Source organism: Muntiacus reevesi, chromosome 12 (genome assembly GCF_963930625.1).
Source record: "Muntiacus reevesi chromosome 12, mMunRee1.1, whole genome shotgun sequence".
In the NCBI taxonomy this organism is placed as follows: Eukaryota; Metazoa; Chordata; class Mammalia; order Artiodactyla; family Cervidae; genus Muntiacus; species Muntiacus reevesi.
In genome coordinates, this window is record NC_089260.1 from 47,595,981 (window position 1) to 47,861,189 (window position 265,209).

Consider the following 265,209-nt stretch of genomic DNA (forward strand, 5'->3'; position numbering starts at 1 on the left):
TAAATGATTTGGTTACAAAAATTAGCATGGCATTTACATGCAACTAAAATTCCAAATATCTGAGAAGTTTCCCACTTAAGGGTGTGCTTACCTGATCTTAGAAGCATACCATCAGTGCCTAGGTGTGTTCTCGGCTCTCATTACTAGAATCTAAACAAGAAATATTTCCAAGGATTTGAATAAGTCTTCCCTTTTTTAAAGGCATCTCTTAGGGAGCATTTAGAAGGGCTGACCCCTCACCACAGGGTCCTAAGCCATGCGGCAAGGTCCCCGTCCTCGACCCCGGGTCCTCCTGCCTGTCCTCGAAGTCTATGTAGAAACCTCAATTCCAGTTAAAGGAAGAAACTGACACTGGTAATAAAAATAATTTATTTTTATCAAGAAGTAGTTACATCATATAAAGAGCAAACTTACTGCCTTCATTGGCACAAAAATAGAGGCAGAAAGATGGGACATGTAAGTGCATGGCTCACAGGAATATAATCACTAACAACTCTATCACTGAGTCAGTAGTTATCAATGAGAAATAGCACATCTGATTGTGATTACAGAGCAACAGCTATAACCAGTATATTTACTAAGTGAAGAAATGATTTTGAATAGTGATAATAATAGCAGATGTACATATAGCAAAGAATATTCTTACAGTACTGTTAAGATACTTGTTTTATTCACCTTATCTTACAAGCAGAATTTAAAATAATGCACATATGGTAGTTGATTCCAAGAGTTCATTACCACCCCACTTTATGGCAAAGTTGTGCAAAAATAATTCTATACAATTCTACATTATATAAATTAATAGCCATGGCTTTTTATTTATGTACGTAATATAAATACATCATATACATCATCATGGAAAAAAATATACCTTATATACAGATGGAATATGAGTAACTGCCATGTACAGGCCAAAAATAGCACACATTATTCAGGTTCAGGTTCCACATTCCTTCCACCTTCAAAGGCACTACTGGGTCCAGTACAGACTGATCTTAACCGTGTGCAGTAGACAGGCCCTGCCAGGTGAAAGCGCCTGGTTTGCCAGGACCCTGCTGCTGCTCCTGCCTCAGCTGTTCCGCCATGAATCTCTTCAGTGTTTCCGAGGTGCCTGGGCGGAGCCAGGGCTCAGTGGCTACAGAGTTTGATCCGTCGTCACCCCGGTGCCTCATGATGTCATCAGGGTCAAACAGTGAACTCTCATCATCTAAAGGAAGCAAGAGAGACGACTCAGGTAACAGGAGCGGCAGGTAGATGATTGGAGCAGACCTCCTGTATTCTAACCCATTAAGCTCTGCATTTCTCCACAGCATTGTGTTCTAAACTGCCCTGTTTTGTCCACACCCCTCCTTATAGAGATAGGAAAGCAAACCCAGGAACAAGCCAGGATGAACTGAGCAAGGTGACTATGGTCCCAGCACCCACAGGGATTCAAGGGCAGCAGGTGACACCAGATGACTAGAACAGTGTCCACAGTCTTACTCTGTGTCCCCTGAAGGATGCCACACCAAACTTTTTTTCTGCTTTTAGCGAGGTTTTGGAAATACTCCTAACACTGCTTTAAGGAAATAAGGTAATTTTAGGGAAACATTAGACAGGGATGGAATTACTTCCATTCTTATACCTAATCTAAGAGGTTTTATTTATTCCATTAAGACGTAGCTCTCATTTTTCATTCTTTTAATTAGTTATATGCAGAGCTTCTCTATTTAACTTCTCATTAGATATAATAGGAAAATCTGTCTTCCCTACCCTGTGATGTCAATTTTTTTTTTTAAATTACATCTCCTGGTCTGTGAAGCATTAGTTCAGCAAAGGGACATGTGCAATCAATGCAATGAGCAATCAATCTACAACAAAATTTCAAACAAAAACTGTTTGAAAGGACAATGTTTTAAAAAAAAGTTCAGAAGTTGAAACTCTTCTGAAAAAGATACTTCAAATGGTTTATTTTCTCTCAATTTAAGTATATCCTTGTTCACTATTAATTCAACTTACTGGTTCTAAAAGAAATTGAGGAATAGGTAATTCTCAGTACAGATTAAAATGTCTTTTAGCCAGAAAGAAAGCATTCTTTCCCACTGTCCACATTTTTCTAGGTATGGTATGAAAAGTACTTATCAGTCTACCATGTTGTCTGGTATTTGGTAAGAAATTCCTACAGTCAGCACACATGATATCTTGATAGAGATGGTATGAGTACAGTTTTAAATTAATACAACATTAAAGGTTGTATCTAAAATATATCTTTCAAAAATCTTAAAAAAATAGCTATTAGAAAATTATTGTAATGTAGTCTAACAGAAAAAGGTGAATTGTTCAAATAGACCACTCTGCTATTTGCTAAAGCTAATAATAGGGCTTATTACTATATTATCATCGTATTATCCTCATGACTGATAGCAGTGCCATAAAGAAGGTGGCCAAGAGCTGGCCATGGTGGCTCATGAGTTGCTTTAGGAAGTGTCCTGTCTGCCTCTGCTCAGTGATCAAGCTTTTAACCCACTGTTCACCAAAGATGTGAGATACAGCAATGCCTTGCATGATGAAAAAACAAAAAAAACCTATATTTTGACATTTAAAAAGAAAATACTATTCTGAAGCTTTTTTGCTTTATCCACATACAGAAAGCCAAGTAAAAAGGTTAAAAAAAATTTCTTTATACTACTACAAATTTATAAAAGATGTGTTATATAAAGAACAAGGTTTTAAAGTTGACTTCTGATAATCTGTCACTTCAGTGCTGACATCCTGGAATGCAAAGTCAAGTGGGCCTTGGGAAGCATCACTATGAACAAAGCTAGTGGAGGTGATGGAATGCCAGTTGAGCTATTTCAGAGCCTAAAAGATGATGCTGTCAAAGTGCTGCACTCAATATGCCAGCAAATTTGGAAAACTCAGCAGTGGCCACAGGACTGGAAAAGGTCAGTGTTCATTCCAACCCAAAGAAGGTCAATGCCAAAGAATGTTCAAACTACTGCACAACTGCACTCATCTCACATGCTAGTTAAGTAATGCTCAAAATTCTCCAAGCCAGGCTTCAACAATACTTGAACCGTGAACTTCCAGATGTTCAAGCTGGATTTAGAAAAGGCAGAGGAACCAGAGATCAAATTGCCAACATCTGGATCACAGAAAAAGCAAGACAATTCCAGAAAAACATTTACTTCTGCTTTATTGACTATGCCAAAGCCTTTGACTGAAGATCACAACAAACCATGGAAAATTCTTGGAGAGATGGGAATACCAGACCACCTGTCCTGCCTCCTGAGAAATGTGTATGCAGGTCAAGAAGCAACAGTTAGAATTGCATATGGAACAACAGACCAGTTCCAAATTGGGAAAGGAGTACATCAAGGCTGTATATTGTCACCCTGCTTATTTGACTTATATTCAGAGTATATCATGTGAAATGTTAGGCTGGATGAAGCACAAGCTGGAATCAAAACTGCCTGAAGAAATGTCAATAACTTCAGATATACAGATGACACCACCCTCATGGCAGAAAGCAAAGGGGAACTCAAAAGCCACTTGATGAAAGTAATGGAGAGTGAAAAAGCTGGCTTAAAACACAACATTGAAAAAACGAAAATGATGGCATCCAGTACCATCATTTCATGGCAAATAGATGGGGTAACAATGGAAACAGTGACAGACTTTATTTTCTTGGGCTCCAAAATCACTGCAGATGGTTAACTGCAGCCATGAAATTTAAAGATGCTTGCTCCTTGGAAGAAAAGCTATGACCAACAGAGACAGCATATTAAAAAGCAGGGACATTACTTTGCCAACAAAGGTCCGTCTAATCAAAGCTATGGTTTTCCCAGTAGTCATGTATGGATGTGAGAGTTGAACTCTAAAAGAAAGCTGAGTGCAAAGAATTGATGCTTTTGAATTGTGGTGTTGGAAGACTCAAGAGTCCCTTGGACTGCAAGGAGATCCAACCAGTCCATCCTAAAGGAAATCAGTCCTGAATATTCATTGGAAGGACTGATGCTGAAGCTGAAGCTCCTGTACTTTGGCCACCTGATGCAAAGAACCAACTCCTTGGAAAAGACCCTGATGCTGGGAAAGATTGAAGGCAGGAGGAAAAGGGGACGAGAGGATGAGATGGTTGGATGGCATCACTGACTCGATGGACATGATTCTGAGCAAGCTCCAGGAGTTGGTGACAGACAGGGAAGCCTTGCACGCTGCAGTCCATGGGGTCGCAGAGTCGGACATGACTGAGCAACTGAAAAACTTCTTCAGTAGGGAAGCAAGACACCGGTACAAATCAACATTTTCCCTGCTGAAAGCAAAGTCTGGATATGTTTAACACAAAAAAACCTTATCTATTTAGAATCCACTTGAAAAGGGGTACTCTCTCCAGTAGGAAGAATCTGCTGCAAAGTTAATCCTTAGGCTGTGCAACTCAAAGGATTTAGAACTCACTTCCTCTCTCAGCCATCAGTGAAAACTTCCATGAAGCAGGTTTGAGTTTTCACCGAATCTGCTGTTGGCTATTATACTTGACCTTTTACCTGCAGTAATAGGTTTATTCTGAAGTTCATTCAGTCTTCTCATTCGTTCTTCATTTCTCATTCTAAGTTGATCAATATTTATACTGGATACAGATTTTAAAGAGACACCATCTGGTGGCACATCAGGGTGACTGTTATCCTGTAATTAAGAAAACAGAACTTCAGAAATGATCATTAACATCAAATATGTTCACAATAAACCAGTGAATCAAAACATGTTCTTAACCTTGATAACTGTATAGTGATGAATAAAATTAAATCTGTAGCATTTACATTCTAACTTGTGTTTATCCTTGCAGGCTCAGATGAAGGTAAGGCATTTAGTGATAACATATAAATGCTATCAGAGTGGATAAAGGTGGGGAATTACAAAACACAAAAGGAAAAACTGAAACATCAGGGGCTAAGAATCAGTCCAGCTATACTAACCAAGACAGCCTGGTCCTGGCCTAAGGGTAGACATGGATGAGTGGAATAGAAATAGAGAGTCCAAAAATAAGCCCTTATACTTAGGGGCAGAAAAACCAATAAAATTCACTAGGATTTTTCTCAACAAACGGTACCAGAATAACAATATCTACATGTAAATAACGAATTTGGACCCTTATGCCTCATACCATTTGCAAAAATTAGCTCAAAGTGCATTCACTGACCTAAATTTAAGAGCTAAAACTCTTAGCAGAAAACACAGAAATAACTTTCACGATCATGGGTTAGGCAATGGTTCCTTAGATACGACAGCAAAAGCACAAGCAAAAACAGGATTGATAAGCTATACCTCTGTCAAGATCAAAAGCTTCTGTACTTCAGTGGACACCATCAAGAAAATATTTGTTAAGTCTAATATAGGACTTGTATCCAGAATCTATAAAGAGCTTAGAACTCAACAATGAAAAGATGACCCGATTAGAAAACGAGCAAAGGATTTGAATAGACCTATCTCCAGAGAAGATCTCCAAACAGCTAAGAAGCACAAGAAAGGATGCTCAGTATCATTTTGTCAGAAAAATACAAAATCAAATCCACAATGAAATAATACTTTACACTCGCTAACAAATGTTGGCCAGGGTGTAGAGAAACTGGAACCTTCAGACTGTTCACAGGGTGGGAACGTAAAATGGAGCAGCCACTTTGGAAAACAGTCTGGTACTTCCTCAAGATGTTATAGGATCAGAAAACATCTGTATGCTAACGTTAAAAGCTACTATATTGATAACAGAGAAAAAGTGGGAACAACCCAAATGTCTATCCATTGTTGAATAAACAATTGAAAAAAAAAATGTGGAATATCCTTATCATGAAATATTACTTGGCAATAAAAAGGAATCAATTATATGTTATGACTCAGAGGACCTTTGTGTCCCAGTAACCTGCCCATGGTCGTCCAGCATTTGGTGGCAGAGCCTCAGTTCCGACCCATGTCCAGCTTAATCAAGAGCATGTTCTCTTTCTTTACTGGACCACACCAGTTTAGGCATGAGTCAGCCCAGACCTCTCCTTCCTAAACTTGGAAAAACAAGAGAACATTTCATACATACGAAGTCCAATCCTTTCAGTTTGTTCCTCCTGCGCTCTCTGGCAGAGGGCAGCGGAGACAGCGGCAGGAAGCCCCCATCCTCAATGGCAGGGTACGTCTCGCCATGCGCACCTAGAGATCATGGGGGGAAGCAGTGAACATCCACCTTTCACGTATCCATTTAGAGCTAATCCAAGGCTGTCTTTTAATAGTTATATTAAAATATTACTTACATATGATAAAATCTGCCCACAATAAACATACAGTGATTTTTAGAGAACTGCATGATCACTATACTCTAGTTTTAGAAATTTTGATCACCTCAAAAAAGCTCATTTGTGCTGACAAAATCACTCCACCACTTCCACCTGCCAAGCCCATGTGAACACTGATCTGCTGTCAGTCTCCAGATGTGTACTCTTCCTAAGATTCCATATGGAATTCTACAATGTAATATTTTGTGGGGCTTATTTATTTTTTGCAGAACAAAAAATAGTAAGCTAAAGACATGATGATACTTCGTCCCTAAATGCTTTAGCAGACACCATCTAAGAACAAGGGCCACAGATTGTACAGCCACAATCTCAGTACCATGTTCAGGAAATGTAACATTGATACAATACTATCATTTAATATATAATTGATACTCAAATTTCTGAAATTATAGTTTTTTTTTAAAGTAGCAATAACTATATTCTATTGAATGAGAAGTGGGCTTTTCTAAAACTCCAAAAATAAAGTTTTCTGACTTCTTTATTATACACCAATAACTCACTTGCTCTTTTTTTAAACGCTTTGTTTACAAGTTTTTAAGGTCAGTAAAACTGAGTGGAAGGCACAGAGAATTCCTATTAAACCCCCTGCCACCACATATTCAAAGCTTACCCATCTATCAACAGCCCCCACAAAATGGTACATTTGTTAAAATCAATGAACCTACAATGACACATCATTTTCGCTGTAAGTCCATAATTAGGGTTCATTCCTGGGGTTGTACACCCTATGGCTGTTAACATATCTACCATTCCAGTATCATACAGGATAGCTCCACCGCCCTAAAATCCTCTGTGTCTCACCTATTCATTCCTCCCCCTGCTGTAACCTTGTGGCAACCACTGATTTTTTTTTAACTGCCTCCATAGTTTTACCTTTTCCAGAAAGTCATAGTTAAAACCATACAACATGTAGATTATTCAGATTGACTCCTTTCCCTTACAAACATTCAAGGTTCCTCCATTTCTTTTCCTGGGTTTGTAGGTCAATGCTTTTTAGCACCGAATAATACTGCATTGTCCAGATCTATCACTGTATATCCATTCATCTACTTAGAGACAACTTGGTTGCTTCCAGATCTTAGCAATTATGGATAAAACTGCTAAAAACATCTGTGTGCAGGTTTCTGTGTGAACATAAGTCTCAACTCCTTTGTGTGAATGCTGGATCATATGGTAAGGGTATGTTTACTTTTGTAAGAAACCACCAAACCGTCTTCCAAAGTGATGGTACTGATTTCCATTCCCACCAGCAATGAGTTAGCGTACCTCTGGCTCCATATTCTGCCAGCGTTTGGCAGAATGTGTCTGTGTTCCAAATCTGGGTCATTCCATAGGTATGTGGTGGTGTCTCGTGTTGATCTGAGTTTCCCTGATGACACGTGACCTGTGTTTCCCTAATGACAAGGATGTACATGGGGCACCTTTTCATATGCTTACTTGCCATCCTCTGTGGTGAAGTGTCTGGATCTTTTGCCCATCTTTGAACAGGGCTGTTCTCTTAACTGTTTTAAGAGTTCCTGGTGTACTTGGGATAGGAGTTCTTTATTAGACATGCTTTCTAAAATATTTTCTCCCTGTCTCTGGGTTTGTCTTATTTTCTTGCCATTTGCAGGGCACTGAAGTTTAATTTTAAAGAGGTCCAAACAAAGAGTGGGCTTCCCTCATAGCTCAGTCGTAAAGAGTCTGCCTGCAGTGCAGGAGACCTATGTTTGATTCCTGGGTCAGGAACATCCCTCCAGTATTCTTGCCTGGAGAATCCCATGGACAGAGGAGCCCGGTGGACTACAGTTCATGGGGTCCAAAAAGTCGAACATGATTGAGTAATTAAGCACAGCACAAAGAGTAAAGTACTGATTTTTTAGGTGTGGAGAAAAACACCTGAATATAAATAATGCTAAATATTTAAACAAATAGATTGCTAAAATAAACATACTCACCAATAAAAGCACTATCAGATTCTAATAATGAGTTTGTCAAGAAATCATCAGTGTCATCTCTGGGCTAAAAGGAACATCATATATTAATGACTATTTTTATTAGTCCTGTGTAAAAAAACAACATATCTGTACAAAGAGGCACAAGTCTCCACATTCCCCAAAACTAGCAAAAGTGCATGGAGAGAAGTAGGACTGGCTGGTTCCCTCTTCCACCACATTCCAATGCCTAGAAACCACAGGAAAAGACCTTTTATTATTAACAGTTACATTACCACTGATAAATATATAATAGAGTGTGAAGCAATGAACCAAATTAAACATTTAAAGTCTTTAAATCATTGTCAAGATTTATTTATTCTTTCAATAAATCTGTTGAGTGCACTTAGTATTTCCTGCGTGTGAGATACTGGAGATAGAGAAGGAGTTTCTGCTATGGAGTGGGTCACGCTCCCGAGGGGAGAGGCGTGCCCTCGGATAACGACAGCCCCGTGGGGCGGCACGTGTCCCAAAGACACAGCACGATAGACCGGGATGTAAGAGTAGGCAAGTAATGCTAGTGTCGGGCTTGCAATGTGCTGTCATATACAGAGGAACCTACAGCGTGTTTAGAAAAGATGTCCATGCATTTCCGGTAATGTGGGACAGGGTTCAGCCTGCGTCCAGACGTGGACTTTACTGCTCACTGGCTGTGTGATCGTGGCCTGAGACTCCTCTTAAGTAAAACGGGGGTAGGCAGACCTTGTGAACTTCAGAGCAAATACACACCAAGTACCTCGCAGGTAGTATGGGTATGGACTTGCTGCTGTGAGACTGTTACCACCACCATCAGTGCAAAGCCAGCACCAACTGGTAACACTGAGCAAGTAGCAGCCTAGCTGAGCCTTATTTTTAAAATCTGAAAATGGAGATAATATTACCTGTATTATTAGTGTGGGGAAGATTAAATTTATTTCCAACCTCAATCTTTCCCCAAACTTTTTCTCTTAGCCATCTATTCACCACCTCCCAACTGTCTGTCTAGTGAGCATCTTAGACCTACCAACTAAATATTTTATAATTTCTCCTTGTTTCTTGGCTTCCCTTGTGGCTCAGCTGGTAAAGAATCTGCCTGCAATGCAGAACTGGGTTCAATCCCTGGCTTGGGAATATCCCCTGGAGAAAGAAAAAGCTACTCACTCCAGTATTCTGACCTGGAGAATTCCATGGACTGTACAGTCCACGGGGTCACAAAGAGTCGGACACAACTGAGTGAAAGTAATCCCTTGGAAGGCAAAGATTTTTGTTCACTCCTGTGCCGCCAGGCACGTACAGTATTATCTGGTCCATACTAAGTGTTCCACAAGTATTTGCTGAACAAAAATGGCTCATCCCCCCTTCAGTCTTTGCACAGATATCTCTTTCTCAGGATAAGTTGCGCCCTTTACAGGTCTCACCACTGTATGTATTACAGCCTCTTACTCCCACCACTACTGCCTGCACTAAAACTGATCACATTCATTATGGAACAGGCTGCACAAGGGTTTTTAATGTTTTATCTCATTTAATCCTCACAATAGCCTTTGAGCCATTTTTTTAATCCAGTTAATAATAAACATCTATGGAGAAATCACTACATGCTAGGCCTATTCTTATGTGTTTGCAGATATTAATTGATTTTAATCTTATAGCCACCCTCAGAGATAAGTACTATCATCCCATTTTACAGACTAGGAAACTGAGGCAAAGAAAGATTAAATAAAAGATTAAGTACCTTGCCTAAAGTCACACAGCTAAAAACATACTAACCTGAACAGCCTAGCTCTATAGTCCTATTCTTGGTCATTACAGTAAGCTTTCTCTACATTAGACTTTACCTACCCATAACACTGATGGGACAAGATTTAAATTCTTTCTTAACTCAGTATTTCTGAAGAATTCAAAATTGGAATACTCCCTTATCATGTTCCTAAAATCTTCTACCACTCAAAAACTAGCTTGAAAAATTATAACTTTTCTTACCATTCTGTGGTCTCGTACTTTAGTGCTTGGGACAGCATCCAAGTCAACTGTAGTCAGTGAGGGGTAAAAACGAGATAAAAGGTTAGAAAATACTTTACAAATAAATTTTAGAGCATCTTTTGTAGTTAATCCCTTACTGGAAATTACTTTTCAATGATCATATTTCAGAATATTTTAAAGATACTTCTTGTTTATCAATAAATATAACCCAGCACCCAATTCATTCCAGTTGCATAAAATTCTTCCATTCACATTTAATACATAAAAAATCACTGTGAATTTAAAACTGACGCCTATAGAAACATAACCATCTCCTCTCATATTTCTGCAATCTGTGTAGAAAATTGTTGAGAAGAGCTAAACAACTCCCTTATGTGGCACTGAAGGAAATGAATTCAACTCCAGGCCCCTGGTTTCAGGGGTGAAGATTTTTGGATCAGCTATCCCAAAGGCCTCTCTGATTTGACCAGGGTTTGATGTGTTCCTCTGAATAGCATATTTTATCCTTTTAGCTACTGCCTTTGGGAATAAATAGACTACTGATGGTAGCCTGTATTCCTTCTTAAAATATTTTATAGCCATGTTTTTGATTGTTGTGAGTTACATCATATTCTTATGAATTAAGTCATCACAGTGTTTGGTAGAAACTGGGGTGGTTGCCACAGTGGGTATACACCCTCAGTGCCAAAATGGAGCTGTATCCACATAGGCTGAAATTAGCCCATAAGTAGTCCCCAAGTTGCCAAGATCACACCAGATCAGATCATCAGCTAGGTCACCTAAGGGAAAGTTCCACCAAAGTGGGTGTAACGACTGAAGACTGTACTTGCTTCTCTCCTCTCTCCTAATAATATGCCTACTATTTATCATGGACTCTGGGTTACTCTGCTGTCAGAGGGTGATCAATAAGACCACTGTTAAAAGTTCTGTAAAGACGGAGGGAGGACGTCCCCTATCCCCTTCACTGAAGTCTTGCCCTGTGTCTGGGCCTGACGTGGTACACAACTTACTCCTGTGATCCTCTCATGTGATCAAAACAGGCTCCTCAGATTCTCCTGGTCAGACAAGCCTGCTAAGTAGGGTTTTGAATTTTCCTAAAAATAACTGGTAGGACCGTCTCCTTCTATTCTTGTTACTTAACTGCTGTATTTTTATGACTCATTTTCCATGGCTGCACTCAATGGCCTGAAGGCCGGCAAAGCTGGTGAGATATTGAGAGGGTCATGCAGGACCCATCCATGTTCTCTGAGGCCACTAGCACCACTCCACCCCTGGGTGCCCACCCCACCTCCAGTTACACACTCCCAAGGGACCCTAGATTTCTCCTTTGCAACATTCATCACACTTACTTAGCATCTAACTTCTCCAGTAGAATATAAATTCCTTGGGAGCAGCAGCATATTTCATTCATCCCCATACTCCCTGGATATGGGGCAGTACCCACGCTCATAGCAGGCACTCAGTAAGTTATCTGCTGATTAGCTAATTACACAGAGATATACTTATAGCCCAGTATGGGGCTTACTTATAAAGATTTTATGCTCTATCAAAACCCACAGACACACATGGTAGAAATGTCCCCCAGAAGATGAGGGTGGGATGTTTCAAAAGAACAGCATGTATATTATCTATGGTGAAACAGATCACTAGCCCAGGTGAGATGCATGAGACGAGTGCTCAGGCCTGGTGCACTGGGAGGACCCAGAGGAGTCGGGTGGAGAGGGAGGTGGGGGGGGGGGGGGGGATTGGGATGGGGAACACGTGTAAAAAAATAATAATAAAAAAAAAAGAAAAAAAAAGGAAAGAAATGTCCCCCAGGACACTGGTGTGTATGCCAGGCATTCTTTCCCCTAGTGCAGATGTCTCCTGGCCTCGTCAAGGCACTCAACTCTTCTGGCTACAGTGAATGGATGGACTCCGCTCATGCATGGACAGCCAATCACGGCCCTCTCTGGGACTTACTCTTTTCTGGGACTACAGACCAAAGGGGCATGTGAGCGTGGGGCTGCCATTGGAGGCTGCCTGCATTGGAGATGGCAGAAATATTACAGATGGAGAAAGAAAGCCGACAGAAAAACAACCCACTGAAACGATCTGAAATAGCAATGATTATTTTTTGCCTTTAGCACCTTCCTGCATTTTTAGTTTATTCAGTCTCTTCTGCTGCTCTCTTAGCAAGGCTTGCTGTTCTATCTCCAAGGTGTCATTATCTCTTGGATCATCCGGGTACATAGATTTCGGATCAGCTCGTGTTTCTGAATCTGGTACAAAAATAAGTTATGTAATCAAGTTAAATCTTGTTTCCAAATGAGATTTTATAAAACTTCACTATAGATAACATATGAAATAACCTAAATTCAAAATCAAGGAACAATATAAATAATGAGAGATCAGCAAAGTCAAAGCACATCATCATACAACTAATAAACATGAAATTAATATTCTTTAAATAAATACATTTTCACAAACTCAACATTATAAGGGAGCCCCAGAACAAGCAGTACCTTACTGCCACATACTCCATCCCAACTCCCCACTTCCCCAAGAAGCTACCCAGAGCCTGCAACCATGTGCAGGAGCATCTAAGCCGTCAGTCAGATGGCTGTGACTCTGGCAGCCACCAGACAATGAATCAGAGCTGAGCCCTCAAATATACTGGAAAAACGGAAACATAATGTTATTGGCCAATTAATATTTGTAAATATCATGCCAAAAAACAAAAACAAGGTAAAAATATAGGCCAGCTGGAGCTTTAAGAGGGACATCATATCTGGAGGAAATGACAGTCTAAGAATTCACCTATGGCACAAGTTCAAGAATATCAACTGATCAGAATGAAAATGTTAAACCTTAATTTCTAAATCTTGAGAATAAAGATATAGTTCACACATTTAAAAATCTTTTGACCCATAGTAGAATCAAGCAAAATCCTGTGCCCCACCCCCTACCCCCTTGTTTATAGAAAGGTTGAAATCTCCCAGGCCTCCGTGAGTTACCAAAAAGCAAGCTTATTAGGACAACAGAGTTCCAGATTTGTGTCTGCTGCAATTCCTGACTTGTTCTACAGATACTCTGAACTCTCACCAGAGGGAAAGTGCATGATGACCAGACTGCAGTCACAACATAAACTGCTCCATCTTGAGCAGTACTGAATTTATGGCTAGGACAGTTCCAAGAACTGGCCTCAAGAGAATGGGATTAACACTTTTGCTCATACTAACTGATATCTTTGTGGGCATCAAATAGTTGTAGCTTGTTCTGCCCATATATGTAAATGGGCAACTATGACTGCCAGCAGAGAGATGCTACAGAGCATGTCAACATCTCTAATACAGCATCTTGTGTCAGCATGAAGTTACAAAAAAGGGACCTTCACACGTGATTCCACAGAAATGGAAAGACGTTCTGACAAGTGGGGGTTTGTAAGCAGCTTTTGGCAGGAAAGAATTCTCTGCAGGCGGTCCCTTTGTCTTGTCACTAACCTTAAACCAGGCACTCCAAGCTCTACTTACCTGAAGCCCTAGCACACCTTTCAAATCTTTTGATCACGCAATACCTTGCCTAATTTGTTGACTCTTTCCATATATCAAGTAGAAGTGAAGAACAGGTGATTAACAGATGACCATATCTCTTTCCTAGCTTCCCCTTCAGTAATCTCGTAAACAAACCATGTGAATCAGACAGCATCTAAAGAAAGATCAGGAGGAGTCCACAAGCCTGCACGCAATGGGGGAGGCCGAAGACTCTGACCCCCATCTCACTGATTAACTGAGATTACTTCCCTTCTTCCATTTAAGAAGTTTCATGGTCCAGCAGAATCTTTGGAGATGGTTTTGAGGGGGACACTGAGTCTACCATCTCCCTAGACTGTCAGCATTCTGATTGACAACAACTTTCCTTCCTACCAACTTTTACAAGTATTGACTTTTTAAAGCAACAAGCAGCCAGCCAGAACTTATTCCATAACAACAGTGGAAAATGGGAACATGCTGAATATCTTAGAGTTAGAAAATGATTAAGAGCAAAGTTAACAGAAGAGGCTCTGGACACATGGACGTGGCTTCACCTGACTTGCCCACTTCCAGACTGTTTCCTCCGTAAAAACAAGAGACATTAACAACAAGTCATATGATGAATGAGAACTAGTTGTGGTAACAGGGAAATGAATGCCTCAATTTTATGGTTTAAGCCTTTTTGTTTTCAAGATCTCCTTACCTTCTTAAAAAGTTAAGAACCCCCAAAGAGGTTTTATTCACCACTGTCCCACACATCACATTAGAAATTAAAACTAAGAAACTTTTAAAACATGAAAATACAAAAACACATTCTATTAGCTTCAGAGCAATGAAGTTATCACATGCCATAAAACTTCTCAAAAACCTGTACACACAGGAAAAAATAAAAATTAAAAGGATAAATAATGACTTAGTTTATAATAAACATAATTTTGACTTCAAAAAGTCTCCTGACCAAATTCTAAGACCTACCGGATTAATATAATACCTGGCATATAATAAGCAATCAATAAATGATAGCATAAAAACATAACTATGGTATATGTAATTGATGACATGTATATCTAAGTGGAAAATAAAACTGAGTAACATAATTACATCTAGCTTTTATCTTTCTCATTTTAATTAAGCTCAGAAAGACTAGTAAATATAACAAATATCAACTGTTTTTATATTTAGGTGATTGAGTAAAGAGATGTTTCCCTCTCTCTGTAGATTTTCAAAACTTCTAAAATAGGTACTACTTTTATAATGAGAAACAGAAGTAAACTCATCTGGTATAGGTTATATGACCACCATCCAACAGCCTGCCTCCTCTGCTCCTGAGTAAAAATCACACATAACACATTCTGGTTCCCCTACTCATTTTCAGTCTCCCAGGCCTTTGTTACCCTGGCAAGCCAACTTCCCTAATGAGCTTTCTCTCCTCCTTCTAAGTGGCTGCATCACACTTTTTACTCCCTTCCTTCAACAACCCTTCCTTTCCTCCGCTGCTCAGGGACTCTGCCCTCTTCAGCGGCCATTCCCTCCCTCCCTACACTACAAGCCTCTTACCTCTCCAACACCTTTCACATCAGCATCCTAACAAGTTCCTCCAGGACCCTGTGATCCCCCTTCCCAGCCATGCTTCTTCCAAGGGTTCTTATGCTTATGCCTCCAACAACATGCCTCCTAATTATTCAATCTTCATTCCAAACGTAATTGGCTTCTGATCCAATAATTCTGCCAAAAAGATCTATTTGAGGTCACCAGTGACCTCTGATGTGACTGACACCTTCCAATATTCACTTTACACAACCCTCCTCCCTGGCAGACTCTGTTCCCTCAGTTTCAGGATTGACATTCTCCTGCTTTTCCTCTAATCACTGACTTTTCTTCATCTCTTTCCTAAGCTCATCTTGCTGTCCATCTTCCACTAAATGCCAGGTGCCACTCTTTACACTATGTCACTGATCTAATCCACTCCTGTGGCTTTAAGAGCTGTATGCCCTGCAAAATAGCCACACCAAAGCTCTATCCACCAGACTGGTAAACTAAAGAACTAGAGTAATACAGAAGAGTTTTATTCATTATCACTTAAAATAGATACCATAAATGGAACTTTACTTAAGGAAAAGGATACAAATGTCTTTAAAGACCCTTGAATATGGGTAGAACACTCAAGCTCTACCTTTATTTTTTTTTTTCATTTATTTATATTATTTGGAGGCTAATTACTTTACAGTATTGTAGTGGTTTTTGCCATACACTGATATGAGTCAGCCATGGATTTACATGTGTTCCCCATCCTGAACCCCCCTCCCACCTCCCTCCCCATCCCATCCCTCTGGGTCATCCTAGTGCACCAGCCCTGAGCACTTGTCTCATGCCTCCAACCTGGGCTGGCAATTTGTTTCACATGGCTCTACCTTTAAAATAGCAGCATTCTTACCTCTGTCTTTCAGCTCCTTAAAGTCATGAATATTCTGAGAAGAAGCAGAGTCTAAGCTCTTAGGTGATGGTCTTCTGACAGGAGCTTGTAACCGATGTCTAGCCATATCAAACACATCCATGGAACTTTCTCTTTTCCTATAGATAATAAATTATGATAAAGGTGTTTTTATGGGAAGAAAACCTGAGTTGACATTTAACTCCCTATACAAGAAATTTGGCATCTTTCACTACAGTATATTATAAAAATTTATTCTAGTAGCTGTTATTTCAATTCCCTGTATTAATTAAAATAGGTTATTTATAAGGTCACTATAATCTTTCAAAATGCTCGGAAGCAAAGTATCTTATTGGAAGAATAGAATGAGTTAGTTTTACCTTAAAATGTTCATACAGTAGAAACACTAGTCTTTGGTCAAAGAAATCAAGATTCAAAGACCAGCTCTGCTACTTACTATACGTCTGACTGCATCATCTGTGCCTAACATACATGAAGAACTCAATAATATGGTGAATTAATTAACAAATAAGAGATTCTTTTTGTGAAACTATTTATAAAACTGGAATAAAGAACCAACACTAAGATGTCTCTGATCACAATACACAGTGAAAACTACACTGAAGTAAAATATATTTAACTAATTCTTGCTAAACGATGGCAATTCTAACATATATTATCTAACTTAAGTTAGCACACAGAATTTACAAGGTACTTTCCAATACATACATTTATTTATTTTTCACTAGAATCTCATGGGGTAGAAATTATTATGCAAGATTTGCAAGTGAGAAAACTGAAAAGCTGCCTGGTTTCTCTTTTCTATACTGATTTGCCAAAAAAAGAGCACATATAGTCTTCAGTTTATGAATGAAAAATGTCAATAATTCATTACATTTAATTGAATATGCATGTCTGGAATATGGAAAGTTGCAACAGTTAAGGCATTTATAACATCTTGAAAGTAAATATAGAAAACCAATACTGACCTACTACTTTGAAGTAGTTGACCTACTACAGAATAATTCTTTGTTGAAAATTACCACCTTGGGTTAACATTCCATTACCTAGCCAGTCTATATCTTGACATTTCCTCACCTTGTTTACTTAGGCCAGAACACGCCTAGAGAATGCTGACAAAAATCTAAGTGAAGCATATTACGTAGGTTAACATGCTACATTAAAATCCTACCATATCCTGGACTACAGTCATAAATATCAGTATAATTGAATGCATATACAAATTGATAAGACACAGTAAAAATAACAGATGTTTATGACTTAGTACATGTACATATTATCTAGCTATGTCCACCAAGAGCCTGGTTTATAGACACGGTTCTCCAAGAGGAACCAGGACTCCTGAGAAATGGCTGATTCCAGGGCAGGGGCAAGGAATACACCTGGAGCCTCCTGCAGCAACAGAGTAAAAAAGTGCTCAAAAAAACAAAAGGATGGGACATGTCAAAGAGACACAGGAGCCAACAGGAAAGACGTCTCAGTAGCCAAAGTTGCAACAACTTAAGCAACACCACAAATAATACTGGATGATAACAAAAAGTACAAAATAAATATACATGTAACAAGAGTGACATAAGTAAATGGTTGGATAACTAAACAAAGGGAGGAGAAGGGACAATCTTTCTTATAGAAGAATTCTAACAGAAGAATTCTAAATATACGTAGATAACACCCTCTCCAGGAGATGAAGCTTATTCCCACCACCTCTCAATTCTTGTGAGTGTGCTAAACTTAGTGGTGGTTTCAGAGTGTGCTAAACTTAGTGGTTCCATCACATGCACATCTTGTACCCCCTGATACAATGTGATGAGAAGGCTACCCTGTGTTACTCTTTCCAAAATCCCTTAATCCTGGCCTAATCATGAGAAAACATCAGACAAATGTAGACTGGAGGACATTCTATAGGACAGCCAGCCAATATCTCCCTAGGCTGTCACAGTCATAAAAATACAAGGAAAGAGTGAAAAACTGTCCTGGATCAGAGGATACTAGGAGACATGACAACTAAACGCAGTGTGGTGCCCTGTACTGACTAAATCCTGGAACAGAAAGAAGATGCTATAGAAGAACTGGAAAAATCCATAAAGTCTGGAATTTAGATTGTGGTTAATATTCCAATGTCAGCTTCTTAGTTGTGACAAACATCCTGTGAATGTAATGTTAACAACAGGGAGAAATGGGTGAGGGGTCTATAGAAACTGTTTGCAACTTTCCTATGATCTAAAATTATGCCAAAATAAACTTTTTTTTAGATAAATACTCTTCAAAGAAAATGTGGTAGTTACCCACTTGCATTGATTTTACAAACTACTAAAAGACTGCAACCTACAGTTTGAAGAATACTGCTTTAGAAAACTTATGAGGCCTTTTGGCAAAAATGATCAGAAGTGTTTGGTAGTCTATAAGCTATTTTGCTGGAACATACGTATTTCAGGAAACAACACACTGCTGAAGGAAAATATTTAAAAAACAGTTTTAAAAAGTAACTGTCTTTGGTTATTCCATTTCTGAAGTTTTCTGCTATTATTATTTTCCCTTCAATGACCAAGTTTCTATGCCTGATGTTTTAGAAGACCAAAAAGGGCAGGTAAGGAGATTGTTTTATAATTGTCTAGTCTATATCTATGTATGGATGTGAGAGTTGGACTATAAAGAAAGTTGAGTGCAGAAGAATTGATGCTTTTTGAACTGTGGTGTTGGAGAAGACTCTTGAGAGTCCCTTGGACTGCAAGGAGATCCAACCAGTCCATCCTAAAGGAGATCAGTCCTGGGTGTTCATTGGAAGGACTGATGCTGAAGCTGAAACTCCAATAGTTTGACCACCTGATGCGAAGAGCTGACTCATTTGAAAAGACCCTGATGCTGGGAAAGATTGAGGGCAGGAGGAGAAGGGGACGACAGAGGAAGAGATGGTTGGATGGCATCACCAACTCGATAGACATGGGTTTGGGTGGACTCCGGGAGCTGGTGATGGACAGGGAGGCCTGGCGTGCTGCGGTTCATGGGGTTGCAAAGGGTCAGACATGACTGAGTGACTGAACTGAACTGAGTCTATGTCTTCTTCAGCTATAACTTTCCTATCTTGAAATTCCTTATCACCTAGCTTACAAAGCAACTTCTGAATCCATCTGAGTCCTAAATTAGTCAATTATTTTTCATGCAGTGATTTCTCTGTAGTGAGGCAATCTATCCTAAAGACAGAGCTTGAAGAATGGTCTGTTCCCACTACTGATTTGTCACTGTCTAATCCTATTTAAAAGGATAAGACTCTTGGTTTGCCTTAAGAAAGTCCTACTTCTTTCTTTTTTTCTTTCTTCCTCCTATCATTACTACCACTGTCATCACCACTGCCATAAATACATTACTGGCAGTACAGAGGGACAATTAAAATGCTCAACTTAAAATATTTTGTATTTGGTTAAATCAATATTCATTAAATATCCCATATTTTCACAGTGAATAGATTTCACAACTGTAATGAAACATTTTATGAAGGCAACTTTATCTACATAAAATTCAAGAATGTGAATAGCATATTAGCTAATTAAAGAAAGAGCTCTTGTGCCAAAAAGAGAAAAGAAAGAAAATATACCACACACTACAAACACAAATAGACTAAAGAAATCACACATTATTTTGTATTAGTTGTACTGAGTCCCCTCCCTTGCTTGCTGCTTGTCAAATGTGCTCAGTCGTGTGTGACTGTGACCCCACGGACCACAGCCTGCCAGGCTCCTCTGTGCATGGGTTTCCCAGGCAAGAACACTGGAGTGGGTCGCCATTTCCTCCTCCAGGGCATCTTCCTGACCCAGGGAGGGAACCCGAGTCTCCTGCACTGGCAGGCCAATTCTTTACCACTGCGACACCTACTGAGTCCCTCCACTAGACTATGATTATTTAGCTTGCTTCTTCTGGTCAGCGGGGGAAAGCATTTTGAATCATTACAAGTTCACCAACAATCCATTAAAAATGTTTTTCAGGCTTGCAAAATTCTAATAGATGTGGGTTTATGATAATTAATCCTGTTCCAAAACTGTAGAATTATTGGACAGATTCTGATTCCTGATTCTGACAGAAAAGAATACAGGAACAGACAAAAACATGGAATTCAGCACTTGCCTTATATGAACATCGTCGTCACTGTCAATGTGTAGTAACCGCCCCTGCAGACGTCGCTCTTCACTACGAAGCTGTTTTCTCATTTCTGATAATTTCATAATTACATTTTTTTTCTCCTCTGAAAATTCCCATCAGTAAGTGAAAAATAAGAGAGATACATGAATAAAAGGTTAAACACTAAACATAACCTGACTTATAAAGCTAAAATGCTCAGTTATATTTTTATGGAAAGTTATTTTTAAGGCTTTATATATAGATGCATTATATGAACATTATTAAGACCCACAAACACACTTCTGATAATACAAGAATTTCAAACATTTAGAAACATTCCTGAGGGGAGGGAGAGAGTGCCTTCCCCTATTAAGGGGCAGCACAATGGAGTTCCTTTGTGATGATGGACAGTTCTGTAACCTTGATTGTGTGGTAGTTACACAATTTACACATGATAAAATTCACAGAACTACACACACAAACACATAAATTAGTGTAAGTGAAACCAGACGCAGGTCCATAGAGCATGCCAATGCCAATTTCCTGGTTGTGATATTGCACCACTGAGGAAAGCTACAGGGAGGGTGCATAGCACCTCTCTAAACTATTTTGCAATATTCTGTGATTCTTATTTTTCAGAACAAGAAAGTCAGAAAAAAAGAAACAGTCTAGATTACAGGTTTAATAGTCAGCTCTACCTTCTGCACGAAGCTGGTTTTTCCTGGCAGGTACCGGAGGAGACTGTGCCATGGACACAGAACTGTCCTGTTTAACAATCACGACAAAGATAAATTCAGTATATGTCTTCCCTACTCAGAAGTTTTAAAAGAGGAATTAAAAAAAACGTAAGAGAATCCAGATTCCCAACCAATCTATCTATAAACTTACCTACATCTATTTTTTCTTCCCACTACCATGGGAGAGGCCTTCCCCAGCCAGACAGCACTTTCACCTGTGCTCTGCATCTGACAGGTGTCCCCCACCTCCTCCATCCCTTACTCTTCTTTCTATACCACCTTTCTATCTGTCTGTGCTTAAAAAACTAACTTCACCCTTCATCACTCACTATCTAGCATCCATTCTCTCCTTCCTTCACAGTCATTCTTCAGAAAAAAAAAAAAAAAAGTATGTGCAGTAGTATGGCGCCTGCTTCCTTATTCCCACTCACTCCTCACCTTGCAGCCACTGCCTTTGCATCTCCTACCAAGTGATCCCTCAGCGATGCAGTCTATGGGCATTTTAAGCCCTTATTTTACCTGGCCAGTAGCAACTACTATCACTGACACTTTATTTCCTTGCTCTAAGTGGTGATAATTCTCTACTGTTAGATCCTCAGCCCTTTACTTCCCCTGAACATACACGAGACAATCGTACTACTTAGGCAGTAATGTTAGTGAGTTTCCAAACTACAAATCCGGTGCAGAGCTCCTTCCTTGGCCACGACATGTATTTTCAACTGCCTACTCTATATAAAGTGGTCATTGACTCCGACCCACCACACAGTCAGTATACCACTATCTGTGTTTCATCAACATATCTTGAAGTTGTCACCCTTTTACAGTTCTTAATGTCACTGCCATTGTTTAGGTCCTCAAAATCACATCTGGACTTTTGCAAAAGCATCTTAACTTTACAGTTTTGCTCCACCTCCATGATGCATCTCCATACCACTGCCTGAGAGAATATTATGCAAGGCAAACACAACCATGTCATTTTCCTACTTAAAACATTACATGAACACCATACATGACCACAGACCTACTAAACCAGAACCACCGAGGGTGGGGTTAGGAAGACATTCTAATACATTTCTCTGTCTATTCTAGTAATTGGCCTCTAGTAATTGGTATCCTATGGAATGAAGCAAGCCCTCCAGCACTCCATACAACACCCTGCATATGTTCTAACCTTCACCTCCCCTACTTCATGGTCAGGCATTATCAAGCCAGACCAAACCATGTATTCTCTATGCTACCAAGTGGCTTACAGTTCCCTCCAAGCTTCTGCATGTGCTGGAAGTTGCTCTTCCTCATCCTCTTTTTGGCAAATTCCTACTCACTCTTCAAGAGTCAACTCAAGGATCAACCCTTTCTGGAACATTTTCCTGGCTGTCTTTTAATTGTAATTCAGTCTAAAGTACAAGGGACTTTATTAGCATAACTACAACTAGCTAGTAGATATATTATCAAAGAAAAAGCCTTCCTGAGGGACCTGGACAAGAGCCACATGCTATATTATGAGCTGTCAAAAGAATTTAAACTTTGGGACTCCAAAGTTTTATCATTTATAAGTATTACCATTTAGAACTGAAGAAACAGACAAGTTAAGGTAAACATCATCTATGTTTCAGATCTGAAAAAAGTAATCTAACTAATTAAGATGAATAAGAAAATCTCAATCAATCCCCTTAATCTTGGATGAACAAATCAAAAGAAAAAGCATATACCTGAGTAAAGGAAGTTGTAATGCTGTCCACTGAAGGAGGTCTTTGGAGTCTGCTTGCAATCTTATTCCGAAGAGCAGGAATTACAGGAGAAGGCTGTCTCAACTGCTGGTGTGGGGGGAGGGGCGGGAAACACATGTATGTGTATGTATGTATGTACACACATACTCCCCAACATGTGTATATGTGTGTATACACATACCCCAACATGTACGTGTGTGCATGCACACACATATGCATACATACACATATGCAAACACACACACCCCGATAGTTAATAAGACCACCAAAGAGGTTCAAACTACTATTGCTTTATTTTAATAAAATATTTACCAAAAAATCTATAAAAAATAAGATCACTATGTTGTGCACTCAAAACCAATATTTTGATATTATAAATCAACTACGTTCCATTAAAAAACATATCTACCCAAGAAGTCAGAAATTCAGTTATGTAAGATCAAATATATTAGTTAGGATAAACAAATGGATTTACATATCCTTATTAAAGAATATGACTATCAGACTAGGATTAAAAAATTCAACAAACTGAAGAAAAAAATCGCATGCCAGATATTGGGAAAGCAGCAAAAATAAAAATATATAGCCAAAGTAAAAAACTGTCTTAATAATGAAAAGAAATAGGATAAAACAAAAAAGAAACAAAAACCCTTTCTGGGAAAATGATATAAATCAGTCTCTAAAATCTAGATTCCCTTGTCACCAGGAACATCACGGGTCAGGGCAGAGCTCTGCATCTCCATGAGAGAAGAAAACAGGGTTTCAGATCATGGTATAATAAAGTTAATAGCTCCCAACTTCATATTAAAATCAAAATGCTGGAAACACAAATACTCTCAATAAAATTCAATAATGATTGTCTGGGTAAAAATATAAATGTGTATGTAAAAAGGTGGATGTTAATTGTTCATTCTGCATGGTACAAAATCAAATATTACTTTCACTAGTGACTAATACAATTAGAAATATATCAGAGACAAAATTTAAAAAGAAACTCTAGGTGACCACAAGCAGAAGTATAGCAACAAATTAAACCTTCTAAAGGACTGCAAAAAATGAAGCAAAGAAAGTATAGTCCACATAACAAATGATTAACTGTTAAGGGAGCAAAAACAAACAAAAAAGTCAGACATTCAATTAATATGATCAAACACATTGGCCATGATAAACATAAATGGATTCAATACCTCATTAAGATTATAACTCAGAATAGGATAAAAAGCAAATTTCAACAAACTAAAATATACAGACTAAAAATTTAAAATGCAGACAAAAAAGTAAAAACTAAGAGTAGACAAACATATTTTAGGCCTACATAAATTAAAAAATAACAGCTAACAATGGTAATTTCAAAACTGAGGGTAAAATGTGTTAAAAGGAACAAAGCTGCTCTAAAACTTTCTGATACATCACAATTAAACTGTAAAACAGTCATAAAACTACATATCCCTAAGCATTTTTTTAGGTGCAATAAATGGCAGAAGCAGAACTGTGAGAAACAACTTTCCTTTTCAAATAATCAATTTTACAATAAAATATTCTCTTTCCATTCAATTCTGCTATAAACCAAACACTGCTCTAAAAAACAAACATTATCAATTAAAAATGTGAATGATATGACACTTGACTGATATATTTTAAAAGGCTGAGAAAATATATATCCAATTATAAATCCTAAGAATGAAGGATATTTGCCTTATATTCCTGAAACACTGAAAATAAAACAAAAATATAGATCTGACTCATAGATTCCCCTTCAAACAACGTTTCAGCAAATTCAAGTTGTGAATACTTATTTCTATCACCATAAAACCTGGGGGTAAGAAATTCAAAGAGTATATTTGCACCAGTCAGAAATGGCTCACATGATCTGCAGAAGATTACATATTGAACAATGTACCAAAACACACCATAAATATAGCAGAGCAGCACACTGGTTGAAAGTAATCTTTTTGTCACCTCTACTTAGAAGAAATAATGTCTGCATAAATCTAAATTCCTGAAAACAATATTTTAAAAATTAAATTGGGCTAAACCTACAAGATACGGGGTTTTCCAAGGTATGGTTCACAAGCCAACTGCATCCAAACCCCTATGGGTTACTAAACCACACTTAGTAAATCAAATACTGCTGAGAAAGACTGAGGGCAGGAGGAGAAGGGGCAGACAGAGGATGAGATACTTGGATGGCATCACCGACTCAATGGACATGAGTTTGAGCAAACTCCGGGAGACAGTGAAGGAGAAAGAAGCCTGGCATGCTGCAGTCCATGGGGTCGAAGAATTGGACATGACTTAGTGATTGAACAACAACAAATCAGCTACACTGTAGACGAGACCAGGAAGATGCATTTTTATTAAGTCCCTAGTGATACTATGGGCTGAGAACTAAGAATCCGCCTGCCAATGCAGGAGATGTGGGTTCAATTCGTGGGTCAGGAATATCCCCTGGAGAAGCAAATGGAAACCAACTCCAGTATTCTTGCCTGGGAAATCCCATGGACAGAGGAGTTGCAAAACAGATGGACATGACAGTGACTAAACAAGTGATATTGTACATAGTAAATCTTAAATATAGCTTTGAAATATAAGCAAATATATGAACTGAATTTTCATAAGGGCCAACTGATTTTCTAGAGAGAAAACACCTGTCTAATAACTGATTCACGCACCTAAGGGTGAATCAACCTCCATCTCAGAAACATGGACTTCAAATCAATCTGCAGTGAGCCACAAGTTTCTTTTTTAATTTCCAATCTATTGAGGACAGATGCATAAAAGAGTAAGAATGAATTATAGTTGATCCTTGAACAATGGAGGTTTGAACCACACAGGTCCACTTCCAGAGAGATTTTTCTGTATCAAATGATGCAGTACTACAGGCAGCGGTGGGCTGATTACACAGACGTGTAGGAACTGCAGGTATGGAGGGCCAGTTATCAATTATACACTATGCATTAACCCCTGGGCTTAACCCTGGTTCAAGCGTCAACTGTACTAGCTAAATAAAAACTGTTAAATAGATGTTACAAAATCCAAACCCAACTTTTTTTTTTTTTTTTTTAACAGATTCAACAGACATAAAACTATAATGACAAATTGCTACAACAGTTTCCAAACACTTTCAATCTTATCAGGAACAGTTTGTAGGGTGCTGGTCTACAGACCATGGGAACAAGACTACTCTGTTCCCAGCAGGGAAGACACAGCAAAGCACAGTGACATCATCTAGGACAGGAGGTTTGGTGCATGCACCCAGAAAAGCACCAGGACGAAAGTGGAGACAAAAGCACCGTCTCTGCTCTCTCCTTTTTGCTGACCACTCTACTTTTACAGGGAAACTGGGTTAAACAATGGGTTCCACAGACATTTTTGTCTGAAACTTACCTTTGTATCTTCCCCTACCATATTTTCTCTTTCATAGTAGTGCTGAAGTTGTAAGTTATGCTTTTCTTCTTCTTCTTTCTTCTTTCTTTCTGCTTCTTTTCGTCTTTCTTCAGCTAACCGAATAAGCTCTTCATTTTTCAGTCTTTGCTTTAAAATAAAGAAAAAATACACACTCCATACACACATTCAGTCCATTCATATTTGTGTGAAATAAAGAGATAAAACGGAGGGTATAGATGACATGCTCAAGTCGCTCAGCTGTGTCCAATTCTTTGCGACCCTTTGGACTATAGCCCACCAGGCTCCTCTGGCCATGGGATTTCCCAGGCAAGAATACCGGAGTGGGTTGCCATTTCCTCCTACAGGGGATCTTCTCGACCCAGGGATCAAACCTGTGTCTCCTGCACTGCAGGCAGATTCTTTACTGCTGAGTTATCAAGGAAGCCCACAGATGACATACTGGTCTGCTTACAATAAAATATTAGGCATCTAAAATATTACAACATGCTAGTCAGTCTAAACTATTTTTTGGCTGTAAAAAAAGCCATCAGTTATCTCTTTTCTTAATTCAGTATTTCATTTTTATAAAGTAACATCTAACAAATGCATATTGATCTGATATTTTCTAAATGTACTTTAAGACTGTTCTCCTTTGTGAGTAATAAGTATCTTTTCAAGTCAAAGGAAGGAGTTCACTCTCAGACTAAGCAGAAAAAGAGAGTAGGGAAAAATGCACCTCCTCCTCTTTCTCCCTTTTCTTTTCCTGCTCCTCTTCATACTCTTGCTGGATTCGAGCTCTCTGTTCTGCAAGCCGTTTTTCTTCTTTTTCTTCAGCAATTCTTAATCTCTCGCGCTCTGCTTCTTCTCTTTGCTTCTTTTCTTCAATCTAAAGAATTAAACCTAGTTATTACTTTGTGAAACTACTGAAAAGTTAGAACACCACTTAATTTACCCTGCTATCCTATGAATTCAGCCTTTATATCCTGCTTTTGTAAGTAAGTTTCTAAATTTTTCAGTTTCCTGTATTGTATTAGAGAGGCCACATGACATAATGATAAGAGCTCTAAGTAAAATTCCAGCTCCCACAGACCTTATGAAACTTTCTAGTTCAGTTTTGTCATCTGGTAAAAAGAGTTACTAACGTCTATATCTCAAAGTAGTGCTCAAAGATTGAAATGAAACTATGTATGTAAAAAACATAAAAAGTTCCTAAGTAGAAGGTCCAATACTTAATAATTCATGATTATATTATTCTATAACGACTCCTACTACTATGTCTCAATGTTCCTTGTGATTAGTATCCTGAAACAGCAGGGAAATGTTTTCGCAACCATTCTTTAAGCAGAAATCTCTTCCCTAGAATAGCCTTTCTTATTTCCTTTCTAATGACAAGATGTAAGGTATATGAAGATGTCAGCTTCAAAGATTCATAATTAAGTTTCGTTTGAATGCCACCTGAAACCTGCAGTGCTGAGTACTCTCAGCGAATACTGTAAGGCAAAATCTAAGATGTGACAGGAAGAAGACTCTAAGAGATAGTCTATATCCTCCATGAATGAGACAGAGAAAAATGACAACATGGTACCTGAGGATTCATGATGCTGGTTTAAGGATATCAATAAATTTTTATCCCTCTTAAGTATGGACTGATCACGACTATTCACAATACTTTAAGAGTTCTTGTCTGCATTTCCTCTAGTCTCAAGGCTGCTGTATTTACTGCTGTCAAACTTCTGAGCTATAAGAACACAGTCTTCTTACCCATGCCACAACTTTACATGCTAGGGCTTTTTCCAACATTTATCACAACCCTTTTAGATATGTATAGTCCTAATATTTAGGACTAAGTGATGTGTATGTAATCACCTCCTCAATTACAACACCCCTAAAGAAAGCATCATTCATGAACCATACAATAAAACCACACATTTAACACTCAGTTCCCTTTTTCTCCTCCATGAAAAGAATAATCACAATCAGCAGGTCACTTCACCATTAATGGGTCACAATCATAAATGGATCTCACACCTAATGAATCCACAGAAATATCATTCTAACAAAAATGCCACACAGCTGTTCAACAGAAAGAGAAAAGTTATTGCTCAGGTCAATGGTTTTCAAACCATATAATACAAAAGTAGTTCAATGGTCCTGCAAATATTTTATTAAACTTGTTAATTATTTTTAAAGCTACAGTTTACAATGACATCTAAACACTCGCATGTATTATTCACCAAATCTGAAGCACATGAAGACTTTTGCTGCACTAAAACTAATGGTATAACTTTTTTAGTGTTAAAACTTATTTATGCAGATAAGCAGCTAAGGCTTCCTTTGCATCTTTGTGCACATATCTGAACATTTTATAACATTTCTTTTAAAACTTAAGTTTGGAGATTCTTTTTGTCTGACATTATATTGTTGATATTAATAAATACCATTTAGCTATTTTACATTTTCTTGGAGCTCTGGAATAATTTTGTTTGGGAGAAAAGCAGTTTTTAACAGACTGCTAAAAGAAAAATACATAAACCACCATTTTATAGGGTGGGAGAACTGAAGGTTGAACTTATTCTGAAACTAGTAAGTCAAAGTTTCCCAAACTACTAGCAGTCTTTTCCCAGAAGAAAGACACTGCAGAGTGTGGAATCTCTAGGTATGATAAAGTCCAGAGACTTGGGGTCAACATGCTAGCTCTGCCACCACAGGTGAGCCTCAACCTTTTTTGGCCTTAAAATAAAAATAGTAATACCTTCCTAAGAGAGTTGTGAGGTTTAATAAGAGACTATATGTAGAACTATCTTACAAACAATAAAAGACTACAAAATGGCAAGATTTATTTATTTTTCCCTAAATTCTACCCTCAGTTCAGTTCAGTCGGTCAGTCATGCCCAACCCTTTGTGACCCCAAGGACTGCAGCATGCCAGGCTTCCCTGTCCATCACAACTCCCGGAGCTTGCTTAAATTCATGTCCATCGAGTTGGTGATACCATCTAACTATCTCATCCTCTGTCACCCCCTTCTCCCACCTTCAATCTTTCCCAGCATCAGGGTCTTTTTGAATGAGTCAGTTCTTCCCATCAGGTGGCCAAAGTATTGGAGCTACAGTTTCAGCATCAGTCCTTTCAGTGAATATACAGGACTGATCTCCTTTAGGACGGATTGGTTGGATGTCCTTGCAGTCCAAGGGACTCTCTCAAAGAGTCTTACCAACACCGCAGCTCAAAAGCATCAATTTTTCAGTGCTCAGCTTTCTTTATGGTCCAACTCTCACATCTATGCATGACTACTGGAAAAATCATAGCTTTGACTAGATGGATTTTTGTTGGCAAAGTAATGTCTCTGATTTTTAATATGCTATCTAGGTGGGTCACAGCTTTTCTTCCAAGGAGCAAGTGTCTATTAATTTCATGGCTGCAGTCCCATCTGCAGTGATTCTGGAGCCCAAAAAAACAAAGTCTGTCTACTTTAGACCATGTTAATACTTGCTAAGTATAACAGGAACTATTGATATATAATTTTGACTTGCTATCATTATTGGCAACATAACAGAGGGTCCTACAAGTTCAAAAAGTGACTCTATGGACCCTCAATCTGCTGTACCTAACTCAAGTGGCCAGTATCCTCAGGATCTCTGACACTGCGCTTGCAATATCATTCTGCCAATCTCTATTAATTCATTCTGTATTCATTCTGCCAAACCTCAGAAATGCCTTTTCATCCATTTCCACAGTCACAACTCTAGTGAAATAACAACACTTCAGTTCAGTTTAGTCACTCAGTCGTGTCCGACTCTTTGCGACCCCATGAACCACAGCATGTCAGGCCTCACTATCCATCACCACTCCCGGAGTCTACCCAAACCCACATCCACTGAGTCGGTGATGCCATTCAACCATCTCATCCTCTGCCGTCCCCTTCTCCTGCCCTCAATTTTTCCCAGCATCAGGGTCTTTTCAAATGAGTCAGCTCTTCGCATCAGGTGGTCAAACTATTGGAGTTGCAGCTTCAACATGAGTCCTTCCAGTGAACAACCAGGACTGATCTCCCCTAGGATGGACTGGTAGGATCTCCTTGCAGTCCAAAGGCCTCTCAAGAGTCTTCTCCAACACGACAGTTCAAAAGCATCAATTCTTTTGCACTCAGCTTTCTTTATATCCAACTCTCACATCCATACATGACCACTTGAAAAACCATAGCCTTGACTAGATGGACCTTTGTAGGCAAAGTAATTTCTCTGCTTTTTAATACGCTGTCTAGGTTGGTCATAACTTTCCTTCCAAGGAGTAACAGTCTTTTAATTTCATGGCTGCAATCACCATCTGCAGTGTTTTTGAAGCCCAGAAAAATAAAGTCAGCCACTGTTTCCACTGTTTCCCCATTTATTTGCCATGAAGTGATGGGGCCGGATGAAAAGATCTTAGTTTTCTGAATATTGAACTTTAGGCCAATTTTTTCACTCTCCTCTTTCACTTTCCTCAAGAGGCTCTTTAGTTCTTCTTCACTTTCTGCCATAAGGGTGGTGGTGTCATCTGCATATCTGAGGTTATTGATATTTCTCCCAGCAATCTTGATTCCAGCTTGTGCTTCTTCCAGCCCAGAATTTCTCATGATGTACTCTGCATAGAAGTTAAATAAGCAGAGTGACAATATAGTCTTGACGTACTCCTTTTCCTACTTGGAACCAGTATAACTGTTGGAACCAGTTCTAACTGTTGCTTCCTGATCTGCATACAGATTTCTCAAGGGACAGGTCAGGTGGTCTGGTATCCCTTGCCATCTCTTTCACAGTTTCCCACAGATTATTGTGATCCACACAGTCAAAGGCTTTGACATAGTCAATAAAGCAGAAATAGATGTTTTTCTGGAACTCTCTTGCTTTTTTGATGATCCAGTGCATGTTGACAATTTGATCTCTGGTTCCTCTGCCTTTTCTAAAACCAGCTTGAACATCTGGAACTTCGCGTATTGCTGAAGCCTAGCTTTGAGAATTTTAAGTACTACTTTACCAGCGTGTGAGATGAGTGCAATTGTGCAGTACTTCGGGCATTCTTTGGCATTGCCTTTCTTTGGGGCTAGAATGAAAACTGACCTTTTCTAGTCCTGTGGCCACTGCTGAGTTTTCCAAATTTGCTGGCATATTGAGTGCAGCACTTTCACAGCATCATCTTTCAGGATTTGAAATGGCTCACCTGGCATTCCATCACCTCCACTATCCTCGTTTATAATGATGCTTCCTAAGGCCCACTTGACTTCACATTCCAGGATGTCTGGCTCTAGGTGAGTGATCACAGCATCATGATTATCTGGGTTGTGAAGATCTTTTTTGTACAGTTCTTCTGTGTATTCTTGCCACCTCTTCTTAATATCTTCTGTTTCTGTTAGGTCCCTACCATTTCTGTCCTTTATTGAACCCATCTTTGCATAAAATATTCCCTTGGTATCTCTAATTTTCTTGAAGAGATCTCTAGTCTTTCTCATTCTGTTGTTTTCCTCTATTTCTTTGCACTGATTGCTGAGGAAGGCTTTCTTATTTCTCCTTGCTATTCTTTGGAACTCTGCATTCAGATGGGTATATCTTTCCTTTTCTCCTTTGCTTTTCACAGCTATTTGTAACGTCTCCTCAGACAGTTATTTTGCTTTTTTGCATTTCTTTTTCTTGGGGATGGTCTTGATCCCTGTCTCCTGTACAATGTCATGAACCTCCATCCATAGTTCATCAGGCAGTCTAATAGATATAGTCCCTTAAATCTATTTCTCACATACAGTGTATAATTGTAAAGGATTTGACTTAGGTCATACCTGAATGGTCTAGTGGTTTCCTCCACTTTCTTCAGTCTGAATTTGGCAATAAGGAGTTCATGATCTGAGCCATAGTCAGCTCCCGGTCTTGTTTTTGCTGACTGTGTAGAGCTTCTCCATCTTTGGCTGCAAAGAATATAATCGATCTGATTTTGGTGTTGACCATCTGGTGATGTCCATGTGTAGAGTCTTCTCCTGTGTTGTTGGAAGAGGGTGTTTGCTATGACCAGTGTGTTCTCTTGGCAGAACTCAATTAGCCTTTACCCTGCTTCATTCTGTACTCCAAGGACAAATCTGCCTGTTACTCCAGGTGTTTCTTGACTTCCTACTTTTGCATTGCAATCCCCCATAATTAAAAGAACATCTTTTTGGGGTGTTAGTTCTAGAAGGTCTTGTATGTCTTCATAGAACTGTTCAACTTCAGCTTCTTCAGCATTATTGGTCAGGGCATAGACTTGGATTACTGTGATATTGAATGGCTTGCCTTGGAAATGAACAGAGATCATTCTGTCATTTTTGAGACTGCATCCAAGTACTGAATTTCAGACTCTCTTGTTGACTATGATGGCTACTCCATTTCTTCTAAGGGTTTCTTGCCCACAGTAGTAGATCTAATTGTCATCTGAGTTAAATTCACCCATTCCAGTCCATCTTAGTTCTCTGATTCCTAGAATGTCGATGTTCACTCTTGCCGTTTCCTGTTTGACCACTTCCAATTTGCCTTGATTCATGGACCTAACATTCCAGGTTCCTATGCAATACTGCTCTTTACGGCATTGAACCTTGCTTCTATCACCAGTCCCATCCACAACTGGGTGTTGTTTTTGCTTTGGCTCCATCCCTTCATTCTTTCTGGAGTTATTTCTCCACTGATCTTCAGTAGCATACTGGGCAGCTACCGACCTGGGGAGTTCATCTTTCAGTGTCCTATCTTTTTGTCTTTTCATACTGTTCATGGGGTTCTCAAGGCAAGAATACTGAAGTGCTTTGTCATTCCCTTCTCCAGTGGACCACATTCTGTCAGACCTCTCCACCATGACCCGACCTTCCTGGGTGTCCCTACACGGCATGGCTTAGTTTTATTGAGTTAGACATGACTGTGGTCCTGTGATTAGATTGGCTAGTTGTCTGTGACCCATGCTTCAAGTTCTTTAAATCACCCAAAATACGTCAACAGTATTGCCAGATCAATTATCCTTAAGATCACATCCATTATGTCACTACTTTTTATTTAAGAGTCCGTAATAATTAGGATCAGAAAGATGACATATTTGAGCAGACTCTCTTTAAGAAGAATTTAAGAGGCTGGGATCTGACTGGATAGCCTTAAGTGTCAGAGTAAGGAATATGGACATTTTATTTAGAAAAACTACTGACAGATTTTAAATAAAAAAGCATGAGAAATTATATCAAAGGAAGATTAACCTGGCCAAAGGATTAATCTGACACTGGGTTGTAAGTGGGTATGGAAAGGGGGATGATAAGAAGAGAAAATATTGTGAGCCTACTATGGGCAGCTGTCTCATTCACCTCAGGCTCCACTCCAAGGGTGGACAGAGCATGAGAGTTCAATAAATCCATTTGCTTAATAAATACCTGATGCTCAAGTGTCTTCCTCTGGGCATTTCTAGTGCTTTAAATGTAATTTGCTTACACATATAAATGAAGCAAATAAATACAAAATGTGAGCGTATTTTTAATATTTACCTACAAACTAAACAACTGAGTCAAGAATATAAAATCATTCAGAAAAAAACTATTTCTATTAACATAAACATCTAGAAAGATTCATTTTATGCCTAATATATGAACATTTTAAGAGTTTCAGTTTTAGAAATTCCAGTAAATTTCATTTGTTAATGATTTAACAAAATTTAAAAAAGATTAAGCCAACTAGTATACCTAACATGTCTCCTTATTCCTTTCTCATATATACATAAAACAGTATAATAATATAAATAAATAATTTCTATCTGATATGAATTAGATATTTTAGATAACTGCATGACATTTTAGAATTTATTCTTTATATTATGGATAAAATCTTTGCAAGTTTATTAAAACTTTTATGAAACCTTGAAATAATGATCAAATAAGCATTTCACCTGAAAACGAAGAAAGTTCTTGTATAATTCCTGCTGCTTCATCTGAAGTTCAGTTGGAGGCTCACTAAAAATATTTCCCCGAGCAAAAGGAGAGCTCTGTGTTTGCATATGACCTTGAAAGGGAAATTTTGCAAAAACATACCATTAGCCAGTGCTTAGAAAACATAAAGGTTAAAGAATAAAGACTTTGCTAAATAAATTCAAATTTTGAAAAAATGCGCTAAATATGGAAGCCCAGAGGCTAAATTCGGAAGATGACTAAGATTAGAATCTTAAGACCAGATGAAAAGAGAGGGGGAAAATGGTGATACTAAAATAAAATTAATACACAGTTGAAAAATCATAATATAGCTATACCTGAAAGTCATCAAGGAAACATAAAAGTTAGTAACCTAAGCAACTCTCACTGCAGCAAAGGCTTTAAAATAAAATTTATACAGAGGGAAAAAAGCACACATTTAAGTTCTTATGTATGATGTAAATATCCTTTTCTTAAGAATACTGCTTAACTACACATTAAAATGTATTATGTATACACATAAAAAATATTTCTAAAATTGCTTTTAAAAAAAATCAGTGGATTCCTATTCATGGTTTAAAACACAGAAAATAAACTCTAAAAACATTTTTAATTTTTACAAAATTAAAATGACTTTTAATCACTGTAATACTTTTTACTTAAAAATTATATCAGATTAATGATATGTTTGAAGATTAAAAATATGCTATATATATGTTATCTATAAATAGTACTAAACATTCTGGGAAAGGAAAAATATTATTTTATAAAAGCAGCCTGGAAAATAATTATACCCCAGCAGTCTTTTGAATGCAGAAAAAAATTGTATGCAAATTTAAGGCTCACATAACTTTTTTATATCATTTTATATTTATATAAAAATATACCATTTTTTAGTTTCCTTATACCATCAATCTAAAGCATTTATTTCTCTCATTCATATAGTGGTTGTAAGCCAACTGCTTTGCAGTTGAGCTGTCATTTAGGTCTCTTTTTCTTTGCATTTAAATTTACTAATGCTTGAATAGATCAGCAAGGCAAATCAATACCTAAACATTAAAATCTTAGGTTATGGTGGAAAAACTGATCAGCAAAACAAAACTGAGTCATTTGTTTCACATTGAGATCTGTCAAATTCTAAACCTTTGAGGCAATTAGAGAAGAATTATTATTAGAGACAGGCAAGATAAGTTCTTTTAAACATAAAAACATTATAAAAACAAACCCAAAGGGAAAGACATGCTCTAAACAAAGAAAATGAAAATGCATTCAGGCATCATAATAAGCAAAAAAATAAATTTAATCCAAAGTAGTATGAACTTTATAAACATGATTTTTCATCCAAAAACCATAAAGTAAAAGAAAAACAACAAACATGAAGAAGAGCTTTTAAAACAGGTCTAATGAAGGCAAAATATTAGAGGATAGTGAATCTCAAGTATATATTTAGATATTCAACTTCCAGGCATATTTGAGCTCCCTTAAGGCCTTTAAAATACTACATGTCACATATGCATGTTGTATGTGTGCACACATGTATATAAATATACACACACATATACATACACTCCTACACATATATGATGGCACAGCAACAAATTAGGTGATTCTCAATAGATTTTTTGCATTCAGAAAGTCTATTTTAGATTAATTCTTAGGAAATGAAAGTTAATTGAGGGAATTTCAATGCACAAAAATGGGGAATTTAAACATTTTATGATTTCTTAAACTAGAGCATCAACATTAGCAGCAAAACCCTTGTGTTAGATACAATAAAAAAATAGATGACAAATTCTGCTGTGCATATTCAATCATCAAGGTTGTACTCTTTTGGGGGAAACTTCATGGAAACTTTCTATTTTTCCTGTGTTTTTGCTTGGTAAGCAAAGCTAGATGCCTGACGTGTTATTACTATGACAGACAAAAGTTCTAAGCTAAGAAGGAACTATGTACAAACAATACAGGGGGTGGAAGAGAGGAGTAGAGAAGGGGTCTGTACCACTGATCTCAATACAGACTACTCCAGAAGCAGCAGCCAATGAAGAGAAAAATAATGGTAATCAGAAAGAAGCAAAATTCTCGAAAATAAAATGAAAAGGTGTTATGATGTACAAAGAAATAAACAAAATAAGTTTACTTTGACTTTTGGTCACATTACCCATTTATTTACAGTAAACGCTCTGTGCTTTCTCAAAAATTTTAATTTTAGACAAGAACACTGTATTAAAAAGTCCTTTCAAAATATCCCTGATCATACTGTCTTTTAAAAAAAATTTTTTAATGTTTAATACATATGACTTATTGGCCAAACAGGTAGACTAAATGATGAGCTATGATTTGAATTACTAGCCTTGCATCTTTCAAGCCTTTGATGGTAGCACTAATTTCTGCAGCCTTTTGGAACACCTCGAGAGATATACTGTAGGTTGTTTCCGTAAACAGCCTGTATCACTGTTTAATCTCTAATTATAAGAAAATACTTTCCTACTTTGATCCACAGTAGATTTTTACACAGTGAATCTAGTTTTGATTTTTGGACTACTAAAAGTAGAATTTTTGATGAAATTATTAATTTGGCTCTCATTCTGAGTCCTTAATAATTCAATTTGCTGTAAATAAATGGTTATTTTTATAGGCATCAAAATACAGTATAAGGTGGTATGTTCTTTAAACTTCACTTGAATTCTAAATATGTAACATATTTTCACATATACTTGATAAAGAAAGATGATTACAAATTTTTCTGGCAAGTCATAAAGATACTGAATAATCTTCAATTTACAGAATCTTTAATTAAAGGACCCTGTTTAATACCAAACCAAAGGTATATGCCTATGAAAGGGAGATGTGACCAGAAGTCAAAGTAAATTATTTACTTCTTTGTACACTGTGGCTTATAAGGGAGGGCAAATGTTTATAAAACAAACAAAAAATGAATTTCACTGTATAATTTATCATACAACATCTGGTATGTTCTCACTAATTTAAACTAATTCTTATGGGTGTAAGAACCAAACTCTATATGGGTTAAAAAAAAAAAAAACTATTTGATTTTAAGAAATGTCCTTCCCACTAGCAAAATGAAGCTGTTTGTTAGCAGCAGCTAAAGTATATAAAAGAACTAAAAAAGCTGAGAAGAAATACACAGCATAATATTAAGGAGCAAAATATATTTTATTCATTTTTTCAAAATACCTACATAGAAAAGTTATTGTAAATAGCATAAATAATGTGCTATGCTTTCTGATTCAGAATAACCAACTTCTCAAAATCTTAATAAGAACTTTGTTGGAGAACAGAAGAGAAATGCTACTGAACAACTTTAGAAATGTTAAAAAAAAAAAAATATACATATATATATACACATATATATGATTAAAAACCTGAGTTTTTATTTGAAGCATCTTCTTGGTTCTCAGCATTTGAAGTGGCTAAATTTTGGTCTAGAGATACAACAGCCCTTTTATCTTCATATGTTCTTGCATCTGGGTTATGGTAGGCATCTATATTTTGTCTGTGCATCCTATTCAAATCAGCTGAGAGGGAAAAAATAAGCCATTTATTTCAATAAACATATTTCTATAATTAATATGCTTAATACATTTTCTTAAACTAAGGAAATGAAGAGAACCAACAGGACCAGAACTGGAATAATTAAACAGTATCTTGGTACCCTGAAAACAGAAACAAGATTATCAAAACTTGTAAGAAATTTTTTCAAAAATGTTACAAAATAAATTCAAAATTAGTAGGGAACTTGAAGAGTGTATATTTTTTGACAATCCATAAAAACCATATTTATATGTAGTTACCTTAGAACTTTGACTATCTAAATATAGAACAAATAGTAGCAATTCAAAACTAGTCACAGTCTCGTAATCTGTGGGTTTTATTATTGTTTCTCTCCCAGTCAGGTTGCCCTCTGAGATTCAAACACTTCTCCCAGGCCCGCCAGGTCGAGGGTTCCCCAGTGTCTGGGAACGTCCTCTATTAAGACCCTTCCCGGGACGGATCTCCGTCCTTAGCTCTTTTGTCTCACTTTTTATCTTTTATATTTTGTCCTACCTCCTTTCGAAGACAATGGGCTGCTTTTCTGGGCGCCTGGTGACCTCTGCTAGCGATCAGAAGTTGTTTTGTGAAGTTTGCTCTGCGTACAGTTATTCTTTTGATGAATTTCTAGGAGAGAAAGTGGTCTCCCCGTCCTACTCCTCCGCCATCTTGGCTCCTCCCTCTAGGACAACCTCAGGGACCTCTGGGACAATGTGAAACGCCCCAACATTCGAATCATAGGAGTCCCAGAAGAAGAAGACAAAAAGAAAGGCCACGAGAAAATACTTGAGGAGATAATAGCTGAAAACTTCCCTAAAATGGGGAAGGAAATAGCCACCCAAGTCCAAGAAACCCAGAGAGTCCCAAACAGGATAAACCCAAGGCGAAACACTCCAAGACACATAGTAATCAAATTAACAAAGATCAAACACAAAGAACAAATACTAAAAGCAGCAAGGGAGAAACAACAAATAACACACAAAGGGATTCCCATAAGGATAACAGCTGATCTATCAATAGAAACCCTCCAGGCCAGAAGGGAATGGCAGGACTTAATGAAAGTAATGAAAGAGAATAATCTACAACCTAGATTACTGTACCCAGCAAGGATCTCATTCAGATATGAAGGAGAATTCAAAAGCTTTACAGACAAGCAAAAGCTGAGAGAATTCAGCACCACCAAACCAGCTCTTCAACAAATGCTAAAGGATCTTCTCTAGACAGGAAATGCAGAAAGGTTGTATAAACGTGAACCCAAAACAACAAAGTAAATGGCAACGGGACCACACCTATCAATAATTACCTTAAATGTAAATGGGTTGAATGCCCCAACCAAAAGACAAAGATTGGCTGAATGGATACAAAAACAAGACCCCTATATATGCTGCCTACAAGAGACCCACCTCAAAACCAGAGACACATACAGACTAAAAGTGAAGGGCTGGAAAAAAATATTTCACGCAAATGGAGACCAAAAGAAAGCAGGAGTCGCAATACTCATATCAGATAAAATAGACTTTCAAATAAAGGATGTGAAGAGAGACAAAGAAGGACACTACATAATGATCAAAGGATCAATCCAAGAAGAAGATATAACAATTATAAACATATATGCACCCAACATAGGAGCACCGCAATATGTACGGCAAACGCTAATGAGTATGAAAGAGGAAATTAATAGCAACACAATAATAGTGGGAGACTTTAATACCCCACTCACAACTATGGATAGATCAACTAAACAGAAAATCAACAAGGAAACACAAACCTTAAATGATACAATGGACCAGCTAGACCTAATTGATATCTATAGGACATTTCACCCCAAAACAATCAATTTCACCTTTTTCTCAAGTGCACACGGAACCTTCTCCAGAATAGATCACATCCTGGGCCATAAATCTGGTCTTGGAAAATTCAGAAAAATTGAAATCATTCCAGTCATCTTTTCTAATCACAGTGCAGTAAGATTAGATCTCAATTCCAGGAAAAAAATTGTTAAAAATTCAAACATATGGAGGCTAAATAACACGCTTCTGAATAACCAACAAATCATAGAAGAAATCAAAAAAGAAATCAAAATATGCATAGAAATGAATGAAAATGAAAACACAACAACCCAAAACCTATGGGACACTGTAAAAGCAGTGCTAAGGGGAAGGTTCATAGCATTATAGGCTTACATCAAGAAACAAGAAAAAAGCCAAATAAATAACCTAACTCTACACCTAAAGCAGTTAGAGAAGGAAGAAATGAAGAACCCCAGGGTCAGCAGAAGGAAAGAAATCTTAAAAATTAGGGCAGAAATAAATGCAAAAGAAACTAAAGAGACCATAGCAAAAATCAACAAAGCTAAAAGCTGGTTTTTTGAAAAAATAAACAAAATTGACAAACCATTAGCAAGACTCATTAAGAAACAAAGAGAGAAGAACCAAATTAACAAAATAAGAAATGAAAAGGGTGAGATCACAACAGACAACACTGAAATACAAAGGATCATAAGAGACTACTACCAGCAGCTCTATGCCAATAAAATGGACAACTTGGATGAAATGGACAAATTCTTAGAAAAGTATAACTTCCCAAAACTGAACCAGGAAGAAACAGAAGATCTTAACAGAACCATCACAAGCAAGGAAATCGAAACTGTAATCAAAAATCTTCCAGGAAACAAAAGCCCAGGACCAGATGGCTTCACAGCTGAATTCTACCAAAAATTTAGAGAAGAGCTAACACCTATCTTACTCAAACTCTTCCAGAAAATTGCAGAAGAAGGTAAGCTTCCAAACTCATTCTATGAGGCCACCATCACCCTAATTCCAAAACCAGACAAAGATGCCACAAAAAAAGAAAACTACAGGCCAATATCACTGATGAACATAGATGCAAAAATCCTTAACAAAATTCTAGCAAACAGAATCCAACAACATATTAAAAAAATCATACACCATGACCAAGTGGGCTTTATCCCAGGAATGCAAGGATTCTTTAATATCCGCAAGTCAATCAATGTAATACACCACATTAACAAATTGAAAGATAAAAACCATATGATTATCTCAATAGATGCAGAGAAAGCCTTTGACAAAATTCAACACCCATTTATGATTAAAACTCTCCAGAAAGCAGGAATAGAGGGAACATACCTCAACATAATAAAAGCTATATATGACAAACCCACAGCAAGCATCACCCTCAATGGTGAAAAATTGAAAGCATTTCCCCTGAAATCAGGAACAAGACAGGGGTGCCCACTCTCACCACTACTATTCAACATAGTCTTGGAAGTTTTGGCCACAGCAATCAGAGCAGAAAAAGAAGTAAAAGGAATCCAGATAGGAAAAGAAGAAGTGAAACTCTCGCTGTTTGCAGATGACATGATCCTCTACATAGCAAACCCTAAAGACTCTACCAGAAAATTACTAGAGCTAATCAACGAATATAGTAAAGTTGCAGGATATAAAATTAATACACAGAAATCCCTTGCATTTCTATACACTAACAATGAGAAAACAGAAAGAGAAATTAAGGAAACAATACCATTCACCATTGCAACAAAAAGAATAAAATACTTAGGAGTATATCTACCTAAAGAAACAAAAGACCTGTACATAGAAAACTATAAAACACTGATGAAAGAAATCAAAGAGGACACAAACAGATGGAGAAACATACCGTGTTCATGGATTGGAAGAATCAATATTGTCAAAATGGCTATTCTACCCAAAGCAATCTATAGATTCAATGCAATCCCTATCAAGCTACCAACGGTATTTTTCACAGAACTAGAACAAATAATTTCACAATTTGTATGGAAATACAGAAAACCACGAATAGCCAAAGTAATCTTGAGAAAGAAGAATGGAACTGGAGGAATCACCCTCCCTGACTTCAGACTCTACTACAAAGCCACAGTCATCAAGACAGTATGGTACTGGCACAAAGACAGAAATATAGATCAATGGAACAGAATAGAAAGCCCACAGATAAATCCACGAACCTATGGACACCTTATGTTTGACAAAGGAGGCAAGGATATACAATGGAAAAAAGACAACCTCTTTAACAAGTGGTGCTGGGAAAACTGGTCAACCACTTGTAAAAGAATGAAACTAGAACACTTTCTAACACCATACACAAAAATAAACTCAAAATGGATTAAAGATCTAAATGTAAGACCAGAAACTATAAAACTCCTAGAGGAGAACATAGGCAAAACACTCTCTGACATAAATCTCAGCAGGATCCTCTATGACCCACCTCCCAGAATATTGGAAATAAAAGCAAAACTAAACAAATGGGACCTAATGAAACTTAAAAGCTTTTGCACTACAAAGGAAACTATAAGTAAGGTGAAAAGACAGCCCTCAGATTGGGAGAAAATAATAGCAAATGAAGAAACAGACAAAGGATTAATCTCAAAAATATACAAGCAACTCCTGAAGCTCAATTCCAGAAAAATAAATGACCCAATCAAAAAATGGGCCAAAGAACTAAACAGACATTTCTCCAAAGAAGACATACAGATGGCTAACAAACACACGAAAAGATGCTCAACATCACTCATTATTAGAGAAATGCAAATCAAAACCACAATGAGATACCATTACATGCCAGTCAGGATGGCTGCTATCCAAAAGTCTACAAGCAATAAATGCTGGAGAGGGTGTGGAGAAAAGGGAACCCTCTTACACTGTTGGTGGGAATGCAAACTAGTACAGCCACTATGGAAAACAGTGTGGAGATTTCTTAAAAAACTGGAAATAGAACTGCCATATGACCCAGCAATACCACTTCTGGGCATACACACCGAGGAAACCAGATCTGAAAGAGACACGTGCACCCCAATGTTCATCGCAGCACTGTTTATAATAGCCAGGACATGGAAGCAACCTAGATGCCCATCACCAGATGAATGGATAAGGAAGCTGTGGTACATATACACCATGGAATATTACTCAGCCGTTAAAAAGAATTCATTTGAATCAGTTCTAATGAGATGGACGAAACTGGAGCCCATTATACAGAGTGAAGTAAGCCAGAAAGATAAAGAACATTACAGCATACTAACACATATATACGGAATTTAGAAAGATGGTAACGATAACCCTATATGCAAAACAGAAAAAGAAACACAGAAGTACAGAACAGACTTTTGAACTCTGTGGGAGAAGGTGAGGGTGGGATGTTTCAAAAGAACAGCATGTATATTATCTATGGTGAATCAGATCACTAGCCCAGGTGGGATGCATGAGACGAGTGCTCGGGCCTGGTGCACTGGGAGGACCCAGAGGAGTCGGGTGGAGAGGGAGGTGGGAGGGGGGATCGGGATGGGGAATACGTGTAACTCAATAGCTGATTCGTGTCAATGTATGACAAAACCCACTGAAATGTTGTGAAGTAATTGGCCTCCAACTAATAAAATAAAATTAAAAAAAAAAAAAAAAAAAAAAAACTAGTCACAGTGAAATCTACCCAACATCATTAGTATTCCTAATGAAAAAATATCATGTGGAGTGGAGTTTTTAAATATATTCATAAGGTTTTTTTATATAAACATTTCTTAAAAGATGGAGCTCTATTCCCCTCCTCTGGAGTGTGGATTACTTCTTATGAAAAGGATTCTGCACAATGACAGTATAAAACTTTTGACGCTACTTCATAAAAGACACTATGTTTCCACCTTGCTAGATCTATTGGTTCACTCACTTTGAAGAAAGCCAGCTACCATTCCATAAGGAACACTCAAAGGAGCTCTAAGGGGAAGTCCACACAGCAAGGAACTGAGGCCTCCTGAGTCATGTGAGGGAGCCACAGAGAAAACAGACTCTCCAGTCCCAATCAAGCCTTTGAACGACTTACAGCCCTGACTGACATATTAAAATGGTGAATTCTATCATATGCAAATTGTCTCTCAATAAATCACATAAAAACAAACATAAATCTAACTGGGGCATATATAATACATTGAAAAATTTAAATACCTAATCAAATATACATGAAGCAATCTTGCTATTAATCAATTAGAACTATGAGATATTTTTGCTATCTTTCAAACTGGTTAAGTATTTTTAATTTTTTTTTTTTTTTTTACTTTTTCTCTTGGTGTACAATTTAAAAAATTTTTAATACAGAGTCAAGTAGCATCACCATAATCAGGAATGGGAACAGTCCCATCACCCCCAAAAATTCCATCATAGTTACTCCCTGTCCTCAGCCATAATCTTGGTACCAGTGATTTGTTTTCCACTTCTACAGTTCTGTTATTTTGAGAATATATGTGTATGTAAAAGGGCTTCTTTCCCTTAGGTCTTCTCTTTGGAGTCTCCCAAATTGTTCTGTGAATCAACAGTTCATTCTTTATCTGCTAAGTAGCATCCCATCATATGAATGTACCACAGTTTATCCATTCACTCACCGTAGAATATACTCGGTTTTTTCTTTATGGTAACTTTAAAAAAGAACTGAGAATGGCAACAGAAGTTAAATGTATTACAAATAATCAAAATGAGAGGTACTTACTCTCAAAGGGTTGACACTATGTTAAAATTGTATGCGTAACAGATTTTGATATTTTATTAATAACTACCTTACAAAGAGATCTTTCTGAGAGCTAAGAATACGGTGAACATTCAATTTCTTTAATTTCTTTGTAATAAAAGATGAAAGATGAAACAGGAGTAATTAGAAAAGCCAGCAGCTGAATTAAAGTCATCCAACATAATCCCTGTTATACGGTCTTGGCCATCTCATGAAGTAAAGGAAAACACTGATTTTTACTACATATTGGGAATATAATAGGAAAATTAGGTTCCCTTTCTTTCTCTCAAATATTTAACAGCTAAATACAAAACACTCTCAAGTTTACTTGCTTTGAAAATATCATTAAAAAAGAGTTCCACTGCATTTGATAAAATAGCACACCTTTTTTATTTCATGGCATAACTGGAGCATTAAATAAGCAAACTAAACATTACCATTAAAAACAAAAACTTCAGAAAGGTTTGCTCCATCCCTGTTAGGTCAAGCAATTCTAAAACAATATACTATAATTCAATAACAAACACTTATCCTACTCACTTCCACCAATTAAACACATATAGGACACTATAATTATATTGTCTGAACTGGAAATAATCTTTGAGGCAAGCTGGAAACTTCTAGGAAATTATTCCAGTGTTTCCCAAAGTTACTGTTATATAAGCACTTCCTTCATGGTAACTATTATGCTTCTATCGATTCATAATTTAAACTTATTACAGCAAAGACTGGGTAGATGGTTACCAATTTTATGTCCTCCGCCTGGGTATAAAGAAACCCTTCCAGCCTCCCAAGAAGTTACTTTAGAACCTTATAACTAGGTTTGAACAACTAAACAAAGACAAAAGTGCTATTTCTCCACCTTTAGGTCAGGCCCCATCAAAATTCTCAACTTGTTCTCCCATCCTCTGGACCACGTCTGTGCAGCTAGAAATGAAAGACTCCAAAATGGTAAGAGTGACACTGGAAGAGGCAGATTCCCAAGTCACCTTGGAGGAGAAACACTCAAACAGCATCGGAATGCAGTTTAAGTGAGAAGTGACTTACACTGCCTTAAGCCTGTGAGAAATGGGAGTTCTTTGTTAGACCACTTTTCGTTTAAATGCCTTTACTTTCAAAGGAAATGTTACAGTACCATCCATAAATGGAAAACCAGTAATATATTTTTTCCAGTAATATATATATATATTTTAATATATATTCAAATAAACATTTAACTTCAAACATTAGAAATGTTAACCATGGATCACCTAATATCATCTTATTTATAAACAGAATAAGAGTTCTAACCGTCAAAATTGTGAAGAAAGTATGAGGTGAATATAGGAAAGGAATAAATCCATTGGAGAAGAAAAGAGTTACCTCATTAATCTAAGTGAGCCTCAAATATATCTTTTTTAAAAAGCCATCTTAACAGAGAATCAAAGGCATAGCCATTAAGAACTCTAGTAACTCAATAACCCCCAATATCTCTGACTGCGTCACTCAGTTATCCCTACAACAAAGCATAAACCTGAAGAACATCAAATTTACTTTGTATCACTCTAATGGGTTTTCTAATTATTCATTTCCCACTTCTGATTAAATGATTTTTAAGAACACATTATCTTTCTCTGCTTTTATTCTAAGCTAACTGAAGACCATCCCAACATATATAACAAGTTGCAAAGAGTCTCTTTTCAAAGTGCCCATTGTGTGATTTCTAGATGAAACATTTTTAAGAATACATAATTAAAAGATAAATCAATATAATTCTGCAATCTGCCAAACACTTCTGAGGCCAGGTTTTTGTCAGGAGTTCCTGCATTGTGTGAGCATATGGCATACATGAATTACACATAACATTCCACAACTACATCAGATCACTTAAGACACCTTATTAGTTTAAAAATATTGCAATACAGATTTTATTATTTTTACTAGAAAAGTTTAAAAAATTTGAACTACTAGTTTGGGTAAAAACTTGCTAACTAACATAAACTTTTCTCTGCAATTGAGTTATTATCATTTGAGGGTGAAAAATTTGTAGTAATAATAAATGAAGACAGGCTTTTTAACATGCTATCATGTTTACTATCAAAATACCTCTTCTGCATCAAGCTGTATAAAAAGAGACCTTTCCTTACAGACTATGATTCCCACTTCTTTCTACTCCCCATTCTTAAAAAGTTAAACTTAGTTTCTTTTAAAAACAACAAATCAGGGACTTCCCTGGTTGTTCAGTGGCTAGGACTCTGTGCTCCCACTGCAGGGGGCCAGGTTCAACCCCTGATCAGGGTACTGGATCCCACATGCTGCAACTAAGACGTGATGCAGTCAAATAAATAAAATATTCTTTAAAAATGAATAGAAATAACATACTTATCAGATTTCCTTTGTCATCTCTCAGAGGAGCACCACCTCCACCTTTCCCCCAGGGGTTATAACTTCTCATTTCAGCTTCTAATTTGGCTTCATATACTTCTTTTTCTTCACGTTCTTTCTTTCTTCTTTCTTGTCTTTCTTGAATCTTAACAACATTAAGAAACATTTATAATAACTAATAACTGCTAACAAGTATTCTGATACAAAAATTTAGTTTTAAGATCAAAGTTTATTTTATTTTTCTTATTAGAAAACTAGGCTTTTTCCCAGTATACTTTATTATAAATTTAATATCACAAATATATGTAAAAGCAACTAAAAAACACTTCGGTAGCTGGAACACACAGCTGCTGCTCCCTCATCCTGTCACTTAGCCCCTTCCAGCCACTGGTGCCACTTGGACTGAAGCAACTTCATTTTCCCAACCCCCAGCTTCTACCTGAGCTATTCTCTCCCTAACCTCACCATTTTCATGGGGTCCAACAGGCTCTCCCTACCTTCATTTTCTTCATCTACCCTTTCATGGTACCTGGCCAGTCACAGACTACTCACCACATCTCTGAGACCTTGGCCAACTACTCCCTACCCATCACCAGACCTACTCTACCTTGGGCAAACTCCATTCCCAAAGTTCAAAGATACTGAAGGTTCAAAGCTCTCTAGAGAATGCCAGGCTATTTAACTACACTTTATGAAAGCACATAAAATGATCTTATCATCACCAAGTGTAAGCATAGGGTTGGTCTTTAAAGACATATAAATAGGCAATGAATAAAGATCTACATTTTGGAAAGTTACTTTTAAAATCATTACCATATGCAAGGCAAATTTAAGTAACTACTCCAGAAAGGTCAAGGAAGTCATCACATATAAAATATTTAGGGTTAGGAAATCTGGTTCTGCAGTGGTGTTTTTAATACGCTCATTTGAAAACAGATCAATACAGTCTCTTGTTTGTAGATTCCTAACACAAAAAAATATGTTGGTAATTCTGTAATTTTAAAAAAGCCCACTTTTCAAGAAGGTTGCCCAATGTAGAAAACAGAACAAAAATCTGAGCTTTAGAAGAAATCCAGTGGAATTTTGTAGAAGGGTAACTCAGGTGAATATATATACCTAGAGTTCCAGGGACCTCTCTGGAGAAGATATAACTATTCCCCCCAAAATCCACATATTTGATACAGTTATTCCTAAGTAAACTCTCTCCAAATATTACAAACCACAACAGAATGTCATCCTCCTCCCTAAGTGTTCTACCTCTGTTTTCCCTATCCTTAAGAGTTCAGAGCTTCATCCTCCTCTTAGATTACAACACTCAGAATCATCCTACAGCCCTGTTCTTTCCTCAGTCCCTAAATTTAGGTCCTATTAATGCAACCCCAGGACTGTCTCTTCCGATGTCCTGTCCGTCTTCCCCAGCTGGTACAGGACCTTGTCACTTCCTGGTTAGACTACCTAATAGTTTCTCTAGCACAGCTCCTTCCCAACTGTCCACATCACAAGCAGATATCTTCCTAAAAGCCACATCTGCTCACATCAATTATAATATTTCTTTCACCCTTTGGCTTAAGATTTCCTCCCTTTGGCTGTCGATAGATAACAAGATGAAATTGAAAACCCCTTACTTGCTATCTTCCACAATCCAGTATAATCTAACACTCCAGCCCCTTCTCCAGCCCCAATTCCATTTCCTAAATACACCAGGAATTTCATATTTATTCACTGTATAACATGCAACTCAAAAGTCATCAACCATGTGAAGCCGTCCTAAAAGCCAAGGCAATTACTCTCCCTATCCCATGCATTCCAGCCTGTCTATATCAAACTTTATCACATTTAATGATAAATAAATGGAATTCTTTCTCCTCAGCCACATTCAGAGTTTTAAAGGGCCACTGTACTAACACATAAGATGTTTAACATTACATGAATGAACAAATGAAAAAAATGAATGGATACCTGCTGCTGCAAAGCTTCCTGGTAAGACTGAAGTGACTGTTTTGAAGGCTTTGGTTTATCTTCAAAAAACAATCCTGAATTTATTGCTCGATTACTTGTAATTTTGAGCTCATTCTGTCCAACTGTACTCCTACATCAAATATACAATTAATAATCTAAATCCATTTATGACAAAACAAGAAGATGCAACACTTCTTTGAAATAGCATGGCATATAAGTACATTTAAAATAGAGAAATGGCAACCTACTTCAGTATTCTTGCCTGGGAAATCCCATGACAGAGGAGCCTGGTGGGCTACAGTCCATGGGGTCACAGAGTCAGACATGATAAAGCAACTAACACACACACAAAATAGAGAAATTCCTTCTTTATAGTTCAAAGAGAAATTTGTCAGTTAATGACCCCTATCTCTGCTTTCAAAATTAATGGAACTTTCAAATTTACTGAATCTACTTCCTAATCTAGGTGGCAGTTACATGCAAGTAAAACTTTCACATACAAATAAAAACACTTGTGATAATTCATCAAGCAATATACACATGACTTATGCACTTCTCTGAATGCAGTGGAAGTCTCCCAAGTAATATCAGAACTAATGATTCACTTTAAAAATTTACTCCAAAATAAAGTAATAACTTCCTAGCCATTTTAAGAATAAAACAAAAAATTATAGTAAAAAGTCCAACTATCCCAAATAAAATTTATTTCACTGAGTCATAGATTTTATTAATGGCATCGATGGTATAAGACTAATAAAATCCCTAAAACCTTGCCCTGTTTATGGAGGCCTGGGATGGGAATTGTGTCAAAGATGAGAGGTTCCAACTGCTGGGTAAAGTTATAGCAATGATTCTGTAGTAATTGAGGGCCCCTTCTACCCTTCCTTTTTTTTCTTTTCTTTTCCCCTGGTAATCCAGGGCTTGTACTTCTTAGAAATTATGCATACAGAACTCACCAAACTCAAAGTAAAAAGGCTCAGAGATCTATACACATCATAGTCAATGTGCCCAAAGAAAAAAAGAAGAACCGCAAAAGCAGTAAGAAAACAAAAATCATATACAAGGGATCTTCAGTAAGATTAACAGCTCATCAGAAATCCTATGAAGGCCAGTAGGCAAGGAAATGACATATTCAGAGAGATTATGAGGGGGAAAAAAAAGTCAACCAAGAATTCTATATCCAGGGAAAATAGGCCTCAAAAATAAAAGTGAAATCAGAACATTATTAAATAAAACTCAGAGAAGACACCACCAACTGACCTATAAGAAATAGTAAATGATGCACTTCCGGTTGAAATAAAAAGCACTTGACAGTAACCAGAGTAAACACAAAGAAATAAAGAACACCAGTTAACAGTAACTACACAAAAAAAGGTTTAAGATATTACAAATATGCTTTTACTTGCAGCTATATTCTCTGATTTAAAGGACAACTACATAAAGGAAAGAAGGAACAGTTAAAAACTATTGATGAGCTTAAATATATAACAATACACTTTGTATGCAACAGTGGCATCAAGAAGGGAAGGAATGGCATTATACTGGAGAAAACGTTTTACATATTATGGAAATTACACTGGTGTTAATATGAACTCAGTTCTTTTAAATTAAAAACATAAATCTCAGTCTGCAAGGAAACCACAAAGAAAATGAAATACAAATTATACCAAAAGAAGCAAGAGAATTAAAATGGAATGCTGCATTTAACACTAAGAAAAAGCATTACTGGAACCAAAAAAGGAATCTTTTATATTGATAAGGGTCAACTTATCAGTAAGATATAATGATTATGAACATATATACACAGAGCTACAGAGATTCGAAACACAGGAAACAAAAACTGACAAAATCAAAGATAGAAATAAATCAAAAATAGTAACTGGAGACTTCAATACACTACTTCTAATAATAAACAACTGCACAGGAGCTCAATAAGGAAATACAGAAAAACACTATAAACCAACTACATCTAAGTCATATTGACAGAACTATCCACCCAACAACAGGAAAATGCTAATTTTTCTCAAGTGCATATGAAACATTCTACAGCACAGATCACATGTTATAAGCCTCAATTACAAAATAAACCTTAATAAATTTAAAAAAATGCAAAATATGTTCTCTAACTGCAATGCTGCTGCGATGTCACTTTAGTCGTGTCCAACTCTGTGCACCCCATAGACGGCAGCCCACCATGCTCCTTTGTCCCTGAGATTCTCCAGGCAAGAATATTGGAGTGGGTTGCCATTTCCTTCTCCACTAACTGCAATGGAATTATATTAAACCTCTATTAAAAATTTCCACAATCATATGGAAATTGAACAACACACTCCAAACTAACAAATGGATCAATGAACAAATCAAATGAAAAACTGAAAAATAATGAAATGAGTGAAAACAAGATAATGTATAAAATTTAAGGAAGAAGCTAAAACAATAAGAGGAAAATTTATAATATATATTTGTATATTTGTGTACAAAAATTTGTAATATATATACTAAAAAAGAAGACACTATATCAATAACCTAAGCTTCCATCTTCAAAAACTAGAAAATATACGAGCAAACTGAACCCAAAGGAAACTGAAAGAATAAAAAGAAAAAAGAAGAAATAATATGAAATGGAGACTAAAAGCACAACAGAGAAAATCAACTAGATTAAGAGCTGATTCATTAACAAGATCAACAAGACTGACAAATGTTTAGTCAAAATGTACAATAACAAGACTAAAATTATTGAAATAAAAAAATAAGAAACATTACTACTGACCTTATAAAAATAAAACAGATTGTAAGGGAATACTATGAACAACTATATGTCAATACATTAGATTATCTTGATGAAGTGGACAAATTTCTAGAAAGACACAAACTATCAAAACTGGTGCAAGAAAAAAATTTTAAATATGAATTAACCAATGACAAGGGAAGAGATTAAATTAGTAATCAGGAAATTATACATAAAGAAAAGATGAGGGTAAACTGGATTCCTGGTGAATTCTACCTCACTGAAAAAATTAACAATGCTTCCCACAATACACTCTTCAAAGTAATAGAAAATAGAAGAGTACATCCAACTATTAGGCCAGTATCATCCTGATACCAAAATCAGACAGACTCAAAAGAAAACAAAAATCAAAAACCAGTATCACTCATGAATACAGAGACAAAAGTCCTCAACAAAAAACTAATAAACTGAAAAGCCCAGCAAGATATGAAAAGAACTGTACTCCCTAACCATGTGAGATTTACCATAGGAATGCAAGTTGATTTAATATATTTGAATCCAATAAATATATCCCCACCATACTAACAGAATGAAGAACAAAAACCACAGGATATCTCAATAAACGCAGAAAAAGCATTTCACAAAATTCAATTTCCAACTCAGTAATATGTTGAAAGAACATGCCAAATACCCCTTCCTGATAAAAATAATCAACAAGGAATACAAGGGGACTTCCTTAAGCTTTTATTAAAGCGATGTGAAAAATCTGCAACAAACATCATACTTAATGGTTAAAGACTGAATGCCTTTCCCATAATAGCAGAATAAAATGAAAAGGCCCACTCTCATAGTATTTATTCAACACTGCACTGGATGCTCTAGTCAGGGCAATTTAACAAGAAAAAGAAAAAGCATTAGATGGAAAGGAAGTAACCTCTACTAACTGATGACATAATTACATATACAGAAAAATGCTAAGAAACCCACCAAAAACTGTTAGCAATGATAAAAAGAGTTCAGCAAAATTGCAGGATAAAAGAATATACAAATTTCAACTGTATTTCCATAAACCAGTAATAAATAACATGAAAATGAAATTAAGAGAAGAATATTCACGACACCATCGAAAAGTATTAAATAGTTTAGGATAAATTAAACAAGAGCTAGTCTAAAAACTACAAAACACTGTTGAAAGAAATTTTAAAATCTCAAATTAATTAAAAGACATCCACGCTCACAGATTGGAGACTTAATGTAGTTAAAATGTATGATTAAATTACAAAGACTTAGAAAATCTGAATAAATCTATAACTAATAAGGAGATTGACTCCCTAATCAAAAATCTCCTAAGAGAGTATAAAGCCCAGGATCTGACAGCCCTGATAGTGAAATCTACCAAGCACTTAAAGAGCACCAGTCCTTCTTCAATTTTTCCAAAAACTTGAAGAGGAGGAAACACATCCTGATTCATGCTAGGAGGCCAGCATTACCCTGATATCAAAACAAGACAAAAATATTACACAAAAAGAAAACTACAGACCAATATCCCTTATGACCACAGATGCAAAAATCCTCAATATTAGCAAGCCAAACTCACCAGAATATTAAAAGGATTAAATACCATGGCCAAATGGAATTTACTCCTGGGATACAAGGATGGTTCAACATGTAAAAATTTATCAATAATTAATAGATAATATTAACAGAATGACAGGGGGAAAAAAACACAACCATCTCCATTGATAAGGAAAAAGCATTTAACAAAATTCAACAAACTTTCATGACAAAAACACACAACAAACTAGAAGTAGAAGGAAATCATCTTAATACAATAAGTGTCACATATGTAAAACCCAAAGTGAAGCTAAGAGTCAATGAAAGACTAAAAGCTCTTCCTCTAAGATCAGGAATAAGGCAAAGGTGCCTGCTTTCACAATTTCTACAAAATACAGTACTGGAACAATTAGGCAAGAAAAAGAATTTTTAAAGCAGCCAAACTGGAAAGAAAGAAAGGTAAAATTATGTTTGCAGACATGATATTATAGTCAGAAAAGCCTAATGATTACACACACACACAGTTCAGTTCAGTCATTCAACCATGTCCAATTCTTTGCGACCCCATGGACTGCAGCACACCAGGCCCCCCTGTCCATCACCAACTCCCGGAGTTTACTCAAACTCATGTCCATTGAGTTAGTGATGCCATCCAACCATCTCATCTTCTGTCATCCCCTTCTTCTCCTGCCTTCAATCTTTCCCAGCATCAGGGTCTTTTCAAATGCATCAGTTCTTTGCATCAGTGGCCAAAGTATTGGAGTTTCAGCTTCAGCATCAGTCCTTCCAATGAATATTCAGGACTGATCTTCTTTAGGAAGGACTGGTTGGATCTCTTTGCAGTCCAAGGGACTCTCAAGAGTCTTCTCCACCACCGCAGTTCAAAAGCATCAATTTTTCTGCGCTCAGCTTTCTTTATAGTCCAACTCTCATATCCATACAGGACTACTGGAAAAACCACAGCTTTGACTAGACGGACCTTTGTTGGCAAGGTAATGTCTCTGCTTTTTAATATGCTGTCTAGGTTGGTCATAACGTTTCTTCCAAGGGGCAAGCGTCTTTTAATTTCATGGCTGCAGTCATCATCTGCAGTGATATTGGAGCCCCCCAAAATAAAGTCTCTCACTGTTTCCATTATTTCCCCATCTATTTGCCATGAAGTGATGGGACCAGATGCCATGATCTTTGTTTTCTGAATGTTGAGCTTTAGGCCTACTTTTTCATTCTCGTCTTTCACTTTCATCAAGAGGCTCTTTAGTTCTTCTTCGCTTTCTGCCATAAGGGTGGTGTCATCTGCATATCTGAGGTTATTAATATTTTTCCTGGCATCTTGATTCCAGCTTGTGCTTCATCCACCCCAGCATTTCTCATGATGTACTCTGCATATAAGTTAAATAAGCAGGGTGACAATATACAGCCTAGATGTACTCCTTTCCCTATTTGGAACCAGTCTGTTGTTCCATGTGAAGTTCTAACTGTTGCTTGCTGACCTGCATATAGATTTCTCAGGAGGCAGGTCAGGTGGTCTGGTATTCCCATCTCTTTCAGAATTTTCTAGTTTGTGGTGATCCACACAGTCAAAGACTTTGACATAGTCAGTAAAGCAGAAGTAGATGTTTTTCTGGAATTCTCTTGCTTTTTTGATGATCCAGCAGATGTTGGCAATTTGATCTCTGGTTCCTCTGCCTTTGCTAAATCCAGCTTAAACATGTGGAAGTTCACGGTTTACGTACTGTTGAAGTCTGGCTTGGAGAATTTTGAGCATTACCTTGCTAGCTTGTGAGATGAATGCAATTGTTTAGTAGTTTGAGCATTCTTTGGCATTGCCTTTCTTTGGGATTGGAATGAAAACTGACCTTTTCCAGTCCTGTGGCCACTGCTGAGTTTTCCAAACTTGCTGGCATATTGAGTGCAGCATTTTCACAGAATCATCTTTTAGGATTTGAACTAGCTCAACTGGAATTCCATCACCTCCACTAGCTTTGTTCATAGTGATGCTTCCCAAGGTCCACTTGACTTCACATTCCAGGATGTCTGGCTCTAGGTGAGTGATCACACCATCGTGATTATCTGGGTCGTGAAGATCTTTTTTGTACAGTTCTGTGTATTCTTGCCACCTCTTCTTAATGTCTTCTGCTTCTGTTCGGTCCGTACCTTTTCTGACCTTTGTTGAGCCGATCTTTGCATGAAATGTTCCCATGGTATCTCTAATTTTCTTGAAGAGATCTCTAGTATTTCCCATTCTATTGTTTTCCTCTATTTCTTTGCACTGATTACTGAGGAAGGCTTTCTTACCTCTCCTTGCTATTCTTTGGAACTCTGCATTCAAATGGGAATATCTTTCCTTTTCTCCTTTTGCTTTTCACTTCCCTTCTTTTCACAGCTATTTGTAAGATGACCTCTGACCGCCATTTTGCTGTTTTGCATTTCTTTTTCTTGGGGATGGTCTTGTTCCCTGTCTCCTGTACAGTGTCACGAACCTCCGTCCATAGTTGATCAGGCACTCCCTCCATCAGATCTAATCTCTTGAATGTATTTCTCACTTCCACTGTTTATTTGTAAGGGATTTACCTGAATGATCTAGTGGTTTTCTCCACTTTCTTCAATTTTAGTCTGAATTTGGCAATAAGGAGTTCATGATCTGAGCCACAGTCAGCTCCCGGTCTTGTTTTTGCTGACTGTGTAGAGCTTCTCCATCTTTGGCTGCAAAGAATATAATTGATCTGATTTCAGTGTTGACCATCTGGTGATATCCATGTGTAGAGTCTTCTCTTGTGTTGTTGGAGAGGGTGTTTGCTATGACCATTGTGTTCTCTTGGCAGAACTCAGTTAGCCTTTGCCCTGCTTCATTCTGTACTCTAAGGCCAAATTTGCCTGTTACCCCAGGTGTTTCTTGACTTCCTACTTTTGCATTCCAGTCCCCTGTAATGAGAAGGGTATCTTTTTTGGGTGTTAGTTCTAGAAGGTCTTGTATGGTCTTCATAGAACTGTTCAACTTCAGCTTCTTCAGCATTACTGGTCGGGGCATAGACTTGGATTACTGTGGTATTGATGGCTTGCCTTGGAAACAAACAGAGATCATTCTGTCGTTTTTGAGATTGCATTCAAGTACTGCATTTAGTACTGTGTAGTATTACCATCTTAAGATTTTTTCATTTTTTTTATTATGGTAACATACCCATAACATTTATTTTATCATTTGTAAACATTTGTAGTATATAGTTCAGTTATGTTAAGTACATTCATACTGTTGAGTAGCCATTACCATCATCTGTTTCCAGAATTTTTCATCTTGCAAAACTGAAACTCTATACCTATTAAATGATATCTCCCTATTTCCTCTCCCCTATGTTCCTGGCAACCATATTCTACTTTTCCTATGATTTTAGGTACCTCATAAAAATGAAATCATACACGATTTGTGTGTGTGACTTTTATTACTTAACCATAATATTCTCAAAGTTTATCCATATTGTGACATAAGTCAAAATTTCCTTACTTTTTTGTCATGTTACATGGCTTATGGGATGTTGGTTCCCAGAAAACTTCCTTCCTTTATAAAACTGAGTAATATTTTGTTTTTTGTGTATTTACCGTATTTTGCTTATCTACTCATCCAGTGATGAGTACTTGGTTGCTTCTACAGTTTAAGTGTTGTGAACTGGCTGCCGTGACTATGGGTGTACAGCTGTCTGTTTGAGACTCCGCTCTCAGTTCTTAGGTGTATACTCAGAAGTGGAGTTGCTGGATCATATGGTCATTCTATTTTTAATATTTTGAAACACCACTGTACTGTTTTCTACAGAAGCTACCCTATTGTATATCCCCCCCCAGCTGTGCACAAGGTTCTGACCTTCACACATCCTCACCAACAGTTACTGGTTTTTGTTTTTGTTTTGTTAGTCGCCATCTTAATGGGGGTGATATGGATCTCATTGTGTCTTTGATTTTCATTTCTCTGTGATTATCAATGTTGAACATCTTTCAATGTGCTTTTTGGCCATTTGTCTGTCTTTGGAGAATGTCTTTTCAAGTTATTTGCTCATTTTTGAATCAGATACTTTATTTTTTTTTGTTGTTATGTTTTTAAGAGTCTTTATATACTCTGGATATGAATCCCTTATCAGATGTGTAATTTGCAAATGTTTTCTCTCATTCTGGATATTATCTTTTTACTCTGTTGACATGTAGCAATGCTATAGATTCATACATAGTTTTAATTTTTGTGAAGTCCAGTTTGTCTTTTCATTTCTTGCGTGTGTTTGGTGTCATATCTAAAAAATCATTGCCAAATCCAGGGTTGTGAACCTTTTGCCCTGCATTTTCTTCTCAGCATTGCAGTTCTGGGTTTTCCGTTGAGGACTGTGATTTTGAGTTACCTTTTGTATACAGTGTTAAGTAAGGGTCCAGTTTCATTCTTTGCATGTGGATATCATTTTTACAGCACCATTTATTGAAAAGACTGTCCATTTCCCATTGTATGATCTTGGTACCCTTGTCAAGAATCATTTGACTTTATATGTGAATTTATTTCTCAATTTTCTATTCTGTTCAATTGTTGTACCTGTCTATATGCCAGTCTTGTGCTATTTTGACTACTGTAGCTTTGTACTATCTTTTGAAATCAAGAAATGGGAGTCCTCTAGCTTGTTTTGTTTCAAAATTTATTTAGCTATTTGGAGTCCCTTGAGATACCATATAAATTTGGGGAAGAGTTTTTCTAATTCAGCAAAAAAGGTCATTAGGATTTTGATAGGGCTTGTGTTGAATCTGTAGATCATTTTGGGTAGTTTTCACATCTTAACGATAGTAAGTTTCCCAATCCGTGAACAAAGGGTGTGTTTCCATTTATTTATGTCCTCTTTAAATTCTTTAGAGCAGTGTTTTGTAATTTTCACTGTACAAGTCTTTTAGTGCTTTGGTCAAGTTAAATCCTAAGTTGTCTTTTTTTGATGCTATTATAAATAGAATTGTTATTGTAATTTCTTTTTCAGGTTGCTTATTGTTTGTGTGTAGACTTGCAACTAATTTTTTGTGTTGACTTTGTATTTTGCTACTGTGCTGAATTCATTTTACTAATAGTTTGCATGTGTGTGGACCACAACAAACTGTGGAAAATTCTGAGAGAGATGTGAATAGCAGACCACCTGACCTCCTCTTGAGAAACCTGTATGCAGGTCAGGAGGCAATAGTTAGAACTGCACATGGAACAACAGACTGGTTCCAAATAGGAAAAGGAGTACATCAAGGCTGTATATTGTCACCCTGCTTATTTAACTTATATGCAGAGTACATCATGAGAAATGCTGGGGTGGATGAAGCACAAGCTGGAATCAAGATGCCAGGAAAAATATTAATAACCTCAGATATGCAGATGACACCACCCTTATGGCAGAAAGCGAAGAAGAACTAAAGAGCCTCTTGATGAAAGTGAAAGACGAGAATGAAAAAGTAGGCCTAAAGCTCAACATTCAGAAAACAAAGATCATGGCATCTGGTCCCATCACTTCATGGCAAATAGATGGGGAAATAATGGAAACAGTGAGAGACTTTATTTTGGGGGGCTCCAATATCACTGCAGATGATGACTGCAGCCATGAAATTAAAAGACGCTTGCCCCTTGGAAGAAACGTTATGACCAACCTAGACAGCATATTAAAAAGCAGAGACATTACCTTGCCAACAAAGGTCCGTCTAGTCAAAGCTGTGGTTTTTCCAGTAGTCCTGTATGGATATAGAGTTGGACTATAAAGAAAGCTGAGCGCAGAAAAATTGATGCTTTTGAACTGCGGTGGTGGAGAAGACTCTTGAGAGTCCCTTGGACTGCAAAGAGATCCAACCAGTCCTTCCTAAAGAAGATCAGTCCTGAATATTCATTGGAAGGACTGATGCTGAAGCTGAAACTCCAATACTTTGGCCACTGATGCAAAGAACTGATGCATTTGAAAAGACCCTGATGCTGGGAAAGATTGAAGGTGGAAGGAGAAGGGGACAACAGAGGATGAGACGGTTGGATAGCTTCACCGACTCAATGGACATGAGTTTGAGTAAACTCCAGGAGCTGGTGAGGGACAGGGAAGCCTGGCATGCTGCAGTCCATGGGGTCACAAAGAGTCGTACACAACTGAGTGACTGAACTGAACACTAAACAGATTTACAGATTTTATATACTCTCCATCAAAATCTCAAACTGAGCTGCTCATCCCAAGTAAGATTCACATGGAAATACAAAGGATCTAGAATGGTCAAAAAAGAATCTTGGAAAAGAAATACAAATTTGAAGAACTCATACTTCTCAATTTCCTAACTTCTACAGAGCTACAATTATCAAGTTTTACCAACACAAGGACAGACACACAGAACAATGCAAGAGAATAATCCCAGAAAGAGACTCACACAAACATGCCCAACTGTTTTTGACAAAGGTGTAAAACCAATTCCCAGGAAATACGATCTTGTCAACCAATGGTTCTGGGAGCTACTGCACACTCACATGGCAGGGAATGGGTACTCTGACCTAAATCTAACACCTTACCCAAAAAATAACTCAAAATGGATTATGAAGCTAAATGTAAAAACTATAAAAACTTTCAGGGAAAACAAAACAATAGAAAATCTTTTGGATCCAGGCCTAGGAAACAAGTACCTAGAGACCTGATACTAAAAGCATGATCCTCAGAAAAAAAGCTGATAGATTGCACTTATTTAAAATTTACAAGTACCCTACCAAAAGGATGAAAAGACAAACTTTAGACCGAGAGAAAATATTTGCAAACCGCATATCTGACAAAGAACTAATATTTAGGATATATGAAGAACTCTTAAAAACTCAGTAGTTAAAAAAAAAAAACACTCCAATTGGAAAATGTGGAAAAGACAACAACAGAAAGTAAAAAAGTGAAAAGTGAAAGTCTGAGTCACTCAGTCATGTCGAACTCTTTGCAACCCCATGGACTGTAGCCCACCAGGTTCCTCTGTCCACAGGATTCTCCAGGAAAGAATACTAGAGTGCGTTGTCATTCCCTACTCCAGGGCATCTTCCCGACCCAGGGATTGAACCTGGGTCTCCTACACTGCAGGCAGATTTTTTACCATCTGAGCCACATCAACAGATGTTTCACCAAAGATTTACAGATGGTAAATAAACGCATGAAAAGACGTTCAACATTATCATTATTAGGAAACTACATTAAAAACTCAATCACTATACACCTATCAGAATGGCCTAAACACAAGTCACATGCCAAATATTGGGGAAGCTATGAAGAAACCAGGTGTTTGCTCATTTGTTTTTAAAAAACCAGGTTTTTAATACATTGCTGATACAAAAGGAAAATAGTACAGTCTCTCTGAAAACTGTCTGGCAGTTTCTTACAAAAGTAGGCTTGTAACTACTATACAACCCAACAATAACAAACACTCCTAGGCAATATCCTAAAGAAATAAAGACTGTGTTTACAAAAAAAAAAAAAAAAAAAAAACCTGTACAAGAATGTCTGCAGCAGCTCTATTCATAATAACTTAGATGATCTTTAATAAGTGAATGGTTAAACTGCGGTACGTCCCCACCACTGAACACTACTAACAAAACAAATGAACTATTTACAGATGCAAAAACCTGGATGAATCTCCAGACAGTTATGCTAACTCTAAAAAGTCAACCTCCAAAGGTTACATATTATATAAATCCACTTATAAAACATGCTTGAAGTATTACAGAAATAGAAACTGGATCAGTTATTGCCAGTGGCTAAGGAGAGAACAGGGACAGGACAGAACTATGTCTGGCTATAAGAGGGCATCTTGAGGAATCCCTGCAATGATGGGAGTGTATCTTGACTGTATCCAGAGTTATATATCTGAGTGACACTGAACACAGTTTTGCAAAATATTAGCAACTGAATATTGAAAATGCTGAAAGAAACTAAAGGGTACACAAGATGTCTCTATATTGCTTCTTATAATTTCACCATAGGAATCTATGCTTATCTCTAAATAAAAAGGTCATTTTTTTTAAATGATGCTATAGTGTGTTCTGTATATATTTTTCTGGTTGTATTTGTACATAAAACAGGTTCCTGAATACATATTTAGATATATCTATCTGTGGATGAATGAGATTTTAGGTGACTTCAATTTTTTACACATTTGTTTGTACTCTTATTTATCAATAAGACACACAAATGACTTTCCTAATAAAAGAAAGAGAGATTATTCTTAATTTTTTAAATGTGCTTTCTATGAAATACGAAACCCTGACTTAGAAGCACTACACATAACATTGTTGTTATTCAGTCACTAAGTTGTGTCTGACTCTTTGCAACCTCATGAACTACAGCATGCCAGGCTTCCCTGTCCTTCACTACCTCTCGCAGTTTCTTCAAATTCATGTCCACTGAGTGGGTGATGCCATCCAACATTTCATCCTGTGTGGCCCCCTGCCCTCGATCTTTTCCAGCATTGTGCACTGGATATGTAATAAATGGAAATTAAAATAAGTTATATCTGTTCTGAAGAAAAAAGAGTGCACTGAATAATACAGGTTCAGTGGAAGACAAATTAATCTTGAAACTGTATTATTTTAACTACTTACAGGATAGGCTGTACTGGTTGGTGGGTGATGATAGGCTGTGCTGGTTGGTGGGTAACAGGAGCTGTAACATAAGCAGCAGGAGCAGGCTGTACTCCCATCATCCCTGAACCATCTAAAAAGAAAACAAACACATTTGTGTCAGAGTACTCACTTAATAACACTTTATCCCTAAAGGAAAATGCTACCTAAGGGAAAAAACCCACATTTCCTTCTGAGTTAAGGGTTAGCAAAGAATAATGCAAGAAAACATGAAATAGTTATTTCTCAAATCTAGATAAATAGGAAATAACTATGAATTATAACTGAGTTTTAAAGTAGAGCATTTACTAAATCAATAAATATATAATATTGGAATTAAGTAAAGCTGTGCTTTTCCTCATTGATATATTTTTCTTGCACAGAAACCAATTTTCCTGACTGAACTGCTGGACAATAATGTTTATCCCACAGATAACTTACAATAAGCAAGACCAGGATCCAAAGTATTCCTGGCCCCATAGAAATAGTACACGTCATCGTAAGGAGTTCGGTAGTTCGTAGCCAAAGGGGGCAGCATGGGAGGTGGAGGCAGAGGTGCAACTCTGTACCAATAGAAAATTGGGAAATTCTTCTCATATTTCATTGCAACTTAAAAAAAAAAATCAAGATATTATTATTCTTTCACAAAAATCTTACTGAAAATCTAATTTCTACTTTAGAAAAAGTCACCGTCTTACTCCAATCTCATCAAAAATTATAATTCAAAAAGCAAAAAATATAAAATTTCAGAATTTAAGGTACCACAGTTACTCAATGAGTATCTAATTTGTCACCATCTGCCAGTATTGAACAAATATGGTCTCTGTCCTTCAGAAATAATACAGCCATTATAGCAGAGTACAGCAAATGAAGGGGTTTCCCAGGTGGCACTAATAGTAAAAAACAAAAAAAAAACCTGCCTGCTAATGCAGGAGACATAATGATACACAAGTCCAATCCCTGGGTTGGGAAGGTCCCCTGGAGGAGGGCCTGGCAACCGACTCCAGTATTCCTGCCTGGAGAATCTCATGGACAGAGAAGTCTGGTGGGCTACAGTCCATGGGGCTGCAAAGATTTGGACACGACTGAAGCAGCTTAGCACAGCATACAGCACAGAGCAGATGAAGCAACACAAGGAGACACGGGGTGTTAAAAGAACAGGAATATTTAGATTATATGGAGTAGGAACATTTGGATCACATAGAGAAGAGGAGGAAGTATAAGGAAGCTTTCCAGGAAAGGCAATGCTTCAGCCACGCTGCCAGAATGAATCACAGACAAGGAGGATACAAGAAGAAGAAAAGGCAGAGGTACAGAATGGGATTACAAGTGGTTCCATGTGACTGAGAGAAAGGTGTATTTTTTTAACTCTAAAAATGTATTGTTCTTTCAAAGGAATTAAACTATAATGTGAAAAAGAAACTACTTAAATATCAACAGTAAATTTTTGACTTAATTTTCAGCACTTCATAAAGTTATAACTTCTGAAAATGTCTGTATCAGCACTTCATTAATGATTAAGAAGTATCTCTGTATTTCCACCAGGGCAGTATTTTCCATTTGGTAAAAGGTAAAAAGCAGATTCCTCTAGATGAACAGAAAGAGAAAGGAGGCATCCTAGAATGTCTTCACATTTGAGTGTGTATCTTAGCTTCTCCTTTGTATACTTCAAAATAATTCTGAAGAGCTGAGAAGGCATTAAAGTTCTCTTCAGTCATGAATACTCTTCACATTTACTAAGCATTTATGTGTTTAATCTTACTGTCCTCACTCTGTAGATACATCAACAAAACAGCTGAAAAATTACTATAAAAGGAAACTTTCAGTATCATTAAAGTTTAAAGTTTTAGAGATTTATGGAAGATTTAATCCTCATCACAATCCTCTAACTGTAGACTAAAAAACATACACACACTCACACACACATATGTATGTTACTATTCTACTTCAACAAGTGAGAAAACTGAAGTTCAATAAAAGTACAGTTTGCCCAAACTCCAGGCAGTGAAGCAGCCATATTAATCCCTAAGTCAACGCTGATATCATCATACCATGATCTGTAATTTCAATCCCACCTAGCCTTTTGAGTCGGGAAGCCATCAGATGAAACGAACCAAACATCTGATAAATACAGTAAACATGGTCAGACAATTTGTTAGCAGTAAATAAAAGATGATACCAAGTCATACTGAAGGAATGTATAGGCCAGAAAATATCAATGTTAAAAAGGAAAAACACCTGATTAAATGCAATCTGTCAATTAATACATTAGTAGTGAACAAAAAATAAGCAAAAATCCTACTGAGAGAAGAAAGTATAGACCAGAAAATACCAATATTAACAAGATTTTCTTTATGTTTAGTCCAATATAGTATGATGCCTTTTACCTATGACATCAAATTTTTACCCTAATACCTAAATTACAGGTTTTATAATCTCAACACTTTATTTCAGATACTTGAGTTGCATAGCCTGTAAGTAATCACAGAGAAAGAGTTGAAGAAAACAAACTAAAGTAATATATATAAAACAGTCACATTAGAAACTTTTTCTGCATTAACTGAAGGAAGTATTCAATGTTTGCCAAGTGGAAATCACGAAATTGAAAATGTCCAGGTTTTATATGTTAAAAGCTATTAAAAACAGATATTCCAAAATATGACCTAAAACTAAATACTAAATATATTTAGTTACACATTTTAAAAATACTGAAGCATCTTTAAACAATAAAAGAATGTTATAAGAATTTCCCTTGTTTTTTTAACAGAGAAAAGATCAACAATGAAAACAAATTTTAACAGACATTATTTGACAAAATCCATTAACTGTATGAAAATCTCTGAAGGATACCATCATCTGCTTCAGCAACTACTTCTAAATATAAAAAATAATGATACCTTACCTAATTCCCAAACACAAAACATTTTAAACAAGCACCTGGGAGGCACCATGTCACCAAGAATGCTGCTGAGTCCACTGTGCACATCTTCGTTCTGAGATGGGATGGAGGAAACTGATGGGATGGGTAGGACAGATGGGGTGGACAGAGGAGGGAGAGGTGTCTGGAAAGCTACTCTGGGTCTCTCAGGTGGTATCGTCTCTTCAAAGTGTCTTGGTGCCACACTAAACTGCTTTAGTCTATCAGGCTAAAATAAAGAGAAAAAATCTGTGTGTCACATGTAATCATAAATTTAAAGGTGGAAGAGATCTCAAAAGACCCTCTATCCCAGACTGCCAGCAGGTACTTAAGGTAGACACAGAGCAGAGACAGAAAAGTTTGGGATTTCCCAGGTGGCTCAGTGGTAAAGAATCTGCCTGCCAATGCAGGAGACCTGGGTTTGATCCTAGGGTTTGGAAGATCCCCTGGAGGAAATGGCAACCCACTCCAGTATTCTTGTCTGGAGAATCCCATGGACAGAGGAGCCTGGAGGGCTACAGTCCATAGGGTCACAAAGAATAAGACACGATTGAGCACACACAACAGAATTTTACAGCTATAAGAGATTATTAAGATTCAATTCTTATTTTATAAAATGAGTAACCGAGTCTCCTTGAAAGTACATTTATCACCTAAGGTTTCACCATTAATAAATAAGCAAAGACTAGAGCCAGATATTAATTCTAAATATAAAACTCTATTATACTACAACACTATGCTGCTTCACTACTCTCAATTGTCTTCAAAGTATTCTAACATTAAAGTTTCTCTAGAGCAGAGTAAGCAAACATTTTCTGTGAGGAGCCAGTTAGTAAACATATCAGACTTTGCAAGCCACGTGATCTCTTCTTAACTTCTAAAGTAGACCAAAACAGTATATAAGCAAATTAGCGAGGAGGGTGTGATGTAATAAAACTTTACAAAGACAAGCAGCAAATGGATGTGGCCACAGGTTATATAGTTTGCTAACCTCTACTCCGGAAAATCGTTTAAGTGCCCTTTTCTAAGATCTGCACATCAAAAATAAATCCAAAAGTGATGGTCTAAATAACTATTACATGTAACATTTTTATTTATTCTCATAAAAAGCAACCTGACACTCTAAAAGTTGTTTAAATATAAATAGGAAGATCCATCAAACACAAAGGTAACTATAAATGCGAGGTTTAACATGCCACCACATTACATTAAAAAGTTCAAGATTCTAAAAGGAAATTCTTGACTGTCAAAACTATTTGGAAAGTATTTACTGAGAGGAAAATATATTCAGTTTTGGAATTTATTCTTTTTTCCTAGCATTTTTAATTTCTCAAGAATGATTTTTCAGATTAATCTTAAAAGTTTTACTCCATGAGAAGTCAAAGAGCACACTAGGAGTGATACTGGTACAGCATCAAACTTTTTAAAATGAAGAATCCACAGGTTATATTTAGCATAAGAAAAAGTAAGACAAAAGTTGCTTACAACAGAGTTATTTTCAGTTGCTGTATTCTTTTTAAGAACAAACTTTTTAATGTAATTTTTAAAGAAATTAAAGTTTCTTACAGATGAAACAAAAACTTGCCCTAGCAAATAAATTCCACACATCTAACTAAAAAAAAAAAAAGCAGCTTTTGAGAAGAGTAATAAATTACTACCTTCTCCTTACTGAACTGCAATGATGTGTATAATTCATTCCAATTATGAAAATTAAAAAATTAAAGTAATATAAGGTTATTACCTCTAGATTTACATTAAGTAAAAATTACTAAAATGCTTAAAGACTAGAGTTTAAAAATTCAGTTTCTCTGGAAACCCCTCTAATACAAGAAACATTATCAAAATACAATGAAGATTAACTTCATTTTATATTAAACTAAAATAGTGCACGAAAATAAAGTGAAAGGACTAATTTATAAGAAACTTTAAAAATACATATATGAAAAGGGAAAAATTATCTTAGAGAAGTAAACAAGAGTTAGGACTACTGAATTTAGTTCATTACTGTTCAGACTTGTCTACTCTTACATTTTCCCCAACATGCTCTGTCTCTACCTGCCACTACATCTGAGCCTTATTTGAATGAAAGATTAAACATTAAAAGATGGCAAGAACTCTTACCGATTTCTCAGGGTCTTGTGCTCCAGAAGCTGCAACCCTGAGATCCAAATCTTTTTCTCTAAACAAAATTAAAGTTTTATATATTACAAGGTTATAATAAACAGTGTCAAAATCAGAATCATTATTGAAACAAACTTATGAAGTCCATGTAATGACATCTCCAGAAATAAATAGTAAATAATTTCTTTAATGGACAATAAAACCTTAAATAATTCTGAAAACTAAATTTTCTGATTCAGTGCAAAGTAAACAAGCATTTACATGCAAATTGAGTTGGAATAAATATCTCTAAGCCAGTGCCTGGTATACTTCAAAGTCTAAGCAATTTACACAGAATAAAGAAGTAAAATGAAGTCTTTACTTAATAAAACAAATAAAAACTTCTTTTGGGGCACACGTATATCTTCAGTTCACAAAAGGGAGGATAAAAAAATTAAAAATTAACATGATACTCTCCAGTAAGAGTGTTAAAGAAAATGATATTAAATATGGCTAATACCAGACAACAGATACTGGCTTCCTCTAAGAAAAAGGCAAAACTAAAAGGTGACAGGTCTCAAATTCTCTACATCCAGAACATCTATCCCTAATTTTAAACTGAAACTATTATTTCAGAGGTCTTTCTACATGGATGATTACACACTCTGAGAGTTGTATACAATATACATATCTGTGGATCTCTCATGATTATTTTTATATGGCATGTACATACACATGTGCTTACCATTTCACTGTTAAAAGACAAAACACTTTTATACTTACTATTATATATGGGATAACACAGTGGGCACGTAGATAACATTAAATGTTTCCCTAAAATTGAAGAATTAATGAGAGTATGTGCAAGGCCTATTACAGAATGAACACACAGTCTCTTTTGTTACCTGTGATGAAGAAAACGATCACCCTCAAAGTATCTGTTTTATTACCCTGGCTGATTTACAATATGGAGACTAAAATAGAATGATTTACAAACACAGAATTGTGTTATGAAAAATATTCCTTTACTTTACCATGTAACAGTTACTACTATGTTATTTTAAACAAACATATTTAAATTCAAAACATCTTTATTAAATGCAAACCTTTCATTACCGTCTCTTGTTCCTCTGTTGTTCAGCCATTTGTTCCAATAGCTCTTGTCTATATTTCTCTTTCCTTCTCTGAATAAGTTCTCGATCTTCACCCCCTAGAAAATGGTAAAAAAAAAAAAAAAAAAAATGCAGTCTTAACTCTGAAGTAACACATGTAACTGCAAAGTCAATTTTTTTATTTCACTGTAATTATATCAGAGTATAATTATTACATATGCAGCAAATATAGAAGGTAAAATCATTACAAATTCAATTTTAGTTTTATAATTTATGAATAACTACTATGTGTCAAACACAAGGCACATTAATCCTTCTCAAAATTCTACATTAGTCAAAAACCTTAAATAAGAGAGCAATTTCTATTGCCACTTTCCATAGATCAGGATACTATCTCCAGTAATATTTCCCACAAGCCCCTTAAATTTAACAAGTGTATTCAAAATGGACATCACAAAAGCAACTGCCCCTTTGTTTTCTGTTAGCAGCCTAATAATCAAGCCTCAAAATCTCACTATAACTTTGCTATCTCATCCTTACTTATTTATTTCATGTGAGGCCCCTCTTCTCTACTGTAATGGCCATCACCCTTGGATAGGAACTCTACATTTTACCTGAACTGCAGCAATAACCTTTTAACTTGTCTCCAGAACTTCTTCCCTCCCTATTCTAACACATCCAGCACACGTACGTATGATTAACTGTCCTAAAATACAACACTAATGATGATGACACCCTGCTCAAAATATTTCAGTGGTTATTTCAATTCTACAGAAAAAAAATATGCAAGCCTTTTACTCTGGTATCACTTACATGAAAATCCAGTCATGCAAAATCTGGAAAACTACACAAATCACAGGATATCAAAAATGCAACTGAACCAGAAATTTCTCTACTACCTTAATTATTAGTTTCCTTTTGTCCATTAAGCACAGATGTCAGCAACACTGAAGTTCCCATAAGGTAATATAAATTATGTTAAGGTTAATAATAATGGTTTACAAACAAAGTAGATATGTCCATTCTGCTTCAGATCATGATGGAATTAACAAGCACAAAACTCAGCCTTCTTCCATTAAAAAAAAAACATAATAAAACTAGGCAAAAGATATGAAATAACTTTTTCAGACACTGGACGACAGGTAGCACACGTAATACCTGAGAGAAGGTAAATAAATGTGAGCACCTTTCAAGCACCCTCCGTTTCTGCCTGCATGCAATCTTCACAGGTATAGGGAGGGAAAAAATTTAACATGGGAAACAGTTAAATTGAGCAAATAAAGGTCAAAATTTAGGAAAGCTGAAGTGGCTAGAAGTTTTGGTCAAAGACTCCAAAAGAAGCGTAAAAGGGCTTTGGAAATCTGTAAAGAGGTTCCTCTGAACTTTACTGTGAACTAGTCAGAGTATGCAGAGTGAAATTCCATTAGGCTGGGTAAAAAAAAAAACACAGAGAATCCATAAACTGAATTCACAGACCTCCTCCAATGAAGTGGGGAGAAATTTAAGCTCCAGCCACCTCGACTGGAGTTCTTGGTGATCCTTTAAGAGTACTCAGGGAAGAGGAGCAAGCAGGAAGGCTGCTCTAGATGTTCCAGCTGAGTTTAAAATAAGGCCTGAGACTGGTCCTTAGGTAACAGAAAAACATGAATATGGCAGACAAAGTTCTCAGACATATCTACATTCTTTCTCTGCCTTCTGGTGCGAACTTCCTGTATAAACCTTCCCCTGAGTGTGGCAGGACCAATGACTTGCTTCCAGCCAATGAATGTGGAAGGAATCTGCAGATGTATTTAATTAAGGCAGCAAACCAATTCTGAACTAATTAAAAGGGAGATAGATGACCTTGGGTGGGTCTGAAATAAGCAGATAAAAGTTCTCACTGAGTTCAGAGATTCTCCTTGGTGGCATGATAAAATGAGCAATCTTGGTGGAAAAGTCCATGTGGCAAGAAATAGCAGACAGCCTCCAGGAACTGAGGACAGTGTCTAGCAGATACACAGTAAGAAGCCAGGGACCTTAGTAATGCAGCCACAAGAAAATGAATTGAGCCAAAAATCTGAATGCGCTTCTTCCCCTGTAAGGCCCCAGATGAAAAACAGCCTGTCTGACACCTTATGAGATCCTGAGCAGAGGACCCAACAAAATTCATGTCGCACAGAAACTCAGTTGTGTGACATTTTGACCCACTAAATCTTGCTAATCTGTAATGCAACAACAGAAAAGCAAAACAGTGACCCATAACCATTAGAAAAGTTAACTGAAAAAAAAAAATCACAGAAACAGAGATGATGGAACAATGAACAAAGATGTTAAGATAGCTACCAAAACTTTACCCAAATATTTAAGTGAAAATAGTAATATAAATAAGGATAAAATGAAACCATTATAAAGAACCAAATAGGGAGTCCTACTTCTGCTTAGAAAGTAGAAAACCACAAGAAAACACTGTTCATACCCTAGGATAGGAAAAAGCTCGTCTACAAAATCGTAACTTTTAAAAAGTCCATCAGAGAGCTGAGATTATAAGCAACCAGGTAAACTGAATTTCAAAGGGTATAAAAACCAATTCATAGAAAGATGGGACAAGACAAGTATTTTACCTTTACCAGAGTATGGAGAAAAGGGCAGCGGCCTTAACAGTAAGGAATCTGCCTACAATGCAGGACACCTGGGTTTGGTCCCTGGGTCAGGAAACTCCCCTGGAAGAAGGGAATGGCAACCCACACCAGTATTCCTGCCTGGAGAATTCCATGGACAGAGAAGCCTGGCAGGCTACTGTCCACAGGGTAGCAGAGTCAGAAATGACAGAGTGACTAATACTTTCACTTTAAAAGTAGGTAAAAAGAAAATAACTGAAATGGTAATGAATTCTTAAAGGTTTTTGTGGGGTTGGAGTAGCAGCGTAGCTTCTCTAAAAGCCCCAGACACAAGGGGAATCTGCACTCACTTGCTGCCTTCACCTGACGCTCATGAGAGGCTGGAGATGGGGCAACACAAGACACCTGGAAGACAGCATTCCGAGGCAAAACCAACCAACCAATGGGCCCACTGCCCACATTCCAGACTCTTCTCTCATATACAGAAATCTATTGGTTGAAGGACAGAAAACCTTGGACCCAGAGTTCTGCCCTCATACAAAGCAAAGGTCTGCTACTGCTAAGGGAGAAGCAGGAAATTCTTACACAGAAGACTCTCCACAAACACAAAAGAGAGTTTGGCTACCACTCTGGGGAGAAGCTGAGCACTAAGAAAGACTCACTGCTGAGAACCAAAGGCACAGGGCCAGCCTTGCATCGAGAAACATGCTACAGCAAACCACTGTTGAGCAAGGAAAACTGGCGAGAGAGATCCTGTCTGTCGGGGGCATGCAGTAAAACTGCGGAAGGTACAGGAACACGGAGAAAATCCCTCCAGGCCGTACACTAAGAACAAGGTAGTCAGGAAGTTAACACTTCTCTCTAAACAAGTCATTAAAGATGTAAAAGACATGAACATCACTATCAACCAAATGGCTTGACATTTATAAACTATTACACTCCACAATCACACAATGCACATTCTTTCAAGTAAACATTAAACATTCACCAAGAGACACAAAATTCTGAGCCACTGTTTAAAATTTTACTTAAAAAATTCAATTTTGAAATAACTGAAATTTAAAAATTATTTTCCCCACAAGGGAATTAAACAAGCAGTCAATGACAAAAAGACAGCAGGAAAATCCCCAAATAATGAAAATTTAAAAACATACTTCTGAATGATCCATGATTTCATTATAAACCCCACAATATATTATTTTTGCTCTCAGCAGTCAACTGTCCTAATTCTTTAAAGAAAGCAAAAGGCTCCAAACAAGATCCTTGGGGAAAAATTAAAGGAAGACAAATTCCAGCTCACGAGAAATGAGAATACTGCAACTATCAGAGTCACCTCAAGTTGAAATATATTGCCTCTGGGGAGAGTTAGTTCCCTAAGGGGACACACAAATATAGCTGGGGAAGAAAGATCCAACCATGCAGTAAATCACTGAATTAAATGAGCTTAATAGTCTATTCCAAGCAATAGGCTATTATCAAATGTCAATCTATAATTCCTGGGTTAATAATAAATTCATACCATTTATCTTCAAAATTTTAGGGTAGAGTAATCCATTTACTGATAAAATTGTCACTGGGTTTCCAACACGGAAAAGCATTTCTCCAATTTTTACCATGTTTAACAAAAAAAGAATCCTAAGAAGGAAGCCATTACTCTTATTGATAGGTTAAATTGGTCAATTCTCATTTAAAGACATTAGAATAAAATTCTGGGTATTATGCCATTTTTCTCATAATAGCGATTTCAAGGAAACAAAAGTGAGAATATCACAAAAATATATATCTCTAAGCCAAAATTTGCTGGGAATTTTTGAAGGCAGGATTGCTGGGGAAAATTGAAGGCAGGAGGAGAAGGGGACGACAGAGGATGAGATGGTTGGATGGCATCACCAACTTGATGAACATGAGTATGAGCAGGCTCCAGGGATTGGTAATGGACAGGGATGCCTGGCGTGCTGCAGTCCATTGGGTCGCAGAGTCAGACACAACTGAGCGACTGAACTGAACCGAAGCCAAAATTTAAATTAGTGATTGATTTTACGTTGAATGAATATAAATTGCATTATTTTACTACAATTTCTTCATATACTTCACTGAAACAGAATCTCAGACAATTTTTCTAACAGATTTACACAAAGAACAGACCACTTTTCTACTTAAAAGTTACACACAGGAAATATTCTCTCTTCACACCGTTTCTGAAATTAAATGTAACAAGTTAACACAACAAATCAACATGCCTAAACAATGACCTTCATTTCTGACAAAATAAACAGAATATCTGGATTATAATCATTATTTGACGAAAACACCTTCTCAGAAACTAAATGGAAAGAACATGGGAAAGGATTTTATCAAGAGATAAAAAGGTTTCATTCCGGGAAACTAAACTAAAATGTACAGCACTTTTATGCTAGTTAAAGAAAAAGAATCAAGAAAAAAACTATTACATATAAAAAAGAATATAATAAACAGTAACACAATAATAAAGTGAAATATGAATTTTAAAGATTTTACTGAACTTAATATTTCATTTATCATCTACAGAAAGTTCATCACTAAATAAAAGCAATTTAGCTTTAAAATTATAGACAGAGCTATATAACACATGCTAAATGTTTAGAATAGTGCCTATCACAGAGTAAGCACTAAAGAAATTTTTCTATTAGTAAGAGTGGTACTAATTGCAATGCTGAGTTCTCACTAAAGACCTTTTATAAAACACTCCACAAAAATCTAATTAACTGGAGGGCATGTACACACCAAAGAGCATTCCCGCAAAAGGACTGCACATCTCTCGATTAGTAGGTTTGGATGGTTCATTGTCTCGAACACTAAAAACAAAAAAACAAAAAGAATCAAGACTCAAACAATTTTCAGGAAAAAAAAGTTAAAGTGAAATGTAGGTGTGAGTTATTGGCCTTTCTACATACTATGGATATTACTAACATAACAGTTTTTACATGTTTTTAAAATAAAGGTAAAATCATGGCATTTTATCTCTTTATACAGTGAGACCCCAAGGCATTCAGGGGACCCCAAGGCATTCACATAAATATGTGAACCTTTTTCTTCAGCCAGCTTCATGGACTCCAGATTCCCAATAAAACTCTTTTTCCTAAGAACAGTTAACCCAGTAAGGAAAATGAACATAAGTACACATAAATAAATCCTAAAAAAAGAGGATGGTATCTATACCACCCACACTCTGAAAAGAAGATCATCTTTAAAAGAAACTCCTTCCTTGAAAGACAGAATCAAGGGGGAAAAAAATAAAGACAACTCTTTCAAAGTAAATTTAATTTGACTCAAATAGAAAATCCAAATACAGATAGACTCAAAATAGACAACTTTCCTAACACACATTATCTTCATTATGCACTATAAATTCAGAACCACTTATGTACAACACAAGAAAGCCACCAAAAGATAAAAAACTATAGAAAAAGAACATGAATATAAAATGCATATAATTTCCTTTTTTACCCCAATATAACACAATTATGTATGAGCACTAATTTTACGAAGTAAGCAAAAATGTTATCTACTCATTGTTGAAAATGATAGTTTTGAAAAGGAAACTCATATTACAAGAACATTTTCAATTTATTTCAAGTTATGTCCCCTCCATAACTCCAAGATATCTTAAATTGATCTTTGGTCCATTAAATTATATGCTTATTTCTCCTTTCATTAGTTCAAATTTATAAATTTTATAATGATAGGACTCAGAACACCTTGGCACACTTTATAATCAAAACTTGCCCTTCAAGAGAATGCTGTAAAGTACCAAAAAGTTTCATATAACACAATTCTTCCCTCCCCTCCTTTCCCCTAAATCCTCTCTCACTAATAAGCAAGACTGTTAACATACTATACCTTTCTAGTTTTCTAGCAAACCAGTTTTAGCAGTTGCTGTTTTACAGTGCAATGGCTGAAGGGCAGAATTTATATTACATACTATACCTTTGATTTCCAGCAGATGAAATTCGTATGTTTGACTGTTCTGTGACATCACCATCATACTCCATAGGAGGCTCATTGCCTCGTCTGTTCCCGTACATCCTTAAAAACATATTAGCTTATAAAGCTTGTTCCACATACAGTGGACTTCTCTTATCTTTCTTTGGTGATTTTACATTTGATGTTGGAAATATTAAAGGGAACAAAGTGTTATAACAAAGTTTTACTGTAAATACATTTGAAAATTAACTCAAATGACATCTGACAATATGATCTGCTGGTTAATGAGACACTAAGAGTTTAGATTCAATGGTCTTTAAAACAAAGGGAGATCAATTATAAATTATTTCAATATAACTTCTAGAAAATCTTAATATTAAAAATATGAAAATACTAATAAGACTTTTTCATTATTCAATTAGTCAAAGAATACTTATTGAGCACCTACTACATGCCAAGTACTATTCCAGGCACTGAGTATACACACACAGTACTTGCTCTCATGAAGATAAGTCAAATTTCAAAATGAGATCTTTCTTTTACATCAGAATTCACAGATTCTGAGAATTATTTCACTGCATATACAAGCCTTTTAACTTACAAACACAGCCGCAGTCTTACTATGAAATTAAACCAAATGTAGCAAGCCACAACATTTGCTAACACCATAAATCACATGAACTACTAAATAATACCCATAGATGAATAGAGAACATTATAAGCAAATAGGCTGATACATGAGCAGAAAATGATTAGTTCATCTTACTCACAATTTCATGAATAAGAAAAAGGAAGATTAGAATTTTTTAATTTATTTTGTTCTTAAGCATTATTTCCAGAAAATAACTTTTAAGTGTTTTTTAATTAATTTTTTATTTCCACTTGGCAAACAAGGATTCCTTGAGCTTAATTTCTCACATCAAGAAACCAACATGACTTTTCACACCAACCTTTATCAGCACCCATGAAAATCAGCATTTCATAAGTCATATTTCTTTTCATGACTGTTAACAAACTATAATCTCTCTCATGAGGTCAACTGGTAAGAAGTATGATTATTAAAGTATTATTCAATAATTTAGGTGAATTTATCATATTAAGAAAAAGCAATTTTCAGAAGAAAAGGAACTTATCACTCTCCACAGAGCCAGCATATAAAATCTTCTCTTTGTTTCCATCACACTTTTCAACACCCCCTGTGGAGGAAAGACTACCCAGAACTGTAACCTGACTGCTATATGCACTGTGGCAGAACAGATACATGGTTTCCACTTTTTATCCACATCTAAAACAGAATCCTCCCCAATCCCTTTCAAAACACAATTTCAAATTATTTCAATTTATCAAAACACAGCTGATTTTGGACTCAAATCTCTCTTTTAAACTGACACATCAATTTATTGTTATTCCTTACTTCTACCACTTAAAGAACAGGGATATATAAACTTTAAGTCAGCTTTGTAGTTAATAGTGCCAGGCAACCAGATTTAGTTATACTGCATCTATACAAACACACGTGCAGAAAATCGTAAACAGCAGGCCTGAGACCACCACCCTTAACAAAGGACTGTTTGCAAGAATGGCCCTTAGGTGGCACCTGGGAACACAGACTGGGAGGAGTCCACCATTCTCAGAACTGGCAAGTGTAACCCACTGTGCATCAACTGTTTGTACAAGCAATAGAGTTTATGCTGAACTCCTGCTTTCTCTCAGCAAGTGTAGAATTTGGGCACATGCTAGGAAAAGAGTGCCTACATGACCAGCCCCCAATAATAACACTGGGCAAAGAGTTTCTAATGCACTTTCCTGGTAGACAACACTTCACCCCTGTTTTCACACTTTGATACTGCAGGAATTAAGCATGTCTTTGGCAGGGGGCTCTTGGAAGCCTGCTCCTGGTTTCCTTCAGACTCTGTCCCATGCAATTTTTTCATTAGCTGATTTTACTGTATATTCTTCCACTGTTAATAAACCACAGCCATGAACATAACTACATACACAAAGTGCTGTGAGTCCTAGCGAACTGCCAAACCTGGGGGTGGTCTTACAAATCCACAACACAATAGACAGAAGTGAATTAGTTAACGTGACAAAGCAGAGCATGTACCGGTGAAAGTATTCAAATATAGAGACATTTAAAGTTACACATTTTAAAAGACATAACTTGGGATTAAATCAGAATTAACCAGAATTAAAGACTAAGACATACAAAAATTCTCTATAAAATCTATCGAAAAGTTTCTGACTTCCTGTATTTTCAGTTGTCTAAAAACAACATTTGGACTTGTAACTGTGGCTTATCTTTATACAGCTGTCCCCAAAGTACAGGTTTCCCTGATGGCTCAGCAGGTAAAGATGCCTGCAATGCAGGAGACACAGGAGATGTGAATTTGATCCTTGAGTCAGGAAGATCCCCTGGAGGAGGAAATGGCCACCCACTCCAGTATTCTTGCCTGAAGAATCCCATGGACAGAGGAGCCTGACTACAGTCCAGAGGGTTGCAAAGAGACATGATTGAGTCATTAAGCACACCCAAAGTATGCTATATTTAGCACATCTACAATGTTTTATCAGCTCTTCAGTATATAGAAATATATCTTAATAAAGCAAGCACCAAAAATGCAAAAGAAATTTCAAAGATCATTCTAAATTAAAGAAATTTAAGAAATGATTTTATGCATGCATAAGGTCAAGGTCTCTGCTAAATTCTACAGTAAAACCACACAGATTTCCTAACAAAAAGACTATATGAAAGATACTTAAAAGTACACCCTTTCACTAAAGAAAAAAAATTAATTAAATCATAAAAGTCCCCTTCTGTCACTTACTCATAATAAATTCAAGACTAGAGAAATATTTAAGACATCCTACTCAATTTTATGAAATGACTGATGGCATGATTGTGCTTACTTTGTTAAATCAAGGAAAAATTACTACTTACAAATAGAGATTCATAAATATTTCTTAAATTACTAATATAAGACCTTTAAAAAAAAAATCAAAGAAGCAAACAAAAAACCTAGAAAGCAACTTAACAAGCTGTGAAGTCAAATTATAGTTTGGAAAGTTAACCACCTTACTTATTACTAAAATGTTCCTATAATTATAATGGAATATCCTCCATTTATTGAACTCTCCTTCATATTTACAATAAATTTAGCATTTAATCACTCTTAACTATCCCAATGAGTTGGCTTTAACAGCTTTTATGAGGCTCTCACAATTTACTTTTATTTTATTGAAGCAAAAGAAGTCCCAAGACAGGTGAAGTGGTGAGAGCCAGCAACCCTTTCACCATTTGTATCTTATCTCTTCAGCCCTCTTCACATTAAGGGGAGACTGATAGATGATAAAATCCACAAGTAATGAACTCATCAATCATCTAAGAACAGCCTAATTTATTCAGATCCAGGGATTCCAGTTAGGGCCAGTAAGTTCCTTCTGTTTAGTTATAACTTGGGAGTCAGTTCCACATTAAAACTATCCCTGTGACCCAGAACTAATTTATTTAAATATTCTACCACCTTTGATCCACAGGCTCACTTACCACACCTCAAGCCACTGAGGTTTTTTCAGAAAGGGACAGATCTCATAAAAGGAGAACTTTACTTCCTTTGACATATCAAATCAGATTTGATTGAGGGAATAAAATAATTACAAAATATTTCACCATCTTACTATCAAAAAAAGTTAAACCTATGCTAAATGGAAAAAGCTTTTTCTATTTCCTTGAAGACATGGGTCAGTAATTCTAGGTAATTAGGTTCAAATTTCAAGGCCCAAAGAAAACAGGTATGGGCTAGAGGCCAAATTTACTCTAAAAATTAGCATGTTTATCTTTTAAAAAATAATTACTCTCTTACAGAAGAAAAAGCAAGTTGTTTAAAACCACAAGTATTTTCAGCTAAGTTAAATGTGAATGAACAATTTCTAACTGATAATAAAAAACATTTTTCATTAATAAACCACAGAATCAAAAAACTCCTTCAGGAATAAATTTACAATGTTTACGCCATCAAGAATGACATAAAAATAAAATATTTACCACCTGTTGGTCCTGACACAGCTTACAGGGAGAAAGAATCAAGTTCCCTCCTTACTTAAATCATAAAATTCATAATGGTTACACCACCTATTTGTTTTCATATCAAAAATTTCTCTAATGTGAATGAATTCTGCTAGGGGGACTCTCAACTATAGAAATTATAAGAAAACTACTGAGCTATTAAATGTTGGTCACTATTTTTCTCCTTGTTTTCTGTTCTTCCAATTTTCATATTCACTTTAATTCAATAATGGGTTTCTCTAATATTGATCCCATCTTTAAAGTGGTGAAAACAACATAAAAATGGTCCTTCCAAATAAAAAGTAACTAAGGAAAAAAAGTAATACCAAGTTTAATAAACTCATGTTCTAATAAGCCATTTCTCCTCATTTATATCTTACATATTAAGCATGCACATTTAAGAGTGTCCTACAATAAGCAAGCACTTAGTCTATTGAGTCAGATTCTAGCTCAGATTCTAATTTCACATGAAGTATAATTTCAGAATTTTCTTAAATGAAAATCACAATTACAAACTAACAAATTCAAGAGTTAAACTGGAAGTGCTAACTGCCTTAGTCACATAAAAACTTTAAAAAAGAAACATTTTTAAGGCTAAAAATTTCCTTTACCCATTACATTAACATTGGTTGTAAAGTAAAACATAATAAGGTAGTATATTAACTTCTACAGCTCAAGTTAATAAATAATAAAGACTAGGATGACTATCTCTTTTAAAAGCATGTAAAAGTTTCAAAGTATTATAAAACAGTATTATATTCAACTTCAGAAAGCTCCTAAAACATTATTAATTTACTTAAATTGGTAAATATGTATCAAATGACACACACATACACACACAGTGCAACTGTCAAGCTAATGCTAACCATCTGTTACCTATTTTAAAACACTGTCAGTGATTGATTAATTTAAGAAAGTAAAATCATTCCTGGGCTTTATCTTCTCATATTTAAAGTGAGGGAAATATTTCATTAATAAATACATAATGGTATATGGAAAAGTTAATAGGGTAATTAGGAAAGAACTAAGATTAAAAACCTAAAAATAAAAATCAAAACTAGAATTCACTGCATGTTGACTATTCAAAGGGAAAAAAAAGAACATGGGAAATTTAGAAGTATGAAGAACTTTGTACTTCTCACAATCAGTAGTGATTATTTGTTTTCAAGAACTTCTGGTTAAGTAGACAGTAAACCAACTATGTACTCCAATAAAATCAATTTAAAAAGAAAAGAAAATGACCTGCAGAGCCAAAAAATGATGACAGTATATAGTCAGCCCTCTGTATCTGTGGGGGTTTCCCTGTTGGCTCAAACGTTGGTGAAGAATCTGCCTGCAGTGCAGGAGACCCAGGTTCAATCCCTGGATCGGGAAGATCCCCTGGAAAAGGGAATGGCTACTACTCAAGTATTCTTGTCTAGAGAACTCCATGGACAGAGGAGCCTGGTGGGTTCCAGTCCCTGGGGTTGCAAAGTGTCAGACACAACTGAGTAACTAACACTTTCACTTTCTGTATCTGTGGGTCCTGCAACCAATCTCAGATAGAAAGTATTTGAGGGGGAAAAAAAATTCCAGAAAGTTTCAAAAGGCAAAACTTGAATTTCTTGCAAACAGGTAACTACTTCCATAGCACTTACAACTATTGACATAACATTTACATTGTATTAGATATTATAAGTAAACTAGAGATGATTTAAAGCATAAGGGAAGATGTGCATAGATTATAAGGAAACACTACACCACTTTACCAAAGGGACTTGAGCATCCAAAGATTTTGATATCCCTGAGGTGTCCTGAAATGGATCCCCCTTGAATACCAAGGAACAACAGTTTTAAGAATAGTTAAAGCAAGAGACCAAATAGTGGTACACATTTCTTTAGTCTCAAAAATTTCACTAACAAGCAGAGTCATTTTTCCTAGCAACAATTCTGCCTGCTAAATAAATCTAGTGATCAATGTGAAATCTTTTCCTTTTTGCTGGAAAGAAATCTACAAACCTGAAATACAGAAATCCAATTTTAACCTCAACTGTCATTGAGACATATGTGAAAAACCTTACATTTAGAGATGTAAAAGCTTACACAATAACAAAATGTATAATAATGATTCACATTTTTAAGAAATACTGTTAAAAACATTAATATATATAACAGGAATTAGTCACACTGACCTATATATTTAATCTAAACTACTGCTTGGGGAAGATTTTATGTAGAAATTTCATTTCATTCGTGGGATACATAAGAAAAAAGACTGTTCTCAAATAATGGAGCTGAAATTGATTTGTTAGTTCATGTAGAAATTATCATAAGGTATAATTACAAAAATAATAGACTAAAATATGTTAAAAACAAAACAACCATCACAATAAGTTTTTTGAAATTTCAATCTTAAAAGGTATACATTATACTCTAAACATAAACTGACACCATAAGGAAAAAAAGTTCTCATGTACAAGTTAAGGCAGTACCAAGAGTCCAAAAATATCTGTATTTTCCCAACTGAGACTTCCTGTAGTTCAGGCAGCCTTTGACGACCTCCAGATATAAATATTTTCAAATATAAAATGTCACAGAATTTGGAGCATTTTCTGAAGTACAATTAGATCCAAACAAGAGATAAACTATAACTGACTTTACAGAATTCTAATCCTTCAATCAGGTTACCTGAATCAGAGTGAACATGTTGTACAGCAGAAACCAACACAACCTAGTAAAGCAATTATCCTCCAATTAAAAAACTAAAAATAAAAAAAAGACTGGATATGAGCAGAATGTAATAACTACAGAATAAAGAGCAGATGAGAAAGAACTGCAAAGGTTTTGTATGATTATTAATAATTAGAACAATAATCATGTAGCATTATGTCTCACAAAATTCTCTAAAATATTAAAAAAATAATCTATTTGAATGAATGAATGAAACAAGTCCCATAAACTGTTCAATACTTACATTTAATCCCTACAGGTTATCTAGTCAATGAAAATATCAGATCCTATCATATTTCTATCTCCAAATCAAAAGTTAGATTAAAGCAAGCTTTGAGTATTAAGACAAATGACTTAATAAGACCCCATTGTAGCAATTAATAAATTACAAATAGTGTCACAGAAAGAACATCCAAAGGAACTGAAAAGCACCTAAAAATCTGATCAAAAAAAGTAAGTGCCATTTCACTTAAATAAATGTTCAATAAGTAACTTAAAAGCAAAAATGTTGATGAAAGTACTTAGAGCACAGAAACATTAAAGGAATGAACTGTATTTCATCTATTTTAAAGTGTTCCCCCCCCCCCCCCCGCCACATTTTAACATCTGAAACTCAAACAGCCTTGAATCTGGCTCTAAGTCAATTATTGCAAGGAGAAGCTATTTTTCTCATGCCAGTCACCATGGCGCCCTATGGGAACAAGATAACTGAATTCTCGCCTCAGGGTTGTTTCAGACAATGCTGCTAAGTCACTTCAGTCATGTCTGACTCTATGCAACCCCATGTAGCCCACTCGCCTCCTCTGTCCCTGGGATTCTCCAGGCAAGGATACTGAAGTGGGTTGCCATTTGATTCTCCAATGCATGAAAGTGAAAAGTGAAAGTGAAGTCGCTCAGTCGTGCCCAACTCTTAGCAACCTACCAGGCTCCTCTGTCCATGGGCTTTTCCAGGCAAGAGTGCTGGAGTGGGTTGCCATTGCCTTCTCCGGTTTTGGACAATACTGCAGCATGAATTCAGACTGAAAACCTGAATCAGTACTGGCTTACAGTTCAAATTCTCAGGGAAGTTCTTTTTAATTCCCTCCACTCAGTGCCAAGGTTGAGAAGTGGAAGTTTCTTTTCCGTCCTTTCCTATGGGAAAGTTTATTTCCCTTTTAATTTTATATTTACTTAAGTTGTAGCCTTTCATTGTCCTAGCTTTTTAATTGGGTCCCTTTTTCCTTATCATGGGTTTTTTCTTTGTTTTTCAGTGACACATAAATTATGGTATAAAACTGATAGCATCCTAAAATTAATCAAATATGTACATCAAATGAAATAGCATCTAACAATGATAAAAAGTAACAAGAGCAATATTAAGCAAATAAAGAAAATAAAAATGAAGTTGTAAATACCTGTCTTTTGTATAAACTCTCAAAAGTCTTCTATCAAAATCACTTTCATATCTAAACCTCTCATCCATGTCTTCACTTACTTCTGGATCATATCCTGGTCTGTAATACTGTTTATCAAAAGCACGATCCTCATTAAACCTGTGAAATCTTCTATCTGGAATGTCAGTCTTGCTGTCAAACCTTTGATGTTTTTTATTGGAAACGCCCACTTCTTCATCAGTTTTTTTAATGACTCTTCTACTGTTCCTTAATTCAATTTCATCATCTAATTTTCGGTACCTATCTTCTTCTAGTCGTCTTTGGTTTAGAAGTTCTTCATATGCCTCTGAAGGAGTTAAGACATCTTTTCTAGGACCCTCTGAATTTTCGCAAGATGACTGTATTTGTGAAGGTAAATCAGGTTTAACCTGACTGATAGGTTTTTTACTTCTTTGATTCTTCTGCTGGTTAATAAAAAAAAGAAAAAGAAGATCTTAATGAGATGCTATTTCCTAAAAGGTAATTAAATTCTCAAATGATACTTAATCTATTTACCATCTCAACTCAAAGACTTAATCACCCATAAGAAATATCTTTTCTTTAGGAAATAACCTTCAAGGAAATGTTATCCTTTAATAAAACTTTATAAATACAAAATAAACAGGCAACAATAATATGGATAGATGGTTACAAAAAGAGAAGATAAACTATCCCAAGGAGATTTTACACATATTTTGGCAGTTAAATATTGGTTCAGAATATTTCAAATTAAATGCCTTCTCAACACAGAGAATATAGGATACAGTAAATTTTTCAACCACTCTTAAATTTGGTTATATTTCTTTACATATATATGTATATATATATACATATAGCTAGAAATTTGTCAGTACAAAAAATCATTTAAAAATAAAATATAAACAAACATTACTTAAAACCAATCTCTAAAATTAAATCTCTTCCATGAAGTTAAAAGTTAAAAACCAGAATAAGTTCTTCAGTATGAGATAAAATCATTTACAAAATTAAATCTCTCTCCTGTGTTTGGTTCAGTTTGGCTTAACTTTCTAAATATTTATATAAAAACTAAGTGAAATGTTTAATAAAATAAAAATATTTTCAAGTGAATACAAATATTCAGCAAGTGGTGGTAAAGATTTATTTAGAAGCAAAACCTACCTCAGTACTCTTTTCTACCTGTCTGAACTTTTCAGTGGATTCTTCCTTATCCCTGAGAAATTGATTGTATTCTTTGTTACGTTCAAGTTTCAACCTTTCCTTAAAATAGAAAGCCAAAAGGTAATGTTTAAAAAAAAAAAAAAAAGGCAATGTTAATTTCAACATTAGGAAAAAGTACCTAAAAGTCAAATCAGACTCATACAATTCAGAGGTCCTACTCAGCATCAAATTTTACTAGTAATGCCAAAGGCAGGAATAGTTATAAGGCACAGGAGATGAAGGAAGAGATCAGAGACCACCAGGGCAGTTCCCCTTGTCCATTCTGGACCCACATTAAAATAAGGTCTACTACATGTTTAAGTTCCAATTAACACACGAGATCTCTAACATGAGGGCACAGTTTTGATTTTGAAACACCTGCATTTTATACTCCAATAGTTACTTGACTTAGATGATACCTTCTTAGGAGCTGTGACCAGTAAGTCCCTGAATTCTAGGTTTGTTTACCAACAGCAATCCTAGAGAATCTCGGCGCACTCTGCCAAAAGCATTGATAAATAAATCTCTTCCACCAGGAAGTACACGAATGTGTTTGCCAGTAGGTCTGTCATTAGCATGTTTCCAAGACTTGACCGGGCTACCTTCCTACTTTCCTTCTCAAGGATATCTCTTGCCTTCAATTCCTCACACCCCACCCTTGAAAGACCTGCTTCTATCAATTTCCTTCCCAAGTTTAAGGAAAGATCTTGGTTCTATTTAAAACATACAAACGTAAAATTATCATAGTAATAAAATGTTATAACATCAGTGTTCTATTGAGACATAAATATGTTATTAGGAAATGTTCTTAAGACCCAATACCTTCAGCATCATTGAAACAGCACAATCTAAAAAAGTTTTGCAAGGAGTGAGGCTGTCTTTTGAAACTTACTGTCCTTCTGCCTTATATACTATATCATGATTCTGATCTAGCTTGGGAATTTGAATATCTACAAGAGGAATACAGTGGTTAATCACTATCTCCTGTTAAGATAATATACATTTATTTGTGATAGGAACACATATTCAAATAGCCCAAAAGTCACCTATATGAAAGCTCTCATCCACTCATCTCACTGATAATTTTTTTCATATACCATGAACTTTATAGCGTAGAAACCAATGCTTTAAAAAATGAATTCTGAATATTCAATCAATGTATTAAAGGAATATAGCATATTACATGGTTACAAATGTGACATTCCAAAACATTTTTTGAACAGCACTAGAGACTCAACAGATTTTGAAAAAAATCAAGTATGGAAAATGACGTAAACTTGTTTGCATTTAAATCAAGAGTATGCTCTTTCATGATTTTGATGCCTCAAGAAACTGCTATCCATAACAACTATTCCTATCCACCTACCTTAGCAGATAACCTCTCACCAATAGGAAGAGAAACTCCCAGAGTAGATGGATCTGTTTCACTCGTGGATAGAAAATTTTTCTGTATACAGACACACACATTAAAAAAAATACATTACCTAATTGCCTTTATAAAATGTTTCATAAATGTGCTTTACATTCTATTAATATAGTCTAAATTATTACATTATACAGAGCAACAGAATGAAATGGAGATGAAGGCAGAAACTACAAATGTGTGAAGACTATACCAAAATTAGAAAAAAGAATTTTCTAATTTCTCTGCAATTAATGGACATCTATTTAAATGCCAAAGACATAAACTATGAACGTTGTTTCTTTCTGAGCCTCTCCATCCCTGTCCATTAAGCATTTATGTAATGCAGTGTGACAGACAGCGCATCAGACTAGGACTCCAGAGGCCTGGGCTCTTGGACCAGCTACAGCAATTCCCAGCTGAGCTACACTGAGCAAGTCGCATAAGCTCTCTCATCCAGACTGTCTCCTGTAAAACGAAACTGGAATCTGTTCTGCCTTAGCAAAGTTGCTACAAGATCAAGAAGGATTTAAAAAATGTAAAATCTCTTTGAACAAGATAAAACAAACACAAGGGATTTATAAAAAATAAATACAATCCCCAACTTTCTGGTACTGGTGCTGAGTAGTCATATAATCTGGAGAAGTTACTTAATTTATCTGCTTCTGTTTCTTTGTAAAACAATAATAATAGCATCTATATTATTAGGTAATGAGGATTAAATCAATCAATACTTATTAACCTAATTCTATGACTTTTCTGTATTCATAAAACAAACAATCTAATACTTTTCTGTTACTTTTACAGGTGGTAGGGAGAAAAAGATAAGCATATGTTCCCTATATTTAAGAGATTTATAATTCAAATGAAGAAACAAACATGGAAACAAATAACTACAATATAATGTACCACAACAGAGTTACACTCCAAACATCATGGGAACAAAATAATTGATAAAACAGACTAATCTGAATTTAGAAATAAGCTGTGCTACAAAAGCTAATTTGAAAGGTGGTTATATAAATTCTAAGCTTATTTGTTATTTGACACACGACTAGATACCTGAGTCAGTTTGATCCCTATATACCAAAGTACAATGTAAACCTAGTCATTTTGTAATTACACATGTATCAAAAAAAAAAAAAAAGAGTTCCAATTTTGAGCTTAGAGAGATACTGCATCCTTATTCCTTCATTAAGCCATGCCCCACTCCAAACACGCGCCCAGGATGATGTTTGTACTTTTCAATAAAATGAAAAAAATTAATAATAAGGCCGACAGAGTGAACTTTAATCATTCACTCATTCATTTAGTAAATATTGAGGGCCAATATGTCTACACTGTTTGATACATCTGGGACTTATCAGTGAAGAAAACAAAGATATTTGCCTTCCCAAAGCTCACATTCCAGCAGGGAGAACTGACAAGAAATAATAAACACAATGAAGAGTAATTCTACAGTACGTTAGAAGGTGGATAAGTGCTACGGCCAAAAAATAAATAAAATGAAAAGAACAGTTGACAGGTAGCCTACAGGTTTCTAGGGGACAGGAGTCGAAAGATTGGAAATCTGGAGTTCCCCTTTTAGACGTGCTCAACACAAGATACCAACTAGATTTCTAAGTGAAAATGTCAAAGAGTTCAGGAGAGAGGTCTGGGCTGAAAATAATTTACTGACTCAGTTTAAAAACTTCTTCTGAAAATATGTTCTTTTTGTGTTTAGATAGCCAAGTGTTTTTTATTCTAAAGACTAGAAAGAAGATGGTAGTTAACTGTTTAAGTGTCTCTTCTTGGCAGAACTTTTAAGATTTGATCATTTTTTTAAGTTAATACTCTTGCCAAAGTCTGGAAGCGACAAGAAATCCAGAGAGAATGGGACTTGGAAACTGTACATACTCCAGGGGTCAAGGAAGCCATGGCAGCCACCTCCCCATATCCTACATAATTTTCTCTTTCCCTTGCTTTCCTCTCCACTCCCGCCTTCTCAGATGTCAACCAAAAATTGTCTTTGTCATATTAATGAACTACTGTTCCTCTACCACAACTATATTCTTAATAATCTTAAGACCAAAAATTCCTTCACAGTCCTTTACATTTAAAGATTTGTGCTCCTCGATTCTTCTCTTTCATAAAGGCAATTTCTTATTATACCTTCCATTGCTACTCTTTTTTAAAAACGTTGTGTCTATAAAATAATGCAAAATCCAAAGTGAAAGTGGTGGTGGTTTAGTCACAAGTTTTATCCAACTCTTGCGGCCCCACGGACTGTAGCAGATACTAAAGGAAAACCTCACCCAACGAACGGTAAGGAAGGGGAGAGGACAATGAGGCCCAAGGCCAGGAAGGCAGGCTGGATCGTGATGAGACTACTCATGTCATGCTAAGGAACTTGAATTTTTATCCTGAAGGCAGAGAGGAGACACACACAGAAGGATTTCAACTGCTAAGGGACAGGATCATCTGGAAAGTAGCATGGAGAATGGACGGAGAATCAGAGCAAGGAGATCAGTCAAAAATCTGGAGGCCTTTCCTGATCATTACAGTACCTGCCTTGTTAAAAGAGTTATCACTGTCTGAATTATATAAGTGTTATCTCTACAACTAGATTCTAAGCCCCTTGAAGACAAAATTCATACCAGATTCATCTCCATGACAAGTGTTTAAAAAGTGTTGGCTGAAAGATAAATGGATGTGTGAGATTCATTTTAAAAACAGTTTTACAAAATGTTTTCTTCATTTTCCAATATAAGTTTGCAAATGTAATCCACAGGTTTGAGAACCAAAATAGTGAGTAATCCAGACTGACAACAAACAGTTCAAAAATATCTTAGAATATCTTAAATATTCTGTTGTTTAATTAATCTTAATGCGACTAGTACAATTATAATTATTTTGAAGAACAAAAACGTGCATGCTGAGAACAAATGAATTTACAATAGCTATAGAATATTTCTAAAAGATGCAGAAGAAAGCAACAAAAACAAATGCAAAGCAGGAATCAAAAACAATGCTTGATTGTACTAATGGAAACGTAAGATGTATAGACTGTCATTTTGCTAAAAGCAAGGATCCAAAATGGTGCCATTAAAAAGTCTCTGAATCACAAATGAAGTTATTTTTATTAGTTTTCGAACAACAATATCATATATGCAAATAATCACAAGCTACTAGATCTAAAACAAAACAGTAAAGAAGAACATTTTGCAGGCAACCCTACCTTTCTTTTTGCTTGTGTAATACCCTAAAGTCAAGGGAAACAAACCATTGGTAAAATGTATTCAAAGTCCTTTCTCTCTGTGTCAAATCAGAATAAATAAGAGACGATTCATACATGTGGAATAAACATTACAAAGGAGGAAGAAACTAAAGAATCTCTTGGGATGACTAGAAACATCATGACTATTTTAGATACATTTATAACCTAGTAAAGTAAACTATATTTTAAAACTATCATAATATAATTTAACAAAAAAAAATTAAAACAAGAGTTCCAATAAGTAAATAGATTAAACCATAAAGCAAAACTTGATGGTTAAGGAAATATGCTGAATGACGTTTTATAAGCTTAGTTCTTAGGAAAATAATTAGAAACTAGAACTCCACATGTCATTTTAATACATGGCTGAGGGGAAGAGAGTACTAGCTGTACTATTTTACACCATGACTACTTTACAAAAAACATGAACAAGAATTCACCATCTCATTTAAAATTAGAACCCTTGCCCTCCTTAAAAGGTCAAGAGTCTGTGTTATTTCATGGCACCAATTCTCAGAATCATTTTTTTCTCTATCAATGTCATATATATCACTTAACTTTCGCTACAGTACATTGCTAGATACCCCTAAAAACGTAAATATTAATGTACATGACTAAAAAATCTTATGAAAATAAATTCAGGAGGTAAATTCTAAAGCACAAAACCAAACGAGTTACTAGAACTCATTACCTGAGTAAGATAGTGTCTGTAATCTTGTCGCAATTCTTCTTTCAGCTTATGTTTCTTCTGTTCATAGTCTTCCCCAAGTGGTAAACTTAATCCATAATCAATTCCTAGAAAGAAAACAACTTCTTAAGCAATGTAGCTAGTTGCAACCCAATCTCAATTTCAATGCAATGTCCTGTAACAAAGCACAGTAGGAAGGAACACAGTCATGTGGATTCTGAGACTTGGATCAGGATAATAAATTTTTTATTTGAAATGTTTCAATAGGTAATACATTCAAACAATGGAAAATATCCCTCCCACCCACTTCTCCTGTCCAGAACAACCAACACTGCTGTATCTGTGTCTTCCTCCAGAGGTTTTTTATACATCTATAAAAGGTATCTTCATAGTACTATGTGTGGGTGTTATATTTAGTTCTTCCCCCTTTTGATAGATGGCTCGGCATGTTTTCCATCTTTTTTTTTTTTTTTTTTTTGATGTGGACCATTTTTAAAGTCTTTATTGAACTTGTTACAACACTGTCTCTTCTCTATCTCTGGTTTTTTGGCTGCAAGGCTTGCAGGATGCCAGCTCCCCAAACAGGAATCTGTTCCCACACCCCCTAGATTGAAAGGTGAGGTCTCAACCACTGGACTGCCAGGGAAGTCCCTGCCATCTCGCTTTTTGAAGGACAGCAAAATTAAAGGGAAAAAAAGCCAATTACCTTTATTTCTTCATTTAATTCTGCTGAAATTCTTTTAAAATACCTACAACAACTTTAATATGTGTCTTTTAGTCTGTGAAAATTAATCATGTAATATTCTGACATAGAAGAATATGTGTCGTAACAGTTTTTTAATTGAAGAATAGCTGATTTAAAATGTGCTAATTTCTGCTGTACAGCAAGGTGATTTAGTTACACATATACATGAAAGTGAAAGTGAAGTCGTTCAGTCACGCCCAAGTCTTTACCACCCCATGAACTGTACAGTCCATGGAATTCTCTAGGCCAGAGTACTGGAGTGGGTAGCCTTTCCCTTCTCCAGGGGATCTTCCCAACCCAGGGAGTTTTTCATATTCCTTTCCATTATGGTTTATCACAGGATATTGAATATAACATGTTTGAAAAAACTGTTAGGCCATGCATGGTTTAGGCTGAAATTTCCAAAAAATTTTAAAGTTGCAAATTCTGATTTCATATAAATGGATATTAATTTTTATTGTGGTAAAACAGACATTTTAACCATTTTCAAGCATACAATTCACTGGTATTAAGTACGTTCAAAATATTGTACAATCATTACCACTATCCATTTCCAGAGTTTTGTCATTCCAAATAGAAATTCTATAAAAGAATCTTAGTTTTCTAAGAAAAACTTCCATTTTGAGTAGGGCTTCCTTACACAAGAGTTCAAAAATCGAATTACATTTTGGGGTGATGACCATAGCGATGGCTGCACAACTTGTAAATACACTGAAGACCACTGAATTGTACAATTTAAATGGGTAAACTTTATGGTATGTAAATTATATCTTAATAAAACAGTTAAAATCAAACTATACACTTTAAAAATATTTTTAATACTAAAACACTATGTCAAGCACCGATATCACGTAAGCGTTTCAATTTCTGAAGCCTCTTTCATTTTTTTAGTCCTACTGAGTGAGTGAGTGAAGTCGCTCAGTCGTGTCCAACTCTTTGCGATCCCATGGACTGTAGCCTACCAGGCTCCTCCCTCCATGGGGATTATCCAGGCAAGAATACTGGAGTGGGTTGCTTTTCCTTCTCCAGGGGATCTCCCCGACTCAGAGATTGAACCTGGGTCTCCTGCACTGCAGGCAGACGCTTTAACCTCTGAGCCACCAGGGAAGCCCTTTTAGTCCTACTAGGCAATAGTAAAGTATAAAATATTATTTCTGAACAAAATAAAATTTTTCCTCAAAGTCAGCTACCAGAAATACAGACGAAATAACTGACTGTAGGTAATACACCAACAGGAATATTGCCATTTTTTCTGCCTTATTCCTCATAATGCATCTAAGTGATGGAAACTTTTCATGACTGTGTCATATCATTGTTGTGTTACATCACTAAAATGTTCCAGGATCAAAAATAAAACCAAAGTAGTATAAATATAAACGAACGCCTATTGATTTTTATGTAATACTGAATTCCCCCTTCTACCATAAAAACCCAAATTCTCTTCATAAAAACTCCTGGCCTACTTAACTGCTCATGACGAGAGTATAACGGAGGGGTCCTTAAACATACCTCTTACTCAAGCTCCCAATTCTCTTCCAAAAGAATCTAAAGCATTCCACATAAATTCATCTGAGAAAGACATTCTTTCCTCACAAAGAAAATTTACAAACCTATTCTCAGAGAGACAGAATTAAAGCCTAAAGAGAAAAATGGTTTACTTTTCACATTCAGAAAGGAATTTCAGACATGAACTTAGAACTATAAAATCCATAAACGCACAGCCCATGCTTTATTGAACTTTACAATAAATGTGTAAATGAATATACGAATGAATGCCTGAGTAAGAGAAAGATCAAGAAGAAAAACACTATTCTTAGTATTTCATTTCTGCTTTTAGGAGTATGATTGCATAGAAAGAGTAAGCATAATGACTACTAACCAGTTACCTGTCTCTAGTTACACAAGGTCACAATGGATGCACTATTTTGTCAAGGAGGAAAAGAAAACAATGCTACAAGGATGATGCCCTCCAATGTGCTCAGCTTCCCTACTCAGCAGAACAAGTAATTTAGAGCTTTTTAAGTCATGTATTTAAGGCGGCTTTTACTGCTGATTTTCAATTCTGCTTTGTGGGTTTATATGAAAGAAAATAAGAAAAATATGGTTCATTTTCATCTATAGTTACTATTCATATCAAGTTTATCATGAGTATCTGCTTTTTACTACTGATTCAAATAGTATTTGTATTAACTGTCTTAAAAGATGAGTGAGTATACATAATGCCTTCAGAATTATTTAAAATTTTATTAACTAAATGTTCAGTCAACAGAAAATACTTACTTTTTAATTATTTTTATCTGGTACCAATATTTTACAATATTAGAGGTAGGTCATAGACATAAAATTAAGAACTATATAGAACTATTTAAATATTCTGTGCACTTTAAACTAAGTATTAACAACGGGATCCTAACTGACTTAATGAACTGAGAAATATGGTGAGACTTACTTTTTCAGGGCAGCTGTCTTCTGATTGTTCCAGGGGCAAGTAAAAGCATCAGTGTCACCTTAGGGTCAGTTGAAGTGATGTCACTTCACCAAATACAACATCAGTGACTCTTAAGTTAACATTATGCTTCAGAGCTAGAGCAATTCAAAGTATCTGGTTTCCATAGCAGGTATGGGTTAAATATTTAAAACTATAGTGTGTAATCTTTTTAAAATTAGTTTTCATTTTCTAAATAGCACTCATAGTAAATACTTTACAGATTACCATGGAATACTTAGTTTCTTCTTTTCATTATATTACCATCAAAAAGTATTATGTCAAAATAATCAAAGGACAAATCATAGGAAATAATACTAAGCCTTTCCATAAGCAAGTTACTTATAAAGAGATGCAAATACTTTGAGGAGAACTTCAGCTAAAAGACATTATTACAAAGGACCCATTTGACTTGTACAAACTGCACCAAAGAGGTAGAATGTCTGGGATTTAGCTTGGAACAAGAGAAACCTAAGACTACATATGCTACAAGGAGTGACAAAAGTACTACTAAAAATTAGTAAATCAATTTACTTTTCTTTTGTCTAATTTCCAAAATCTTTTTTAGCTTATACCCTAGAATGACGCTGCAATATGAAACTCTGCTGTTGCTTCTTTTCTGATATTTTTAAATTGCAGCAATGTAACTTCCCTTCTTTATAGTTCTTTTTTTTTATTTTTTTTTTATTTTTCAGTGGGTTTTGTCATACATTGATATGAATCAGCCATAGAGTTATACGTATTATAATTCTTTTTCAAATTTCCACAAGCACAACTGTATTTAAAATTTTTTAAAATCATACTAAATAATTTCTAGTGACAAGAATAAAATTTTTTCTTACTTCAATAATCTGCAAACTTTTTGCTTGTAGATTTACTTGACTTCTGAGAATGAAAACTAAAATAAATTTTGGGCATTCTAGAGCCCAAATCAATGGCACTTTGATATGAGTGAGAGATATTGCCTAAGAATGGCAGATGGATAAAAAAAATACCTAGGGCCTACAAACATTAAAGATGGATCCTGGAGTATTCAAAGTTCAGAGGTGAGGGAGATAGAAAGGAACCAGAAAAAATAAAGACTGAAAAGGACTGTGTTGGGAGTCTTCAAAGCCATCCCCAGGTTTGGTGACTTGACCGGACTCACAGAATGCAGAAGCCATTATACTCACAATTATGGTTTATTGCCCTGAAAGGATACAAAGCAAAATTAACAAAGGAATGAGGCACTGTTCAGAGTAAACTAGGTTCAAACTTCAAGAGTTCTTCCCCAGTGGAATCACACAGGACGCACCTAATTCCTGCACAACAAGCTGTGACGGCACACATGAAGGGTCGTCTCCCAGGGAAGCTCCCTACTCAGTGCCCAGGGTTTCTAACAGGAGCTGGTCACCTAGGTACCCTCTGCTAGTATGTACCAAAATTCCAGACTCTACAGACAGAAAGCAGGTACACTCTACATAAACCCTATGGTTTACATAAAGTTTAGGCACAATGAGCCATTCTTTTTATCAGTGTAAGAAACTATTTACAAGCTAAATTCCAGACAGCAGCCAAAGCCAGTCTGCAGTGGAAACCCTAGCAGCAGACAGTTACTGGTCCAGGTCTGTCAACAGACAGTAAGGTTCTTTTTAATCTCAAGAGGTCATGGTCATGTCCCTATACTGTAAATGGTGGTATCTTCAAATGCACAACAGGATTCATGCTACCATATACAGAAAAAGAAAAGAGGGTTATATACATGTGTGCAGTCTAGTCATGAAACTACATACAAGAAACTGCTAAATGACTAGAGGACAATGTTAGGAGGATCATCAATTCTCATGCTATATACTTCTATGTCTTTTTTTTTTTTTTTTTACCATGTGCACGTTCTCGTTTATTTCTTTAATGAAAAACACAGGGGGAAAAAACCTTAAATACAGCAATGCTCTCATCCTTATCATTGAGCCAGGAACTACTTTAAAAGCAGTACAAAATCTATGGATGTAGAGCCAAAATACACTTACATATGAAAAAAATGTTGAAAGTATTTACTGTATTATTTCATTTATTAAAAATGTCTTCCTGATCCTCTACATAGAAAACCCTAAAGGCTCTTCCAGAAAATTACTAGAGCTAATCAACGAATATAGTAAAGTTGCAGGATATAAAATTAACACACAGAAATCCCTTGTATTCTTATATACTAACAATGAGAAAACAGAAAGAGAAATTAAGAAAACAATACCATTCACCAACGCAACAAAAAGAATAAAATACTTAGAAGTATATCTACCTAAAGAAACAAAAGACCTATACATAGAAAACTATAAAACACTGATGAAAGAAATCATAGAGGACACAAACAGATGGAGAAACATACCGTGTTCATGGATTGGAAGAATCAATATTGTCAAAATGGCTATTCTACCCAAAGCAATCTATAGATTCAATGCAATCCCTATCAAGCTACCAATGGTATTCTTCACAGAACTAGAACAAATAATTTCACAATTTGTATGGAAATACAAAAAACCTCGAATAGCCAAAGTAATCTTGAGAAAGAAGAATGGAACTGGAGGAATCAACCTGCCTGACTTCAGACTATACTACAATGCCACAGTCATCAAGACAGTATGGTACTGGCACAAAGACAGAAATATAGATCAATGGAACAGAATAGAAAGCCCAGAGATAAATCCACGAACCTATGGACACCTTATGTTTGACAAAGGAGGCAAGGATATACAATGGAAAAAAGACAACCTCTTTAACAAGTGGTGCTGGGAAAACTGGTCAACCACTTGTAAAAGAATGAAACTAGAACACTTTCTAACACCATACACAAAAATAAACTCAAAATGGATTAAAGATCTAAATGTAAGACCAGAAACTATAAAACTCCTAGAGGAGAACATAGGCAGAACACTCTCCAACATAAATCTCAGCAAGATCCTCTATGACCCACCTCCCAGAATATTGGAAATAAAAGCAAAACTAAACAAATGGGACCTAATGAAACTTAAAAGCTTTTGCACTACAAAGGAAACTATAAGTAAGGTGAAAAGACAGCCCTCAGATTGGGAGAAAATTATAGCAAATGAAGAAACAGACAAAGGATTAATTTCAAAAATATACAAGCAACTCCTGAAGCTCAATTCCAGAAAAATAAATGACCCAATCAAAAAATGGGCCAAAGAACTAAACAGACATTTCTCCAAAGAAGACATACAGATGGCTAACAAACACATGAAAAGATGCTTAACATCACTCATTATTAGAGAAATGCAAATCAAAACCACAATGAGGTACCATTACATGTCAGTCAGGATGGCTGCTATCCAAAAGTCTACAAGCAATAAAAGCTGGAGAGGGTGTGGAGAAAAGGGAACCCTCTTACACTGTTGGTGGGAATGCAAACTAGGACAGCCACTATGGAGAACAGTGTGGAGATTTCTTAAAAAACTGGAAATAGAACTGCCATATAACCCAGCAATACCACTTCTGGGCATACACACTGAGGAAACCAGATCTGAAAGAGACACATGCACCCCAATGTTCATTGCAGCACTGTTTATAATAGCCAGGAAATGGAAGCAACCTAGATGCCCATCAGCAGATGAATGGATAAGGAAGCTGTGGTACATATAGACCATGGAATATTACTCAGTCGTTAAAAAAGAATTCATTTGAATCAGTTCTAATGAGATGGATGAAACTGGAGCCCATTATACAGAGTGAAGTAAGCCAGAAAGATAAAGAACATTACAGCATACTAACACATATATATGGAATTTAGAAAGATGGTAACGATAACCCTATATGCAAAACAAAAAAAGAGACACAGAAGTACAGAACAGACTTTTGAACTCTGTGGGAGAAGGTGAGGGTGGGATGTTTCGAAAGAACAGCATGTATATTATCTATGATGAAACAGATCACCAGCCCAGGTGGGATGCATGAGACAAGTGCTCAGGCCTGGTGCACTGGGAGGACCCAGAGGAGTCAGGTGAAGAGGGAGGTGGGAGGGGGGATCGGGATGGGGAATACCTGTAACTCTATGGCTGATTCATGTCAATGTATGACAAAACCTACTGAAATACTGTGAAGTAATTAGCCTCCAATTTTAATAAAAAAATTCAAAAAAAAAAATGTCTTCCAGGATATAAAACATCAAAATGAAAGGAATAATCCTCAATCAGTCTAAGGGGAAGTGTTCAACTTCTCTAAAGAAGAGAAAGGATGAGGGGATGATCTTTGACTGAGGTATGACAGAACTAAATTTAAAAGATTAAAGGAAGTATTTATCATCAACAATGCTTATGAAACATGAAAATGAGCTAGTCAGAAAGGTTAAAGGATTTTTAAACAAAATAGTAACAAGCATTATGCCTAGAAATGGTTTAGGGAGATGGAAAACAGCATTTGCTTTTACAGATTGTTTTCAGATTTTCTCATAATTTCATTAAATCTAAGTAATTCTAACAAACTCCTTATCAATGACACCATTTCACCAGCATATATCAACTAAGCCATGCACATGCTGTGTATAATAAAGAATCTAGCTAGCCTCTGTCTCTGGGAGGTAACTTCTAAATTCTTGGAATCTTCTAGTCATGAGATCTTATGTTACTCATGACAGGTCCCCAGAACAAACCTCTACGTTGATACTAATAAAGTGACTCACAGTGAGTCCCTAGATGGTTTAAGCTAAAGAAATAATACAGATAGGGACTGTTCACACCAAAAAAAATCAAACATGTAATTGGAGGGTTGGACCTTTGACCCATGTGACATTAGCCTGACCTCAGGAAAGTAGGAGTTCTGGAGAGAATGAGCCACATGGACAGTGACAAAATCATTCATGCTTATACACTGAAACTCCTGTAAAAATTCTAGACACCAAAGATCAGGTGAGCACCTAGGTGGCACTACTCTATACTGTCACCTATTGATGTGCCAGGAGGGTAACACACATCCCCAAGGTTGATGGAAGCTTCATATTTGAACCCTCCCAGACCAGGCCCTGTGTGTCTCTTCCTTTGGCTGGATGATCTGTATCCATTTGTAAAGTACAGCACTTTCCTGAGCTCTGGGAGTCATCTAGTGAGTTATCAAACTTGAGGAGGTGGTAGAAACAGTTTGTCAGAAGGAAGAATGGCCTGTGAACTCCACACTTGCACCTGGTATTTGAAGTAAGAGAAGTCTTGTATGTTAAGACTTGCAGAAGTCTTAACACTCCTCAAATCCTTTGGTCAGAGGTATAAATGGTGGAAGAAGGAGCCACATGGGTAAGCATTATCCATGAATATCACTGTCTAACAGACATGAATTTACATAATCATAAAAATGTAGTGGTCCATGACAGCTGTACAATGAGCTATTAATAGGCTCTCTTCATTGGCTAAAACCAATATTGCCAGTTTATATGTCATTGATAGTTACTATGCTTAATTACTCATTCAGAGTATAGTGTCACTGAGCTTAATTCAATGTATAAATTTTAGACCAGTTTGTTTTATAATTCCTCAATGAGATCACTGTGGAAAACTGTTGCCAAGTTACTTTACATTTTTCCTAACATCAAAAATTAAGTATTTGTCCTAATCTTAAGACCACAATTATTCAGGCAAGAAATAAGTAACTGAATGCTCAGAGGTACAAAATCAAATTATTATTCTTTAGAAAGATTCAGTGTGCATCAAAAATAATTATACTTCAGTTGGCAATTAAAAAAATAATGCATGAAAATTAAATTCTACACACCTAACAAATTGCTTATTTTCCATGGGACCTTCATTCATTCAAAATATCTTCTCTAAACACCAAAGTGCCAGACACTGTGTTAGGCAATGAACGTACAAGGGCAGAAAAGCTGGGATGCCACTGGGATAAAACAGAGAGCTGAACAAGTTCAAAACTGTTCTTCAAGGGGAGAGCCAATGTCACAGGAGTATAAGGTAGGAATGTCCAACACAATCTGGTAAAGGTGACGAAAGAGGAAAATCACCATAATGGGAACAAGAAGCCATTGAAGGGTCTGAAATAGAGACTAACATGATCAGATTCGGTTTGGGGGAGGACATCAACTGGCAGTGCAGAGACTTAACAGAGAAGGCTAGATTGTACAACAAAAAGAACACTAGAAAAAAAAAATCTAGGTGAAAGCCAATGGACGCCTACATAAAATGGTCTCTGTGGAATTAGAGAAAAGTCAACTTATTTGAGGTTTGGATGTTAGAATCTCTGAACTATGTAATTATTCGCTGTGGGATACAAAAAGAAAAAAAAGGTGTCAAAGATGACCACAAAACCAGCTCACTAAAGTTTGATAGGAGTCAAGTTAATTTTGCACATGGTGATTCTGAGTCCAAGACATCCAAGTACACATGTCATTAAAACATTAGACATATGGGTCTGGAGTTCATCAAAGAAACTGGAATTAGGATAGAGATTAAGCAGTAATGAGCATACTAAGGGATACCAGTTAAGGAAGAGGGAGAAGTCATTATCTGTTAAGTTGGATTTTAAACTCTACATGATTTGTGAATGTAATAAAGAATAAGTTTTAATACAATTCTTAAAAATAAAAAACCTAGTTTAAAAATGTAAAAAGTCATGGAAATTAATATTTGTCTATCAATAATGCACCAATCATCTTTTCATATGTATTCAACTATTGCCACAATAACCTTTTAAGATACACATAATTCTTAAGATGAGGAAACAAAGAGCTTAAATAATTTATGCCAGGTTGCAAAGTCATGACAGCCACATTCCAAAGCAACTCATAATTCCAGAAAGTCAGTGATTCACCTTAGTGCTTGAGAGAACCTACTATCAAACTTTCAAAAAACTCTCAGAAGAATTAAATTTTCAATTCATAAAAATTTAGGGCTAGAAGATAATCTAACCTCTCTATATTATAAAGAAACTGAGTGCCTTAGAGATTAAGGCACTTAACCAAAATATAACATTTATTTCACTAAAGCTGCAGGCATGCATGTGTGCTCACTTGTGTCCGCCTCTCTGCAACCCCTTGAGCTAGCCAGGCTCCTTTGTCCTTGGGATTTTTCCAGGCAAGAATACTGGAGTGGGCTGCTATTTCCTCCTCCAAAAGCTGTATATTAGCCAATAATTTGTAACAGACTCAGAATGGAAAAGGTTTTCTATATATATGATACTAAAAGTATGGCATTCACTTTGAGTTGTTCTTCTAGTAGAGATAAAGAGCCCACTAAACTATTCAGCAGTCTTTGGCCAACATCCCCATGTACTCCTAGCAGAATACAAATGCAAAACAACTAACAACTTAGGAGTCTACTCATGGCCATGAAAAGTCATCCACATGAGAATAATGCTTTAACCAAATAGATAACCCATATTTGACTTCTTTAATGTGAAAAAGGTTCAATTATCATCAGTAATTCACAAGGTAATTTTAAAATATTCATATATTTTCTTTAAAAAAAAAAAAACAAATACACCTACCAAAAAGCTAAAATGAGGTAGTATCCCAAATATTTTCACACCAAACCATAATCAAAGACTCAATATAGCCAAATATTAACTTATTTACAATTTCAAAGTAGTCATCAGTAGTATTTTCTATCTTTTAAGCACAGTTCTTTGATTTTTAAATAAAAGCAAGTCCACCATTATTATTCAACAATTAACACACTTTCTCACACAAATTTGATTCAAAATTTTCACTTTCAATACATCCTTATTGCTATGATTTCCATAAATCATAACCAAGACAATAACAGTTAAAATGAGAACAAGTTTCTCGGAATATATTATATTTCACATGTAGACCACACTGTCACATACAAGATTCCAGAAAGGAAGGAGTTACTAGGATTCAAAAATTGTCTTTTTTCTGACAAGACAAAGCTCCTTCATGACAGCCTGCTAAGAATATCTTAAATTCAGTTTAGCACACCTAAAGACATACCTAAAGAACCCCTTGTCTGTTGACTGTTTGGTGGTATGTTTTCCTTAGCCATGGAGATTAATATTTTACTGTTTTCAGAAAGCTTCTCTGATGTTTTTCCCTGAAAGAGACATAATATTTACAAAAGCAGTGGGGGGGGGGGGGAATTCCAAAAATGTACAATTAATTTCAGTATTTTTAGTAAAACGAAATTTAAGTGTAAGGTTTAAGGAATTACTCAAAGGTATTTATTAGTGCTGCAATGTTCTATTATTTAGCTCACTGACTTATCAACAAATATTCACTGAGTTCCCACCAGATATTGTCCTAGGCATCAAAAACAGGTAAGTGAAGAAAATACTAAAGGATCTCTGCCATCACAGAGCTTATAAACTACTGTGATAACAAACAATAAACACAACACACAATTAGATTATGTTATATGTAGTGAGTGATACAGAGGAGAAACAAAAAAAAAAGAAAAAGAACAAGTTGTAAGGAGGCCCAGAAATGATAATGGAGGAACTGCAAGGCCTGATTGAGTAGGTGACACTTGACCTAAGACTTCAAGATTATTATCTATCTGCTATAGTATTAGAAATCATAATGCTGCTGCTAAGTCGCTTCAGTCGTGTCCGACTCTGTGCAACCCCACAGACCGCAGCCCACCAGGCTCCGCTGTCCCTGGGATTCTCCAGGCAAGAACACTGGAGTGGGAAGAAATCATAAAGCTATATTTAAAGCTATCTAATAACTCTCTCCTAAACCTGTCAGTCCCGAGTACTGGAGAATGGTTAAGGGCATAAAATGTGGACACATAAATACAATCCTGTATGTGCCTGGATGATTTATTTAACCCCTTAAGCCTCATTTTTGGAATCTGTAAAACAAACAAAAATTCTGCCTACTTCACTGGGATTTTATGATTAAATGCTATCATACATGTAAAGTCCTTGGCACAGCTCCTTGTACACAGCAGGTACTATGGAAGGAAAGATAGTTAAGAGAATAAACACTGGATTCAGGTTGCCAGGGGTCAAAGTCTAGTTCTACTATTCTATCACCTAAGTCTCATACTTAACGACATCTATGTCCCAGTTTACTCATTTGGAAAATGACAACAGTACTGATCTCATAGATTCATGATGCAAAGTATCAGTGTAACCACTAAAGACTTTATGCCTCATCCATAGTTAGCACACAATAAATGTTTGCTATATGAATAAAATTATTTTATAATTATGGTGTCCATGTTATTTATCATTTCCACCAGGATACCTCTGTCCAGGGCTAAACCAGATGAGACACTGGGACAACAAGAAAACCAAGACTGTCTTGAGCAAGTCATCATATCCGATTCCTCTAATTAGGATGACCCATATGGCACAGATTAACATACATCCTGTTTCTTATTACACACACTGAGCCCATGGGAGAAAGCACCACATCTGTCTACACCACGGCTGTATTCTCTGAGCCCAGCACAGTACCCAGCAGTCTCAATAAATATCAAAGCTAGAAAAGTTTTAAGAAAGCCTTTTCAGGCACTGCTTTCAGAAACATTTTAACAGATTTATATTCTGAAAATTAAATACAAAAGAAACTATCCTTATAAATTCATTTTTGTAGATTTCAAAAATGTTTAAGATACTGATTCATTAAAAAAAAAAAAATGAACCTTTTCACAAAGAATATAAGAAATTGCTCTTACATCTATTCTGTTTATATTCTGAAAGTGCCTTGCAGTAGAACTAGTCTCCTAATCATGTTAGGAAGCACACAAATTATTAATTAAAACTCTAATAAGAGAGAAGAGAAACTGTGAGGTACAAAACACTACAGAAGAAAAACTGCATTCAAAATTACTGAAATCTTACCCAGGTTCAGGGTCTCAGACTTAGAACAACAGCACAGTTAAACTAAAATATGAAACAGAAGCTTCTCACTCCCAGAAGATGTTTTTCATTTAAAGAGGGTAATCTTCAGAGACAATTTAATGAAACACGTTAGAAGAAAATGATTAACTTTACCTTCATTTCCATGTACGGTGGATCACTTTCCAATTCTGCTTTGTCTCTGGCCAATTTGGCTTTTCGCTCTTCAATAAATTCATCCAAATTATCAGCCATTTTGAAGATACTAAAAATAAAAAAAAATTTTAAGTAAGTTTTTAGGGCTTCCCTGGTGGCCTAGTTGTGAAGAATCAGACTGAAAATGTAGGAGCCACAGGTTCGATCCCTGATCTGGGAAGATCTCACATGCCCTGGCGTAACTAAGCCCAGGTACAACTCCAGAGCCTGTGCCCTAGAGCCTGGGAGCCACAGTTAACAAGGCCACGCACCCTCGAGCCCACGCTCCACCACCAGAGAAGCCGCCACAACGAGAAGCCCAAGCGCCTCAACTCAAGAGCAGCCCCACTCTCTGCAACTAGAGAAAAGCCTGCACAGCAATGAAGACCCAGCACAGCCAAAAATAAATAAAATTGTCTTTTAAAAAAGATCACAGTCTAAATATTTTAAAACCCTTCAGTGAGCATAGCTATATCAGAATATCTTTAGGCTAATTATTAACACGCAGGTTTAGTCTACATTTAGTACTCAGTGTCAGTTATCAAATTAAGGACATCAAACAAGCTTGAATGAAATTTGCCTACCAGCTTTCAATCTCAACTCCCCCCAAAAGCTACAACATACTTTCAAATATCAGAAAAGAAATAAAAAGGAAAATGAACAACCACCACCACCACATCAGAAAAAAAAATAAAGCTTTTGAACCTAAAAACAAAACACTTTTATTAAAATTTATTTTAACCATCTGGAGATAATTCTGAACTTACAAAAGTTACAGTAGGAATTGTACAGAGAATACCTGTGTATTATTTATCCATTCTCTGTTGCTTAGGATTTTGCACCACTTGCTTTACCTTTGTGCACACAAGTTGGTCCTTTTTACACAATTTTTTCTAAAGTTATTCACAGCATGAATTACACATATCAGCGCTCTTTACCCCTAAACGTTTCATTGTGTACTAAGAATTATTTTCTTACATAACCTCACCATACTTGTCAACTTCAGCAACATCTTTTTAATCTACTGTCCATGTTCCAACATTGTCACCTGACCGAATACTATCCTCTACACCGTATTTTTCTCTCTCTTCCATTAGGATCCAGTCTAGGTTAGGTATAGCATTTCACTGTTATGTCTCCACTTTGGAACATTTCTACAACCTTACTGTCGTTTATGACACTAATATTTTGTAATACAGCCCACCCACCACCTACTTTTAACAGAACAGTCCTTATTTGGAGTTTGCCTCACGTTTCTTCATGACTAAATTCAGGTTATACATCATCAGAAAGAATATTACGTAAGTGATGTGTCCTAAAGGTGTCAACAATGACAGACACACATTCACCTGCTCTTTACTAGTGAAGTTACTTTTTATCACATGGTGGTCAAGACTGATCTCTGCACTACTGTTTCCTTGTAAGTAATAAGCAGTCTATAAAATGGTACTTTTACACCATGCAAATATTCTGCTCCTGAACAAAATTTCCAAGATTTACCATCAACTGGTAATTCTTAATTGATTTAATCTTTGATTCCTGATGCCTGCAAAATGCTAATTTTCCAATTTCATCACTCCCTGCATATATATTTATCAGTTGCCACTGATTTATTTTTCAGTTTATTGTAAGACTTCATGAAAGGTTTTTTTTCTGTAAGTCCTGGATTTTTAAAATCCAAAGCTGTTGATTTTCTTGAGGAATAATTTACATGCCACACAACTTACTCATTTAAGTTAGCAGCAGTTTTAGTAAATTCACACAGGAGTACAATTATCACCATAGTCATACTTTATAATGCTTCCATCACCCCAAAAAAGTTTTCTCATGCCCCTTCGTAGTCAATCCTCACTCCCACCCCTGACTTGGGCATCAAAGATCTGTTTTCTGTCTAATTTTCCCTAATCTGGAAATTTCATATAGATGTCTTTTTTATGTGGTTTCTTTCACTTAATGTAATATTTCCAAGATTCATCCTTATAGTTGCATCTATCAGTAAGTAGTTTTTACTACTGTGTGTGTTCACTCACTCAGTTGTGTCCAACTCTCTGCAACCCTATGAACTGTGTGGCCCGCCAAGCTCCTCTGTCCATGGGATTTCTGAGGCAAGAACACTGGAGTGGGTTGCCATTTCCTCCTCCAGGGGATCTTCCCAACCCAGGGATCAAACCCACGTCTCCTATGTCTCCTACATGGCAGGTAGATAGCATCCAATTATATGGAAATGTTTTTTATCTATTCACACCTTGCTAGACAATTGAGTTGTTTCCATTTGAAAGCTTGCTTAGGAATAATGCTATGAATGTCTGTATAGAGGCTTTTATGTGTTTTCAACTCTGTTCGATAAAAACCTAGGAGTGGAATTGCTGAGTCATCTGTAACTCTGTTTTAACATTTTGAGAAACTGTTCCCCTCATTCCAACCAGCAGTGTATGAGAGGTGTAATTGCTATATAACCTGGCTAATGCTTGGTACAAGTTCAGTCTTTTCAACAGTCGTTCTAGTGGGTATGTTGGGCACCCCTGGTGACTCAGCAGGTAAAGAATCCACCTGAAATGCAGGAGACCCAGGTTCAATCCCTGGGTTGGGAAGATCCCCTAGAGAATAGAACAGCTATCCATTCCAGTATTCTGGCCTGGATAATTCCATGGGTTATATAGTCCATGGGATCACAAGGAGTCGCACACGATTGAGCAACTTTCACTTCACTAGTGGGTATGTTAAAGTTTCTCACTGTGGAAGTAAGCCAGAAAGATAAAGAACATTACAGCATACTAACACATATATATGGAATTTAGAAAGATGGTAATGATAACCCTATATGCAAAACAAAACAAGAGACACAGAAGTACAGAACAGACTTTTGAACTCTATGGGAGAAGGTGAGGGTGGGATGTTTCAAAAGAACAACATGTATATTATCTATGGTGAAACAGATTACCAGCCCAGGTGGGATACATGAGTCAAGTGCTCGGGCCTGGTGCACTGGGAAGACCCAGAGGAATCGGGTGGAGAGGGAGGTGGGAGGGGGGATCAGGATGGGGAATCTGTGTAACTCTATGGCTGATTCATATCAATGTATGACAAAACCCACTGGGAAAAAAAAAATAATTAAATAAAATTTAAAAAAGAAAAAAAAAAGTTTCTCACTGTGGCTTTAATTTGCATTTCTCTAATGACTATGATGTTGAACATCTTTTCACGTCCTTATTCGTATATCCATATATATAACCATTGGCCCAAAGCCTTCAAATCTTCGGGCCCATTTTTAAAATGAAATTGTTTTCTTATTGAAATGCAAGAAACAAACAAAAAAAAAACTTTCATATAAGCTAGGTACAAGTCATTCATCAAACTCGTTTTGTAAATATTTTCTCCCAGTCCGCAGTTTGTTTTCAAATTTTTTTAATGTCTTCTTTTCTTAATACTTTATTTTTTACAGCAGTTTTAGGTTCACAGCAAAATGGAGCATAAGGTACAGGTTTCCCTTATATCCTCTGCCCTGACTCATGTAATCTCTCATCCACTGTCAATATCTTCTACCAGAATGGCACATTGTTACAACTGACGAATCTATACTGACACATCTTACCACCTTCAGTCCATAGTTTACATCAGGGTTCATTCTTGGTGCTGTGCATTCTGTGGGTCTGGACATAAGTATAATGACACGGATCTACCTTTACTGGATCATATAGAGTAGTTTCACTGCCCTAAAAGTAGTCTGTATTCCATCTTTTCATTTCTCCCTCCCCTCCAGCCACTGTCAACCGCTGATATTTTTACTGTCTCCATAGTTCTGCCTTTTCCAGAATGTCATATGGTTGTAAACACACAGTATGTAGCCTATTCAGACTGACTTCCTTCACTTACTATTACATACTACTAAGGATTCTCATTGTCTTTTCATGGCTTTTCAGCTCATTTCTTTATAGCACTGAAAAGTGTTCCAGTGTCTGGATATACCACAGCTTATCCATTCCTTTACCCCACACTCAAGGCTAGCATGGCTGCTTTCAGATTTTGACAATTATAAATAAAGCAGCTATCAACACATGCAGTGATGTCTTCCAACCAGCAAATGTTTTTAAATTTTATGAAGTCTAATTTATCTATTTAACATCAATTTTTAATCAACTGTTTGTGTCTTTTGCATCATATGTAAGAAACTTTTGCCTAACCTGAGTTCACAAATATTTTCTTCTATGTTTCCAAATCCTAAAAGATGCTGCTGCTAAAGTGCTGCAGTCAGTATGCCAGCACTCATAATGCCAGCAAATTTGGAAAAATCAGAATGGCCACAGAACTGGAAAGGTGAGTCTTCACTCCAACCCCAAAGAAAGGCAACACCAAAGAATATTCAAATTACTTTACAACTGCACTCATTTCATGTTAGAAAGATTATGCTCAAAATCCTTCAAGCTAGGTTGCAACAGTACGTGAATGGAGAACTTACAGATACACAAGCCAGATTTAGGAAAGGCAGAGAAACGAGAAACCAAATTGTCAATATAGGCTGAATCATAGAAAAACCAAAGGAATTCCAAAAAACATCTACTCTGCTTCATTGACTATACTAAAGCCTTTGACTGTGTGGATTACAACAAAGTATGGAATATTCTTAAACAGATAGGAATACCAGACCACCTTACCTGCCACCTGAGAAATCTGTATGCAGGTCAAGAAGCAACAGCGAAGCCTGGCGTGCAGCTCATGGGGTTATAAAGAGTCGGACATGACTTAGCGACTGAACAACGATGTTTTCCTTTAGAAGTTTTATAACCACCTCTCTTACGTGTATTATTTCTTACATCTTATACCGCAATCCATTTCAAATGTTTAAGGTAAGAGTCATCAATGTTCAATTATATGCATCTGAATATAAACTCCAGCACCAGTTTTTGAAAAAACTATCTTTTTCTCATTGAAACTAATTTATTTTTAAATAAATCCTTGAAAAATCCACAAAAATTAATGACTAATTCAATGTGTGGCAAGAAAGGAATCAGTGATAACTGAAGTTTTAAGTCCTGGAAACTAAACATTAATAGACTCCTAGACAGAAATAAGTCAGAAGAAGCTGGGTACTTTGGCAAGGTTTGGTTTCACTGTGTTAAGTTACAGTTAGTCACTGATGATGACCAACTAACTGATGGAAATTTCCAACAGATTCAAGAGGACCATATTAGAAATCTTTGTTTAAAAGTTAATAATTTTAAAGATAACAGCTGAAGATCTGGAAAATTAAGGCAGACAGGGAAAAAAGATGATCCAGAACTAAATGATAGCAATGTTCATTTGAGGTGGTAACAGAAAAATTGAAGCTGGGGTGTGGGGGTGGGGGGAGTATAAAGAAGGAATAATTAGAAGAGAATACAAAGCAAAACCCAGTCAATATAACTTACAGAAGAAAAAAAAATGAGAAAAAAAGTAGTAAACAATATTAAATGCAAGAGAGCTAAACAAAAAGGCATGCACAAAATTTAATATTTGGAAAGTGAAAGTCACTCAGTCATGTCCAACTCTTTGCGACCCCATGCACTGTACAGTCCATGGAATTTTTCAGTCCATGGAATTCTGAGTGGGTAGCTTTTCCCTTCTCTAGGAGATCTTCCCAACCCAAGGATTGAACCCAGGTCTCCCACATTGCAGGCAGATTCTTTACCAGCTGAGCCACCAGGGAAGCCCTTAATGTTTGGAGGAGGACAATAATAATTTGGAGAAATGTAGAAAAGCAAGTTTTACGTAAAAGAAGTATGTTGAAACTTATATTATTATAGTTAAGTAGTACATAATGTGAACTTCATTTTATTATTTACTTCCAAAAAGAACACTGATTTGAAAATGTGGCCTTAGCAAAATATACTGCAAACCAAGAATAGTTAAGTGCAGTTTTTCACAAAAGAGCTTTTCCTAATAAATTCAAAACAGTTCAACAGCAAACAGTAGTTTCAAGTGAAAGTCATGTTTTAAAACCTAATTTTCCTAAGTATTTTATGTCTGAAAAAAATAAAAGATAATGATGGGATGATACATATATAATAATATAATTTGCTATATGATTTTATAAAGAATTTAAGCAGAAATGTCTTTAAATCTAAAAACAAAAACTGTTTAACAGGCCTCTTTCACTCTGTTAAACAGTTAATTAAGGTCTGTTAATAATTATCAGTTTAACATGTTCATTTCTTAATTCTAACCAGACTTTGAATTTATAAGTAAGTGGATTTCTCTTTATTAAAATAACAACATCAATTATAAATTCTAGAACTGATTTCACTGAACAGTTATCATAGCAATAAAACATTTTTTAAGCAGTGGTAGTGAGCATAAAATATATCAATACCTTAGCTGGGACTTTATGGTGGTCCAGTGGCTAAGACTCAGCCCTCCCAATTCAGGAGGCTCAGGTTCAGTCTCTCGTCATGAAATTAGATCCCACATGGTGCAACTAATTAAGAGTTCACAGGCCCCAACTAAGACAAAGCACACCCAAAATAAATAAATAAGTAAATATTTTTTACCAGATGCCATAGTTAAAATATAAAATTTAGTACATATAAGTATGTTTAATTATCTCTAATTTTGCCCTGCTATCTAACCTGATTAGAGTATAACATCTCGAAACTGAAGAGTCAAAAATACTAATAAGCCACCTTCTGGTAATACCCTCTAGAGAACACCAGGAACATTACTATAGTTAAACTAGCTGGGGTTATTATTCATCAAATTGAGGGACATCAATGTCACTATGAGGAACTCTGGAGTATCTTATTAAGTAGGTGTTAACACACCAAGGAAACCAGATCTGAAAGAGACACGTGCACCCCAATGTTCATCGAAGCACTGTTTATAATAGCCATGGAAGGATAGGAATAGAACATGGAAGCAACCTAGATGCCCATCAGCAGACGAATGGATAAGGAAGCTGTGGTACATATACACCATGGAATATTACTCAGCCATTAAAAAGAACTCATTTGAATCAGTTCTAATGAGACGGATGAAACTGGAGCCCATTATACAGAGTGAAGTAAGCCAGAAAGATAAAGAACATTACAGCATACTAACACATATATATGGAATTTAGAAAGATGGTAATGATAACCCTATATGCAAAGCAGAAAAAGAAACACAGATATACAGAACAGACTTTTGGACTCTGTGGGAGAAGGCGAGGGTGGGATGTTTCAAAAGAACAGCATTGAAACATGTATATTATCTATGGTGAGACAGATCACCAGCCCAGGTTGGACGTATGAGACAAGTGCTCGGGCCTGGTGCACTGGGAAGACCCAGAGGAATCGGGTGGAGAGGGAGGTGGGAGGGGGGATCGGGATGGGGAATACATGTAACTCCATGGATGATTCATGTCAATGTATGACAAAACCCACTACAATATTGTAAAGTAATTAGCCTCCAACTAATAAAAATAAATGAAAAAAAAAATAAAGTGTTAAATAGGTAAGAAAAAAAAAGAAAAAGAAGGTGTTAACAATCATACAGTAGAAGTGACAAATAGATTTAAGGGACTAGATCTAATAGAGTGCCTGATGAACTACAGACAGAGGTTCATGACACTGTATAGGAGACAGCGAGCAAGACCAACCCCAAGAAAAAGAAATGCAAAACAGCAAAATGGCGGTCAGCGGAGGCCTTACAAATAGCTATGAAAAGAAGAGAAGCGAAAAGCAAAGGAGAAAAGGAAAGATATATCCATTTGAATGCAGAGTTCCAAAGAATAGCAAGGAGAGGTAAGAAAGCCTTCCTCAGTGATCACTGCAAATAGAGGAAAACAATAGAATGGGAAAGACTAGAGATCTCTTCAAGAAAATTAAGATACCAAGGGAATATTTCATGCAAAGATGGGCTCAATAAAGGACAGAAATGGTATGGACCTAACAGAAGCAGAAGATATTAAGAAGAGGTGGCAAGAATACACAGAAGAACTATACAAAAAAGATCTTCATGACGCAGATAACCACGATGATGTGATCACCCATCTAAAGCCAGACATCCTGGAATGTGAGGTCAAGCGGGCCTTAGAAAGCATCACTACAAACAAAGCTAGTGGAGGTGATGGAATTCCAGTGAGCTACTTCAAATCCTAAAAGATGATGCTGTGAAAGTGCTGCAGGCAATATGCCAGCAAGTTTGGAAAACTCACCAGTGGCCACAGGACTGGAAAAGGTCAGTTTTCATTCCAATCCCAAAGAAAGGCAATGCCAAAGAATGCTCAAACTACCGCACAATTGCAGTCATCTCACACGCTAGTAAAGCAATGCTCAAAATTCTTCAAGCCAGGGTTCAACAGTACATGAACCGTGAACTTCCAGATGTTCAAGCTGGATTTAGGAAAGGCAGAGGAACCAGAGATCAAATTGCCAATATCCAATGGATCACTAAAAAAGCAAGAGAGTTCCAGAAAAACATCTATTTCTGCTTTATTGACTATGCCAAAGCCTTGGACTGTGTGGATCACCACAAATTGTGGAAAATTCTGAAAGAGATGGGAATACCAGACCACCTGACCTGACTCTTGAGAAATCTGTATGCAGGTCAGGAAGCAACAGTTAGAACTGGACATGGAACAACAGACTGGTTCCAAATAGGAAAGGGAGTACGTCAAGACTGTATACTGTCACCCTGCTTATTTAACTTATATACAGAGTACATCATGAGAAACGCGGGGCTGGATGAAGCACAAGCTGGAATCAGGATTGCTGGGAGAAATATCAATAACCTCAGATATGCAGATGACACCACCCTTATGGCAGAAAGTGAAGAGGAACTGAAGAGCCTCTTGATGAAAGTGAAAGACAAGAGTGAAAAAGTTGGCTTAAAGCTCAACATTCAGAAAACTAAGATCATGGTATCTGGTCCCATCACTTCAATGCAAATAGATGGGGAAACAGTGACAGACTTATCTTTTGGGGCTCCAAAATCACTGCAGATGGTGACTGCAGCCTTGAAATTAAAAGACATTTACTCCTTGGAAGAAAAGTTATGACCAACCTAGACAGCATATTAAAAAGCAGAGACATTATTTTCTCAACAAAGGTCCGTCTAGTCAAAGCTATGGTTTTTCCAGTAGTCATGTATGGATGTGAGAATTGGACTATAAAGAAAGCTGAGAGCTGAAGAATTGATGCTTTTGAACTGTTGTGTTGGAGAAGACTCTTGAGAGTCCCTTGGACTGCAAGGAGATCCAACCAGTCCATCCTAAAGGAGATCAGTCCTGAATATTCATTGGAAAGACTGATGCTGAAGCTGAAATTCCAATACTTTGGCCACCTGACATGAAGAACTGACACATCTGCAAAGACCCTGATGCTGGGAACGATTGAAGGCAGAAGGTGAAGGGGATGACAGAGGATAAAATGGTTGGATGGTATCACTGACTTAACAGACATGAATTCGAGTAAACTCCAGGAGTTGGTGATGGACAGGGAAGCCTGGCGTGCTGCAGTCCATGGGGTCGCAGAGAGTCAGACATGACTGAGCGACTGAACTGAACTAAAGAAAGACTCATAGGTTGGGCTTATATTAGGTGATTTGGGGGAGAGCTTAAGGAAGGTGCTAGTGGTAAAGAATCCACCCACCTCTTTCCTGTAGGTGACGCAAGAGATACAGGTTCGATCCCTGGGTCGGGAAGATCCCCTGGAGGAGCAAATGGCAACCCACTCCAGTACTCTTGCCTGGGAAATCCCATGGGCAGAAGAGCCTGGCAGGTTACAGTCCATGGAGTTGCAAAGAGTCAGACATGACTGAGCACACACTAGCTAGCTAGCTTGAGGAAGCAGATGTTTGCTCAGGACTAAATGCTGTCAGGCTGCCGCTGCTGCTAAGATGCTTCAGTCATGTCCGACTCTGAGCGACCGCATAGATGGCAACCCACCAGGCTCCACTGCCCCTGGGATTCTCCAGGCAAGAACACTGGAGTGGGTTGCTATTTCCTTCTCCAATGCATGAAAGTGAAAAATGAAAGTGAAGTTGCTCAGTCGAGTCCGACTCCTAGCAACCCCATGGACTTCAGCCTACCAGGCTCCTCCATCATGCTGTCAGGAAGTAAGTTTAATTCTATGATTGGACATCTTAGTAAATCTTACCCACAGGGAGGCTAAAGATGTAACTAGTAGAGCAGCAGCAATCATAACCAACTGGGAGTTAGTTACTTTGTGGCTGGGACAACACTCTTGTTTCACCTGTGTTTGGACATGACTGGAGTAGCACTGTTTTTCACTTGCTCTCCCATAGACACAGAGCAGCTCTGTCTGATATTAATGTTCTGTGCAACTGCGTACCTTCAACAGAAGAACACCAAGTCTAAGCAGTATCGTCAGGCAAATTTCTAGCAACACCAAGCCCTTGGTTACATGCTGGCCTCTAGCTGTCATGGCCATTTTTCTGCTTCTCACTCCTAAAAACATGTGACAACTTACACAAAACATATTTCAACTAAAAATTTATTCAAGAATTAATGAATCATAGAGACTGAATTAATGGATACAGTCTAAGTACAAAATAGAGTAAAAAAGGTTTACAATTTTGAGATTAAGTTACAAGGAAGACCAACCTAAGGAAATCTAAATGGGATTCTTCATTTTTCCTTCACTCTACAATGTAACACCACTCACATTGTTCCCAAGATATTACCAGTTTTTCTCCCAGTAGCTGTACATATAGTATGTAGATGATAAAGTTTTCAGAAAATCAGTTTAAGTCAAAGACATGGATTTGAAACCAATTCTATCACTAACTGGCTCTATGTGATTGACCTCAGTGTGTTCCTTAACTTCTCTGTCCCTCTGCTTCCTCACCTGTAAAGTAGATCTAGTCCAGGGTTGCTATGAAGAAAAAATGAAATGATTCAGTACAAAGTGTACGGTACCTTTGACACACAGAAATCAATAACCAGGGACTTTCCTGGTGGTCCAGTGACTGAGAATCTGCCCTGAAATGCAGGGGGACGTGGGTTGGGAAACTAAGACTCTACATTTTGTGAAGCAACTAAGTCTGCGTACTGCAACTACCGAAGCCACGTGCTCCAGAGCCTGCATGCCACAACTAGACAGTGTCCCGGCACCCCAAGATTTCACATGACTCTAAAAAGATTCTGCATGCCACAATTAAGACCCGACAAAGCCTAATTAGTTAAAATAAATCAATAAATCACAACTGTTTTACTAATACTAATTCTCATTATATCTTCATAGTCTTTGTATACATGTATCAGTACTCATCCGAAGTATACTGGGATTCATGTCACCAACAAATGATACTTATTTATCATAATCCAAATTAATATCTTTAAATTTTAAACATAGGCCCTTCATGCTTATTATGCAGACAGTAATATAAGTTGACCAGAAACATATTCATTCTGAAAAACCTGAGTCAATCCAAAAAACAGAGAAACCAGAAAGAACTGAGTATGCCTGATGCCTTCTCCCAATCTCATAACCACAAAGGGAAGAGAAAATATTGTTCCCATTCTTTCTCTCTCTGGTGAAGTGCAAATTTCCACCCTTAGGGCTTCCCTGGTGACTCAGAGGTTAAAGGGTCTGCCTGCAATGCAGGAGACCTGAGTTCGATCCCTGGGTCGGGAAGATCCCCTGGAGAAGGAAATGGCAACCCACTCCGGTATTCTTGCCTGGAGAATCCCATGGACCGTGGAGCCTGGTGGGCTATAGTCCATGGGGTCGCAAAGAGTCAGACACAACTGAGCGACTTCACTTTCATTTTTTCACTTTATGGAAGTATTAGGAAGGGAAAGTAACTCCCACCCCAAAGGAGGACATTGTTCTAGATGCTAGAGGAATGAAAAGTGTGATATATGATCCTTGCCCTCAAATTTGGGGACATTATGTCCCCTGCCACACTGGCTCACAGTCTAGCCAGACTAGGGTTGATGTGAGGTACCCATCCATAAAGGATCCAATAGTGGTATCAAGAAAACAATCTGAATACGTCTGGAATTCAGAGTAGAGTCCATGTTGGTAAAAAAGGGTTAGTAGTTTTTAAAATGCTTTTTAAAGCTATAAAAAAAAAAAAAAAAAAAAAAAGAGGCCCTAGTGCAAGAGAACAGAATAGCAGGGAGTGATTATATATGGGTGTGGAGTGCAGGGGGGAACCTGTGAAAAAGCCTTAGAAGATAAAAAGGGAGTTCTGAGCTGAACCAAGACAACGTTTTTCATTTCCCATCCACGTGAAGATCTTTCCACCTAATGAAAGGTGCTAAATCTTTTTCTCCTGGCAGATGACATCCACATGAATAACTTCCAAGGGTGTATCTAAACTTTGACAAATCTAACTATTGCTAAGAAGTAAATACCACATTACTGGGAGGAGAAAGGAAACAGGGTTAGGACAGAGAGAGCACACAAATTTATAAAGGCATGACTAAGTCTGTTAATAACTGTTAATAATACATCATTAGTGCTAAGAACAGTAGCATAAATTACATAAACTTTTGGTTATGCAAAATTGCCAAAACATTTATTCAAACACTTTTGTCTCCCACTCAGGAAAGCAATCAGAACTTAAGTCAGAAAGACGTTAAAGGATAATCTGCAATCCACTCAAAGTCTGTAATAGTTAATCAGGTTAAGTCTAAAAACTTCATTTGAGAAATGCTGTACTCAAAGCACCTTCCCCCCCTCAATTTTTAAATTTATTTCAAAGTTAAACCCAAGACACACTTATTTTTCGTCTAGGCTGACCATCTGCTTCCCCTTAGTCTTCCCCAACAGAGAATATGCATGCTAACTACTTTCATTCTACAATCACCGCTGTCCCATCACTATACCAGCATCACCTGAACTGTGTGTGTGGTATTCTGAATGTTCTTAGTTACTTCACTAACTGTAAAAGATTTTCTGGGTTAACCTGTCACTTGAATTTTCTGGCTACTTTTGAAGATGAGGTCCAAAGAACTCTTAAATGATTCTCCAGTGGGGGGTGGGGGGAGATGTTATTTCATAGGATAGGTATTAGCAACAGAGCACCTGTGGCTATGCTGATCCCATCTGCCATCACTAAAAGACAACCTGTAAAACCAAAGAATCATTTGATGCAACAGCCAACTAAGTGACTCAAAACTGAAGGTTTAATTTAAAGAAAAACCTAGAGGGAAAAAGCAATCCCAGAGGAATTCATTCTAAGCAATCCATCATTATGCCTGTGTGTGTGTCTGTATGTGTGGAAGGCACAACCAGATCCATTCAGTGAAAGCGCCTTTTTTCAATTTATCCTTTCTAAAACTACCTGCTCCCTTCCACGTGGTTATCTGTACTGCGTGCCTGGGTGCTAAGTCACTTCAGTTATGTCTGACTCTGTGCAACCCTATGGACTATAGACCTCCAGGATCCTCTGTCCATGGGGCTCTCCAGGCAAGAATACTGGAGTGGGTTGCCAAGCCCTCCTCCAGGGATCTTCCCAACACAGGGATCAAACCCTCCTCTCTTAGGTCTCCTGCACTGGCAGGAGGGGTTCTTTACCACTAGCGCCACGTGCGAAGGAGACGCAAACTTTCATCCCTGGGGAGCACTTCAGCATACACTTAACCATCAGAAAGTCAGTGCACTCCTAGCAAGAAGAAATATGCAGAAAAGAAAGCAATATTTTACGGGTTACCATAGGATTCCTTTTTGTTTATGAACATGAAAAGCCATTCTTTCATATAAAGTTGAACCCTGTCTGAGGATAATTGGCTTTTTACAAACTCATATTGGTTACTATTCAGTTCAGTTCAGTCGCTCAATCGTGTCCGACTCTTTGCGACCCCATGAATCGCAGCACGCCAGGCCTCCCTGTCTATCACCAACTCCCGGAGTTTACTCAAACCCATGTCCATCGAGTTGGTGATGCCATCCGACCATCTCATCCTCTGTTGTCCCCTTCTCCTCCTGCCCTCAATCCCTCCCAGCATCAGGGCTTTTTCCAATGAGTCAACTCTTCGCATGAGGTGGCCAAAGTACTGGAGTTTCAGCTTCAGCATCAATCCTTCCAGTGAACACCCAGGACTGATCTCCTTGCAGTCCAAGGGACTCTCAATAGTCTTCTCCAACACCATAGTTCAAAAGCATCAATTTTTAGGCGCTCAGCTTTCTTTATAGTCCAACTCTCACATCCATACATGACCACTGGAAAAACCATAGGTTACTATTAGACTCCTGCATTTCCAGAGGTGTTTGGAATCGAGGTAGTGGCTTACTATAGAAATTAGTCTTCCCAGAAACCCAAGCTAAACTTCATCCTATAATCTTGAAACCAAGCCTCTCTCAATGAATCCCAGTGCTAAGTTATTTCAAACGTGATTCCAATCGCAGGAATCAAGGCAATTAGAAACAACAGGTTCAAGCTCAAGGAAAACTGGATAATAATAGCGCCGACCTCACAGGGCTGTGGGAATCCAATTTTACTTGCAAAGCAAAGCACTGAGAAACAGCGCTGGGACACAACACTCAATAAACGTTAACCATTAACCCCGATTAAAGGAAAGGTGCTTCGGCAGGCACAGGCGAGCAGCGGAGAGCGGCTGATGGGGAGGGCAGGCACGAGAACCGAGGCGCAGCTGGTCTCCGGGTGCCGGCGCCGTGGGTGGCAGTCTCCTCGGGAAGCGTCAACGCGTTGTCAGGCAACCGGATCTCAACAGCACCCGGGGCGGCGGCGGCGGTAGCTGCGGCCCGGAGTCCAGACCGCGTAACCAAGGCACCGCCCCGGGCAGGTCTGGCGACGGCAAGACCCTCACTCACAGGGCAACCCGGGAACAGAGCACCGCCCCCAGCCACACTGCAGCGAGACCCCAGAATGGTCCGGGATCCCCGGGCCCGCAGCTGCTAGACTCCAACCCCAGCCCGGCGGCCACGAGACCCCAGTACGCAGGGAACCCCACCCCAACCCACGTAACCCCAGGACCTTGGCCAGCCTGGCCGCTGCGAGACCTCCGCCCCCAGCCGCGAACCCAGCCCCGGGACGCCCTCCAAGCCCGGCCACACCCCGACAGGCCCGCTCCCCACCGCGGCCGACGGACGCTTACTCAGGCAAGCGGGCTGGCGTCGGGGAACAGCACAGCGTCCTAGCGAGGCTCTACGCCGCGGTCCGAAGTGACGGCGGTCGCCCAGCGCGGGAGCGGTGTGACAAGCCGCCCGGGCTCCGCCTCTCGGGCCGAGCCCTCCGCCCGCCCTTCGCCAACGGCCGGGCGTGGCCCCTCCCCACTAAGGCCGCGGGGCAGAGGCGCGCGGCCCGGGGCGCCCCCTGCCGCCCCGGAGGCCGCATGGACGCCCGGCTGTCCGCAGAGCTCACCCGTATCTGGGCTGGGACTCTGCCAGAGGCTGTTCAACTGCGGGAGCTACTTTCCCAGGCTAAACTGATTCTGCCCACTTCAAACCTTCCAAGCCCCAGCTGGCCTCTGTTCAGAGCCTGGGGGCGGTGGGTGGGGGGAGCCTGGAGGGGGCAGACGGGGGACAAGGCAGGGTTGGTAGAGAAAAACTGTTGGCACACCTCTCCAGGCACTACTGCTCCCTCAGGAGTCTGGTCAACATTTTGTCTTTATTACTACAACATAGGCTTTATTACTAATTTCAAAATACTCAGTTCATCCGAATACTTAGTGGCCATATATCACCACTAGAAAAGAGATCTCTAGCTTCCCCGGCCAGTGGGGATAAGGGTTCTTTACCTGAAGTCACCTTGTATGAGGGTTTGAAAGATGTCAAAAAAAAAAAGAAAGAAAGAAAAGAAAGATAATGTCAAAACCGCAGGCGGGGCTGTGGATTCCTTAATTCCTATATATTTGTCTTAACTAAATGTCACACACCTTTCTAGGAATGAAGAATACAACTCAGAGCACAGTGCACCCGCTTACAGTGAAAAGAAAAACTTCCAAGTAAACAAATACATTATTTCAATGTGTAACAGTTACAGAAGCACCTACAGACATTTAGAGACGTCGTGAAAAGAAGATGACTGGAGAGAGAAAGAAGTTGAGAATGATTGCATGGTAGAGATCTTTGAGCTCTGTTTTTAAATATTAATATGAGCTCCCAGTTAGAAAAGTAAGGGGAAAGCACTCCAGGCAACGCTGACCACTTATGCAAAGTTTCAAGGTAACTAAAAGTTGAAGTTGCAGAGGTGAAACTCCTCCCCTCCACCCCTTTATTTTTCCTAGTAATATAAACAACTGTGCATTTATGGTAGGTATTAGGGATAAAACAAGGAATAGAGACCCGGTCCCTGTGTTTTGGAACTTAGAATCTAGTGTGGAATGGGGGATAGGAGAAGAAAGAAGAATACCTAAAACAAGGAAATAAATGAAATAATTAAACACTGTATTAGCTCTTAGATGACAACATGTCCCCCCTAAATTAATTTGGCTTAGGGGACAGAACTGGTTCCACAGTGGAATGTAGATTAAACCGTAAACTGTTTCAAGAAGTGGGTACTGGACACTTGCAAAACACTAATAGCTCGTATAGATGTTAATTTTTACAAACGCGCCAAATGGCACGATCATAGCCATTCACGAGTTTCCATGGCCACCTTGGGACGCTAGAGAACGCCCCTCTAGGAAAGTTTAGCGCCAAACCACTACAAGTCAAAGGGCTTTACGCATGTGCAATGATTCATCGGGAAGTAAACTAGGAGGCCATGTTACCATTCTCTCAAAAGCGGCATTCAGAACAACTTCTATGTCAACTTTCCCATAAACATTTTTTTTTCTGGCTTTCAACAATCTTAAAAGTACATACACCCACGTAAAAACAGTTCTCTGCCCCATTGCAGCTTTAAGTATCTACCCATTTTTAACATGGCGGACGCCGAGCCTGCGCAGGACGAACAAGGAAGGTCAATTCGTTTCTGGCATAACGTTACATGCCCTTCTTCCGGTGCAGAAGGCTATACCATTCCCTAGGTAATTACTGTTTTCGTCTTATTTCACACATATAATTTTCCAAGATAATAATTTCTCTTTCCAGTAATGAGACGACTCCTCTGCCTCTTAACTATTGTGTAACTGCTGTGTATATAGCCGCGTCCCCCAAGGACCCCCGCCATCCCGCGGATGGTCCGTACCAACTTCACCTCCGGTGCTGGGTGTCATGGCTGCCCCGAGAGCCTAGTGTGAGTTTGCACCTGTGGTGGGCTGGGTCCGGAGCCCACGCCCGAAAACCTAGCTAGGTAAAGTTGCGTCTCAATTGCGGAGGCGACACCTTATCCGATTCCTCGGCGATGGCGGCTTCCGGGAGTGGCATGGCCCAGAAAACGTGGGAGCTAGCCAACAACATGCAGGAAGCCCAGAGTATCGATGAAATCTACAAATACGACAAGAAACAGCAGCAAGAAATCCTGGCGGCGAAGCCCTGGACTAAGGAGTGAGGAGGTCCCTGGCGAAACGCAGGGGAGGGAAGGATGGCGGGATTTTAAGAGACCCAGGGGCAGTGGGAGTTGGGGTCAGAGAGCTTGTCTTTCCCTCTGCAGCAAGGAGAAAGAGGAATCGTCTAAGAAATTTTGTTTTACCTTTTTATCCCCGCAAATAAAGCGTAAGACCCTCCACTGGGGCTTGCTTGATTCCCCCTTTCTGTCTCGTTTGCCTTGGGAGAATGGAAGAGGAAAACGACAAGCGGTAGTTTGGGCTTTCACTTCTCGGCCCCCGTATTGTTACAGACACTCCACACTCTGCCTTGTACACTTTGTTGGGATCTTCAGCTGATTTCAGACTGGGACTACAGCTATCTTCAGATATTGAGTCAATCCACGGGTCTCTAAAATAATTATGAGCCAGCTTCTTAGTCTATAATCCTTCAGATCTATAATTGCTTTTTGATTGCTGGTAATTATTCCAGAAACAACAAAGAGGATCTCCTCAGTCTCCCACAATGTTTCCTCCACCGTTTTTTACAGAAGCTGTAAATTATATCAATAGAACTTCGGGGTTTTTGCCCTTTAGCAAAACTCGTGTGCCCCTGGGAGTGATGACGGGTCGAGGTTTCTTTACAGCGGTATTTATCCTTTCGTGACAGCAGATATTGTATGAAAGAGTAAAAAGATCACACAGTCTCTCTAATGGATAGACAGGAAAGCGGTGGTCAGCAACAAAAACCATATTTCATCTGTCTCACAGTTTTTTACAAGGCAAGCTTTAACTGTGGGTATTCAGATTCAGCAGTGTTTACTGAGTACTTACTACAGGCTGAGTTTTGAGCTAGGAATTTCCATATGTCATTAAATCTTTATGACAACACAGTACTGTATTTGTATTCCTTTTCTGCGTATATAAAAACAAGCAAATACAGTAAATAACTTACTTCGTAATTACACAGAGGCAATGAATTCTTAAGTGAACAATAGTTAAGACCTAAAATCAAATCTCACAACTCTAATTAGTTGAAATTTACTTATCTTTTTTTTAATCTTTAAAAGAGAAAAAAGACCTATCTGTTGGTGATGTTATAAAGATTAGATGAGGTCATGTATAAAAAAGGGTCTAGAATGTATGTAATAGAAGCACAAAAATGGACTGTCTTTTTTTCCCAGTTGATAGAGGAGTGAAGATTTTAATTCATGTCTTTACTCCCAAGGACAGGTCTCTATATTTTTCAGCTGTGATTGAAATCTGTGGGCAGACATCTTAAAAAGACTTTTCAAAAACACTGACACTCTTTACAGACTGGTTATTTTGCCTGGTTGCCTGCTATTTCTATAGCAGGCTGCATGCTTAGATTGATATAGCCTATTGAATATTTTAAATGATCAGCCTCACGGTGTGATTGTATCTCCAGTGACAGTCATCCTCGCTGTCTTCCACTACATCAATGAGACTGAGGTGTAATTTTATTCAACAGTAGTCTAGTCACATACACAGATGACAAACTGAAATACTGATCACGGTAAGACTAAAGAGTTTAAGGCCACATTTTCCATTTTTAGACTGATACCACGAGAGAAGCTATAACCCTCAACACATTGTTCTTCGGAGTACTATAAAAGATAGGCATTTGCAGCTAGCACTTAAAAAGTTTTGTATGTGTCAGGCACTAAGCCAAGCACTTTATGTATATTATTTTATTCATTTCCTCCAAACAACAGCTCTATGAAAACAGGCACAGACATTAAGTGGCTATCTCAAGGTTACAGCCAGGATATGGCAGTAAAAGAGTTCAAACCTAGGTATATGGATGTCAGAGCCCACATTCTTAATTGGTAGGCCTCGAAGGTTAAGTCGGAGAATAATGAGGCAAAACTGACCACCTAGGGTCAGAAACCTAGATTTGGTGATTCCAAAATTAATAAAGGAAAAGTCTATTGAAATGGTCATGTAATTCCCTTCTGTCTACTCGACTAGCATATTTTAAAATTATTTCATACTTTTCCCTTCCCCCAATGGGAAGTAATTTGCAGGATTATGTTTATCATTTCCATCCCCCTTCAGGAACTCTGTCCTTTTATACTTTGTTTTTCTTTCCCTCATTCTATATATACGCTTTCTCCCCATTCCATCAGTGTAAATTGCCTCAACACTTGTTAATCCCTACAAAAACTGTACAAAAACTGTCTTACAGTTATACTTAGGAAAGTTAATTACACCATGCCTTTCTTTTGTAGTCACCATTACTTTAAGTACTGCAAAATCTCAGCATTGGCTCTACTGAAAATGGTGATGCATGCCAGATCAGGAGGCAACCTGGAAGTGATGGGCTTGATGCTGGGAAAGGTGGACGGTGAGACCATGATCATCATGGACAGCTTTGCTTTGCCTGTCGAGGGCACTGAAACCCGAGTAAATGCTCAGGCCGCCGCGTATGAGTACATGGCTGCATACATAGAAAATGCTAAACAGGTAAAGATGCTGTGCCCTGACATTTGGTGACTGCAAGTTAAAAGTCTCACAGTTATTTTTGAGTTTCTAAGCTTAAAACTATCCTCCAACATTAGAGTTTATATTTTACGTTATTCTCAACTATATGTAACAGATTAGCATGGATTTTTTAAAATTCTCGAGAGAGTAGATCTTAAAAGGTCTCATCACAAGAAAAGAAAAATTTGTAACTGCATGTGGTATCGGATGTTAACTGTACTTACTGTGATCATTTCACAGTATATACATATATTGAATCATTATGTGTGTTTAAAATCAAAAAATTGTAAACAACCTAAATGTAATTGAATATCAAGCTGATTAAATAAATTATATCCCACACAATGAACTGCCAGCCAGCCTTTAAAACAAATTAAAAGGTAGCTATCTATTTATTTATTTATATGAAACAAATCCCAGAATATTTTGTTGAGTGAAAAAGCAAAGTGTAGAATACTGTTGGTGGTATGCCATTGTGTGTTTTTATTAATCTACATATATGCAAAGAATATATTCTATATGCAAAGAATAACTCTGGAAGACAGGTGTGTAAGCCTATGACAGTAACATCTGGGCTGAGAAACTAGTTGAGGGGAAAGAGATGGGAAGGAGACTGAATGACCTTATGTACATGTATCTTAGTAATTTTGTGCCTTGAGCGTGTATTATCTAAAAAAAATTTTTTAAAGCAGCATATGCTATAACTATTCTGCATACTGTTATTTAACTATAGGGCTGTATAAATAGACAAAATCTCTAAGATTAAACAGGAACCTCAAGCTCCTTTGCTCTCTTCATTTGTTAGGTTGGCCGCCTTGAAAATGCAATTGGCTGGTATCATAGCCACCCTGGCTATGGCTGCTGGCTTTCTGGAATTGATGTTAGTACTCAGATGCTCAATCAGCAGTTCCAGGAACCATTTGTAGCAGTGGTAGTAAGTATTTTTACAACCAGTTGTAATTAATTTTCATGAAGATTTACTAAAGCAGGTATACAAGGAAATAAAAACAGTATAGTAAACAGCAAGGCTCTGGTGCCAGCCTAGGTTTGAATCTAAATTCCACTTCTTTGTAGCTGGGACTCTGAACAAGTTATGTAACTTCTCTGCATCTTTTCCCACCCTCTGTTAGATCAGAATGTACACAGCACCTGTGTCTCAATTCCCTGCACACAGTGGGCATTTGGTCCATGTTGAGTGAATTGATTAAATCAGGAATTGCTAGAACAGCTCTTGCTATGCTTAAAGTATTTTAGATGTAATTCAGGTTACTCTAAGGAAGGTAGAAATTGTTCATCTGTTAAAAAAAAAAAAAGACTTCTGAAAAAGAGATGAGCAAATCTTTAATTAATACTCTTAAATAGTATAGTAACTAGATCTAATCTCTAAATTAATGATGAGATTTCTATATTCTGTTGAACTTCTATGATTTTCCAATTTGGTTATTTTTTTCCCTATTGGTTATTTTTAATTATGTGTGTGTGCCTATAGTGTTATATATACATGTGTATTTCTAGGCTTTTAATGTTTAAACAAATAAGTCCACAGATATTAAATATATCTTTCTTGTAGATTGACCCGACAAGAACAATATCTGCAGGGAAAGTGAATCTTGGAGCCTTCAGGACATACCCAAAGGTAATTTGAAAAATTCCAAGTTCTTATAGTTTTTTGATTTTTAAATATTTGGTTTATTTTTAAAGATGTGTTATAGTTAGTATCTCATTTTGTCCTAAAACACTTTAACAGTATTTACAAAATAGAAGCCCAACTACCACAAATTGTCTTTAGCAAAAAGGTAATAATACATTTGTGCTGCATGTTGTTAATTCCACTAGAAAAGCAATGTTCTTTTGTTAATAAGGATTTGTGTGTCACGGCCATCTACTATCTACTGCAATCTGAAATAGATATGAGCACAAGTGAATATCACCTAAGGACAAGAAAAATTAATCTATAAGCCAAATCTAGCCTTCAGCCACCAAATGGGGTTGAGGAAGAGTATAAGCAATATACTTTTCTTTTATTAGGCATTTATGTTCAGTAATTGGCTCCCCCAAGTGAATGTTTCTATAAACAGAAAGTCACATAGAAAATATGTTTTTCCTCTGTTGTGTTTAAGTCTTCTATTTTCTTCATTTCTGTTTAGGGCTACAAGCCTCCGGATGAAGGACCTTCTGAGTACCAGACCATCCCACTTAATAAAATAGAAGACTTTGGTGTACACTGCAAACAGTAAGTCATTTAAAAACGCATCTGATGCCAGAGTCATCATAAAAAACCTCAGAGATCATCCAGACCAAGCCCCTAATTTTATAGATGAGAAAAAAATTCAGATGAAATGATTTCATAATACCTTTTAAAATAATAGTAAGAATATAAAAATTTAGGATAATGTTTGAATCTTTATTAACAACTGTTTTAATCTAACATGTTATTTGCCTTTCTCCCATCTATATACGTTTTATCAATGTATAAGATACTTCACCTGTTAATGAAAGTAAAAGTTGAAGGAAGCTGTATGTAGGGCCAGCCTAACACTAGCAATTTCTACAGCCCTCAAAGTACCCAGTTTCCACATAGCAAAATTTCTCCCTAAACATTTTTACTCCAAGAGTTAAAGAAGTCATACAAAAACTACTTAATTGTATACTCCTTTAAAACAGTGAATTTCATGCTATGTGAATTACATCTCAATTTTTTAAATTGGTAAACCAGTGAAGACAATTTTCTCCACCTTCTAAATATATCACCTCTCTTACTATCACCTTGACCCAGGCCACAGCCATCTGGAGCTTAAATCAGAGCACTAGCCTTCTAGCTAGTCTTCTTGCTTCTGCACTTCACCCCACCGCTTAAAGGTCTTTTGTCAGCCAAACAGATTCTGTTAGAGTGTAAGTCTGATCATGTTCGTCCTTCTCAGAGTAATTCGTCCTTCCTGTCTCATTAAGAATAAGATCTATAGTGCTTACCGGGGACCACACAACCCTATGTAGACTGGCCCCTGCAATCATTCTGAGCTCATCTCAGTGACTCTACTTCTTGTCACTAAGCCTTTGCTGTGTCTATTTTAGCCATAGTGGTCTCATTATGGTTTATCAGATGTACTAGGCCGGTTCCTGCCTTGGGGCCTTTTTACTTGCTAATCCTCTGCCTGGAACATTCTTCCTTATTTCCATGTGACTCACTATTTCAGTCGAGAGTGTCTGTTTAAGGGTCACCGTAGAAAGTTAGCACTTTCTATCACTCTTACCTTTCCCGGCTTCATTCTTCTTCTTAGCACTTGTGACTATCTGATATGTTTTTGCTTCCTTGTTATTGACCTCATTAGAATGTGAACTTCATGCTATATCCTAACAATTAAAATAGGGCATGGTACATAGAAGTGTGGGCATCCCCCTAAAAATTAAAAAAAAGTTTTGCCTAACTGATTACTGCTGTCCCTTCTCTATACCTCCTACCCTAACTTCGGGAATACTTTACTACTCGTGTGCTACCACTGCTCTTATTTTTCTGTTCAAAATTCCTAGAAAATACCCTAATTTCTAGAATTTAATTTTTAAATATGTCTGATTTTCAGTCATCCTTGGCATACTTCTGGAAAAAAAGATTTTTATTTTTCAATGAGAGGTTTGTAATTAAATCACTTAATTTGCTCTATTGAAAAGAATTTAAGCCATTCCTGTTTGAGAGAATTGCTCCTAAGCATGAGGACACCTTTGCTGTAATACTTTCACTTTCAGAGTTAACAGTGAATTTTTTTCATTTATATTGAGTTGGACTTTCAAAAGTTTATACCTTTAATACCTACTCTACTTCTCTCATCACCAGCAGCAGCTTTTGAAACAAAAAAAGACTGTGAGGCATACTGTGCTTTCTGTACCCAAACAAACCTGCATTTCCTGTTTCTTCTGAGAAATGAGCCTGTCTGAGAGGAGTCGCTGCTTTCTCACTACCTGCATTGCTAGAGCCCAGAATTTTGAACCTGGAATAAGCAGGATGTTCAAAGATACTCTCTAACTTAGGACCAGTTCCTAAATAAAGAGTCAGCTTTTTTAATATGGCAAATAAGTTGCTTATTTTTATTTCAAATCTTCAATGAAACAGTGCCAGCTTAAGAGCAGACTCATTATAGATCATTTCCTAAATCATTTGACAATGAGCTATAATTTGTAGTTTACACTGATCTTTTTTCTTTCCTACTTTAAATTCTAGATCATAAACCAAAGTTCATTTTCAACATAGAATCTAATACAGATACTAAATATATTTAGCTTTGAAGAGCCTTAGTAAAAATAGGACACGACGGGTTTTTTAAATTAGCTTGTATGTTATCAATGTTATACAAGCACATAGTTTAAAGGATTAGCTGGTTCTATGAAAGTACCATTCCCTTTCCCCCACCCCCAGAGGGAATCACTTAGACTATTATAGTTATACTTCATTTAAGTATTTACCCCATTAACATCAAACAGCATGCTGATAGTGCTACTTCTTGATTTTCAGTTCTAGGCAGTATCTATTATTGACTTCCTGTACAGAAGATGAGGATTTAGCTCCACGAGTAATTTTGAATATTCTTCCTTGCTTTCAACTCTGCTACTGAGATTTTCAGCTAATATTAGACCAAAAAATTTCATTGCATCAGCCTACGGAATTAAGACAGTAATAACATTAAGGTGATACATAAATTTTAAAACATAAAAGTCTATTCTAGACCCTCCAGTTTGAGCTCCCTTCTTTTCCATCCTTTATAATCTACATCTTTTGCTCTACTCATCCTCTCTTTTTCCCCTAAAGTATCAGAGGTACAACCTGTCGTTTCTAAAACTGACCTTTCCCCCTGAGCCCCTGCCTCCTCTCCCCATACCTAACTGTCTCAACTCCCGGGGCCTCACTTCTTAAACAATGTCTTAAATGTCTACACTCTGGATATAACAATAAGTTAGACCATGAGGTTTTGATAACAGACATAATATCATATCCTTTTGCTGCCACTTTCTGTGGTGTTGAACCAGTCTTTATTCTAGAGTTGTTTCTTCGGCCTAGAATGGGAATAATAAATCTTTCCTGTGGTGATTGTAGGAAAGATTAAATGAGAATATATATAAAGCGCCAGGACATAATAAGTGCTCAAGAAATACACTGTTTCCATATCCCACTTCCACAATTCACTATAGCTGTGTCCTTTTCATCTATACATACGCAGGGGTATCTTAATCTTTATAAAGCCCTTACTTAGAATTGTCTTTAAATTCTTACTCTTTTTAAATTTCTTCACTCCTGAATTGAAAGAACACACATTTCTGTTGTGTCCCTGTGCCTTTATCTTTGACACCACTAACCTGAGAGGGAGGCCTTTTTCTCCTGACATCTGCCCCATTGCAGTGGCATCCTTTGTGATCTCCCCGCCTCCCGTTTCTCCTCTGACACATCTTACCACAGCCGGCTTTCTCAAACACTGATATAAACGGCTATGTCACTGATCTGCTCAGACACCTTCCATGAGTCCCAAGTACCTAGAAGATAATTTCTTAGCCTTTTATGTAATGTCCTCTGCCAGCCAGACCCCAACATAGCTTTCTAGGTTTCCCTCACAAAATCCTGCTCCCGCTAAACTGTCCAGGCAGGCTGATTAACTTATTGTTCCTTTCATGACTTTCCTTTTTGTGAGTCAGGGCTCTCTGCCTTATGCTTCCTCTTTGCTTTTAACATAGCCACACTATAGACTCATGTCAGGGTTACTCGAAATCCTGCCTTCTCCCTGGGGCTTCTCAGGCCTTTCTGTCTATACTGAGAGTACTCACTATCGCTAACATTTAATTGGCCGATGATTAATTTTAAATATGCACTATAACATCACTTACTGTTATTCAACATATATCATTATATTTATACTTTTCATTCATCCCACATGTCCCATGAAAATGGTAAGCTCCTTAAGGTGGAGAAGTCCCTTGTATTTCTTTGTAACATAGTGACATATTTAAGTATTTATTACTTAAAAAAAAAAAATAAGTTTTTCAGACATTTAACCAAATTTCCCTTGCTATCCCTGATTATAAATTAGGCACCTTTAGAAGCAGCAGGAATTCTTTTATATGCTTTAATGACCAACCTTAAAGTTTTGCTTTTCCAAAAAGCAGTTGGTCCTGATTAGGGGATTAGAAAGGGAGGAATCGAGAATCTACATGTCATTTTTGGTATTTTTAAAAGCCTAACAAAAATTATAGGTAACCTTGGAGAGAGGCAGTTCATTACTGTTGGCTGAAATTTATGAAGTCAGTGACTTGGGTAAATACATGTCATTCAGAAATTTTGATTAGTTACTAATAATTTTTTGAGAATTTCTGGGCTTTACAGAGGGGAGAAATATTACACGAGAATATTTGCTTAACTGAATTGAAACCACCCCCCTGAAGAGTAAGGAAACCAGGTTTACCCATTATTCTGTTGGACTAAAAATTAAAGCATGACTATTTGGATATAAAATGTAATTAACTTAAATCTGGCCATAACCTTTATGTGATGTGGTTGAATGTTTCTTACTTACTAGATTTGTGGTTTTGTTTCGTAGATACTATGCCTTAGAAGTCTCATATTTCAAATCCTCTTTGGACCGGAAATTGCTTGAACTTTTGTGGAATAAATACTGGGTGAATACGCTGAGTTCCTCTAGCTTGCTTACAGTAAGTACTATGCTTGCAAGGAATGTGTCTGAATTTTATCAATTTACATAATTTGTTTAATATCTGAAACTCTTTTTCATGGAAAGACTGACTTTGCCAAGATGGTAGGCTTGGGGGCAGATTCTGCATGACCAGAGGTGGATTGGAATATCAGGTCAAGCCAGGATCTGTACTGTGTACTATTGAGATGAGATGAGGGTGAGACTACCTCTGGCTTAGAGAAAAATGCCAATAGTGTTCTTTGTGTGTGTCTTCAGGTAGGACTCTAGTTACAAGTGACAGGAGACCCAACCAACCTGGCTAAAACAATAAAGAGAATCATGTAAGCTGCAAAGTCCAGGAGTACCAGGAGTAGGGCTGACTTCAGGCACAGCCTGAGTTTGCATTCAGACAATATTACGAGGTCTTGGTCTTCCTTTCTCAGCTTTGATTTCAGGTCAGTTGGTTTCAGTTTCAGACTTCATGTGAAATCAAGATGGCAGTATTAGGTTAGACCTCCCAATTCCACATTCAAAAGAAAAGATCAAGATATACACACACACACACCACTCAACATATTCCCAGGCAAAGCCTCACTGTGTGTCTGAGTTTTGTAGGTCACATGCCTATCCTTAAACCTGCTCTGGGCCAAGGGAATGAACACCATGAGTGGTTGGGCCAAGGCAAGTGCTTTACTGCTGGGCTGGAGTAGAAGAAACTCTCTGGAGCACTTGAACTAAGAATGTCCCCAAAAGAAATCAGAATATCACTACCTTATAGCAAGTAGATTGCTGCTACCACCAAAAAAAAAAAAAAGAAAAAGTCAATATTTTCCAATATATCATTAAAATCTAATACCTAGAAGAGGATAGAAACTTCTATCTAGATCTTAGTTAAGGAACAGTTTTGTTTATCTTTTTTTTTCTTTTTTTAAAGTAAGCCACTTCATATAGTACAGTATAGCATAGTGGCTAGAACCACAAAATTTGGAATAAGATAAACTCAGTTCAGAAACAAGTCTGCCATTTTACTAGCTGTGTGTGGCCTTCACAGCATTATTTAATGTGTCTGAGCCTTTCTTGGGCCCAATGATAATAATACCTACATTGTTAAGTACACTGAGAATTATATGAAATATATATATAGTAATTAGCAAAGTACTAGGCATATAATAAAGCCTCAATAAATTATTTTTTGCTCATTTGATTCATTGTACTCATGGGTAAAAATCTCGCTTGAACATATTTACTATGAATTTACTATATTTTTTTTCTTATTTCTTATCCTCAACAGTCAGAAATAGTAAATTAGAAAGAAGGAGAGTGATCATAATAGCAAACATTTATTAAATGTTTTCTATGTACCTAGCACTGCTAAATGCCTCATGTGTCATGTTTCCTTAGAGGCAAGTATGCTGATAGCAGCCAGAAGTGACACATGATGGCATGGGCAGGAAGCAGTAAGACTGGAGCTGTCTGAACCCTTGTACAACAGCAGCCAGCTCTACTTACTCAGCCTGTGGCTGCCCCTGTATTCCAGCACTGCATACACTGAGAACATTAATAATTCAGAAAAGGTTAAATTATATTTCCTCCTTTTTTGGTGTAGTTTAATACCTAGTACATTACAGCATTCTAAGAAAAAAATATGTAAATAAATGTATGTCATCTCTTTCCCTTTATAGCTAAAGCATGTAATCTAAAAGCTACCAGAAAAAAGTTACTTTTGATTTATATTAGTTTTTTCTGTTTGAAATGTAATTGGTTTCTTTTTTCATTTTAATAGTATAACTTTCTGCCATCCCACATTTTTAAATCTGCAGTTAAATCTTCTAAATGTGAAGTGATCTACAGACATTAGGGTTTTTTTCCAAATCTGCTGGGGAAGGATGTATTGGTGACCTAAACCATTTAGATCCAGACAAAGTGAATATAATTGCATGTTTAAAAAATTATCATAAGTTTGTCAAATCACTGGAAAGCTGGTAGCATTTTAAAGGGCTCTTTGTTGTAACTATGATGACAGCAAATGTTTTTAAAATGTCTTGTGACTGAATTATACTGCCTTTACAGTATCTTGCAGACTGAGCAAATAGAATAACCTAAAGATATTCCAGTAGAAACTTTTAAAAAATATTACACTTAAGTACACTTAAGTGTACATATGTAAAAAAAAAAAAAGTGTACATATGTAATTATTAAACTTTTGGTTTTTAAAATGTATGAAATATCAGCAGTATATAGAATATTTCAGTTTACCAAATGTGGGTGTGCATGTGCCAACTCTTTGTGACCCTGTGGACTATATATACATAGCCCACCAGGCTCCTCTGTCCATGGGATTCTGCAGGCAAGAATACTGGAGTGAGTTGCCATGCCCTCCTCCAGGGGATCTTCCCAACCCAGGGATCAAACCCACGTTTCTTATGTCTCCTATATTGGCAGGCGGGTTCTTTACCAGTAGCACCTCCTGGGAAGCTCATGTGAGTATATAGCAATACTCTAAAAAAAAAATTGTGGTTATAGCTAGGTGGAGGGGATGGTAGGTATTTTCTTTTACATACATACATACATACATATATATATACTGCTCTACATTTTCCAGATTTTCTGTATAACGATTAATTTTGTAATTAGAAAAGCTAAAACAAATGTAATTTTTTAAATGTTGTCATAAGTACTAATTCTGGAAGCTCAACATGAAAAACTAGCAAAATTAGTTAACAATTGTTAAGTTTTTGCTAGGTGTCATCAACAGTCCTACAAGCTTTGTATACATCACTCACATAGCTTTAAGGTAGAAATTATCACCATCCTCCCCCATTTTCACAGGAAGACTGGAAGGCATAGAAAAGTAAAGGACCTCTCCCAAGGCCTCCTAGCTAATCTGCAGGAGGACCACAATCTAGACTCAAATTTCTGTACTAAAAAGCCTCTTAAAATAACAAATTATTAGATTTAAGCAGTCGAAAAAGACAATTCCAAATTTAATCTTTAAACTATAAAAGGGAAAAATTTCTACACTTCAACTGCTTGAGCTTTGGAATCAGTTTTTGCAAGTATAATTTGACTTCTTACTTCACTGACTATCCACTTAGGTTTCATAGTAGAATTATTTGTAAGTGAAAAATTCTATATGGAAGAAAATTTACATATGTATATTTCTTTACGTGATAGACTAGTATTGTATATTGATACAATATCATTTTCCCCATAGAATGCAGACTATACCACCGGTCAGGTCTTTGATTTGTCTGAAAAACTAGAACAGTCAGAAGCCCAGCTGGGACGAGGAAGTTTCATGTTGGGTTTAGAAACACATGACCGAAAGTCAGAAGACAAACTTGCCAAAGCTACGCGAGACAGGTAAGAGCAAATCTATTCCTACCCCTAACTTTTTTTTTTCTCAAGATTTGTAAATAACAGGATTCAAATTCCTTACAGTTCAACCTATAACTTACAGTGGTACCTAAATGTTAACTTACTTGGACCTTTAAGGTTGTCAAATGCAGGTTTTAACTTTGAAAATTTAGGAGACAGTAAGTAAGAATATTAAAGGCTTATAGGTCTGGGTGATGTTATGAAAAACTCCCTTTCACCTTTTCCAGCTTCAGCCATAAAGTATAAGAAAGAAGACCAGTCCATTGCTGGGTCTTTAAACAAAAACCAAAGCAAAACTTTGCAAAAAGATATCCTAATCTATTCTAATCCTTTTGAAAGATTTGAAGGATTAAATTAGGATTTCTTAAGTTTATCAAATTTCAAATTGTTATAGTTTTAAGCCCTAAATATCAGAGAAATGATTGTTATCTCTCAAATTATTTTTCTGAAATAATCCTTTATACAGTAATTTAGTATCTCAAATCTCAGTAAAGAATTTATTAAGAACAAACTTGAGCTAACATATGAAATAATTACATGATCCTTCAGATGCATACAGAATTGGGAAGACTAATATTCACTTTAACAAAAATTTGAATTTTAATATGACAGGGGTAGAGAGGAAAGGAAAACTATGTTGACATCTATATAAATCAATATCTTGGTATCCATTTTGAGAAGAACTGAACTAGTTGATAGGAAAGAAAAGAGAGACGGAAGGCTGAAATGTGTTGGAATAGAAGCTATCTTGGGTTAGAATGACCTCATTTATTTCTTCTCTGAGTAATGAAAGGTATAAAGGAAGCAGCCTGGATAAAAATCACATTTTTCTTTGACGTTAGGGCTTACTTTTGATACTTGCTCTGAATATGTCATTTTTCTCATCTATCTTTATATGTGTCTGATTTATAGTTTTATCTGCATTTACATCTCAGTTTCTTATGAAGCAAAAATGTCACTGTGGGAATGTAATTGTATAGGAGGAAAAGGAGGAAGGAGAAGAGTAGTAGTACAATAGTAGAGAATTTCCCTTTTGGGGAGTAATTTTACAAGAATGGCATCTTTTCTGAATTTTGGTGGTTTTTTTTTTTTTTTTAATCAGTTCTAAAATCTAAGTCCTTCATCCACTAACCTAACTTTACCTTTGAGTTGTTTGAAGGATGTCTGTGATTATTTCAGGAGAAAAAGCATAAGATTCATTAAAATAATTTTTAAAAACAATTCCACCTAATGAACAACAAGAGAAAGCAGATTTTAGTGTAATATTGGAATCAATCTATATTTCTGAATTATAAATAACTTCAGTAACCTTCTAAAATAGAACTTTCCCCAAATAATAAAATAACTTGAATTTTATCAGCTATTTACATTGTCATTCTTTTGGAAAAATTTAATAAGTTAGGAAACAATCAAAATACATGCAGAAGGCTAAAAATCACTATGGTATACTATAGGGAGTAAACGGTAGATCGGTATGGTATACAGTATGTTTTGCAGAGTATAAATAGGACCAGAATCATTACTAGGGGTGCAAGGATGTAATTGCGGGGGGTGTGGGGGGGTATGCAAGTTGCATGTTTGAAACAGTTCTCAGTTCTTGTGACATCATGTGATATGTTTTTTCTTTCTAGCTGTAAAACCACCATAGAAGCTATCCATGGATTGATGTCTCAGGTTATTAAGGATAAACTGTTTAATCAAATTAACATCTCTTAAACAAGCACCAAGTAGTACTTTTGCCTGAAAGCCAGTATGAGGAAAAATACTCAAGTAACACTTTAAAACCAGTTACCAAAAATCTGATTAGAAGAATAAGGTGCTCTGAAGGTGTCCTGAATATTAACATCCTATAATAAAATTCTTTAAAATGAAATTGTTCTTTTGTTGTTTTGTGGGAGGGTTTACATTATTTTTCTAGTATCCTTTAATGTTCTAAAATATGAGAGAAAGAAATATTAGAACTTCCCTGTTTTAAGAGTCTTGCCTGTTTAGTCAAAGGATTTCAGCATTTCACTTGGCTGTACTATCAGGGCCAGTTTCAGTTTGCCTAAGCCTTCTTCTTTGTCTACGGCCATACCACCCAGAACATACCTGATCTCAGAAGCTGAGCAGGGTTGGGCCTGGTTAGTACATGGATGGGAGTCCTGGTTAGTACATGGATGGGAGTCTGCCTGGGAATACGGTGTGCTGTAGGCTATTTTGGGGGCTTCCCAGGTGGTGCTAGTAGTAAAGAACCAGCCTCCCAATGCAGGAGATGTAAGTGACACAGGTTCAGTTCCCGGGTCAGGAAGGTCCCCTGTAGGAGGGCATGGCAACCCACTCCAGTATTTTTGCTAGAGAATCCTATGGACTGAGGAGCCTGATGGGCTACGCTTCATGGGGTCACAAAGAATCAGACCCGACTGAAGTGACTTAGCATGCATGCATGCAAACCTTCTTTTGATCTGTTAGTAAAAGTACAATTTAATGTAACATTTTTATGTTCCTATAAAACATTAACCAAGTCACACCATAAATTATTTTCTGCAAAGTCAAATAAGTTATTTGAGACAGATTGTAGCACAGGTATCTAAGTCATTAAAACATCCACCAAGTGCCTTTACTGAATGAGGCCCAGTTTTACTCTCTGGAGATACTCTGAACAAGGTAGACCTTGTAAATTCTCTGAACAATGGAGTCTAAAGCTAAGTTAACAAGAACCTAAGTATACTGCTGTGAAGGGAGAATTGAAGTGTGCTGGAAACTACGCCAAAGCCTTTGACTGTGTGGATCACAACAAACTGGAAAATTCTGAAAGAGATGGGAATACCAGACCACCCTACCTGCCTCCTGAGAAATCTGTATGCAGGTCAAGAAGCAACAGTTAGAAATGGACATGGAACAACAGACTGGTTCCAAATAGGAAAAGGAGTATGTCAAGGCTGTATATTGTCACCCTGCTTATTTAATTTATATGCAGAGTAAATCATGAGAAACACTGGGCTGGATGAAGCACAAGCTGGAATCAAGATTGCCGGGAGAAGTATCAATAACCTCAGATATGCAGATGACACCACCCTTATGGCAGAAAGTGAAGAAGAACTAAAGAGCCTCTTGATCAAAGTGAAAGAGGAAAGTGAAAAAGTTGGTTTAAAGCTCAACATTCAGAAAACTAAGATCATGGCATCCAGTCCCATCACTTCATGTCAAATAGATGGGGAAACAGTGGCTGACTTTATTTTGGGGGGCTCCAAAATCACTACAGATGGTGATTGCAGCCATGAAATTAAAAGACGCTTACTCCTTGGAAGGAAAGTTATGACCAACCTAGACAGCATATTAAAAAGCAGAGGCATTACTTTGCCAACAAAGGTCCAACTGATCAAGGCTATGGTTTTTCCAGTGATCACGTATGGATGTGAGAGTTGGACTATAAAGCTGAGCGCTGAAGAATTGATGCTTTTGAGCTATGGTGTTGGAGAAGACTCTTGAGAGTCCCTTGGACTGCAGGGAGATCCAACCAGTCCATCCTAAAAGAGACCAGTCCTGGGTGTTCATTGGAAGGACTGCTGTTGAAGCTGAAACTCCAATACTTTGGCCACCTGATATGAAGAGCTGACTCACTGAAAAAGACCATGATGCTGGGAAAGATTGAAGGCGGGAGGAGAAGCGGATGACAGAGGATGAGATGGTTGGATGGCATCACCAACTTAATGGACATAAGTTTGAGCAAGCTCCGGGAGTTATTGATAGACAGGGAAGCCTGGCGTGCTGTAATCCATGGGGTCGCAAAGAGTCAGACATGACTAAGTGACTGAACTGAACTGAGGAACTCTCAGGAGGAATACTCCCCCAAAGAGGAGCTACCCCAGGGAGGCGATTACTTTTCTAAGCAAAGAGTATAAGGATATGTGGAAGGCCTGAGGCAGAGAGCAAGAATCTAGAACCATTAAGAACTGAGATTCAGTTAGACCTGAAAGTAGAGTACATGGGGAGTGACAAGCGACGACTTTAGTCAGTAAGGTAAGTATAGATCCTGCGGGGGCCTTTTGGACTTTATCCTAATAGCAATAGGGAGTTATGAGTTTTAAGCAACAGAAATGTATTACACTGATGTTTCTAAGAGCACTACGTGAAGTTTTGACAAGCGCTAGATGAGATAAGATGAGATGATTTGTGGAAATAAAAAATGAGAAGAGGGCCCAAGACATGGCAAACATCAGACGTAAAATGGTTAGCGGAAGAGGAAATGTAAAATGTAAAATGGTTAGCAGAAGTGGAAGAGCAGAGAAGTAAGAAATCTTTAAGAAGTAATTTATGAGTGACTTCACGTGTGGCCCGGAGGTCAAGGAAAACAAAGTCTTAAAGTTTTTCATTAAATTTACCAATGAAGTGGTCTTTGGTAAAATCAGAAAGCCAATTAACATTAGTATCCAAATACTTTCTCAGACAGTTGATAATATAGTAGCATTTTTGGTCTCGTTTTATACTCCTTTAAATAAAAGCAGGCATCCCAGTTTCAGATGGCTCAACCTGACCTTCATTTTTAGGCCCTTTTAAAATAAAGAATGACTGCCCCCAATGAGTGGGGTTTCCCAGGTGGCGCTGATAGTAAAGAACCTGACTGCCAGTGCAAGAGACATAGGAGATGCGGATTCAGTCCCTGGGTCTCAGGAAGATCCCTTGGAGAAGGCCACTCCAGTGTTCTTGCCTGGAGAATCCCATGGACAGCGGAGCCTGGTGAACTACAGTCCATGGAGTTGCAAGAGTCAGACACAACTGAAGCAACCAAACACGCATGTACGCCCCCAATAAGCAGCTAAAATCTGTTTACTGCCACAGCCTTCAGTGATACTAACTCATGCTGAGCCATTCAATTAGAAACAATAACAAAGTCTTTGAGGTTTCTCTGACAGACAAGATTGAAGGCTTGACAAGTTTTGACATGAAAGAGTAAGGAGTAAATGACGTCACCATGAAAACAAACTGACAGTTTTCATTCTAAGATGTGAATACTAGTATCCATATTTAATTTGACATTGGTGATCTAATCAACTGAGTCATCTTGGTGTGATGGGAAATACCTAGCTAACAACAAAGAGAATTGCCAGAAAAAGAACTTGTCAGTCCTAACTTCACTGGATTCAGTATTTCAGCTATGATGGGTTGGTTGCAAGTAGCAACAAAAGCAAACAAAAACAGTTGCTTGAATGGAGAGTTCATTGGTTCACCTAACTTCAGAGTCCAAAATCATACCTGGCTTAGGCATAGTTGGATTAGTCTTCTGGTAATGGTTCCCAAGCTCTGCCCTCCAGATGCTGACCTAAGTCTCAAGCTGGATACCTCCCAAATGGCTGCACACCACACCATCTAGTCACTGGAAAGAGCTGCTCATGGCTGTCACAATACGGTTCTGTCTTCACTCTGACTGGCTAACTAGGGTCATGAAGAGCTACCCCTGGGATTATATATAGTGACTAGTTTAGACCAATTAAGTTTATTTATATATAAGATTATTTATATACATAAATATAATTTATATAAGATTATAGTGACTGGTTTAGACTAATTAAGTTTATTTATATATAAGATTATTTATATACATAAATATAATTTATATAAGATTATTTATAGTGACTGGTTTAGACTAATTAAGGGCAACCCCTGCAGCTGGGAGTGGGGTCAGTGAGGCTAACACAGTGAGGCTAAACGGATACCAAAGAGACAACCAACGATGTCCCCTCTGCTTTATAGTCCAGTCCACGCGAAAACAGCCCCAGAAAAGAGTATTTGCATTTTATTGTAAATTAAAAAGTAAGAACCTTTATAAATATTTCTGAAGTAATTTTTTAAATTTTAATGTATTGTCATGAACATTTTTTGTATAAGTGATCCAATTCATAATACTGAGATTTTAGGAAATCAAGGCTCAACTTGCAGCCATCATTATTCAGAAACTAAGTCATGAATTGGTGTTGCCTTTTCCTGCAGAGTATTATCTTATAGCCTTGAGCTATTTAGGAATTAAAAAGGCCATTTTCTAAGTCTGGTTTTTGTTCAGCTTCAAGTTTTTTCAGAGATAATTTCTTAAGCTCTTTGGTGATAACTACAGGGAATGTCAATCATCATCAAAAATTTAATCCCAACATCCAAGTAATAAAGTCAGAGTGAGAAGCACAGGCTGGAGCAGAGATGGAGAGAGAAGTCAATGGATATGCACTGGGGATTGGGACCCATGAAGGGACAGCAAGATCCCAGAACTAAGGCTGCTCCAAATTTTCCAGATTGTTTTAATATCTCAAGGTCCCAGTTCCAAACAATTCATCTCAAGGTCCCAGCTCCAAACAGTTTGACAACATTAAACTTCTATATATATTGTTGAGATTTTATGCATTTAGTATCATTTTAGGTTACACTGTCCAGTTATAGAAGGACTTCAATCTACACATTTTATTTACCAATTAACAATAAGACACCACACAAGTTATTCTGAAATCAACTGTACTCCCAAGAACAAACAGCCAACAGGGGCAGAGAAACCATTTGCGCTCCGCTGTTTCTGAATTTGGAAAATCAGCTCTGAAACTAAACATCATGTGCTCCATCTGAGAGATCAAGTCTGAAGACTTGTTACAAATTAGTATGACTACCTGGTATTCAGGATTTTGAAAAATCACTGCATCACACAATAGAATAATAAACTGCCCTATAGTGCAGCCACTTGAAAATAAACACTGAAGAGCAGGAGCGTAAGTAACTTTACAGTGAGTCAGAGGGACTGTTTGGGTGTTGGAGAGCTGCATACTGCAGAGGTTCAGAGTTTCCAAAAACTGTTCTGTGAGTGATGAGGTACAGATGCATAAGTCATGCATGCAGAGAAGAGTTCATTTATATTGCTACGTCTGCACTGTATCCACATGCAGCTGACTAAAATGAACGGAACACAAGAGTGTTGAGTTTCCAAAGTTTCTTTCTAAATTTCTGGATTGTTTTAACTATAAACGCCAAAGAGACACACATGGGTGAGCAATGTAGTTTTTTGTTTTTTGAAGATATAAAAATATACTACATGGAATGATGGCTCTTGGTTTTGCTCATCTGTTTGATATAAAGGTTGATTATATTAAATTATGATAGGGTAATTATTTCACTCTCTTAATAATTGATGCGTCTATGTCACTGCATTTGAAACTTAAATATCGAGTTGTATGTTCTCTCATTCTAGTCTATCTTCAATACAAGTTTTAGCAGCAGATAAATTTACCTCCTTAGAGTCAAATGCTAGTTTAAGGACTTCAAGTAATCAGTCTGTTCTGAAGTAATCAGTTTGTAAGTTTCTAAAAATTTCTAACCCTTCTATCCAAATATTACTGGAAGAAATGCCATTTATCTTTATAAAGTTATGATCTACTTATTTTAGAAAACTAGTAACACAAAAATCAGGTCAACTGTAACCAGACTGGTGTATTTAAACTTTTGATCTCAGAAATCAGAATATTACAAAAATAAAATAAGGAACTCTGTCATTTCAGGTCAAATTTGGGAGGAAACAGCTAAAATCATAGCTTGATAACTAACACCAATGATTAATTGCTTTTTCAACATGTGGATTATCTTGGTGCCAAAAATTATGGAACAACTGCCTAACAAATTGGAGAGTCCCTGATGTCAGTGCTCATATTTTCTTTGGATTATACTAAGCAATTATGCTAAACTTTCTAATGACTGAGTAAAATGGTATTGTGCCTTGGGGCACATTTTGATGAACTGCAGTTGTACTTTTCATAACCTAAGAGGAATATGCATAAAGCAATATAATTTTAAGAATAGAGCTTTGTGACCTTTATGTTAGATTATAAGGGGGTTATAAATATCTATTACATAACTATGAATATGTTTACCATTACAAAACATAACTTTAAACTACTTTCCTTCCTGAAAATTTAAGTTTGTATATCTCTAAATAAATGTTTTATTTAAATTATTCATTTTTGTTCCTAGAATTTTCACTTTATACTCCATGCTCAATGTATTATTTAAATAAACTTCAGTTTATTATTTATATTATTGATGATACTAGTAAGTCCTTTAAAACATGTATGTGTTTAGCTTTAAATCTTCTACTTCAACTCCTATGTAATCCTATCATTGCATGTGTTTCTAGTATAGTTGAGGATATTAAGATTCTGGGCTTAAATAAAATAACACAAATTAGACTAAATAAAAGATTAATTTATAATCTTATATGAGAGGGCATACCACGTTGAATAATTACAATCATCTTAAAAGTTCTATACCTTCAGAGAAGTTAACTTGATATACCACCAATGTAAGAGCTATACAAACATCACTTTCCAAGGGAGATTATTTTTTAAGTTTCTAACTAGTCTTACTATTCAAGGTAAAACAACACATTACCTAAAACTGAGGAACTATGGACTGTTGAAATAATAATTCATTTAGACAGACATCAACACTATGGATTTCTAGATATCTCAAGATCTAAAACTAGTTTATTAACAAGTGCTTTAAGCTATTATGGGAAATAGTATGGAGATTTCTCAAAAAACCTAAAAATAGAACTACCATATGATCCAGCAATCCCCTCCTGGGTATGTATCTGAAAAAAACAAAAACACTAATTGCACCCCAATGTTTATCATAGTATTATTTACATTTTCTAGATATAGAAGCAACCTATGTGTCCATCAATAGATGAATGGATAAAGAAGTGGTGTATATGTGTGTGTGTGTATATATATAAAATATATATATATACACACATATATTTGCAACAACATGAATGGACTTGAAGGGTATTAAGCTAAATGAAATGTCAGAGAAAGACAAACACTGTATGATACCAGGATGATACTATATGATATCACTTGTATGTGAAATCTAAAAAATATAGCAAACTAGTCACTAAAACAAAAAGCAGACTCACAGATACAGAAAAGCAGTGGAGAGTGGAAAGGGGTAGGACTACTATGTGTAAAATAAGCTACAGGATACATTGTACAACACAAGGAATATAGCCAGTATTTTGATAACTATAAATGGAGTATAACCATTAAAAATTGTTATATTACATACCTATACCTATTATAATATTGTATATTGGGACTTCCCGAGTGGTCCAGTGGCTAAGACTCCACGCACCAAATGCAGGAGGCCCGTGTTTACCCCTGGTCGAGGAACCAGTTCCCACATGCTGCAATTAAAGATTCCACCTGCCACAATGAAGACAGAAGATCCCACATGCAGCAACTAAGACCCACACAGCCAAATAAATAAAAATACTATACAACAACTATAACTCAGCTTAAAAAATGCTTTATCTATTTCAGTAAAGAACAAACTGAAACAAAAGCTCTACTAAATTTGGGATTTGGGAGCACAAGTTGAAATTACACTTTCTAATTCTCAGGCTCCAGCTAAAAGCATCTTTGATAATACTATATTCATTACACTAATATTACACTATAAGAACATTCCATGTAGTTGGTAAGTATCTGTTCAATGAAGAAATAAATACAATGGACATTTCAGTTTACTTTTAAGAAACATTAACCATGTATGTTTTTAGGATGACAAAATTAAATATGTATGCCTTTTTATGGGAAGCTGACTTGTTTCACTGTAAGATTATGATAAATGAAAATCCTTTCCCAAACTTCTTAGCAGATTTAAAGCAAGAGTGAAAAAAAGCTTTTTAAAATTTTTCAATAAAGGATCATTTACTGCAGAAATATGCCAGTGGAAATGCACACTAGTAAAAAACAAAAACAAAAAAATGACAACAAAAAAAGCACCAGTCATTTTCAAAACAAACAAGAAGGATGAAATCCTTTTCAAACACATAAAGAATCTGCCTGCCAATGCAGGAGACACAAGAGATGCGTGTTTGATCCCTGGGTCAGGACCAGCCCCTGGAAAAGGGAATGGCTACACATTCCAGTATTCTTGCCTGGAAAATTTCATAGACAGAGGAGCCTTGTGAGCTATAGTCCATGGGGCCGCAAAGAGTCAAACACGACTGAGCACACACACAGACACACACACACAAATAACCAAAAAAGCAGACAGGAGCCAAAAAAAAAAAAAACAAATACAAATATACAAGATATTTTCAATGATTTTCACAAACTGTTTTGAAAGACACAGGACTACAGTGTATATTACATTGCTTAGTTTTGCTCTTAGCCTCAATCCATCATCAACTAATTAAACTTTTGCTGAACTTAGTATTGGCCTGATAAACTTAAGCAGAGTCTTGGATCTCTATTAGAAGACAGAGGTTCCCCACCCGTGGTTCAAGAGACAATTTTTTTTTAAATTTCTAAAACATAAGCAATGAACTGTTCCTGAAACCTAAACTTTTTCCAAAATTATAAGTCCCTTTCTTGCAAATGCTTCCTGAAAGACTCAAACTAAAGTGTTAGACTCCACTGACATTAGATGTTTCAGAAATCTTCATTCCTGATTAAAACATAATAAAACGTTGCTTCAAATAGAACATCTGTGGCAACATCAACAAAAATACTTTCCAGAAAACATTTTTACTCTAAAATACATTAACTAAAATATATTTAGATATAAATGTGACTTTAAGATAATGAAACTGATTTGCAGCTTAGATCGCTTAACTTACAGTCACATCTAATATAACTTTAAAAATAAAACTTGAGAAACTTTAGTGTACTAACATTAAAAGAACTTTTAAAAAATTAATAGAACTTGTCAAAGTCCTTTGCAGTCCATCCTTAGGTACTGATGGAAGCGTGGTTAGACTGCTGGATTTAAAGTCATTTCTAAGGTTAAGTGGACTTGATATGCTGACTCTACATGGTGGTACTAATATATTAGAGTCCTGGAGATGGCTGTCAGGCTCCTCTTTGGGTAGCAGGGTAGACTGTGGGCAAGGCAGAAACTAGAGGAGGCAGAGTAGATGTGTGCAGGATACAAATGAGTTCAATTCTTGACCGGTTCAGGGGTTTTTTTTGGCTTTTAGGATGTTCATATTCATGTGGAATGAGTGTTAGGCACCTGGTTGGATGCCTAGGTCTGGAACTCAAGAGAAATACCTTGGTTTGTTTTATTTAGAACTTATATAATCATCAACCAGCCACCTGGGAACTTGTTGGATTAAAAAATTAGTGATTCAACCATTTTAAACTATTTTAATATTAGCTGTCTCAAAGAGATTTTCTATTCTACAAAGAGCAGAATCCAATATGAACATTCAGAATATAATGTTATCATTTTTAAAAACCTTGATTACCAAAAAAAAAAAGAAAAACAGTCATAATCCCACCACCAAAAAATAACCACAATTAAATATTTTGGGATATAGATATAAGAATATATCTACATCTAATTCTATACATGTATAGACACAGATGGGCTTCCCTGGTGGCTCACTGGCAAAGAATCCGCTTGCCAATGCAGGAGACATGAGTTTGATTCCTGGGTTGGAAAGATTCTCTGGAGCAGGAAATGGCAACCCACTCCAGTACTCTTGCCTGGAGAATCCCATGGACAGAGGAGCCTGGTGGGCTACAGTCCATAGGGTCGAAAAGAGTCAAACACAACTTAGCAACTAAAGAACAATATAGACACAGACACAGATATATTTCTTTTCAGACATTTAAATATATATATAATTTTTCCACAATTGAGTTCATACTCCTTTTACAATGACATACGAAACTGCTATAACACAAAAATTAACAGAGCAACTGGTTTTCAATGAGGCATTGCTAAACATGTTTCTCATAAAATAATGTTAGCAAATTCAATGAGGGCTACACAGAGCAAGAGGATGGCCCTGCATATACTGCTGGATCTATTGTTCCCAAATGACCTTTAAAATAGATAAGAACCACCTCGGTTTGTGCTGTAGCGTTTTAGCCATATTGTTATGATCATTCTTTTACTTCATCATATCCTTCTGTAGCTGTTCATTCAGTTAGATACCCTCCTTCTACAATTCTTTCCCTAGTATCTGAATCTAATTTACTGGTTTTTTAATTGCTAATTATTTGTTCTTCTCAGAACAGATCTTACCTCTGACAAATCTTTCTCTGATAACTAGTTTTGCTTCCCTTTTCCATTCAAACTAGTTGGCTTAATTATTAACTTGTTTGTCCCCACTTTCCTCCCTCACCACCATTTATGACTCCATGGTTTCAGTGATTAGCTCTATTCTGGAAACTATTGAACCTCTCCCCTCATATTTAACATGTGTAAACGAAATTCATCCACTTCCACCCAAATTACTTGTCACCCTCTCCAGTATTGTTACTTTATCCTAACTAACATCCAGGAATTTTCTTCAACTTCTCTCTCCCCTTATCCTATCCAATCTCTCTTTATTAAATCATGCTTCAAGATGCCTCCGAAATTTGTTCGTTCCATGTCACTTTCTTTGCTTTAACCCTAATCCAGGCCAACACTATTTCACAACTGAACAATATCAACAATGTCCTGAATGGGGTTAGTACATCTGTCCCTATCCCCCTGTCCTTCTTTCTAGGCTACTCTTACTGAGACAGTCAGTGAAACATGAGGGGAAACCTTTGCTTGAAATTAGGAGCTCAAGGCTAAATTCTCTCTCTGCCACCTCAGATAACACCTTTAGCATATTTCTTTCCTCTCTCTAGGTCTGAGAATTTCCTTATCTGCAAAATGGTAAGTTGGACTGTCCACATGGGCTCCAAGCCACCTGGTAATTCTAACAATCTTCTACTCTGACAATTCTTTGTTCAAGGAACAGCAATGACTTTTCCACTGTACCCCGACCCTAAAGATCAGAGCTTTCCAGCTCTTAGAGTCCCTTAATGCAGATTGCTCACTTTACCAAATCCCTAATGAGCTCCCTTTCCAGGAAACTGCCCGTGATGCGGAGTCGCGTGAGCAAAGCAGAGACGTTACTTTACCAACAAAGGTCCATCTAGTCAAAGCTATGGTTTTTCCAGTAGTCATGTGTGGATGTGAGAGTTGGACTATAAAGAAAGCTGAGCGCCAAAGAATTAATGCTTTTGAATTGTGGTGTTGGAGAAGACTCTTGAGAGTCCCATGGACTGCAAGATCAAATAAGTTAATCCTCAAGGAAATCAGTTCTGAATATTCACTGGAAGGACTGATGCAGAAGCCGAAACTCCAATGCTTTGGCCACCTGATGAGAACTGATTCACTGGAAAACACCCTGATGCTGGGAAAGATTGAAGGCAGGAGGAGGAGGGGACGACAGAGGGTGAGATGGTTGGATGGCATCACCAACCTGATGGACATGAGTTTGAGCAAGCTCCAGGAGTTGGTGATGGACAGGAAAACCTGGCTTGCTGCAGTCCATGGGGTTGCAAAGAGTCGGACACTACTGAGCGACTGAACTACTGAGCGACTGAATGAGCCCCAGTCTTCCAACAGTCAATGTCAGTTTGTTCTATTGTTCTTCTCCTTCATTTGTATATTATGTATTTTCTAAATACTTGGGGGTGATTGCTAAGGTACAAGGCATTTTGCCAGGTCCTGGGAATAGCAAGGTAAAAGACATAATCTTTATTTACCCCGAAAGAATTTACTATCTTACTGGAGATATGGGTAACAAACATATTGTGGTGTGTTTGTGGCTATATTAAAGAAGCTACCACATCCCAGTTGGTCGGGGGGTAGGGGACAGATAAAAGTATCACTTAACAAGACTGAGAACCTATGAAGGCTTCCAGGGGGGAAAAATGTGCTAATTCCAAGCTGATTCCTTGAATCTCAAAAGGCAAAATAAGAATTGAGGAGGAAGGGATAAACCTTTTTTTTAGAACAGGGCATACAAGGCCAAATGCCAAACTGTAAATACTGGAGAAGGCAAGAGGCAAGCAGTGAAACTGGTCATTATAAACGGACTGGACAGTCAACCTGAAGAGTTTGGATTTTATCAGAGGGAAGGTGAAGTATGGGCTACACTTTCAGACAATTCTTTTTTTTTTTTTTTTCTCTCTCCTATTAAACACAAAGAGCTCATTCTCAGGCTCCTTCAGATAATTCTTTTTCTACCATATTATTGGGGAAACGTGGTAACAGCACTGAAACATTCAAAGCTGATGGCAAGGAGAATCCAGTAGGGGGAAATGGTGACCTGCCAAAAACTGTTCTGGCCCACGAAAACAGTAATGTGACCGACTAACCGACATCTACTCGGACTCTGCCTCGTGGATACCCATCAACCCCCGGCTGCTATGTCACAGAGGAGGGAGGTCGGCGCAAGGCCACAGAGGAGCGCGCTTCCGGAGACCGCGCGACATTTCCCGTGAGCCGCGGCCGACCAGGAGCGTCTGCCTGGTTGCTCAGCAACTGCACCAGGGCTGCCGAGGAGGCTGGTACCCGCGATATTTACCAAACCTGAGTTACCGACCTGGCGCGTCCCACGAACGGTGAGATGCCTTCTCGGGCGAAGTGTGGGAACCGAGGAGGCCCTAGAGCCATGTTTCTCAAACTTGCCTGCCTGTGAGACTTTCCTGGAGCATTTGCTAAAATGCGGGTTCCTACGCCTTTTCTCCAGATATCTAGAATTTCCAGAAAAAAAGTCTGAAAGTCTGCATTCTAAACAGAGGGCTAGAATCAGGCAAGGTTGGGAAATAGCTCTAGGACAGGGAGACATGGGTGGAGGGGTAGCCACGAAGCTGAGGGAGCAGGATCAGTGGATTTGAAAAAGGGAAAGCCTCATAGCAGGCAGTCTACAGCTTCTGAGTTTGGAGCTACCTAAGGGAAATATACAAATCAAATTCAGAAAGATCCCCTGCAACTGGCCTAGACTGCTGGAGCCGGAAACAATAAAAGTCAAGGGGGTCTACTAAAGTGGGTTCCCCAAATACTTATAGTAGAGCAGGTTCTAAGCTAACTTCCCTGGTGGCTCAAATGGTAAAAGCATTTACCTACAATGCAGGAGACCAGGGTTCGATCCCTGGGTCGGGAGGATCCCCTGGAGAAGGAAATGGCAACCCACTCCAGTACTCTTGCCTGGAAAATCCCATGGACGGAGGAGCCTGGTAGGCTACATACAGTCCATGGGGTCACAAAGAGTAGGACACAACTGAGCAACTTCACTTTCACTTTAAGCTATCCCCACTAGTGAGCTGGAGAGATAGAGACATCCTAGCAAGTGGATGCCTGAGATAACAGAGATATATAGCAGGGATAAATTATGAAAAAGCAGTTTCCAGAACTTTAGAAAATAATGAAACTCTTTTAAAAGAAAATCAGGGACATCTCACAAATGTTAACATAACTATTTTTATTATATTGTTCTAAAGTGTATTCAAATCCAAACTAGGTTCAGTTTAAACTCCTGAAGCTTATAATTTCTCTAAAACAAACTGTAGAACCAATAAAGGTGGATATTCTATTCAGGAGATCAATGGTGGTATTTTGATGAAACCAAATCCTCTCGCGGATCTGATTACTACAATGCACATTTTTTTTGAGTCAACAGTCTCTATTATTGTGTTACTGGTTGATTCAATTCTCTCCCTTTCCATATTCAAACCCTTAAGAAGCTTACCTATGGCTTGTTGATGAGGTCTATTGGCCTTCCTCTGGCTTACTACGAACTTCACTTATATATGACGTTAGCCTCTTTCCTTTTCTAGTTCTCTGAGGAAATTAATTTCTATACAAACACCAACTTGTGCACTGGAATGTAGATACAAAGTCCATTTATAGCATGGTCATTCATGAAGATTCAGATGATCCAAACTTTATGTTTTAGCTCAGGTTAGAAAACAGAACCTGAAGGAAAAACTCATGTGATAACACTTTTGCAGGAGTTGTAACCTCAGGTAAGCAGGAGAGAGGCAGGAAAGGACTAAGAGATAGAAGGAGAGCAAATTAAGAGTGTGTGTAACCCAGAAGAACACCACATGTTTTCAAAGGGACCTTTTGAAACCGATATGTCTCCTAAAAGTCCATGGGGGGAGGAAGGGAGAAGTCATTCATGGCTCCTGTCTCCCATTAGTCAGTCACTCTCAAAGGACATCACTTCCTCCACAGTATAGGGCTGCTCCTGCATGGTCGCCTGTATAGCAGTCTCCTGCCTCAGCTGTAAGGGAAAAACCTTGGGTTGTATAACCTCTTTGCATTTTTACCATAGTTTTCAGTGTAAAAAATATGTTTGAAGTTTCTAGAAACGTTTCTAAAATTTTAAGATATGGGCCGAAGAAATCATATTTTAAAAATACTTTAAGTATTTTTAAAACAGTGCATTTCCCTCCAACTAATAAAAAAATAAAATAAAATAAATTAATTAATTAATTAAATAAAATAAAATAAAAATAAATAAATACCTAACATCAAAAAAAAAAAAAAAAACCAAGTGCATTTCAACACATTAGGTACAGAGAATATAATTCCTAAAAGAATGACATTTGCAATATAAACAAAAATATTTGATCCCTAAAAATGATTCAAAAAAAACCTTATGCATGGCCTAAATTAGAAGAAAATTATAAAACTATTGAAAGTCATTTAAAGAAACACTTCTAAAATGGAGACATATGCCATAGTAATGGAAAAGATAACTCAGAGAGATATGTGCATGTGTGCCTGCTCAGTCGTGTCTGACTCTTTGAGACCCTGTGGACTGTAGCCCATCAGGCTCCTCTGTCCATGGGATTCTCCAGGCAAGAACACTGGAGAGGCTTGCCATTTCCTCCTCCAGGGGATCTTTCTGATCCAGGAATGAAACCTGCATCTCCTGTGTGTCCTTACATTGGCAAGTAGATTCTTTACCAATGAGCCACCTAAGAAGCCCAGGTGTTAGTGCTTCACTAATTATTTCTAAATTCAATGCAATTCCTAATAAAATTCTGAGAAGATTTTTTACGCAACATGGTAAGTTGATTTTTTTTTTTTACATGTATGTGAAAGAGTTAAGGAGGCAAGGATTCTGGAACTGCAGCAGAATAGGGAGCCTAAACAGCAGCTACCTAGGTAGAACATGTCCAGTGTAACTATTTTAGAATGCTGGAGTCTGCTGTAGACTTACAACTTCCAAGGAAGAATTAGATGATGAACTGCATAAAATGTGGTTCATTTCAGTCAATTTCAGATCTTACCTCTACAATAGTTACCCATACCCCATACCCAACCCTGTGCAGGAAGCTGGGCAGGGGTTTCTGTAGCATCTTGCACACAGCTTACAGGCACCACGTGGGCAGAAAGCACACTATCCACCAAATTTTGAGGATCTGCCCTCCTATCGCTGACTGCTGCTTCTGGTTACAGAGATGCAGACAAAGAGGTGGCGCCTCTCCCCACTCTTGCAAACACCACTCCCTCTGGCTGAAATGACTTTCAGGGGGATTTAAAAGGCTACTGCCTCCCTTTCCACTAACTTTCCTTTATTTTTCTCTTTTTTCCTTTTTGGGAACAAGACACTAAAACACTAGGGCATTCAAAAGCAGCTGCACATAAAGGGAAAACTAGAAACTTACCTGTAAATGCCAAGAGAAAGGTTTCGGACTCAGGAAACACCTGAGAAGACCTAAGTTTACACCTCAGGCTGATCCCCAGCACAGAAATAGTCCGTAACAATCAAAAAGCCAAAAACAATAATCAAAACAATAACAACAAACAGTAAATTCTAGAGAAGGAGGAGAATCTGATTTTCAGAGCTACAATATTATTAGATTAAAATGTCCAGTTTTCAACAACAAACAAAGGCATACAAGAAACAGGAAAGTATGGTCTATTCAGAAATAATCGGAAATTGTCCCTGAAAGAGACCTGATGGCAGATATACTATACAAAGACTTTGAAACAACTGTCTTAAAGATGCTCAAAAAACTAAAGAGGTAGAGAAAGTCAAGAAAATGATACATGAACAAAATGGAGATATCAATGAAAGGTAGAAAGCCTATAAAGGAATCCCGGAGCTGAAAAGTACAATAACTGAAATAAAAAATTCACTTGTGGGTTTCAAAGGCTGATTTTAACAGGCAGAAGAATCAGCCAATGAACTTGAAAAGAGGACCATAAAAATTATCAAGTCTAGGAATAGAAAAAGAAAAATATTGAGAAAAGTGAACAGAGTCTAAGGGACTTGTGAGACAGCATCACACAGAACAATATATGCTTTGTGGGAGTCCCAGAAAGGAGAGCGGGAAGAAAGAAAGAAGGAAGGGGAGAGAAGGAGGATTGAACAGAGAGAATGTGTGAAGAAATAATGGCTGAAACCTTTCCTAACTTGATGAAAAACATGAATCGAAACATGAAAGCTCACTAAACTCCAAGTAAGACGTACTCAAGAGACCCACACTGAGACACATTATAATCAGACTTTCAAAAGACAAATCTTAAAGCTTAAATGCAGCAAGAAATAACTCATTACATACAAGGAACCCCCAATAAGATTATCCACACATTATTCATCAGAAATGTTCAGGTTAGAAGACAGTGGCGGGATATATTCAAAGTGTTAAAAAAACAAAAAAAAAAACAAAAAAACACCTGCCAACAAAGAACCCAGTATTGACAAAACTCTATTACAAAAATCAGGCAAAAATACATTTTCAGGTAAACGAAAGCTGAGGGAGCTCAGCTGCACTAGACCTGCCCTGCAATAATGCTCAAGGGAGTCCAGCAAGGTAAAGTGAAAGAACATTAGTTAGTAATTTGAAGATAGTAATTTGAAGCCATATGAAGAAACAAAGATCTCAATAAAGGTAAATACATGGGCAATTATAAAAGCTGGAATTTTTGTAACCGTGGTTAGTAATTGTTCCATGTGACTTAAAAGACTAATGTATTTTAAAACATGAGTCTAAAACCTAGTATTATTGTAACTTTAGTTTTCAACTCCATATTTTATTATATAATTTAAGTGACTAATGTATTTAAAAGAATTGTTGGTTTATGTTTTTAGGTACACAGTGTATAAAGAGGTAATTTTGTGATATCAACAACCAAAAGAGGTAAGAAGAGAAAAGGAACAGCTTTACACACGATTTAAGTTGTGCTTAGCTGCTCAGTTGTGTCCCACTCTTTGTGACTCCATGGACAGCAGCCCACCAGGCTCCTCTGTTCATGAGATCTTTCAGGCAAGAAAACTGGGATGGGTTGCCATTTCCTCCTCCAGGGGATCTTCCCAGCCTAGGGATTGAACCCATGTCTCCAGTGTCTCCTACATTGCAGGCAGACTCTTTACCTCTGAGCCATTGGGGGAGCCCCTTTATTTAGGTTAAGCTGGCAAATATTCAAATTAGAGTGATATAACTTTAGGATGGTAAATGTGATCCCCATGGTAATCATAAAGAAAACAGCTCTGGAATAAACACAAAAGAAAATGAGAAAGGAATTTAGTTTTATTACAAAAAAATCAACTCAACTATGCCAAAGCCTTGGACAAAAAAATAAGACAGGAAAGCAGAAAACAAGGGGCAAAAAGCTATAAGGCATATAGCAAATAGGCATATAAAGCATAAGGCATATAAAGCATAGCATAAGGCAAATAAATAACAAGATGACAGAGACAAACATTTATGCACCTAATGAGAAGCCATCAAAATATATGAAGTAAAAACTGACAACTGAAGAGATAAACAGATAATCCTACAGTACTAATTGTAGACTTCAATATTCTGCTTTCAGTAATAGATAAAACAACCAGACAGAAGTAAGTAAATAGAGGTTTTAACATCATAAAAGAACTGGGTCTAACAGACATATACAGAATGTTCCACCCAACAACAGCACACATTTTTCTGAAATGGACATGGGACATTTTACAGGATAAACCATATGTTAGTCCACAAATTAAATTCTGATAGATTCTAAAAGATAGATGTCATACAAAGTATATTCTCTAACCATAATAGTATGAAGTTAAAAATCAGTAACAAAAAGAAAATTGGAAAATTAACAACAAGCAACACACATATGAATCAAAAAGGAATCACAAGAGAAATTAGAAAATACTTAGAGATGAATGAAAATGAAAAACACAACATACCAAAACTCATGGGACAAAGTAAAATTCATACTAAGAGGGAAATTTATAGCTATAAATGCTGACAGGAAAAAAAAAGAAAGATCTCAAATCAACAGGCTAACTTTACAACTAAAGGAACTAGAAAAATAACTAAGGCTAACAAGATGACAGAGACAAACATTTATGCACCTAATGAGAAGCCATCAAAATATATGAAGTAAAAACTGACAACTAAAGAGATAAACAAATAATCCTACAGTACTAATTGTAGACTTCAATATTCTGTGAACCGTGAACTTCCAGATGTTCAAGCTGGATTTAGGAAAGGCAGAGGAACCAGAGATCAAATTGACAATATCTGCTGGATCATCGAAAAAGCAAGAGAGTTCCAGAAAATCATCTCTTTCTGCTTTATTGACTATGCCAAAGCCTTGGACTGTGTGGATCACAATAAACTGTGGAAAATTCTGAAAGAGATGGGAATACCAGACCACCTCAACTGCAGGTCAGGAAGCAACAGTTAGAGCTGGACATGGAACAACAGACTGGTTCCAAATAGGAAATGGAGTAGTATGTCAAGGCTGTATATTGTCACCCTGCTTATTTAACTTATATGCAGAGTACATCATGAGAAATGCTGGGCTGGATGAAGCACAAGCTGGAATCAAAATTGCAGGGAGAAATATCAATAACCTTAGATATGCCGATGACACCATCCTTATGGCAGAAAGTGAAGAAGAACTAAAGAACCTCTTGATGAAAGTGAAAGAGAAGAGTGAAAAAGTTGGCTTAAAGCTCAACATTCAGAAAACTAAGATAATGGCATCCGGTTCCATCACTTCATGGCAAATAGAAGGGAAACAGTGGAAACAGTGGCTGACCTTATTTTGGGGGGCTCCAAAATCACTGCAGATGGTGATTGCAGCCATGAAATTAAAAAACGCTTACTCCTTGGAAGGAAAGTTATGACCAACCTAGACAGCATATTAAAAAGCAGAGGCATTACTTTGTCAACAAAGGTCCGTCTAGTCAAGGCTATGGTTTTTCCAGTAGTCATGTATGGATGTGAGAGTGGGACTATAAAGAAAGCTGAGCGCTGAAGAATTGATGCTTTTGAAATGCGGTGTTGGAGAAGACTCTTGAGAGTCCCTTGGATAGCAAGGAGATCCAACCAGTCCATCCTAAAGCAGATCAGTCCTGTGTGTTCACTGGAAGGACTGATGTTGAAGCTGAAACTCCAATACTTTGGCCACCTCATGTGAAGAGCTGATTCATTTGAAAAGACCCTGATACTGGGAAAGATTGAGGGCAGGAGGAGAAGGGGACGACAGAGGATGAGATGGTTGGATGGCATCACCGATTCAATGGACATGGGTTTGGATGGACTCCGGGAGTTGGTGAGGGACAGGGAGGCCTGCCGTGCTGCGGTTCATGGGGTCGCAAAGAGTTGGACACAACTGAGCAACTGAACTAAAAAACTGAAAAGGCTAGTAGAAAGAAGAAAATGATGAAGATTAGAGCACAGATAAATGAAATAGATAATATAATATAGAGAAAACCAATGAAACCAAAAGCTAGGTCTTTGAAAAGATCAACAAAATTGACAAACCTTTAGCTAGATGGACTAAGAAAAAAAAAAGACACAAAGAACTAAAATGAGAAATGAAAGTGGGGACATTACTATCAATCTACAGAAATGGAAAGTATTGTGAGAATACTATAAACAACTGTATGTCAAAAACTGGATAACCTAAATAGAAAAAAATCCTAGAAACATAAAACCTACCAACACTAAATCATAAAGAAATAGAAAATCTGAATAGACATGTAACTAGGGAGGAAATTGAATCAGTAATCAAAAATCTCCCAACAAAGAAAAGCCCTGACCCTAATGGCTCCACTGGTGGACTCAACCAACCATTTTAAGAAAAACACCAGTCCTCCTTCAAGTTTTCCAAAACTTTGAGGAGAAGGGAACACATTCTTACTCATTCTTTGAGGCCAGCATTACTGTGATACCAAAGTCAAAGACACTGCGACAAAAGAAAATTACATATGTATATGTATGACTGAATCCCTTTGCTATTCACCTGAAACTATCACAACATTGTTAGTTAAATCAATTATACCCCAAACCAAATAAAAAGTTAAAGAAAAAAATTAAGAATATGCAAAAGCCTGAAATAAAAAAAAAAAGAAAATTACAGACCAATATCCCTTACACGCACTCATGTTAAAACGCTCAACAAAACACTACCAAACCAAATTCAACAGCACATTAAAAAGATTATACACCATGAGTAAGTGGGATATATCCCTAGAATACAAGGATGGTCAACATATAAAAACTGATTTACATAACATTTTATATTAACAGAATGAAAGAAAAAACGGATAATGCAGAAAAAACATTTGACAAAATTCAACAACCTAAATTTTCACAATAAAAATACTCAACTAACTAGTAATAGAGGGAAACTACCTAGACATAATAAAAGCCACATATGAGAAACCCAAAGTGAACAGAAACATTTGGCAGGAAAAAGAAAGAAAAGGCATCTAAAATGGAAAAGATGAAGTAAAAATTATCTCTGTTTGCAGGTAATAGGATCTAAACCATAGAAACGCTAACGATTATATATATGCACACACAAATGTTAGAACTAACAAATGAATTCAGCAAAGTAGCAGAATAAAAAAGTCAGCAAATATCAGTTGCATGTCTATACACAAACAATGAACAACCTGAAAAGGAAATTTTTTTTTAATTCATTTACAGAAGCATCAGAAAGAATAAAACACTTAGGAATTAACCAAAAAGGTGAAAGATTGAAAACTGAAAACTATACAACACTGCTGGAAAATAATTTAAGAGACAGAAATAAATGAAAACATATCCCTTCTTCATGGCCTGGAAGACTTAACATTGTTAAGATGCCAAAAATACCCAAAGCAATCTACAGACTCACTGCAAACCTTATCTAAACCCCAATGATGGGTTGGTTTTTTTTTTTAATAAATAGAAAAATGCACCCTAAAATTCATAAGAAACTCAAGAGGTCCATATATCCAAAACAATTTTGAAGAAGAACAAAGCTAGAGGACTTGCACTTCCTGATTACTGCAAAGTTATAGCAAGCAAAACAGCATGGTACTGGAATAAAGACAGACATAAATCAATGGAATAAAATAGAAAGATAGAATTAAATCCTCACATATACAGTCAAATGATTTTTTACAAGGGTGTCAAGATCATTCAATGGGGAAAGGACAGTCTTTTCAACAAATGAAGCTGGGAAAGTTGTATATCCACATGCAAAGAATGATGTTAGACCCTTATTTAACATCAAATCAAAGATTAACTCAAAACAAATCAAAGACCTTAATGCAAGACCTGAAACTATAAAACTCTTAGAAGAAAACAAAGAGCAAAAGCTCCACAATATTGGATTTGTCAATGATTTCTTAGAAATGACATCAACAAAACAGGCAACAGGATAAAAAGTAGGCAAATTATATTTCATGAAAATATTTAAAATTTGTGCTATCAACAGAGTAAAAAGACAATACAGAGAATGGGAGAAAATACTTACAAGTGATATATCTGATAAGGAATTGATATCCAGAATATGTAGAGAACTCTTAAATCTCAAACGGGCAAATAACATGAAACTGTTTGTAAATCATACATCTGATAGGGTTCTACAACTCAATAAGAAAACAACCTGATTAAAAATGGGCAAAGGACTTGAAAACATTTCTCCAAAGAAGATAGGCGAATGGCCAATAAGCACATAAAAAGAAGCTCAACATCACTAATTAAGGAAATGAGTATTGAAACTACAATAAGATACTACCTCACGCCCATTAGGATGGGTACTATAAAAAATACAGATAATAACAAGTGTTAGCAAGAATGTGAGTTACTGGAACTCTTGTGCAGTTGGTTGTAAAGTAAAATGGTAAAACTACTGTGGAAAACAATAGCAGTTACTCAAAAAATCAAAAGTAGAATTACCATATGGTCCAGCAATTCTGCTTACATACATATACCAAAAAGAATTAAAAATAGAATCTCAAAGAGATTTTTGTACACCCATGTTCACAGCAGCATTATTCACAATAGTTAAAACACAGAATCAACTCAAATGTCTATAGATGGGTGAATGATAAGCAAGATCTAGTATACACATACAATGGTATATTATTCAATAATAAAAAAGAAGGAAGTTCTGACTTACGTTACAACAAGGATGAACCGTGAGGACATTCAGTTCAGTTCAGTTCAGTTCAGTCGCTTAGTCGCGTCTGACTCTGAGACCCCATGAACTGCAGCACGCCATGCCTCCCTCCATCACCAACTCCCGGAGTTTACCCAAACTCATGTCCATTAAGTCAGTGATGTTGAGGACATTATGCTAAGTGAAATAAGCCAGTCACAAAAATAAAATATTATTCCACTTATATGAGCTTCTTAGAAAATCATCAAAATCATAGAGACACAGTAGAACAGTGGTTGCCTGGGCCATGGAAGACAGGAGAGTATAGGGAGTTATCGTTTAACAGGAATAGAACTTCAGTTTTACAAACTGATAAGAATACTAGAGAGAGACTATGGCAATGGCTGTACATTATAAATATATTTAGTAAAACTGAACTGTACACTTATAAAATGGTAAAGATGATAAACTCTGTATTTTACCACAATTAAAAAAATGGAAAATAAAAGAAAAAAAGAGTTAGGAACCAAGACTAATCAAGGTGGAGAGATATTATTAAGCAGAAGCTATATTTTTTTAATGTAGTAAAATGTATCAAGAAATTTTTTGTTCATGTTTTAGGCTTAAAACATGTAGCATATAAGTTAACTTGTAGCATATAACTACATATATGCTTCAGTTTTAAGCATATAACTTAAAACTTGTAGCATATAAGTTAACTCCTTCCATATCCTAATTTTAAGAGAAAGACCTGTATTTTCTTCTAAATATATTAAAGTTTTGCTTTGCACATTTTGGTCTTATCTAGAAGTATTTTCACCACTGTCCTATGAATATACTCAAGGTTTTCACACCATGTGTTCTGATTTTGGAGACAAATAAATATGATCACTAAGGTACTATGAAAAAAGGAGCCAGGAGGCCTGGTCTCATTTTCAACTGTCACTAACTTGATTGGTTTGAGACAAATCTCTGGCCCTTAATTTCTTCATGGGAGAACACTAAATGATACTGAGGTCTTTTTCAACTCAAAGAGAGAAAAATGATCCACCCACAATAACAAGTCAACACTAGGGAGAATAAAAGATTTAAAAGTAAAACTGAATATGCACTGTAATTTAATTTAATTTTGGTGTTTTATATCTTTTTATGAAAAGAATTAAAACTATAAACTTAGAAAAAACATAACCCTAAAACTGTTTGTGAACTACTTTATCAATAGTTTTATATATTAAAAAGTCAAGGTAATTTGCCTAAATTGCTATGTACATAATACTCCTTTTTTTCTTTCTTTTTAGAAAGTTGGGCATAAAACAATACTTAAACCGCTTCTTAACATGGTATCAGAAGAGAGCTATTGCCAAGAGTTTGATTTATAGAGAAGTCATGGTTCGACTGACTTTGGATCTAATTGCCAAGAACAGCAATCTTAAACCCCGAAAAGAAGAAAACACTCTACAATACCTGAAGAAAATAACTCATATAAATTTTTCAGATAAAAATATAGATGCAATTGTAAGAATTCTGAAATTATTTCCTATTTTTATACAATTAGCAATGTAAAGTTTAGAAATTGGTATATCCAACTAGTTCCCAAGATATGGCTGTATTTTAAAAGATTTAATGAAAGCTGGGATATTTTTGAGCAGAATTTCACTCCTACCTCTTGCCTACTTACTCTAACTCTATCACAACACAAAAAATGATAGATACTCTTTAAAATATCTTTAATTATTTTCTCACCTTCAAAAGTAAGTAGTGTTCATTTATATAAGGACATATAAAAAGAAATTGACTTGTAATTCTTTCACATAGAGAAAACCAAGGGTGATGTCCTTTCTCCCTTTTTTTTCTAGACATAAGTGTTAGTCACTCAGTTGTGTCCAACTCTTTGTGACCCCATGGACTGTAGTCCACCAGGCTCCTCTGTCCATGGGATTCTCCAGACAAGAATACTGGTGTGGGTAGCCAAAACCTTCTTCAGGGGATTTTTCCTGACCCAGGGATTGAATCCACTGTTGCATTACCCCAGCAAATTCTCTACCACCTGAGCCACCAGGAAAGCCCCCTATACATACTATACATACTAGACATATAGTTTTACAATAATGGGTCATATTGAATGTACTGTTCTCATTTTTTAATATCTACAAGATATTACTAAAGAAATTAAAGGATATTTAATGGTATTCCCTTTAATAGCATTATTATAGCTTATTAATCCATTGTTCTTGAATATCTAGATGAGTTCCAATGGTTTTTCAGTATCACAAACCACACAGTTTATTTCCAGTCCTACAGAAAGATTAAGCCCTGATTCATAACGTTGAAGCAAGTTTAGATACTTCAGAGGAGTCTAACTGTTTCCAAGAAAAACTGCTTGCACTAGGAAAACCTTTCTTAGCAAACACAATTTTATTGATAAGGTTACAGAATACTAAAGCCTAGAACTAATATTGTAATCATTCCGGTCTTATTTTGACTGTGCTAAGAATGGGGGAATTCTGTTCTTTTATATTAAACTTAATGAAATGTGTAGAATGATTGAGTGAAAAGCTTTCTTGAAAGTGACCCTCTAAGTTTTCATAAGAAACTAAGTATGATCTGTTTTTGTTCTCCTTTCAGGAAGACCTGTCTCTTTGTAAAAATCTTAGTGTTTTATATTTGTATGATAACCGCATTAGTCAAATCACTAACCTGAATTATGCCACAAATCTGACCCACTTATACCTACAAAACAATTGCATTTCATGTATAGAGAACCTCAGGTCATTAAAGAAACTGGAAAAACTGTAAGTGCTTTTATTTCTCAGTAATGCAATTATCATCATTGCAGTAATATTTTTGCATGCAAGCACATCCTTTATCTGCCTCATTTTTATTTCTCTGCATTATTACTATTATATATGTAATACTTGATAACTTGTGTTCTGTAAGCCCTGGTATGCTTCTTTTGCAGGTGGGTGAGTTGTCTCAAGGGCTTATACAGATATCTAAAACATGCTTATTTAGGCTCAACTGGTGAAAACAGTGTCCATGGAACCCAAATGAGTTCTGTGCCTTTCAGAATCACACATCTCAAAAGGGCAGGGTCATAGAACTGATAACGTTGATGTAGATTTGACTGCAAAAGGCATTACTGCCTATGATTTTAATTAAACAATGGGGCCCAATGGATCCAATTTCCCCAGATTTGAAGAACTATCACTGCTTTCCAAAAAGCAGGCCAAGGTCTCAGAATGGGGGGAAAAAGTGAGGTGGGAGATGCTTACTAAAACTTCATATTGCTGTATAAAACAGACATCCAAAAAGGATTTACTATATAACACAGGGAACTATATTCAATATCTTGTAATAACCTATAATGGAAAAACAATCTAAAAATAAATATATATATAATTGGATCACTTTGCTGTACACCTCAAGCTAACACAATACTGTAAATCAACTATATATCAATTTTAAAAATGCAAATTGCTGGGTTCCAACCTAGGTAACCAAATCAGAATCTCTGGCAGTTAGGCTCAGAAATCTTCATTTTTAAACCTATAACCCAGATGATTCTTATGCACTCTAACACAAGAGGAGCACTGATAGAGAGGATTATTCCAGTTCTCTCATTTTAAAAATGAACATTTCTCAGAATTAATGAATTGTAAGAATCAAATAAACAAACCTTTCACTGATTCAATACAAACAGAACATTCTGCATGTACAGATAACCTTTGACTACTGAGGTTTTTCAATAGAAAACACTATACAGCTGCATGGTCCATGGTCCAGCTGCATGGTCCATGCAACTATTAAGTAATATGAAATATTACTATGAAGTAATATGAAGTAATCAGGGATAAAGAGTGCCCACTCTAAGTGATATGCAAATTTCACTGCATGAAGGTCAACATCCATAACCAGACTCTATACGCACACCCAATATTCATTGGTCAGCTGTATAATTTTCAAATAGTTCAGTGACTTTGTTATGTTTTCATCATACATATAGACCGTGATGTCTCAGAATGCCTACTTAAAATTTTGTTTTATATTTTGCAGATATCTGGGAGGCAATTACATTGCTGTCATAGAAGGCTTAGAAGGACTAGAAGGACTAAGAGAGCTTCATGTTGAGAGTCAGAGGCTTCCCCTTGGAGAAAAGCTTGTGTTTGATCCAAGAACCCTTCATTCTCTGGCAGTAAGGCTGCATTTGAGTATTCTGACAAAGACTACAGTGATCAATGGTTATAATGAAAAAAAAAAAAAGGAAGGTGGTGAAGGTTTATCTGGACGTTGTACATACTGTCCATGTTTATATGGTCAGTTGAGAATTTGAGGGCTAAAACTAATTTTTCCTACATAATTTATTTGGCTGCACTGAGTCTTAGTTGCAGCACGTGGGATCTTAGTTACGGCGAGGGAAATCTAATGCCCTGTCCAGGGGTTGAACCCCAGGTCCCCTACATTGGGGCTTCCTTGGTGACTCAGACAGTAAAGAACCTGCCTACAATGCAGGAGACCCGGGTTCAATCCCTGGGTGGTAAAGATCCCCTGGAGAAGGGAATGGCTACCAACTCCAGTATTCTTGCCTGGAAAATTCCATGGAAGGAGGAGCCTGCCGGGCTACAGTCCATGGGGTCGCAACTGAACGACTAACCCTTTCACTTTCCCCTACAATGGGAGCATGGAGTCTTAACCACTGGACCACCAGGGAAGTCCTGGGTAGTGCTTTAAATTGGAAAAGAAAGGAGTGACCTGATTTCTATCCTATCCTCCCTACTCTCCTATAGAAACAACTATGTTTCAGCTCAACCTCAGCTGAACTAAGTAGACTCACCCCACTGTGGGGATGGCTAGTTCTATTACAAATTGCCACCGAAAACATTTTTGCTTGCTCATTTTGTCATAGATTCAGGCAGATTCTGAAATCCTATATGTAAGGCATACTTTTAAAGCTATACTTCAAGTGCTGAAAAGTATCAGGAAGTATCTTCTCTAAAGATACCTGAGTGAGTTGTCTCCATCTTGGTAGAGAATCCTGGGCCTTAGAGTTTAGATGCCTCTGACTTAGTGTTGCTCTATTATATACTTATGTCCTCATTAATAGCTGATTTTGAAGTTCTTTTTAATTAGGTAATTATTATTTTACCTGGCTCCTGAACATACAAATTACCGAGAGAAAACTATATAGAGAGATACACATAAAAATACAAACAAGATATTCTTTCAATTCTTGATCATGTTTCCTATTTAGAAAAACAAAGATGAAAACTATTTCTCCCTAATCTTAGTGATATTTAACACAAAAGGATAATTTGCTTAAACTAAAATAAGCATTTTTTTCTACAATGTGTTATTTGCTTATTGGGACATCTTTTTTCTCTCTTTCCTTCCTTCTTGGCTTCTATCTATAAATTTCTCTCATATCTTGGAAGAGAAAAATCAGACTTATGAAGGAACTTTAGACAAAAATAGTAAGTTACATTACAATTACTATAGTCCTAAAAGTTTCACAAGAAAAAAATATGGCATAAAAACAAAACTTCCAATGATTTTTATTTTCTTGTCTAAAGAGGAAAATAGCCTGAACTGATCAATTTAAAATTTTTTACACATTATGATTTCTGGTTTCTATGTATAGCATTTAAGTAGATTATTTATTAATCCTAAATTAGTTCTTTTTCTTACAGAAATCCCTCTCTATACTGAATATCAGCAATAATAATATTGATGACATAAGTGACTTAGAAATACTGGAGAATCTTAATCAGCTCATAGCAGCTGACAATCAAATTCTTCATGTGAAGGTAAGGTAAAGAAAAAAGTTTTCAATATTTAAATGAATTGTGATTGAAAATACTTACTTTACTATAGTTCTAAGTTTGTTCTAAAACTAGTTTATGAGGCTTTACTTTGTAATGTATTTATTTGCATAATTCTGCTCTTACCTGATTTTCTCTTCCATACCCCAAGATCTCCATCCCTCACCAACAGACAGATGTTTCTCTGAGAAGGAAGTATATGCTTTTTCCACTCTATGTTATTTTTCTATCAAATGTTTCCCTCTAGATACTTTGCTGTCAAAGGTCCATATAGTCAAAGCTATCGTTTTCCCAGTAGTCATGTACAGATGTGAAAGTTGGGACCATAAAGAAGGCTGAGTGCCAAAGAAATGCTGCTTTTCAAACTGTTGGAGAAGACTCTTGAGAGCCCCTTGGACTACAAGGAGATCAAACCAATCAATCCTAAAGGAAATCAACCCTGAATATTCATTAGAAGGACTAATGCTGAAGCAGAAGTTCCAACACTTTGGCCACCTGATGTGAAGAGCTGACTCATTAGTTAAGACCCTGATGCTAGGAAGGACTGAAGGCAGGAGGAAAAACGGATGACAGAGGATGAGATGATTGGATGGCATGATCAATTCAATGGACATGAGTTTGAGCAAACTCTGGGAAATGGTGAAGGACAGGGAATCCTAGAGTGCTGCAGTCCATGGGGTAGCAAGGAGCGGACACAACTGAGTGACTGAACAAGACACTAGATTTCTTGCCTCTTAACTCTGATCTCCCAATGAACGAGTTTCTAGTAACTGTAACTAGACCTGAACTCTCTCCTTGCTGCTCCTCCAAAGGAAACACCTGTATCTTTTAATTTATTCTAATTTGCACTAGCTATGTTCTGGTCATATTATGCCATATCATATCACATTCATTCAATTACTCATTCATTCAAACATGTATTGGGCATCTACATGTTTGCCAGGCATTATACTACTCCATGTAGATCAGAAGAAGAAAGAGTACAGTCCCAGGGAATAAAAAAAAGTCAACAAGTGATCAGACTACAATGTGGTTCTGTTTTCATAAGTATTATGGTTTCACTAACTTAGCCTAGGGCTAGGGAAGACTTCCTGGAACCAGTCACTTGTGAGCTGAACCACTGCCAAGACCTCATAGTTTCTGGTTTGGCAATGAGGTAGCTGTGATATAATTTCTTTACATAAGACCATAGGAGGAAGAATAGGCTTCTTTCCCCCATAAATAGAGCTCTTGTTTCAAAAGCACTTACTAAAAAAAAAAAAAGCCCTTTCAGACAGCTATCCGCTGACTCTAAAACAGTTACTCCAGGTCTTATTTCCAAATTTAGTACTATTACCTTGCTCATCTCATAGCCACTGCAGTTGTTTACTCGCTATGTTGTGTCCAACTCTTTGCAACCCCATGTACTACAGCACACCAGGATTCCCTGTCCTTCACTATCTCCCAGAGTCTGCTCAGACTCATGTCCATTGCATTAGTGATGCCATCCAAACATCTCATCCTCTGTTGACCCCTTCTCCTCCTGCCCTCAATTTTTCCCAGCATCAGGGTCTTTTCTAACGAGTCGGCTCTTCACATCAGGTGGCCAAAGTGTTGGAGTTTCATCTTCAGCATCAGTCCTTCCAATGAATATTCAGGGTTGATTTCCTTTACGATTGACTGGTTTGATCTCTTTGCTGTCAAAGGGACTCTCAAGAGTCTTCTCTGGCACCACAATTCGAAAGCATCAGTTCTTCAGTGCTTAGGCTTCTTTATAGTCCAACTCTCACATCCGTACATGACTACTGAAAAAACCACAGCTTTGACTATATGGACCTTTGTTGGTAAAGTGATGTCTCTGCTTTTTAATATGCTGTCTAGGTTTGTCATAACTACTGTCAGCAGTAGATAATTACTAAAATAAGTATTATTCTACTACAAATGAATTCCCCCAAATATCGAAATGCCTTTAAGAGCAAGGACTTTTTGTCGATTCCAGGGTGCCCTAGAGCTCAGACCAGTGCCTGGCACATAGTAGACACCTACTACGTGTTTATAAAATGAATGAATACAAGAGCAATTTAAAATATTCAACCATCTGAGGAAGGAATGCAAATCATTTAGTAAGTTCCAGAGGCTGAGATACACCAAAAGTTGCTTTTCCTTCCCATAGAAAAAAGATATCCACAGTGTGAGGATGAAATCTCAAGTTCTTTGGGGTCGCACAGAGTCGGACATGACTGAAGTGACTTAGCAAGAAGATATACATAATTAAAAACACTTAGACACAGCTTCTTGGATATCTGAATACAGACTTGCCCAGGAGTCATTTGAAATGTGCTTTTATGGTCATTTTAAATCATCCTCTGAAGGCTTAGTCAAAGGGCAGGAAGGTTAGCATCAGAATATTAACTTAGTTCTCTTTATATATTCCTGGGATCGGCGTCTCCATTTTTTGGCTTTAATTTTTCCATTCTTTATACTCATTGATCGAAGTTGCCCCAGAGCTGCTGACATCAAGCCCTGTGCCATGGGAGAGAAAGCTCAATGTGCCATACATAAAGTCACTGACATCCATCCTAAGAGTCTTCAACAACAGACAGCTTTGTGCCATGGGGAAAAAGAAGTGTACATCATTAGAGAATTCTAACCGAACCACTATAATTACCGATGGCTTTTAGCACTCAAACCAGCTGCCTTTATTTGGACACTGTAGGTTCCTCAAATGCATCTACAGAAAATACATGAAATAAAAAAATGAAAAAAATAATGGTCCCTTAGGATGGTTGCATAAGGACCTGGAGGAAGCTGGGCAAATGGCTTCTGTCCTCCCTGCTGTTTGGGATTTCATTTCCTTCCCTCTCACCCACAGCTGCCACAGACTCCTTCCCCCAAGATCTTCTAGCCCTGCCATCATCTCTCCTGTTCCCTAGTCCAAAGTCCATGGCAGAGACTCAGGGTGAAGGAGTAGAGGTAAGGGTGGAAGAGGAGTAGAGGAAAAAACAAAATAGAAGATAAATCCTGTCTTTCCATTCTCTCTCTGACTGCAGCGCTTCTAATCAGCAGAATTTTCAAAACAGTTCCATATAATCTCTTGCTTAAAACTCTTGTTCTGCTTCTAACCTGAGATCCATTCATTCATGCAGACATTCACTATTTCTTCTTTTTCATTCATTCAGAACACCTACCATGTGGCAGCACTTGCTAGACAAAGGGGAAGACAACAGTGAGCAAAAAAACCAGATCCAGTCCCTGAACTCAAAGAGCTCTCAGCATTGAGAGGAAGAGGAACATTAAGCACATAATTATCCAAAAACATAAGTAAAATTGCACCCCAGGCAAGTGCTATAAAGGAGCAGTATGTCACTCTGAAAGCCTATAACTAGGGGAACTACCTTAGGGAGCTGAGTGAAGGCTTTCCTTAGGAAGGCAGTGCTGAGCTAAACTCTGAAACAGCAGAATGGCTTACCAAGTAAAGAGAATAACATGTGCAAAGGTCCTGGGGCAGGTAAGAGTAGGATCCAGGGAGCCTACAAGAAAAGCCATAAAGAATGTGGTCAAGTAGGGTAAGTTGCTCCCAAGAACTGAGACAAAGAAAGTACAAAATTGTCAATGTATGGCTCAGTGGTAATGTTAGTGGTGCCTGATCAAACGCATCAGGTTGCAAGAGTGCCCAGTGATTGAGGAAGCAGAAGCAGTGACCAAGACCCTTATAACTCCAAGTGTGGTCCTAGAACCAGCAGCATCAGAAAGGCAGAATCTCAACTTCTGCCCCCAGACACTACTAAACCAGGACCTGCATTTAAACAAGATCCCTACATGACTTATAAGAACATGAAAGTTTGAAAAGAACTGGTCTGGACTACTCTTTAAGGAAGTGTAGTGATGGTGGGTAAGAGATAGGATAAAGCCCAGAGGAGGTGGAGAGACTGGAAATCGAAGAGAAAGATGATCCCAAGGGTAGGAGGCCTGTGGAGAGAGGAAGGGATGAGAGAACTGATTCATTTGAGAAAAGAGGTGGGACTTTTCCTTTGCTGATAAAAATTGGAAAAAGGAATGGAAGAAGAAGTATGAGACCAAAGGCAGACAACTGAGAAAACTCGATGCTAGATGACCCAGTTCTCTCTAATAAAAATGGTGGCAGAATCAATCACTGAGGAGGAGAAAGGAACATTTTAAGCCAAATAATACTCCATACTTTAGAAACTCCCTTCTTTAACTCATAGGGCTCTAGTTTAAATATTTACTTCTGACTAATATTTATTTGCATTTTTTTCCCCTGTAACTCCTTTAAATAAGAATGAGGCAATGGAGACTTCCTGCCAATCCAATGGCTAGGACTCCATGCTCCAGATGCAGGGGGTCTGGGTTCGATACCTGATCAGGGAAATAGATGCCACATATAGTACAACTAAGAGTCTGCGTGCCACAACTAAAAATTCTTCATGACTCAACTAAGACCTGGCACACCCAACTAAATAAATATTTTAAAAAGAATGCAACAATGTATTAAAAATATTAAATTACTGAATAACCATTTATAATAAAACCTGGATTTCTGCAAGTAACTTGAAGAGCCATGAACTAGTAAAAGGCCAACATTATATATACTGCTGATATTATTAAATCAAATAAATATCATGGCTGCAAAAATGTATAACAACTTGAAAAAAAGTTTAATCTTTACCTTCAGTTTTTATATCTGCAAAGTTTGCTAAATCAATAAAATGATCTTAAAAGTTCATCTCACAGTCAGATACATCAGTCAGTGATTTACTTCATTGGTTTTCTGATGCCCATTTATCATGAGGTAAAGCATCTTAGAATGAACAGTGGAAATCAAAAATCTGACGTGCTTGCCTTTTATAAAAACTAAATACTTGACTTATAAGATACAAACAAATAAACCACTATGGCCTGTCATGTATTTCCAGTTTCTAATTTATTCAACCTCTGCTCAATATTGATCCTGACAAAGTAACTCAAAAGATAAATTTATTCACTCCACAGTTTAGTCAGGAACAAGCCCAAAATTATAGATTTTCCCAGGCAGATGATGACAGGCAGTCACGGGGATGACAAATGGCTGTCTTTAGATTTAGTCAGGACAGTTGGGCTAGACGTTTCCAATAAAGATTGGCGCGTGCTGGTCAAATACAGGTTCATCAGTGGCCATCATTAATTGCAGCAGGAGCACTGCCAGTGCAGCAGGCTCCTGTCCTAGAGCTTAGACACCAACCCTACATGGGAAACAAAATCAGCTCCTTAGTATTTTGCAGCACTCTTCTAAGTGATAGCATGACATGATCATTTATCATACCGAGGCTGTTCAGAGAAATGTCTGCTCCCTTTAGCAACTTACTGAAGGGCACAAAAGTGAAAGCATTATGAAAGACAGGAAGGCAATGCATAACCAGAGCATATCCAAAGAGTAATCATATTTCAACACAGGATTAGTTTAGTCTTAAATAAACATACACTGGGAGAAGGAGTATGCTGAGAGTCATTTATCAAGTGACGAACAATTAATAAAAACCTACAGGACTCTTTATCCATATAAATTTTAAAGTTTTCTTATTGTTACTATAATGGCCATCATATTCAACACAGTACAAAGATGCAATGCATAGTTCCATCCTTCCAGAGGTTTTTAAACTAAGAGAAATATAGTGAAATTCTCACAGAAAATAATTATGGCTGTTTCAAAAGATGTGGAACAAATTCTGGGAAGAGGGCATAACCCATGACCCAGGACTAAAGGATGAAGTTAGAACTTTTGAAGAGAACTTTCTTTTAAGGCATCAGTTACTTGTCAGTGGATCAGAACCTGACTCTCTCTTAATGTCACTTTTTCTCTGTGTTGACCAAAATTAGATAATTAGCTCAAGGGTGGCAGAGCAGACAAAGAGGCAGAGAACTAACACATGTATTCCCTATCTGCTCTGCCTCACGCACTTTACATGCCATAGCAACTAATCCTCTAATTACCCTCACTTTATAAATGAGGTCACAGACTTGCCTAAGGTCAAATAGTAAGAAGAAATGTCAGAAAGTTTAGGATTGCTTGTACAGTTGCTTATACAATTCCTTGTATTTTTCACATAACTTATTTATTTGAGCCCATTGGAGTCTAGCACAGAAATTAACCCGTAACTCAATATATACCTGATGAATAATGAAGTAAGCAGAACTAGAAATACTACTTTATATGGGAAGACATTGGTCTCTGAAAGATCAAAGTGCTCTGCAGTGGGCTCTGAAAACCCAGCTGTGCTTCTAATTATTCACCAAAAGACAGCATTTCTTCATGCAGACACAGGCACCTATCTGGATGTTCCATTTCTGTTACCTCCTTTTACAATTTTGGGAGGATATTTAATATGTAGAAGGGACCTGCTACCAAAGCTTCATGGTAAATATATATATATACACACATACATATATGTATTCTAAAGTCTAAAGAATAAATGTAGTCTTATTATATGAAATTTTTTCCAAAAATGGAAAAATGAAATATCTAAGCAACATGGATCAAGCAAAGAATAAGGTGGAAGATACAAATAGTTAAAGAGATATACAATGCTAAATAGTATCATGCTTTGAAGGTGAAAAAATGCTATGGGGAATAAAAATACCAGCCAGTGCATTAACAATTACTTTCAGCTTAGAAATTAAGAATATGTATATATAATTTGTATTTTCTAATTTTTCCCTTATAACCTATGATAAGTTTGGTCTTGGCCTGAAGAAAACAAAAGAATCATAGGTGTTTGCCTGCTGCTATCCTCTGGAACTTTTATTAACTTTGTAATTCTCATACTCATATTTTAAAGAAAAGCAGTCCTCTTGGATATGTACAATATCATATATATATAGCAGTGCTCAGAAAACCAAAAGCTCTCCACAGAATTAGCTATTATCAGTATTTATTGTTATTGTCAACAAAACATTTGCTTTAAAATAATGATTTTGCCCTATTGAAGGTAGTTTTCCCTTTTTTTGCCTATGGCCACTGAATTACTAAAAATCAATCATGGGCTATAGAGTAGAAAGAGGGGAGAAAGCAAGAAAAGGAATGACAGAAAGACAAGACATTGGAGAAAGACAGTAACACTGGACTGAAAAAAAAAACAGGGAGAGGAGGGTGAGGAGGGCAAACGAGTGACTAATCTGTTTTTCTCACATTTATTTGGATTTTCAACCATAGAACAACTTAAATATCCCTTTAAATATCAATAAGCTGATATTCTTATAAGCTATTAAAACATGAAAATGTTTATGATGCACATAAAACAGAACTGTACACACAGTATGAATGACAATTAAAAAAGAAATCCCTATGCTCAAAAAAGAAGACTAGAAGGATACATAACACATTAAAAGTGATCTTTGGGACTTCCCTGGTGGTTCAGCGGTTGGGAATCTGCCTGCCAGTGCAGGGGACACCAGTTTGATCCCTGGTCTTAGAAGATTCCACATGCCACAGGGCAGCTAAGCCCGTGTACCACAACTACTGAAACTATGCTCTAGAGCTGGTGAGTCGAAACTACTGAGCCCGTATGCTGCAACTATTGAAGCCTGTGTGCCCTAGAGCCTGTGCTCCACAACAAGAGACGCCACCACAATGAGAAACCTGCCACCGCAACTAGAGTAGCCTCTGCTCACAGCAACTAGCGAAAGCCTATACTCAGCAACAAAGACCCAGAGCAGCCAAAAATAAATATTTTTAAAGTGATCTTTGGATAATAAACACACATGGGATTTTTTTCTCCATTTTCTCCCTTTGATACATTTTTTATAGGTTTTAAAAAAAAGGAAAAGCAACTACATTGCTTGCAGTGTCAATGGACTGCTTACTTACTACTCCATAATGGCCTTAATCTGTAAACTTCCATAAGCTCTGCTAAGAACAGGGCATCTTCTATAGCATGGATAGCCAGAAAGGCAAAGTGCTTCCTGAGATACAAGTTGGGTCCATTTAAACTAGTGTGACAGAGTACAATTCTGTGGTCCTCAACTCAGGACCTTATTTTTTGCCTCATCTTTAGCCCTTTCTATTATTACTACAGACTATTTCATCAAAAAAAGATTTATTGTACATCATCTAAGTACGTGGCACTGAGCTAGAACTCCATGGAAAACAGTAAGTACCTTTAAAAACAGTTACTGACATGAAAAAAATATTGATAAGTATGAAATACCTGTGTCTTGCTTTTTTCTCCTCTAATTATAGGATTTGGAGTTTTTACTGAACAAGTTGATGAAGCTGTGGAAAATGGATCTAAATAGAAATCCTGTTTGTCTCAAACCAAAATACAGAGATAGACTGATACTGGTGTCCAAATCACTGGGTACATGTTTCTATTATATTAATATAATTTTCCTAGAGAAAGAGACCTGGTTAACTCTTTAGTTAATGTATCAGCAAGCCTTCAGAAATATGAATATAACATCTGGACCTACAAAAATGGTCAACTTTAAATTTGATATTTTAATAAGAACAAAAGTTAAAATTGAGAAATAAAACATGAAAAAACTCTTCTGTTCAGAAATAATGAAGATATCACACACTTTCTTTAAAAAAGAAAATGTGGCTGTTACCAACAAAAAGTAGTCATAAATGTGTACAACTTGCTGACCTTTTGCCAAGTTTTCATTGGCACAAATCCTCTGAAGATCCCTCAAGACTCTTGGTTCTGTAGGTAAAACTGATCAAAGTTTTCATTGCTTGACATTTGCCAAATACCACCTTAAGAACATACAGGAGTTCCTTTCATTTGAAATGGGAGCAAAGTAGGGAGTACAAATAATAACACTCCTGAATATGCACTATATAAGGGGAAATGGACCAGTGCTCTTCAATAAGGACCAGCTTACACAGTATCAGAAGGATAAGCACAGCCCTCTCACAGAGGAGATTGTGGGAGAGTTTCTATGACATGCTGTGCGTGCATGCATGCATGCTAAGTCACTTCAGTCATGTCCGACTTTTTGCAACCCCATGAAATGTAGTCCACCAGGCTCCTCTGTCCATAGGATTCTCCAGGCAAAAATATTGGAGTGGGTTTCCATGCCCTCCTCCAGACTATCTTCCTGACCCAGGGATCAAACCAATGTCTCTTACATCTCCTGTATCTGCAGGCGGGTTCTTTACAGTATTCTCAGGCTTCCCTTGTGGCTCAGCTGGTAAAGAATCCACCTGCAATGTGGGAGATCTGGGTTCCATCCCTGGGTTGGGAAGATCCCCTGTAGAAAAGAAAGGCTACCCACGCCAATATTCTGGCCTGGAGAATTCCAGGGACTATACAGTCCATGGGGTCGCAAAGAGTCGGACTCAACTGAGCAACTTTCACTTTCACTTTCTTTACCACTAGCACCACCTGACATGCTGTACTTGAGTATAAAAACTAACATGGCAAAACCACTTCAAAGTTCATGGCTGTAGTAACCCTTGGTTAATCACAACGCTAGTACAGTGCTTCTCTTGAGGGAAGGAGGGGTTGACAGGAGGTGTATCAAAAATATCCAAGACGATTTTTCAAAACACATAGGGGAGGATCACACCCTGCCTACCCTTTACCCCATCAGCCAAGAGTAGGAAACAGAGAACACACAGGAAGAACGATCATGTATATTAGGTATATTGTTAAAGTAAATTACTTGTATATTTATATCTAGAATACTATCATTCATTAAAAATTGTCTTTAAAGAAAGACATGATAAAATGCTCACAATATAATATTAAAAAGTAGGATGTAATACTGTATAGAGAGTTTCATTTCTATATAATACACACATATATACACAGTACATACCTGGAAAACAAAACAATGCTAAGAAATATACTAAAGTAATATCAGTGGTTTTCAGTGATTATTTCTGGTTGTGAAATACAGGTAATGTTTTGTTTTTTTTTCCATTTCTTTGAATTTTCCAAATATCATACACACAACATACAAAAATTATTTGTGTAACTGAATTATACTCAATTTTCAAAACTTTTTAAAAGGAACAAAATGTTAAAATAGCTGAAATCTCAATTTGTAGAATAAAGAAGCCAGCTATGTGAATTATTCCTATTATTTCCTATATCTTAATGCACATACTTTTAAAATACTATGTTACATATATAAAACTTCTTATTGACATTAACATAAAATATACTTTTCTTTTTCTATGAATAACCATAAAATTATTAAATATTTAACTTTTGTTAAGTATGACATTTTTGTTTTGTAAAATAACAATGTAACTTATGCTTCAAGAAGGGCAACCAGACATCTAATTGTTTATAGTGATTATCTTTGTTAGTCATGGAAAGGAGAGATATGGATAGTAATTATGGAATCATATTATGTTTCTGCCATCACATTTCAGTTGTTTATAAAAAGCACATATTCTTTTTGAAATAAGAAAAAATAATTAAAAATAAAAGCTCAACAGAAGTTATACAAATGTAAGAGGTTATATGAATAAGGTATTTTAAAAATAAATTTATTTCAGTCTAGAGTGTAACTTAAGTTCATGTGCTCTAAACCAGTGGTATATATATTGTATATGTATTATAATGTTTATGTATTATATAGTAATATTTATGTTGTACTGATATATAACATTTATAACATGTATATATTACATTTTAAACATATATATTGTTTTTCTCTAGAATTCCTTGATGGAAAAGAAATTAAAAACATGGAAAGACAATTCCTAATAAGTTGGAAAGCATCCAAAGATGCCAAGAAAACCAGCAAGAAAAAGAACAGTAAGAACGAGGATACATGTAACACATGCAACAGTAAGTAGGCTGTCATTCATTAGTTGATCATTCCTACCAGCAAAAGGAATATTATACTAAACAACAACAAAAATGCCAAAAATTAGGAGAGTTTGTTTCATTTTTTTTATGGGCTTTTTTCAACTTGATTACAATTTCTAGAAAAATTTTACTACAATGTTTATATATGAAAATGGTAGCTAGTATTAAAAAAAAGCTATGTTTAGTTCATACTGAGTTATAATTATGTTGGCTATATAAACAGAGAGCCATGAGGGTGGGGAAACGTATGATTTTATATCTTGCAAAAGTGCAGGGGGACTTCCCTGGTGGTCCAGTGGATAAGATTCCACGCTCCCAATGCAGGGGGCCCGAATTCCATCCCTGGTCAGGGAACTAAGATCTCATGTACTGCAACTAAGTCCACGCATGGCAACTAGAGAAGCCTGCGTGCCACAACTACTGAGCCCATGCCACAAGGAACAGTCCATGTGGTTGGTGCAATGAAGACCCAGTGCAGTCATAATTTTTTTTTAAAGTGCATGATACTAGCTATCTAAATGGTGAAACAACAATCAGCTGTATAACTTGTGAAACTGAAGTTACAAGTATATTCATTTAGTAACAGCACAAAAATCACATTTTTCATCAGGATAAAAAATAAAGATGTATCACAATCATATATGTGGCCTATACTCGGTGGCCTGTCCCCTTTCTTAAGTACCTACCCTGTCATTTGAATATTTTGATTATAATATGCCTAAGGTAGTGTTACAAGGAAATGGCAACCTCCCGAGTATAGCTTAACTAATGAAACAAACTAACTGCAGCTAAGTGTAATAGGCAATAATCATTTTTATCATATTGGGGAGTATCCTAGAATTCACTCTTCACCAATTCTGTAGTCAACAACATTGGAATGAGCCACTTCCTCTGTTCCATGTTCATTTTCTAGTCCACAACTAACAGGGGATGGAGACAGGAAGAAGTGAGACCAGGGGAACAGGGAAAGAGGAACTAAAACAGTATAGGGTGACTTTATGCATAGACAGCATATCCTAGGAGCTCTATCACTCTAGGACAAGGAGGCTGAGGTGGAAAGCTCTGATGATTTTGCCATATTGTATCCACTGAATATGAACTGTTACTTTTATCTCACATGAGTGATGATACTGTATTGGCAATAAAATGAATTTCTCAAGATTTGAAACCTATAAACTGGACAAGAGGCACTTCCCCCTCTCTGCTTATACGTGGTTGGCTGTGAAGGGCTAAACTAGATTCAGGGTAAGGATTTACCTGTTTTCAGTATTACCTCAAAGATGCCAAAGTACAACCAAAACAACGTCGAGAAAGATCAATAAAACTGGAGGGATCATGCTCCGTTTTCAAGTTACAATTGAACCCTGAGCAATGAGGAGATTAGGGGCACCTACCCTCCCCAATCTCGAAAATCTGCATGTAATTTTACAGTTAGTCCTCCCTATCTTTGGTTCCACATCTGAGGATTCAACCAACCTCAGATCATGTAATACTGTAGTATATACTATAGAAAAAAATCCACATAAAAGTGAACCTGAGGAGTTCACACTTGTCATTCAAGGGTCAGCTGTATACTACAAAGCTACAGTAATCAAGGTCAAACCAGTCAATCCTAAAGGAAATCAGTCCTGAATATTCATTGGAAGGACTGATACTGAAGCTAAAGCTTCAATACTTTGGCCACCTCATCCGAAGAACTGACTCACTGGGAAAGACCCTGATGTTGGGAAAGACTGAAGGCAAGAGGAGAAAAGGACAGGAGAGGATAAGATGGTTGGATGGCATCACTGACTCAGTGGACATGAGTTTGAGCAAACTCTGGGAGATTGTGAAGGACAGGGAAGCCTGGTATTCTGCAGTCCACGGAGTCACAAAGAGTTGAACATGACTTGGTGACTAAACAACAACAGTAATCAGAACAGTATTGTACTGGCACAAAAATAAGACACATAGATCAATGGAACAGAATAGAGAGCCCAGAAATAAACTCACGACTATACAGCCAATTAATTTACAACAAAGAAGGCAAGAATATGCAATGGGGAAAAGACAGCCTCTTCATTAAATGGTGTGAGGAACTCTAGACAGCTATATGTGAAAGAATCAAACTGGACCGGTTTCTCACACCAGGCACAAAAACACACTCAAAATGGATTAAAGGTTTACTCCATGTAAAAGCTGAAACCACAAAACTCCTAGAAGAAAATACAGGCAATGAATATTTTTTTGAATCTGTCTCCTCAGGCAAGGGAAATGGAAACAAACAAATGGAATTACACCAAACTCAAAAGCTTTTACAAGGTGAAGGAGACTACCAACCTGGTGAGAAGACAACCTAATGATTTTACAAAGTGAAGGAGACTTACCAACCTGGTGAAAAGACAGCCTAGTGAACGAGAGAAGAAATCTACAAACAACAGGATGTATAAGGGGTTAATATCCAAAATACATAAAGAACTCACACAAGTTAGTATCAGAAAAACAAATAACCCAATGAAACAATGAGCAGAGGACCTGAATAGACATTTTCCCCAAAGAAGACATACAGTCAACAGACAAATAAAAAGATGCTCAGCATCACTAATCATCAGAGAAATGCAAATCAAAACCACAATGAGATATCACCTTACACCTGTCAGAATGGCAATTATCAAAAAGGCAAATTACAAGTGTTGACAAGGATGTGAAGAAAAGGGAACTCTGGTGCACAGTTGGTAGGACTGTAAATTGGTGCAACCACCAAGGTAAACAGTAAGGAGGTGCCTCAAAAAATTAAAAATAGAACGGATCATGTGATCATGTGATCCAGTAATTTCACTTCTGGGTATGGAGGAATGGATGAAGAAGATGTGATATATACAATGGAATATTACTCAGCCATTATAGTATCTTACCACTTGTGACAACATGGGTGGATATAGAGGGTATTATGCCAAGTAAAATAAGTCAAAAAGAGAAAGGCCAACACTGAATGATCTCATATGTGGAATCTAAAAAATAAGGCAATGAAAACAGACTCATACAGAAGAGTGGTTGCCAGGAGGAATGGGATGAAATAGGTGAGGGGATTAAAAGGTAAACTTCCAGTTATAAAATGAATAAGCCACAAGGACAGAACATATAGCACAAAGAATATGCTCAACAATATGCTCAATATGCTCAATCAATAGATACAAAGTTTCAGTCAAGCAAAATGAATAAGCTCTAGAGATATGCTTTACAAAGTTGTGCATGCATGCTAAGTCGCTTCAGTCCTGTCCAACTCTTCGCAACCCTATGGACCATAGCCCACCAGGCTCCTCTGTCCAAGGGATTCTCCAGGCAGAAATAGTAGAGTGGGTTGCCATGCCCTTCTCCAGAGGATCTTCCCAACCCAAAGATCAAACCCATGTCTCTTATGTATCCTGCACTGACAAGCAGTTCTTTACCACTAGCGCCACCTGGGAAGCCCACAAAGTTGTACCTATAGTCAACAATAATATATTTATTGTACACTTAAAACAGTAACAGGGTAGATTCCATGTTAAGTGTTCTTACCACAATTTTTTTTTGAAAAGCCATATGGAATGCTACATAGTACAGAAGCGTCATTTCATACCTTACTGTAGTTGCTATCATGATAACCATTAATAATTTAAAATGGAAAGCACTCCAGTCTAGGAAGTCAAAAAGAGGGGCAAGAAAAGAAAATAGAATTAATATCTATTGTGCCAATCATTTCAGATATTTATTTGCATTACTGCTTTAATCATTTTACCTTGTGGGAAAAATTATATCCATTTTGCAGCTGAGAAAGCTGAGTTTTAGAAAGATGAGATAACTTGTCTCAGGTCACAAAGACAGCAGAAAGTGAAAGTAAAAATGTTAGTTGGTCAGTCATGTCCAACTCTTTGCAACCCCATGGACTGTAGCCTGCCAGGCTCCTCTCCAGGCAAGAATACTGGAGTGGGTTGCCATGCCCTTCTCCAGGGGAATCTCTTCCCAACCCAGGGACTGAACCTGGGTCTCCCCCATTGCAGGCAGATTCTTTACCATCTGAAACACCAGGGAAGCCCAGTAATTAATCAAAGTTATCTGACTTTATCAAAGAGCTATGGTTTCTAGTGATTACTCTATTGATGACTGGTTGATGACAATAATGTCTGCCCTACTTAGAAATTCACTTTGGTTTGGCAGGAATTTAGAAAAATCTGCAAATGTATAAATATATGATATGTAAACGTATAAATTTTGCAAATACAAAGAAACTAGGGAGAAAAATGAGACTATATTATGAAAGAACTTTGAAATTTTATAAGTATTCAAATAGATTATTTTATTTACTCTATTGAAAAATAGACTCTAAGGTCAATTAAATCAAATTTAAATTGAAAGCTGACTACCTGCCAATAGAAATTATCTGAGTTTGCCTCAGGCATGTGCTAAGTCCGACTCTTTGTGACTACGTGGACTGTAGCCTGCCAGGTTCCTCAGTCCATAGGGTTTTCCAGGCAAGAATACTGGAGTGGCTTGCCACGCCCTCCTCCAGGGGATCTTCCTGACCCAGAGATTATACAGTGAACATCCTGTGGCTCCTGCACTGCAGGCGAATTCTTTCCAGCTGAGCCACCAGAGAAGCCCTTTCCTCAGGAGTACTTAGTTATTTTCTCTTGGCCATTTGTAGATATCATTCTTTCTTGTCACCTACATGCTTCTGTCAACCCTTTGCAAACAAATGTCACAGTTCCTGAGCCTCCCAGGCTTACAACCGGTGACATCCCTGGACACATGCATGTAACACATAATAACTATTCACCTGGCCAATAGCTTGCACAATGGTCTTTATGTAAAGTGTCTGTTATTGCTGCTCAGGAGAAATGGAAAGCATGAATTAAAGTCTAAAAGATATATTGTGCTTTATTAAGTCTACAGTATACCTTCAGGATTTTAGAAGAGCTAATCTGAACCATTTAAAAATACCTCTGCACAACCAAATACATTGTAAATGAAGAGGAATTCTTAGGAAGACGGTCATTTTTTTAATTTCCTGACCTTTTACACATTTTTGGTAGCCCTGTAAATTTGGAGCTCTATAATAATAAAATTATAGGGATTATGTCTTTAAACTTCAAGGATCTTACAATAAAAAATCTTGTCCTAAATACAGTCTCAAAATCAGAAGTAGTCAAACACTTTAACAAAGTTCAAAATATCTTAATAACTTTCAGCATTTACTTTTGTAGCATTTTGATGGAAATATTCATTTATTCATTTAATAGATACTTGTTGAGCACCATGGATATGCCCAAGACTATGCTAAGCTCTGAGAATTAGAGGTGAATAAGGCAGTTTCCACTTAAAAGAAAAATCATTGCTAGAAAGGGATGAGGATCTATAAACAGGGAAATGATGTTAAGTGTGGAAATAAGGTATGAACAGATTACAAAAACTGTAATTGACTAATCTACTCCCTAAAGGTTAAACACACTGAAAAAATAAACACATAACAGCAAAATGCAAGAGTAGTTAATATTAATTAATTTAGGTATACCCATTTTGTCTATGAGAGTTGACCATGAACTTTCCTGTGTGGGTTCTCATGTATGAAAATCTGTCATATTTTTATCTTGGACATTAACTTTTTATTGGTTTTGCGGTGAAACTATTTAATCATATTTAATTCCATTTCTCAAAATATAATTTTAGATAGTCTAATGCTGTTCTATGTCATGTTTACAATTTAGTTATTAATTTCAAAGCAGAATGCTTTTAATTCTTTGTACGCTACAGGTAACTTTGAAACAGTGCATCACATAGTTCCCGTTTATTACCCACGGGTGGGTAAGCCAAAATTAGTTTTTTTCTCTGATATACAGAGATTTCTTCCAAATGGAAATGCATCTCCAGAAAGTTCCCAAGAAGATAACCCTAAAATTATTGAAGACACGGGGTAGGTTCTTTCAAATACTTCTGTGTGATTTATCTTTTGGTGGGAAGGATGGGACACCCTCACCGTAAACAACACAAAGGAAGAAAGGTCCTGCATCCATCTTCTAGTTCTCTGTTCTCAATTCTTCTTGACCAAGCACCAAAAAAAAAAAAAAAAAAATTCACTGTTCACCTGCCAAAACAGTCATTAAGTTGCAGTAGTTCAGGAAGAGCTGGGAGTCACAGACTAGCTACGTCAACTGGAATAAGGCAGGTGACTCAGGCAACTCCCAAAAGCAGCAGGTAAAGATGTCTGAATGAGCAGGGATAACAGCAAAGGAGCCCGAGGCTGAGATGGTAATGGATGGCCCATTGGCGAGGAGAAGGCATCTGGTGGTGGAAAGCAGGAAGAAGCCACAGCAGGACAGGGACAGGCTAGTTTCACCACTTCTTCAACCCAAACGTTCTTAATTTGGGGTCCCTGAATGATTCATTAAAAGTTTCATTAGATTCTCAAAGAGATATATGATCTAAAATATAGTTTAAGAATCACTATTCTAACCTCGGATGTGTGCTAAGGCCCTTCAGTCATGTCCGACACTTTTCGACAACATAGACTTCAGCCCTCCAGGTTCCTCTGTCCATGAGATTCTCCAGGCAAGAATACTGGAGTGGACTGCCATGCCCTCCAGGGGATCTTCCCGACCCAGGGATCAAATCCACAATTCTTAGGTCTCCTGCATTGGCAGGCGGATTCTTTACCACTAATTCTAAACTTTGAATATACACATGGGCTTCCCAGGTGACATATACGTAATTTAACTCATTACGAATCAGCTCTAAGTCTCCTGATGAGAAGAAAATTGCTTTTTTTTTTTTTTTTCAGTTTTGTGAATGATGTTATTGCTTTAATGTAAAGATAAATCATACCAGAAAACAACTTCCTTTATTCATAAAACTAACAGGCACTTCCTATATACCAGACAGTACTCAGTATTAATAAAAACTCAAATGAGATAGTCCTGACCGCAAAGATTTTGCAACAAGCTAATGTGAGAGTCAAATGTGATACCACTACTATATATTGTGATAAATGCTATGGGCTTTATACACCAGATCCCCATACATCCTATAAGTTATTCGTTCAACTTTTTTCATTTAAAATCAATACAGTGATTGCTCTATTGATCTTCCCAGTCATATCATAGTAGTCACTATGTTATAATAGAGGGCAATAGCAAATTTCATTAAGAGAGTAATCAGAGCCAGTAGATGTGCTTTGGAATAGATTTCCTTTTTCCAGAACTGCTTGATGAGGGTCACATGGGTTTGTCATGCGACCCTCTCTGCAGGGTCCAATCAAGGGATGGTGACTCAGCATTTCTTAATGGAGCCCACCTGAAGAAGACCCATGAACAACAGTGCTGCTACCCCCATTCCCTGAAAAGTGGCTTAGGCTTGTCGAGAGAGGCCTAAGGGGGACCTATAAGTCTGGAAAATGCTTCACCTGGGGAGAGGCGATAGGATAAGTAAGGAGTCCTAGTTTGGATCTTGCTTCCTCTCCAATCACACACACACAAAACAGCTGTGTGTCAATTTGCCATAGCTGATTATGTCCACTATTATGGCCATCAAAACCGTAGCAAGTTTGTTCACAGCACCCCACAAGTTTCTTAAAGATTTACATAACTCAGCATCAATTCCACAGCAGTGTTCTTGCGTTTTGTTTCTTTGCCAAGCATTTTGAAAAGTCTTGCTAGTGTATCATCAAGGTGAAAAAGGAAACAATAAAAATGGACACAGCCTCAGAAAAGAATATTGGTATATCTGTACATTGCCACACATACTGTTAGATCAGTTGTGAGCTGTGGCACGTACCATATATTCTGCAGCCCAAAACAAAGCTCTAGTCACTAGGACTGCACTGACAAAGCCTAGTTCCTAACTAGGAATGCTAAACACAAGCTAAATGCATTTTCAACTACCAATACTAAGTACTGTTGAGATAGGCTACCCTAAAGAAACCACCAGCATAGAGGGGTTCCTGTGAGAATATATTGTCCTGCTTTTGCCACTGTCAGTGAAGCTGATTATGTTCAATCCTGATTCTTAAGTTTTATTTTGTATTTTCATTTATTTATATTTGGCTATGCTGGGTCTTCATCACTGCGTGGACTTTCCACTAGCTGCGGAGAGCGGGGACACTCTCTAGCCGCAGCGTGCAGGCTCCTCACTGTGGTGGCTTCCCTTGTGGAGCGCAGGCTCTAGGGGCACAGGCTTCCATAGGCGGGGTTCCCAGGCTCTCCAGCACAGGCTCAGTAGTTGTGGCACACGGGCTTAGCTGTTCCACGGCACGTGGGATCCTCCAGGATCAGGATCAAAGCCATGTCTCCTGCATTGGCAGGTGGGTTCTTTACCCCTGAGTCACCAGGGAAGCCCCAACATTTTCTTTTAAATATTTTTTATCTTCTCAGGGCACATTTTCACTGAGGGCACGCCAAAACATTGATCTGGTTATCACAAATGATTTAAGTCTTATTAAACGGAAATATCACCAGTTAATAACACCTTCAATCAAAGGTGACCAAACCTACTATGGAATTTCATTAAGCTCTTGATAATAGACTATTTGGGTGTGCCTCTTGCTAACATTTTACTAATTTAATGTAAGGCTACAAGACAGTCCATGGAGTCCCAAGAGTAGGAAACAACTTAGCAATTACACCACCACCACCACCACCACGAGACAATGAGAATAAAGTTAGAAGGTTAGTAAAGCATTTAAATACACAGCTCTTAAGAACAGATTTTTAGTTTCTAAAAAGTTGATTAAATCAACTCCCTCCCTTAATTACTTGAAGGAGGGTTAATGAGCTGGTATCAGCAGGAGAGTCCCCTACAGTCTACATTTAAGATTCAAGGTGGGAAGCCTGATCAGAGGTGGAAAGGAGCCTTAGAGGCTTCTTCCAAAACTCTCGAAGTATAAGCCCCTTTAAGGGTTTACACACTCCTTTAAGGTTTACACACTGAGAGCTGTGCCTGTGTCCTATGTAGAACACAGTGAAGCAACATCTGTCCAATGACAGGGGAATGTTTTCCACCTCCTTTATAAATGCATGCCGTCTGTGCTCATGTATATTTACACAAGCCTGCCTTCCCTACAGGGAGGAAAAAGTCAGACTCATTGACGTTGCTGTTGACCCCCAAACTGAACTTGATACTATCAATGTACACTTTAATTAAAGATTAGTTCAACACTATTTTTTTATTTAAAGGCTGATTCTGAACAAATGCCTTCACTGTTCAATTAAAAATAATATGTGGAATGGAACAAAAAATGTGCAAATTATTGCCTCTTTCTCTGTTTGTCACAGTAAATACTTCTGACAGATGTTTCCTCTCTTTTCAAGCTGGCTAGGAGGTATTTGAGCCTTAGTAATTTAAAAATAGGCATTAAATACATTTATACATTATAAATAAGATCCACTGAGAATACAGTACCCACAGCACGGTACAATGAAAAGAGAAAACTGTTACTTGATTAACTATCTTTCAAGCCCAAGTAATGTCAATAGAGTCAATCCATCCCTTCTGTTAATGCAAAAATAATAACTTCCTAGTTGGGTTAGAATGCCTTTAGGTTCAGATACCTTTAAGGAATGTGAATCCCCGGGACCTATAATTCATAGGAAATGTTCACTGTATGTTATTTAACTATTCATAAAATACCTACTAACTTTAGTTAGAAATGAAAGCATTGGGTTTCTTTGAGTTAAAAAGTGACCTTTAAAAACAATAAAAAATAATTTGCTGTTAAGGCTATGCTATGTTTGAACAGTTGTAATAACAGATCTCCTATGTGCTTCAAGAAGAATTTTTTAAAACTTAGATAATACTTTTAGTCATGAAACTCTGGGATGATCTTATATAAACTCATCTGTAAAGCTCTAACTACTTTTAATTTTGTCATCTCAAGTCCAGCCTCGGCCTAACTAACTTTTATATGCAAAATAACTGTATGCATCAGTAATATAGGTATAATGCCAAGATTTTGGTTTGCAGTTCTCAAAGAACCCTTTTGAAATTAGGAGAACACCCACCTCCCTAAAAAAAAAAGAAAAAAAGAAAGTAATAGTAGTGAGCAACAAAACTTTTTCTAGAACAGTCTAAGCTAGCTTTTGTGACGTCTAGTCTCAACTCTGTCAATGGCTTACTCTATGAACAAGAATTATGTAAATTATAAGAACTGTACTAGTTATTTTCCATTTTAAAATGTCTATTCTGGTGCTCGCTTCGGCAGCACATATACTAAAATTGGAACGATACAGAGAAGATTAGCATGGCCCCTGCGCAAGGATGACACGCAAATTCGTGAAGTGTTCCATATTTTTCTATATGGCTGATTCATGTCAATGTATGACAAAACCCACTGAAATGTTGTAAAGTGATTGGCCTCCAACTAATAAAATAATATTAAAAAATAAAAATAAAAAAAAAATTAAAAAAAAAAATGTCTATTCTGCAAGCTTAGTCCTCATTACCCAAACAAATTATAAAACACAGTAGGACCCTTTGAGATAAGAGTACTATCAGCCCCAACTTGTACACAGGGAAAATGAGTGTTGGAGAAACACAGTCAGAGGAGCCCAACGTCACAGGATTGCCAGGAGGCAGAGCTGGGACATGAATCCAGGTCATTGACTCCAAAAGTCAAGTTCTTAATTACACTGCCAGGGGGTCTCAAAAACATTACATTGCCAGGGGGTCTCAAAAACACCCTAAAGTAAAAGCAGATAAAATAAGTAAAGGAAGCAGGTGAGAATGTGACTGAGGTAAACTGGAGAGCATGCTGTCCAACTAAAGGCAACTGTAGCTACTCGGCTCCAAAACACTACAGCCAGGCAGGCAAGTTGAACTTGGGAAATCAGATTATCTGGCAAGCAAGATATCTAGATTGTGGAATCATCTGATTTTTAAAATGTTGTAAATATTGGATCAAATTTTTTTTTAATGTCCATTACAGTGGGTAAAAAGAAAAAAAAAAATCAAGTAATGAATGCTCACGAGGATATGGAGCCACCAGAACTGTCATGCACTACTGGTGGGGATGCAAAAAGAATAGTTCAGCCAATTTGGAAAATAGTTTGACATATTCTTACAAAGTTAAACACACACTCAACACACTCAGCAGTCCCACTCCTAAGTATTTCCCCAGGTGAAATGAAAACATATACTCACACAAAAATCTGAACCCTAATGTTTTTAGTGACTTACTAAGAATCACCAAAAATTGGGAACAACCCAAAAGTCCCTCAGCAGGGAATGGATAAACAAACTGTGGTACATCCATACAACGGAATACTGCTCAGCATTAAGAAGGAATGAACTAGCAATATATGAAATGACACAGACCTCAGAAGCACTATGCTGAATGAAAGACACCAGACTTAAAAGGCTACACGTGTATGATTCCATGACCTACTGGCAAAGGCAAAACTGCAGAGACAGTTGCTGAGGACCTGGGGTTGACTATGAAGGGTCAACACAAGGGAGTTTTGAGGGGGCGATGAAATGTTGCATATCTTTATTGTGGTAGTAGTTACATGACTATAAATGTTTTATCAAAACTGCTGAACTACATACTCAAAGGACTGAGTTTAAGTCTGTAAATTATACCTTAATTAAACAATGAAGGAAATAGTTGAAAGGTGAAAAAAGCACCAACTGTATAAAGCCCACTGATACAGATAGATAACAAAACAATATATTTTCTTCACTGGTATATGTGATCATTTTACATTATAAAGATAGCAAACTATTTGACACATATTAAAAAAAGATAAACATGATTTTGACACCTACAACACACTGGGACTTCCCTGATGGTCCAGTTGCTAAGACTCCAAACTCCCAATGCAGTCTTTGAATCCCTGGCAAGGAACTAGATCTCACACGCTGCAACTTAGAGTCCACATGCTGCAAATAAGGATTCTGCATGCCACATCTAAGACCTGATGCAGCCAAATAAATAAATATCTTTTTAAAAGGGCTAATCACACTCAGTAAAATAAAACCTATAGCACTTTAAAACCAGATTAGGCAAGAATTTCAAAGAAAGATGTACTATGAAAATAGTATTTGGATTGTTAATAGGGATTCAAGTTAATGCTTTTTACTGAGATAAGATACAAAAAAAAATGTTTTGCAAATAATGAAGATCCCTACAAATAGTAAATAAAATAGTATGGTAAAAAGCACAGGTGTTAAGGTCGATCTACCTGGCTTGAATCCTTTCTCTGCCACTTACTAGCTGTGTGACCTTGGACAACTTACTTCAACTCTTTTAGCTCTATTTTCTCAACTATAAGGTCCTCAAAGGGTTCTTGTAAAGACTAAATGAGAAAACTGCTTTCTGTAAAACACTTAGCACTTAAAAAGATACCTGTTACTAATTTATGTAATGTTGAAAATTTGAAGATGTTTATTCTCCATTTCAACTTTAATTGCAAATACTGGAGTCTTGCAGGAATTAGGACTAGAGTCATCACAGGATTCAGAGGCTGCTTAGAGCAGCAGACAAGACAAGGGGGTGGCCTGAGGTGGCGGGTCTTGTTACATCAGTCCTTTTGAATCTGTTGGGCAACTCAGCAGGCAACTGGCCAGTCATTATTAGCAGTGAAGTACCTGCGCGTTCACCCCAACTCCTAGAGTAGCAGAAGACTCTAGCAGTCTAGGCTAGGGGGAGGCTTGTGAGATGCCAGGGTGCAAAATATAAGGAGCCCTGAGCACCTAAGTTGCCTACCCTAGTCCTGGCCTCTACTTTCCCTCCAATATTGTTATTTCCACACCTCTCCCAACTCACAGATTTTCTTCATTCTTCCTTACCTCAGGGGCACAATCTTTGTTTCTGCTTTCTTTAAAGCCTGAGAAGATTCATAGTTTAGTAACTAATCATTAGCCTTCACTGTTGTTAATGTGTCCTGGATTATATATGTTTCCTACCTGTTTTGGATAACTTTCAGTTTTGAAATAACTTAAATGCTGTTTTTTTTCTCTGTCAATACAGAAATCTCTCTTTGAAGGCATCTGAAAGCTTGCTGACAAAAAATGATGTACGTGAACCTCACCCTCTTCATAATTTGAAAGTAAAAGAAAATTTGTTTGTAAAAAACCAGTAAATTCAACCTTCACTGATCTGAAACGTTTCATTCTTTACCTTTATAGTACTAGGCAACATCATCTTTTTGTGGTTTGTAGCTTTACAGTCTCATTATATAAGAAAAACCTTTGCAATTCCTGTTTGATCTGCTTCTTTATAGAATCTGAAACAGTTCTTTACAATTGCTTTATTCCTCATTACATACAATTTTCTGGGGAAATAAAGATGTGCTTTCTCATTCATCAAAAGTAATCGTTTTTTGAACTCACGGTATTTTGATGTGCTTCTTTATCTTAAAGTGTAAATCTGACTATATTTATCGAATGGGAAGTGAGATGAAAACCTGAGATTATTCTGAGTTACTAATAAAGTGTGTGGAACTTTATACTCAAATAAAGTAAGTGCCACCGTTACTATGTACTAGGTTTGTTATTTAGTCGCTAAGTCGTGTCTGACTCTTTTGCGACCCCAAGGACTGTAGCCCGCCAGGCTCTTCTGGCCATGGGGATTCTCCAGGCAGATACTAGAGTGGGTTGCCATTTCCTCCTCTAGGGTATCTTCCTGACCCAGGGATCAAACTGCATTGACAGGTGGATTCTTTACCACTGAGCCACCAGGAAAGCCCTGTACTTGTTGGTAGCTCCGATTTTTAAATATATGGTAAAGGATGAAATTTTGTCACATGTACAAGAACGGTTTTATTAAGGATATTTTAAATTCGATATTCTGCTGCGATCCCCAAAGAAGACTGACGCAAGCACTGTTTTCAAGGATGCATTAATCACATTGCTGGGAAATATTGGGCGTCTGCTCAAACTTCACCTGTGAAGGCGATGGTTCCAAACAAGCGGAAGCCACACCAGGTCGGGGGCGTCCAGGGCCCGGGCTTCCCCGGGCAGCGCCCCCTTTTCTCAGGGAGCCTGGGCGGAGCCCCTCCCCACACGGCTGCCATCTCCGCTCCCCGGAGGCCACGAAGGTACACCTCGGGCGAGCTCCCCGAAGGGAAACTCCCAAATCCGTTCCAACTAGCGAAACAAAGCGGGGCCCCCGGGGCGGGGGGGGGGGGGAATGGGACGGTGGAGGTGCCAGCCTCGGGAAGAAGCGATTGCCCCTGGGGGAATTAAAAGTACCACAGACCGTGGGCACGCTCGAACTCAGTGCAGTTTACCTCCGGGCTGCTCAATACACTGGTCGCGGAGTCCCGAGGCGGCGGGACTACGCTTCAAGCGGTCACGACGGCAGGAGACGTTAACCTTGTGGTGGAGCAAACCGTGAGCGCGTCGAGGCGGCACACACCACACTCCCTCACCGAAAGTTAAGGCGCGTTCCACAGAACGGCCGCCTTCCCGCCTCGGCCCGGCGCCGGTCAGGAAGGCGCCCGGGGCTCAGCCTGGGCCCGAGGCGGAAGGCCCACGGCGAGACGAGGTAACTCGCGAGGCCGCGCTGGGGTCCTCAGAGCCCAGGCCGCGACTCCGGCCCCGCCGGCCGCCAACCTAGCGGGCGCTTGACGTACCGCGCTCCGGGCTTGACCTGGGGGAGAACCCGAACGCTGGAGGGCGTGACCAGAAAGACGCCCCGCCCCCTCTGGCCCCGCCCCGCCGGACGGTTTGATTAATGAGTCTCCTGAAGCAGAGAGGCTCCCGGAGCTCGCAGCCGCACAGCTCTGCACCACAGGTGCGGGAGGACGTCGGTGGGTCCTGCCGTGGTGATCCCGGCGCCTAGCTTGGCCCACAAGCAGTCCTCGCCTCGCACGAGCCCGCATAAAAGGCGCACCAGATCCGCTGGACGAAGATGGAGTGACCGGCGCAGTCCAGGCCACGCAGACCCGGCTCGACGCTTCTCTTCCCGCGCAGCGGAGCCGAACCCCGCACAGCCCCTCCAGGAAAGGTGAGGACCCGGGTCCGACCCCTGCCGCGCAGTTCCGGACTTGGACGGGTGGCGGGTGCCTTAGTCTGAGGTGAGGCCACAGGTCTCTCGCTCTGGCAGAAACGCCCCGGGCTCCTGCCGTCGCCCCTGGGGACCCCGAATCTCCGGAACGCATAATGCGAGGGCGGCCGGTGCGGGCACCGCGGGCCACGGCGTGTTCTACGAGTTGACCCGCTCCATCTTTCCCGCGGGATGGGCAAGTAAATAATCCAGACGCGCGAATAAGTTCTGAACCTGAAATCTTCCTTCCCCCAGTATCGTAGCCCTCTTGACTAAATTGGTGGTGGAAAGTAAGGCCGGTTGGGCTTCCCTGGTGGCTCAGACGGTAAAGAATACGCCTGCAATGCGGAGACTTGGGTTCGATTCCTGGGTCAAGAAGATTTCCCTGGAGAAGGAAATGGCAACCCACTCCAGTATTCTTGCCTGGAGAATCTCATGGACAGAGGAACCTGACTGTCTACAGTCCATGGGGTCGCAAAGAATCGGACAAGACTGTGCGACTAAGCCCAGCTCATAAGGCTGGTTGGTACCGGGGCCCTCCTGAGCCTTCTAACCAGTCTAGGAATCCTCCGGCACCACCCCTCTCCCCAGACGACGGGAGGCAAAAGTGCCCCCAAAAAAGGTGCTCAACTCTGAGATCGCCCCGAACCACATCGGATGGTCGGGCCGGGCGCACAGAGGGAGCGAGAGGGCTGCGCTCCCACCCGGGCTAAGCTCGACCGGCTCCCCGGCCTCACCGCGCCTTCCGTCCTTTGCAGGGAAGCCGCTATGGACCGCGGCGGCCCCGCAGGCAGCCCCCTGATCGCCAGCAGCGAGCCCGCGCCCCTGGTAGCCACCGCCCGAGACTTGAGCCCCGGACGGACCGGGCCGGGACCCTCGGGCCCAGGCGGCGGCGCGCGCTCGGGAGGCGGGCGGCCGGCGGCAGCGAACGCGGCGCGGGAGCGCAGCCGCGTGCAGACTCTGCGGCACGCCTTTCTGGAGCTGCAGCGCACGCTGCCGTCGGTGCCGCCGGACACAAAGCTGTCCAAGCTGGACGTGCTGCTGCTGGCTACCACCTACATTGCGCACCTCACCCGCAGCCTGCAGGACGACGCCGAGGCGCCGGCGGACCCAGGGCTGGGCGCCCTCCGCGGAGATGGTTACCTACACCCGGTCAAGGTAGGCGGGCAGGGCGCCGAGGAGCCGGGCCCTGGAGCAAGGCAACTGGCCCCGCCGAGTCGGCCTCTGCTTGTGCAGATACCAGCGAGCTCTCACCGCGCCTTTCGGGTGAGGCAGGGGACAGACCCGAGAGCGATCTTCGCCCAGGTCACCGGCAGGGAGGTCCCCACTGCACTAGGTTACCCCTTGACGGTTTGCAGGTAGTGGCTTAAACCCGGGGTGGCTTGGGTCGGGGGAGTCTGATGCCCCTTATAGGATGATGGAAACTACAGGATACCTTTCCTAGATGAGAAGTTTTTCGGGGGTGCCTGGCTCCACATCCTGATAATTTTTAGTTATCAGAGCCTTTGAGGGTTTTAAATTTACATAATTATGTTTCCCCTTGTGATTTCTGTCAATTTTTTTTAAAGTTTCACGAATTAAATACGGTGATGGAATTATCTGTTGCTAACTCACCCTAGGAAACCAATGTTGAAATTTTTTTGTAAAATGAGACCGTTCTGCATCCCCATATGGTAAATTTTAAGTCCATTTTATTGTTAACTATCATAGACTAGGCAACTACCAAGAATGTTCGCAAAACTACAATGAGTTTATGTAATTTTCATAATAAATTGGCATGTATATTGTGTTCGGATTAAATACTATATTCAAATTCTTTAGTGTACAAAATTAGCTGAGAGAGTTCCCCTTGTATAATATTTTTTACATTACATGTAGGTAGTAATGTACAAAATTGGTTGGGGTTTTGTTTAATACAGTTTATATGATTATGATTTATTACCTATATTGCAGTATTTAGATTCTCATCATCCTTTTCTCCTAGATCTAATTGTTTTTAAATATTACATCGATCAGGCTTTCTGTTCAAAATGAATCACCTTCCCTATATTTTCTAAAATTAAATATTTGAAATATTTATTCTACTATTCTGAAGCATTTTCACACACACACAAATATAAAATTAAGACTTTCCCTTAAGTGTATCAATGTTCAGTAAATTATTAAATAATCATTATTGAAATGAAGGTAAAATACATCCTCTAATATTAACTGAACTTAAAATTCTGTGGTAAGCTTTAACAAAATTTACTTTGCAAATGTAATCAACATGATGATACTCAAACTAGTTTAAATATTAAGTGTAAAAATTTGAAGTATCATTTATTCATAATTATGATAGCCTATTCCATTCCATTCATGTGTTATATAACCTCAGCTGGAAACTTATTCATTACTAATTAAGGGGCTTTGTATAACCATTAGATGTTATTAATCTTAAAATTAGATTAATATTAGGTACCTTAGATTGCTATTCAAATGTATCTTTTATATTAGATTTCTTTTGACTTGATATTATACTCTAAGAAAGTTTATTTCAACATTAAGTAAGCTTAATACAAAAGGCATCTGTTAAATGCCTCTTTGTGGGAGAGAGAAATCATATGAGAAATCCAGTTGTTTTTCACTTGTTTCTTGCAGTGCTTTTTTGAATGAGTAACGTTAAAAACATAATTTTCATGAATGCTAAAACCGTAATTTTCATGTAACAATAAGCTTAGCAAGAGTTTTTTTGCCCTAATTCCCATACCAAATGTTTTTGTAGTCTTATAACTCTTTAAAGAAAAATCAAATCTCATTTGTCCTCTGAATCAATTATTTTTATTTTAAAAGACAAATTATAGGGATAATGAAAGATGGTCAAAGATTACCTCTTAAAATGAAATTGAGGGACTTCCCTGGTAGTCCAGTGGCTAAGCCTCTGTGCTCTCAGTGCATGGACGCCAGGATTCTATTCCTGATCAGGGAACTAGACCCACATGCCATAGCTAAAGATCCTGCATGCTGGCAAGGAAGATCAGAGATCCCGGGTGCCACATCTGAGACCTGGGCATATAAATAAATAAAAATAAATACTAAAAAATGAAATTGGTGGTTGAACAGATGACTAGTCTATTTTAAAAATTATTTACTGAGTGCCTGCTATGTGCAAAGCACTGTTAAGAGAGTGAATACAATTAAGGATAAGACTCAACCCTTGCCCTAAATGAACATATAATGGAGAAAAAGACAGAAATACAATAACAGTATTATGAGACACAGGCTTCCCCAGTGCTGCTGCTGCTGCTAAGTTGCTTCAGTCGTGTCTGACTCTGTGGGACCCCATAGACGGCAGCCCACTAGGCTCCCCCATCCCTGGGATTCTCCAGGCAAGAACACTGGAGTGGGTTGCCATTTCCTTCTCCAATGCATGAAAGTGAAAAGTGAAAGTGAAGTTACTCAGTGGTGTCCGACTCTTAGCGACCCCATGGACTGCAGCTTACCAGGCTCCTCCGCCCATGGGATTTTCCAGGCAAGAGTACTGGAGTGGGTTGTCATTGCTTTCTCCGCTTCCCCAGTGGCTAAGCTGTAAAGAATCTGCCTGCCAATGCAGGAGATGCAGGTTCATTCCCCGCGTTGGGAAGATCCCATTGCAGAGAAAATGGCAACCCACTCCAGTATTCTTGCCTGGAGAATCCCATGGACAGAGAAGGCTGGCGGGCTATAATCCATGGAGTCGCAGAAGAGTCAGACTGGACTTAGGGACTGAACAACAACAATTTTAAGAGAGAATGCCGCCCATGCCATAAGAGACTATAATCCTGTGCTGTGGCTATGCAGAGGAAAGAGATTCTGTGTACATAACTGAAACTGTTTGTAACACTATTTTACAGATACTACCAAAATGCTTAAATATTAAGTCTGTTGTTGATTAATCTAATGCCAAAGAAATATTCTGATTATTTGTACTTTTAAATCTACAAAAGGTATTATAACCTTTAGTTAAAGAGTGTTCCAAAATGACTATTTTTCTGTCTTACCACATAGTATTACTGGGCCTTGCTTTGATGATCAAAGATCCATTAACAAATATTTCAATGCCATAATTTTGAATCATCAAAATAATCATCTTATTATCAGTATTGGAGGTTTGGCATTGTTAGCATTGTTGGGAATTTACAGTAAGAGTACCTCAAGGGACTTGCCCATTGGTCCAGTGGTTAAGATTCTGTGCCTTCCAATGCAGGGGGCCGGGGTTCCATCCCTGGTCAGGGAACCAGATCCTGAATACCATAAGAACTTAAACTAAGACCCAGCGCAGCCAAATAAATTTTTAAAAAAAGAAGCTCTCCTGAGAATCTTAAAAAAAAAAAAAAAAAAGAATATCTCAAATGAAACTGGAAGGTTTCAGAGACTGGGATCCCAGAGGATAGCCTAAAACAACACTTTATATACCTTTGGGATGTGAACAGTTCTGATCAGTGCCAGCACCAGAAGGAGCAGAACTCCAAGAGAACAGGGCTATATTTCAGATACTTACATTGTAAGAAAAGCACAGTTGTCCTTATTAATTGCATTACCCCTGGAGAATCATTGTTAATAACACAGATAAACAGTGATTTTAAAAAATAAATTTTGTTACTTTGTTTTGTTATTTTGGAATCTTTTAACTCCAAAAATCAAGAATATATATTTTTAAAGTCTTCTGTTTCAGGTTTAGCTCTGGTTAATTGTATGAGTGCATTAGATTGTTCTAAGCTAATGAAACTACATAATTTTAAATATGCCTTCTTAGGTAAAGTAGAAAATCAGGATTGTATTAATCTACACAATGCTAAAACAGACCATTGAGAACTGAAATGTAAATCAGTCACCTGGTTTTTTTGGCGTGATGCTGCCATGCACCCTAACCATTACTTTATTTATATGTTTATTTCTGACTCCTAAAACTATTTGTGTGTCTACATTAAATTCATTTGAAAAAATTATTAGTAGCCTTTTTGAAAATCCAGGGACACAAAGTTATTTAAAAGGGAACTTTACTAAGTCGCTGAAATATCAGGCAAAAATACACATAAACATTTTTAGGTTTGTTTCATAAATTACATATAAATTACTTATGTAGTGTGTGAGCTTAGTCACTCAGTGGTGTCTGACTCTTGGGAGCCCCACTGACTAGCTCACCAGGCTCCTCTGTGCATGGAATTTTCCAGGCAAGAATACTGGAGTGGGGTGCCATTTCCTACTCTAGGAGATCTTCCCTACCCAGGGATCAAACCCTCATGTCTTTCATTGGCAGGCAGATTCTTTACCTCTGCGCCACCTAGGAAGGCCACTTACCTACTAGCAAGGCTGTAAAGAGCAGATAACTTCATTGGTCTCCACTCTTGGTTGCATGCTTTAGAGTGATTCTCAATACAGTGAAACCCAGGTAACACATAGAACTAACAGGGAGCATTCGGTAATATTTTTGTTTATTTTTGATGTGTCTTAATTCACATTCTCAAATTATTATTATCTACACTCTCAAGTGTAGAATTCTCAGATTACATTTGAGGTTTGAGCATGAGATTTTTATACTCATGAAAATGTGGCAGTAGTGTAAAAGATTGAAAAGCACAGATTTAGGGACTTCCTTGGTGGTTCAGTGGCCAAGACTCCATGCTCCCAGTGCAAGGGGCCAGGCATTGATCCCTGGTCAAGGAACCAGATCCCCACATACTGCAACTGAGAGTTCACCTTCCACAACTAAAAGGCCCTGCATGCTGCAATTAAAGATCTTGCATGCCTCAACAAAGTTCAAAGATCCCACGTGCTGCAACTAAGATCTGGCACATCCAAATTAATTAATTAAGTTTTTTAAAAATAAAGAAAAACACTTGTTTATGATATGCCTGAAAATCTGCACTTCAAATTGATGATCTATGCCCTATACTATTTGCTGTATGTGGTAGTCAGCTCAGACTGTGACAACAAAATATCATAGACTAGGTAGATGAAACAACAGAAATTTATTTTCTCACAGTTCAGGAGGCTGGAAAATTCAAGATTATGGTATTGGCCAACTCACTTCCTGGCGAGAGTTCTCTTCCTGTCTTGCATTTGGCCAACTTCACTCTTTCTCAAAGAAGGGAGCTCTACCTCTTCTTAAAAGGCCACTAATCCTATCATGAGTGACCCACCCTCACGACCTCATCTAACCATAATTACCTCTCCAAATTATCATTGCAGTGGGGGTTAGAGCATCAACAAGCAAGTTTTGGGGGAACAGAAACATTCACTCCATAATACTATGACACTGGATTCTTCAGTATAATGCAGGCATTAACTCTGGTCTAACAATGCCAAATTCAGACATATCAAAAAAATCCCAGGCAAATTTCTAAAATGCTTCATGTTTCCAACTGGTCAAGGGGATCCCAGGAATAGGACCAATATGATACATCCAGAGCATACACGAATGCACTTCTATGATTTAAAGCAAAACCTGAAATGGATTTGCAAAAATAAATAACACAGTCAGTCTTATTACTGTATTGAATATAAAATACAAGTTTGTTTATAGGAAGATTATATAGGAATGGAACATTTTAAATTCCAAGTAACACAGATGTTGTATTTAATCTGTGTTGAAGTTCTGCTAGATTCTGAGCAGAATAATCTGAATTTAGGACTCTGAAATGACCTAAACCACATTGGAGCAAGTTCAGTTATCACATCTGGAGGCATAAAACTCACATGCTTACTTATTATTCCTTATGCTACATTTCACATCTGGAATTCCAGTTGAGGTGACAGTCCCTGTATTTGGAAGGCTTATAAGGCAGGCTTATATTATTCCAGATAAGAATTGGCTCTACCTTATACTTTTCTGAAGAGGTCCAGTCTGATTTAATTGGTCTGGAGTGTGATTTGGCCATTAGTTCTTGTTTTTTTTTAAAGCTCCCATGTGATCCTAATGTGCAACTTGTGTTGAAAAGCCAGAGCTCTTATGAACTTTTTAAACAATTATTTATTTATTCATTTATTTACTTGTTGTATTGGGTCTTCATTGCTGTGCACAGGCTTTCTCTGGTTGTGGTGAATGGGGACTACTCTCTGGTCGGGCTTCTCGTTGTGGTGGTTCTTCTTGTGGAGCACGGGCTCTAAAGCATGGGCTCAGTTACCCCACAGCATTTTGAATCTTCCTGGATCAAGGAACCTGTGTTCCCTGTATCATCAGGCAGATTCTTAACCACTCTACCACCAGGGAAGTCCTCTTGTGGACTTTGGATTGTTAATAACTGTACCTCTGTTTGAGCACCATGGATTATCTGCCAGGCATTTAAGAACATTTCAAGGACCACCCTTTCCACTGGTAGTCCAGTGGCTGAGACGCTGTGCTCCCAATGCAGGAAGCCCAGGTTTGACCCTTGATCAGGGAACTAAATTCTGCATGCCGCAACTCCTGTATGCTGCAACAAAAATTGAAGATTCTGTGTGCCACAACTGAAGCCTGGCAGAGCCAAATAAATATATTAATTTTAAGTTTTTAAAAAAAAGAATATTTCATGGTGTTATGTAACCAGCAGTCTGCCCATGGACATTCACTGGTGAAAGTAGCCTGCTGCTCACAGCAATGTTTACTCTCTGGAGAGTGTGGGACCCCACTGCTGACCTCAAAGAATTGCACTTTAGTCTAAAGACTTATCTTTGTATTTAAAAAAAAAAAAGCAGTGTTTCTCTGATTAGTATTCCAAGGACCTTAAACCAAAATTATATGACCCTCCCCTCTAAGAAAAAAAAATTAGTCCATCCTGAAAGTATTACCTGTGTAGTATATTTTTTCATCATCATCCTGTTTGGAAATTAATTATACTATTTGAAAGGCTGCCCATTTTAAAGGTGAATTTAGAAAAGTCACACTCAGAATAGAAATGTGATGATGACTGAAGGTTAAAGCCTGTGATGCCAGTACAAGCAGACATTTAATCTAGATGTTCTAGCTGTGTAACCCCAAACATTCTAATATTTGCAACTTTCAGATATTGATTTTAGCAGGATAAAATGTTTAGTTAGTTGAATTAGTCGCTTTTCATTGTAATCCTTTGACAAATGTAGATGCATAATACCACATATAACTTTTTTAAACATTTTTAAAGCCAGGGATTTTGTTTTAGGTTGAGTTTAAAGTTAAAACATTGTAGATAGATAAATTTTCCTACATCTAAATATATTTATTCTTCATAATTTTTTGCAGTTCTGGTCCACATGCATGCATATTATTTCATACAGTTATAATCAGAGTCTGGGTATATTTTTAATTTTGCTGTTAGCATTAATAAACATTTTTTTGTCATCACTTAGACTTTGTAATCACAGTTGTTACTAGCTACATAGTATTGCATTTGCATTGAAGCATTAGGGATTTTTAGTATTATTATTGCACACTGTCTGTCATAGATACTAACTTTTGGATTATTGTTTAAATATTCTTTTTCAGAAATGGCCCATGAGATCAAGATTGTACATTGGTGCTACTGGTCAGTTTCTGAAGCATCCTGTCTCCGGAGAAAAAACAAATCATGACAATATTCCAACAGACTCTCAGCCTTAGGCTCTCCCCTGATGGGGGCTGGTAGAAAGTGACGTTGTTGTTTTTAAATGATATGAAATAACTATATTTATTACATCAAGTATAACAAGCATTATTTCTGAAAGTTTTCACGTGAATCCATAGTTGGATATTCTGATTTATCTAATCTAAGTAAATGTGGAATGAAATCTTCAGTCAAATGTAAAAATACACAGCTTGTCTATTCAGTGTGACAGAGTCACTACTATAAATTGCAGGAGAACCTAATGGGAAAAAAAAGAAACCCATAGGACAGCAAAGAATTGTGTATATAGCCAAAGAATACGTGTGTTTTCTGTAGTGTATCTATCACAAGCTCATTTATACAATCTTCCTGGTTTAAAAAAATAAAAACTGGGTTTGTAAAACACCAGTATTTCGTTTTTGTGAAAACCAATCTGTGCTTAAAATTGGTCTAATAAGCCCTTCTAGCTGGAAGGTGCTAGATCATTTATTCAGTTTTAGCTGAATACATGTGGAGACTATTGAGCTATATGGTGATGCAGTAACTTCTATAACTGTTTTTCCCTCTTAGAAAAATTGTTTGGAATAATAGAAATGGTTTGCTTCCTAGGACAAGTCTTGGCCACCTTCTTAGAGGGTTATTAAATATCTTACTATGTTTCCAAATTATGGAATGCACTGAGCCTCCCTGCAGCCCTGTGTGAACAGCAGATGGTTGTCCCTGGGTAGCAGGGTTTGCCACCCTCCCTGCACCCCAGTCACTCCATATCCACCCCACTCTCAGGGCCTGGACTAGGTAAACAGGTTTAGTGTAGCCCCGAGAGAGAGTGGCATGTTCAGGCCTGTTGGGGGCCTCCACACCTCCTTGACCTTCACAGTCACAACCTTAGCCAGGTTCTTTCTTGTCAGCTGCTGTTCACAGTGAACCTACTTGACCCTTATGAAATAGAAGTCCTTTCTGACTTGGGACTTCTGGGGCTGATCTGTACCTTGAAGAGGTCTAAGGACACAGAGTGACCATCCTGAGATGCAGGATGCTCCGATTTGAACCCACAAGCAGGAAAAACCCTCTGCTCTGGTTCTCTCCCACTGCCCCGCACACGAGGTACCCAGGGAACAGCTCTTTTGCCTGATTGAACCAGTGGTTTCAGTTCTGGCAAGAGCTTGGTGATCCTAACTGAGAAGTGGAGATATCTACCAGGGAACACATCGAATCTCAAAACAACAGAGTGTAGTAGAGACACTTGTAAAAAAAAAAAAAAAAAATTATCAGTCTCTTTTGTTATCTTTGCTGATTTAGATTCCCTTTTATCCTTTTTTCATTTTTCTCCTCACTCTTCACTGTCCAAGTGTGTAAAGGTCATTCATTTCTTGATAAACCACAGTTTTAAAGTTGCTGGGTTTGGTCCAAGATTATTAAATAGAAATGTGTATGAATGGCCTTGGTTGAATTAATATAGCAACTGAACTACCATTTCATTTCCTCCTCCATTTAACTCCAGCTTTTGGAAGTGAAATGAAATAAAAGACTATTTGAAGGCAAAGTTGATTTGAGGATGATTGTGTCTTGGCTCATGTCTGATAGTTTGTAACTTTTATTTTAATGTGAATATACTTGTTGTAATGTGACCAAAGCATGTCTTTAAAAAGAAAAGGCATACGTGTAACTATATGGCTGATTCATGTCAATGTATGACAAAACCCACTGAAATGTTGTAAAGTGATTGGCCTCCAACTAATAAAATAATATTAAAAAAAAATAAAATAAAAAGAAAAGGCATATAATAAAAAATGTCTACATATTAACATGTAGCAAAAATGTTTGTATATTTAAATATTTGTGAGTATACTTACCCACTCATATGCCATTGAAAGGAATACAAAATAAAATGAGATGGATTCAGCCATTCATTATTGTAAATTATTAGAATAAAAAAGTGCTAAAAATAATCTTTTCTCTTAAGGAATGAAATCAGAACTTCTTTAAAGTTACCTGGAACTGAACTGAAAACACTAAATGTGATAGTAAGAATTTCAAGGGGGAAAATGCCATTTTTAAAGCATTTAGTTGGGGAATAATTATGATTTGTGTTGAATTATCAGACTTTTCTAAATCCTCCTTCTAAATTGTTAGTCATTGTCTTAACAGTATTACTTCTTTTTTTAACAGTATTACTTTTTATTTCTTCTTGTCCAGTTATAAATGTCTTAATTCCAAAGAACTATAGTTCTGTCATGAGCTTTATAACATTTTATTAAATTGCTAAATAGGGTAACAGCATTTGGTAGGTTGGAAAACTTGAGGTGAAATTGCATATTTTCACCCAAAGTTTAAAAGAAGCATGCTGTTTAATTAATGGTACCTCGTCAAGATAAAGGATATTACTAAAATAAAATAAAGCACCAATTTGAAAAGTAATTTAGTCTGTTATATCTATCTCTGCAGTTACTTAACAGATACCTATGGCAACACTTGAAAATCTTTCTAGAAGATAGATACCTACTTGGTATTAGCTGCTTCACCATGCTGTCTTTAGTGGAGTATGTAATATGGAGGGAAGAGGGTATACAGGATCACCGTATTATCCCGTAATCTGCAAGGGAAATCCTCCCTTCGGTGTCTTCAATCACTCACCTCTCTCAGTGATAGTCATATATTTACGATTCCTCTGTAGTGATAACTTGGGTGGATAAGGAAATACCTTTTTAGAAGCATAGCCAGTTCTAATAGACCTTTAAAATATTTATTGCTTCTTTTTTTTTATTATAAAAATGCTTACAGTGCAGTTTGTATGTCAATTATACATCAGGAAAGCTACATTAAAAAGTATACACATACCTGTTTTGTTTTTTTGTTTTTGTTTTTTTACATACCTGTTTTAAAAAATAAACTTAATAGCAAAAAGGAATGAAGAGGAAAAGTGAAAGTCTCACAGTGGAGGTGGTTGTTTAGAATAGAGTGAAGATGAAAGTATCTGTTTCACACATTATTTGCTGATAGAAAATACTGGTTTTAGGGACTTCCCCGGTGGTCCAGTGGCCAGGACTCCATGCTCCCAAAGCAGAGGACCTGGGTTTGACCCCTGGTTGGGGGAACTCAATCCCATATGCCACAACTAAGATGCAGCGCAGTCAAGTAAATAAAAATAAATATTTTTTTAAACTGTTTTTACATTTTGATAAGACTTTTTTGATCCAACTACTTAATCTGCAGTGTTATTGATATCCTAAACAGTAATTTTCTTATTTATTCATGGCAAATTTATTTAAAGTAAGAAAAAGCTGTAAGAAAAGAAAATAAATGCTAGTTGTCCCACTGAAATGCACAGTATTTTAGTTGAAATTGCTTTTTAGGTTAAATTATTCAATAATTTTTCCTTTTTCCAAAGGGTCTCATTTTATATTCATGAAGGCAACTAGCCAGTTATTATCAAAAAGAAAGTTTTCAAGCTCTAGTAAGATCTGTTTTTTAGGTTTAGTTTTTTGTGTTCGTTTGGGAGCAAAATGGGGTGGGTTATAGGGGTAATTCTATGTATATTTTCCAGCAGTATTTAATCTTTTTCGTTAGTCTTCAGTGTATCAATAGTGCCATTCTGAGGAAATAATCCAATCCAGACCAAACATCTCCACCATGGCCAACATAATTCCATTAGAAATCAACACATGAATTGTATTTGGCATCTTTTAAGACACTTTGCATGCTGGCTGTATATAAAACTATATTCTTAGCTGGCAGGGAGAAGAAATGATAAGTCAAACAGATTGCTTATGATCCAAATTCATATATTAGATACCTTGAGAGGGCAGTTTAACCTAAATGCTCTTTCCTAGCTCTGTATAGGGTATTACAAATAATATCAATCATGTATTTTATTTGAAAAGTTATAAACTTCGACTCTTCTAGCACTGCAGATTGTCTTAATCTGATGACAAATTCTTTTTTTTTCCTTAATCATTGCTGGATAATATGGTACCTAGTTTCCCAGATAACTTAGAACTAGTAGTACACTATTGCTGTCTTTCTCCATGGTACACACTTTTGATTTTTTAGTTTTGTTTTTCTTATAACCAAAAATATACCAAAGCTGGAACTTCCTTGATAGCTCAGCAGTAAAGAATTCGCCTGCCAATGCAGGAGGTTCAGGTTCAATCCCTGGGTCGAGAAGATCCTCTGGAGAATGAAATGGCAAAATAAAATTTTAAAATAATGGTGTGTGTCATTAAAAATATAGAACAATATTACAAAGATTTCCAACCTTAAATCAATACAAAAGAGTAAAGCCAAATAAATGGAAAATGTACAAAATCTGACTCCTAAAGAAGCACTAAGGGAATACTACAAAATTGTATATCTCAAAAAACAGTACTTTTATTTTGCTGCACACTGGTAGCTGGCAGTCTTATATGTGGCTATTTTATTGAAAAAAATAAATGCCCCTCAAATCCTGTAGATTTGCTTTCTATAAACTTTGAGTACAGCACAGATGGTACTGCAGCACAGTTGGGAATGAGGGACATTAAATATTCTTGCCCAACTACATAAGCCCGGGAAAGGCTTCCCTTCCTATGTTTACACAAGCCTTAGTTTCAACTCATAAGAGAAGCCAGTTCAGTGAAATATACCTCAATCACTCGGACTTTCATTACAAATTATACCACAGCACATAGCTGTCAGAAGCTTTTAAGTTATAAACTGAAGAATAGTCTTAACTATTAGGCTTAAAGATTATGTCAATAGTCATTTCCTGTACACAGGAATGTTACTGAAGAAATAAATGCATGTATTCCTGCCCTCTCTGGACCAAGAAGTTGTCCATGGGGAGGTCTGGGGATGAACTTAAATCACTTGTCTCCGTTTTTATGGCCATTAAAAACCGGGGGCCTTTTAAAACAATGTGAGGTCTAAATAAGAACTGATTTTAAATGTTCTTATTTTCAAATAAGTTCTGAAGTCACTTAATTTACAGCCTTCAAATGTGTGCTATTATAAGGCACCTACATGCTTTACATACTTATCTATGTAAGTATGTCATGCATGTCATAATTTTTAAATTATATTTTTTAAAGGCCCATGCAAGACTGCCCTTACTGTGTGTAGCACATCTGCATCTCTTGCTGACAGTAAGCCCCTAGACCAGAGCCATCTTGAAACCAGGCAATAATAGCAAGTGAAAAAAGTGGGGTTCAACAGCAGAGATGTGCTACAGTCCATGAAGTCACAAAGAGTCAGACACAATTTTGCAACTGAATAACAACAACAATGGCAGAGACAGGAGAGTCAAGAGAGGGGAGAGGTGAGAAGCAGGAAGCTATTCCCAGATCCTCCTCTAAGAAGGAGGAGGCCTGTTCCACCCATGTTCAGTCAGGCTACAGGTGTGATGTTCCGGGACATACACGAGAGACTGCCTTGAAAGGAGCCTGACTTCCAGCTAAGACCAATTCATCACTGTGGTAAGCACCAGGCTTAGTGTTTGCCCTCCACACACTGCCCCTTGCCTTTTCTCCTCTTCCCCTGAGCTCACAGTTGATGTGAAATGATAGCTAAAAAGGGCTTCCCTGGTTGCTCAGCTGGTAAAGAATCTGCCTGCAATGCAGGAGACCCTGGTTTGATACCTGGGTTGGAAAATCCCCTGGAGAAGGGATAGGCTACCCACTCCAGTATTCTTGAGCTTCCCTGGTAGCTCAGACAGTAAAGAATCCACCTGAAATTCGGGAGACCTGGGTTCAATCCCTGGGTTGGGAAAATCCCCTGGAGGAGGGCATGGCAATCCATTCCAGTATTCTTGCCTGGGGAATCCCAAGGACAGAGGTGCTGGCAGGCTACCATCCATGGGATCACAAACAGTCGGACATGATTGAGTAACTAATCACAGCACAGCAATAGCTAAGAAAGTACACGTAGGCAGCTCAAAGCAAGTCAGGTTTGTCTTTTCTGCCTGGTTAGATGTTAGAAAAAGGGTTAAAGATGATAAGGTGAAGCGTGACACAAAAACCCAAGAAGCTGGACTTCCCTAGTGGTCCAGTGGCAAAGAATGCACCTGCCAGTGCAGGAGACATGGGTTCGATCCCTGATCTGGGAAGATCCTACATCCTGTGGAGCGACTAAGCCCATGTGCCATAACTACCGAAGCCCAAGTGCTCTGGAGCCTGTGAGCCACAAGAGAAGTCACTGCGATGAGAAGCCCGCGGACCACAATTAGAGAGTAACTCCCGTTTTCTGCAACTAGAGAAAGCCAAAGTGCAGCAACAAAGACTCAGCACAGCCAAAAATAAATAAATAAAATTTTAAAATAAATGAATAAATAAAAACCAAGAAGCCACAAAAGAAAAGCTGGGTAATTTTGACTATGTAAAATTAGTAAAGCAAAAGAAAAAACATATGGTAAAAAGCCCCCCCCCCAAAAAAAAACCTTGGGAAAAAAGCCACAACAGATGATAGCCATGGTAGTAATTTCCTTTATATACTGCAGCTCTCAGAATTTAAAAAGACCAGCTACTCAGAAAAATGCCACAAATGATACAAGTAAGAAGTTCATAAAAAGAAACCAAACACCCAGTATCTTTATGAAAAGACACACAAACTCACCTAAGATAAGAAATGTAAATTTAAAAAGCAATGAAATAAAATATTTCACCTATCTGAATGCTATAAACTATCCAATTACAAAATAATTAAGTCCTGGGGATGTTATATACAGTATTGTTATATACAGTATGGTAAATATAGTGATATCTGTATTGTATATTTGAAAGTTGCTAAGAGAGTAGATCTTAAAAATTCTTAACACAAGAAAAAAATTATAATTATGTGAGGTGATAGATGTTAACTAAACTTGTGGGAATCATCTTGATATATATCATTATGTAATACCTCTTAAACTTATATAGTGTTATATGTCAATTATATCTCAATAAAACTGGGAGGGAGAATGTGTAAGTGATGATGACTAATTTTTCTGGTATACTAGAGTTAACTTGTTTTAACCATAATGCTTGAGTATTTATGTTTTTGATGAAAATTAATATTTGTCATTTTTATCCTCCTGCTTTTTCTCTCCCAGGTTAAACGGTAAAATGTGACCAAAAAAGAATGACACAAATATAAAATACCCATTTTTAGTGAGGGTGGGGAAATGATGGTTGTAGCACTGTTGGAGTATACAAGCTTTTAAAATACAGTTTCACCATCTCTCTCAATATGGTAAGTGTATACACCCTGACTTAGCAATTCTACATTAAAGAATTTGCCTAATGATACACAGTCATAAAAATATATAACAATAATTACTGCAGGTATTCATCATCTTTTGTCTCATCATTCGTATACTTAAAAGTTTCCCCTGCCTTCTGTACTGGCTGCCCCCAAGTAACCTACCAAAAGTGCAAACCTGAGGATGTAATGTACTTGATCAAATCCATTCAATGGTTCCTCATTGTGTAAGAGCAAATCTAACCCCTTAACCTGACTTATGAAACCTCTGTCTGTATCACTGCCCACAGTCCCCTACCACTGCCTATTTTACACTTTGTGGGTGTGTGTATGCCTGTGTGCTCAGTCATGTCCGACTCTTTGTGACCCCATGGACTGTAGCCTGCTAGGCTCCTCTCTGTCCATCGGATTCTCCAGGCAAGAATATTGGAGTGAGTTGCCATTTCCTACTCTAGGTGATCTTCCCGACTCAAGGATCAGTCGTCATCTCTGTATCTCCTGCATTGGCAGGGGGTCCTTTACTACTGCGCTACCTGGGAAGCCCAGCCATTTTATACTTCAGGTTATAGTAAACACACACACACACACACACACACACACACACACACACACACACACACACACAGCTGTTTCATGCTTCAGTGCTTTTGTTCATCAATCATCAGTTGGTCCACAAATATTTTCTTAATACTATGGCATGCATTGTTCACTGCTTGTCCTATCACTTAGGAATTGCATTCAGCTGCTAATTAGAAAGTCTGAACCATATTGGCTTAAATAAATTAGGGCTTTATTCTCTCCTGTAAAAGAAATCTACAAGTAGGAGGTCCAGGGATGGTAAGATGGCTTTGTAAATTTATCAAGGGCCAAAGCTTCTACATATTTCTCCTTTGCCAGAAGTGGGTTACAAGGTCGCCCCTAGGTGTAAGGAAGGTGTATCTATCAGTTTGGGTTTGGGATACTATCTGCTCTTGCTCAGTTAAAAACAGTCAGGCTTCTTAACAAGTAATTAGTGACTTTCATCACTGGGATGAAACCAACTTGAGCTGGATTTCTAGGAACAATTTCCTAAGTCATTCCATGGAACTGGGCTGCCAAAGCAGCTGAACCTTCTGCCACGACCTGGACTCTGCCTGCCCAGTGGAAGCTGACTGACTAGAAGCATGCAGCCTTTGCTGTGTAAAGGCAGGCACAATGGATACCTCGCAGCTTGCTTTTCTCCTCATGTAGCTCAATTTAGAATCTGGGTTTTACACAAATGTGTTTCATTGGCAGGATCTAATTCACATCCAGAATCTAAGCTGCTAAAGAGTTTTGGAATGCTATGTAATACTTAGCTTTTCATCCTCTGACATATAGAAACAGATAAAAGGAGGCTGGGGAAGCAGGCAAACAGATTGAAACAAGAGGCTTAGCCCTAGGACTAGGCACATAACACAAACAAAATCAGAGTTTCATTATCAGGGAAGGAAGCTGGGGATGGATACAGGATGGTAACAAAGAACCGGACCCAGTCTTAAGAAATCAAGGAAGCCTTCCTGAGAAGGCAAAGAGGGACAAGAAGAGCATTCTAGTTATAGGAAAAACCAAGTGAGAAGAATGTGCAGCTTTGAAAGAAAGTGCCTGGGGAAGAAGGATGGGTATTTCACATGTATTATCACATTTAGTCCTCACAGAAATCTTAGGAATAAGTTATATTATTCCCAATTTTCAAATGAAGGGAGACTTTTAAATGTACATTAAAGGATTTGGATTTAAGGGTAGCCAGAAATCTTGCATAGAAATGCAGAGGTATTGGGTATCAAGGAGCTATTCATAAGCAGAGAGAAAAGTACAGATTTTCAAACAACATAAAACCCCATAACTATAACTAAAAAATAAAACAGACTGAGAAAAGTTATTGGCAATGCATGTGACTATTAACTGACAAAAGATTAGTATCCAGTATATAGAAAGAAATCCCATAAATCACATTTTTTAAATTACAGATATTTCAATAAAAAACTGGGCAAAGCTCTGAAGGCTATGGTTTACAGAAGAGAAAACCCAAATGATTAAAAATGTGAAAAAAAATTAAGGGAAAAGCAAAACATTTATAAAATTATCTTTTCAACCTCATAGCAAGTGAAAATTAAAATAACAGTTAACACCATTTCATATTTATCACATTGACAAAATTGTTTAAATTCTGAAAAGAGCAAGTTTTGACAAGGGTTTAGAGCAACTATTTGGAAAGCAACTGACTATTAAGTATGAAGATGAATTTATCCTTGGATCCTTAAACCCAGCAGTTCAGGCTCTAGGGACAATGGTGTGTTAGGAAAGCTAATTGTTAATTATTCAAGCATTCAGATATCTTGAGAGTCAGTTGTTAGTAGCTTGAAATCACCATGATATATTAACACCAATATATATATATCATGGCGTTGTTTTCGTCGTTTAGTTGCTAAGTCGTGTCTGACTCCTTCGTGACCCCATGGACTATAGCCCGCCAGGCTCCTCTGTCCATGGGATTTTTCAGGCAAGAATATTGGAGTGGGTTGTCACTTCCTTCTCCAGGGGATATTTCCCACCCAGGGATCGATCTCACGTCTTCTGCGTTACAGGTGGATTCTTTACTGCTGAGGCACCAGAGAGGCCCAATTAACAGCATGGATATCTGCAAATGCTAAAAATAAGGGGTTTTTTTGGGGGGGGAATTGGGTTTTGCTCTTTTGTTGTTGTTTTTTAAGCTCTTATTTACCGAAACACCAGCAGACATAGAGAAACTCATGCCTAAGTACAAAGAGACATCGTAGGAAAAAACATTCAGAATCTCCACTGTATTTACATTTAATGGGGTGTTAATTTCAGGACATAATTCGTATTAGATCATCACAGAGGTACAATAACATCATACTTTAACCTTAGCTTGAATTTTTCAATTACTTCCACATTCTCTACTCTCTATGTAGTCATTCTTAAACAATTGTTTTTAAACAGTAAGGAAAGTATATTATTTAACATAAGAAGAAGCTGGAGAGGCTCCCTGGCTGCTTAACTTGCTGACTATTTTTAAGTTGCTTGGTTCTTTCCCTTCCCATTTTGCCATCAACGGAAGCTCCCCTCATTTAACAAGAGGGCTGCGACGATGCCAGGAATTCTTTCACTGATGATCGATGGTGATCATATGTAGGGGATGAAAAGCTGCTTCTTCCCACATGTGCCTTTTCGTCAAAGAACAAAACTTTCCCTGAATTCCCCTAGCAGACTTCCCTCAGGTCCCATTGGTCAGCTTGAATAATTTAAATTTTAATTCCACTACATTCAGAATTTGTCATAGGATTGAAGCAGTTGTTTGCAAGCCTTACTCTTCGCATAAAAGTTAAATTTTTAAACAGAAAAGGAAAACCCTAGAGTCTCACACTGACAATTAAAGCCACTCATTATTTTAGATCCGGGCAAAAATCGTAAGTAATTTAGGTAATTTTCACTGAAATTATCTCAGTAAAGTTCATGTACTTCAAGTGTTTAAGAATCAACTTTCATTCAGATCAGTGCCCTATTTTCTGACAATTTAATGTATTTTTCACAGATTTAGAACTTTAACCTTGACGAGAGGTATAAATGCTATGATTATCTTAATGTCAATATTATGTTTAAAAATAATCTTGCCGGAGGTAAAAGGATCATATATATGAAAGTCATGCAGTTATGACTAGGGTCATTTACATTTCTCTTGCTTAACTCTATTTTGACATGCCAGGGAAAGCACAAGCATATGGTTATTATAGCCACTTCCTTCCAATTCCAACCTCATTTTCTGCTGCAAACATCGAGGGGAACCAGGTTCTCCGAGTCATTCACTAATATGAAAAAGGACTGAAGGCCAAATGTATTAATTTACTAATGAGATTTACATGTGGAAGTGCAGATGATAGATTCTGACAGCTTCTAAGGAAATAATACCCTGTATGCCCTGAATCCACATATATGTCTATCGAATGTAAACTTTCTAAGATAATCCAAGTTATGTTGTCAAAAAATAGCTATTTTTTTAAAGTTACATTTGGATAGACCATTATATTTAGGGCTTCCCAGGTGGCACAGTGGTAAAGAATCCACCTGCCAATGAAGGAGATGCAAGAGATGAGGATTCAATTCCTAGATCGGGAAGATCCCCTGGAGGAGGAAATGGCAACTCACTCCAGTATTCTTGCCTGGAAAATTCCATGGACAGAGGAGTTTGGAGGGCTACAGTCCATGGGTTTGCAAAGATTCGGACACAACTGAACACACACGCACACACACATCATTTAAACCATGAAACTTTCCCTTTGAAGTGGTTTTAGTTGTATTTGCAACTGATAGCTAATTTCAGTAACCTAGAGACTGGCAACCCCTAAGATGGTGCTCCTTGCTGGAGAACATTGAACAGTTATCATGATGTTAATAAGGGGATGATGGCTGAAGGGGGCAAATCTTCAAACAGAAAGGGGGCAAATAGAAATGGTATATTTTTGCAGTCAGAAGAGAAAATGTACTATTTTAATAATTTTTCAACTTACTTTAATTATAAAATTGCATACACACAATAAATATCCAAACAGTAGTTAACGGTATACAAAAAAAAAATTAAAATATCACTTTCCCTCCAAAACCAACTAGAGACATACATTGCCAACATTCCTTCTGAACCTCTCAAAAAATATATATAGCTGAATAAATGCATGTTCTTTTTATTTAGGAAAAAAAACAGGATTTTACTAAACAGCTTCTGCATCTAACTTTTAAAATTTAACATATCTTGAAATAATTTCCAAATCAGCAAATACAGATCCATTTATTTATTCAATCAATAGCTATTTATTATGTGCTAGAGACTATATTAGGTACTAGGAATAAAATGGTCAGCAAAACAGACTAGATGCTTCCTCTCACAGAATGTATATTCCAGTGAGGGCAGCAAAAGTATAGATTTCTTTCTTTTTTTTAATATAACTACAGATTATGAAGGAAACAAAAAGGGATATGTTTTACAATGGACCCACTTTAAATAAGTGGCTCAGTCAGTAAAGAATCCACTTGCAGTGAAGGACATCTCTTGCACTGTAGGAGTGAATGACTGAAAGCCACTCAACTGCCTTTGACTCTTTTCAACCCCATGGACTGTATAGTCCATGAAATTCTCCAGGCCAGAATACTGGAGTGGATAGCCATTCCCTTCTCCAGGGCAGGGGATCTTCCCAACCTGGAGATTGAACCCAGGTCTCCCGCATTGCAGGTGGATTCTTTACTAGCTGAGCCACCAGGGAGGCCCAAGAATACTGGAGTGGGTAGTCTATCCTTTCTCCAGTGCATCTTCCCAAGCGAGGAATCAAAACAGGGTCTTCTGCACTGCATGTGGATTCTCTACCAGCACTGCAGGAGACCTGGGTTCAAACCCTGGGTTGGGAAGATCCCTGAAGAAGGCAATGGCAACTCACTCCAGTATTCTTGCCTGGGAAATCCCATGGGCAGAGCATGGCAGGCTGCAGTCCATGGGGTTGCCAGAGTTAGACACAATTTAGTGACTAAACCACCACCACCACACTTTAGATAGGGAGGGCAAGTGTGGCCGCACTGAAAAATCGACCTAGAAGCTAAGATGAAAGAAAGTAGTTAGTCACTCAAAAAACTGGGATAAGAGAATCCAGGCAAGAGCAAACGCCTTGAGATGTGAAAACTGTTTGCCATGTTCTAAAAACTAAGAGTCGGGCAGGGTGACTGGTGTGCAGCAAGAGAGAGGAAACAAAAGGTGAGGTAAGTCGTGTGAAGGTGCAGATATTTTTTCCTCTAAAATATTTTTTAAATTTTACTTGTATTGTTATAAAATATACATAAGCTTATCATTTTAACAATTTTTAAGTGTATAATTCAATGAGCCTAAGAATATTCACAGGGCTTCCCAAGTGGCGCTAAAGAACCTGCCTGCCAATGTTGGAGACTTAGGAGACATGGGTTTGATCCCTGGGAGAGGAAGATCCCCAGGAAGAGGGCATGGCAACCCACTCCAGTATTGCCTCGAGAATCCCATGAACAGAGGAGTCTGACGGGCTACTGTACATAGGGTCGCAGAGAGTCGGACATGACTGAAGCGATTTCACACAATCACAATTTGTTTTGCTAGGTTTAGATTTTCACACTGTGTTTTTTTGAGGCAAACATATCCTGCCCTGGATTTTGTATCAATTTCTTAGGGCTTGTTACCCAAGAATTCCAATAACAGAGACCTGGCAGCAATAAAGAGGTGTTCATTTGGGGTGTGTTGGGACTGCAGCCCGGGAGATAGAACTCCAGGAAGCACTTGAATTATGTTCTGCCACACTGCAACGTGGGGGAAGCTCATAAAGGCAGAAAACCACAAGATTACATACATTGTTTGTCAATAATTAGGATTGGAGTTGGCAAGAAGTAAGGGTGCTTGATAAACAAGGATTGCTTTGAGGCTAAAATGATACATAACTGAGAAAGATAGAGGGTTACCTTTGAAACTACAAAGTTGTAACTGCTGCTGCTAAGTCACTTCAGTCGTGTCTGACTCTGTGCGACCCACCAGGCTCCCCAGTCCCTGGGATTCCCCAGGCAAAAACACTGGAGTGGGTTGCCATTTCCTTCTCCAATGCATGAAAGTGAAAAGTGAAAATGAAGTCGCTCAGTCGTGTCCGACTCTTAGCGACATCATGGACTGCAGCCCAACAGGCTCCTCTGTCTATGGGATTTTCCAGGCAAGAGTACCGGAGTGGGTTGCCATTGCCTTCTCCAAAGTTGTAGCTAGCAGCTGCTAATACATTATTGTTTTGAAACCAGCTGGTGGTGTCCTGAGTTTGACACAGTTCAGAAAATTCAGGTTCTCTCTGATGCAGAAACATGCCTGAAACCACACCCAGCTATGTCCACCCGGCTCAATTCTGAATGCCTGACACCATAGTTACTCCATCTTGATTTCTTAAACGATGTAAATATGTCATCAACTTCCAGTTTTTAAAGGAGAGATGATGTGTCTTTTACTGATTATTATTTAATGATATGCTTTCATGTGTATTCTTTCTGACAAGATCATCAGCCTATCTCTACCACTAAGCCTAGTGCTATGCAGTCAAGATTCAAGATATAATATCCTGAGAAAAACAAGCGTAATAAAACGCAAAGCACGAAAACTAGCGAATGGTAAGTTTATAAACAAGGCAAGTGATTTATGAATGCTTTTTCTTCACCCTCTACTACTATCAACAAAATTAGCAATAATAACTATTGTCATAATATAAAGGACTATACAGCTTCTTTTTTTCTGGTAACTAGTTCTTCTGTGAGTTTTAACGGGTCGATTCTGGGTACTCTTACTCTATATCGGGGTTTCCAATACCACTTTTTAAAGTACTGAACTACCTGAGGAAGTAAAAGACCAAGCAAATGAAACCAGGAATGGGAGGAACTTTCTTTTTTCCAGCATTTTCTAGTTGCTTGGTTCCATTACAAACTGGTAGACTAATCAGTTACATAGTCTACAGACCAGTTCACAATGAGGTCCTCAGCTGCCCCAAAGGTCAATGCGGAAATTCCAAAAGCACCCCTCAGCTGTCGGAGTAAACCCGCCGCACCGCAAACACGCGCCGGCTGAGGGGCGGGACCAGGGCCGGAAGGGGCGGGGCCAGGCCTGGCGCGTCGGAGCGCCAACCCGGACCGCGGCGCCTTCTTTTCCGCTTGGCTGCGGGCGGAGGAATGGCTTTGAGGCTCTGTCGGCCGTACCGGAGTGGCGGCAACGCCCGCGGGCACGTCGCCCAGCTCTTCGAGGGGAGAAGGCCCCGCGGAGTTAGGTCGTTTTCTTATTTCTCCCGGGAACCCGACTCCGTGCCCGGGTCTACAGGTCGGCCTCAGGCCCCTCCGGCTTGTGCGTCCCGCCCCCGGGATCCCCATCCCGCTGGCTTCGGTCCATTGCCGGGCACAGCCCAGCGGTCGGCGCGGCCTCGGCCTCCGAGTCATCCCAGGAGGCCACCTTCCCCTCCCCAACCCGGTTGACGCCGCCTCGAGCTCTCCTCCGTGCTTTCTGCTCAATCGCATTTTGTGAGTAACCGTTACCTGTGAGTTTTAGCCGACCCTTGTTAGTAAAAGCCGATTTCGACTGTTCTCAGCTCAGACTAACCAAGGGCCTTTTGCCATTCTCTGGGTTCCGAGGCGGGTGGCCTCACGCCCAGCCCAAGGCCTCGACCGGAGCCCTTTTGTATCCCAAGGAAAGGTTTGTGTGCGGCCTTTCGGCTTCTGGGCCCCTTAAATGTGCGCTTGTTTATCCTTTCTAAGAAAACGTTCTGTAAACGGGGAAGGGATTACCTCCTAAATCTTAAGGCAACCTTGACTTGGCTGGACTTTTTGGTTGGTTTTTAAACTTTTTAACGCAACACGGTTAACCTTCTGGGCTCTGCGCAGTGGCGCACTGGAGGCATTTGTTCCCGGATCTTCCTTTGTAAATAGGCTCTAGAGACTTGGCACTGAAGTTGGAGAACTATCCTTAGGGGTTAGAAGACCCTTAGGCTATAAATGCCGGCTGTAGCCTTAGATGCTTGGATTTACATAGAGATGTGTATTCTGAACTTGATACGGAAGAAACTGGTCAAGAGCTGGAAGACCTTTTGTCTATTTAAAAGCAAAGTTATTAGTGCTCGTCAGTGAGACTTACTGTAGTCAGGTGTTTGGTTTTTTCCCTCCCCCCGATTTGAAATACACGTTTTTTCATCTCAAACAATCAAAACAGTTAACTTTCACCAGGGCAAATATGATGGCTTGAAGTAGCTTATATTTGGTATTTCAGTCCTTCTTTTTGAGGAATAGTGACTGGAACCCTATTTTCATTGCTAAGTGTTGGAATTTTTAAAAACTTTACAAAATAAACGATTGATTAAAATTTTGACAATTTATGTAAGTCCTTAAGGATAATAAAGCCTTCCCAGGTGGCGCAGTGGTAAAGAATCCCTGGGTTGGGAAGATCCCCTGGAGTGAAATATGGCAACCCACTGCAGTATTCTTCCCTGGAAAATTCTGTGGACAGAGGAGCCAGGCGGTTTACAGTACGTGGGGTCGTAAACAGTTGAATACGACCGAGCAACTAACACACACAAGCATAATAAATACACAAGAGCCCAGTGAGTGTTATTAATACCATAACATCCATTTGCTTCCCTATCCCATTCCTTCCTTTCTATCCCATGCCTTCTCTCCTGAGGTGCCCATCATCTGGAATTTTGTTTCCAAACTCGGATTTTTTTTGAGGGTATTAGAGTGGATAGCAGTTTTATACATACATATCCCTAAGCGTTGGTTGTTTTAGGCCTTAAATAGAACTTGCATGTAGTTGTTAGAAGTGTTATGAATCATATATTAAACTGAAGTTTTCCAAATTGAAAATATTCATAACCAGTAGTTTGTGTTCTTAATATTATGTGAAATATCTCAGTATTTCAAGACTTGAAAGTGATAAATTGTTTTGCAAGTCCCAGCATTTGTTATGTCCTCATAAATCATTTCCAGTAGCTGATCGTTCAATGGTTTATCCTCTTGGGGTTCTAGGGGACATGATCTGTGGCCCTGACCATGCCCTTTGCAGTACATAAATAGGCTTTCAGGCAACTTGGGACTCAATTCTACAGGACTGTGTCCAGTAATGATGTCAACATCATGTATGTCTGCTCTGAAACTATATTAGAGCTGCCATAATAATGTTTTTAGTTAGAAGTCTGCACACATGTTTTTATATATCTAACCTTTAACCTGACTCACCTCATCCATGTCAAGCTCTGAAGCAGAAAAGCAGTGGTTAGGTACTCATTAGGACTATCATGTCTTAAAATCTGTGCTGCCATAGTAAAAGAATATCATAAATACATCCATCGTTTTTACCTATGCTAATGAATCCATTTCCAGCTTGGAAAAATCATTTATGGAATTATTAGGGCCTAACCAGTCAAAAGGACCAAGACATACCCAAGTCATCATAGGTATTAAACTGGGAGCCTTATCAGTTTTGATTACCAAAAAAAGTATAATTAAGCAGCAAGCACATTCTTTTGTTCCTTTAGAGATGTGTTAAACAGCAGAAAATGACTCCACTTGTTAGTGGTTTTTCTTAAAAGTTGATTGGGAGTCAGAAAGATTATAAGTTTTTCTTTTTTTTAAAAATGGTTCTTGAATGAGTATGGGGGAAAGAGCCAACTGGATCATACTAGATATAAGATGCCAAACCAGATACAAGTGCAAATGAGAATTCACAATGAAATACATTTAATTTGTAGGTGCAGCAGATCCTATGAGTTGAAGATGAAGATCATTGTGATAAATGTTTTCCAAAAACCTGTCAAAGAGGATGGCTGTGAAAACACTAGGAGGACCGCTGTGCATGTAACAAGGTACCAGAAGTTATAATGTTAAGTTGTGTGCTTTTTTTATGTGTTTGTGATATTGTTCCTGAAGCACAATACCAAAATGTTTAATAACTGGCACAGTGATGACAAATTACTTTTTGCCGTTTACCCAGCTGAGGGTATCTTTGAAGAAATAACTTTAAGACTGAGATGCCAGTAACATATATTATGTGAATTACTCAAATCTAATACAGTTTTTTATTAAAATTGGTGAACTGTTCTTTTCAGCAGATGAGTACGTGCAGATGAATGTTCAAGTCCTTAGCAGTGGTGCTTAAAAACTCATTACCTCAAGTAAGTGATTACGATTTGTCACACAGCCACATCTATGGACAATTTGAAAGTATCTGATAAACTCCAAAAGCTGAGGCCATTTCCTTTCCTGTTAAAGGTGCCTTTGTGTGTCAGGTATATGACTTACAAGTTTTGAGTATGGAATTATTTTCACTGTTGGTTTCTGATTTTTCCCCAGAGGTGTGGCACACAACGTTTTCGAAGGAAAAATGAAGAGTTGCTCAAGAAGACGTGCATTAAAGCAAGTGATAAAAATTAAAATTGTATTTTAATGTTCATCTCACAATAAATTATGGAGAAAAATACATCTTCAAATTATTTTAATTGCTGGGCAATAAAGTCTGTTCTCTTTAAAATATATCAGGTCTTTATTCAAAAAAAATAAAATATATCAAGTCTTTAAATAGCTTCATTTTCATAGTTACTGGTCAGACTTGTTTTTAAAGTTTCTTTAGGGATAGTGTATTCTTGTCAATAACCAGCTCCTCTGGATAGGGATTCTTTTTGAAGTGGCAGGTGGCTGGCAGCTGGGGAGACATTTTTAGTACATCCAGTTCTCAGTCCCCTTTTTTGCCTTAGGGGGTTTCTGCAGAGGTTAATCACAGTGTACTAGATACCTATGAGGGCCTCCCCCTTCAGAACCTCTGTGTATCTGAAAAACAGCACAGTTGACCCTTGAAAAACATAGGGGTTTAGGGGCACCAACCCGTCTCAGCATCAGACATCCAAGTATAGCTTTATAGTCCACCCTTTGTATCCAAGGTTCCACATCCTCTGGTTCAATAAGCTGTAGATTGTATAGTGTAGTATGTACTTACTGAAAGAAAAAAAAAGAAGAAACACCCTGTATGTGGACTCATGTAGTTCAAACCTGTGTTCAAGGGTATACTAGTTGAAATTTTCTCAACTCCTTAAATGACCCCTTACAAGTAAAGGTTTCACCTGTGACCTACAGATTTTTAAATTTTAATTTTATACTTGGTTTGCTTTTACATTTATGAATAAAAAAGGGATTTGGGAGTTAATCTAGGGAAAATGACAATTGTTCCTAATTCTAGTATATGTAATAATATGCTCGATTAAAGCAAGTAGTGACGGTCCAGTCTGTCCAGGGCATGCGAATTTGAAAACTGAAATCCTACCAAGATGATTTAAATTTAGCTGAATCTTGCTTTTCCCCTGTTGTGTCTTACAGTGCATAAAATCCTTGCTTTTATCAGGGTTATAATTTCAGTTTGGCAAATCAGTATAAAGTGTACAGCGATATCTTTATAATGCCTTCCCATCAGGGGTGACATTTGAAAACCATTTTCACCTGTATTTGATACTAGTCCTTTTCATCAACAATCTGAACACTTCACAATTAATTGTAAAGAGGAGGCCATTTTATAGATCCTAGTTTTATTAAGAAATGTGTTTTGCCTTCATCTCATAGAGAACAAAAAAACAAATCTAAATAGATAAACCACAAAGGAAGTCTTTAATTTGTGATATATACATTTTTTTTAGAGACCAGGTTTGCCTTCTGAAAACACTGTATAGTCTCTGACACTACTGGATATTCAGTCAATACTGTTGAATGAACGGCTAGGAAGTAAAATAATGATGGGTCAAGGTCCTCTAGAGAGTGAGAGAGCTGTCTACCTTCATGGTTAAACTCCATAAAGTACCCATTTCTACAGAATTGATATGTGATAGTGTCTTGGTGAATAAAGTGACAATTTTGTGGTGACATTTTCCTTTTAGTGAGTAGTCTTTTACTAAAACTTTGGAAAATGAAAAGGTTTTGGGGATTTTATATTTTCTCATGGTGTCCCTACCTTTTCAGAGTAGATATCGTCCCTCTAAAAATGAAGACAGGGTTTGAAAATTGGTTTGTTTGCATTTTGGTGTCTTGCAACTCGCTTTAAGGAGCCAATTACTGATCCTCAATTCGGTGTAACTTACTTTTTTTTTCATTTAACCTGGTTTAAAAATGGAAAATTTCCAAAGCTTTTTCTTATCCTATAATTAGGGTTTCTAAAACAATGTAATAGACATGACAATATCTAGTAAAGCATGAAAAGTCCTTAAATTGAAGGCTTTTGGTTATATAAATGCTGTTGTTTACCCATCAATTTGTCAAGTTCACAAATTAAAAAAATGATTTTAACTTTGTAAGTAAATATTTAAAGTGTTACTGCCATCTTGAGACAAATAGAAGGAACTACACAAAAGCACATAACTTACCTTTTTTTTTCATTTCTTAGTTTGTAACATTATTTATATTTTAACCTGTGGGCCACTGGTATACTAGGTTAACCAGAAGTTTTTCTTTTTTTTTTTAATAAAATTCTCCTAATATAAATTTCTGCTGCTGGCTTTGAGATTTGGATTAGTGTTTATTCCATTAACAATTTGAAGAAATCATATTTTATATTATTTAAGATGACATTCTAATATATCCTACACAATGTAGGTACATTCTATTGTACCTACACACAAGATTGCCTGAAGCATTACTTCAAAATCATTCACACTTTTTTCCATTGCTTAAAAAGGAATGAAGAAAAACATTTTCTCAGACTGCCTATTCATCACTAGCAAAAATAGCTGTCCCAGGTCCATATGTGGCAATAAACTGTTGGAGCTGTTGTTGGCACTCAGTCAGATAGACATCCCTTTGCTCTAAATATTCTTCATCATACTGTTCAAATGGAAACACTGCATTTGGAGCAACACAAAATACAGCGGCCCCTAAGTGTAGAAGGGAAAAGTAAAAATGAGAACTACTTCAAATGCTAAATGTGAAGGCATAACTTTCAACAAAAAAGTTTATACCTGCATTCAGGTTGCTAGGCAAAAAAACAATTGGTATTGATTTCACTTTAAATAAATCAAAGAAGCCTCAAATGGGCAGTTGCACTGCCTAAAAAACCTAAGTTTCTCTTCTAGCACATTTCATCATCCCACCCCACCCCACCCCGGCCACAATAACTATTATGTTCCATTCTGTTCCCCTCAAACCTTTTATTTTTAGCTGATGACCTTGTGTAGAGTAAAAGACCAAACCTACCTGATTTTGTATCCATCATTTTCCTTCCTATAAAGTGAAGTAATTTTTCTATCAGAGGCCTTTACCTTCACACATGCTCTAGATCCCATCCTCTCTCACCTTTTTAAAGACTTCATGCTGCTTTCTGCAGTGTCATTAGTTTACTTTGTATTGCACATCATAAGAACTATTATCTTCCGTCAAAAAAAAAAAAAATCCCTTCCTGGACCAGACATCCTTCTCTACCTAATTCTCTCTCATCTTCATAGTCAAACATTTCAAAGTTTGTGTGTGCTATCTCCATAGCCTCACTTCCTACCCTACCCACATCCCAACTCCATTGAAATAGCTCGAATCATGACCATCCACAACCTCTAGATGCCAAATCTGATCTTACTCAAATTCTCGACACATGATAGAGTTGACCACTCCACTCCTTTATTGAAACACTCTTTTTTCTTGACTTCTCTAATACAACTGCTTCTCAGTCTCATTAGTTAGTTAGCTCCTCCCCCTCAACTCTTTTTCTAAATACTGAAATTCTTCAAAGGCAGTCCTGTGGTTCTCTGTATCGTCTCTCAGTGATTTCATCCACTCCATGGTTTTGAGTACCATCTCTGTACTGATGATACCTAAATTATATTTCTAGTTTAAAACTCTCTTCCAAACCCCAGATTATTGTATCTGTCTATTGATATCTCTGTAGGATGTTTTAAACTTATACCTATAATTTGATTCTCCACCCTGACCCAACAAACGGTTTTGAAGAGGCGGAGGAACCAGAGATCAAATTGCCAACATCAGCTGGATCATCAAAAAAGCAAGAGAGTTCCAGGAAAACATCTATTTCTGCTTCACGGACTATGCTAAAGCCTTTGACTGTGTGGATCACAAAAACTGAAAAATTCTTAAAGAGATGGGAATACCAGACCACTTTACCTGCCCCCTGAGAAACCTGTATGCAGGTTGAGAAGCAACAGTTAGAACTGGACATGGAACAACAGACTGGTGCAAAATTAGGAAAGGAGTACAACCAGGCTGTATACTGTCATCCTACTTATTTAACTTCTATGCAGAGTACATTATGCAAAATACTGGGCTGGAAGACTCACAAGCTGGAATAGAAATTTCTGGGATAAATAACAACCTCAGATATGCAGATGATACCATTAATGGCAGAAAGCAAAGAGGAACTAAAGAGCCTCTTGATGAGGAGAATGAAAAAACTGGCTTGAGAGTCAACATTCAAAAAACTAAGTACATGGCATCCGGTCCCATTACTTCCTGACAAATAGAAGGGGGAAACGTGGAAGCAGTGACTGATTTTATTTTCTTGGGCTCCAAAATCACTGCAGATGGTAACTGCAGCCATTAAGTTAAAAGACGATCGCTCTTTGAAAAAGGAGTTATGACAAACCTAGACAGCGTATTAAAAAACAGAGACACTACTTTGCCAACAAAAGTCCATGTAGTCGAGACTATGGTTTTTCCAGTAGTCAGGAACAGATGTGAGAGCTGGATCATAAAGAAGACGAGTGCCAAAGAATTGGTGCTTTCAAATTGTGGTGTTGGAGAAGACTCTTGAGGGTCCCTTGGACTGCAAGGAAATCAAACCAGTCAGTCCTAGAGGAAATCAACCCTGAATATTTATTTACTGTTGCTGAAGCTCTAATACTTTGGCCACCTGATGAGGAGCTAACTCATTGGAAAAGACCCTGATGCTGGGAAAGACTAAAGGCAAAAGGAGAAGAGGGTAGCAGAGGATGAGATGGTTAGATAGCATCACCAACTCAATGGACATGAATCTGAGCAAACTTCAAGAGAGAATGGAGGACAGAGGAGCCTGGTATCCTACAGTCCATGGGGTTGCAAAGAGTCAGATTTGATTTAGAGATGGAACAGTGACAACAACAACTGGACCCAACCCTTTTTCTTTGTTTCTAGTCTTGGTAAATGGCAACATGATCCACTCAGTTGCTCAAGGCAGAAACCTGAGAGTTTTCTTTAACTCTTCCTTCTCCCCACTGCCCCAACTCCTAAATCCAGTTCAGGCACAGGTATTGGTTTTTGCATCCAAGAAAAACACCCCTGAGTAGGGATTATTTTCCTATCTTTAAAGCAACACTTATGGAGTTTTAACATCATTTTGCTTAAGACTTAAAAAGGAATATCCCTAACTGACACTCATTATGGAAACAAAAAGTAACTAAAGGAAAAATTTCACATAACTTTATTTCCCTCAACAAAAGCTTTCTTAAATGCTTCAAGAAAGTCTTGACAAATAGTTATCAAGTGAAAATAGCCATATTCAGTCACAGGAGTCCTGAACATTATAGTACCAAAGTTCCTAAATTCAAAAACATACATTTTTATCTTCTTACTGAAATCTAGTTTTGTCTTAATTTTGATGGTGATAGTTTGTCATAGTAAAATTGGCAACATTTTTTCTTCATAGTACATAAAATAATGTCTTAGATTTTATCAAGTATATTTTAAAATATAGAATAAGAATGTAAAGATAAAGCAAATTACAAACAAAAATTACATATCCTTATTTATTGCTGGTTGGGAACAGTGGTTTACTTTTTTGGTGAGTGAATGTGTTAGTTGCTCAGTCATGTCGGACTCTTTGCAACCTCATGGACTGTAGCCCACCAGGCTCCTTTGTCCATGGGATTTCTCAGGCAAGAAAACTGGAGTGGGTTGCCATTTCTTTCTCCAAGGAATATTCCTGACCCAAGGATTGAACCCAGGTCTCCTGCATTGCAGGCAGGCTCTTAACTGTCTGAGCCACAAGGGAAATTTCTAATTCAGAATGATAATTAACATTCTCTGAGGGTCATGAAACTCTAAGACATACTCCATAAAACTTAATGATTCCTGTTTCTAAGCAAGAAGGTAGAAAGCAAATACATATACAAGTTCACATGTAACTTAGGGATTCACAAGCCCCTAGGACTCAGTATCCATGAATGCTAGGTTAAGAATTCTTGATTTAGATAAGAACAAAGTTCTAATGTTCTAACGGATGTCTGTGAAAAAATATTATAAATTGAATCTGAAGCAAGTTAAAACACTAAATATATACACACAGAAAAGTCAGTATTAATACTTTATTGACCAGGGCTGGAACTGAAAATAGAGTAAAAATCTCACTAAAATGGAGTCAGGAGACCAGAAGGGGGAGCTCTCATACAGGTACCTCTCAATATCAATATAGATCCCAATAGGAAGAAACATATTTTGCATCTCCAGCAAGAAGGGACACTACTCTAGTACCACCAGCAGGAGGAAGGAAGATTTGAAAGATTTTTCTCCTTGCCCGGCAACAGCTCTGCCAAAGAGAGACTGTCACAATGTAGCCAACGAAAAGACCCTAAACTTGGAACTCCCAGTTTCCTCCAATGGACTTTCTGTTAAAACCCTCCCAACTGTTCTCCTCCATAGAAGAGTTTCTTTTTCTTTGCTTTACCAGACTTACATGTGATTTACCAGATTTGCCATGTCCTGAATTGCAATTCTTTCCTGCTCCTGAATAAAAACCATTTTCCCGGTAAAATAACTGGCTGATTTTGTTATGTTAGCAGAACCAATGTTTGAAGGATGGTATATCTCATCAAAATTAATGCCTCGTAATAATTCAAATTGCCAACATCTGCTGGATCATTGAAAAGGCAAGAGAGTTCCAGAAAAACACCTATTTCTGCCATATTGACTATGCCAAAGCCTTGGACTGTGTGGATCACAATAAACTGTGGAAAATTCTGAAAGAGATGGGAATACCACACCACCTGACCTGCCTCTTGAGAAACCTGTATGCAGGTCAGGAAGCAACAGTTAGAACTGGACATGGAACAACAGACTGGTTCCAAACAGGAAAAGGAGTGCGTCAAGGCTGTATATTGTCACCCTGATTACTTAACTTATATTCAGAGTACATCATGAGAAAGACTGGGCTGGATGAAGCACAAGCTGGAATCAAGATTGCAGGGAGAAATATCAATAACCTCAGATATGCAGATGACACCACCCTTATGGCAGAAAGTGAAGAAGAACTAAAGAGCCTCTTGATGAAAGTGAAAGAGGAGAGTGAAAAACTCGGCTTAAAGCTTAAGATAATGGCATCCGGTCCCATCACTTTATGGCAAATAGATGGGGAAACAGTGACTGACTATATTTTGGGGGGCTCCAAAATCACTGCAGATAGTGACTGCAGCCATGAAATTTAAAGACGCTTACTCTTTGGAAGGAAAGTGATGACCAACCTAGACAGCATATTAAAAAGCAGAGGCATTACTTTGTCAACAAAGGTCGGTCTAGTCAAGGCTATGGTTTTTCCAGTGGTCACGTATGGATGTGAGAATTGGACTATAAAGAAAGCTGAGCACCGGAGAATTGATGCTTTTGAACTGTGGTGTTGGAGAAGACTCTTGAGAGTCCTTTGGACTGCAAGGAGATCCTACCAGTCCATCCTAAAGGAGATTAGTCCTAGGTGTTCATTGGAAGGACTGATGTTGAAGCTGAAACTCCAATACTTTGGCCACCTGATTCGAAGAGCTGACTCATTTGAAAAGATCCTGATGCTGGGAAAGATTGAGGGCAGGAGGAGAAGGGGACGACAGAAGATGAGATGGTTGGATGGCATCACTGACTCAATGGACATAAGTTTGGTAAACTCCAGGAATTGGTGAGGAACAGGGAAGCCTGGCGTGCTGTGGTTCATGGGGTTGCAAAGAGTCGGACACGACTGAGCGACTGAACTGAACTGAACTGAATAATTCAAAAAGAACTTTGTAGGATAATTCTCTTTACTCTCACCTTTAAGAGCTCTTTTTATGTTTTTATTAGCAAAACTATAATAAACTCCTTTGATTTCAGATAATTAAATGCTATAGTCACAGTATTATAACTAGTAATTCAGAAAAGATGGTGATACAAGTTGATCATATTTTCTTTGGCTTGAGTCTAATTCCACTGTGGGGGATTTGCTTGACAATTATATGTTGCATGCTAATTTAAAAGGATGATAAATTTAAAATCATTTCATGCATCATATTAAGTACTTTTTTTTTTTTCAGAATTTTCTAAGCAATGCAAAGGTTAAAGTATAGGAATAACCATGCACAATTAGGAACTTAATATCAGATAATGATACGACCTGTAAACAATAATTAATTGTTTAAATTCAAATTGGACTTATCTTGTAGAAATTTATTATTCTTTAAAATAATATTTAATATATATGTAATATCTTAACAGATTAAGACTCTTAAAGTTTAAATATAATTATTTGTAGTGATCATTAATAACTTAATAGATTACCATATTTCAGTGTTAGAGATGTTTCAAATAATAAGGCTGCAATTAGTACATCTTCTTTAAGCACTTTATTCCTTAAGTTCAGTCGAGCATGGGCTTCAGATAGGGAAACTCTAAAAGAGAAAATTGAGGCCCATCAAAATATGCTGATATTATAAAGACAATACATATTTTGGCAGGAAAAAACCAAGATATGTGAGAACATAAGCCACACCTTAAAGATCAGTATATTCTTAAAACAATTTTAGTTTCTTTACAAAGCATTTTTTCCCTACCAAGTTGAATAGACTGTTTGAGAACGAGGAAGTCTCCTGATTTGTTATCAAAGAATTGGCTTTTATCCTGTTTTTTTCTTTATTATTCTACACATTACCCTCCCCAAGTTCTGTTCAGTTAAATACATAGCTGTAAATTTAACTAAATATCTCTTATAGACACATCCTTGGTCTTTTCTTCCAGTTCTTAACCCACTGGAAGTCCTCACAGAATCTTGAAATTTCAGTATTGGAAGAAATTTTAGACAGCAAATTTCAACATCCCATCAGATAACTGAATTTGCTATACAGCATCCCACAATACTCATTATTTGGTCTCTTTTGAACTTACCCTAGGATTCACTGAGAATCGGGAAGCAATCTATTCCTTTATTATTTTTAAGCTAGCTTTAAGGCACTTGAATGAGTGTTGGATGTGGAAATCAGAAAATCTGAACTATGTCTCTAGAAATTTACTAGCTGTGTGAGTTTGTATGAATCATTTAATTTCTGAGACTTTTTTGAAGCTCTGCTATAAAATGGGGATAATAAAAATTAATAGGGAATTGTGATTTCAAATAAGGCATTTGAAAATTTGGGGACTCACCCACAAAGATTATATAAATGTAAACTGAAATTGGTTTCACTGCAATTTATACCTGTTTTGTCCTCTGAGATTACAAAACAAATCTAACACTTCTTAAATATCTGTCTTCAGATATTCAAAGACAAATTTTCTAGTTGCTCCATAGTCTATTTTCTCCAAGATAAATATTCCTAGTTCTATTTTTCTTTTGGCCACATTCCACAGCATACAGGATCTTAGTTCCCTGACCAAGAAACCTGCACCCCCTGCTTTGGAAGTGTAAGGTTTTAACCACTGGACTACCAGGGAAGTCCCTCCTAGTTCTTTTAATATGTCATGTGACATGATTTTCATGTCCCTTATCATCCTGGCCGTTCTCCTTGTGACCAGATTTGGTTAATATTCCTTTTCAGTACAGTACTAAGGTATGATTTGATCAGTAGAGTAGACTTGGGGCAGAATTAGCATTTTCTCACTCTTGATACTATGTTCTGTTAAGACAACCCCAAATCACAGTATTCTTTACAGCCCTATTACATTACTTACTCATATTAAACATAAAAATAAGAAATCTCAAATCTTTTTCATATTAAGGCAGATCACCCCTTTCCCATGCATTCACACATGTGCCAAGGAGGTTGGGACCTAATTAAAGACATTATATTTGCCCTATTAATTTTCTTGTTGCTAGACCAAAATAATAATTTGAGTTTGTGAAGATCTCTCCAGAGTTGCTTATTTACAAATTTGATTATCATGTTCCCAAGCTTTTTCTAAAAATTTTGACTGGGACAGAATATATATACAGCTTTTCAGGGAAAGCAAAGAGCCCTGTTCAGCTCCCCTTCTCTAGAAAAGCATGAAAGTGAAAGTTGCTCAGTCGTGTCCACTCTTTGCAAACCCATGGACTATACAGTCCATGGAATTCTCTAGGCCAGAATACTGGAGGGGGTAGTTTTTCCCTTCTCCAAGGGATCTTCCCAACCCAGGGATCAAACCCATGTCTCCCGCATTGCAGGCGGATTTTTTACCAGCTGAGCCACAAGGGAAGCCCAAGAATACTGGAGTGACTAGATCTTCCCTTCTCCAGGGGATCTTCCCAACCCAGGGCTCAAACCGGGATCTCCTGCATTGCAGGTGGATTCTTTACCAGCTGAGCCACAAGGGAAGCGCAAGAATACTGGAGTGGGTAGCCTATCCCTTCTCCAGGGGGTCTTCCCGATCCAGGAATCGAACCGGGGTCTCCTGCATTGCAGGCAGATTAAGCATGGAGGGTGTTAATAGGCACCTGTGTATAGAAGCAGGAGAAAAAGTCAAGGTTTATGACTCTTCTGAGAAGTGCTTCATTTACTTGACTATTTCATAAGACCCAGTTCCATCTCTAGTATTTATTTCTACAAGAGGAAGAAGTAGAGTTCTCATATTAAACTTAATTCTGTCTTGTTCTTTGATTAGTAGAGTCAAATGTAAACTGAGGCTATGTGAGTTTAAATTAAAAATATCTTTTGAAGACGGAGAAAAAGCATATAAGATAATAGGGCTTTCAAACCTTTTAAGCTCTGAGTATTCAGTATTTGAAATATTACTTCAGAAAACAGCATTATATAATTCTGTTTGCCATTTTAAAACATCACAGTTAATTTCTACCTTCCCTTTCTGTCACAATTTTTTAGTTCTATGAAGATAGAGTTGGAGAAGTTAACTAAACATATTTATCTCTTTTAGTCCTACACTTGACATTTTCTATCAGTCCTCCACTTGTCTTATTTTATACTGCAGTCATAACAAGATATTTATTTATTTAATAGATTATTTTTAACCCTGGTCCTACTTCATAATTTGGGTTGAGATTACATATTAATCTATATCAAATGAAGTAATGGTCTATCAACAAAGGTCTGTTTAAATTATGGAATAGCCACATCATAACACAGTAAAACTGTAAGGGAGCTATTAAAACAGAATGAGGTAATTCTTTATGTGTTGATAGTAAGATATCATGATATCTTTGCATGATTCCATTTGGGCAAAAAGAATATCAATATGGCTACATATGTATTTATGTATTATAAAAATGTTTTTATGTAATATGTTAATAACATTAATCTAAGATATATAACATATTCAAATAAAATATGTACTTAATATACATCACATATTTAAACTATATGTTTATATATGCTAGTATCATAGACACACAAAACCTGTTAGCAGGGATCATTTCCAGGGAATGAGATAATCACAGGTAGGGTCAGCAAGGGACTTAACTCATTATTTTAGACTTTTCTTTCACTATGTCCACACTTTACTTTTATAATAAAAATTAGTTTTAAAAAACTTCTCAAGGAACAATAGTACATGAGTGTACTAAAGTGTTTAAAAGTACAAAGAATAACATAAATTTTTTTCTAAGCTCAACTATAAAATATCTAGAAAATCAACTGACTTAATGGACATGAGTTTGAGTAAGCTCTAGGAGTTGGTGATGGCCAGGGAGGCCTGGCATACTGCAGTTCACGGAGTCTCAAAGAGTCGGACACGATTGAGCGACTGAACTGAACTGAAGTAACCACATTTTAAAAAAATAATCATTTGCATTAAAAAATTTAGTGCATTTTTTTCAGATGTACCTGATACCAGGTATCCAATAAAAATTAATTTAGTGAAAACAAATTGTTGGAGGTTCAAATGATGTAAGGCTATAACAGAAGAAATAATTAAGTTACCTTAAATTCTTTTGGAACAAAGTATATTGTAAATCAACCACCCAGCAATCAAAAAACAAGTAAGACAGTTAATTAAACACATTATTTAAAAGTAAATAATGGGGGCTTCCCTGGTGGCTCAGTGGTAAAGAATCTGCCTGGCCAATGCAGAAGATAAAGGTTCGATCCCTGGTCTGGGACAATCCCACATGCAGCAGAGCAAGTAAGCCTCTGGATCACAACTACTGAGCCTGTACTCTAGAGCCGGGAGCCACGACTACTGAGCCCTCATGCTGCAACTACTGAAGCTCATGAGCTCTAGAGTACATGCCCCACAAGAAGAGAAGCCACTGCAGTGAGAAGCTTGGGTACCTCAACTAAAGAGTAGCCCCCACTCTCTACAACTAGAGAAAACCCCACACAACAACAAGAACCCAGCACAGCCAAAAATAAAGTAAATAAAGATTTTTTAAAGTCAATAATGATTTTAAAATTGAATACCTACAAATATTTTAATGCAGATGCTGGCAGTTTTGATCCACATATAGAATCTGTTCTGATTCTGCGACTTGCTAGGTAATAGCCATGAATCATTCTTTCTGCCTCCAAGCTGAATTCCACATTCAAATTCTTTGCAAAAGCAAGCAGCTAAATTGAAAGTGTGAAAATTCAAGAGATTCAAACTTTATTAAGAGAACCCATATTACAAAAATCCAAAGTATATGGTCATTTTATTTTTTAAGTTTGCATACTTTATTTACATCAAAACTGATTAAATATCTGAGCCATCCAAAGCCACTGAGCACTTTAAATCATATTATACTTACAAAGAATATTACAGTCTACCCAGAATAACCTTGTCTTCCCTCTTAGTAGAGAAATGTTCTGTGCAATGTATTTGAATGACTATCAAGTCTTTGCTTCCAGCAGAATAAAGGCTTACTCAGAGCCTTCTAGTGGGAGACAGCTTCCCTCAGAATCTCATTTCCCTTTGAATAGTCTTAATTCTCTGACAGTTTATTTCCAGAAAACTTTCTCTCATTGGCCTCCTTCCTTCCCTTCCTTCCTTTTAAAAAACACATCTAAAGACTTGTGATGTGGGAAGTACTGTGTTAACCACTATGAAGATGGGCCTTGGAGATTCGGAAAGATTTTGGGTAGAAAATAAGCCTTCAACTTAATGATTATCACTGTTTTCTCTTGAGTTTTCTGCTTTCCCCCTGAGTGATTCCCAGTTCCTCGTTATTCTACGTCATTATTCTATGACACCATTTCCAGACTTTTCACCATCTCTTTTATTTCTGTGAGTTGTAAAACCAGAAAAACAACAGGAGGAAACAAAAAGAGAAAAACCACCCATAATAAAGTTGCTATTAACTATTATATCTGTATTTTAAATATAACTTTTTTTTAAAAGATCTGGATATGTCCTGGGTTGGATATGTCCTGTCTTTATTTTTCTTACATTCCACAATTCCCTTCAGGCCTTCAGAACAGAATAACAATACCATCAATAACACTGATAGCTCTCTCTAGGTTTTATGCTATGGGGTCACAGTGATAAGACACCCACAGTTAAGTTCAGTCACTCAGTCGTGTTCGACTCTTTGCGACCCAATTAATCGCAGCACGCCAGGCCTCCCTGTCCATCAACAACTCCCAGAGTCTACCCAAACCCATGTCCATGGAGTTGGTGATGCTATCCAGTCATCTCATCCTCTGTCGTCCCCTTCTCCTCCTCCCCCCAATCCTTCCCAGTATTAGGCTCTTTTCCAATGAGTCAACACTTCACACGAGGTGGCCAAAGTATTGGAGTTTCAACTTCAGCATGAGTCCTTCCAATGAACACCCAGGACTGATCTCCTTTAGGATGGACTGGTTGGATCTTCTTGCAGTCTGAGGGACTCTCAAGAGTCTTCTCCAACACTACAGTTCAAAAGCATCAGTTTTTTGGTGCTCAGCTTTCTTCACCGTCCAATTCTCACATCCATACATGACTACTGGAAAAACCATAGCCTTGACTAGACGGGCCTTTGTTGGCAAAGTAACGTCTCTGCTTTTTAATATGCTGTCTAGGTTGGTCATAACTTTTCTTCCAAGGAGTAAGTGTCTTTTAATTTCATGGCTGCAGTCACCATCTGCAGTGATTTTGGAGTCCCAAAAATAAAGTCAGCCACTGTTTCCACTGTATCCCCATCTATTTCCCATGAAGTGATGGGACCGGATGCCACTATCTTAGTTTTCTGAATCTTGAGCTTTAAGCCAACTTTTTCACTCTCCTCTTTCACTTTCATCAAGAGGCTTTTTAGTTCCTCTTCACTTTCTGCCATAAGGGTGGTGTCATCTGCATATCTGAGGTTATTGATATTTCTCCCAGCAATCTTGATTCCAGCTTGTGCTTCATCCAGCCCAGCCTTTCTCATGATGTACTCTGCACATAAGTTAAATAAGCAGGGTGACAACATACAGCCTTGACACACTCCTTTTCCTATTTGGAACCAGTCTGTTGTTCCATGTCCAGTTGTAACTGTCGCTTCCTGACCTGCATACAGGTTTCTCAAGAGGCAGGTCAGGTGGTGTGGTATTCCCATCTCTTTCAGAATTTTCCACAGTTTATTGTGATCCACACAGTCCAAGGCTTTGGCATAGTCAATATGGCAGAAATAGCTGTTGTTCTGGCACTCTCTGGCTTTTTCGATGATCCAGCAGATGTTGGCAATTTGATCTCTGTTCCTCTGCCTTTTCTAAAACTAGCTTGAACATCTGGAAGTTCACGGTTCACGTATTGCTGAAGCCTGACTTGGAGAATTTTGAGCATTACTTTACTAGTGTGTGCTGCTGCTGCTGCTAAGTTGCTTCAGTCGTGTGCGACTCTGTGTGACCCCATAGACAGCAGCCCACTAGGCTCCTCAGTCCCTGGGATTTTCCAGGCAAGAACACTGGAGTGGGTTGCCATTTCCTTCTCCAATGCATGAAAGTGAAAAGTGAAAGTGAAGTCGCTCAGTTGTGCCCAACTCTTAGCGACCCCATGGACTGCAGCCTACCAGGTTCCTCTATCCATGGGATTTTCCAGGCAAGAGTACTGGAGTGGAGTGCCATTACCTTCTCTGACTAGCGTGTGAGATGAGTGCAATTGTGCAGTACTTTGGGCATTCTTTGGCATTGCCTTTCTTTGGGATTGGAATGAAAACTGACCTTTTCCAGTCCTGTGGCCACTGCTGAGTTTTCCAAATTTTGCTGGCATATGGAGTGCAGCACTTTCACAGCATCATCTTTCAAGATTTGAAATAGCTCAACTGGAATTCATCACCTTCACTAGCTTTGTTCATAGTGATGCTTCCTAAGGCCCACTTGACTTCACATTCCAGGATGTCTGGCTCTAGGTGAGTGATCACACCATTGTGATTATCTGGGTCGTGAAGATCTTTTTTGTACAGTTCTTCAGTGTATTCTTGCCACCTCTTCTTAATATCTCCTGCTTCTGCTAGGTCCATACCATTTCTGTCCTTTATTGAGCCCATCTTTGCATGAAATATTCCCTTGGTATCTTAATTTTCTTGAAGAGATCTCTAGTCTTTCCCATTCTGTTGTTTTCCTCTATTTCCTTGCATTGACCGCTGAGGAAGGCTTTTTTATCTCTCCTTGCTATTCTTTGGAACTCTGCATTCAGATGGGAACATCTTTCCTTTTCTCCTTTGCTTTTCACATCTCTTCTTTCCACAGCTATTTTAAGGCCTCCTCAGACAATCATTTTGCTTTTTTGCATTTCTTTTCCATGGGGATGGTCTTAATCCCTGTCTCCTGTACAATGTCATGAACCTCTGTCAATAGTTCATCAGGCTCTGTATTAGATCTAGTCCCTTAAATCTATTTCTCACTTCCACTGTATAATCATAAAGGATTTGATTTAGGTCATACCTGAATGGTTTAATGGTTTTCCTTACTTTCTTCAATTTAAGTCTGAATTTGGCAATAAGGAGTTCATGATCTGAGCCACAGTCAGCTCCCAGTCTTATTTATGCTGACTGTATAGAGCTTCTCCATCTTTGGCTGCAAAGAATATAATCAATCTGATTTCGGTATCGACCATCTGGTGATGTCCATGTGTAGAATCTTCTCTTGTGTTGGTGGAAGAGGGTGCTTGCTATGACCAGTGAGTTCTCTTGGCAAAACTCTAATAGCCTTTGCCCTGCTTCATTCTGTACTCCAAAGTCAAGGAACCTGGAGTGTTAGGTTCATGAATCAAGGCAAAGACACTCACATCCCCCTTCATAAAGGACCTGTTGTCTCTGCTATTGGGAATGTAGCAGTGGGAGCCAGCACTGGCTTCCAGTTGTCAACTTCTTCAACAACTGACTGATCTTGATGACTGTTGCTACTGCTAAGTCACTTCAGTCATGTCTGACTCTATGCGACCCCGTAGACGGCAGCCCACTAGGCTCTTCTGTCCATGGGATTTTCCAGGCAAGAGTACTAGAGTGGGTTGCCATTGCCTTCTCCAAATCTTGATGACTACATAATATAATTTTTGTTCTAGTCGACAGATCTTCTTATAGTTTTCCATGTATACTCTTCTCTACTTTTATATCTTTGCTCTTATTTTTAGCTTTTTTGAATGTCCACCCTTCTTGTCATTTAAATCTAACCATTTGTTTTCTTTTTTCCTTTTTGTAAAATTTAGTTTTAATTGGAGGATAATTTAAATCTTACCTTTTCTTAAGGCCCAACTAAAGTCTCACCGCCTTTTGAGTTATTCCTAACTCTTACATTCTACTTGATACCTTCCTTTCTGAATTCAAGCAGTACTTATAGTCAGCATCACCCAGCATAGCTTTAAGTTGTCCCTTGTTTCATGTATCTCAATTAAATGATAAACTATTTAAGGAAGAAAAATGTACATTTCTAGGAGAATATAAAAGAACTGAAAGAGGCTCATCTATATTAAGTACTCAGTAAATGCTTAATTAATAAATCCATAGACTCTTTTTTTGTTGTTTTTCAGGGAAAAACTGGGCAAAAAGTCTTCCAGGTTATTAGCATGTCTATATCATTTAGTACCCCAATTCCTAAAGACTAATTGCCTTTTTTTATACACACTAAAACCTTATTTTATCATAAATATTGTTCTTTTTCTGTTTTAATCTATGTGAATAAACTCCACCTTTCAACCTCTTATCATGCAATTTGGGCTACAAAAAAAGGCAGGTATGAACAAAAAATTTACTGACCTGTGGATTCACCCTTCCCAATGTTACAGGCCATTTAGCTATCCTACACAGATACATTAGCTCTACTGTGGACAGATTTCTCAACAGTTAATATTAAAAGGGCTTCACTTGTAAATACTTGAGTACCTTTAATAGTTATGAGAGTCATTACTAAATTTGCATCATCCAACTCTCAGGAACTCTGAACATGCCACACATGTTTTCAGGTCAAGACATTAAATAAATGGGTTTGTGAGTCATGATAGATACTCCCTACAGTTAGAACTATTTCCTTTGAATAGTCTGTAAAATGTAAAAAACTGTGTATCTAGAAAGCCTCTCATCATAATGTTTTATAAAAATATTCTATTTTGAATGTTTTAATGGAAAGATAAACCATGGTGATCTGATTAGTGATTCAAAGAATAAACTCAACATTTTAATATCTATGTCCTTATAGTTTTTAATTTAATTCTAATCTAAAATATTTTCTATACAATGTTCTTAAAATGCTTAAAAGCTAAAAGCAAATTGAAATAAAAGAAAATTCTAAATAAGGAAAATTGAATGTTCAAAGGGAGTTTTATTTAAATTGAGAAACATTAGCACAAGTATTCATGGCACTCATTTTTTCTACCTTTACCTTTTCAAAATCTTCAGTTGTGAACTGTTTAGAAGCTAAATAAAGCAGCCCTTCAGGATCAATGGCTTTCTTTAAAGTATGTTGCACAGTTGGAAGAAGTGGGTGGCAAGAAGATGATTCATTGCAGTTAATCAATAATGCAAATGCCTCTACAAGATTAGCTGGAATTAAACTGCAATCCTACCTCAAGCAAAAATATAGAAGGCAAATATTAAACACTGGCATTTTCACAAACACTTTAAATAATAACAAAATAAAATAATTATTACAATTATAATTTCATAATTTAATGTCATTAACACTATAATATAATTCTATTAATAATTTAAATAATAATTATAAATAATACTTCATTTAAAGTGATTCCCAAATAGCATCGGATCTTTGTGGTAACCAATTTTTTAAAATACTCTTTATTGAGTATTTTCTTACACATTATTCATAAAAACCTCCCCCACTACCTACTCAAATAATAATTTTTAGTGAGCAGATACCTGCTTTGTATGACTAAAAAACAAAAAATTGCAAACAACTGTGTCATTATTTAGTTCCAGGATCTGAGTAAGTATAGAAAGTAAGCACAGAAATAAAAATAAAACATAAAATTGTTATTAAAAATCGAGACTAAAATCCATGACTAAATTCCTTGAAGAACATTCTAACAATAAAATACACATATACTTTACCATCTGACCAATTAGCATATTGGTTTTCTGTATATTTCTCCTTGAAGGTGAATCCATATCAAGAAAAGACCAAAAACTGCACTGAACTGGAAAAGTCATTTGTTGATCCACATCATCCCCAAACTTTTTTCCTGAGATGTAGACTGTGATGCTTCTACTTTCCACAGCTAAGTCAAGAGACATTATCCATTTGTTACTTAAGTTCACTTTGGTCAATATAGCTATAAATTAATAAATATATGAATTTTACAAACTAAATTTTGGATAGCAAAGATACAGGAAAATTTGATGGTTTTGCAGGATATGGCTAAATTAGAGGATTTGCCATAAAAAGAACAAGGCAAGAAAAATATTTGAATGTTTCTGTATCCCCTGACAATAAGAACCATTAATCCAAAGCATAAAGCTGGAATTGTGGACCGGGATGAATGGGCAGAGGGTAAGGAGACTGGTCGTATCATGCAGGTTACAAAGGAAGCTGAAATTAAGCAATGTTCTTTTGTGTGGGGGAAAAAAAAAGCAGATCATCTAAGTTAAGAATGAAAGAGGAAAAGATTGTGAGACAGTACACACAATCTGGTCTTTCGCGTCTGGTTCTTTGGGGCTTCTTTTGTGGGGGTGGAGGGTGGGAGGTTCCTGGTGGCTCAGTGGGTAAAAAAATTTGCCTGCAGTGTGGAAGACTCAGGTTCGATTCCTGGGTTGTTAAGATCCCCTGGAGAAGGGAATGGCAATCCCCTCCAGTATTCTTGCCTGGAGAATTCCATGGACAGAGGAACCTGGGGGGCTATAGTCCATGTGGTCACAAAGAGTTTGACATGACTGGGTGACTAACACATGTATACTTTGTTTTATTACTGACTTGTAGGAATTGTTTCTGTGTTCTAGGTATATGTCCTATGTCAAATATGTGTATTGGAATTATTTTCTTTTCCTTTGTTTGCCTACTCACTTTTTAAATGGCCTTTTGATGTGTATAACTTTTTAGTTTTAATGAAATCCAATTCATCAATTATTTTCTGTTAATTGCTTTCTGGGTTTTGTCTAAAAAATCTTTGCCTACCCTGGTGGCACAAATGGTAAAGAATCTGCCTGCAATGCAGGAGATCAGGGTTCAATCCCTGGGTAGGGAAGATCCTCTGGAGAAGGAAATGGCAATCCACTCCAGTGTTCTTGCCTAGAGAATCTCGTGGACAGAGGAGCCTGGTGGGCTGCTGTCCATGGGGTCACACAGAGTCGGACACGACTGAAGTGACTTAGCATGCATGCATGCGTTGGAGAAGGAAATGGCAACCCACTCCAGTAATTTTGCATGGAGAATCCCAGGGATAGAGGAGCCTGCTGGGCTGCCGTCTGTGGGGTTGCACAGAGTTGGAACACAACTGAAGCGACTTAGCAGTAGCAGCAGCCAGTGTTCTTGCCTGCAAAATCCCATGGACAGAGGAGCTTGGCGGGCTATAGTCCATGGTGTCACAGAGTCGGATATGACTGAACATGCACACAACACACCCTTAAGTCATAAAGATTTCTCGTTTTCTTCTAGTAGCCTTATAATTTAAGTTTTTATATATAGGTTTATGATTCATCTTTAATTAATTGTTGTGTATAGTTGTGAGGTATGAGCAAATACTAATTCTTTTCCAGATGTTCCACCATCATTTGTTGAAAAAACTTTCCCCATTTTCTTGCTTTGATGTTGTGATCAAAAATCAGTTGAACATATGAGTATGAGTCTATTTTTGCAGGCAGAGGCAATATGCTATGTCTCCTGTGTATTGCTGCGTATGCTTGCTGGTATGCCAAGAACACAAGGTCCTAACTTTTCTTTGCCCAGTATTTATCTCTCCATATCCTTGTTAGTTATAAATCTGGCTCAAGCAGCATTATCCTAATACCAAAATCAGACAACAGATATAACAAGAAAACTACAGACCAATATCTCTTATGAATATACAGGCAAAAATTCTCAACAATATATTAGCAAATTAATTCCAATGATGTATAAAAATAAATATACAACACATCCAAGTAGAATTTATGTTAGGTATGCAAAGCTAGTTCAACATTTGAAAGTCAATTAATGTAATCCATAATATCAACAGGCTACAGAAGAAAAATCACATTACCATGTCAATAGATGCAGAAAAAGCATTTGGTAAAATTCAACACCCTTTATTTAAAAACTCTTACTAGATTAGGAATAGAAAGGAACTCCTTCAACTTGAAAAAGAACTTCATCAAAAAACCTAGAGCTAACATCATACATAATGGTGAGAAACTTGAAACTTTCCTATTAAGGTCAGGAACAAGAAAAGATCATGATGTTCCTTTTCACCACTATTTTTCAACATCATCATGAATGTCCTAACTAGTGTAATAGACAAGAAGAGGAAATAAATCTGAAGGGAAGGCAACCCACTCCAGTATTCTTGCCTGGTGAATTCCATGAACAAAGCCTGGTGGACTACAGTCCATGGGATCACAAAGAGTTGGATACGACTGAGCGACTAACTCTAACTAATACAAATTCATGTGTTACAACTGAGAGCAAAGGCTTAAATAGTGCATTTACACATTAAATTCCTGTTTTTATTTATCAAGGTAAAATGATAAATGTCATTTAATATAATTTCTCTATTTCTAAAATGTGTACGATATAATCTCTATTGTTAGGTAAGTCCTACGCTTCCCTGGTGGTTCAGATAATAATGAATCGGCCTGCAATGCAGGAAGCCTGGGTTCAATCACTGGGTCAGGAAGATCCCCTGAAGGAGGGCATGGTAATCCACTCCAGTATTCTTGCCTGGAGAATCCCGTGGACAGAGAAGCCTGGAGGGCTACAGTCCATTGCGTTGCGTAGAGTCAGACATGACTGAAGTGATTTAGCACACCCAACTCCATGACACTGATGGAAAAGTTAAAGAGGTAAAAATTAATTTGAAAAAATATTGCTTACCTGACTGGAGCTGTTCAAGTTTATCTTTTTTGTGTGAAGCCAAGTCTCCTATAAAGCAGATACCACCTTTAGCTAGCAAAGCACTGCCAGCTTGAATGCTAACTGCTCCAGTTCCGTACTTATTCCTGGATAGAGTAGGGAAAATTTCAGTAGAGACTGAATGACGTATACCACGGGGCACAAGGTTTATACTAAAATTCAAAAGCCTAAGGGAAAAAATAAATCATTAATTACTATTATTTAATATTTGATTTTCAGAAGTCATAATGTATAATAGCTATACAATTAGATTTAATTTGATTTAATGTTTATTGAGCACTAGTGTTAGGCATAAAAACACATATGAGATTTGGTCCTTAACTTGGAAAGCTCACACCCTAGAGAGATGAAAACAAAAAACTAAGACACGATATGATGAGTACTAAAATAATGCTGTGAGGACATCCATAAAAGAAATATTTTTTCCTGGAAAAAAAATCAGAAAAATCTATAGAGAGATGACATTTGAACCAAGACTTTCTCTTTTGATGAACTGCTTTCATTTATTCGAAACTTCTGCATTTAGGTTTTGCAAAAAGTTCATCATGACTACCCCTGCTACCTATGTATCAACATAATTCTTGATACATCCTTTTGCTTTCTAATCTCTTTGCCAATTGACTCAAGCCTCTTCGTTTCTCAAATTTAAATTATAAGAAAAGAATATGATTAGCTTAGCTTAGCTTTTAAATCCTTGCTGCAGAAATCATAGCTTGCTGGCACGATCTACTATGATGACCAGACACACACATATAGTGCAAATGAGGGTGAAGCAGTATCTCTTAAGAATGGGCAGGTAGATGCTATAAAATCTAGAATATTTGTCATTCCAAGGAATTTGGGTGTTAACTTGAAGATATGTAAAATGGGTAAGATGTAGAAGGAAAATTTGCAAGTCTATAAGGCAGTGGTTCTGAACCCTAGCTCACTTTAAAATCACCTGGGGAACCAACAGTCACGTGAAAAGATGGTCAACATCAAAAATCGTCAGGGGAATGCAAATCAAAAACACAATGAGATATCACAACATACCTATCAGAACGACAGTTATCAAACATACACAAACCCAAAACCAATTGTTGGCAAGAATGTGGATAAAGGGACCCCTTATGCACTGTTGGTAGCAATATATATTGATATAGCTTTTTATGGAGAAGAGTGTGGAAATTCCTCAACAGAGTTATCATATGATCCAGCAATTCCACTTCTGGGTGTTAATTCAAAGAAAACAAAAACATTAATTGGAAAAGATATATGCACCTCCATGTTCACTGCAGCATTATTTATAATAGCCAAGATATAGAAACAATCTAAGTGTCCATCAATAGATGAATGGATAAAGAAGATGTGGTATGTGTGTATATAATATATATATATATATATGTAATGGAATATTACTCAGCCATAAAACAATGAATTCTTGACATTTGTGAAAACACAGATGGGCCTAAAAGTTATTATGCTAAGATACTTTAACAAAAAAATTGCTTGGGGTCTTTAAAAAATTCCAATGCTAAGCCCTCCATAAAATATAAATTATAATCTTTGGGCGTGAGACACAGGCATAAATATTTTTAAAAATATTTTCACAGATGATTCTAATAGGTAGTCAGGCCGAGAACCTAATTATATAGAACAATGGGCCTCAAACTGGCTAATCACTGGAATTAACTGAGGAAGTTTTTGAACTGCTGGTATAAGGTCACAGAGTATAAGACACGAATACAAAAATCAACACTAACTCTATATATTCAAAGCAAATACTTGAAAAATAAAATTAACAAAGCACTACTACTTTAACAGCATCAGTTCAGTTAAGTCACTCAGTTGTGCCCGACTCTTTGCGACCCCATGGACTGCAGCATACCAGGCCTCCCTGTCTATTACCAACTCCCAGAGTTTACTCAAAACCATGCCCATTGAGTCAGTGATGCCATCCAACTATCTCATCCTTTGTCATCCCCTTTTCCTCCTGCCTTCAATCTTTCCCAGCATCGGGTCTTTTCCAATAAGTCAGTTCTTCCCATCAGGTGGCCAAAGCATTGACGTTTCAGCTTCAACATCAGTCCCTCCAGTGAATATTCAGAACTGATTTTCTTTTGGATGGACTGGTTTGATCTCCTTGCAATCCAAGGGATTCTCAAGAGTCTTCTCCAACACCACAGTTCAAAAGCATCAATTCGGTGCTCAGCTGTCTTTACAGTCCAACTCTCACATCCATACATGACTACTGGGAAAACCATAGCCTTGACAAGATGGACCTTTGTTGACAAAGTAATGTCTCTGCTTTTTAATATGCTGTCTAGGTTGGTCATCACTTTTCTTCCAAGGAGTAAGCATCTTTTAATTTCATGCCGGCCGTCACCATCTACAGTGATTTTGGAGCCCAAAAAAATAAAGTCTGACACTGTTTTCACTGTTTGCCCATCTATTTGCCATGAAGTGATGGGACCGGATGCCATTATCTTATTTTTCTGAATCTGGAGCTTTAAGCCAACTTTTTCACTCTCGTCTCTCACTTTCATCAAGAGGCTCTTTAGTTCTTCTTCACTTTCTGCCATAATAGCGGTGTCATCGGCATAGCTGAGGTTATTGATATTTCTCCCGGCAATCTTGATTCCAACTTGTGCTTCTTCCAGCCCAGCATTTCTCATAATGTACTCTGCATATAAGTTAAATAAGCAAGGTGACAACATACAGCCTTGACGTACTCCTTTTCCTAATTGGAACCAGTCTGTTGTTCCATGTCCAGTTCTAACTGTTTCTTCCTGACCTGCATACAGGTTTCTCAAGAGACAGGTCAGATGGTCTGGTACTCCTATCTCTTTCAGAATTTTCCATAGCTTATTGTGATCCACACACTCCAAGGCTTTAGCATAGTCAAAAAAGCAGAAATAGAAGTTTTTCTGGAACTCTCTTGCTTTTTCTATGATCCAGCAGATGTTGGCAATTTGATCTCTGGTTCCTCCACCTTTTCTAATTAGAACATCAGGAAGTTTTTCAAGTTCACGTATTGCTGAAGCCTGGCTTGGAGAATTTTGAGCATTACTTTACCAGTGTGCGAGATGAGTACAATTGTGCGGTAGTTTGAGCATTCTTTGGCATTGCCTTTCTTTGGGATTGGAATGAAAACTGACCTTTTCCAGTCCTGTGGCCACTGCTGAGTTTTCCAAATTTTGCTGGCATATGGAGTGCAGCACTTTCACAGCATCATCTTTCAGGATTTGAAATAGCTCAACTGGAATTCATCACCTTCACTAGCTTTGTTCATAGTGATGCTTCCTAAGGCCCACTTGACTTCACATTCCAGGATGTCTGGCTCTAGGTGAGTGATCACACCATTGTGATTATCTGGGTCGTGAAGATCTTTTTTGTACAGTTCTTCAGTGTATTCTTGCCACCTCTTCTTAATATCTTCTGCTTCTGGCCCATACAATTTCTGTCCTTTATTGAGCCCATCTTTGCATGAAATATTCCCTTGGTATCTTAATTTTCTTGAAGAGATCTCTAGTCTTTCCCATTCTATTGTTTTCCTCTATTTCTTTGCACTGATCACTGAGGAAGGCTTTCTCTTTTTTTTCCATTTATTTTTATTAGTTGGAGGCTAATTACTTTACAATATTGTAGAGGTTTTTGCCATACATTGACATGAATCAGCCATGGATTCACATGTATTCCCCATCCTGATCCCCCCTCCTGCCTCCTTCTCCATCCCATCCCTCTGGGTCTTCCCGGTGTACCAGCCCTGAGCACTTGTCTCATGCATCCAACCTGGGCTGGTGATCTGTTTCACCCTTGATAGTATACTTGTTTCAATGCTATTCTCTCAGAACATCCCATCCTCACCTTCTCCCACAGAGTCCAAAAGTCTGTTCTGTACATCTGTGTCTCTTTTTCTGTTTTGCATATAGGGTTATCATTACCATCTTTCTAAATTCCATATATATGTGTTAGTATGCTGTAATGGTCTTTATCTTTCTGGCTTACTTCACTCTGTATAATGGACTCCAGTTTCATCCATCTCATTAGAACTGATTCAAGTGAATTCTTTTTAATGGCTGAGTAATATTCCATAGTGTATATATACCACAGCTTCTTTATCCATTTGTCTGCTGATGGGCATCTAGGTTGCTTCCATGTCCTGGCTATTATAAACAGTGCTGCAATGAACACTGGGGTACACGTGTCTCTTTCAAGATCTGGTTTCTTCAGTGTGTATGCCCAGAAGTGGGATTGCTGGTCATATGGTAGTTCTATTTCCAGTTTTTTAAGGAATCTCCACACTGTTCTGCATAGTGGCTGTACTAGTTTGCATTCCCACCAACTGTGTAAGAGCGTTCCCTTTTCTCCACACCCTCTCCAGCATTAATTGCTTGTAGACTTTTGGATAGCAGCCATTCTGACTGGCATGTAATGGTACCTCACTGTGGTTTTGATTTGCATTTCTCTGATAATGAGTGACGTTGAGCATCTTTTCATGTGTTTGTTAGCCATCTGTATATCTTCTTTGGAGAAATGTCTGTTCAGATCTTTGGCCCATTTTTTGATTGGGTCATTTATTTTTCTGGAATTGAGCTGCAGGAGTTGCTTGTATATTTTTGAGATTAATCCTTTGTCTGTTTCTTCATTGGCTATTATTTTCTCCCATTCTGAAGTCTGTCTTTTCACCTTGCTTATAGTTATTTGTTGTGCAAAAGCTTTTAAGTTTAATTAGGTCCCATTTGCTTATTTTTGCTTTTATTTCTAATATTCTGGGAGGTGGGTCATAGAGGATCTTGCTGTGATTTATGTCAGAGAGTGTTTTGCCTATGTTCTCCTCTAGGAGTTTTATAGTTTCTGGTCTTACATTTAGATCTTTAGTCCATTTTGAGTTTATTTTTGTGTATGGTGTTAGAAAGTGTTCTAGTTTCATTCTTTTACAAGTGGCTGACCAGTTTTCCCAGCACTACTTGTTAAAGAGGTTTTCTTTTTTCCATTGTATATTCTTGCCTCCTTTGTCAAAGATGAGGTGTCCATAGGTACGTGGATTTATCTCTGGGCTTTCTATTTTGTTCCATTGACCTATATTTCTGTCTTTGTGCCAGTACCATACTGTCTTGATGACTGTGGCTTTGTAGTAGAGCCTGAAGTCAGGCAGGTTGATTTGAGGAAGGCTTTCTTATCTCTCCTTGCTATTCTTTGGAACTCTGCATTCAGATGGGAGTGAATATCTTTCCTTTTCTCCTTTGCTTTTCACATCTCTTCTTTCCACAGCTATTTTAAGGCCTCCTCAGACATTTTGCTTTTTTGCATTTCTTTTTCTTGGGGTTGGTCTTGCTCTCTGTCTCCTGTACAATGTCATGAACCTCCATCCATAGTTCATCAGGCACTCTATTAGATCCAGTCCCTTAAATCTATTTCTCACTTCCACTGTATAATCATAAGGGATTTGATTTAGGTCATACCTGAATGGTCCAATGGTTTTTCCTACTTTCTTCAATTTAAGTCTGAATTTGGCAATAAGGAGTTCATGATCTGAGTCACCGTCAGCTCCCAGTCTTATTTATGCTGAGTGTATAGAGCTTCTCCATCTTTGGCTGCAAAGAATATAATCAATCTGATTTTGGTGTTGACCATCTGGTGATGTCCATGTGTAGAGTCTTCTCTTGTGTTGTTGGGAGAGGGTGTTTGCTATGACCAGTGTGTTCTCTTGGCAAAACTCTAATAGCCTTTGCCCTGTTTCATTCTGTACTCCAAGGCCAAATTTGCCTGTTATTCCAGGTGTTTCTTGACTTCCTACGTTTGCATTCCAGTCCACTATATTGAAAAGGATATCTTTTTGGGGTGTTAGTTCTAAAAGGTATTGTAGGTCTTCATACAACCATTCAACTTCAACTTCTTCAGCATTACTGGTTGGGGCATAGACTTGGATTACTGTGATATTGAATGGTTTGCCTTGGAAACGAACAGAGATGATTCTGTCATTTTTGAGATTGCATCCAAATACTGCATTTTGGACTTTTTTGTTGACTATGATGGCTACTCCATTTATTCTAAGGGATTTTTGAGCACAATTGTTATCTGAGTTAAATTCACCCATTCCAGTCCATTCTAGTTTGCTGATTCCTAAAATGTCGATGCTCACTCTTGCCATATCCTCTTTGACCACCTCCAATCTTCCATGATTCGTGGACCTAAAATTCCAGGTTCCTATGCAATATTATTCTTTATAGCAATGGACGTTCCTTCCATCACCAGTCACATCCACAACTGGGTGTTGCTTTTACGTTCTCTGTCTCTTCATTCTTTTTGGAGTTATTTATCCACTGATCTCCAGTGGCATACTGGGCACCTACCAACCTGGGGAGTTGATCTTTCAGTTTCCTGTCTTTTTGCCTTTTTGTACTATTCATGGGGTTCTCAAGGCAAGAATACTGAAGTGGTTTGCCATTCCCTTCTCCAGTGGACCACATTTTGTCAGAACTCTCCACCATGACCTGTCTATCTTGGGTGGCCCTACAAGGCATGGCTCATAGTTTCATTGAGTTAGACAAGGCTGTGGTCCATGTGATTAGATTGGTTAGTTTTCTGTGATTGTGGTTTTCAGTCTGTCTGCCCTCTGATGGAGAAGGATAAGGGGCTTATGGAAGCTTCCTGATGGGACAGACTGACTGAGGGGGAAACTGGGTCTCCAGTTTAACAGCATCAAAAATACCAAATACTTAGGAATCAACAAATTATGTGTGTGACCTTTGCAATTTGCTTAAAGAAATTAAGATTTAAATAAATGGAGATATATACCATATTCATGGATTGGAAGACTGAACATTGTTAAGATGTAAATTCTCCCCAAAATTGATTTATAAGTTAAAAGCAGTTCCAATCAAAATCCTTAAAGGCTTTTTTGGTGTGATGGAGTTTGGTAGTAACATATGGATTCTAAACTTTTTAAGAAAATGCAAAGCACCTAAAATAATAAAAATAATCTTAAAAATGAAGAATAAAGTTGCACTACCTGATTCAAAACTTAATATAGAGCTACAACAATCAAGAATGTGAGGCAAAATCATAGACAAATAAGTCAAAACAGCACAAAAGAAAGCTCGAATAGATGTATGCCCAGTTAAACTGTATACCTAAATTTATAACCATATAACCAGTTTAACAGATTTTTAGTACTGGTACCACAGCAATTCAATGGGGAAAGGAAAATTTTTTTCAACAAATAATATGAAAAAGTTTGATAAATGCATAGGAAAAACATTAATCTTGACTCCTACCTCACATATATACAAGGTATATACAGAAACTGACTTGGAATAGATAACAGACCTATTTTAAAAGTTAAAGCTATATGCTCCTAGAAGAAGACATAGAATAATATCTTCATGACCTTAAGATAGGCAGAGACTTATTAAACAGAAACCAGAAAACACTAAACATGTTTAAACTAAACATGTTTAGTGTTTAGATGTTTATTGCAGAGACTTATTAAACAGAAATCAGAAAACACTAAACATGTTTATGTTTAGATGTTTATTGCAGAAAACACTAAACATAAAAGAAAATAACAATCAAAACTAAAAGGTCTGCTCATCAAATATATCTTTAAGAAAAAAATACAAACTATTTTTGTACCTGGGAGAAAAGTCTCGTGATACATATGTGACAATGGATGTGCATTCAGAACTCCATTTAAAAGTGAGCAAACAACTTGACACTTCATAAAATAAGATGAGTAAGCACATGAAGAAGAGTTCAAATCAGTAGTCATCAGGGAAATGCAACTTAGAAATGTAATGAGATACCATTTCATACACACTAGCATGGCTAAATTGAGAAAGACTGACAACTGGATTTTGGTGAGGAGAGAAACATCTGGAAGCTTACCTCGTTGGCTAGAATGTAAAATTGCACAACCACTTTGAAAAACTTTGGCAGTTTCTTATAAAGTTACATACACCTACCTTATGACACAGTAATTCCACTCCTAGATTTATTCAAGATAATGAAAACACAAGTCTACAAAATGACTTGTACAAGAGATGTTTATTGCAGCTTTATTTATATAGTAAAAACATGCAAAACCCAAATGTCCATCACTAGAGAAACGGAGAAACAAATTCTGGTACATTTATATAATGGAACACGACTCATCAATTAAAACAAGTGAACTTCTGACACATACACAACAGGGCCAATCTCAAAAACATGCTAAGCAAAAGAGATTAGATCCTAAAGAGGATGCACTGTGTGATTCTATTTATACAAAATTCAAGAACAGGAAAATTAACCTATGGTGACAGAAATCAGCTGTGGAAATAGGAATTAACTGAGAGAATAAAGGAACTTTCCAAAGTGATGGAAAATGGAAATGTTTCATATCTTATTGAGGTGATGGCTATAGGAATGCATGTATCTGTCAAGATTCATCAAATTGCATACTTAAGATCTTATTGCTTCACTTTATTTATGCAAATCTTAACTAAAAAACAAAACACCAAATCTCTAATACAGCCCCAAATACTACAGGAAAAGGTTAATGACAAACATAAAGAGAGACAAGGGCTCTAATTTACAGAGATATTACAAATCAACAAGAAATAAGCAGATTAATTTAAAAATGGAAAATGGTCACAGTGTTCATAGAAAAATAATAAAAAGTGTTTAATAAATTCTAAATGATGCTAAAGCTTACTTCTAGTTAAAGAAATGAAAATTAAAATAAAATACCAGTTTCCACCCATCAAAGGGCCAAATTTAAAAGTCTAATAATACCCAGTATTGGTGAGACTGTTAAACAAATATTCTCATGCTCATTAGTGGAAGATTAAATTGGTGCAATATGTGGCAGTTAGCACTATAGTTACATTATGATTTAATTTTAATTTTAGAAAAACATCATCTGTCCAATCAAGCTACCAACGGTATTTTTCACAGAACTAGAACAAATAATTTCACAATTTGTATGGAAATACAAAAAACCTCGAATAGCCAAAGTAATCTTGAGAAAGAAGAATGGAACTGGAGGAATCAACCTGCCTGACTTCAGACTCTACTACAAAGCCACAGTCATCAAGACAGTATGGTACTGGCACAAAGACAGAAATATAGATCAATGGAATAGAATAGAAAGCCCAGAGATAAATCCACGAACCTATGGACACCTCATCTTTGACAAAGGAGGCAAGGATATACAATGGAAAAAAGGACTTTTATTTTTTAATTTAAATTTCATTATATAAATTTGTTTTTGCCTTATAATTGCACATACTATATTAATATATGAAGTTCATTCCTAGCTTTTTGAACATTTAAGTAAACTTTTTAAAAAGAGTACTTGCTAGTGGGGAGCAATTTATATCAGATAAATTCTAAACATCTGTCTTATAATAATCTTTATGGAAAAGATTTATACAAATCTGTGATCAATTTGTAATGGCATATATTTTACCTGTCTATGAGTATAGTATCACTTGTTACAACTAAAATATCCAAGCAATTTTCCAGTTCCTTGTTACGGTCACTTGTCTGTACTAGACTCATCAGCAAACATAGCTTGAGCAAATTGTAAGTCCCAGGAGGAACAATCTGTGATGCAAAGATGTTGGCAAGTATTGCTGTAAACTTCCAGCATGAGCTGGAAGTCAGAGAGAGGAGACACCTGAAATTGTCACTAATTCCTGAAGGAACTGAAAGTAAATATTAATACACATATTAAAAAGGGCTTTAAAACAAGCAAACGGTATACAGACATCTAATTCCATTAAACTAAAATATCAAATTGCAGTTCTTTTAATGATGCCACATTCAAATTATTACAATGATAATAAATTATGATTGGAGGTCACTCTGGTCTATCATTTCTACCCAAGAAACATAATAAAAGGATGCACACCCTGTGTACCCACATAGATTGCCTGTGGGTTGCAAGTAAATTCCTCATTTTTTTTCCTTTTAAGACCTATGTGAGCAAAGTCAGATCATAAGGCTCCTGTATTTCAGTATTTCCTTTATATTTCTGTGTTTGAAACAGTATCACATTTACCGAGGGCTAAAAAGCAGAACTGAATATTCTGCTTTAGCGAGGGCTAAAATCAGTCCTGAATATTCATTGGAAGGACTGATGCTGAAGCTGAAACTCCAATACTTTGGCCACCTGATTCGAAGAGCTGACTCATTTGAAAAGACCCTGATGCTAGAAAAGATTGAAGGCAGGAGGAGAAAGGGACAACACAGGATGAGATGGTTGGATGGCATCACCAACTGGACGGACATGAGTCTGAGTAAACTCTGGGAGTTGGTGATGGACAGGGAAGCCTGGTGTGCTGCAGTTCACGGGGTCGCAAAGAGCCGGACACGACCGAGTGACTGAACTGAACTGAACTGAAAAAACAGAATGGGGAATATTTGAAAGCTCCTGTTAAATGGGAAGATTTATACCCTCCTACTTTAACACAGACTGTAACATTCTAGACCTTCTCCACTCCCTTTTTCTGTCCAACTCCTGAAAGGGATGAGTGATTTAATCCAATGGGTCAGTTTGGGAGGAAGAGCTGTGCATATATAACTCACTCCCTTTCTCTTTCCTCTGGGGCTGTCATCATGGAGCAATGATTTCTTCTATTCAGCCATGTCCATGGACCAAGGGAGGCCTACCTAGAGTAGGTCTTGCCACATTTAGGTGGTTGAATCTGCCCAATTCTAGAGTTTAGCAGGAGAAAGCACACTTCACCTACACAGAAGTCATGTTCTGCTACCAAATCAGTAAATTATAAAACATTTCACAGCAGAAAATACTGAAAGGATCTTTAAAATGTCTATTGTTCATTAATGCTTTCTTTCTTCAATATAGAAATATAGAAAAAGAATAGAAATTCTTTTAATCCGTTTTTTTTCTTCAAAATAAGCAGAGGTGTCTAGAACCCATTGTATTTAAATTCAACTTGAAAGAAAGTGAAAGTGCTAATTGCTCAGTAGTGTGCAACTCTTTGTGACCCCATAGACTGTAATCCACCAGGCTTCTCTGTCCATGGAATTCTGCAGGCAAGGATACTGGAGTAAGTAGCCATTCCCTTTTCCAGGGGATCTTCCTCACCTAGGGATCGAACCCACGTCTCCTACATTGCAGGCAGATTCTTTACCATCTAAGCCACCAAGGAAGCCCTACATTCAACATGGGCTTCTGTTATTCTAGATAGCTATCTCAGTTCAGTTTAGTTCAGTCACTTAGTCATGTCTGACTCTTTGCAACCTCATGGACTGCAGCATGCCAGGCCTCTCTGTCCATCACCAACTCCCACGGTTTACTCAAACTCATGTCCATTGAGTTGGTGATGCCATCCAGCCATCTCATCCTCTGATGTCCCCTTCTGCTCCTGCCTTCAATCTTTTCCAGCTTCAGGGTCTTTTCAAATGAGTCAGCTCTTCGAATCAGGTGGCCAAAGTATTGGGGTTTCAGTTACCATCAGTCCTTCCAATGAATACTCAGGAATGATTTCCTTTAGTATAGACTGGTTGAATCTCCATACAGTCCAAGGGACTCTCAACAGTCTTCTCCAATACCACAGTCCAAAAGCTATCTAGTGATTAAAAAAACAAAATCTATTATTCGAGATTTAACTAGCCTGTCTTATATTCAGATATTTGTTTGCCAAATTAAAAGAGTAGATCTGCTCTTCACTTCTGTTTTAGTGCTTAATTAAGTTGGAAGAAAATTATCAGTAATAAAGCAGATATTTTGGCCCCAACTGCCTTTGCCTCTAGTCTTATTTCTTGATTGGCTCAAAACTCAGATGAGGAAGAGGATGCCATTTTATCCAGCTCTTTTTCTCAGACCATGACAAGTTACTTAGCATTGCCTTAGCTAGAAAACAAAGGTAAGAAAAACTTTTAGACTAATCTCTAACTCCTGGCATCTTAAAACGTTCTTCTCATTGGTAATTAAATAGAGTTTAGCCAAAAGAAAAGAATCATTCCTAGGGGCAAGTTTCTACATTATCCTGCTTTATTTCCTTCATAGCATTTATTATCTGAAATTGTCTTATTAGTTAGTTTAGATTTATTCACTATCTACCATATGGTTTAAGGGTGGGAACCTTGACTGTCCTGATCACAACTCTATCCCTAGTGTTTTGAAGAGTTTCCAGCACACAGGCAGCCAATACTTATTTCCTGAACAAATGGATTTAAGCTTGCAAGTATTGTTAAAAATGATATTAACATTTTCCTTACCTTTTGGAATGCAAAAAGTGATACTATTTGCCTCTATACAGATAGCAGTTTGTGATGTTTTTACACAGGCTGGAATTCCAATAACCTTATACTCATTTCCTATATTCATTTTATTCACTGATTCATCTAAAATTATTAAAGACAAAAGAAAATATGTTTACTGAATGAAACTTTTACTGATGATATGGTTCAAAGATCTAAAACCAGTAACAATAGTTCAGTTAGCTGCTAAATATTTACTTTTGTTTAGTATAACGTGCATACTGAGTGACATAAATAATGTACATTGAGGTAATTTTACTGCTGATAAATTTTGATACATCATTTTGAGCCAGTGATGAATTAACTTTAAGAAATATGTGGCATAGCAACTAAACAGTCTCCTATAATATAATCAAAAGGCACAACAGGACAACTCTGTTTAAATGAAACATGTTTCCATTAAATGACAAAATGCTAATAAAAGACTTTATAAGTAATAACTTTATTTGGCAAGAAAATTATTTTTAAAAGCATTATGTCCTGTCTATAATATAGGCAAGGTACTTTTACACGCACTACGTAATTATAAACTTTAAGACAAATATTGTTATCCCCGTTTTGAAGAACGGGGATATATGAAGAAACCAAGAGGTTAAGTGATTTATACAAGGCTAAAGTAGTTAGGTGCTTAGTCATTCAGTCATGTGAATTCACTCTTTGTGACCCCATGGACTGTAGCCTGCCAGGCTCCTTTGTCCATGGGGATTCTCCAGGCACGAATACTGGAGTGGGTTGCCATGCCCTCCTCCAGGGGATCTTCCCAACCCAGGGATCGAACCCAGGTCTCCCACATTGCACGTGGATTCTTACCGTTTGAGATACCAGAGAAGTCCAAGTAGTTAAGTAGCTGAATTGAAGTTCCTGTCTGGGTTTGCTCCTGTCTAAAGTCTACCCACAAGACACTTTACTAGGTTCCTCTCAACTTTATGGATTGAGCAAAGCCTTTGCACAAGTTCAAAATTTATTCTGAAAAACTAAAAAATCTTGATCCTCCATTACACAGAATTTGGATGGTTGTAAAGCTGTGAAAGAAAGGCTTACAAGCAGGAGCAAGGATTAACCTCCCTCTGTGAGTAAACAGTGATCTCTGTTTCTCCCTCTCTGTTCTTTCTCTCTCTCTCTCTCTAGCTCCAGAGAGTATACTGGTAAACCCTGTAGACCTAGATGGGAAGAATCAGGCCCAAGACTTAAGAAAATAAAAACCCCAAACTAAATAAACAAACCAACACTCCCTCTTCCCCCACCCCCCAAAACCCTGAAGGATACAGTATGAATTACAAGGGGAAAATGAAACAAATAATTTTTCAGCTGTTCCCTGGACTCTTAGAGTTTGGTGAATGTATCCTGAGGTCAAAAGGAAGGCTAGGAGACTGGGAAGTCTGGGTATCTCTTCTGATAATCCCAAAAGGCCTCCTTTTGTTAATTTAATTATTAAAAATTCATTTGGGTTCTATTAAAAGTTTATTTGAAGAAAGGGTTTTCTACTAAAGTATATGTTGGATAGTCACTTATATTTCTATATTGTAATGTATGGTTTGTATTTTGTAGAATTAAGTAGTTAAAATAATAGACTTTGAAGCTAGAATGCCTGAGTTTGAATTAAGGCTATGTCATGTGCTAGCTGTGTAACCTTGGAAAAGTTATTTAACTTCTCTCTGCATCCATTTCCACACTGTAAACGGAAATAACAATTTAAAGAGTTGAGAGTTGCTCTGATTAAATGAGTTAATATATGTAAAAGTGTCTGGCACGCAGTATTTGGTATTAAAAATTATAGTCATCTGGGCTTACACGCCTGCCTTGTCCTTGTCAAGCCATGGTGAAAAGAATTCTTGTTTGAGTCTCTACTTTCCAAACTCAAGTTTCGTACACATGGTTGCATCCCAAATCTCTCTTTAAAAACAGTTTAATTCTTTCAATTTTAGCCCAAGAAAAGAGGCTGAATCCATCCTCATTTTCACAATTCTGGCTTCTTTATTAAAACTCACTTTACCCTGGGTGGCTGATACTGATAATGATTTCCTCCTTTATTGTAGCATCTGTTCTATTCACAGGTCTTAACCCGTGGAGTTCATTCATTTATTGAATGAACTTACTAAATTTTTACTATGTGCAGTAAAAATTCACGTCCTACCCTCATGAACATTATATTTTAAAACATTAACTCCAATACTTACATAAGATATACACACACAATAATGGGAGATTATTACTGTAAATAACTGCCACCCTGAGATTTAACATGATGCTTCATAGCATGTGCTAATATCCTTTTAAGTGAATGTTGTATGACTGAATAAATAACTGGTACATTAGCTATATATGACTCTTTAAAATACTCAAGAAAGAGAAGACCTATGGTTATCAAGCTATACAAGTACCATGTATAATAATCAAGCATAAATTTAAGTACATTTTAGTGCAAACAGATCTTACCTCTGAGGAAGACTGTAAGAGACTGAAACCTAAATGGCTGGTTGTTACAACATCCTTGAAAAGCATGAAGTGATTTTGCAGTAATTATTTCAACTATCTGTTTATCTGAACTCAAGAGCAAAAAAGAATTAGTTATTAGGATATATATTCAATGTAATTTCTACATTAAAACATCAGACATTATTTTAAAAATTATAATTATAAAACATAAATGCATTTTACCACCAAGTACTCTAAATTTTCTGTCTTCTTGAAGTGAAGATGAACATAGATTACACAAAAAGTCATTTCTTACTGTTGCAGATTCTGTAGCACCAGGTACATGCACTCTTATATACTGAAATCCTGAAAGAAAACAGAGTTAAGCTAAATTTGCCTTCAGATTTAGCTTTCTATTTTCAATCCTTTAAAATGAACCTAATTCAACATATAATTAAATTGGGTTTGGATGTGAGTTCACAGCAGTTCAATGGCTATTTTTTGCCAGGCACCGTGCTAAGGCACTGGTTTTATGGATATTTAAACACACAATTTCAATAGGTGGTGACCAAAAACAGACAATTTCAACAAGCAGTATTCACCTACAAAGTGTTCGGAGAGAAGACAGGAAGGGCAACCAACCCAACGAGAGGTGGGGACAAATGGAAAAGTTGTCCTGGAGAAAGACTGAATGGAGTTAAGCCAAAGGGTTGAGAGAGGACATTATGTGGAGAGGGAACACCATGGACAGTCATGAAATTGTGTGAGAGAACAAGCACTTCAGCAACACAAGTACACCTATTAAATTATAGGGGAGAGATAGGGAAGAAAGAATGAATTTCAAGGTTATACAAAGTAGACTTGTGAAAATCACTCAGTTGGGTCTGACACTTTGCGACCCCATGGACTGTATAGTCCATGGAATTCTCCAGGCCCGAATACTGGAGTGGGTAGCCTTTCCCTTCTCCAGGGGATCTTCCCAACCCAGGGATCGAACCCAGATCTCCCACATTGTGGGCAGATTCTTTACCAGCTGAGCTATGAGGGAAGCCCTGGTAAACATTGAAAGTGAAAGTGAAGTTGCTCAGTCGTGTCTGACTCTTTGCTACCCCATGGACTGTAGCCTGCCAAGCTCCTCCGTCCACGGGATTTTCCAAGCAAGGATACTGGAGTGGGTTGCCATTTCCTTCTCCAGGGGAACTTCCTGACCCAGGGATTGAACCCGGGTCTCCCACACTGCAGGCAGACTCTTTACCATCTGAGTCACCAGGGAAGCCTAGGAGACACCGAATTTTATCCCATTCTTTTTATGCTATGAATGTTTCATAACTAATTATAAACATGATTTAAGATTAAACAATAAATTATTTTAATTTTACATTTTAATATTTACCTTTTGAAAGAGGGCATGCTTCATCTGAACAAAGAAATCTTGCACCTTGTGTATACTTGGTTACAGTTGTCATTGCAATCACAATTCCTTGCATCGTATAAAATCTTTGAGATGTATAATCACGTGGAAACTCACAAAGATCAAGACAATAACTTGGCAGAGGAGGTAAATGTGTTAACTTCAGCACTATATTAATCTGATAAGAACACAAAAAATAGTATTAATAAAACATGCAGATCCAACTGGACTTGCATTACAAATATAGTAAATATATTTGTAGAGTAAGTCAAATAAATGATTTGTTAGTATTAGAAACCAATCTTTTGATCATTAAAAGATATTTAAATGTAAAATTAAAATGCAAAATCCTTATAATCTGATATTTTAATTAAAAGTAATATGAACTATTATCTTTCTTTAAAAATATACATTTCTGTAAAAAATAACAAAAATCTGTAAAGAAATTATCTTTCAATTAAAATTTAAAAAAATAAAATCAGGGAAAAGTTAAAAAAATATATATATATATATACACATTTCCTCACCATTCCCTGAAAGACTTATTTATAAAACAATGACAACCTAATAGCAATAAATACTTCTAATGTCCAGATCTCTAAATATAATTTCTCACTGAAAGAAACCAGAGCTCCTTAGGAAAAATGGCTAGTTTCGGGTCTGGGGCAAAAAATACACTAATGAAATGCATCAAAAGGAAATAAGAACAAACTTTAAGAAGCTCCGAGTGACCAAAGTTAGAGAATATAAACATCAAAAAAATGACAAAGATTCATTGAAACATATCAGATATATTTAAAAATTCATGTATTAATAGCTCCTCATAATTTAAAAATGGAAAAACAAACAAAAAATATTGGTCATCATTGGAGGCTGCTATATTTCAACTCATCACTCCGAAAATTTATAAATGGAAAGAATCAAACATTTCTTCTGCTTTTCCTGTACAAATTGTATTGCAAGGTAATTAAACAGTTGATGAGAGAAAAACTTCTCTTGTAGGATAATTTTAGCTAATAAACATTGAAAATTTTCTAAAATCTGGAAAATCACAATTTTGCAACTCCTAATGAAATAACGGAATCTAGGCAATGATTCAGGAGATCTGGGTTCTATCCCTGGGTCAGGAAGATCCCCTGGAGAAGGAAATGGCAACTGGCTCCAGTCTTCTTGCCTGGAGAATCCCATGGACAGAGGAGTCTGACAGGCTACAGTCCATGGGGTTGCAGAGAGTCAGACATGACTAAGTGACTAACACACACACAGGCAATGATTATCAATGACTGCAAAAACTGAGGTGAAAGCTGATGGTAGACAGTGATTTGTAGGGGTTAGACTGACATAATCTGCACCTACCGATCAACTGTGGCATTGCTAAAAGTGGGACAACAGAGAGGGCACTTCTAATGTAGGGCAGTATGAAACATGTGACACTGTAATTTATTCTTATCAAAATGAGTTGAATTTGAATCTAAGCAAGTATAATATTTAGAAGCAACTGCTATTTTCAGAAATATGGGGTCTAGGGAATAAGTTAAATACCACATGAGCATAATCATACAAGCCCAGATTATGAGACATTTTACAGGACAACTAACTAGCTTCTCTAAAAATTCAGTGGCATAAAAAAGGAGGGGGAGGAAATGCCTCTAGATCAAAAAAGACATAGTGAGATATAAGAACCAGTTATAATGTGTATATCTTGTTTTGATTTTGACTTGAACAAATCAGCTGTGAGAGATTCCTGAGAATCCCAGTTGGGCAAATTTAAATCTGGGCTGGACAGGATATTAGATGATACTAAGAAATTACTGTTTTTTTTGTAAGGGGTAATAGTGTCTTTGTGGTTATAAAAGAAAAATGTCCACGATTTTTAGAGGTTGATACATACTGAAGTATGTAGGGGTGAAATATCAAATGTATTTTAAAGATTTGCCTTAAAATATTTCAGAAAAAGACTGATGATGCAGGTATGGCAAAATATTGCAAACTATTAAATCTGAGCAATAGAAATATGGAGGTTCATTGTATTATTCTCCTTATTTTAGGGTATGTTTGAAATGTTTTATTATTAAAATGTTTAATATTATAAGTGATAATGTAGGAAGTAAAGATTTGTATGTAGTCCACAAAACTTTGAAAAAATGTTTTAATAAAAAATATATTTTAATATAAAAATATTTATTTACAAGTTATCTTGAAAGTACTGTACCTTAGTTTTCTTTGTTAAATTTAACTAAAACTTACTTGAGTTTCAGTCTGCAACTGTCCAATTAGTGAGAGAGTCCTAACAGCAATATAACAGACCTGTGATTTGAAACAAGAAAACCAAAGAAGTTATGGAAGATTCCATGTGGCATAAAATTATTTCTTTCTTTAACTTACTGATTGAAAAACTTGAGCAGCTTTTAAAGGCTGGTGTAAAATGTGATTTCCAAGTTCAGCATCCAATTCAACAATATCAGAGGGATTTATTAAAACATTGAATCGATAGACAGCATAACTTTGTTTTGAATCTGTAAAAATACACAAATTTAAAAATGAAGTTAGTTATATGTAGGACTTTATTTTAAAGTTTCTAAAATAAAGGCACCTTTGCTGAACATACCATTGTAGTATTTGCAATCATCTATGAACTTCTGGAGGCCTCCACTTCTGTCAAGATAGATAAGGGCTGCCTCTTTCATTTTTAGATTTGACATTTTCTTCTAGCTAATGATTCTTCTCTTTTACTAACTGCTTAAATCACAATTGCTGGTGAAGACTACAGAGACTGATACTCATAGAAAATATGAGAATACCTAGAAATAAAATAAAATTTACATTTAAGGATATAAAATAAAACTGTTTATACTATTAAAGGTAAAACTGAGAGTGAAATAAAATGAGGTAAAATTTCCAACTTAAAAAAATTCCAAAAACAAACAAACAAACAAACAAAATTCCTAGGAGTTCCCTAGCAGTCTCGCGGTTAGGATTCTGAGCTTTCACTGCCTTGACCCAGGTTTAATCCCTGGTCAGGGAACTGAGATCCCACAAGCCGAGCAGTGCAGAAAAATCATACCCAAAGGGAAACCACACTTCGGCTTCTTTTGCCAAATATTTTATTCAAGACTAGGTTATGAAATTCTTCACAAGATTGCAAATTAAAGAACAGGATCCTCAAATGTCTCTTTACAGAGTAGGTATACCAAAATACAGTTGTTGAAAAAAATATTAAATAATGAGATCCTAGCCTAAGGGATCTGAAAACCTGGTTCTAAATCTAGCGTTTTCTAGTTGCTGTGGGGAAATCACTCGACCTCTCTTGGCTAAGTGTCTTCGCCTGTAGGAAATTAAGGGGTTGTATTAGATGATAAGGCCTCTTCTCGCTTTACATTTTGTATCAGTGACCAACATAAAACATTAAACCATAGCAATGAGAGTGGAATACACAAAATTAATTTAAAGATAGCAAACAAAAATTGGAAACAATATATGCCAAAAATTTTATTAGGTGCTAGGGATAAGATGATTAAGATTGAATTCTGCCTTCAATGAGGTGCCAATTTAGAGAAGTAAAAAATAATGACTATCACATTTACTCATTATCAAATATTTATTGGGCATTTACTATTTAATGGATATCATCCTGTCCTAGGCACTGGGGATACAAAGATCAGTAAAATAAGTTCCCTATTGTTCCAAGAGTACAGTGAGGGAAAGCAGACGTGTAAAAAAGTTAAATTTCTATACAATTATGCGCTATAAGAGAAATGTTAACATACTAGAGAGCGCAGAAAGAACTGTATATGAAAGAGTTCACTAAATTTGGGGTCTTCCTCGTGTAAGGGTAATAATATTTTCTATTGTTTTAGGACATTTTGACTTAATATAGTTGAGTCACAGACATTTAAAGGTGGTATTTCAGTAACTGGAGGAGAGTTAAGTGAGATTTCAGTAACTGGAGGAGAGGTATGGATGTGAGAGTTGGGCTATAAGGAAAGCTGAGCACCAAAGAATTGATGTAGTGTTGGAGAAGACTCTTGAGAGTCCCTTGGACTGCAAGGAGATCCAACCAGTCCATCCTAAAGGAGATTAGTCCTGGGTGTTCATTGGTAGGACTGATGTTGAAGCTGAAACTCCAATACTTTGGCCACCTGATGCAAAGAATTGACTCATTTGAAAAGACCCTGATGCTGGGAAAGATTGAAGGCAGGAGGAGAAGGGGACAACAGAGGATGAGATGGTTGGATGGCATTACCAATTCAATGGACATGGGTTTGGGTGGACTCCAGGAGTTGGTGATGGACAGGGAGGTGTGGCTTGCTGCCGTTCATGGGGTCACAAAGAGTCGGACACGACTGAGCGACTGAACTGAACTGAACAGAACTGAAGAGAAGAGAAAGTTTTTCAAGGATAGAGGTAATTTCCCTTCTCCTAATTTTCACACCTACACTATTGAATCCACACCCCTGCTACTTGGAGTTCAGCTCATTTTCCAAAGTGAGACTGTCCTTTTGGCTATTACATGGGGGGCAGTGGGGGTGGTGGGGAGGCACCGGCAGGGAGGCGGGGAACTTCAGAGTTTATTTCTCAGTGCCCCTAACCTAAATAAAACGATCTCAAAGCGTGTGTCCTGTTCAGTACGTTCCATGTGTGTTTCATCAGACCATACTTCGGAGGTGGAATGATGGGAGACTGCTAATAATGAAATGTCTGGGTGAGGTTCAACAGGATTGAAAATACAGACAAAGGGAAATCATCAAAGTTTTTAACAGGGGAGTAATATGGTCAGATTTTTATTTTGGACGTCAGTGCCTGCTGCCAGACTGGAAAGAGGGGTTGGAATAGAATTATCTATGATCAGTTTCTAGTCTTTGGAGATACGTAGCCCAATCTAGGGCATTAGGAATGAAAGAGAATGGAGGGGATGAATTCTAGACTTTTAAAAATACCACGCCGGTCTATGGGTGTGGGTGGATGCGGAAGTCGGGAGAAGGGTAGGGAAATGACAAGGTGAAATTCATTTTAGATATGCTGACTTTGACCGGTTCTGAGGACGTCCGGACAGACAGAAGAATTAGGGCCACGTAAACCAGGGCTTGGCCTTCAGTAATTTTAAAAAGACCGGAGATAACGCTCTGGGTATCACCGGTGTAAAGCGGAGGACCTGGAGTACTGGCATTATCAAGGAAGCGGACAGTGGAGGAAAAGACATAGAACCCCTTTGGGAAAGCATTAAATAAGCCTACCGAGATAAAATTTGACAGGTCTCCCCACAGCCTAAATAACCCAAGTGTTGGTTCACTAGAAACAAGCGCAGGTCGGGTTTCCTCTCCCGATAAGTCAGCACCAAAACACCTCACAATCAAAGTGGATGGAAGCAAGTCCGGTCTCACACCCTGAGCTAGCTCCAGGACCTCTTCCACCCACAGAGGCACTGTGGACTGTGCCTGTGGACCCCAGCTCGGCAGGGTGTGACACCCTTCCACCCACCGAACCTCTCCTGTCGCGCGCCACCTGGAGCCCGGGAGCCAGCGATGTCCTCGCGCGCATGCGCGCACATCTGGGCCGTTGGTCGCGCAGAGCCTGCTGGGGTTGTCCCTTCCAGCCACCAAGGCAACTAATCTGACCTGCAGTCCATCCTCTTCAATATAACGGCTCTTGCTCGCTCCTTACGAGGCAAAGAACAGAGAGAAAGATTAAAAAAAAACGTTGGTTTTCACCGGCCAAGGATGTTCATGTTTGTTAAAAAGCTTACATAAAAATCTCCTGGTGGGAATGCAAAATGGTGTAGACAATTCGGAAAACATTCCCTGATAAAGCACCACAGAGTTACTATATGATCCAACAATTTCGTGCCACATATTATATATTATACATATTATATATAGATAGAATGAGAAAGAATGTAAAATGTATGTTCACACAAGAACTTATACGTGAATGTTTGTAGTATTCCAATAGACAAAAAGTAGAAACTGATAAATGGGTAAATAAGTTGTGGTGTACCCATATAACATGATGTTATTTGTCAATTCAAAAGAATGTCAGTTCAACTGAACTGATTCTTAATACACAAAATGAGTATTAAAATGTGTGTCAATGTATGGCAAAAACCACTACAATATTGTAAAGTAATTAGCCTCCAACTAATAAAATAAATGGAAAAAAATAAAATGTGCTACAACATTGATAAACCTTGGAAACACTATGCAAAGCAAAAGAAGCTACATAGGAAAGGCCAAATATTGTTGATTCCATTTATGTGAGATGTTCAGAAATGACAAATCTGAGAGTGAGACAATAGATGAGTGGTTTTCTGGGGCTTTAAGGGGCAATGGAGAATGACTGCTAATGGGTATAACTTTTTTTTAAAAAAAAAACTGTGGTAATGTACATAAAACTTACCATTTTAAGTATATAGTTCACTGGTGTTAAGTACATTCACATTGTGAAAACTTACCACCATCCACCTCCAGAACTTTTTCACCTTCCCAAATTGAAACTCTGACCCCCTTAAACAGTAGCTCCCCATTTCCCTGGCTCTCTACTTTCCCATCTGCCCCTGAGAGCAAGCTGGGTTCTGTCTCCATGAATTTGACTACTCTGGGTACCTCATATAAGTGGAATCATACAGTGTTCATCCTTTGTGACTGGCTTATTTCACTTAACAAAATGTATTCAACGTTCATCTACATCATAGTATATTAGAACTTCCTTTTAAAGGCTGAATAATACTCTATTGTATGTATATACCACATTTTGTTTATCCACCCCTATAGGTGGAGAGGGAGAAGGGGACGACAGAAGATGAGATGGTTGGATGTGGCATCACCAACTCGATGGACATGAGTTTGAGCAAGCTCCAGGAGTTGGCGATGGACAGGGAAGCCTGGCGTGCTGCAGTGCATGGGGTTGCAGACTCGGACATGACTGCGGGAACTGAACTGACCCATATAGGGTTTCTTTTTGAGGTGATGAAAATGTTCTAAAATTGATTGTGGTGATAGTTGCACATCTCTGAATAAATTAAGAGCCAGTGAATTTTACACTTTAAATGGGTGAATTCTATGGTATGTGAATTAAATCTCAATAAAGCTGTTACCAAAAATCCAAAGCTTGTGCTGAGTCCTTCCCTGTTAGTATTACTTTGAACAGTCATCAATCGTGCTGTATTTCATTGGGTTGGGGGGATCCAGGAGTTAAGAGAGTTGGACCATTTTCCATGGAAAAGTAGTAGAAGCCACTCCTTTCAATATGTAATAGGGTTGACAAAACACCAGAGTTTGTTCCTATGGGGGAATATTACCTATGTGAGCAATGAGGTGAAGAAAATGTTTTGCTGAACTAGAAATCAATCTGCAACAGCAAAGTTCTGTTAAAACTGTCTTGTACTAAAATCCTGTGGTTATGAATACTATTTTATATGAGAAGAACTAGACTATGGGCTGCTGATGGATCTTGTTTTAAGCTAGAATTGATTCTTCTGAAAGGTATTTATTAATATATATAAAAGTTTTGGTTAATCATTTAACTGTAATGATTCATTTCCCTGCAAAGTAATAATGGACTTTTAAATCAACTAAGTCCAATAAAATCTTCCAATAGTTTTTTATGTATCTAGTACATCCTTTAAAGTATGTTAGACATAGAAAAAGCACTTAAAATTTTAGGTATTCAGTGCATTACTGCCTGTTGCAAATTCTCTGAAAATGAAAATGATTATCTAGAGTCAAAATTTCATTGCTTCTGATTGCTACATTGTTGTAAATACTTACAGCATTTTATTATTTTAGATCACGGAACATCACAAAATTTCAGTGGCAGGTTAAGAAATAGAAGCCTCCCAATAGGAGGCTTGAAAATTTAAAGCAGATATCCAGTGTGTAAAACTAGTATGCTTTCCAAAAAGCAACATTTATTTTTAGGTACACTAATATTGGGCATCTGTTGGAAAGAATTATAAACATAAATACTTTAAGTGATCAGTTCGTTTTAATTTTTTAACTCGAAAGTGGTGGCATGAAAGAAGACTGTTTTATGCAAATCAAAGTCCTTTCCATTCTCATCCCCTCTTCCATTTTCTCCTCTTTCAGCAACTAACTACACAGGAACTTTTGTCATGCCTTATTAAGATTTAAAAATTTTAGAGCAGTTTTTTTCACAGCAAGATGGAGCAATAGTTAACAAGTTTTAGGTAGTTTTTAGATCTTTCTTCCTAATATATGCATTCAATGATACATTGAATTATATCAATTCAAGCAATTATCTCCAAGCACTGTTTTCTCTTATCTACAAATTTTGATAATTGTTTTCATTTTCATTTAGTTCAAAGTATTTTAAAATTTCTCTCGATATTTCTTCTTTGACCTATGTGTTATTTGTATGTTATTTAATCTTCATGTATTTTAGGACTTTTCAGTTGTATTTCTGTTATTGATTTCTAGCTTTGTTGTGTTATGGTTTTAGAGCAGACATGATATAATTTCTATACTTTTCAATTTGGTTAATTGTTTTGTATGGTCCATGATTTGACTTATCTTGGTGAATGTTCCAAGTGAACTTGAGGAAGAAAGTATATCTTCTACTTTTGGATGAAGCAGTCTATAGATGTCAATTATATCCAGTTGATGGACGGTGTTGAGTTCAACTAAGTCCTCACAGACTTCTGTCTGCTGGACCTGTCCATTTCTTTTTTTTTTTTTTTTTTTTAATATTATTTTATTAGTTGGAGGCCAATCACTTTACAACATTTCAGTGGGTTTTGTCATACATTGACATGAATCAGCCATATAGTTACATGTATTCCCCATCCCGATCCCCCCTCCCACCTCCCTCCCCACCCGACTCCTCAGGGTCCTCCCAGTGCACCAGGCCCGAGCACCTGACTCATGTATCCCACCTGGGCTGGTGGTCCGTTTCACCATAGATAATATACATGCTGTTCTTTCAAAACATCCCACCCTCACGTTCTCCCCCAGAGTTCAAAAGTCTGTTCTGTATTTCTGTGTCTCTTTTTCTGTTTTGCATATAGGGTTATCGCCACCATCTATCTAAATTCCGTATATATGTGTTAGTATACTGTAATGTTCTTTATCTTTCTGACTTACTTCACTCTGTATAATGGGCTCCAGTTTCATCCATCTCATTAGAACTGATTCAAATGAATTCTTTTTAACGGCTGAGTAATATTCCATGGTGTATATGTACCACAGCTTCCTTATCCATTCATCTGCTGATGGGCATCTAGGTTGCTTCCATGTCCTGGCTATTATAAACAGTGCTGCGATGAACATTGGGGTGCACGTGTCTCTTTCAGATCTGGATTCCTCAGTGTGTATGCCCAGAAGTGGTATTGCTGGGTCATATGGCAGTTCTATTTCCAGTTTTTTAAGTAATCTCCACACTGTTTTCCATAGTGGCTGTACTAGTTTGCATTCCCACCAACAGTGTAAGAGGGTTCCCTTTTCTCCACACCCTCTCCAGCATTTATTGCTTGTAGACTTTTGGATAGCAGCCATCCTGACTGGCGTGTAATGGTACCTCATTGTGGTTTTGATTTGCATTTCTCTGATGATGAGTGATGTTGAGCATCTTTTCATGTGTTTGTTAGCCATCTGTATGTCTTCTTTGGAGAAATGTCTGTTTAGTTCTTTGGCCCATTTTTTGATTGGGTCGTTTATTTTTCTGGAATTGAGCTTCAGGAGTTGCTTGTATATTTTTGAGATTAATCCTTTGTCTGTTTCCTCATTTGTTATTATTTTCTCCCAATCTGAGGGCTGTCTTTTCACCTTACTTATAGTTTCCTTTGTTGTGCAAAAGCTTTTAATTTTCATTAAGTCCCATTTGTTTATTTTTGCTTTTTTATTTCCAATATTCTGGGAGGTGGGTCATAGAAGATCTTGCTGTGATTTATGTCGGAGAGTGTTTTGCCTATGTTCTCCTCTAGGAGTTTTATAGTTTCTGGTCTTACATTTAGATCTTTAATCCATTTTGAGTTTATTTTTGTGTATGGTGTTAGGAAGTGTTCTAGTTTCATTCTTTTACAAGTGGTTAACCAGTTTTCCCAGCACCACTTGTTAAAGAGATTGTCTTTTTTCCATTGTATATCCTTGCCTCCTTTGTCAAAGATAAGCTGTCCATAGGTTCGTGGATTTATCTCTGGGCTTTCTATTCTGTTCCATTGATCTATATTTCTGTCTTTGTGCCAGTACCATACTGTCTTGATGACTGTGGCTTTGTAGTAGAGTCTGAAGTCAGGCAGGTTGATTCCTCCAGTTCCATTCTTCTTTCTCAAGATTACTTTGGCTATTCGAGGTTTTTTGTATTTCCATACAAATTGTGAAATTATTTGTTCTAATTCTGTGAAAAATACCGTTGGTAGCTTGATAGGGATTGCATTGAATCTATAGATTGCTTTGGGTAGAATAGCCATTTTGACAATATTGATTCTTCCAATCCATGAACACGGTATGTTTCTCCAACTGTTTGTGTCCTCTTTGATTTCTTTCATCAGTGTTTTATAGTTTTCTATGTATAGGTCTTTTGTTTCTTTAGGTAGATATACTCCTAAGTATTTTATTCTTTTTGTTGCAATGGTGAATGGTATTGTTTCCTTAATTTCTCTTTCTGTTTTTTCATTGTTAGTGTATAGGAATGCAAGGGATTTCTGTGTGTTAATTTTATATCCTGCAACTTTACTATATTCATTAATTAGCTCTAGTAATTTTCTGGTAGAGTCTTTAGGGTTTTCTATGTAGAGGATCATGTCATCTGCAAACAGCGAGAGTTTCACTTCTTCTTTTCCTATCTGGATTCCTTTTATGTCTTTTTCTGCTCTGATTGCTGTGGCCAAAACTTCCAACACTATGTTGAATAGTAGTGGTGAGAGTGGGCATCCTTGTCTTGTTCCTGATTTCAGAGGAAATGCTTTCAATTTTTCACCATTGAGGGTGATGCTTGCTGTGGGTTTGTCATATATAGCTTTTATTATGTTGAGGTATGTTCCTTCTATTCCTGCTTTCTGGAGAGTTTTAATCATAAATGAGTGTTGAATTTTGTCAAAGGCTTTCTCTGCATCTATTGAGATAATCATATGGTTTTTATCTTTCAATTTGTTAATGTGGTGTATTACGTTGATCGATTTGCGGATATTAAAGAATCCTTGCATTCCTGGGATAAAGCCCACTTGGTCATGGTGTATGATTTTTTTAATATGTTGTTGGATTCTGTTTGCTAGAATTTTGTTAAGGATTTTTGCATCTATGTTCATCAGTGATATTGGCCTGTAGTTTTCTTTTTTTGTGGCATCTTTGTCTGGTTTTGGAATTAGGGTGATGGTGGCCTCATAGAATGAGTTTGGAAGTTTACCTTCTTCTGCAATTTTCTGGAAGAGTTTGAGTAAGATAGGTGTTAGCTCTTCTCTAAATTTTTGGTAGAATTCAGCTGTGAAGCCATCTGGTCCTGGGCTTTTGTTTGCTGGAAGATTTCTGATTACAGTTTCGATTTCCTTGCTTGTGATGGCTCTGTTAAGATCTTCTATTTCTTCCTGGTTCAGTTTTGGAAAGTTATACTTTTCTAAGAATTTGTCCATTTCATCCAAGTTGTCCATTTTATTGGCATAGAGCTGCTGGTAGTAGTCTCTTATGATCCTTTGTATTTCAGTGTTGTCTGTTGTGATCTCACCCTTTTCATTTCTTATTTTGTTAATTTGGTTCTTCTCTCTTTGTTTCTTAATGAGTCTTGCTAATGGTTTGTCAATTTTGTTTATTTTTTCAAAAAACCAGCTTTTAGCTTTGTTGATTTTTGCTATGGTCTCTTTAGTTTCTTTTGCATTTATTTCTGCCCTAATTTTTAAGATTTCTTTCCTTCTGCTAACCCTGGGGTTCTTCATTTCTTCCTTCTCTAATTGTTTTAGGTGTAGAGTTAGGTTATTTATTTGGCTTTTTTCTTGTTTCTTGATGTGTGCCTGTAATGCTATGAACCTTCCCCTTAGCACTGCTTTTACAGTGTCCCATAGGTTTTGGGTTGTTGTGTTTTCATTTTCATTTATTTCTATACATACTTTGATTTCTTTTTTGATTTCTTCTATGATTTGTTGGTTATTCAGAAGCGTGTTATTTAGCCTCCATATGTTGGAATTTTTAACAATTTTTTTCCTGTAATTGAGATCTAATCTTACTGCACTGTGGTCAGAAAAGATGACTGGAATGATTTCAATTTTTTTGAATTTTCCAAGACCAGATTTATGGCCCAGGATGTGATCTATTCTGGAGAAGGTTCCGTGTGCACTTGAGAAAAAGGTGAAGTTGATTGTTTTGGGGTGAAATGTCCTATAGATATCAATTAGGTCTAGCTGGTCCATTGTATCATTTAAGGTTTGTGTTTCCTTGTTGATTTTCTGTTTAGTTGATCTATCCATGGTTGTGAGTGGGGTATTAAAGTCTCCCACTATTATTGTGTTACTATTAATTTCCTCTTTCATACTCGTTAGTGTTTGCCGTACATATTGCGGTGCTCCTATGTTGGGTGCATATATATTTATAATTGTTATATCTTCTTCTTGGATTGATCCTTTGATCATTATGTAGTGACCTTCTTTGTCTCTTTTCACATCCTTTATTTGAAAGTCTATTTTATCTGATATGAGTATTGCGACTCCTGTTTTCTTTTGGTCTCCGTTTGCGTGAAATATTTTTTTCCAGCCCTTCACTTTGAGTCTGTATGTGTCCCTTGTTTTGAGGTGGGTCTCTTGTAGACAGCATATATAGGGGTCTTGTTTTTGTATCCATTCAGCCAATCTTTGTCTTTTGGTTGGGGCATTCAACCCATTTACATTTAAGGTAATTATTGATAGGTGTGGTCCCGTTGTCATTTACTTTGTTGTTTTGGGTTCACGTTTATACAACCTTTCTGCATTTCCTGTCTAGAGAAGATCCTTTAGCATTTGTTGAAGAGCTGGTTTGGTGGTGCTGAATTCTCTCAGCTTTTGCTTGTCTGTAAAGCTTTTGAATTCTCCTTCATATCTGAATGAGATCCTTGCTGGGTACAGTAATCTAGGATGTAGGTTATTCTCTTTCATTACTTTCAGTATGTCCTGCCATTCCCTTCTGGCCTGGAGGGTTTCTATTGATAGATCAGCTGTTATCCTTATAGGAATCCCTTTGTGTGTTATTTGTTGTTTCTCCCTTGCTGCTTTTAGTATTTGTTCTTTGTGTTTGATCTTTGTTAATTTGATTAATATGTGTCTTGGGGTGTTTCGCCTTGGGTTTATCCTGTTTGGGACTCTCTGGGTTTCTTGGACTTGGGTGGCTATTTCCTTCCCCATTTTAGGGAAGTTTTCAGCTATTATCTCCTCGAGTATTTTCTCATGGCCTTTCTTTTTGTCTTCTTCTTCTGGAACTCCTATGATTCGAATGTTGGGGCGTTTCACATTGTCCCAGAGGTCCCTGAGGTTGTCCTCATTTCTTTTGATCCTTTTTTCTTTTTTCCTCTCTGCTTCATTT

At 37.4% G+C, this 265,209-nt stretch overlaps 5 protein-coding genes and 2 non-coding genes across 20 annotated transcripts; 5 read left to right on the top strand and 2 right to left on the bottom strand.

The window, feature by feature from the left end:
* Positions 1 to 358: 358 nt before the first annotated feature.
* On the bottom strand, positions 359 to 117,205 carry CSPP1 (centrosome and spindle pole associated protein 1). 11 transcript variants are annotated; one of them, XM_065903494.1, is made up of 31 exons: positions 117,068 to 117,205; positions 101,989 to 102,097; positions 99,980 to 100,079; positions 88,814 to 88,917; positions 88,084 to 88,107; positions 84,831 to 84,911; positions 83,426 to 83,524; positions 82,268 to 82,707; positions 74,102 to 74,200; positions 72,899 to 72,969; positions 67,543 to 67,636; positions 66,448 to 66,505; positions 64,347 to 64,555; positions 61,851 to 61,972; positions 61,392 to 61,503; positions 48,517 to 48,646; positions 46,555 to 46,702; positions 37,488 to 37,640; positions 34,086 to 34,198; positions 26,914 to 27,063; positions 26,178 to 26,324; positions 22,773 to 22,877; positions 21,025 to 21,091; positions 20,333 to 20,450; positions 16,196 to 16,332; positions 12,379 to 12,510; positions 10,250 to 10,296; positions 8,252 to 8,315; positions 6,062 to 6,171; positions 4,524 to 4,662; positions 359 to 1,207 (listed from the first exon to the last, which is right to left on the bottom strand). In XM_065903494.1, the coding sequence occupies exons 2-31, from the start codon at positions 102,085 to 102,087 to the stop codon at positions 996 to 998; spliced, it is 3,684 nt and encodes a 1,227-aa protein (XP_065759566.1). In that variant the 5' UTR covers positions 102,088 to 102,097; positions 117,068 to 117,205; the 3' UTR covers positions 359 to 995. The 11 variants fall into 11 exon arrangements, with proteins under 11 accessions (XP_065759566.1, XP_065759563.1, XP_065759564.1 ...); XM_065903491.1 differs by having other exon boundaries at positions 82,268 to 82,710; XM_065903492.1 differs by lacking the exon at positions 117,068 to 117,205 and adding an exon at positions 108,374 to 108,417 and having other exon boundaries at positions 82,268 to 82,710.
* A 1,900-nt stretch (positions 117,206 to 119,105) lies between these two features.
* Positions 119,106 to 133,804, top strand: COPS5 (COP9 signalosome subunit 5). Of its 2 annotated transcripts, none has more exons than XM_065903202.1 (8): positions 119,106 to 119,402; positions 121,633 to 121,867; positions 122,691 to 122,819; positions 123,456 to 123,521; positions 124,033 to 124,118; positions 128,461 to 128,572; positions 131,768 to 131,916; positions 133,563 to 133,804. In XM_065903202.1, the coding sequence occupies exons 1-8, from the start codon at positions 119,260 to 119,262 to the stop codon at positions 133,645 to 133,647; spliced, it is 1,005 nt and encodes a 334-aa protein (XP_065759274.1). In that variant the 5' UTR covers positions 119,106 to 119,259; the 3' UTR covers positions 133,648 to 133,804. The 2 variants fall into 2 exon arrangements, with proteins under 2 accessions (XP_065759274.1, XP_065759275.1); XM_065903203.1 differs by having other exon boundaries at positions 119,274 to 119,410.
* Positions 133,805 to 146,217: 12,413 nt separating this feature from the next.
* On the top strand, positions 146,218 to 186,103 carry PPP1R42 (protein phosphatase 1 regulatory subunit 42). Of its 3 annotated transcripts, XM_065903162.1 has the most exons (9): positions 146,218 to 146,342; positions 157,413 to 157,629; positions 158,740 to 158,906; positions 160,168 to 160,306; positions 161,799 to 161,915; positions 170,143 to 170,260; positions 172,577 to 172,708; positions 178,499 to 178,658; positions 185,703 to 186,103. In XM_065903162.1, the coding sequence occupies exons 2-9, from the start codon at positions 157,501 to 157,503 to the stop codon at positions 185,812 to 185,814; spliced, it is 1,074 nt and encodes a 357-aa protein (XP_065759234.1). In that variant the 5' UTR covers positions 146,218 to 146,342; positions 157,413 to 157,500; the 3' UTR covers positions 185,815 to 186,103. The 3 variants fall into 3 exon arrangements, with proteins under 3 accessions (XP_065759234.1, XP_065759233.1, XP_065759232.1); XM_065903161.1 differs by lacking the exon at positions 185,703 to 186,103 and having other exon boundaries at positions 161,784 to 161,915; positions 178,585 to 178,658; XM_065903160.1 differs by lacking the exons at positions 178,499 to 178,658; positions 185,703 to 186,103 and adding an exon at positions 174,974 to 175,430 and having other exon boundaries at positions 161,784 to 161,915.
* Positions 182,921 to 183,027, top strand: LOC136145330 (U6 spliceosomal RNA). Its single transcript, XR_010658767.1, has one exon. It is a non-coding gene; the product is annotated as a U6 spliceosomal RNA (small nuclear RNA).
* A 1,516-nt stretch (positions 186,104 to 187,619) lies between the features above and the next one.
* TCF24 (transcription factor 24) lies at positions 187,620 to 196,296 on the top strand. The gene is made up of 3 exons (XM_065902626.1): positions 187,620 to 187,682; positions 188,480 to 188,879; positions 196,183 to 196,296. Exons 2-3 carry the CDS (start codon positions 188,490 to 188,492, stop codon positions 196,294 to 196,296), a joined length of 504 nt encoding a protein of 167 aa, XP_065758698.1. The 5' UTR covers positions 187,620 to 187,682; positions 188,480 to 188,489.
* Positions 196,297 to 213,989: 17,693 nt separating this feature from the next.
* LOC136145312 (small nucleolar RNA SNORD87) lies at positions 213,990 to 214,076 on the top strand. The gene has a single exon (XR_010658755.1). It is a non-coding gene; the product is annotated as a small nucleolar RNA SNORD87 (small nucleolar RNA).
* A 528-nt stretch (positions 214,077 to 214,604) lies between these two features.
* Positions 214,605 to 254,444, bottom strand: MCMDC2 (minichromosome maintenance domain containing 2). Its single transcript, XM_065902804.1, has 14 exons — positions 254,328 to 254,444; positions 254,105 to 254,235; positions 253,967 to 254,026; positions 251,702 to 251,897; positions 250,552 to 250,674; positions 250,330 to 250,434; positions 247,852 to 247,977; positions 245,072 to 245,309; positions 235,600 to 235,805; positions 232,647 to 232,813; positions 231,961 to 232,140; positions 226,616 to 226,758; positions 222,569 to 222,678; positions 214,605 to 216,948 (listed from the first exon to the last, which is right to left on the bottom strand). The coding sequence occupies exons 1-14, from the start codon at positions 254,419 to 254,421 to the stop codon at positions 216,782 to 216,784; spliced, it is 2,046 nt and encodes a 681-aa protein (XP_065758876.1). The 5' UTR covers positions 254,422 to 254,444; the 3' UTR covers positions 214,605 to 216,781.
* Positions 254,445 to 265,209: the final 10,765 nt, after the last annotated feature.

Bases quoted from the DNA above. Each gene is read 5' to 3' on its own strand.
- CSPP1 (XM_065903491.1), bottom strand. From the start codon at position 102,087: ATGGCTGATAATTTGGATGAATTTATTGAAGAGCGAAAAGCCAAATTG. The intron at 74,201-82,267 runs GTATTTACAACT...TATGTTTTTAAG, and splicing joins AGAGTTTATACAAAAGACAG to GATGTACGGGAACAGACGAG. The intron at 16,333-20,332 runs GCAAGTGCTGAA...TATTATCTATAG, and splicing joins GACGACGATGTTCATATAAG to GAAAAGAGAAAGTTCCATGG.
- COPS5 (XM_065903202.1), top strand. From the start codon at position 119,260: ATGGCGGCTTCCGGGAGTGGCATGGCCCAGAAAACGTGGGAGCTAGCC. The intron at 119,403-121,632 runs GTGAGGAGGTCC...TTTCTTTTGTAG, and splicing joins GCGAAGCCCTGGACTAAGGA to TCACCATTACTTTAAGTACT. The intron at 124,119-128,460 runs GTAAGTCATTTA...TTTGTTTCGTAG, and splicing joins TTTGGTGTACACTGCAAACA to ATACTATGCCTTAGAAGTCT.
- PPP1R42 (XM_065903162.1), top strand. From the start codon at position 157,501: ATGGTTCGACTGACTTTGGATCTAATTGCCAAGAACAGCAATCTTAAA. The intron at 160,307-161,798 runs GTAAGGCTGCAT...TTTTTCTTACAG, and splicing joins GAACCCTTCATTCTCTGGCA to AAATCCCTCTCTATACTGAA. The intron at 170,261-172,576 runs GTACATGTTTCT...GTTTTTCTCTAG, and splicing joins ACTGGTGTCCAAATCACTGG to AATTCCTTGATGGAAAAGAA.
- TCF24 (XM_065902626.1), top strand. From the start codon at position 188,490: ATGGACCGCGGCGGCCCCGCAGGCAGCCCCCTGATCGCCAGCAGCGAG. The intron at 188,880-196,182 runs GTAGGCGGGCAG...ATTCTTTTTCAG, and splicing joins GTTACCTACACCCGGTCAAG to AAATGGCCCATGAGATCAAG.
- MCMDC2 (XM_065902804.1), bottom strand. From the start codon at position 254,421: ATGTCAAATCTAAAAATGAAAGAGGCAGCCCTTATCTATCTTGACAGA. The intron at 250,435-250,551 runs GTAAAATGCATT...TCTTGAGTTCAG, and splicing joins AAAATTTAGAGTACTTGGTG to ATAAACAGATAGTTGAAATA. The intron at 232,141-232,646 runs GTAAAGTATATG...TGCTTGAGGTAG, and splicing joins ATATGCTAATTGGTCAGATG to GATTGCAGTTTAATTCCAGC.